The sequence below is a fragment of the Acinonyx jubatus genome, chromosome D4 (assembly GCF_027475565.1).
Source record: "Acinonyx jubatus isolate Ajub_Pintada_27869175 chromosome D4, VMU_Ajub_asm_v1.0, whole genome shotgun sequence".
Lineage (NCBI taxonomy): Eukaryota > Metazoa > Chordata > Mammalia > Carnivora > Felidae > Acinonyx > Acinonyx jubatus.
The window spans coordinates 6,896,523-7,173,721 of NC_069391.1; the positions used below are offsets into that span (position 1 = coordinate 6,896,523).

At 51.2% G+C, this 277,199-nt stretch overlaps 13 protein-coding genes across 32 annotated transcripts; 6 read left to right on the top strand and 7 right to left on the bottom strand.

Moving 5' to 3' along the window:
- Positions 1 to 3,875: 3,875 nt before the first annotated feature.
- SH3GLB2 (SH3 domain containing GRB2 like, endophilin B2) lies at positions 3,876 to 22,652 on the top strand. Of its 5 annotated transcripts, XM_027035347.2 has the most exons (13): positions 3,876 to 4,082; positions 8,261 to 8,402; positions 9,234 to 9,362; positions 15,742 to 15,875; positions 16,130 to 16,222; positions 18,383 to 18,445; positions 19,476 to 19,625; positions 20,026 to 20,049; positions 20,537 to 20,626; positions 20,916 to 21,016; positions 21,252 to 21,266; positions 21,361 to 21,601; positions 21,888 to 22,652. In XM_027035347.2, exons 1-13 carry the CDS (start codon positions 4,020 to 4,022, stop codon positions 21,993 to 21,995), a joined length of 1,353 nt encoding a protein of 450 aa, XP_026891148.1. In that variant the 5' UTR covers positions 3,876 to 4,019; the 3' UTR covers positions 21,996 to 22,652. The 5 variants fall into 5 exon arrangements, with proteins under 5 accessions (XP_026891148.1, XP_053060502.1, XP_026891154.1 ...); XM_053204527.1 differs by lacking the exon at positions 21,252 to 21,266 and having other exon boundaries at positions 3,879 to 4,082; XM_027035350.2 differs by lacking the exon at positions 19,476 to 19,625 and having other exon boundaries at positions 3,880 to 4,082.
- Positions 22,653 to 23,497: 845 nt separating this feature from the next.
- On the bottom strand, positions 23,498 to 77,801 carry NUP188 (nucleoporin 188). The gene is made up of 44 exons (XM_027035342.2): positions 77,718 to 77,801; positions 67,609 to 67,663; positions 65,814 to 65,887; positions 63,164 to 63,248; positions 61,045 to 61,125; positions 60,518 to 60,562; positions 59,429 to 59,521; positions 58,909 to 59,028; positions 50,849 to 51,060; positions 49,238 to 49,352; positions 48,157 to 48,357; positions 47,156 to 47,245; positions 44,315 to 44,380; positions 43,216 to 43,335; positions 42,593 to 42,719; positions 41,481 to 41,633; positions 41,180 to 41,306; positions 40,884 to 40,971; positions 40,714 to 40,790; positions 40,023 to 40,137; positions 38,503 to 38,623; positions 38,309 to 38,375; positions 37,490 to 37,618; positions 37,026 to 37,165; positions 36,095 to 36,201; positions 34,234 to 34,440; positions 33,951 to 34,120; positions 33,077 to 33,146; positions 32,608 to 32,675; positions 31,985 to 32,180; positions 29,985 to 30,062; positions 29,641 to 29,726; positions 29,278 to 29,423; positions 28,788 to 28,969; positions 27,402 to 27,602; positions 27,123 to 27,215; positions 26,530 to 26,688; positions 26,174 to 26,311; positions 25,416 to 25,490; positions 25,103 to 25,333; positions 24,836 to 24,967; positions 24,496 to 24,569; positions 24,233 to 24,362; positions 23,498 to 24,121 (listed from the first exon to the last, which is right to left on the bottom strand). Exons 1-44 carry the CDS (start codon positions 77,747 to 77,749, stop codon positions 23,945 to 23,947), a joined length of 5,253 nt encoding a protein of 1,750 aa, XP_026891143.1. The 5' UTR covers positions 77,750 to 77,801; the 3' UTR covers positions 23,498 to 23,944.
- On the top strand, positions 77,785 to 79,977 carry DOLK (dolichol kinase). Its single transcript, XM_027035344.2, has one exon. The coding sequence runs from the start codon at positions 78,165 to 78,167 to the stop codon at positions 79,779 to 79,781; it is 1,617 nt and encodes a 538-aa protein (XP_026891145.1). The 5' UTR covers positions 77,785 to 78,164; the 3' UTR covers positions 79,782 to 79,977.
- Positions 79,978 to 82,406: 2,429 nt separating this feature from the next.
- On the bottom strand, positions 82,407 to 93,740 carry PHYHD1 (phytanoyl-CoA dioxygenase domain containing 1). Of its 3 annotated transcripts, none has more exons than XM_015062343.3 (11): positions 93,590 to 93,740; positions 90,908 to 91,063; positions 88,009 to 88,084; positions 87,822 to 87,869; positions 86,731 to 86,786; positions 86,570 to 86,632; positions 85,845 to 85,866; positions 84,286 to 84,414; positions 84,070 to 84,186; positions 82,940 to 83,066; positions 82,407 to 82,837 (listed from the first exon to the last, which is right to left on the bottom strand). In XM_015062343.3, the coding sequence occupies exons 1-11, from the start codon at positions 93,620 to 93,622 to the stop codon at positions 82,792 to 82,794; spliced, it is 873 nt and encodes a 290-aa protein (XP_014917829.1). In that variant the 5' UTR covers positions 93,623 to 93,740; the 3' UTR covers positions 82,407 to 82,791. The 3 variants fall into 3 exon arrangements, 1 of the variants encoding a protein (XP_014917829.1); XR_008290907.1 differs by having other exon boundaries at positions 82,815 to 82,837; positions 82,940 to 83,365; XR_008290908.1 differs by lacking the exon at positions 82,407 to 82,837 and adding an exon at positions 83,231 to 83,365 and having other exon boundaries at positions 82,938 to 83,066.
- Positions 93,741 to 98,034: 4,294 nt separating this feature from the next.
- LRRC8A (leucine rich repeat containing 8 VRAC subunit A) lies at positions 98,035 to 126,682 on the bottom strand. Of its 2 annotated transcripts, XM_027035331.2 has the most exons (4): positions 126,551 to 126,582; positions 123,274 to 123,380; positions 104,224 to 106,388; positions 98,035 to 98,934 (listed from the first exon to the last, which is right to left on the bottom strand). In XM_027035331.2, the coding sequence occupies exons 3-4, from the start codon at positions 106,378 to 106,380 to the stop codon at positions 98,659 to 98,661; spliced, it is 2,433 nt and encodes an 810-aa protein (XP_026891132.2). In that variant the 5' UTR covers positions 106,381 to 106,388; positions 123,274 to 123,380; positions 126,551 to 126,582; the 3' UTR covers positions 98,035 to 98,658. The 2 variants fall into 2 exon arrangements, with proteins under 2 accessions (XP_026891132.2, XP_026891135.2); XM_027035334.2 differs by lacking the exon at positions 123,274 to 123,380 and having other exon boundaries at positions 126,551 to 126,682.
- A 73-nt stretch (positions 126,683 to 126,755) lies between these two features.
- Positions 126,756 to 161,131, top strand: KYAT1 (kynurenine aminotransferase 1). Of its 5 annotated transcripts, none has more exons than XM_027035340.2 (14): positions 126,756 to 126,902; positions 150,583 to 150,795; positions 152,600 to 152,658; positions 154,522 to 154,669; positions 156,810 to 156,959; positions 157,040 to 157,126; positions 157,353 to 157,481; positions 158,368 to 158,488; positions 158,837 to 158,913; positions 159,051 to 159,140; positions 159,250 to 159,436; positions 159,534 to 159,613; positions 160,375 to 160,461; positions 160,563 to 161,131. In XM_027035340.2, exons 2-14 carry the CDS (start codon positions 150,700 to 150,702, stop codon positions 160,626 to 160,628), a joined length of 1,377 nt encoding a protein of 458 aa, XP_026891141.1. In that variant the 5' UTR covers positions 126,756 to 126,902; positions 150,583 to 150,699; the 3' UTR covers positions 160,629 to 161,131. The 5 variants fall into 5 exon arrangements, with proteins under 5 accessions (XP_026891141.1, XP_026891139.1, XP_026891136.1 ...); XM_027035335.2 differs by lacking the exon at positions 126,756 to 126,902 and adding an exon at positions 127,529 to 129,257; XM_027035337.2 differs by lacking the exon at positions 126,756 to 126,902 and adding an exon at positions 127,530 to 129,257 and having other exon boundaries at positions 150,733 to 150,795.
- A 4,813-nt stretch (positions 161,132 to 165,944) lies between these two features.
- On the top strand, positions 165,945 to 173,673 carry SPOUT1 (SPOUT domain containing methyltransferase 1). Of its 2 annotated transcripts, none has more exons than XM_027035328.2 (12): positions 165,945 to 166,036; positions 166,590 to 166,635; positions 166,949 to 167,074; positions 168,934 to 169,093; positions 169,328 to 169,417; positions 169,538 to 169,587; positions 169,780 to 169,910; positions 170,857 to 170,929; positions 171,035 to 171,133; positions 171,582 to 171,684; positions 171,868 to 172,015; positions 172,934 to 173,673. In XM_027035328.2, the coding sequence occupies exons 1-12, from the start codon at positions 166,001 to 166,003 to the stop codon at positions 173,066 to 173,068; spliced, it is 1,197 nt and encodes a 398-aa protein (XP_026891129.1). In that variant the 5' UTR covers positions 165,945 to 166,000; the 3' UTR covers positions 173,069 to 173,673. The 2 variants fall into 2 exon arrangements, with proteins under 2 accessions (XP_026891129.1, XP_026891128.1); XM_027035327.2 differs by lacking the exon at positions 165,945 to 166,036 and adding an exon at positions 166,060 to 166,256.
- Positions 173,070 to 176,490, bottom strand: ENDOG (endonuclease G). Its single transcript, XM_053204528.1, has 3 exons — positions 175,725 to 176,490; positions 174,578 to 174,687; positions 173,070 to 173,416 (listed from the first exon to the last, which is right to left on the bottom strand). Exons 1-3 carry the CDS (start codon positions 176,241 to 176,243, stop codon positions 173,134 to 173,136), a joined length of 912 nt encoding a protein of 303 aa, XP_053060503.1. The 5' UTR covers positions 176,244 to 176,490; the 3' UTR covers positions 173,070 to 173,133.
- A 998-nt stretch (positions 176,491 to 177,488) lies between these two features.
- TBC1D13 (TBC1 domain family member 13) lies at positions 177,489 to 194,499 on the bottom strand. 2 transcript variants are annotated; one of them, XM_015062355.3, is made up of 12 exons: positions 194,348 to 194,499; positions 193,311 to 193,384; positions 191,721 to 191,761; positions 191,080 to 191,141; positions 190,829 to 190,928; positions 190,012 to 190,094; positions 187,336 to 187,495; positions 184,272 to 184,482; positions 183,539 to 183,702; positions 181,512 to 181,672; positions 181,036 to 181,093; positions 177,489 to 180,154 (listed from the first exon to the last, which is right to left on the bottom strand). In XM_015062355.3, the coding sequence occupies exons 1-12, from the start codon at positions 194,368 to 194,370 to the stop codon at positions 180,089 to 180,091; spliced, it is 1,203 nt and encodes a 400-aa protein (XP_014917841.2). In that variant the 5' UTR covers positions 194,371 to 194,499; the 3' UTR covers positions 177,489 to 180,088. The 2 variants fall into 2 exon arrangements, with proteins under 2 accessions (XP_014917841.2, XP_053060507.1); XM_053204532.1 differs by lacking the exon at positions 191,721 to 191,761 and having other exon boundaries at positions 194,348 to 194,386.
- Positions 194,500 to 206,487: 11,988 nt separating this feature from the next.
- On the top strand, positions 206,488 to 237,696 carry ZER1 (zyg-11 related cell cycle regulator). Of its 3 annotated transcripts, XM_053204531.1 has the most exons (17): positions 206,502 to 206,644; positions 217,625 to 217,837; positions 218,186 to 218,439; positions 220,746 to 220,896; positions 221,100 to 221,536; positions 221,849 to 222,025; positions 222,890 to 223,004; positions 223,170 to 223,316; positions 223,689 to 223,862; positions 227,423 to 227,638; positions 228,388 to 228,429; positions 228,592 to 228,711; positions 230,558 to 230,673; positions 230,989 to 231,177; positions 232,379 to 232,476; positions 233,890 to 233,992; positions 236,006 to 237,696. In XM_053204531.1, exons 3-17 carry the CDS (start codon positions 218,282 to 218,284, stop codon positions 236,061 to 236,063), a joined length of 2,301 nt encoding a protein of 766 aa, XP_053060506.1. In that variant the 5' UTR covers positions 206,502 to 206,644; positions 217,625 to 217,837; positions 218,186 to 218,281; the 3' UTR covers positions 236,064 to 237,696. The 3 variants fall into 3 exon arrangements, with proteins under 3 accessions (XP_026891122.1, XP_026891123.1, XP_053060506.1); XM_027035321.2 differs by lacking the exon at positions 217,625 to 217,837 and having other exon boundaries at positions 206,488 to 206,644; XM_027035322.2 differs by lacking the exon at positions 217,625 to 217,837 and having other exon boundaries at positions 206,488 to 206,644; positions 223,689 to 223,856.
- Positions 237,697 to 240,420: 2,724 nt separating this feature from the next.
- Positions 240,421 to 243,778, top strand: ZDHHC12 (zinc finger DHHC-type palmitoyltransferase 12). 2 transcript variants are annotated; one of them, XM_027035326.2, is made up of 5 exons: positions 240,421 to 240,581; positions 242,046 to 242,182; positions 242,538 to 242,615; positions 242,777 to 242,943; positions 243,135 to 243,336. In XM_027035326.2, exons 1-5 carry the CDS (start codon positions 240,482 to 240,484, stop codon positions 243,334 to 243,336), a joined length of 684 nt encoding a protein of 227 aa, XP_026891127.1. In that variant the 5' UTR covers positions 240,421 to 240,481. The 2 variants fall into 2 exon arrangements, with proteins under 2 accessions (XP_026891127.1, XP_014917897.2); XM_015062411.3 differs by having other exon boundaries at positions 240,422 to 240,581; positions 243,113 to 243,778.
- On the bottom strand, positions 243,716 to 254,885 carry PKN3 (protein kinase N3). Of its 4 annotated transcripts, XM_053204530.1 has the most exons (22): positions 254,527 to 254,883; positions 251,442 to 251,676; positions 251,090 to 251,235; positions 250,487 to 250,598; positions 250,287 to 250,414; positions 249,893 to 250,076; positions 249,063 to 249,209; positions 248,870 to 248,979; positions 248,620 to 248,763; positions 248,125 to 248,200; positions 247,869 to 248,037; positions 247,587 to 247,737; positions 247,412 to 247,479; positions 247,034 to 247,097; positions 246,792 to 246,883; positions 246,281 to 246,457; positions 245,485 to 245,547; positions 245,302 to 245,378; positions 244,722 to 244,864; positions 244,526 to 244,633; positions 244,295 to 244,375; positions 243,716 to 244,199 (listed from the first exon to the last, which is right to left on the bottom strand). In XM_053204530.1, exons 1-22 carry the CDS (start codon positions 254,548 to 254,550, stop codon positions 243,987 to 243,989), a joined length of 2,712 nt encoding a protein of 903 aa, XP_053060505.1. In that variant the 5' UTR covers positions 254,551 to 254,883; the 3' UTR covers positions 243,716 to 243,986. The 4 variants fall into 4 exon arrangements, with proteins under 4 accessions (XP_053060505.1, XP_026891113.1, XP_053060504.1 ...); XM_027035312.2 differs by having other exon boundaries at positions 250,287 to 250,598; positions 254,527 to 254,885; XM_053204529.1 differs by having other exon boundaries at positions 247,587 to 247,710; positions 250,287 to 250,598; positions 254,527 to 254,884.
- A 3,122-nt stretch (positions 254,886 to 258,007) lies between these two features.
- SET (SET nuclear proto-oncogene) lies at positions 258,008 to 265,026 on the bottom strand. The gene is made up of 8 exons (XM_027035308.2): positions 264,575 to 265,026; positions 262,956 to 263,013; positions 262,143 to 262,285; positions 261,682 to 261,785; positions 261,464 to 261,577; positions 260,672 to 260,842; positions 260,420 to 260,566; positions 258,008 to 259,802 (listed from the first exon to the last, which is right to left on the bottom strand). The coding sequence occupies exons 1-8, from the start codon at positions 264,645 to 264,647 to the stop codon at positions 259,779 to 259,781; spliced, it is 834 nt and encodes a 277-aa protein (XP_026891109.1). The 5' UTR covers positions 264,648 to 265,026; the 3' UTR covers positions 258,008 to 259,778.
- Positions 265,027 to 277,199: the final 12,173 nt, after the last annotated feature.

Genomic DNA, 277,199 nt, shown 5'->3' on the forward strand with positions numbered 1-277,199 from the left:
CAGAGACATTGCCTCCCTGAGAGGTGAAGTCAAGTTGATTCAGTTCTGACCGCCCAGCCCTGCCTCGCACGAAACACTGGGTTTGGGATCTGGCGGAAGTTCTGCCACTTAAGCTCTCTGGGGTTCACGCGGTTTACCCCCTCTATCAACGGGAGTGGAATTCCTGCCTTGCCAAAGTCACAAGGTTTTGGTGAGCCTTGGAGAAAATAGTGCGGCAGCCCTTTCATAACTACGAAGAGCTAGGCATCTAAATTTTTTAAATTATCGGTAATGTCATATTCCTTCATTCACTGGACTACTAATATATCTGTGTGCCAGCCTTTTGGCTGGGCATGGGTGCACAGTGATGGGCAAGATACATGGTGCCCCCAGGGAGTGTACAGGAAGCAGATACTTAATTACAATCTGTGTGATAGTTGCTCTGGTGGGAGAAACACAAGAATGAGGGGGTACTGAGGAGACTCCTGGGCTTGCAGGGGGAGGTGAGAGACTCCTGAAAGAAAGGGATGTTCAAATGCAGACCTGAAGGATGAGCAAGAATTAGCTGGGTAGAGAGGAGACGATGGAACAGCATAGGCTGTGACCCCGAGGCAGGAGAGAACCTGGCATCCAATGAGCCAAGGAAGAGGCAGCCAGAGCAAAGAAGAGTAGTCTCCACAGTTGGAATGCCTGGGTTCTGGTTTAAACCTGCCACTCTTGGTCCTTGTGACTTTGTGCAAATCACAACTTCTTTAAACCTCACTTTCCTCACCCCTGAAATGAGGAGGATGGTTTCTGAACTGTTATGACCATTCCGGGTGATTATTCACTTAAAAGTGCTTAGTGCTGGACCTGGCATGGTCTCAGGACACTTGGGCCATTGCTATAGAGAAAACTGTTATAGCCAACTGTAAACCTAGATAAATAGATGAAGCATATAGACTGGGACAGGTATAAGTAATAACTACTGCCTATGGTCTCACTCTCTCTCCCCCTTTATTAATTTATTTATTTAATTATTTTTAATAGGCTCTATGCCCAACATGGGGCTCAAACTCGCAAACCCTAGATCAAGACTCACATGAGCACCAACTCAACCAGCCAGGTACCTCACCCTATTTCCCCTTTACCCTGTTGTGTTTTTCCTCCCAGGACTCATCACCTGACATGTTGTATATTCATTTACTTGTTTTGTTTACTGCTCCATCCCTGGTGCCTCGAACAGTGTGTGGCTGACAAAGACTTTCCCCTTGACCAAACCTGAGTCACGCTCCTCTGAGCCCTCTCCTCAACCAGGCCGACCTTGGACTTCCATCTATGTCCTTGTACAATTCAGTTTTAGCAAGAATTCCCCATGTGTGATATCTGATCACCCTGCATATTTAAACAAACTCCTCACTCTCCACCCTCAGTATCTTGGCCTGCCTTCAGAGAGAATCCCTCTAACTTTGACATCTCTTTTCTTTTTCTTTTTTCTTTTTTTTTTTTTTTTTTTTTTGAGAGACAGAGGGAGAAAGAAAATGAGTGGGGGAGGGGCGGTGGGGGAAAGAGCCAATCCCAAGCAAGCTCCGCCCCATCAGCGTCAGCGCAGAGCCGGACTCAGAACTCATCACAGGGCCCCATCTCACCTTCCTGAGCTGAAACCAAGAGTCGGATGCCTAATCAGTTGAGCCACCCAGGTGCCCCCTGGACGTTTCCACTCAGTCGTTTTCCATCCACTGGCCCCCTCCCTGCTCTTTGGCTATAAATCTCCACTCGCCTCCCCCACCCCTTATTGTGTTCAGAGTTGAGCCTGATTTCCCTCCCCTATTGCAAAACCCCCACTGCAGTAGTCTCTCTTGAATTAAGTCTTCCTTACCATCTTTAACAAGTACCATGATTACTTTTTTTTTAACAGTGCTCAATGTGAGTTATTGAATGAATGAATATATAACTATATTGATATATGGCTGTTGAAGATGATAGAGTCAATGAATGCTGATTCAATGAATGATACAGACTGCTATGGACAGACCCTGGTAAATAAGTGAAGGATCAGTACAGATGAATAAAAACACCTAGTGATGGCTCCAAATAGACCATAACACAGACACATTAAATGGGTGCATATTAAATCACCTGAAAGCTTTTCCAAACTCCCCCTGCCCGAGCCTCATGCATGCTAAGAGAACCAGTCTGGGAGTGAGACTGGGGTCTGGATTTTGAACAAAACCATAGGTGACTGAGCTCACCCTGCAGAGACAGGATGGGGAGGTGATGGGGACCTGGGGTAAGTATATGGCGATAAGTAAGCCAGGCATCCAAAAGGATGGGGCCAGGGAGGAGACAGCACCAGAAACAGAGCTCTCCACTGCATTAAAAGATGAAGCCTAGAGGTAGAAAGCAAGGAGAGGCAGAGACAGGTAATAAGCCCTCTTCTGTGTCCCGTGAAAAGAAGGATGTAACTGTAGGCCTTCCCCCAGGCGCTGTGAGGAGGGAGGTTCATGATCAGCAAGTGTCCATGCCCCAAGGGCAGCCCATTCCTCTACCTTGGCAGAACCCAAGCCTCCCCCACCTCTCCTCCCTCCCACACAACCCCTTCGCAAACCCTCACCCAACTTTGGTGAACCAGAAGGCTTTTGGTTAACAACCAGAGGAGCCCCCAGCTAGCCTGTCCCCTGGCTCAGGTCCAAGCTGAGGGCAAAGTACAGGCTAACAGCAACCCACACTGCCAGGTGGAATATGTGTGACATTCCACAGACACTCCTGGCTACCCAAGAACAAAGGAAAGGGGTTTAAGTGCTTGCCATGGTAATGTGGGAAACTAAGGCAAATAAAAATTAAATTCCCTCGCTGCCTATAGCCCATTGACAAGTCCTTGAAACCGGCAGAGTGACCTCCCTCTAGGAGTTCAGGTACTTAGATGATGACATTTTGCCCAGGGGCAAAAGAGAATCTTAGTTTAACATTATCCCAACCTCACAGATCCTGTAAGCCTACGTTAACATATAACAATTCCTTTGGCAACTTCCTGTGTCTCAACTCCCCTAAGATATATGTAGGCAATCATGCTCCAAGCTTAGGGCCGCCTGATATACATCTGAAGGGTCTCATGCCTGAGGTTTTAATAAAGGGTAATGAATGGCCTTTTCCTAGCAACAGCTCTCCCTTCAAGGTCCTGGAAACCTTTCTTCTAAAATTCCTTAGAGAATTACTCTATCCCTAATCCCCTCCCAACCTGAGAGTTACCCCTCCTGACCCCAGTGCAGCTCTTCTGCCCACGGGTCCTGTCCCTATGCTTTAATAAAATCCCTTTTTTGCACCAAAGATGTCTTCAAGAATTCTTTCTTGGCCGTCGGCTCCGGACCATCCCACCATCACCCCAAAACTTCATCACTCCGTGCCACCAAGGTCAGGGGCAGAGGAAGGGGACTAGAAAGGTCAAGGTGGTGGTGGTGGTGGTGGGGTGGGCTGCATAGAGAGACCCAGAGCAAAAGAGGCAGAGAAATAGGAAGCTAGGGGGCCTAGTAGATGAGTGGGCTGCGAATGGTCAAGGGGTGATGAAGAGGAACAAAGGGGCAAGGGGCTGTGGGACAAGGAATGGAGAGAGGCCAGTCAGATGGCATGCGGAGGCCGCAGAGGGCAGCAGCCAGCCGCAGCAAACCTGGCGGCGTCCAGCTGGGCCGCTCCTAAGGCTCCACCCCCTGGCCCGCGCCCCGCCCCGCCCCTCACGCCCCGTCTGGCTCCTCCCCCGCGGCCCGCTCCCCGCCCCGCACGCCCCGTCTGGCTCCTCCCCCGCGGCCCGCTCCCCGCCCCGCGCACCCCGGCTGGCTCCTCCCCCGCGGCCCGCTCCCCGCCCCGCGCACCCCGGCTGGCTCCTCCCCCGCGGCCCGCGCCCCGCCCTGCGCGCTCTGGCTAGCTCGGTGGCGGCGGCTGCGGGCAGGCGGGCGAGCTGAGGGCGGCGGTACCGGCAGCAGGTGGGCGGGGTGCGGGCCGACGGCGGCGGGCAGGGGGCGGCCAGGCTGCCCTCGGGCCGGGCGCGGCCGGCCGTGCGGCGCGCCATGGACTTCAACATGAAGAAGCTGGCATCGGACGCGGGCATCTTCTTCACCCGGGCGGTGCAGGTGAGGCCGTGCGCCCTGGGCCTCGCGCGGCCGGCTCTCGGGGCCCGGATGTGGGGCGGGCCGGGAGCGCCCCTTCAGTAGAGACGGGGGGCGCAGGAGAAGCCCCTCGGGCTGCCATCTGATTCCCCGCAGCGGGGATACCCTCCCCCCCCTCCCCCCTACTACTGCGCCGCTCAGAAGAGAGAAAGAGCCCGTGGCGTCTGGCCACTCTGGCCGCACCCTCAGCGTTGTCCAGGGCCGGGGACCGAGCCGGGCCTCGATTCTGCTGCCTGGGGCGAGGTATCAGGATTTACTGTTTCGACTGGCTGGGTTATCCGGCTTCCGTGGCGCCCGTCCCAGGAGGGGAGAGAGCACCGGGAGGCTCCTGCCTCCCCGCCCTTGCCCAGCAGTGACTCTGGCAGGCGCTTGGAGGCCTGAGTCCCAGGCCCAAGGACCGTGCACCCGCCACGACCCCTTCCCTGAGCCTCAGTCTCTGTACCTGTGCAATGGCCTGGTGGTACTGATTCCCTCAGGTCCCCATTACACGCTTGGATAGTCAGTCCGGAAGCCAAGACGGTTGGGATTATTTCCTTTCTGCTCCATGGGAGGCCTGTTTCTCTTATTTCTCTAAGCCTGGGGGATGGGGAAAGGGCTGAGGTCTGGCTGGGTTCCCTCCTTGGGAAGCTCTCCAGGCCGGTGATGCCGGAATTGGAAGAAGTTCTGTCCATTCCGGGGCCAGGAGAGAAACTGAGGCAGTATTGAGGAAAACCGAGAGTCACCTATGGGCATGGATGCTCCCCCTCTTGTGACCTTGAGGAAGGGGCTTCATTTCTTAGCCTCAGTTTTTCAACCTGAAAAATGGGATTAGCAATCCCTCCCAGGATGGCCGTGACGGTTCCGTGGTACCCTGCACGTACATACTCACCAAAGGCAAGCTTACTGGTGGTGGTAATGTAGTTAGTATTGCACCTGTGTGGCATGTGACCTTGGGCAAGTCACTTACCTCAGAGCCTCCATGTCCCCTCCTGTCAGTCGGGTGTTAGCACCAGTCTGCCTCCAGGGGTGGCTGCAGACTTGGGGCTTGGCCTGTCGCAGTGCTCTGGGAACAAGTTCTGTTGTTTGTCCTTGCTGTTGTCGGTTCTCTGGAGAAGCCCAGCCCCAGAGAGTCTCTTGGAAACCCATGTGCCCATGTTTACTAGAAAGCACCATATCCCGTGTCCCATTGAGGATTAGTGGCCCAGCGAGGATTTGCTGCTTGCTGCTTCCAGCCCAGCAGGTGACCCCAGCCCCAGTGGGGATGCTAGGACCCCGGAACTCCTTGGTTATCCCCAGCTCATCTGGAAGGTGGGGAATCCTCCCCAGTGTTGATATGGCAACCACTCTATCTCCACATCTGGGAAGAACCTGATCTGCCAGTTTCCCCGATACCGTGGGGCCCTGGCACCTGACCTGGCCAGGGCCTGCAGAGCCTGGGGTGTGGGGAGGCTTGGGCCCCGTGGCCTCACTTCTCCTGGTGGGGGCAGGCCCGCCGGGTCGCCCATACTGGAGTGGGAGCCAGCGCCCAGGCTCCCGACTCCCGGGTGGAGGAGGGAGCTGGGAGCTTTATAAATAGAGGCTTTCTCTGGCTATGCACGCCCACCCTTGAGGCTGCCATCTTGCAGGGAGCAGCCTCGGACTCTGCAGACATCGGCCCCTAAAGCAAGAGTCTCTTTGTTTTTGTAGGGATGGGGCAGGGGTAGCAGGCCAAAGGAGAGAGAGGCTTGAAATGTGACCTGGGTAGGAGAGGACCCTTGGGGGACCCACTGAGGTCAGCCTGTGCTGGGATAGGAGTCAGTCAGACAGGAGGGATGGACGGGGGTCTTTCATATCAATGTGTGGGCAGCTTCTCTGCATAGGTGCCACCTTGCCATGTCCCAGGGCATGCTGGGAAAGCTGTCGGTCCCTCCGTGTGCCGGGGACACCTTTAAGAGCCTTGCCTCACCCCCAGCCAGTAGGGAACAGGAGCTTGGTCCTGGGAGAGAGCAGGATCCCTTTTGCATGGGTGATTCCGGGATGGCTTCCTGGTCCCCAAATCGTGCCTTGGAAGTCAGGAGGCATTTGTGAAGTTGGCCCCGGGGGGCCGGGAACAAGGCAGGAAAACCTAGAGCATGTTCGAGTAAGATGCTAGTGTGGGTGAGAGCGGGCAGTGGAAGTGGGATGGGTGCCCAAGAGGTTGGGAAAAGCCCAGTAGGAATTTGAACCTGCGCAGATGTGGGGTGTGAGGGATGGGCACCCCGTGGCTCAGTGGGGAGTGGCTGCCGCTAACCTCGGTAAGCAGCAGATATGCTGAGGCACGCATTTGGGTGACATGGTCGCCTAAACTAGGGTGATTGGTGCCATTGGGGTGAGGGGGTTCTTAGGTAGCTCCGAGGAGGGACATGAATGGGGCCTTTTATTCATGGTGGTGACGGCAGCCGCTGACATTTATTAGGCCGGTGCTGTGTGTTTCCAAAATATTCCGTGAGACTGGGCCTGTTATCTCCGTTTGCCAGGGTGGGGAACCGAGGACCGGAGGGTGGTTTTGCCTTTCTAAGCCTTGGTTTGCTCATCTGGAAAGTGGGGCTGACGCTGCCCCTCAAGGGGCTGGGTGAGGGGAGGCCTGCTCAGGGCCTGGCTCTGGGAGGCCCCAGTGTGGGGAGAGGTGGGAGGAGACGGGGGCGGAGGGGGGGGCGGGGGGAGCAGCCGGTTCCCAGGTGGGGAGCTGCGGGCCATAAGCGTGGCCCACCCAGCCCTGGGGGGAGAAACCCAAGCCCTGTTGCATAATTGATGGCTGCCAAGCTAGAGCCGACTCCTCAGCAGTGGCTCTCTGCGGCTGGGCTGGAGCTTTCCTTGGCCTCTGGGTGATTTATCCTGCTAAGTAGTCTGGGAAGGGCCTCCAGACTCCCAGCCCATGATGGCCCTGCTTTGAGCCCTTGCTTAGCCTCGGTGGCATCATCTGTGACGTGGGAAAACTCGACCCATCTGCCTTGGAGGGCTACCGGAGGTGGGTCATTGGTGGCTTACTTAGCCCCGGGTTGGGCTCTAGATGTAGCCAACAGTATCTATTGCCGTTATTACTGATCTTACTCCTGCGGTCTGAGCCCTTTTGTTGTTTGGCCATGACCTTGAGCAGGCTCCTTCTCCTGGCTGGAGATGGCCTTCTCGATAAGAGGGGCCAGGACGTGGGCCGGTTGCTGGTTGTTCCTGTGCGGCCTACACAGCTTCTGGTGGCTCTGACCATGTGACATCCTGGTTCTTGCCTGGCCTTGAGGCGGGGCTGCTGAGCTCTCTGGGCCCTGTGTGTGCCCAGGCAGTTGGCTCTGATGGGCCAGTGGTGTTCCCCGTCCACTCACCGGGCAACCAGAGGCCAGCCATGTGGCTGTCCTGCCCACATACTCTCCCTTTCAGTCCCAGCCTCCTCTCCGCCCACCAGCTCTACACAGCAGCACCTTAACACCGAACACTGACTCCCCGCCAGACCATGGCCTTCATGTCTTACCCACATCTTTCTTATTTCATCCTATTTCAGCTGTGAGGGAGCTGCTGTTATTTATTTTGCTCATTTTTCAGCTCTGGAAACTGATGCCAGAGAGGCAAAGCCACTTGCCCAAGGTCACGCAACTCTTCAGTGGTAGAACGGAGACTGGAATCCGGTCCCTCTGATTCTGGGACCTGGGTTCCTCCCACTTGTCTCCTGGCACTCCCTCCCTGGTGGCTCCCAGCCCCCTATGGAGCCCTAAGATAACCCCAGACTTTGCTTCAGGCCCCATTTATTCCCTGTGCACCTGCTACCAAGTGCTTTCCTTCAGAGTTGGATTAGGAGGACCCCCAGAACTAGGCTCCCAAGGACGTCTTATTCCCTCCAAGTTATATGCCAGATTTTCTGCAAATGTGCATTTTTGTTGGCGGGGGATGGAGGGAGTCTATAGCCTTCATTGGATTTCTAGAAGAAGCCACGATCCCCGAACTCTGGTCCAACCTAATTTTACAGAAGGGCAAACTGAAGCACAGAACAGGGTTGTAACTTGATCAAGGTCACAGAACAGGTCAGGGGCAGAGCAAATTTCTTAACCTTGGGCCTGGTTCTAGCTGGTGGGGGAGGTGTAGAAGGGTGGGGCAGGGGCAGTCCTCCCTTCCCCGCTTCTGAGTCCTCCCCACCTCTCTCAATCCTCCCCACACAGTTCACAGAAGAGAAATTCGGCCAGGCAGAGAAGACTGAGCTGGATGCCCACTTTGAAAACCTTCTGGCCCGGGCAGACAGCACCAAGAACTGGACCGAGAAAATCCTGCGGCAGACAGAGGTGCTGCTGCAGCCGAACCCTAGTGAGTGGGCCCGGGGTGGTCCCAGGCGAGGGGCGGAAAGCCACTGGCGGGAGGCCGGGGCTGCAGAGACCACGCTGGGGGGACTGGGCGGCAGGTGGGATTTGGTTGCTGGGGCTTCTGAGGCCTGCTGGTGGATGGGGGGTGGGCAGTTAAAGAAATCAGCAGACTCAGTGATGGGCTCCAGGATGCACTCTCTGGGGCAGCAGAAGTGTTAAGTTTTGCACAGAGGAGTTGAAGAAATGCTTGAAACTAAAACACGCTTGGGAGAAGAGGTAGGGAAAACATGAGCCGGGTCTTTTGAGAGGGCAGCGAGGCCCAGAGATGGAAGAGGGCTTGCCCAGAGTCTGCTACGAGCATTAGCAAGGAGTGAGCACAAGCAAAAGGCCAGGAGAGCCCAAGGGGAGGGTGGGGTGTCTTGGGGTCGTGATGCTTGTCTGCCTGTAAGTCTGCTACACAACTGAGTGTCTCGAGGGCTTTCTGGAGCCAGCACCAGGGCCCTGTCCATATATGTGTTAGGTTCTATAAATCCATATTGTCCTGAGGGAGAAATGAATGGGCCTTGACTTTGGGCCGGTCACCCCCAGCCATGGGACCTGGGGCGTGCATGTCGCATCTCTGAGTTGTGGCTTCCTCCTCGCCAGAGTGAGGGGTCCTACGAGGTTGAGTGCCAGTGTCACAGGGTTGAGGTAGGCACCAGGAAGAACATTCTGCAAGTCACCAGGCCAGGCACCCCGTGGGCAGGCCCTGCGCTGCGTCTGTTGCTGTCGCCGTGGCTTCTGTCCTCGGGTTGTACTGAAGAGCCCTGTGGCTTTGGCTGCTGTCTCCCTGCAGGTGCCCGAGTGGAGGAGTTCCTGTATGAGAAGCTGGACAGGAAGGTGCCCTCGCGGGTCACCAATGGGGAGCTGCTGGCACAGTACATGGCAGAGGCGGCTAGTGAGCTGGGGCCCACCACGCCCTATGGTGAGCCAAGCCCCATAGCCAGGGTCAGGGGTCATGGTCTCTTGCTCTCGACTTTCCCTGTCTCTCCCTTCCCTGGTTTCCCTTTTTTACTTTTTTTTATTAAAAAAAAATTTTTTTTAATGTTTATTTATTTTTGAGAGGGAGAGAGGGAGACACAGAATCCAAAGGAGGCTCCAGACTCTCGAACTGTCAGCACGGAGCCCGACGCGGGGCTTGAACTCACGGACCGCGAGATCGTGACCTGGGCCAAAGTCAGACGCTCAGCCGACTGAGCCACCCAGGCGCCCCTCTTTCTCTGTCTTTTTTAAAGTACACAAATAATACCTGTATTCATTCTACTTGTAAAAACCTCAACGTAAATGAAAATGGAGTGAAAAATGGAAGTGCCTCTCAACCAGTTTTGGTTTGAGCGCATTTTTTAATGGGATCGTACTGTGTTTCCCATTCTGCGGCCTGATTTTTAAACTTGGCATTGTTTTAGATACCTCTTCACTGTGGCACTTATAGAGCCAACTCGGTCTTTTTTTTTTTTTTAAACTTTTAAAGTTTTATTGCGGTATAATTTACATACCGTAAAATGCACCTGTTTTAAATGCGTAATGCAATGATTTTGAGTAAATTTAGAGTTGTGCAAACATCCCCCCAATCCGATTTAAAGAACATTTCTGTCACCTGCAAAAAGTGCCATGTCTACTTAGAGTCGGTCCCCAGTCCCATCCCCTGCCAACTGCTAATGTGCACTGTGTGTCTGTAAATTTGCTTTTACTGAACATTTCACATAAATGGAATCAGACGTTGTGTCGCGTTTTGCATCTGGCTTCTTTTCCCGAGCGTAATGTCTCTGAGGTTCATCCTTGTTGTAACAACATGTTTAAAGATTTCACTCCATGGGGGTGCCTGGGTGGTTCAGCCGGTTAAGCGCGTGACTTCGGCTCAGGTCATGATCTAACAGTTTGTGGGTTTGAGCCCCAAGTCAGGCTCTGTGCTGACAGCTCAGAGCCTGGAACCTGCTTCAGATTCTGGGTCTCCTTCTCTCTCTGCCCCTCCCCCTCTCACTCTCTCTCTCAAAATTAAACATTTAAATAATTAAAAAAAAAAAAGATTTCACTCCTTGTAATTGTTGGATAGTATTCTATTGTATGGCTAGGCCACATTTTCTTCATCCATTCACCATTTGATAGACATTTGGTTTGTTTCCTTATGAACGTTTGCATACAGAACTTTGTGAGGACATATGTTTTCATTTCTCCTGGACATACATACCTAGGAGTGGACTTGCTAGGTCATATGGTAAACTTATGTTTAACTTTTTAGAAAATTATCAAACTTTTTCAAAGTGGCTGTGTGCAGGTGGTGGTTAATTTCCAAATATTGGTGGATTTTCCAAGTTTCCTTCTGTTGTCGGTTTCTGATTTCGCTCAGGTCAGAGAACATGCTTTGTATGATTTTAATCCTTTTACATTTATTAAGACTTGGCTTAGTCTGCAGTCTCTCCTGGAGATTGTTGGTGTTCACTTAAGAAGTTTGTATGTTATGTTGTTGTGGGGTGGAGTGTTCCAGAGATGACAGACTAAATTGGTTCATAGTGTTGTTCAAGTCTTCTGTGTGTTTGCTGATTTTGTCTTATTCCGTACATTATTGGGAAGTGCTGAAGTCTCCCAACTATTTCTGTTTGTTTCTGGCTTCTGTCAGTGTTTGCTTCATGTATTTTTGGAGCTCTGTTGTTAGGTCTGTATGTTTATTATTGTTATATCTCCCTGATGGATGGGCTCTTTTTTTTTTTTTAATTTTTTTTTAACGTTTATTTATTTTTGAGACAGAGAAAGAGCATGAACAGGGGAGGGGCAGAGAGAGAGGGAGACACAGAATCTGAAACAGGCTCCAGGCTCTGAGCCACCAGCACAGAGCCTGACTCGGGGCTCGAACTCACGGACTGTGAGATCATGACCTGAGCCGAAGTCGGACGCTTAACCGGTTGTCCAAGCCACCCAGGCGCCCCCGAACGGGCTCTTTTATCATTGTAAAATACTGGTCTTTGTCTCTGGCCATATTTGTCTTTTTTTTTTTTTTTTTTTTAATTTGGTCACATTTGTTTTAAAGTCCACTTTATCCGATAGTAGTTCACCCACTCTTGTTCTCTTATGGTTATTGTTTACATAGTATATCTTTTTCTCCCCTTTTATTTTCAATCTATTTACATCTTTAAACCTAAAGTCTATCTTTTATAGACAGCATATATTTTGATTTAAAAATAATTCAGTCTGACCATCCTTTGATTGGAGTGTTTAATCCATTTATATTTAATGTAATTATTGATGTGGTTGGATTTACAGATGCCATCTTCTTATTATCTTCTCTGTCTCAGGTCATTTTTGTTCATATGTTCCTCCTTTACTCCTTCTGTCATGTTAAATAGAAATTTCCAAGTGTAGCATTGTAATTTCTTTGTTGCTTTTTAACAAAAAGCTTTTCTTAGTGGTTTTACAGTGTGTAATTTAACTTATTGCGGTTGGCTTCAGAATATTGACTTAATTCCAGTAAATATAGAAACTTTGCTCCAATATAACTCCATCCCCCTCCCTTCTTCCTTTGTGCTATTATCATATAAATTTCATCTCTGTTTTGTATAAACCCGACAATATAGTGTTATTGTTTTGTTGTTACTGTTTTTGAGAGACACAGTGCCATCGGGGGAGGGGCAGAGAGAGGAAGACACAGAATCTGAAGCAGGCTCCAGGCTCTGAGCTGTCGGCACAGAGCCTGATGCAGGGTTTGAACTCACAAGCTGTGAGATCATGACCGAAGCCAAAGTCGGACGCTCAACCCACTGAGCCACCCGGGTGCCCTGTATAGTTATTGTTTTATACAGTTGTCTTTTAAATCAGTTAAGAGAAAAAATATGTATTGTTTTTTATATTTGCTGATGTAATTCCCTTTATTGGTTGTCTCTATTGCTTTATGTGGGTTCAAGTTACCACCATCTGGTGTTATTACCTTTGAACGTGAAGTATTCTGTAGCAGGTTGCCTAGCAATGTATTCTCTCAGTCTTGTTAATTTGGGAATGTCTTTATTTTATGTTCACTTTTTTTTTTTTTTATTTTTTTAAATGTTTGTTTGTGAGAGAGACAGAGGCAGGGGAGGGGCAGAGAGAGAGGGAGACACAGAATCCGAAGCAGGCTCCAGGCTGAGCTGTCAGCACAGAGCCTGACGCGGGGCTCGAACTCACGGAGCGCGAGATCGTGACCTGAGCTGAAGTCAGACGCTTAACCGACTAAGCCACCCAGGTGCCCCTATGTTCACTTTTGGAGGACAGTTTTGCTATTCGTAGAATTCTTGGATGAGAGTTTTTTCATTTTATCACTTGGAATATCATTTCACTGCTGTCTGGCCTCCATTGTTTCTTTTTTCTTTTCTTTCCTTTTCTTATTTTATTTTATTTTATTTTATTTTATTTTATTTTATTTTTAACGTTTATTTATTTTTGGGACAGAGAGAAACAGAGCATGAACGGGCGAGGGGCAGAGAGAGAGGGAGACACAGAATCGGAAACAGGCTCCAGGCTCTGAGCCATCAGCCCAGAGCCCGACGCGGGGCTCGAACTCACGGACCGCGAGATCGTGACCTGGCTGAAGTCGGACGCTCAACCGATTGCGCCACCCAGGCGCCCCTCTTTTCTTTTTTTAAATTTAAGTAATCTCTACACCCACCGTGAGGCTCAAACTCATGACCCTGAGATCAAGAGTCACTCGCTCTTGCAGCCAAGCCAGCCAGACACCCATTCTGATGAGAAGTCATGTGTTCATCTCATTGTGGCTCCCTTGTATGTGATGAGTGGCTCCTCTCTTGCTGTTTTTAAGACTTTTTGTCTTTGGCTTTCAGCAGCTTGACTGAGACGTCCCCGCGGTTAACGGTCCATCTTATTGTATTCATCCTATTTGGGGTTTGTTGAGTTTCTTGGATATGGACATGAATGTTTTCCGTCAAAATCAGGACATTGTCTGCAATTATTTCTTCAAATATTTTTTCTGTCCCTTTCTGTCCTCTTCTTCTCTTCCACTGCTCATATGTTGGTTTGTTTCATGGTGTCCTGTAGGTCTTTGAGATTCTGTTCATTGTTATTCACTCATTTTTCTTTGCGTGCTTCAGATTAGATCCTCTCTGTTGATTTGTCTTTGAAGTTGCTGATTTCTCCTTTGGCTAGCTTGGGCTTGCTGTTGAGCCCTTCTGGTAGATTCTGTATATCAGTTGTGGTGCTTTTTAACTCCAGAGTTTTCTTTTTAATAGTTTTTATCTCTTTCTTGATATTTATATGATGAGTCATTGCCATCACATTTTTCTTTAGGCATTAAATATATATATATATATATATATATATATGCACATGTTATATATATATATGTATACATACACACACACATATACATATACGTTATACACACACACACACACACACACACACACACACACACACGCACCTGGGTGGCTCAGTTGGTTGAGTATCTGATGTCAGCTCAGGTCATGATCTCGTGGTTCATGAGTTCGAGCCCCACATGGGGCTCTGTGCTGACAGCTTGGAGCCTGGAACCTGCTTCAGATTCTGTGTCTCCCTCTCTCTCTGCCCCTATTTGCTCACACTCTGTCTCTCTCTCTTTCTCTCAAAAATAAATATTTTTAAAAAATGTGTGTATATATATATGTATATGTATATATATACACATATAGCCTGTAGCCTCTTAGGAGTCTCGCTAAATCTAACGTCTGAGTCTCCTTAGAGACTCCGTGACGACCGATTGCTTTTTTCTTCTGTGTATTGCCCATACTTACCTATTTCTTTGCATGTCTTAGAGTGTTTTGCTAAAATCTGGACATCTACAAAAATTTTAATACTTTTTTTTTTTGAGAGAGAGAGAGAGTCGGGGAGGGGCAGAGGGAGAGGGAGACAGAGGATCCGAAGCAGGCTCTGCGCTGACAGCAGGGAGCCCGACGTGGGGCTCAAACCCACGAGCCATAAGATCATGACCTGATCTGGACATTTTAGATAATAGAGTAGCTGTGGATTCTGAATCACTTGGGGGTTGTTATTGCTTTGTTTGTTTAGAAACTCGCCTGAGCTGGTTGTTTCGAGTCGGTCTTCCTTCCAGTATGCGGCTGCTGCTTTCACATTTTTTTAAGTCATTTTTTTTATTTTTAAGCCAAGCGTCCTGGGGTTTGCTCCTGGGTTAGCGTATGTTAGTCGTCAGGCAGTGATAGTCAGAGGTTGCGCTTAAACATCTTGCACCATTAAGGCTTTACTGATGAATTTGTGGCTGTATTGGGGAACACATTCGAAATGCAAGCAGTTTACACGTCTGCCCGGCTTTTACTTTGTGTGTAGAGCCTCCTATTTGGCCAGGGATGAGTAGGGTTCTCCCCATTCTCTCTGAGTGTGCTGCACACACACAGGTATAGCCTTCCAGACCACCAGAGATATCTGGGAGTTCATCAAGGCCCAAACGACTATCTTGTTTCCAGAGCTCCTGATAAAGTTCTGGCAGGTCTGTTCCAACCAGTGTTCCCTGTTCAAGTCAGCTGTAATGTTGGCCTTTCCCAGTTATTTACCGTTGAGACTGCTGTTGTTCTTGACAGCGTCCCGTGGATTTCTCTGTGCTCCAGCCCAAATCCATTCGGCCCTAATCCCACTACCTTCCCCACCCCCCCACCCCTGCCCACCTGGCAGTGAGGCTGCCGAGGAGATGGGAGTCCTCCCAGGCTAGAAAGCCACAGGCTCCCACTGTTCTTACTAAGGTCCAGTAGCTCTTGAGTAAATATCCTCAGTTTATTTGCCTTTGGCCAATTTCCAGAGTCCAGAAATGTTTGCTTTTGACAACTGCGTCTACTTTTTTTTTTTTTTTTTGAGAGATAAACAGCGAGCAGGGGAGGGGCAGAGAGCAAGGGGGACAGAGGATCCCAAGAGGGCTCCGCGCTGACAGCAGAGAACCCGACACGAGGCTCAGTGGGGCTCGAACCCACCAACCACGAGATCCTGACCTGATCCGAAGTCAGACGCTCAACCGACTGAGCCACCCGGGCGCCCCGAGTCCGCTTTTTTTCATTGCTTTTTGGGAACGGGATTTGTCGAGCTCCTTTCTCTGTTCTGGAGGTCCCTCTCCTACCCCCTGCTGGTAATGTAGTGCTCCGTGCCCTGGATGCCCCACTATTTACTTGCCGGTCCCCAGATGGTGGATACGTAGGCTGCTTCCACGTTTTCCCCAGCCAGCCGTTCCGTGCTGGGCATACTTGCTCACGCCTCCTCGGCACGCCTCTGTCCGGCCTCTCCCCTACTCCTGGGGGTCAGAGCAGCCTGCGCCTCTCCCTCACCCTGAAACTCCATTTCCTCAGGGAAGACGCTGATCAAGGTGGCAGAAGCTGAAAAGCGCCTGGGAGCCGCGGAGAGGGATTTCATCCACACAGCCTCCATCAACTTCCTCACGCCTCTGCGCAACTTCCTGGAAGGGGACTGGAAGACAATTTCGGTGAGAGACCGGGGGCCACTCTGCTTCCTGGGAGCCGTGGCTTCCTTCTCCTCAGAGCTGCTGGGCGTAGGCTCTCCTCCCGTGTCGGGACGCCGGCACTCCTGGACCTCCTCAGACGTGGCTCCTGTGGGCTGAGTGCCGTAGTGGGTGACCTCCCCTGTCTGGGCCTCAGTTTCCCCATGTGGACCAGATGGCCCAGTGGGATCTCCCAAGGCTGCGCGGGGTCTCACTCTTCCCGTTCCCCTGCCCCACAGAAGGAGAGACGTCTTCTCCAAAACCGCCGTCTGGACCTGGATGCCTGCAAAGCGCGGCTGAAGAAGGCCAAGGCTGCAGAAGCCAAAGCCACGGTACGTGTCCCTGCTGGTCTCCTGCCCCTGCCCAGCTCTGTTTGGAGCCAGGGAGGGTGAAGGGACCTGATGTTTGGCATGACCTTTCTTCCCTGTCCCTGCCTGGAGAGGCCTGGCTCGGGGGGCGCTGGTCCTGGCTGACCGCTTTGGGTCACGCCTCTCTGCCCCTACAAGGGAACCCTGGCGGCCCAGAGCTCTGGGTCCCAGGGCAGACATTTACGGGGTGGGCTGAGGGCATGCCACAGCCTCCCCAGACAGACAACCAGTTGGGAGTTGCTCGCATGGCCCTGCCCTGCCCTCTCCGGATGCTCGGCTCTGTCCCCCGGCTCTGCCCGGGCATGGCTCCCCCTTACTAACTCCCCTGCCCGCTGCTCCAGTGCTGGTCCGGGGGTGCCCTGATGGTGTGAACCCCGGAGCTAGACCACCCACCTTCTCAGGGCCCTCCTCAGGGCCACCTTCTCAGAGGCATGACCGAGGACCCTTTCAGGTTAGCCCCATGACACGGGGTCGGGCCGGGACCTCACGGTTCTCTGTTTACTCTCGGCTCACTGAGGCCTGCCCAGCCTGGCCAGGCCAGTGGACGCAACGTGGCGCAGTTTGACCAGGGCAAGGCCAGGGTGGGGAGAGTGGGCCTGAGGGCAAGCATACTCCTGGCATGCCGGGCTACTTGGGGGTACGGGGGCCTAGAGGCCTCCTTGCACTCTGAGGAGGGAACTCCCAGGTCCAGGGAAGGCCGGGGGTACCACCACCTGTGCCTGCCCAGCTCTCAGCCGCCCATGAGGGTTCTAGCCCCAAACCCTCCTTGCGTTCCCTTCCCACAGTGTGGCCACTGGGGACCATGGAGCCCGGGCCTGCACTGCCTCTGGGGACAGCCAAGGGCAGGGTCTCACTCCTCCAGGTGTGTGGGGCCAGATCGGAGGCAGGTCTCAGCCACTGGAGTCCCGCCGTGGTTGGGTAGGATGACGTGTGGCCACAAGGTTGACCTCTCTAAGTCACCTGGACAGGACAGTCTCCCCATCACCCAGGGCTAGACCGTCTCTCTGGAGTACCTTGGCCGGAACAAGCTCATCCTCCATCAGTCAGGCCAGGGGAGCCTTTCCTTAGTCACTGGAGCAGCAGGACCCCTTCTCCACTTCTCCAGTTGTCCGGCCTGGACAACCTCCAGCCTTTGGGTCAGACCAGGATACCCTCCGCAGAGCTAGGCCCTGGGCAGCCCAGCTATGGCGAGCGTCCCAGAGGACTGGAGGCTGGCAGGTCACACCCTCACCCCACGCCCTAAACACAAACACGCGCGCGCGCACGGGCGCGCGCGCGCATAGCAGGACTCCTTCTGGAGGGCAGGGTCAACTGCCCGCCCACCACCTGCTGTCCCCTCCCGCCGGGGCCCGGGGGGGCCTGCTCCCGCCTGCGCTGTGGACTCACTAACTCTTTGTTTTTGTTCCTTTCCGTTCTGCTTTGGGTAACTTGGCTCAGTGTGAGGGAGATGTGAGTATACCTGTCCCACGTGCTGTGCTGCTTCTGGTTTGCCCGTCCCAGCCTCGGGCCGCAGTGCCGTGGCTGGCCCAGGGGACACATCCTGGGCATTTTGCAAGCAGCTGGTCTCCCCACCAGAGCCTCTGCCACGCGTAGCCTCTGGCTTAGGGGGACGCCAGGCACTGGAGCCTGTGAGTCAGCTTTTTGCAAATGTGGGAAGCCTGTCACCCTGTCCATCCATGCATCCACCTGTCCATCTTGTTGTGGGGGAGGGGCCCGGTCCTTGCTGCAGGAGCGAGAGATGTGCTGTGTGGAGATTCTGGGCCTGAGGAAGCTGGGGTGGGAGACGGGTTTTGTCTGGAGGGCTGTGGCTCCAACCGGGGCATCTGAGTGAGACGGGGGTCCAGGGAGGAGGGGGCCAGGCCCAGTCTGCGACTCACCCGGAGGCTCCCTGGCATCTGCTCTCCTGGGCTCCCAGCGTGACCACCCACTTGGTCTTTGTCTGACTCTCCGCGTCCCTACGCCCACCTCACCCCCAGGAGGTTGGAGCAGGGAGAGGGGTCCACGTGGTATGTGTCTGCAGCCTCCCGTCCCTTGGGCCGGGGCTCCTGGCCTCTCCTTGTGGGAGATTCTGGGGCGGCGCCCGGCCCCACTTGACCCCCTTCCCCCGTGACCTCTTCCCGCCAGACGGTGCCTGACTTTCAGGAGACTAGACCTCGTAATTACATTCTCTCGGCCAGCGCCTCCGCGGTAAGCGCCCCACCCCGGCCGCCCGGCCTCCCTGCGCCCGCCCCCCCGGCACGGGGCAGCCACACAGCACAGCAGCAGGAGCACAGGGCATGTCCTGAGAGCCGGAAGGACTGGAGGGCCGCAGCCCCGCCTCGGGCCCCCTGCCTGCCCCCCCCCCCCCCCCCCCCCCGCACCCAAGGTGCTGGCCTCGCTTCCCTGTGCGCCCTGCTGGAGGTGGAGGCCGGGCCAGCCGCACCGGACGGCACAGGGAGCTGCGGGGCAGCGGACCCGTCCCCCCCCCTCCCCCCACCCCCCGCCGGGGCCCTGAGGTCTGCCCCTCCCCCCCCACTGCCCCGCCAGCCCGCCATGGGTTCACAGACCCGGGACTGGAGACGAGGGTGGTGCTGTTCTGCCTCTCTTGACACGGTGTCGTGGCGACGAGGAGAGGCCCAGAGAACGAGCAGGGAGAGTGGGGGGCCCCGAGGGAGCAGGCCGGCGGGCCGAGGATAGAAGGAAGGAGGTGGGCAGGGTGGGGTCGCGAAGGGTTCCGTTGTCGTGGGATCTCTTCTTCACCGCTTTGTCAGGCTACTAGGTGTTTACCTGTAGTCTGGAGCATGGGCCACCCACGTCCGTCCCATCGTACCTGTGGCCACCACAGGTGGCTGTGCCTCTTCTGCCTTTTTCTCCCACCTTCCATTTCTGCCCTGGGCGGCACGCCGTGGCACAGACCCCCTGGCTCTCCTTCACCCCTGTCCCTGCATGTTGCCGCGAGTGTCTGTGCACTCACGCGGTGGCTGGGCCATCGTTCCCCTGGGGCGGGGGCCCCGGTTCACTCCACTAGGCCCCTCTTGCTGGGTGCCCTCTATACACACGCGTGGGGGCCGCTCCCCACGTTTTGGTTTTCTCAGTGGCACTGTGGCGGGACACCTCGGTCCGCAGAGCTAACCTTGTCTTGCTCTCAGGTTATCATCTTAGGATAGACCTCCCACACTGGGCAGGAGAAATGGGTCTCCTAAGTCGTGGCGGGGGGAGGGGGGTCTTTCTTCTTTAGACTCTGGATGACACTTCCTGCCCCCTTTCCTGGGCCGAGTGGAAGGAGGAATATCCCGGAGGGTGGAGACCGCCCTGTTTTTTTCTTTTGCCATTGAACCCCAGTGTGACTCGGGCACGAGGCTGCCTTTCTCTGCAGAAGGACAGAAAGGTTCAGTGACTGGCCTAGGGTCACACGGTCCTGCGTCCCAGCCCACCAGCCTTAGCTGAGTGTCAGGGTGGGACGGGGGACGCTCGGTCTCCCGTCAGAGCCCGGGGGCTTACGCTGTAGGAGAAACCCCGGCAGGACTTCCCAGCTGGCTGTGCCCCACCTTCCCTGCATGCGGCATGTTGGACTGGACCGTGGTTGTCCGCGCCCCTGCTCACACCAGGCCACGTCCCCGCCTCAGCTCCTGGTTGGGTTACGGGCAGGGTATGGGGTGGGAAGAGGTGGGCTCTCGGGGAGCTGGGGCAGGACGCGGGCTCTGGGGTTCAGCTCTCCTCCCTCTACTCCCCCGCTGACCGGTGCCCCCTCCCTCCCCTGCTGCGCGGTCCTGTTGCGGTCACTGAAGCTCTGGAATGATGAGGTGGACAAGGTGAGTCTGGGCTCGGGAGGCTCGGGAGCAGAGGCTTGAAGCAGGTTGGGAGGGGGGAGGGGTCAGATTGGTTTCTAGTTCTGGGTTCTGTCCTGGGTCGGGGCCACTGTGAGGGTATCGCTTCCCCTCTGTGGGGAGACTGCCCCCACGGTCCCTCTGGGCACATGGGAGTGGCGCTGTCGGGTGGCGAGGTACCGGGTGTCAGAGGTCCTAGCCAAACACCCGTGGGTCTGTCTCTGGCCACTGGTCACAGCATAGGTCCAGAGGGGTCCCAGCAGGGTTATGGCTGCCCCAGGGGCCAGGGCTCCAGGCCTGAGAAGCGCACCCCTGCCTCCAAGCGGTCTGTGTCCCCAGGGGGAAGTGCCATCTGCATCCAGAGTAGAACAGGGCTGCTCCTGGTGGGCGTCAGGGCCGCGGGAAGGGGTGGCAGGAAGGACGGCGGGGGCCACTGCTGCTGTCCTACATTCTCACCCTGTGCCCTTCCCAGGCCGAGCAGGAGCTCCGAGTGGCCCAGACCGAGTTTGACCGGCAGGCAGAAGTGACCCGGCTCCTGCTGGAGGGAATCAGCAGCACTCACGTGAGTCCTGCCCCATGTCGTCCTTCCATCGTCCCCTGTCTTCCTGCCCCTCCCCCCCCCCCCAAGCGGTCCACAACGAGGCGGGCGATGAAGTTGGATCTCAGAAGCGGGTGGTGAGGGGCAGCGCTGGAGCCCATGGTCCTGAGGGTGGAACTTGAGCTCTGTCCCAGGTGCCACAGAGCAAGTGCCAAAGGCTGGATGGCCCTCCACCCTGCTCCAGGGGGGCAGCAGGGAGCGGGGTGGGGGAGGGAACATCTCACCTCCCGGGCCACCGCTCTCCTCCCTGCAGGTGAACCACCTTCGCTGCCTCCATGAGTTCGTGGAGTCCCAGACGACTTACTACGCGCAGTGCTACCGCCACATGCTGGACTTACAGAAGCAGCTGGGCAGGTGCCCACTGGGGTCCCCTGGCTCCCAGGCCTAAGCTCAGAAAGCCCTATGACACACAGGGCGGGTAGAGGGCTGAACCTTGTGTCGGGGGCATCACACCCCCCTGGACAACAGTGAGGTGGTGGGCCTTGACCTCTGAGCGCGGTCTCTCGAGAACGCCCGGGTGGGAGGATGGCAGGGACTGGGCGGTGCCTCTCACGTTTCCCCTGCCTTGCTTTTCCCCTCACGCTGCCAGCTCCCAGGGAGCCATGTAAGTAGCGGCAGCGGGCCCAGGCGGGGTTTGGTGGGACGCGTGGGACTCCCGTGGGGACGTGGCCCCCGGCTGAGATGTTGCACCTGTTCAGATTCCCAGGCACCTTCGTGGGCACCACGGAGCCCGCCTCCCCGCCCCTCAGCAGCAGCTCACCTACCACCGCCGCGGCCACTATGCCCGTGGGGCCCTCTGTGGCTGGCCTGGCCCCTCCAGGGGAGGCTGCTCTCCGCCTGGAGGAGGTGAGCCCACCTGCCAGCGGGACCCGGAAGGCCCGGGTGCTCTACGACTACGAGGCGGCTGACAGCAGCGAGTTGGCCCTGCTGGCTGATGAGGTAGGCCTGGTGCCACAGGGGTGGGGCAGAGGGCGGGCCCAGGAGCATCAGGGAACCAGAACGGGGAGCCCCCCAACCACTGCCTCCAAGTCTCTGAGGGGCCCTGGGGGTGGAGCTGGGGGGTAAGTGGAGGCAGCTCCAGCTCTGAGGAAGCAGGCTCTAGGTAGAGCAGGTGAGTTCCTGTCTCTGGACGTGCAGATGTCCGTGTGTCACGGGACTGTGGCAACCCCGTCCCCACGCCGGTTCTGCCCCTGCTCGGGTGTGACCTTCCCTCTGCCCTCTTCAGCTCATCACCGTCTACAGCCTGCCCGGCATGGACCCTGACTGGCTCATCGGCGAGAGAGGCAACAAGAAGGGCAAGGTCCCGGTCACCTACTTGGAACTGCTCAGCTAAGCAGGCCCCTCCAGGCCCCCCCCCCCCCCCGCCCCCGGTTCTGGCCCGGGCGGGAGAGGACGTGTGCAGCCCCACCACCTGTCTGTCGGTGACTCAGCTGCTCGGGGTGGGGAGACCAGCCCCATTCCGTCCACGTCCCCGGTCGTCCAGCTGTGACGGGGCCCCAGAGGCTGAATGGTCCCAGCCCCTCCCCCAGCCCTGCTTCTGGAGCCCCCGGCGCTGTCTGCACCCACTGAGCTCCCCAGCTCTGCGGTCCTCCCCGCTCCTGCTGAGGAGGGGCGGCTGGCTGCAGTGCCGCCCCAGGCACCTCGGCTCCCCGCGGGGGTCGGAGCGCTAGGCCTGCGGCAGCCTGGGGCACACCCTTGGCAAGAGAGCACCTGCCTTTTGGTTGCCAAAAGCAGCAGTGGGGGGAAGGTGGGCAGGTCTGCGGTGGGCCTGGGGACGGGCGCCGGCCCCTCTGGGTGGACTGGAGCGAGGGGCGCCTGGCCGGAGTGGCATCTCCTGGGTGCTCCCCTCCCCAACCCCCTCAAGACCGCTCAAGCCAAGTTCGGTGGCTGCAGCCTGCACCTCTCCACACTCACTTTTTAACCGATCTTTTTACTCTGCCTGTCTGCTTGCTGTATAGCCAGTGACAAATAATAAATCATCCTTCACGTGCATGTTGCCTGGGCTCCTATCGGGCTGCGGACCCCACGGGCTGGCCCGGAGGGTGGGAAAGGGAAGCAAGCATTCACATGCCAGCTTCCTCCTCCTTCCTTCACGGGCCTCGCTTTCTCCCACAGGGCCTGTGCTGCTCGGATGGGACTACTCTTCCTGCACTTGAGGCTGCATTAAGAGACATTTTATCCCTAAGGAGAACTTTCATAAGTTTGGGCCGTGGAATGGACTAAAATTTGCATGAGGGTTTCAGCTGGTAACTGCCGGCTGCCAGTGCTTCCTGTGGCCGGCCACGGAGCCCCGCCCGTTCACGTGTTCTCATGTTGTCCTCACAGAGGAGGGAAGAGATCGGAAAGAGTCACCTCCTCAAGGTTCTGTAACTGGCAAGTGGCCATGCAGGGACTCTAGCCCAGGTCAGTCTGATTCTAGAAACTTCAAGCGGTGGCTCTGGCCTGCAAGCCAGGTGTCAGATTAAGCACCGAGCCCAGCACTCTCGTGATTAGGTCCTGAGGAGGCCAGAGGCTGGCAGGCCCACAGCCCGGGCTTCTGAAGGCAGGGGCAGGGGAGGCAGGGGCACAGAGCTGTAAATAGGAAGGAGTGAACTTCAAGCAAGGCTACACCTGTGGGAAGCTCAGCCAGCGGGTAAACGGAGCGCATGCGTCAGGGGTGAGGTGTGGGGACGAGAGCTGGGCGGGCCGGGGAAGGGAAAATTAAAGTGTCCGCCCGGCTCCACTGCTTCCCCAAACCTCCACTCCGCTGCTCCCAGGCACCTGGCCAAGGAAGACTTGCTTGGTGCTGAGCGCCGGGTGCTCGTCTCCAGGCCTTGAAGGCACATCACACAGCTATCTATAAACAGTATTTTAATATTTGTATAAATAGACCACAGTATTACCAAAAACTGCAAGAACAGAGCATGGAAAACATTTTCAGAGCCGTGCACACAGCCTATCCTGGTTGCATCCGACACTGGCTCCTGGCCTCTACTGGGCCAGGGTCAAGTGCAGGGGCCGGGGGGGGGGGGGGGGGGGGATGCTTAAGGGAAGTACCACACCCTGGGACATTCTGAACTTGAGGGCGTGAGCGCGGTAGACTCATGGCTCCCACCTGGCTGTGGACCTCTTGATCTATTATAAAAATAATGCCAGTGGGTGGGCGGCTGGAGTCGTGGCTGCCCTGGGGGGAGGGGACAGGTGCCGCTCTCAGTCCACACGGGCCGCAGGGCCGGCCCGCAGCACCCCCGCTGCCCGGGACTGTGGTGCAGGCTGCCGGAGCAGGGCGGGCGGGCCCCCACCCTATCTTTGCACGTGCCGCACGAAGGCCTGCACTAGCTGGATCAGAGGCTCCTGGCTCTCCGGGCTGGCCTTGGAGAGCGAGGTGGACTTGCCCTGAGGCGAGGGGAGGACGCCGGCAGCGGGGGAGCTGGGGCCTCCCCGGCGGAAGTAGCGTGAGAGGCTGGAGAGCAGCGTGCTCTGTGGAAGAAAAGGTGCTAGATGAGGGCCCCGCGAGACGGGGGGCCGAGTGGGAACCCACAGGCTCGTCCCCACCAGCGCCCCTGGTCAGAGCCCTCTACCCGTCTGTACCAACTCCGAGCTGAGCTCCTGTTTCATCCGCTGCTTGTCCCGGGGATGCACGGCCGGGTCCCTAAGGTAGCGCACGGCCTGGGAGATGAGCAGGTAGAAGCAGTTTTCCATGGTGAACATCAGGAGGGACCTGGGGAGAGGGCAGGGGGCCCCGTTGCAGACAGCCGAGCCGGCAGGGACGGGGTGCACCGCCGAGCCAGGAGGAGGGCTGACCCACAGCTGCCCTGACCCCAGATCAAATTCCAGAAGAGGGGCTTTCTTACTTCAGCGTTCTGGTCCCTTCCGCCTGTGTGCTGAGCCCCACGGCCTGGGTGAGGGGCTCCTTTTTCTTGTCCAGCTGGAGGAAGAGACACAGGGTGAGAAGAGAAAGTGACAGTAACAGGTGTGGCTCCCTGTGAGCCTCCGACTTGGCGGCCCTGCACTAGCAGTTGGCCAGCTACTCACTCAGCCCCCACAGTGCTCCTCCCGGCGAGGTCCTGCCAGCTCGCTCAGGAAAAGGACCAGGCTCAGGCAGGCTGACGTGCTGGAGGCCACAGTTATGCCACAGGAGATCGGGGGGAAGACTGGGGTTGAGAGGCCAGAGTCTGACAGCACCCAACTTACCTCTCCAAGCATGTTTAGGGCCACATTCACCGTGGCCAGAAGGGTCCCGAAGGAGGGGGCCACTTCTGAGTCAAAGGTGGGAGTGGTGAAGCTCAGGGCAAAGAGGAAGTTGTATTCAGCAAGGTCCAGGGACTGCAAGGCAAGACAGGAGCAATCTGGAGCCCAACTAGGACCCCAGACGGCTCTTAAGGGTAGAGCAGCGCACAGGAGAGCCTCTGCAGCTCACCGCTGGGCAGCTGGCGGCACGGCACAGGGGGCGGCTCGTACCTGATCCAGCAGGATTTGGCAGACGTCTGGGGTGAAATGGCGCAGAGCCGCCAGGGTCCTGCTAAGGATCTTGAGAAGTCCGTACTGGACCGTGTGTAAGGCTCGCTGCTCCGAGGCCTCCGTGTCAGCAGCGGGCTGCTTAGAAGAGCAGGAGGGGGCGGCAGTGGCAGCAGCGGGCAGCCGCTGAACTCGGGGGGCGACAGCCGAGGGGATGCCGTCCCCGTTTTTGTTCTGAGGGAGACAAGAAATGGAGGTGGAGTCCAGAGAAGCCGGCACGAGGCCCCGCGGGCAGCCCGGCAGGGAGGGCGGTTACCTGCAAGCAGTGCTGCAGCATCTTGCGGCTGTGCAGGAGGGAGGTGCAGGCCTGGCACAGGTAGCCCAGGTTTACCTGCAGCAGACACAGACGTGGGGCGGGGGCAGGGAGCTCTCAGCAGCGGCCCCACCAAGCAGGCCCCCCTCAGAGTCCCAGTGCGCTTCCTCTCAGCTCCTACAATGCTCACCTCCCTGTGTTCTCGAGCTGCAAATCTTACAGCCACAGAGTATGCCCGACTCCGGACTGGGGCAAGGGATGCCTGGGATCTTTCCCTGCACCCTGTGCCGTGCCACCACCTAGCTCAATGTCTAAGATCAGTTCTTCAGTGAAGAAATAAGATAGGGATCATGTTCCCATTTTACAGAAGAAAAACCTTCAGAAAGAGCGAAGTAACGTGGCCAAGGTCACACAAATGATGGACGCCTGTCTGGCTCCAGGACCTGTTCTCTCCCTACTCCCCAGACCCTGGCCCCGCTGGTCTCAAGCTTCAGGCCTATTCCTAAAGGATGTGAACCAACATCCATCCAACTGAGCCCAAGTTCTTAAGCTACAAGGCTGCCCTTTATATATATTTATATATAAGGAAAACTTTAGCTCCAGGGAAAGCAACACGAAGAAACCAAACCCCGTGTTCACAAAGCAAAATGCCCACGTTCCAAGTGCCTGCTGTTCACCAGAGGTACCTCAGACAGTGCCCACCACCCCATGCCCAAGCACTTCCCCAGACCCCTTGCAAGGAACCATGTCCAAGGACCCACCTGGACATCTCGCATAAGCTGAGGCAGGTGGAAGTGCCATTCCTTCATGAAGTTGGAGAGCTGCAGAATGAAGCCCACAGTGTGGTCTGCCTCCTCCAGGCAGGCCAGACTCTGTACTGTCCTCACCGCACTGAGGCACTGAGAGGGGAGAGACAAGGATGGATGGAGTGAAACAGGGACCTGACCTGCCTGCTCTTCACCCTCCCACTGGGAGGACAGGTTCTGGACCCACAAATGCTGAGGTGACGGCACATCAGACTCTTCTAGGCTCAGAAGTTGCTGAATGGTCCTGAATGGCCCAGACCCCCCTATGACCCTGAGCCCCCTGAGCTCCTATGATGCTGGCAGCCCCTCACCTGTAAGGTCCGCTCCTGGTGAACACCCACGAAGTCCAGGGCCTCGGTCAGGAAGTTGTAGCGCAGAGTTTTGAGGAGCCGCTCCATCAAGGACATGGAGAGGCGGTAGACCCCCGGCCAAGAGGGGGCATCCAGAGACTTCCGAGAGGTGCTAGGCGTCTAAGATACAGACAGCAGATGAGATCAGGACACGGCACCAACGAATCCAGCCGACAGGTGTAGCGGGACCTCCGTGCAACGCGGCAGCTAAGGCAGCCTGGCTGCTCGGAAGAGAAAACCTAGAAAGGGCACAGCCACTGCCTGGTGACCGGCAGGGCCACAGGGGGTCCGAGGCCAGGGATTACGAGGAAAGAGCACCAGGCAGATACAAAAGAATCCCAGGTTCTAGACTCAGGTCTGCCATTAACTAGCCATATGAACTTCTCTTACTAGAAATCAGTATGGGGGCAGTGAGGAGTCTACACCATCAGTGCATCAGACAAGCCATTAAAGAGCAACTCCCAGGGTGTGTGAAAGATCAAGGACAGGGACACTTTTCCCCTCAAATTGCAGTCTGGCCAATCCAGGGGTCCTGGCGAGTCACTGGCACTCACCTGCACTGTCCCATTGGAGCTAAGCTGGTACACGCTCAGGAGGGGCAGACAAATGCTCTGGGTGATGCCAGCCCCAGCTACTGCTGTGGCTCCCTGGGAGGGAAAGACCTGGAATGAGATGGAACTTACCCGGCCCCACCACTCCTGGAATCTGTCTCCTGCCCAGGGGCAGCCGAGCTCTCAAGGCAGACCAGAGCTCCTGGGAGAATCACAGGCTGTGCTGGAACCCACCCAACACAAGCAAGGAGGCTCCCTCCTGCACCCGGGCTGGCCTCCTACCTGCTGGGTGCGAGCCAGAGTGAGGAGCAGGTGCAATGATGCCTCGGTGAAATGCAGGTTCTGCTTCATGCGAAGGCTCACCTCCAGAGTGGTGAGGAGGGTTGGCAGGATGGGGAGCCTGCGAGTCACCTGGAGCCATGAGTCACCGTCTTCGTCCACCTCACACAGCTCCTTGGCCAGGTGCAGGCCCAGGACACACACCTGCTGGGGCCCAGGGGCAAAGATAGACAAGAGGGAAGGAAGCAGTGCAAGGGCGGGGATGAGGGGGGAGGACAACAACAGGCAGCCCTGTGCCAGGCTGCCCCAGCCCTCACTCGGTCACAGACATCTCCCAAGTGAGCTTGATGGAAACGTGGAGTCTCTCCCAACCTGGCTGTACCCACACCCCTAACGGGGCACAGCACTCCCCCCAAGCTAACATACCACCCCCCAGAGACAGTTCTAGACTCCTCCCTCCCCCACTACCTCTCAAGCTTCCCGACTCACACCTGCTCACTGCGCCCAATTCTACCCGTCTTGCTGCACCACTGCACCCGCCTCCTGAACGGTCCTTCGCTCTCCTGGACCCTCTCCAATCAATTCTTCATACCGGTGGCTTTTCAAACTTACTTTTGACCATGACGCACAAGAATAAATGCTTTTTATGCTGTGTCCCCGTATACACACGTTGATATATTTTCCTACCCTTCCCCCCACCAACAAAACACAGATATTTTCTTTTATACTTTATCCTCCTTTGTTAAAAAAAAAAAAATGCTGGTTATAACCAAATGAGTTCATCTCAAGACCCACTAACAAGTCATCACCCAGTTTGAAAAACACTCTTCTATGTTGCGTCCAGGGAGATCTTTCCACATTTCTCTCCCTTGCTTAAATCCTTGAGTCCTTCCTTCTTTCACTTGAAACCCACATCAAAGACCCTGCTAAGGCTGCCAGTCATCCAGCCCCCAGCCCTCCAGCCTCTCACTGCTTCTTCGCTCACGACAGCCTTTCCTCTGGCCGCCAGGGGACTCGTACCACAGCAAACCACCCTGTTCTCACTCCCAAGTCTTCCTCGCTCCCTTTACCTGCCTGACTCTATCAATGGTTTAAATTATGGCTGAAAGGGTGCTATCTCGTGGAATCCCTAGATTAGGTGAGAACCCCAAGCCACACGTTCTCCCAGTGTTTCTCCTGCATGGGACTTGCCACGATGGAATTCCGACACATCTCTGCATGGGCTCTGATTTGTTCATGTTCTCCACTAGGCTATAAACTCTTCCAGTGCAGTGACTACATGTCTCATTCACTAATCACCCCGAGGGCCTGGCACAGGGCAGGCAAGGCAGTTGGCACTTGCTGGATGTGCGTGGGCAGGACAACCTACTCCCCAGGGCACTCCCTCACCCCATCACGCTGGTCCTTGTGCCGGGGCCTCGAGCAGTCATCAGTCTCCATGCTGTCCTTGTCCTCTGTGGCACCACCTGATGCCAGACTATGGCGGGTCTGGTCGAAGAGAGCAATTACCTCTTCCTGGAGGGTCTCACAGACATTCAGCACCAGCTGGGAGTACTGGGGGATGTCACTCACTGCAGAGCACAGGCAGGGAGGGGACACAGTGATGCTCGCTCACCATGTCAACTCTCGCTGCTGCACACCGAGGTTCCCTCCCCAGGCAGGCACAGGGGAATGTATGCTGCTGAGAGAGGATCCACCCGCGTGGGGAACAGGAAGTAGACAGATGGGGGAGAAAAAGTTTTCTGGAAGACAGGCATTCCAAGACTGACAGCTCAAACCGCAAAGCAAAAATGTGTGGCTGGAAACCAGATGAAGCCCTGCCAGACCAGCTGCCAGTGGAGCCGGGGGACCGCTGCCCCCTCTCCCCTCTGCTCCTCACCTCTCATCTCCTTCATCTGCAACACTGTGATGAATGCTGAGAACACCTTGGCCTTGGTCTTCTCCATGAGTTGCTGGTCTGCCTGTAGCACTCCCTCCAGGATCTCCGTCAAGGGCCCAAGGATTTCATCCACAGAACCTAACTCCCTAGCAACAATACGGGGCAGAGAAGGAAGAACACATGCCAAATAAAGGCCACAAAGTGCCCTAGCTCTGATTCAGAGGTGCCCACTGGGCAGCTTGCCTCCCCCTGTTTGCTAGTGATGGAAAGCGAGCCCGTCTCACACCCATTTTCTCCCCTTCGGGAAAGCGAAGGGCCGGTAAGGAGGAGTGAGCAGGCCCCCTCCCCTGGCACGGTGCTCACCTCTTCCACTGCCGGAGGAGGATAAGCAGCAGAGTGCACATCATGGATCCGAGGCGGAGGCAGTTCACTGAGGCGGGGACCAGGAGCTGAGGGGAGACAGCAGACCAGTCAGAAGTCAGGCCTCCTGCAAGCTGACGTGGCTGGGAGATTCAAGCTCCATCCGAAGGGCACCTTTCAGACTCATGCCCTTCTTTCCCAGCAGCGAGCTGACAGGGACGGGCCCGTGGGAGAGACCACGGCTCGGCACTGTGGCCTCAGGCCTCCGAGGCCGACTGAGCCCCTTGTCCTGACATTTGTGAGACCTTCTCCCTAGGAAGAATGAGAAACTTCCCAGACACACTTACTAATGCTTTGGTCCCATCAAGCACGTCAAGAAAGAGCTGGCGACGCACTGCAGGGTCAGTCAGGTGCATTACCTCTGCCTGCAAAGGAACAGGGAGAAAAATGTCATTTGGGAAAATTCCCCAGACTACAAAAGCCACAAGACGTAGGGTCCTCTGTCAGGCAATTAGTCAGTGGTTAGTCACGGTCTTCCTAATTATTGCCCGGTTGTTTCTCTGTTCACCCTTAGACATGGTCAAAATCGGGTCAGGTTCACCACCTCCTCCTGACAACACCCCTCTTCTCAGACCCTTCAACGGCTTCCCAGTGCACTAGAAATACAAACGCCTCACAACAAGGCCTAAGAGGCCCCACGGGATCTAGTCCAACTGATTTCGGTATCACCACTCGTGCTCAGCCTATTCCAGGCCTACTAGTAGGACTTCTTCTTCCTGCTTAAACCATACCACACTCTTTTCCGCTCTGGACCCTCACACATGTGACACCATGTGCCTAGACTACTCTCTTCCACAGGCTCTCCACCTGGAAGGCTCCTTTGCACATCAGGTCTCAGTTTGGATGACACCTCCTCAGAGAAGGCCTTCCTGACTGCTCCTACTTAAGCACTCACTACCACAACATCCTGATTATCTCCTTCATAGTGAATTATCACAATCTCGAACTGTTTTTCTTTATGGATTTGTTTACAATTTGCCTCCCTCATGAGCCACTCTCCAGGAGATCAAAGACCTTCTCTGCCTTGTTCACTGTTGTATCCCTGGGTGCCTGACACATGGGGAACATTCCGTTAATATCTGTTAAATGAGTAAGTGAATGGTCAGTATCCTACACTTAATCAGATAGTTTTCCTAAGAAAAAAGAGGTAGCAGGATTTTCAGAGCTACGATCCATGAACTGCTGCCTATGGCGTACAACACAGGAAATATAGTTAATAACACTGTAATGGCCTTCTATGTTTAAGAGACAGTAACTAGACTTAGCATGGGAATCATCTTACTGTGTATGAAAATACGGAAACATCACGATGTCCACCTGAAACTAACAGAACATTATATGTCAACTATACTTTAATTAAAACAAAACAAAACACCTGTTGCCTAGCTAGGGCCTAAAAGGCAAGTGACACACAGGCTATCCACTGAGGAATCAATCATGCTCCAAAGATGGCTGAGCCTTCTGGTGTGTCTGCAGTCTCAGGAGTCTACAGCCAATGTGATGCAGAAAAGTCCCAAAGTCGTGGCCAGTCAGGCACTGGGAACACGTCACTCATGGAAGACATAAGAGTATGCTTGGAAAAAGGGACATCTACCAAGTTGTAGTTACTAATGAAGCAAAGATAGTAATCTGGATTCCCCAGGGAAAAACAATTCAAAACTAAGCCCTTATTGCACAACAGGACGGTGCAGTGTGAAAACACACGCACGCACGCAAAGGAGAAATGCGAATTCTTAAATGCTAACTTTCTCTCTCTAAAAACCAACTCAGTAGATACACAGTGCAGAGACAATGGCCTCTGCTCTTTTTCTAAAACCAGGAAATGCAGTTTCTAGAACCCTAGAGAAGGTGCTGCCACAGCAGTCACAGCTGTCTGTTGACCAGTCTACAAATATTTACCTAGTGTCGACAGGGGACGTGCCTAAGAAGGTGGTGACTCTACGTGTGCGTGAGAGGCAGACGAAGGAAGGGGGCCTCTGAGACCTGTTCAGGGCCACAAGGGCAGCTACAGGAGGCTTTTATGGATGCTATTGTTTTATGAATGTTTTAAATTACTTCTCTGCATTTTCCTTCAAGGTCTCTTGAATCCAACACCCTAAACACCCCACAGCAGCCCCCCATCTACCAGCACAGAACTGTTACATTTTAGCTCAGGAAAAAATCCCTGATTTGTTCTTCATCCCAAGGGGTGTATCCGTCAGGCATCCCAGCACACGGTTGCTAGGACACCAAAGCGAAACCCGGCCCCCGCCCCCCCCCCCCCCCGCCGCTCCCCAGAGGCTCTTACATGACTGGTGGCGATGATGAGGAGCATCCTCCAGGCGGAGACGAGCATCTGATACTCTACCAGGGAGGTGCAGCTGCTGCCCTCCGTGTCTGCTGTGTGAACTGCCAATGACTTGACATATCCTGACCAGTAGGCAAAGCGTTTCTCACTGGAAAATTTCTTAAGTGTATCTTTTAAAGACTGATCTAAAGAGCCCCTAGGGTGTCAAGAAAAAATAAAACCTATGATTAGGTTTTGAAAGCGGACATAAATGTGATGGGCACAGACCCTTGTCGAGGCAGAGAAAGCGACCTCACTTGGGCTTAAAGGCAGACGGCTCCAGTCACCTCCACTGTGTGGGGTTCATACTTCTTGCTCAACATAATGGGTTAGGTTGAGGCCTTTTCCAGGATTCCTCCTCCATGAAATCCCAGGCACATGGAGTTTGCTTCACAATAACTCTCTCTGACAATCATAAATGCCATCAATGGACTGGCCAGGGACACAACTCAGCGGCCCTCCATAAATGGCTCCAAACCAGCTCTCTCCTCTGCCTTGGCTCAAAGAGCCATGAACCCAATGGCAGGCCACCACACCCCCACCCCAAACCTTTAATTCAAATCTCAAAAGGGGAAAGGACTCACTTAACTACATAGTATATTTCCAAGCAAATTATCTTCATGATGAGGGCACAGGTTTCCAGGACGCTGGGCTGTGGAGGGGAGAGCAGAGCAGGTACCAATCACGAGGAGAACCTCTTCCCTGGTGGCCCCCATGAGGGAACAGAGCAGGGACCTGATACTTGGAAAACAAGGAAGCACAGTCCCTATCGAACGTGAATGGGCATCTGCAGTGTCAGGTCCACAGTGTCTCCCAGCGAGCAGAGAAGACCACCGAGCCATCAACACAGAGCAGGGCATGCCACTTTCCTTCCCAAGCAAGACATCACAGGGAGAGGAAGCAGGCACTCCTCTGAGAAAGAAGTTTCCAGTGAAGAAAACACTCTGGTTGCTTAATTAGGGGAGATATCATTTTCTACACCTCAGCCTCTCGCAGCCCAGCCTGTCCTCCCTGAGACTTTCCGTCACCATCCTACCCTTCACCCCAGCTTACCTCAGATGTTTCTGAGGGAGGAGAAAGGGTTCCAAACAGTGGACTGGTTAAGTTCTCCCAAAATTTGGGTCTGAAAGAAAAATACATTTGGAAATCATCCTTTCTCTCAGGCAGTCCTTCCTGAAGTTCTGTCCACCTGCCTTGAGTGGTTCCTTGCACACCCAAGTCCTAACACCCAAGTTACCTGCCCAGTCTTAACATGTGTCTCACAGGTGACCTGCTCCTACGTAAATACAAAGGGTTCCATAGATACAATTATGCTTTCCCGTTAAGAAACACAATCATATGTTATATGTATATTCTAGAGTTGAATGGTAAAAATTCTCATGATCTGTGCTGCTGCACATGTCCCGCAGCCCCAGAAGGAAGAGAGAGGGAGGGGAATAAGGACGCAGATTCCCATGGTTTGCCTTTTTAATGTTCCTTCCCTTTGTGTGAACAGGGTTCTAGAGAGCAGGGGACTCATTCAGCGAACAGGGTTCTAGGGAGCAGGGGTCTCATTCAGCAAATAGGGTCCTAGAGAGCAGGGGTCTCATTCAGTTCAAGGGCTAGAACAAGTCACTCATCGGAAGGCGTTTCTCAAGAATAGTGGGTCTGAAGGAGTCAGCAGAAGGCAAGAATACAAAAGGCAGGAAAAGGTGGGCACCCTAAGGTAAACACGCCTCTGCCCTAGAATAAAGATGACACCTGCTGGCAGCAGCGTAAGAAGACAATGACTAAGAGTGAAGTTCCTGCACACTGAACCAGACTCCTAGCACTTTCTACACATATGCTAAGTGAGCTGTCACAACAAACCTCTGAAGTATGAAGTATTGTTACTCCCAGTTTACAGACACAAGCCTTGAAAGTAAATACCTCCTGGAGCCAGACTTACTTAGTTCTGAGGACCAGCATGGCACTGTCCCGCCGGTCCTGCCACAGGGCATGCAGAAAGGCAATGGCCGCACGATGCAGCAGGGGTGGACACCAGTAGCGGTCCTGCTGCTGGGAATCGATCAGCTCCAGCACGGCGTGGAGACAGCTCCATACCCCAAGGCTGAATTCCTGCAAGAGGAGTGAGAGTTCAGGCCCTGGCCACTGCCAGCAAGCGCACCCGTGGGGCCTGCACCCACCTCCCAAGGGGCCGACACCCAGCTTCATCCCAGGTGCGGGCTCACCTTGGAGCCATCGCTGCCATCCTTCACCTCCAGATTCAGAAACAGTTCAATGAGGCCTGGCTGAGTCTCTACTGCAACCGTGAGGAACTCCAGAATCATGACTTTGATGCGCATGTCCTCAATCTTGCTCTGCAGTCGGGTCAGGAAGGCATCTCGAATGGCAGCCGCATCATTGCCCAGGCAGGCGTACACTGACATTGGGGCCACCTGGTGGAGACCAAACACAGACTTAGAGCTCTACTTCCAGAAAAACCTCAACGAGCTCCTGCAGAAGGGTGCCAGAGAACTCTCAGAAAATGGGTACAAAGGGAAACATCCAAGTATGTGGCAGTGGGTTAAAAGGGACATTGCTTCAAACTATGGTACAAAATGCCCAGTGATTCACAAAAGAAATGGTAATCAACATAAAAGATACACAATAATAACGATAAATGCAAAGTAAAAAATGAGGTAATACTGATTTGCCTATTAGATTAGCAAAGATTAAAAGACTGACAGGGCCACTCTGGCAAGGATGTTAAGACTTGGTGTTAGGAGTATAAACTGTCGGGGCGCCTGGCTGGCTCAGTTGGTAGAGTGTCAACTCCTAATCTCGGGATCATGAATTCAAGCCACATGATGGGGGTAGAGATTACATTAAAAAAAAGCAGGGAAGGGGGGGTGCGCCTGGGTGGCTCAGTCAGTTAACTGTCCGACATCAGCTCAGGTCATGATCTCGCGGTCTGGTCTGTGATTTCGAGCCCCTTGTCAGGCTCTGTGCTGACAGCTCAGAGCCTGGGGCCTGCCTCGAATTCTGTGTCTCCCTCTCTCTCTGCCCTGCCCCACTCGTGCTCTGTCTCTCTCAAAAACAAACGTTTAGAAAAAAAAATTAGGAAAAAGGGGGGAATATAAACTGCTACAATCTTCTAATTAAAAAAAAAAAAATTTTTAATGTTTATTCATTTTTGAGAGAGAGACACAGAGTGCAAGCAGGGCAAGGGCAGAGAGAGAGGGAGACACAGAAACCGAATCCAGGCTCTGAGCTGTCAGCACAGAGCCCGACGTGGGGCTCGAATTCACGAACTGTGAGATCATGACCTGAGTTGAAGTCAGACACTTAACTGAGCCACCCAGGCATCCCACCCCCTTTAAAAAAATTTTTTTAATACAATCCTTTATAGAGGCCAATTTAGAAATGTCTACAAAAATTAAAATGTTCACTAATAACTAATATTCAGGAATTGAAAACAAAAGTTCATGGCGTTCTATGGACAACAATGTTCACTGCAGCACTGCTTGTAATAGTGAAAGACAAAAAAAAAAAAAAAAATAGCCCAAATAAATCAGGATACATTCATTCTGTGGCTCATCGTGCAAGCATTAAAGACAATAAAGTAGGCCAAATGTGCCCACATGGAAAGACTGTAAGATCTGTGGTTCAGTGAAAAAAGCCAGTCACAAAACAGTATGGACGGTGCAATTCTACTTTTGTAAAGAACAGAAGAGCACAGCAAACATCCTTCAATACAAAAGCACAGATAAAAAGAAATGTGGATCAATGCATACCAATCTGCTCATAGGGAGTCTTGGAACGAAGGGATCAGAGTGGACCTTAACTTTCTATGCTACATTTACCTGTAACGTTTAAATATGTAAAAATGAGTATGCATGTCTTTTGTAATCAGGAAAAAAAAAAACCCTCACAAACCACAATTTAGGTGTGGTGTGGACAGCAACACAATTTGTGTGGTGTGTACATGGCTGGGTCACTGTAAAAGTCAGGGCTAAGTCCAAGCTAGCTGTTTCTCCTGAGATAAGGCAGGGGTGGTCTCATGCACAAAGTCAGTTTTCTGGGGCTTTGGCTGATTAAGTGGGATCCTACCGTGGCCAGACGTTTCAACAGCTGGATGGCAAGACGTGGCAAAGCAGGATCATGTTTGTGGTAGATGTATTTGGCAAGAACAGCAATGAGGTTGTTCCCATGGGCACCTGAAGAAGTACAGGAAACAGCTGAGACACCAATGTGCCTGATTCAAGCTCCTAAGAGAGGCTGCTATTCAAAAAGGCTCACGCACGTGAGGGAATTTACTACCCTCAAGTACTTGGGAGGGCCAGAGCAAATCCAGGTGGCCATACCATTCTCTTTTTTCAGTAGCCAAGGGGATATGCAGGATTTGGAGGTAAACAGCCCAATCCAATTCATTAAGAGCAGAAAGAGAGACATTTTGGAAAACAAAACAAAACAAAACAGTCTCTTAACAAACAGGTTAGAAAAAGACGTCACATTGAAATGCAAGAATCATCAAAATCTCAAAATGATAGTTAAGAGTAGGTCTTAGGCATTATCTAAACACCTACTTGAAAATGAGGAAACAGGGTCCCAAAGGTATTAAATGAGTAGTGTAAGGTCAAAGAATAAAACAGTTAATACTTAACAGGCACCAAGAACTTCCCTCCATGATTTACACGTAGTAATCTTACCTCCGTCGTAATTGTGTAAGGTAGGTATTACTATTATCCCGAGGCAGAGTTGTTCAATAATGTGCCCAAGGTAACATAGCAGATTAAAGCCAAAATGTGAGCCAAGGCAGTCTGACTTTGAACACGGGTTCTTAACTATTATCCCGTCATCAACAGGAGGCAGAAATGAAGGACATTCCAGCCCTCTGGCTTCTAAGTCCGGGATGGGGACTGGTGATCATTCCCCAACTCCCTCCAGGAATTAGTCAGAAAATACTGCTGGCCTCTAACAACACAGCCTGAAGTACGTACTTGTGGGCAGAAGCACTGCTATTCGCAAGAGCAATACATACCATGCTGTGTGAGAGCCTGTTCCAGGGGGGACACCACATTAGAAGGAGGTTTCAGCCGAATAACATTGTTGGTGACGGAGAATGCCAGTTTCACTGTCTTGATCAGCAGCTGGCCCTGCCCCTGGCCCTCTGCCCCATCACTAGGGTGCCAAATGGAAACCAAAGTTGATTCAGACAACATGACTTCATTCGCAACATATGTGCTCTCATGAATTAGATTCCAACAATAATCCCAGAGTTCAACAGCTTCTGTTAGAGGCCCCAGTCCAAACTAGGAGAGAGGAGGAGCAATCAACTCCCTTTGCTATGTGCCAGTCTATGCAGCAGCCGCTAGATTACATACAGGCTACATCCTAGGGGAAATAAGGCTGTCTTTAAAAAGCTACCGCACATTAACTCACACTGGAGTTCTCAGGACATGCAGGCACACTAAGATAAACGGGGAAGGGGAGAGGGAGCCCCACCTGCGGGGCTGAGCAGCCATCACCATGTCGATGGTGTCCACACCGATGCCCATGATATTGATGACTGTCTGTCCCGCTTCTGTGTAGGCCAGGCTGCAGATGCAGAGAGACTGCAGGCTGGGGCTGTGACTGCAAGACAGACATGTTCTGAGTCACCAGGGAGCTGTGAAGTTTATTACTGCAAGAGAAGGGCACTATCCAAACCTAACCAACTGGACATCAGTGGTACAGATCAGCTCCGTGTCAGATGAACACACTCTGGTCACTTTCCTTAAGTAGACTTGATCTTAAAAACAACCCAGAGAAGCTATCTAAATGTCCCAACGATTAATGGATACATCTACTGAATTGAGTCATGATTAATTCATACAATGGAACGCATGGTACCACTAAAACAAGACAGATCTATATGAAGTGGCATGGAAATAAAATTATGGAGCAGTTAGTACAAGCAAAGGAAAACACCTAGTAGAATACACACGAACTTCCTAGTCATCTCTGGAAACAGGTTTAGGAAGGGCATTTTCACTATTTTCCTAATGAACATGTGTAACTTTTGTAAAGATCATAAAAAATAATTTGTGTATATGTATGTGTGTGTGTCATTGGAAACGATCTCATCCCCATTTCATTTGCTCTTCTCGACTCACAGGGAGAAAGGATACAGTCCAGTGGAGAGCAAATGAGAACCTCCAGAGTACTGAGCTCTGGGTTCAACCCAGCTGAGTTTTCTGAAAGGATGAGCAGAAGCCCCCCCGTCTTCCCCTGGGGAGCGGCAGCGTCCAAGAATACCCGGTTCAAGCAATCACCCCCTCATACCTGCTGTGCAGGTCTGCCTCATGGCACAGGTTCAGTATTGCATGAATCAACTCCAGGATCAGGCAACCTGGACTCCGGAAAAGACACAGGAATGAAGTGGCCTTGTGTGATGACCCTCATCCCGACAAAGGGAAAGATAAGATCTCCAGAGAGCCAGGAGTGGCTCAGGCCTTCCCTGCCCGCGTGTCCCTTACCAATCTGTTCCCTCACACCATGGGTGTTGTAGCGCCACTTGTGGTAGCCAGGAAGCATCTCCTTCAGCACAAACATGACACAGGGCGCCAGCCCTTGGCTCTGGGTACTCCCAAGCTGCCCCTATGAGAAACCATGCTGTAAGGACTTAAACCATTTAAGGAAGTCATTCAGCTATCAGAGATTTAACTCTAACACTACAGGTCCAAAGGAAATCTAGGCAAACCCTGGCTGTCAGTAAGAGAAAAAAAAAAATCAGAACACTCTAGTTCAACTGGGTCCAAGCTGTGGATTTCTTTAAAATAGAGAAAAAGACTGAAAAGACAATGTCTCAGTGTCACAGAAGGCACCTACGTGAAGGAGACAGAAGAAGGTTAAATCTGGCAGAGGGAGGTACCAACCATGAACATGAAGGACGTAGGACTGTTAGCAATGGGGAGTGCTGATTTCACTATCATGATGCCAGCCATTCGCCTAACCTCTACCCTATCTCTGGGACACTGGAAAGGAGCTCTCATACTCACAATTCTTTGTCCTAATATTCAGCTTCCTCACCTTAAAAATGGGAATTCTTTACTTACGTATAAATATCTATAGCTATATCCCTATCTCTGGACTGTTTCTACCTTTTCAAGCATTCATTCATTAATTCTCGCAGGCAGAAAAGTAGGCCGAGTGCTTCTCATGTGTGGCCCTCTCAACAACTCCAAGGAATAGAGACCATGTTATTACTCCTTTTTTACAAAGGTTCTAAGAAATTCCATGTTTGCCCAAGCCCAACACAGTTAGTAAGTGGTCAACCTGACATGTACACCTAATTTTGTCTGACTCCAAAATCTATGCTACAACAGTATTTTTCAAACTGAGTTGTAATCCAGTAGTAGATTGTGAAATCAGCTTATTAGAAAATACCAGAGTGCCTTTTGTGTTGTCAGAGAAGTGCTGAATTGTGAAACTTTGCTTCAGAAGTACGTACACACACACCGACACACACACGGATACTGGGCCTAGATATAAAACATATGTATTGCCCTGGGCTACGATGAAAATAGCTTGACAGTAACCACATCATTCCATCCTGCCTCTGAATATTAAATAAATTAACACAGGGGCGCCTGCATGGCTAAGTCAGTTAAGCTTCCAACTCTTGATTTCGGCTCAAGTCATGTTTCATAGTTTGTGATTTCGAGCCCCACATGGGGCTCTGCACTGACAGTGCGGAACCTGCTTGGGAAGGGATTCTCTCTCTCTCCCTCTCTCTGCCCCTATCCCAATGTGCTCTCTCTCTCTCTCTCGCTCTCGCTCTCACTCTCGCTCTCTCTGAAAATAAACAAACTTTAAATTTTTAATTAATTAATTAATTAACACAGATAAAGTACCTGCTATGGAATCTGGCACATAGTAAATACTCAATACACAGAAACTGTTAACACCATAACATCAGGACAACTGCTGTGCCCAAAGACAATGACTATGGTAGAAGAGAAACTACTTCAGATATTTCCATCTGACCAGCCTTTACCTTGACAAGAGTGGTGATCAAGCGTAGAAAGGCAACAGTGACCCCGTACTCGCCCTGGGGCTGCTCACTATTCATCAAGAGGTTTCCGTACCCTCCAGCATTCATCCCCTCCGCACTGGGGAAAAACAGAGGCAGAGTGAATCAGGACGGGGCAATCTCAAGGTTTCAAGAAACTCATCACAGAGCATTCTTATTATCTAGATAGCCTGGACCTAACATAGGAAAGCTCTCAAAAGAATGAAGCAAATCTAGGCTATTTTATACCCAAGATCAACACTAAGAGAGTACTTTATTAATGTACAACCTCAAGAGCTTTAAAATTCAAAAAATCAAATAAACATCAGGAAAACATCATTGTCTAATAAGCAAGAGAAGGCAAGGAGCAAATGCTGAAGTAGGAAAATGGAGCCTATGTATAAATAATTGTCCTACCACGCAAGTTCAAAAAGCCATGAAACAAGGAAAAGTATAGAGTGACTACAGCTGAGGAAAGGGAAGCCACGTCTCTGGATCCAGACAGCTCTGTATTCTCCAACCTGGAAAATTAATTCCCATGTACCTAAGGTGGTTGCTGCTGGATGAGAAATACTGCACAGGGAAGCTTCTTTAAAAGTAATGTAGCTAGCCTGGACCCAAAATGCATATGGTACTCCCGGGGAATACGCTCTACCCAACCCAAGACCTGGCTCACCTAATCATCTGACTCATGCTGGAGACCTGGTGGGCCACGAATGGTAAAAAGCCTGTGTGACGAAGATCAGTCCAGACCTGAGAAGGGAAAAGAGCTCAATGTCCATGTGTCTTCAGGTATACACCAAGTGCAACATTTTTTGGCTATTTTGAAGACTTGGTGTGTCTCACCTTCGCAGGGTTCCGGGCAGCCAAAACAGTCAAGCAATTGACACAAGAAGCAATGACATCCACCGGTGGAGAGATTACTGTCGTTAGCCTAGTTGGAGAATAGTGTACTCTACTCAGTGAAATGAATACAACGTGTTCCATCACAGATATTTTCCAGCTCTGTCTGCCCAAGTCTCTCCTCTCAGTAGGGATGGAAAAATAGGAAAACCCTCAGCTGGGGACAGTATCACACCAGGGCTTCCCACAGAGGCACAGATGCGGACTTTAACCTGGGGTGTGTGTAAGCTGATGCTTACCGCTGTAGCAGCATGTAGATACGGGATGTGATGGGCAAGAGACAGTCTGCTATGGACAGATCTGTGCTGATGACCTTATGGACCAGATCAATGATGGGTCTGACCCGCTGGCAGTGCTGGATCACATCTGAGGGGAAAGAGAGCAACAATTCCTTTAAGATTACTGAACAGTCTCCAAGATAAACACTACACGGATCCCAGTCTGGACGGTTCTGAATTTTATCCTGAGATTCTCTGTCCCCCAATTCTAAGCGTGTCTGTTTTTCTTCCCCACAGTCATGTCCCCCCAAGCTGACCTCACCTGCAGTGGAAACAACATGCAACAGCATTTCAATCTCGCAGGTAAAGAGGGTCCAGCTACTGTAAGAGTACTCCCAGCGTACCAGGTAAGCCCTGTCGTCCAGCACTACCTGGCCTACTGTGCCCTGAGGTATGCGAAGGTTGGTCTGACCCCCTAAGGAAGAGAGGAAGAGAAATTAGTCTAATATCCAGCGATACAATAGGAAAAAGCAACTCCTACATCAGACAACAACATTTAATCACACAGAAATGGACAGACTCTCGTCCCACTAGCTAACACTGCTGTGCTGGGGTCACCCATGTGTAGCACATGTGTCAGAATTCCCTTTCTTTTCAAGGCTGAATAATATCACACTGTAAATATATAACACATTTTTGTTGATCTATTTCATCTGTTGCTGACACGTATTTCAAATTGTTACTGTATATATACCCTTTTACCCATTTAAAATTGTTATTTTAATATACCCTTCTACCCCACAAAATTATTCTCGTATATACCCTTTTATCAGACAACCCCGGTTTGAGGACTCTATGTACTAAAAATAAAAATACCAGTATATAAAGTACAAGTACCCAAAGGAGCATTGTTTGTAGTGACCAAAACCCAACATAGCCTACATGTCCTTTAGAAGGAAAAAGATACAAAATGATGGAATATCTAGAATAATTCTGTAGTTACTAAAAGAGAACGAGTCAGATCCACATATAAGAAAAATGAGTTGCAGAATCAATCTAGGAGAGTGTACGGTGTGCACAAGAACACATGCCAGCTCTTAACACTGACTATCTGACGGACAAGTCTGAACAGATGAACTTTGTAAGTGTCTATCTGTGCTGTTTCTCTTTACAATGAACACCCATTATTTTTTAAATAAAATAATCTGGGGTGCCTGGGTGGCTCAGTCAGTTGGGCATCTGACTCTTGATTTCGGCTCAGGTCAATCTAATGATACAAAAAAGTGAGAAATAGACTAATAATTCCTCAACGAGCGCAGCGGAGAGGAGCTGCTTTAAAGGGAACGAGCATGAAATGGCTCAAACAGCAGTGCTGAGGTCTAAACAGAAGCTGAGGAGAGGTGGCTACTGAGCCAGGGAGGGTCTCCATCTTACCAAGAGGGTAAAGGAGTTTGGACGTTTGCCTCCGCCAGAGAGTTCCATCTTCGTGGGAGATCACATCATGGGGCTTGTGCTTGTAAAGTTCATTGTAGAAAGACATCTTATCCAAGAAACTGTACACCTGCCAACACACAGAAAAAAATCCAGCCACACGCTTACCTCGGGGACATGTAAGGGGTCCCACATCTGTTCTGCTCTTTCGGTCAGACTGTGTCTGACTCTCAAACTTCTCACAAACCTGCCACCGTGACTCTTCTTAGAATTGCCTCTACGCTCCTTGCCAACCCTCAACACCCTTTAACACTTAGCTCAAGGCCCCTCACTCCACAGACTGCTGGCTCTCCTAAACAGTAGGTCTTTACTACTCAAATGACATTTACCGTATGGCTGTATCAGCTATTTCTTCCTTGTATCTATTGTTATTCTCTTCCGATGAGACAGTAAGGAACTTTATACGGTGTCTCACTCAGTGTCTGCAATAGGTACTTAATTTAAGAGAACTTAAGCACTATCTCTGGCACTGTTCGTTCAACTTCAGACTAATTCTTGCCATGGCAGTGGCATCCCCCAAAACCTCTCCCACAGTCTGAAATCAAGCATCTAACTGAACAACCTACCTTTTTGGCAGTAGACTTTCCTGATACGAGGGCTCGTAGCAACTGCAGGAGTGGGGAGAGGAGATGGGGAAACATCCCACATACACTGTCCAGAATGATCCCGAGCCCAGAGGTTGGCTCCTGTGGCAGAAGAAAAGAGGTCACTGACCTTCAACACCATCCGTGAATTAACACATCTCCGAACTGCCCAGCAATCATAAGAAAATCTAAAAACAGTCCTTTCCTCCGGGCAGACATCACCCCTCCCTAACAATTGAAGATTTCCAGAATTTCACTGAGAAAGGCTTTCAACATCAGATTTATCAGGACCTGAAAAGAGAATACCACTGCCTCCAGTGACCTTTTCCTGGCCATCCTCCCAACAGGAAGACAATGCTATCCGCCATTGCAGGAGAGGTTTTGAATAATGTGAAAAGCGGCCAACAACATGTTAGCATTTGGCCACCACACACGAGTAACAGATCCTTAATCTAAATATTGTTTCAGGCCACCCTCTCCCAGGAACACTGTTCGAGACGACAGTGACTCAGGAAGAAGAGGATAAGACCTAGAGGCATATCAGTCAGGCCACAGTACAAGAGAGAACAGATTTATTCATCAGCTGGACCCTGGGGCTTCGGACTGGTGCTAATTCTAAGCCTATGTACTGGTGAGAAGCTGTTCTCTCTGAAGCCAAATTCTTATCTAACTTGTTAACAATATTCCGACAACTCAGAGTTATAGTCCCCCACTAGCATGTTCAAGACTTACAGCACTACTGGTGCCTGAGACTAACAATGTGAAAAAAGACTTGGTGGGTAGGATACAGAACATGCTGGTTAATAACACAGACTACAGACTGAAGTCAGCCAGAACTGCTTCCTGAGGCTGGCTGTTCATCTAGCTGTGTAACCTTAGGCAAGTCACTTCATATCTCTAAGCATCACCTTTCCTCATATGCAAAATGGTGATTATAATTCTATCTACTTTATAGATTTTCGTAAAGAGTAAATACAAAATGACATAAACGCTTAATATGAGATCAATCACAAACTAAGTGCTTGATCAATTGTTTTGCTACTAGAATATCTTATAGCATAATTCCCTCTGACACACTTACCGTTCCCCAGAATAGTTCTGGAAGAGAAGGATCTGCCAGGACTTCACATGCTGTGTCAATTACATCCTGTTGGGGGATGGGGAAGAAAATAGCTTAGTTTCCGTAGCTGACGCAGTCATATCTCTTTTACTGTATCTCTGTTCAAATCAAAACATCAACAATATTTCCACATACTAGGTCAGAAAGAACTGTGGGTTTAAAAAGATTACACCCCATCTAGGGTGTACATTATGCCTGTTGTATGGTGTTAGACAAGTGAACCTCTCTGAACTTCAAAATCTTTAGCTATAAAATGGCGACAGTATTATCTGCCTCATAGCACCGCTCTGAGGACAGAAGAGGACAATGTGTACAGAAGCGGACCGTAAACTGTAAACATTAAGGTGCTAGTAAAGGTGAGGTGCAACTAGGCTAGGCTGAACTGTTCTCCTAGAGGGCAAGAGTGGCTCTTCAAGTTTTTAACCCTCAGCACCTAGCACAGAGCCTGGCACACACTGAGAATGATTTCTTTAAAAAACCCAAGTGCTAGGACTCTCACATCCTTGGTATGTTAATACCAGTCCTCCCACTACGTACATTGAGGTCCACATGGGACCAGAATTTTGGCAAAGGATGCAAAGCTCATGCTATGCCCCTGGAACTCTGGAAATGGAGTCCTCCAGTGAACACCAATTTCTCTTCTAATGATAATAAATTTTCAGTTTCTGCAACTTCACCAATTCCTTCAATTTCCAAAACAAGTCATTAAAAAAATGAATACAAAGACTTAGTTATAAAGAACTCCTCAAACAGCACTCTCCACTGAAAGGAACCAGGCTTCCTTAGAGAAATGGCGGATTCCAGGTCTGGGGTGAGAATCTTGTAAGATAATCCTACAATAGTGTGTCATACCAGAAAGCAACAGAGCTATCAAAATACATAAGAGCAGTGCAGGACAGATAGAGGGGCTCTTCTGAAAGAGTTCTTACTGGCCAAAGGTGGGTAATTGGAGCCTAAGAATAGTAACAGCATTAGATTAAAACAGAGCTAACACATTTATACCCATGAGTTCACCATGACATATAAAAACTTAAAAACCTCATTAGCCACCTTTACAGGATGGTAGGGAAAATTAGTAAATATAGGAAAACGAGCAAGCACAGTACTCTATACCAGAGTATCGGATAGTAGTGAGAACAAAAATTATTTGAGGTATAACTGACATATTACATTAGTTTTAGGTATACAACATAACAACTTAATATTTGCATATACTGTGAAACAAATTTTTTATAGCAATGTTCCAACCAATAAATAAGATAGAATAGTGCCATTTTGTAACTCCTAAGGAACTAATGGATTTAGACCATCATTATCTAGACAATGATGTGGCTTGGGTCCGCTACAGTGCAAAGCACAGGTGACTAAAACTTTGGACAGAGTTATCAACCCATAACATGTGGACCTTATTTATTTAGATCCTGATCCAAACACACAAACTTATAACAAATTTATGACATTTACGAGTTAACTAGACATTTAAATTCTGACTTGATATTTAAAGATACAGGGGCACCTGGGTGGCTCAGTCGGTTAAGCGTCCGACTTCAGCTCAGGTCATGATCTCACAGTTTGTGGATTCGAGCCTTGCTTTGGGCTCTGTGCTGACAGCTCGGAGCCTGGAGCCTGCTTCGGATTCTGCGTCTCCCTCTCTCTCTCTGTTCCTCTCCTGCTCATTCTCTGTCTCTCTCTGTCTCTCAAAAATAAACGTTTAAAAAAATTTTTTTTTAAAGATACAGCTTGTTAGTTATGGTACTGGTTGTAAAGTTTTACTAACTCCTCTTCTGGTTCATCGAAAATTCATAGATGAAACTTATGTCAGGGATGTGCTTCAAAATAATCAAGGAGGGAAAGAGCACCAAGATCTGCTGTGAGTTGATAATTTGGAAGCTGATAATAAGATTGTTTAGGAGTCTGAAGTTTGAAATGTTTCAGGGTTTTGTTTTTTTTTAATGTTTATTTAGTTTTTGAGAGAGACAGAGCACGAGTGGTGGAGGGGCAGAGAGAGCGGGGAGACAGAATTGGAAGCAGGCTCCAAGTTCTGAGCTGTCAGCACAGAGCCCGACGTGGGGCTCGAACTCACAAACCATGAGATCATGACCTGAGCCGAAGTCAGACGCTCAACTGACTGAGCCACCCAGGTGCCCCTGAAATGTTTCAGGCTTTAAAAATATTGTAGAAGTGGGGCGCCTGGGTGGCGCAGTCGGTTAAGCGTCCGACTTCAGCCAGGTCACGATCTCGTGGTCCGTGAGTTCTAGCCCCGCGTCGGGCTCTGGGCTGATGGCTCAGAGCCTGGAGCCTGCTTCCAATTCTGTGTCTCCCTCTCTCTCTGCCCCTCTTCCATTCATGCTCTGTCTCTCTCTGTCCCAAAAATAAATAAATAAACGTTGATTTAAAAAAAAAAAATATTGTAGAAGAATATTTTATTAGCACCCACAGATGTTTGGGACTGATGCACCATTCCAAAATGAGATTACAAAGCAGTATGTACGTTGTGATCCCAGTTTTAGAGACAAATGGTTATATTTTTAACATATATATGCAGAAAATGTTTAGAGGAGAACGCATCATAATATTAACAGAAGTTGTCCTGTGTGGTGGGATTATACTTTTTTCTTTTTATCAGCACCTTCTGATTTTTCTATCGTCCATATGTATCATATATAATACAATAAATGCGAAGAAACAGCAATAAACAAATGAACACCAGAGGTATGTGGGTGTGTGCTGTATCAGCTCCAAAGGGGTATCTTAGGGACATGACTGCAATGCCAGAAAGTCTCACAAGAACCAGGTACTAACCTGCTGGTTGCCCAGTGTGTGCAGCTCCAGCGAGGTGAGAACGAAAGAGAGCAGTCCATACACACACATGCACGCGGTGCTGGTGGTACACTGCAATGGCAAAGGAGTCAGTGAACAATTCTGAATAACAAGTCTTCCCCCCGCAGCTTCGGCATAATCCTAGCACGTTAATCAGGTCTCTATAAACAAATGGAAGAGAATCCAAGGCTTTATAATTCTTCCGATTTAGTCCCAAGATCAGGAAGGCGAGGGGGAGAAATGAAAAAGCAGGAACCATAAATATTACAACATAGCCAAGAATACAATCGGAAAGGAACCATTCTCAAAATGATTAGTTTCGTGGGGAAGAAAACCACACCCAGTCTAGAAAAGAGGATAAAGGGTCTCTATGCGCTGGTATGAATGCAGCAGGCTGAACTATCACCAAGATAAATGAACCAATGCCAACCAGTGGTGCCTGCCGGCCGAAGTTTCCTGTTAGTGTGTCAGAACAAGCTGACAACAGTGCCTCTGAAATTAAGCCCAAACACCAGCCTCAAGAGAATGGCTAATACATCCTGCTACAGTTGAATGACGAAGCTCCCCAAAAAAGATTTTTCCAGTCAATATGGCCAAAGCTATCTTCCAGATTACCGTACTGGCATAGTATCCTATACTGGCAGGCAGAGTCAGACACTGTGGGTTCAAACTGTATCTACTACTAGTTGGTGGTTATTGTTCTTGTGAACAAATTACATCTCCCTGAGTCTCAACTTCTTAATATGTAAAACAGGATGAAAATTCCTAGTGCAAATAAGCGTTATAAGGATGAAATAAAGTAACGTACAGAAAGAGCTAAGCACAGTGTCTAGTCATAGCAGATGCTCTACAGAGTTGGAAACACCACCATCATTATCCACGTCACTACTACAATTATCATTACTACTATCATGATTCATGAACGAGCTTCTCCCCTGCTCTCTGCTCATCTCCTGCTCAAATACCAACAGCCCGAGCCTCACATCATTTCCCCCACTGGCCAGCGAGCGGAGCAGTCGGGTCAAGTACTGAAATACGTTCAGCTGGATGGCTGTGCCACCTATCTTTCGGACAACGCTGCTGGTCTCTTCTGGATGCAGGGTGTGACGGAGAAGAGCCCAGGCCAAAAGCACTGGGGCATGGTGTGGAATGTCCCCGAAGGTCAACATCAAACGGTCCATATCCTGATGAAAAGAAAAAACAAAATCTGTGTCGCTAAAACAAAGGGTCAGAGCCCCAGATGGGACCCTCTGTCACATGCAGTAAGTCTTACAACTGCCCAGTGGCCCCTTGCCCCATTTGGGTACGTACTCCTCCCCACCCCCCAGCCACCTCACTAATAAACCCTTCCGCTACTCTTCCCTGTGCCCACACTTCGTTTCTTCTGACTGTAAGTAGTCGAATGTAACGTTGTAAAATACATGTTCAAGTGGAACTTTCTTTAGAAAATTTCCCAATCCTTCTTTAACTTTTCCTGATCTTTCCCCATTTTGTATCTAACCATCGCATCTCAACATGCTTTCCCTTTGATCTTCTTGCACAAGCTCCATAAATGAAGACACGCCCCAAGGTTCTGTCCTTGGGCCTCTTTTTTTCCTAATGCCATCTCTCTGAGTGACTCCACTCATTCTCATAGATTCGACTATCACCTATGTGATATCAACTATCACCAAAACCTGAGATTTCTTCCAGATCCAGTTAACCTTTTTTTTTTTAAATTTTTTAAAATGTTTTATTTATTTTTGAGACAGGGAGAGACAGAGCATGAACAGGGGAGGGTCAAAGAGAGGGAGACACAGAATCTGAAACAGGCTCCAGGCTCTGAGCCGTCAGCACAGAGCCCGACGCGGGGCTCGAACTCACGGACCGCGAGATCGTGACCCGAGCTGAAGTCGGCCGCTTAACCAACTAAGCCACCCAGGCACCCCACCAGTTAACTTCGTAACAATGTAGGACCTCTAATTCCACAAGGAAAGTTTCAAGGGGCAGTACAGTTGAAGGGTTAAAAACATACTCCTAACTCTAAACTGTCTTCAAAGAGAAATGCAGCTATTCCAAGTTCACCTGACAAATAAGCCCGTCCTGGGCAAACTGGTGCAGCTCTCTTCTGTCATCCAAAGCACACTTATGCAAGGATTCAATATCCATGCCTTCCACCAGGATAAGGGCACTGAAGTAGCTGGAAAGGAAAACGGTATCATGATGTCACATGTGCCACTTTGAACCTTGAAGGAGAATAAGGTGAAATGCAAGATGCTTTAATATCAAAAAAATTATTTTTTTCAAAAAAAATTAATGGGTTTTTGTGCTTTTTTTTTCATACTAAGTCTTCTAAACTCAATATGTATTTTACACTTCCAGCACACCTCAGTTTGACCAGCCACATTTTTTTTTAAGTTTTATTTAAGTAACCTCTACACCCAACATGGGGCTCGAACTCATGACTGACCCCAAGATCAAGAGTCACATGCTCCACCGACCAAGCCAGCCAGGAGTCCCTTGACCAGCCACATTTAAAGTTCCTGACAGTCACGTGGGGCTTGTGCCTGCCAAAGCACAGATCCAGGACTGGAAGTTTCTATAGCCACCAATTACATCTGACCCAGATAAAGCATCTCACCACTCAGGTGTGTATCTTTGTTCACAGAGGAAACAGGCCTCAAAACGTGGATATATATCCATTCTAACCACGATAACATCATCCTTTTTGTTAAATGCAGCTGAATCTCCTCCTCACTGACACAGATGCAAACAGGCAGCTCACCCCAGAGGTTGTACCAAGAGCAGGTAAGAAAAGCTCCACATCACGGATAACCCGAGAAAGGCAAATCAGTGCACCAAAGGGATCAAACTGAGGGGGGCGATAGATAGTATCAAGGGTTTGCAAGGTTGTGGGGAAACTGGTTCTCTCCTCCCACTGTCGGTTGAAGTGTAAATTGGTACAGGCTTTGTGGAAAACAATTTGGCAACAGATATTTTATAATACAAAGGCACATACCCTTCAACCCAACAATTACATTTCTAGATCTTTATTTTAGAGTTATACTCATCCAGATGCACAGAGAGGCTTGTAAAGAATGTTCTTTATAAGCATTATTTGGAATGTGCAAAATAGCTAACTGCCTACCATTAGTGAACCATGAAATAAACATCCATACCATGTATTAATATGCAGCAGCTAAGAAGAACATCCTGAGATGAAAGAGTTCCAGGACATCTAGTTATGTGGAAAATTTAGTTGTAAAAGCATATACCATTTATGTCAAAAAACATCAACAATGTATTTTCGTACATGTGAAAAAAAGATGTGGCTCTATTCACTGCCATAAAATTCAAAGTCTGTAGATGAGGACTTCAAAGAGGGCAGAGGACACATCTGCCTTGTCATTGTCTTCTTAGCATTTGCACTGGCCTACCATTGACACTCACTACATTTTCTGTTGACTAGATGAACCTCTTACGTGAAGATAGTAAAAGATGAGAATGGAATACGTATTTTGAGAAAACACGTCCCTCTCAGTCTCAGTCTTTACTCCCTGTAAGACTGGGAACGTGAAGCACACCCATCTGTTTCCCTACCCACTAAGTGAAAAGCGCATCTAGACTCTCCCCTCACCCATTCACAGGAACTAGAATATCAATGTTCTAAACACTGCACAAGTTCAATAGACTTACCCAATCCTATCCACGAAAGGGTCCATGGTCTCATCCACCAGGTGCCTGTTGGTCTGCCTACTACCAAATCCTTGCTCTTTAAACATCTTGGTTAATGCCAACAGGTCACTAGGTGCCATCTCAAAGTATGCATAATAAAGGAAAATAATTTCTAGCAGCATGGACTGTTCCCGAAGGCACTGAACAAACCAGCGAGATACCTGGCGCTCAGTCTGCACAATGAAGGAAAAATGGGAAAAATAAAGTCAGATTTTAAAACATAAAACATTTTAAAGTTACTTTTATTAGATAATACATGTATAAGAATAGAGTAAAAAAAAAAAAAAAGCCTCCCTCTTTGTTAAATATTAAGGATCTATTAAAAGATTACAGAAAAAGATTTTGGAAGCGACACCAAAAAGCCTGCCTCCCTACAATTCCCAATGCCCAGTCATCCAAACCTGCCCCTAGAGGCAACCACTCTCAGAGGTTTTTGTCTTTCCTTCCAGTAATATGCCACACACTCCTTCTTTCATTCTACAGTCTGTCCACCCACCTACCTACCTATGCATCCAACCATCCATCTCTAAACCAAATACACTATACCAACTATTCCGCACCTTACTTTTTTCACTTAACAATGTATCTTACAGATTATTTCCTCTAATAGTACATTAAGAATTTTCTTATTTTTCATTATCAGTCCCCTCATTATTTTTTAAAGTTGCACAGCACTCCACCACATGGAAATGCCATATTTATTTGTTTGTTTTGTTTGCTTGGCCATAATTTATTTTACCCAGCTCCCTTGGATGTACAAACAAGTGTTGGTGAAGATGTGGGGAAAAACAAACCCTTGCGCACTGTTGGTGGGAATCTAAATTGGTGCAGCCACTGTGGAAAATAGTATCAAGTTTCTTTAAAATATTAAAAAAACACAAAATACCGTATGATACAATAATTCCACTGTTGGGTATTTACCCAAAGAAAATGCAAACACTAATTCAAAAAGATACATGCACCCCTATGTTTACTGCAGCATTATTTACGATAGCCAAGATATAGAAGCAAACTAAGTGTCCTTCTTAGATGACAGATGTGGTACACACACACTCATGCGTGTGCACATGCAATGGAACACTACAGAGCCACAAAAAGGATGAGATCTTGCCACTTGCAACAACATGGATGGACCCAGAAGGCACTATGCTGAGTGAAATAAGTCAGAGAAAGACAAATACCATGTGATTTCACTCATATCTGGAAACAAAGAAACAAAACAAATGAAGAAACATACAAAAAGCAGAATGAGACCTGTAAATACAGAGACAAACTGATGGTTGCCAGAGGGGAGGGGTTGGGGAGATGGGCAAAATGGGTGAGGGGAGTGGTAGATACAGGCATCCAGTTATGGAATGAATAAGTCATGGGAATAAACACAGAGTAGAAAATATAGTCAATGATATAATAACACTGTGTGGTAACAGATGATAGCCACACTCGTGGTGAGCACAGCGAAACATGCTGAGACGTTGAATCACGATGCTGTACACCTGAAACTTATGTAACATTGTGTGTCAACCAGACTCCAAAAAATTAAAATAAATAAATAAAACCAACGTACAACTGATAGACCAGACAAAAAAACTGGCAAAACCACACAACTAAATAATCTTGACCTGACTGGTATTTTGCACAATCATACCCAACTACTTCCGAATACACATTCTTTTATGTGTTCGTGGTACATTCACCAAGATATGTCATATAATGGGCCATAACCCACGGGACAGTAAATTTTAAAAGACCAAAATGGGGGCATCTGGGTGGCTCAGTCAGTTAAGCATCCAACTTTGGCTAAGGTCATCTCACAGTTCTTGTGTTTGAGTCCCTCTTCGGGTGAGCTTGGGCCCACTTTGGGCTCCTCGCTGACAGTGCAGAGCCTACGTGGGATTCTCTCTTTCTCTCCCCACCCCCCCCCCCCCCCCGCTGCTCGCTCACTCATGTCCTCTCTCTCTCTAAAACAAAAAATAAAGTTATTAAAAAAAATAAAAAGATCAAAATGATACAAAATATGTTCTTTGATCATAATGGAGTCAAATTAAAAATCAATAAGATATCTAAGAAAACATCCAATGTTTGGAAATTAAACAACACACTCTAAATAATACAAGGGTCAAAGGAAATCACAAGGGAAATTAGAAACTATTTTGAGCTGAATGATAGTGAAAATCCAACATCCCAAATTTTTAGGATATGGCAAAAAGCAATACTTAAAGCAACATTTATAGTTATTTATTAGGAATGTTCTAAAACCTGTTCTCTAAGTTTCTATCTTTTTTTTTTAATTTTTTTTTTTTAATGTGTATTTATTTTTGAGACAGGGAAAGACAGAGCATGAACGGGGGAGGGTCAGAGAGAGAGGGAGACACAGAACCTGAAACAGGCTCCAGGCTCTGAGCTGTCAGCCCAGAGCCCGACGCGGGGCTCAAACTCACAGACCGCGAGATCATGACCTGAGCCAAAGTCAGACGCTTAACCGACTGAGTCACCCAGGCGCCCCTCTAAGGTTCTATCTTAAAAATTAGGAAAAGAATGTGGCACCTGGGTGGCTCAGTCGGTTAAGTGCCCCATCCTCTCTCTCTTTTTTAATGCTTATTTATTTTTCATAGAGTGAGCAGGCACACGCGCACATGAGCAGGGGAAGGGCAGAGAGAGAAAGAGAGAGAGGACAAAGGATCTAAAGGAGGCTCCGTGCTGACAGCAGAAAGCCCAGATTCGGGACTCAAACTCACAAACCATGAGATGGTTACCTGAGCCGAAGGCCGACACTTAACTGACTGAGCCACTCAGGCACCCCAAGCGTCTCACTCTTGATTTCGGCTCAGGTCATGATGTTCCAGTTGTGAGATTGAGCCCCATGTCAGGCTGCATGCTGAGCATGGAGCCTTTTTAAGATTCACTCTCTCTGTCCCTCTGCTCCCTCCCCCACTTGTACACTCTCTCTAAAATTAAGAAAATAAAAATTAAAAAAGATTAAAGAAAAATATTTACAAAAAAATATTTTTCAGAAACATTTTAAAATAAAATATTTAAGAATAAATTTAACAAAAACTGTGTAATATGTGAATACTGAAAATAAAACCTTACTTAGGTAAACAAGATATACTAAATGAAGAGATATACCCGGTTCATGGATCAGAAGACTTAATAACATTATTAAGATGGCAATTCTCCTCAAATTGATTTATGGAGTCAACAAAATTCTGACCAAAATCCTAGAAAGCATTTTTTTTTGGAAGAAAGAGACAAGCTAATTCTAAAGTTGCTGTGGAAAAAGTGAAGGACCTAGAATAGTCAAAACATTTTAAAAAGAATGAGGTTGAAAGAATTACACAACCTAATTTTAAGATTTACTAATAAAACTATCTTAATCAAGACAGTGTGATATTAATGTAAAGACAGATGTAGAGTTCAATGCATCAGACGTAGATACACATTTTATGATCAATTGATTTGTTTACAAAGATGCCAAGATAATCCAATGGGAAAAGACAAGTCTTTTCATTTTCAATAAATGGCACTGGGAGAAGATCTCTGTATGGGGGAAAAAAATTAATCCCATCCCTTACCTCAACACCATACACTAAAATTAACTAAAAAGTAATTACTGAAGTAAATAAATGTGCTAAAAATATTACACTTCTAAAAGAAAAACAAATAAAATGTGACATTAGGTTAAGCAAAGATTGTTTTTTAAGTTTATTTAAGAGAGAGAGAGAAAGAGAAGAGAGAGAGAATCCCAAGCAGGCTCCTCGCTATCAGCACTCAGCCCCACTTGGGGCTTGATCCCACAAACAGCTTCATGACCTGAGCTGAAACCAAGAGGCAGTCAGACGCTCAGCTGACTGAGCCACCCAAGTGCCCCTAAGCAAAGAGTTCTTGAAACAAGGCCCAAAAGGCAAGAATCCGAAGAGAAAGAGACTGATAAAACAGATTTTATCAAAATTTAAGTTTGGTCTTAAGACAGTTTAGGTGAAAAAAAAAAGGAAAAAGAAAAAGAAAGAAAGCCATAAAGTGAGAGAAAATATTTGTAAAACATTTATCTGTCAAATGGCTTGTCTTCAGAATACATCGAGAACTTTTTCTTTATGTTTATTTATTTATTTTTGAGAGAAAGCGAGTGAGCATAAGCAGGGGAGGGGCAAAGAGAGAGGCAGACACAGATTCTAAAGCAGGCTCCAGGCTCTGAGTTGTCAGCACAGAACCCAATGTGGGGCTCGAACCCATGAATCGTGAGATCATGACCTGAACCAAAGTCAGACGCCCAACTGACTGAGCCACCTGGGCGCCCCTACATTGAGAACTCTTTTTTTTTTTTTTTTTTAATTTTTTTTTTAACGTTTATTTATTTTTGGGACAGAGAGAGACAGAGCATGAACGGGGGAGGGGCAGAGAGAGAGAGGGAGACACAGAATCGGAAGCAGGCTCCAGGCTCTGAGCCATCAGCCCAGAGCCCGATGCGGGGCTCAAACTCACGGACCGCGAGATCGTGACCTGAGCTGAAGTCGGGCGCTCAACCGACTGAGCCACCCAGGCACCCCAAGAACTCTTAAAATTCAGTAAGACAAATAATCCAGTAAGACCATGGGAGCAAAGATTGGATAAACACTTCAACAAAAATATAAGCAAATAAGCATGTAAAAAGATGCTCAACATCACTAGTCATGTGGGAAACACAAATTAAAACCACAATGAGATACCACTACACATCTATTAGATGTTTAAAATTAAAATCAGAGAGCCAAAGCATAAGAGACTCTTAAAAACTGAGAACAAACTGAGGGCTGATGGGGGGTGGGAGGGAGGGGAGGGTGGGTGATGTGTATTGAGGAGGGCACCTGTTGGGATGAGCACTAGATGTTGTATGGAAACCAATTTGACAATAAATTTCATATATTTAAAAAATAAATAAATTAAATTAAATTAAATTAAATTAAAATCAATTACCTTACCAAGTGTTGGTATAGATATGGAAGAGAATGAGTTCTCAAAAATGCTGTGCCAAATGGAAAATGGTAGCAGCGCCTGGGTAGCTCAGCCGGTTAAGTGTCCACCTCTTGATTCCAACTCAGACCATGATCTCACAGTTTGTGAGATAGAGCCCCGCGTCGGGCTCTGTGCTGACTACATGGAGCCTGCCTGGGGTTCTCTCTCTCCCTCTCTCTCTGCCCCTCCCCTGCTTGCACACACATGCTCACTCTCTCTCAAAATAACTTTTAAAACTTAAAAAAAAAAAAAAAAAAAAAGAACGGAAAATGGTACAGACCCTATGGAAAGCAGTTTGTCGATACCTTATAAAGATAAAAATACACACTTACAATGTGACCCAACAACCCAACTCCCAGATATTTATTTATCCAAGAGAAATGAAAACCTACGTCCTATCCATAAAAAGACCTGCATGTTAATGTTCACTGCACATTACTCATTACTGCCAAAAAACAGAACTCAAATATGTACCAAATGATAAATGGATAAACAAAATGTGGTATATATCCATATAATGAAATAACATTCAACCACAAGTAGGAATGAAGTATTATTACATGAATATGACCTGGATAAATCTCAAAAACAGTATGCTAGTGAAAGAAGCCAAACAGAAAAGACTCTGTATATATTATATGTTTCTATTTACATGAAACTCTAGAAAAGGCAAAATTATATTAACAGTGACACCTATAAATGTTTAAAAACAAAAAACAAAAAACTATAGTAATGGAAAGCAGATTAGTAGTTGTCTGGGGCCAGAGGTCACAGATTGACCATAAACTTTCTAGAGGAGACAGAAATATTCGATATACTGACATGCATACAACTACATACAACTGTCAAAACCATACACTTAAAATCAGTGAATTTTATTGGATGGAAATTATACCTGAATAAAGCTGGGGGGTGGGGAATGCTACCAATTTGTCATTACACAAGTCGTTTCACACACATATGGATGTATTTATAGGATAAACTCTTAAACTGGAACTGCTAAGGGGCACCTGGGTGGCTCAGTTGGTTAAGCATCCAACTTCGGCTCAGGTCACGATCCCATGGCTTGTGAGTTTAAGCCATGCATCAAGCTCTCTGCTGTCAGCATGGAGCCTGCTTCAGATCCTGTCTCCCTCTCTCTCTGCCCCTCCCCTGCTCGCTCTCTCTCTCTCTCAAAAATAAACATTAAAGAAAAAAAAAAAACTAGAACTGCTAGGTCAAGAAATATGTGCCTTTCAATTTTTAAGTATTTTCATAATATTTTCCATTAAAAAAGGACTGTTTATACAGCAAAATATGAGCACCCATTATCCCATCCCATGGGCAAGAGTGTTGCCACATGAATTTGTTCATTGCCTTGCCCTGTTTTTCTATTGAGTCTTAGTGATTTAGAGTTCTATTTTAAGAACCCAATATGAATTTGTCTTGACTTTGTTTACTGCGCTATTTTTGTTTTTGACTTTTCTGCCTTGCAAGTTTTTGATTTGATGTTTATAATTATTTTTCTTTTATGGCTTCTGAATTTTACTTTAAAAAGTCTTCTCCACTCCAAAACAAAACACGAGAACAAAACCCACCTCCCATGTTTTCTTTCTAATACGTTTACAGTTAATTTTTTTTTTAAGTAAACTATATGCCCAATGTGGGGCTCGAACTCATGACCCCGAGCAAGATTCACATGTTCCACCAACTGAGCCAGCCAGGCACCCCTATAGTTTTTTTTTCAATTTAATACGTATATATTTTTTTTTCAATTTAAATCATCTACGTGATTTTCTTTTGGTAGAAGATAGAAGATAGAGTTTATTTTTCCTCCCCAAGGCTATCCGGTAGTTCAACACCATTTATTGAAAAATACAACATTTCCCACTGATTGAAATGCCACCTTTATCATATGCTAACTCAGCATTTGGGTCTATAGCCAGATGTTCTATTATGCTCTATTTATAAGTCTATTTATTCATATGTCAATGCCATGCTTTAAATTACTGTAATGGTAATTATCTAATAAAAGTAATTTTCCTTTTTCAAAAATTTCCTGACTATTCTTACTTATTTTTCATATGACTTTTAGAATCAGCTCGTTCAGTTCCAAAATAAAAGGCAAAACAAACACTTATTTGTATTTGTTTGTTTGTTTGTTTGTAGGGATTACACTAAATTTATAGGTTGGGGTGCCTGGGTGGCTCAGTCAGTTAAGTGTCCGACATCAGCTCAGGTCATGATTTCACAGCTCATGAGTTCAAGCCCCATGTCGGACTCCGTGCTGACAGCTCAGAGCCTGGAGCCTGCTTCAGATTCTGTGTCTCCCTCTCTGTCTCTGCCCCTCCCCCACTCATGTGTGCTCTCAAAAACATTTTTAAATATTAAAAATAAATAAAATTATAGGTTTATATAAGAAAAACTGACACTTTTATGGTGCTGTCTTTATATTCAAGAATGCAGTGTGTTTCTCCATTCAGTTATGACTTTTTTATACCCTTTATAGAATTTTAAAGTTCTCTTCAGTTAGATTTTGGATGGCTGCATGCTTATTCCTGAGAAATTTATGCTTTTATGGCTATTGTAAATGGGCCCTTTACCACTATTAAATATTTTCAATAGTTACTATCCATGTTTTGGTTACGTTGTTTTAATAACCATGTATTATATTCAAAACAAAAAAGATCATGTTCTAATTTATAAATGCTTTATGATTTAGGATAAAATAGACTAGTGTCACATACTTAATAGATAATGACAATAAAGAGGATGAAATCTTGAATTTAGAGTTCCATTAACAACTAAGGGAAGATTTTAGGTTAGAACAGAAAGTAAATTAACTGAATAGACAAAGTCAAGTGAAAATGCCCAGAATTAAGTACCATTACTTAGAGTCATCAATATTTTGATCCATGACATATTTAAACTTTTTGGAAGAAAGATAATCTATAAATGTTATAAGTTAATAAATGAATAATTTAACTTAGAGCTCTATACACAAGGGTTTACCATTCTTATAAGAGTTACAGGAAGGCCCAGTAACCACATACCATGAGGTTTCCATGTGTCTCCCAAGTTGGTGCTTCAGTTTTATAAAGCTCTTCGAACTGCTGTCTGTATTTTGTGACTAGTTCCTTCTCCAATTTATCAACACAGTCTGCATATTCAACCTTAAAAAAAAACAAACCCTCAGAGTAACTTATACCTACAGTAAAAGGTTAATATTCAAATGAATGCGAATATGAATAATATAACATTTTTCAAAAGTATTGAATTTTAGGGGCGCCTGGGTGGCTCAGTTAAGCGTCTGACTTCAGCTCAGGTCACGATCTCGTGGCCCATGGGTTCAAGCTCCACATCGGGCTCTGTGCTGACAGCTCAGAGCCTGGAGCCTGCTTCAGATTCTGTCACCCTTTCTCTCTGCCCCTCCCTTGCTCACACTCTGTCTCTGTTTCTCTCAAAAATAAATAAGCATTAAAAAATAATAATAATAAATAAATAAATAATGAAAAAATAAAAGTATTGAATTTTATAGGATAAAGAAAAACCAAGAGGACTAAATGGGCTTACCCTATAGGGGTGTCTTTCATCTTGGAAATAAGTGAGAAGGTGTAAGACACAACGAAGAATACAGGTTCTTTCTTCATAGTAATAATCTGCAATCTGGGAAGAACCCAAAGTTGCAAAATCATTTACTGACCTTTACACAGAAGACACTCAATTTTAAATTTATTGATAAGAAGATCACTTAAAGATATGAATGGAAGGGGCGCCTGGGTGGCTCAGTCGGTTAAGCATCCGACCACTTCACTCAGGTCATGATCTCGTGGTTCGTGAGTTTGAGCCCCGCGTCGGGCTCTGTGATGGGCAGCTCAGAGCCTGGAGCCTGCTTCCGATTCTGTGTCTCCCTCTCTCTCTGCCCCTCCCCCGCTCATGCTGTCTCCCTCTGTCTCAAAAATGAATAAACACTAAAAAAAAAAAAAAAAAAAAAAGATATGAATGGAAAAGTCTGACTTCTACAAGCAATCACAGAAATGGAAAGTTTGTGTTAGGCCAAAAGAAAGCAAAAGAACTTCATGAAATAGGATAAAAGTCAAGTCCCTCAAGATAAAAGAAATTCTATAAAAATATAAACAAGTTTTCTAGCATGACTTCTCAGAGCTTTCAAATAACACACAATGCTGTAACTGACAGGCCAAATAAATGAAAACAAATATAAAAATAACCCTCGTATATGTCCTAACTGCTTGTTACTAATGTACTTATTCTCAATAAACACCAAAAATAGGAAACCACTTCAGAAGTCACAGTCAAATTCCACTTTATATGACATCCTCAATGTGAAGGTTGATTTGGGGGGTAGGAGGAGATAAAGGAATAAAAAAATATAAATTAATATTCTTGCATTTAGACTGAGAGGAAAACTACGCATGAACCAGTTTTCATCCCCAGTAACCAAAGAATCTCCTTTGGAAAAGGTCTCAGCTGGGTCCAGCGGATAAAAGCCTCTTGTTTCACAGTGAGTTACTAAGCTACTTCACTGAGGCCTCAATGCTTCCCCAACAAAACACTCAAAAGCCAGCAATGCCCAGGAGAATAAGGTCAAGAAGCCATCACCCAATTTCACATCAAAGAATGAAAACAGTGACTACTACTAACCTTCAGGATTAAGGCCTGGCTCTGCCTCTCGTCTTGCAGTACCGTCTGAAGGAAAAAAGAAGTCAAGAAGCCATCATATAAGCAAAGCTCAATCAACAAAGAAAAAGATAAACATCTTCACCTCACCCTTCAAGATTGTAACTGCCCATTCATTTCTGGACACATTTTTTACCTACACGTATCCAAATGTGTACTCAAATCCCCGCCCCCTCCCCTCGACTCCACTTCCTCATATGTAGAATGTTGGGTTAGAGAGGCGAGATACCATACCAGGTGGTTCTCAGCTCTGATGTCCTGAGACTCTATGATTAACATGTCAATCTTTGACTTCTCCGGCACCACCCCCCCAAGTCTGACAACAGACCTTAGTTGAAGTACATGCTTTTTAAGCCTTTAGAAAGTCTTTCCTGAGAATGACTGTATCTGACCACCTACCTGCTGCAAAGAACCACTACCAAAACCCTTCAACACCTAACACCAAGGAAAAGGACAAAGGCAGGAGAAAGCAGCTGGGCATAACTACAAACCTTTAGTGAGTCCCGAGTACCTCTATAATCCTCTTGAAGGTAACACTGGAGCAACTGCACACTCTGTTCTTCGTCAAGACCCTGAAATACAGAGGCCGTAAGTGAGGAACAGCCACATCAGCTCAGAAAACACACAAAGGATGCACGACGTCCTAAAGGCTTATCCTCTAGAATGAATAAATATCCTCTAGAACTTGAATAAATAAAAAGCTTTTTTTTTTTTTTTTTAACACAGAATAAACTCAGGTATTGATGCACATGCTGTCGGGGTGAGAAGAGAGGCCCAGGTTCATAGTAAATCCTTGCTCCTTGCTCCTTTGGAGCAAGTTGTGGAAACTGAAGTACAGGCAGACATTCCTGCTTCCAAAGGCATGATATGTCTCCCTCTCAGATGAACGACAACCAGGTACTGCCCCAATGAAAACTACTTCAGGTCAACAGAATTTTGGTTAGTTATTTATTTAGTCACAAGGACAGAATAACCTATACTCTGTTATCAATGGTGAGCTGACAAAAATGAAATAGTCCAAGTGTTTGGTGAAATTTGGTAAAAAGTTGAAATGTGGGGGTGTGTTACCAGACAGGGATTTCCGTGACAGAATACTGCTTGAATGTGCACAGGTCACTCAACAAGCACGGAGATAGGTCTGTGATTGATAGATGAGGAAAAGAGGAAGGGAAAAGAGACTGAAGAAATCACAGAAACCTCATTTCCTCTCTCTTCTCTCCACTTCGTCCCTCAAGCCGTCAGTCTCAAGGAGGAATGTGTTTGAGAGCTTCATGTTTTATATCTGTAAGTATTATAATGGCTCATTTATTATAATGAGCACACTAGGGAAGAGACAGTGATTGCCCACTACTAGTCTGAAATCTATCAAGAGTATTCAGAAAATATACAAATAGATGAAACAGGTAGAGGGCTGTGTGAATGGTGGGCATAAATAGCAACAGGTTTAACCACTCCTCCTGACACTGGACACATCAGTACTGCTTCTCAGCGTTCAGATACTGGTTGTAAAACAATGTACACCTAATGTTTTGATCTATTTTAGACTAGGTTTTTAAAAATCATGTTTCAAATATAACGCTATATTTAAGCAGCCAAGTTGTCAATCAGTGGTAAAAGACACATAACTGAAAAACACTGTAAATGGTGCTATGGGCAAAATACCTAAACAAAAATCCTTTTAAAAGATTTCATAAAAGATATAAATTTACCCCAAATAGAAGAAAAAGAAGCCAGTGACTGACATGTAATTTACATGACGATCAAATTTACAACATCAAAAACAATTGTGCATATCTACCAAACAGTTAATACAGTAGCAGGCATGATCTGCGTTTCCAAAATAAAAAAAGAGGGGTGCCTGGGTAGCTGAGTCAAGTGAGCTTTCAACTTGGGCTCAGGTCACCACCTCACAGTTCGTGGGTTTGAGCCCTGGCGTTGTGCTGACAGCGTGCAGCCTGTGCAGATTCTGTCTCCCTCTTTCTCTCTGCCCCTCCCCCACACGCTCTCTGTCTCAAAAGTAAACATTAAAAAAAGAAAGAAAATAAAAAGAAACAGCTACATATTTAAATACAATCTCAGGGTGCCTGGGTGGCTCATTCAGTTAAGCAACCGACTTCAGCTCAGGTCATGATCTCACAGCCCGTGAGTCTGAACCCCACATCAGGCTCTGTGCTGACAGCTCAGAGCCTGGAGCCTGCTTCGGAATCTGTGTCTCCCTCTCTCTCTGCCCCTCCCCCACTCATGCTCTGTCTCTCTGTCTCAAAAATAAAAAGAAACATTAAAAAAAATTTTAAATACAATCTAGTCAATTTAAGGATCACCACACGCATGCTGAAGAAAACTCCAGTGCGTGCATGCATGTGTGTGCGTGTGTGTATAGTAAACATATACACATATGGTAAACATATATATATAGTAAACAGGTCTGGCAACTTAATTTGTAGCTTTTTAGCAAGAAGAGTTGCAACTTGAATATATTTGAAACATAGTATGCTCAATTTAATCTCCAAAACAGAAATACACTGAATTTTCACTAACAATCACTAACAACAAAACAATGGACATCTGCAGTGCAGGTAGTAAACTGAGCCAGTGCTAATTTTTACTCACCAAAAACTTGCTGATTCTTAAACCCAGTTCCTTCAATGGTGAAGCCACATCTTTATTAGCTTTCACTTTTTCAGCTGAATTTGGACTATGAAAAGAACAATGAATCATTTCCTCATTCTCAATGACCCTCTCAGGATTTTAAACAAAAATGCTTAAAGATATGTTTACAACAGACCTTTTCTTGCCCTTTAGGTGCCTACAAAATATACACACAACCACAACTTCATCTCTACACATTTCATAACACAGAACTACTTATGCCTAAATGATAAATACAGTTAAGTGTCTGTTACAAATTACAGTTATAATAATAAATGTGGATATATTAAGTTGCATTATTCTTGATCCTTACAACTATCCTGAAAGGTAGATATTACTATCCCCATTTTACAAGTGGAATTACTAATACTCAGAAAGAATAAATAACTTACCAAAAATCCCACAGCTAATAAAAAGTGAAGGTGAAATTTAAAATCAGGTCTGTTAGTATACAAATACATATTGCCTAGCTGAGAGGGCCTAGAAGCTATAGCACCCCAGTAGCAGTGAGCACACCCAGCACCCAGATCTTGGTTTCTCATACCATTATCTTTTCTTTTTTTTCCTCATACCATTATCTAATAAAAGTTACCAAGACTCCTTAGAGAAACAGCTAACTCTACAGCTGGGGCGGGGAAAATAAAAGATGAGCCTGGAGCATCTTGTAATGTCAGAAAATAAGAAAATAATTCAGGAAAAAAAAGGATGGAAAATGTCAAGATTACATAGAAGCCAACCTGAAAGAACTCCCAGTGACCAAAGCTAAAACAAAGTATAAACAAAGTATAAAATAAATATACATGTGCCCATGTAAATAAATAAATTAATACAGAGAAGGAAAAAACCTTCCTTAGAGAAGAAGTCCAAATAATACATATAGATGCTACTCCCTTCAGGAAGTAGAATTTAATTCCACTATACTCCCAGCTAGAAAGTGGGCTATGCTTAGTGACCCACTTCTAAAACAGAGTAGGGAAAGGAAAAACAATGACTTGACAGAAGAGAAACTTGGCAAATACTACCTTGCCCAAATGAGCAAGATCACCATCACCAGTGATTTCATGTGGATTACCACATCCTCTGTTATGATAAGAATGGTACTTCATTTCTGTGCATTCTTCCCCAAAACCCACAACTCCAATCTAATAATGAGAAAAACATGAGACAAATCCAAATTGAGGACATTCTACAAAATACTTGACCAGTCCTCCTCAAAACTATTCAAGATGATGAAAATTAAGGAACGACTGAGATGCTGTCACATCTAAGAGCTAAGGAGACATGACAACTAAATGCAACGTGGGATCCTGAATTGGATCCTAGAACAGAAAAAAGACATTAAAGGAAAAAAAAAAGTTAAATTCAAATAAAGGCTGACGTTTAAAAAAAAAAAAAGTCTGTCAGACCTCAAATCTCATGCTACTGACAAAGAAACTTTTGTCTTTAAAAAAAGAAAGTAATGCCACAAATGCCCATTCTGTGAACTACAAGCATGTTGTTATTGGATTTGATTTTTTTATAGACTCTCACATTTCACAGGAAATCCACAACACAAAGGCTACTATAAGGTTAAACAGTAAGTTCTGAAAGAGGCAACACAGAATGAGGATTAAGAACACAGACACTGGAGTAAGACTGCCAGGTTCAAATCCTGGTTCTACACTTACTAGCTGTGTGACCTTGGGCAAGTTACTTAACCTCTTTGTGCCTCAGTTTCCCCATCTGTAAAATGGAAACAATAATAATAAAAGTACCTATAGGTGATAATATAGTGATTAGCTTCTTTTTTTTTTTTTTTTAAGTCCATATATTTTAGACACACAGAAGTTACAGATAAAACAACACGACGTCTGGGAGTTACTTCAAATAAGTATGGGGGAAGGGGTAATGAACAACAACAAAAAAAGAAAGTTCTTCACTAACCCAAGAAAATGAAGATGGAAAGTAATGTAAAAACAAAATCAGATGTTCAGAAGTAGAAAGGAAATGAGGGTGGCTTGGGAACTCCGACGCATAACAGAATGCAATCTGGACTAGGAATTAAGGTACAAGAGTCTAGTCCTACAAGGTGTACTCTCTTCTTTTTTAAAACTAATTTATATTTGATTGCTGTTGTTTTTCATTGCCCAGAGGAAAAAAAAACTATATATTCAAGCAAAGAATAAAAACAGTAGCTATCTTAAAGAGCTGTTATAAGGATTAAAGAACTTCTGCTAAGTGCTAAGAGTGATAGCTGGTACCTAATAAACATCCTAAGTGGTCAACTACTACTGTCACTGTCCACTGCCCTATCCTGGCACTTGGTGCTGACAATACTTCACACAAACATGGTGGAACGAGATAAATATTAGAACTATTCACTGATGAGTTAATGACTCTCTAGCCCTAGGCACTAGGCTTATATAGCTGCATTCGGCAAGGTTGTATTTCTAAAAGGAATTTCCCTTTCAACAGACAGTACAAATGTGCCTGACTCTTTTCCACTGGTAACCAATTTGTATTCTCTGTAATCTACCTAACCCAGCAGCATCACCAAATCGTACAGGAAGAGTTTCTCTACCCCAGCTTCCTCAGTGGAATTACTCTAGCCAGACGCATGGAATAGCCATACCTGGGAGGTTTATAGTAGGACAGCCCCTCTAAGAGCCGCTGCCAATGTTTATTCAGTTCTGCCTCAATCTGATTCTGGAAAAGAACAAAGAAATTATACAGGGATTTACACATTCCTGGTCTTTTTAATATGTTTCTCCCCACAGCTGAAATCATTTTGGATAGAGAATTATGTAGCCTCCTTTCCCTTGCTTAACATTCTAACAATGATTTAATCTTATTATGAAAATCTTGATAAACTAGCTTTCTGGGGTGCCTGGGTGGCTCAGTCGGTTAAGCGTCTGACTTCGGTTCAGGTCATGATCTCACGGCTCATGAGTTCAAACCTCACATCGAACTCTGTGCTTATAGCTCAGAGCCTGGGGCCTGTTTCAGATTCTGTGTCTCCCTCTCTCTGCCTCTCCCCTGCTCATGCTGTCTCTCTCTCATAAAAATAAACATTAAAGAAAAATTTTTTAATGTCCTTTGCATATTTTATCAAGTAGCTAGCTAATAATTTATTTACCATGTCTCTAACGTTAGATATACTTAAGCTGTGATTACTTATTAATATATATAATGCTATGGTAAAGAGCTTTGTATACAAAAATTTTTTCAGGATTTCTTTCTTGTAAGATATGTTCCTAGAAGTAGAATTATCAGATGAAAGCATATCAAAATGTTAAAGCTCTAGGGCTGCCTGGATGGCTCAGATGATTAAGCGTCTGACTTCACCTCAGGTCATGATCTCACGGTTCTTGAGTTCGAGCCCCACATCTGGCTCTGTGCTGACAGCTCGGAGCCTGGAGCCTGCTTCAAATTCTGTGTCCCCCTCTCTCTCTGCCCCTCCCCAGCTCGCACTCTGTCTCTTTCTCAAAAATAAATAAACGCTAAAAAAAACATTTTTTTTTTTTTTTAATGTTAAGGCTCTAGAGGTGCCAGGCTGGCTCAGACAGTAGAGCATGTGACTCTTTTTCTAAGTTTGTTTATTTATTTTGAGAGACAGAGAGAGCAGGGGAGTAGCAGAGAGAGAGGGAGAGAGAGAATCCAAGGAGGCTCCACGCTGTCAGCACAGAGCCCAATGCAGGGCCCAAACCCACAAATTGTGAGATCATGACCAGAGCCAAAACTAAAGTCAGACATTCAAATGACTGAACCACCCAGGTGCCCCATGACTCTTGATGTCAAGGTCATGAGTTCAAGCCCCACACTGGACACGGAGCCTACTTAAAAAAAAAAAAAAAAAATGTTAAGGCTCAAAAAAAGGTGTGACATTCATTATGTTAATTACCACAATAACAACAGTGATAATTAAATATCATCTTAATGCTTTACCCTCACAAGTTAAGGCCACTCAAGGATTAACATGAAGAACTGTGCTTTACTGATTATATACTTGGAAATATCCTAGATACCATAGCCTCTGTGACCTAAGGAGCTAGCTACATGGAAAAGGAAAAAAAGGCAAGGAAAGTATGAGACAGAGAAAAAGCCCGAGAATCTTCCTTAGCCCTGAAGTAGCAGAAAGGTATTTGTACTCCAACCCTGAGCAGCCAGCCAAGCAGCACTGGTATCTTTTCAGGTAAGGAATCACTAAAGGACAAAGAAAGGTAGAGATTTAGAAAACTTCAGCAGATAGGCTAGAAAACACACCACATTTCAGCACAGAGAAGCAGGGAATGCATAATGTTTACAAAGATATAGGAATAAAAAAAATGTGTTTACTTCCTCCTTCAAAGAGAAGGCAATTTCAGGGGCTCTTTGTAATATAAGCTATACAAAAACTACAGAATCCACCCAAGAATACCAGCACTTACCAGCTCTCTCAGAGCTGACCTTCCAAGCAGAATTGTCCACAGTTCCCTGCTGCTCCTGAAGAATGACAGAAAGCAGAGGTAATTTTGCACTTTTATTTTTTTTTAAGGTTTTATTTATTTGGGGTGGGGGAGGGTAGAGAGAGGGAGGACAGAGGATCTAAAGTGGGCTGAGCTGACAGCAGTGAACCTGACACAGAGCTCTAACTCACAAACTGTGAAATCATGACCTGAGCCGAAGTCGAATGTTCAACTGACTAAGCCACCCAGGTGCCCCTGCACTTTCAGAGAATACAAATTTGATAAGCTGTCTCACAGTATCTCATCTATTCTCTGAAATCAGGAAACTCAATGTATAAAGCAATTTGATGAAATTCTAGACACTAATCCTATTCTATTTTTCTTATAAGTTTGATGTTCAAAGTAGAAATTAAGAAACTAACATATAACCTAAACCAAGCAGGTACTATTAAAAATGAAAATGGCCACCACATTTCAATGCATTTAAGATGCCATTAATTGGGGGCGCCTGGGTGGCTCAGTTGGTTAAGCGTCCGACTTCAGCTCAGGTCACGATCTCGCGGTCCGTGAGTTCGAGCCCCGCGTCGGGCTCTGGGCTGATGGCTCAGAGCCTGGAGCCTGCTTCCGATTCTGTGTCTCCCTCTCTCTCTGCCCCTCCCCCGTTCATGCTCTGTCTCTCTCTGTCTCAAAAATAAATAAACATTAAAAAAAAAAAAAGAAAGAAAAAAAAGATGCCATTAATTGAAGGATACATAATTATTTATGTTCTATCAATAATAAAATGCATTGCAATTTCAGAGGTATTAAAGTATGCAAAAATGTATATTTTAGAATTAATGAAATATAAAAATTAGTGAATTATCTTACATCTTCTATGCTAAGGCACCGCCTCCATGTAGCATTTTATTTCTACCTCCTCCCCTCTCATTAAAATGTAGTGACAAATAAGGAGAATCTAGAAAAGGAGTATATCGTGGCGCCTACGTAGCTCAGTCAGTTAAGTGTCTAACTTCGGCTCAGGTCATGATGTCACAGTTTGTGAGTTCAAGCCCTGCATCAGGCTCTGTGCTAAAAGCTCAGAACCTGGTGCCTGGTTCTGACTCTGTGTCTACCTCTATCTCTGCCCTCCCCCAAGCTTACTCGTGCTCTCTCTTTCCCAAAAATAAACATTAAACAAATTTTTTTAATAAAAAAGGACTATATTTCAAGCCACCCATGACTTCCAGAATTTTTTTTTTACCATTTTATTAATTTTTTAAATTTACATCCAAGTTAGTTAGTATGCAGTGCAACAATGATTTCAGGAATATATTTCCTTAATGCCGCTTACCCATTTAGCCCCTCCCCCCTCCCACAATCCCTCCAGTAACCTTCAGTTTGTTCTCCATATTTAAGGGACTCTTATGTTTTGTTCCCCTCCCGGTTTTTGTTTTTGCCTCCCTTCCCTTATGTTCATCTGTTTTGTATCTTAAAGTTCTCATGCAAGTGAAGTCATACGGTATTTGTCTTTCTCTGACTAATGTCACTTAGCATAATACCCTCTAGTTTCATCCACGTAGTTGCAAATGGCAAGATTTCATTCTTTTTGATTGCTGAATACTCCTCCACTGGATACGCATACACACACACACCGCATCTTCTTTATCCATTCATCTATCGATGGACACTTGGGCTCTTCCATACTTTGGCTATTGTTGATAGTGCTGCTATAAACATGGGGTGCATGTGCCCCTTTGAAACAGCATACCTGTATCCCTTGGATAAATACCTAATAGTGTAACTGGTGGGTCACAGGGTAGTTCTATTTTTAATTTTTTGAAGAACCTCCATACTGTTTTCCAGAGTGGCTGCCCCAGTTCGCATTCCCACCAGCAGGGCAAAAGAGAGCCTCTTTCTCTGCATCCTCGCCAACATCTGTTGTTGCCTGAGTTGTTAGTGTTCGCCATTCTGACAGGGGTGAGGTGGCATCTCATTGTGGTTTTGATTTGCATTTCCCTGATGATGAGTGATGTTGAGCATTTTTTCATGTGTCAGTTGGCCACCTGGATGTCTTCTTTGGAGAAGTGTCTATTCATGTCTTTTGTCCATTTCTTCACTGGATTATTTGTTTTTTGGGTGTTGAGTTTGGTAAGTTCTTTATAGATTTTGGATACTAACCCTCTATCTGATATGTTGTTTGCAAATATCTTCTCCCATTCCGTCAGTTGCCTTTTAGTTTTGCTGTTTCCTCTTTTTTTTTTTTTTTTAAGATTTTATTTAAGGAGGAGCACCTGGGTGGCTCAGTCAGTTAAGCACCTGACTTTTGATTTCAGTTCAGGTCATGATTTCATGGTTCATAGGATGGAGTTTCACATTAGACTCCATGCTGACAGTGCGGAGCCTGCTTGGGATTCTCTCTCTCTCTCCCTCTTTTTTCTGCCTCTCCCTTGCTCGCACTCTCTCTCTCTCTTAAAAGTAAATAAGGGGCGCCTGGGTGGCTCAGTCGGTTAAGCTTCCAACTCTTTTTTTTAAATGTTTATTTTTGAGAGAGAGACAGAGCACAAGCGGAGGAGGGGCAGAGAAAGAGGAAGACGCAGAATCCGAAGCAGGCTCCAGGTTCCAAGCTGCCAGCACAGAGCCTAACTTGGGGCTCAAACTCAAGAACCGCGAGATCATGACCTGAGCCAAGGTCGGCTGGTCAACTGACTGAGCCACCCAGGTGCCCCAAGCGTCCGACTCTTGATATCAGCTCAGGTTATGACCTTATGGTTCATGAGTTCATGAGTTCAAACTCCGTGTCAGGCTCCAGGCTGGCAGTGCGGGGCCTGCTTGGGATTCTCTTTCTTGCTCTCTCTCTGCTCTTCCCCCATTCAATCTCACTCTCTCTAAAATAATAAACGTTGAACAATAAAAATGAGTGAATGAATGAATACATACATACATACATACATACATACATACATACATACATACATAAGGGGTGCCTGGGTGGCTTAAACAGTTGAGCCTTCGACTCTGATTTTGGCTCAGGTCATGATTCCAGGGTTATGGGATCAAGCCCCGCATCACGGTCGACAATAAGGGTGGAGCCTGCTTAAGATTCTCTCTCCCTCTCCCTGTTCATTCTCTCTCTAAAATAAATGAATAAATAAATAAATAAAAATTTAAAAAAATTGTCTCTCAGAGTATGTCTGGCTGGCTCAGTCAGTGGAGTGTGCACTCTTGATCTCAGGGTGGTGAGTTCAAGTCCTATGTTTGGTGTAGATTACTTAAAAATAAAATCTTTTAAAAAAATTGTCTTTCAGGATTTTCCCATCAAAGAGGTTTAAAACCTAAAATTATAAATCTCCTTTCTAAGGGTTAATGCTTGTAAGAAAACTTCAGTTCTGCTGAATTAATAGACACCAACTCCCAGAGCTGCACTGTCGAATCAGTAATCATTTATCTGATGACAAGAGCATTACAGCATTCACTATTCAAAAACTGGCTTTGGATCAGGTCACGATCTCACAGTTCATGGGTTCCAGTCCTGCATCTGGCTCTGTACTGGCAGTGCGGAGCCTGCTTGGGATTCATTCTCTCTCCCTCTCTCTCTCTCTCTCTCTGTCAAAACAAATAAACTTTAAAAAAGAAATAAAAAAATTGAAGGTCTGAGGCGCCTGGGTGGCTCAGTCGGTAAGCATCCGACTTCAGCTCAGGTCATGATCTCGCGGTTCGTGAGTTCAAGCCCTGCATCGGGCTCTGTGCTGACAGCTCAAAGCCTGGAGCCTGCTTCAGATTCTGTATCTCCCTCTCTCTCTGTTCTTCCCCCACTCACACTCTGTCTCTCTCTCAAAAATAAATAAACATTAAAAAAAAAAATTAAAGGTCTGAGTAGGGGCACCTGGGTGCCCAGTCAGTTAAGTAACCAACTCTTGGTTTCGGCTCAGGTCATCATCTTGAGATTCATGTGTTTGTTGGGCTCCGCACTGAAAGTGCTTGGGATTCTCTCTCTCTCCTTCTCTCGCTGCTCCTCCCCCACACACAGGTGCTATCTCTCTCTCTCTCAAAATAAAATTAAAAAAAAAAAAAAGATTCTCTCTCTTTTCCTTTTTCCTCTGCCCCTCCCCCCTTCTCTCTCAAAAATCAAAAAAACAGCATACACTTGAACTTTACATAGGATACCTTCTGATTTACACAGAATGGATTAGATACCTACTATATAATACATAGCTAACAATAGGGCTGACAGTACATCAAAATTAACAGCAAGAAACTTATCATTAATTGAAGGCATTTGTATGCCTGAGCTAATAAATCAAATCACTCTTGATCATTCATCTTCCAATTTCAAAAAGCCTGGGCATCACTGAGCTTTCATTTATCCACATTTGCTTTCAGAACTTAAGTCCCTAGCTACAGAGATAGCAGTGATTCCCAGAAGAAACTCCAAAGACCACTACCCACACTATGTAGTGCCCACACTATGAAGCCCTGCTGCCAGGGCCTAGAATTCCTTGTTTTGTCAAAGTCAAGCTGTGGGTTTTGGTTACACCAAAATCTGTAGTTTTTGCTTAAAAAAAAAAAAAAAGATTTTATTTTTAAGTAATCTCTACACCCAACATGGGGCTCAAATTCACGACCTGGAGATCAAGAGTCACATGTTATAACAACTGAGCTAGTCAGGCACCCCCTTTTTTTTTTTTTTTCCTGAGAGTGAGAGAGACAGACAGACAGACAGAAAATCTTAAGCAAGTTCCACTCCCAGCTAAGAGCCCTCATGACCTCATGACTGTGGGATCATAACCTGAGCAGAAATCAAGAGTCAGAAGCTTAAACAACAGAGCTATCCAGCAGCCCCGCCGTTTTTTTTAAAATAAAATGTCCCGTAAGAGTATTTCTCAACTCATACTTGATACTCAGATCACATACAACAAAATCACCTGGGAACAACACAGCAGTACCACAGAATCCTGGTCACAACTTAGAGCTACTGTTTCTCAAAGGACAGGCATGGGAAATCTACATTTTAAAATGACCACACAAATGAATTCCTAAATCACCACTGCTCTAGGGTATCAGTTTATTTCAGAGGAGCAGGTAAAAGACCGGTCAGTACAGACCCTATCTGCCTTTTATGTTTGATATATAGTATTAGCCTTTTTTTGGCAGAGAGAAGGGGGGAGAGGAAGAGTCTGTTAACTAAACAAGATTAGAGAGCACTGTCCTAGACTAAAGCAGTAACTTTTATACTTGCTACTCAAAAAACAAAAAGTGTTCCTTTAGAAATTAAAATTTTATTGGCAAAAAAAATTTTTTTAATTGGCAAAACCACATCACGTTCCTTTTGTTACGTCAAAAATAGGGGTGCCTGGGTGACTCAGTCTGTTGAGCATCAGACTTCGGCTCAGGTCATGATCTCACGGTTGGTGAGTTAAGCCCCGTGTTGGGCTAGCTGCTGTCAGCATACAGCCCACTTTGGATCCTCTGTCTCCCTCTCTCTGTCCCTCCCCTGCTCACACTCTCTCTCAAAAATAAAAACGTTAAAAAAATAATAATATGTCAAAAATAATAATGTCTACTGATATGAGTTTTTGATAAAAAGAATAGCCAACACTAAGCATTTATAGTATACAGACACTGTATTAAGCATTTAACACCCTGTCTTATTGACAACTTACTGACAACTCACTTATGAAGCTGATACTGTTATTATCCCCATTATTTCTTCAGGAAATTAAGGCCTAAGAATACTTAAATAATTTGTCTAGTGTCACAAAGCTAACATATAATAGATCCAGGGCTTGGAGCTACGGCTTGAACCCAGGTTTACATAATTCCAGAGTTTAATCATTACATTATATTCACTGCTTCAAGTTGCACTCAAGATTCATCCTACAACAAGCAAAGGCTGAGGAGACGCTTTCTTTTCTACAATGGCAACACATACACTTAACACGGTCGCTGATACAGAGGAGAGGCTCAAAAAATACATGCTGGGGGGGGAGAAAACCACCATGCTGATGGGGTGCCTGGCTGGCTCAGATGGTAGAGCATGTAAATCTTAGTCTCAGGGTCATGAGTTCAAGCACCACGATGGGCAGGATGGGCAGGCTTGGAGCCTATTTAAAATAATAAATAGGAAAAAAAATAATAAATAGGGGCGCCTGGGTGGCTCAGTCAGCTGAGTGTCAGACTTTGGCTCAGGTTCATGAGTTCAAGCCCAACACTGGACCCCCTGCTGTCAGCGTGGAGCTGGCTTCTGATCCTGTCCTCCTCTCTCTCTGCCCTTCCCCCTGCTTGTACACGCGGGCTCGCTCTCTCTCAAAAATAAATAAAGTATTTAAAAAAATAAAATAAAATAATAAATTCTTAGGTGAAAAAAAAAAAAACCCACAACATGCTCATGAATTAGTATCAAAGAAAGAATGACGAGTCCCTTCTTGACCTGCAATGCCTACAGTCTAAGTGGAACAGAAAAATTAGAAAACCAAAATTATATGTAGACATGCCAAGAGAAAGGAGAATAAAGGAGAAAATGGTAGTTTATCAGGAAGGAAATCCTTGTGGAAACAAGTGTCTCTGGTTCCTTGATTCGTACACATTTTCCAGCCTACGAATAATGAAGATACAAATGAACCTAAGACCCTCATGATCCTTATTAAGTTTAGCGTTGGGAATGACAAAGGACGTTAAGCACACATTATACAATCAGCGAGAAAGTAGAAAGTAACAAAAAGCATGATCCTAACAATTAGACATTACAAAGGAATATAACCACAGAAGTAAGACAGAAAACAGGGAAGAGAGAGATCACTAGGAATTTATTCAGGAATCAATGCAAGACTTCACCTCAAATTGGAACCTTAAGGTTTAGCAGGTAATTCTCAAGACACAACAGCCATGGCCAGAACCGTGACGTCTAATCCAAAGCCTCAGGGAGACATCTTCTATATATGTTTTCAAGAAACAAAATATTCCTGGGGCATCTGGGTGGCTGAGTCGGTTAAGCGTCGCACTTCGGCTCAGGTCACGATCTCACAGTTCGTGAGTTCAAGCCCCGCATCGGGCTCTATGCTGACAGCTCAGAGCCTGGAGCCTGCTTTGGATTCTGTGTCTCTCTCTCTCTCTTTCTCTGTCCCTCCCCCGTGCATGCTCTATCTCTCTCTCTCTCAAAAATAAATAAATGTTAAAAAAAAAAAAATTCCTGAAGCCAAGACTACACTGTATGTTAACTAACTTGAGAATAATAAAAAGAAACAAAATATGTACTGTAGTGTCTCTCACCTATTTTCACAATAAATAAGTCTGAGCTAAGTACTTGGAGGAGAAACCAAAGCACAGAAACTAAATACCTTGCCTCAAAGTTAAAGTTTTAAAAACGTACTGAGGGGCGCCTGGGTGGCTCAGTCAGTTGAGCATCAGACTCTTTATTTTGGCTCAGGTCATGATCCCAGGGTTGTGGGATCAAGCCCCATGTCAGGCTCCATGCTAAGTGTAGGGCCTGCTTAAGATTCTCTACTTCTCCCTCTGCCCTTCTCCCCTGCTCGCACTCTCTCCATCTCTAAAATAAAAAAAGTAAATAAATAAAAATAAAAAAGTTCATTGACTTTCGGCCCAATGTTCTCGCAGACAACATAGAACTCCATTCCTCAAAGAGCTGGAGTCCATGGAAACTGGAAATTATCTTCCCTAGAGGGATCCATGTGGTTGGAAACCTCTGGGTGAAAGCTACTAGGAGGTTAGGAAGAAGAGCCTCTACGACTGAGTCCTTTTGGTAGAGAACTGAGACACAACCAACCTACTCTGACATAGTTCTTTTGAGAAACACAGTGATATTCCATAGCGATAATAAATAAAAGTGGCCACTGTCCCCGGATGCCCGGACTCCACAGATGAGGTAGACACCTATCATGTGAACGGAGCTGTAAGCTTCCCAGGACAAGCTTTTCGAACCACAGTTGCTGTGTTTTCTTAGCACACGCACACCGCTCAGACTTTTACGAACACACTAACCGATGAACACAAGAGATACCTTAAAATGCCAATATTCAAACTGACTGTCTGCCAAACCCTGAGTGACCTTCCCAAAACATTCAGTGATGGGGGCGTATTACTCTATTTCTGTCTAGGGCCAGCTCCTATCAACATACACAAAGATTCTCCTACAGGCTTCAGAGCCACCTCAATACTGCTCTGAAAAGGACTCACACTTGGAGAAACAGGTCTAAAGGGTAAAGCAGACTGAGGTCACTTACAAATCAGCAGGCACCGGGAAGAGAATTTAACTTTTCTTAGTCCAGACTTCCAGGCATTTCAAGCAGAAGGCTGCTGCTCAGTAGAATTCCAACTGTTGTAACGTGCTTTCCAGCAGAAGAGGGAAAGATTACTTTAACACACGCCCTGTGCGAAGCACTGCTTAGAAACCCGAGCGTCATCCCTTCCATCTTCAGGTCTGAGTCTGGTAGGTTCCCCAGGACGACCGAAGCACCTCTCAGGCAGACCAAACCCTTTCCTTGCCTTGTTCGCGTTCACTGAGGAGGGGGCCTTACCTGGCAGGAGCTAAACTCTACCCAACCTCCACGACGACTGTGAAATAAAGAAAAGGAAAGGCAGGCGCCGCGACCCCAATGCTGCCAGAGCAAAGAGCTAAGGAGGAAAAGGCAAACTCATCCTCACAAAGTTCAGAAGGAGTCCCGGAAGAGCTCCAAAGGGGCTCCTGGGCGGCTCGGCTGGTGAAGCATCGGCCTTCGGCGCAGGTGGTGATCTCACACAGTTCGAGAGCTCGAGCCCCGCTTCGGGTGAGCCCAGCTTCTCTCTCTCTGCCCCTCACTCATTTGCACCCTCTCTCTCAAAATGAATAAGCTACTAATAATTACACCTACATGCATAATAATAAATATACGTACGATAATGAAGATATAGTAACTGTAATGATAACATATATGTACAAAAAAAGAAAGCTCCGAAGAAGAAGAAACTCTTCACTAAGAGCTGAGAGGGGAAGGAAGTGATATCCGAGAAGATGGGCAACGTTTGTAGTATTTACTGAGTGTCGAGTACATGCTCGTCTGGGTGTCGAGGATACAGCAGTACAGAAGACCCCGCCCCCCCCCCCCAAAAAAGTGGGGACAGCGTGCGGGCACAGTAAGTGACAGGGATGCTGAATTTTAGGCCGGGGGATGGCAGGGCCGGCCGGAAGACGCTTCGAGCGGGAACGTGGAAGCTGGAGGTGTGGCGATCTGGTTCAGGCTTCGGAGTGGGGCCGCCTTCGGTGTGAATCCTCCCTTTACCCCTCGGCGAAAGTCCTCGGATCCGCGAGTCTTCTGTAAGGGAGAAGCTGCCTCCCGGCCTCGAATCCAAGGAGATGACGCTTCGGAAGCGCTGGGCCCGGGTCTGGCGCCACTAAGCAAGCGCTCTTCCAAAGTAAGAACGGTCTCCTCCTTCCTAACATTTCATCTTCGCGTCCCCAAAGTCCAGGACGGTGCCCGGGACCTCTTCAAGGGTTTGGGCCCGTCGGCTGGCGGAGTCAAGGCACCAGAAAATGAATGGATGGATGGATGAAAGGCTGCGCGGAGAAAGCGGGCAGAGACCGCAGGGAGGTGGCTCGGCGACCCCCGGAACAGACCTCCTAACGAGCACATGGAGGAACCCGGGAACGTCGCCGGAGCGGGGCACCCGAGGCCGCGGCGGGCACGGGGGGAGGCTGCGGCGGGCACGGGGGTGGGTGGGGACTCCCCCGGGCGACCGCGAAGCGTCCCGTCGCGCCTCGAGGGAGCGTCACGCCAGACGAGGAAGCGCGGGGCGGGGGGGGGGGGGGGGGTAAGGGGCGGGGAGCCGAGGAACGCGCCCGTGGGGAGAGAGGAGGAAGGGAAAGCGACTGGGTGAGGAGACGCGAGGCCGGCGCTGAGGGAAGGGGGTGAGGCACCGGCCCCGTCTCGGAGAAGTCGCCTCAGATCCCCGCGCGCGAGGACCGTCTGGACGTAACCGCCTCCCGGTCTCGGCGCCCGTCCACCTAGCCGGGCTTCGCCCCGCTACCGCGGCCACAGCTCGCCCGCAAGTCCCGCCCGGCTGCCGCTCGACTCAGACCCCGCGCCTCACAGCCACCCCCGCCGACTCGGCCCGCTCCGCACCTCACACACGGCCCGCCGGCGGCCGCCGCCATCTTCGCGCGCGCGCGCGCCCCAGCCCCGCCCCCAGACGCCTTGCCCACGTGACCGTTCGCCTCCGGCCGGGCTGTGGGCGGTGCTCTTCGTCACGTGACGGCGGGCGGGGTCAAGATGGCGACGCCCAGAGAGGTGAGGAACCTGCGGCGAGGGCCCCCGAGGCTGTAGGGAAAGCGGCCAAGGGGCAGCGTCTATGCCCTAAGTGGGAGGCACTGGAGGGTGCCTGGGCTCCAATTATCAAGCCTCAGAGAGTGGCCTGCCCCCAGTGGAGCTTCCCTCCTCGCCTCTGGAGAACGGAGAGAGAAGGTGCTGGCTGTGTGAAGCTGTCGCTGTCGGCCTGGCAGGGCTTGAAGGACCCAGAAGCCAAGACGTCGCTAGTCACTCCGGTTTCCCCGGGGCCCCAGGTCTAGAGACATGACCCGAGAGTACGCTCCCCCGGCCTCGGGGACCGGCGCTCCGCTGAGCGGGTCGGTGCTGGCAGAGGCAGCAGTAGTGTTCGCAGTGGTGCTCAGCATCCACGCAGCGGTGTGGGACCGATACTCGTGGTGTGCCGTGGCCCTCGCGGTGCAGGCCTTCTACGTCCAGTACAAGTGGGATCGGCTGCTACAGCAGGGGAGCGCTGTCTTCCAGTTCCGAATGTCTGCAAACAGCGGCCTGCTGCCGGCATCGATGGTTATGCCTTTACTCGGACTGGTCATGAAGGAGCGATGCCAGTCTGTGGGGAACACGTACTTTGAGCGCTTTGGAATTGTGGTGGCAGCCACTGGCATGGCAGTGGCCCTCTTCTCTTCAGTATTGGCACTGGGCATCACCCGCCCAGTGCCCACCAACACTTGTGTCATCTCGGGCTTGGCTGGAGGTGTCATCATTTACATCATGAAGCACTCACTGAGTGTGGGCGAGGTGATAGAGGTCTTGGAGGTCCTGCTGATCTTCGTGTACCTCAACATGATCCTTCTGTACCTGCTGCCCCGCTGCTTTACCCCTGGGGAGGCACTGCTGGTATTGGGTGGCATCAGCTTCATGCTCAACCAGCTCATCAAACGCTCTCTGACTGTGGTGGAAAGCCAGGGTGACCCAGTGGATTTCTTCCTGCTGGTGGTGGTGGTAGGCATGGTGCTTATGGGCATCTTCTTCAGCACTCTCTTTGTCTTCATGGACTCAGGTACCTGGGCTTCCTCCGTCTTCTTCCACCTCATGACCTGTGTGCTGGGCCTTGGTGTGGTCCTGCCCTGGCTGCACCGGCTCATCCGCAAGAACCCCCTGCTCTGGCTTCTTCAATTCCTCTTCCAAACAGAGACCCGCATCTACCTCCTAGTCTACTGGTCTCTGCTGGCCACCTTAGCCTGCCTGGTGGTACTTTACCAGAATGCCAAGCGGTCGTCCTCTGAGTCCAAGAAGCACCAGGCCCCCACCATTGCCCGGAAGTATTTCCACTTCATCGTGGTGGCCACCTACATCCCAGGTATCCTCTTTGACCGGACACTGCTCTACGTAGCTGCCACTATCTGTCTGGCAGTCTTCATCTTCCTGGAGTACGTGCGCTATTTCCGCATCAAGCCCCTGGGCCACACCCTGAGGAGCCTCCTGTCCCTTTTCCTGGATGAACGAGACAGTGGACCACTCATCCTGACACATATCTACCTGCTTCTGGGCATGTCTCTTCCCATTTGGCTGGTCCCCAGACCCTGCACACAGAAGGGTAGCTTGGGGGGAGCAAGGGCCCTGGTTCCCTACGCAGGGGTCTTGGCTGTGGGTGTGGGCGACACTGTGGCCTCTATCTTCGGCAGCACCATGGGGGAAATCCACTGGCCTGGAACCAAAAAGACTTTTGAGGGGACCGTGACCTCTATATTTGCGCAGATCATTTCTGTAGCTCTGATCTTAATCTTTGACAGTGGAGTGGACCTAAACTACAGCTATGCTTGGATTTTGGGCTCTATCAGCATCGTGTCCCTCCTAGAAGCATACACGACGCAGATAGACAATCTCCTGTTGCCTCTCTACTTGCTGATACTGCTGATGGCCTAGCTGCTGTGCAGCAGTGATGGAGGAAACAGGGACATGGGGAGGATGAGGGGTCCCCACAGCAGCCAGCCACTTGGGCATGAAGAGCCAAGGGGTGAGAAGCACATTGGATTTTTCAGTTCATTCAGATTCAAAATAAAAGTCAAAGCGCTCCTGGTTTTAGTTTTGCTGATATTTAAAAAGAAAGTCTTTTTTTTTTTTTTTAAGAAAATGACTCTTTTTTTTTTTTAAATGTTTATTTATTTTTGAGAGAGAAAGAGACAGCACAAGCAGGGGAGGGGCAGAGAGAGAGAGGGAGACACCATCTGAAGCAGGTTCCAGGCTCTGAGCTGTCAGCACAGAGCTCGACACGGGGCTCGAACCCACCAACAGTGAGATCATGACCTGAGTCAAAGTGGGACGCTTAACTGACTGAGCCACCCAGGTGCCCCAAAAAACAAGGTTTAAAGGATAGCACAACAACACAAAGAACTTGTGTGTATTCTAGCCGCCCCCCCCCCCCCCCCCGCCCGCTCTACCTCACCTTGTGATCCTGGATGCTGGACGCGGTAGAGTGTAAAGGTTACCACTTCAGGTTCTGGAGTCAAACTAATCTGGTCAGAGTCCTTGGCTACACTATTTTACCCACTCTGGGCCTCAGTGCTCCTGTCTGCAAGATGGCAACAGGAAGAGCCTGCACCTCACGGGGTGCTGTGAGGTGAGATGTGTGAAGGATCCAGCCCACAGCCCGTCCATAATGAACAAATAGTAAGGGAAAGTGTCATTATTACCCAAGGCCAGTCCTTGTCCCAGCAAAACGGCAGGCAAGCCAAGAGGTTTTATGGGCTGTACTTGGAGACCAGAGTGACCTTATTCCCCTGCCTACATTTGGAGGAGAAGCCAAGAGGAAATAGCCAAGCACATGTGCTTTCCTAGGAAGCGCTGAAGGCGAGAGGTGAGATCGTCTTGTAGCAGGCCTGGAAGGGCTGGAGGAAGAGTATCGGGCCGGGGCTGACTTCCTGTTTCAGCCTGCTCCACCCTTGCCTCACAGCCTCTGCTGCCTGGCTGAGCGTTGCTGACGAAGGACTGGGTGGACGGCCCATGGTCCTTATCAGAGGGGCCCTCCTGAGACCCTCCCACACTCCAGTCATGTCCAAACCTGTGTCTCTTCTCTTGGTAAGAAACGAGAGACCGGGGACTGGCAGGGTTTACCGAGAGTGCTACTTGGGGCTCTGCTGTGGGGCCCACACCGGATGCTTACTGTCTGTGAGGGCAGAGTCCAGGCTCCCCACCACATCCCCGCGTGCCACCAGAGCCTGGCATTGTAGGGGGAACCCAGTGGACATTTGCCGCGTGGGTGAACAGTTCCCATCAGTGGGAAGATAGCATAGTGAGTTGCTCAAGGCTGGACAAGGTTCTCCCTTCTCACCCAGCCCAACAGGGAGGGGCCTGGCTGGGAGACACACGAACTTTGGCCCACCAAGAAGCACAGCTGTAGCAAGCTTGTGCTGAGGGCTGGGGATCCCTGCCAAGCCCTGTCCCTCAGAGGAAAGTGTTAGGACATTCCTTTGGGGCTCAAAGGAGACTTCACAAACCCTTCCGTTCTCTCGGGCTCCCTTCTGCTTGCTAAAAGAGGCAGCAAAACGCCAGGGAAGAGCTTTGCCTCACTGACGCCCTGGGTGGCCTTGGGGAAGGGCTCTGTCCCCCCTCCCCGGGCCTCGGTTTGCCCATGAATTCAGAGCCGGGGGCTGAAAAGTAAGGTCACAAATTCATACGGCTGCCAAGGCCAGGCAGGTAATGCAGTGGAGGACATGGGAAGTGAGGACCACAGGCACCTCCAAGGAGGCGGCTGTGCCTGGGCATCTCCATGCTCCACCATAGGCCCAACGTTCCTGACCTCGTTCAAGGAAGCTTAGAAACGTGCGCTGTTAGGTGAAACCTCCCAATTTTAAAAAAGTTGTTTAAAAAAAAAACAACAAAAAAACCCCCACAACACTGAGGCCCAGACAGAAACACATCTGCAGTGTAGAATCAGCCGGTGGCCCCAGTTTGCAGCCTCTGGCCCAGACCCCGGCGGGGCCGGGTCTGGGTTTGACAGTTGCTCCTGCGGAAAGTCTACGTGCCCGCCAAGCGTTCCCAGCGAGAGGGACCGTGGAGGCCTAACCTGGCCCCGTTGACTGCACAAGTGGCACATGGGGCCCAGAGAGAAGAAGGGCCTGGCCTGAGACCGGAAAACAAGTTGGTCACAGAGCCAGGACCAGAACCTGGGGCTGTAGTCCTAGCCCTGGTCTTCTCCCCTCCCCCAGCAAGGAGTCTTGGGGAGCACAGAGGTCAGAAGCACAGGCTCTGGATCAGGCTGACCTCGCTGAACCACCGGACAGCGGCACGACCGCAGGTCAGTTAAACTTCCCACCCCTGGTGTCAGCTTCTTCGTCTCTAAGTGCCGACGGGAAGAGCACCTAACTGGGAGCCGTGGGGACACAGATAAAGCGCGTGCAGCTCCTGGCGCATGAACGCCCACTAAATGTTACGGTTGTTGAAATCATGCAGACCTCTCACCGGGCGGGGCTGGGGTACCTGGGATGGTTTTCAGCAGGGCTCTCATCTTGAAAGCGAGGCTGTTTGGGAAAGAAGGATCGAGAAGCTGTATTCAGAAGTCGCTTTTATTGAATGTCCTGCACCGTAATAATCAGAATTCCCTCTGAGAGGAGAGAACAGTGGGAAGCTGGCAGAGAAGCAGCCAGAACCCTTTCGTAGTAACAGGCTGCCTCCAGGGGGAGGTTGGGTTGGGGCAGGGGAGAGGAAGAGGAGACAGAGGTCTTCTCCGGAAAGCCATGCGGTGCAGGCTCCTGCTGCCCGCCTGCCACCTCTCGCCTGCCTGTCTGCAGGGCCAAGGGGCACAGACCCTGGCAGGGAGAAAGCACTGGAGGAGAGACTCGACTTCCCCTTCGCAGCTGGGCAGGGGGGCGAGGTGCTGGTGCTTGCCCGGCCGCAGCTTCGCCCGGACAGACCGGGCCCGGCCCCGAGAGGATGTTTAGGTATACAGCGGGGGAAAGGGGAGCTCAGCTGTTGGCTGGAGCCTGCGGAGACAGAGAGAACCTTGAGGTGCCAGAGTCACTGCTCCCGGCCTCCAGGACCTCTTGAGGAGCCTGTCCAGGGCACACACACACCCTGCCACCTACCAGTTCTCCGGGCTCCAGACGGTGCCCAAGGCCTCCATGAGGTGGAAAGTGTAGGCATGGCGTGAGCGGTCCGAGAGGTTCTGCTCGCTTTTGTGCACCACCTCTCCGTGGATTAGGATGAGGGCCCCTGGCGGGAATGCAGCAGCAGGTCAGGAGAGGGGACAAAGGGCGCTCCTCCCTCTAGTGATTCTGTGGCCCGTTCATCCCCATTCCCGTTCCTGAAAACTCGGGGCCCTGCAGCCTGCCCCAGGGTCGGAGGCTCCCCTGGGATCAAGTCCCTTCTGCTGTGACCTGGTGCCCTCGGCAAGCCTTGGCAAGGGTGTCCCCTTCTGTGGTGTTTGCAGGACCAGGCAGAAGCATCTGTACTGTGCCCGTCAGCTGGGACCTTGCGAGCAGATGCCGGGCTGGACGTCTCCTTTCCCTATTCTAACAGGAACAGCGGCATCTGGTCAGCATCTACTGTGTCCCACATCATCTGTACGTCACCCATCTCACGGACTTCCCCGCTTTACATTTGGGGAAACTGAGGCTCAGAGAGGTTCAGTCATTTGCCCCAAGAGACAGCCCAGAAGTTGCAGGGTCTGGATGCTAGCCTGATCTGGGAGGCCATGCTGTTTTGGTTCGTTCCGTTTTGAAGTTTTCTTTCGTTAGGTCATCTCTGCACCCACACGGGGCTCGAACTCATGACCCCAAGATCAAGAGTAGCATGCTCTTGGGGCACCTGGGTGGCTCAGTCGGTTAGGCGTCCCGACTTCAGCTCAGGGCATGATCTCGCGGTCCGTGAGTTCGAGCCCCGCATCGGGCTCTGTGCTGACAGCTCGGAGCCCGGAGCCTGCTTCCGATTCTGTGTCTCCCTCTCTCTCTGCCCCTCCCCTGCTCACGCTCTGTCTCTCTCTGTCTCTCAAAAATGAACAAACGTTAAAAAAATAAATAAATAAAGAGTAGCACGCTTTTCCAACTGAGCCAGCCCGGCACCCTGGGAGGCCTTGCTGTTAATCAGGCAACTTTGAGACTTCCCAGTACCTGTCCAGCCCGGCCTCCCATTCTGTGGCTTCACAGCCCTCAGAGCAAGCACAGACCCACAGGCGTGGCCCCAGAGCCTGCCACCCTGCCGCCGGCATCCCACCTACCTCTCCGCACTGGTGTGGGCACAAAGAGGCTGTTATCCCGGGCAGGCTCAGACCCAAGGAAGCTGGTGACAGGCATCGAGCCAGCAGGGGCCCGGATCAGCCTTCTCGACACCCCACCTGCAGGTCAAGGGGGAGCCTTTAGCCTCTCTTTTTCTCCGAGTCTCTCTGCCATCGGGGGTGGGATACGAGTGGGCAGGGCGAGACCGGTGTCCTTACTGGTGTGGGAGCCCGGGATGAACCAGAGGCAGCCATTCTCCAGCGTGGCATCCTCCAGTGCTATCCATATGCCCAGCAGCCGGCCCAGGGGCTCCGTGTACAGGAAGGTGGCGTCCTGGTGAGGAGTGACTGCAGCAGCACCCCCCGCCCCGGGCGTGAGGAACCTGGCCCACCTCACCTTGGCCTTGTTCCCCGCTCCCTGGTGCTCTCAGAGCCCTGCAGCCCGAGCCTTCCCGTGGTCGGTTGGAATCCCAGCGCTTCCTGGCATAGAGACTGAGGGCACGAGACTTCGGCTCTCAAAACTTCAATCTCTAAACCTTGAAGCGGCCTCGATAATAACCTACCTCACAGAGTCGCTGGAGGATCCCACGAGAAAACGTGTGAAAAGTGCTTAGTACGGGGCCGGACGCTCTAATGGCTACAAAGTGGCTGTGATTGTTTAATCCCAGCCAGGCAACTAAGGTCACTGTCCTTAACCAGGACAAGCATCTCCAGCCACCAGATGAGCCGCTGGTGTAAGACTGGGGAGTTGGGCGCGAAAGGAGAAGAGGCTGTGTGACTGGCCCCCAGCCACATTTTAACCCCCTCTGGATGATGCTGGGCCCCAGCCAGGATGGAGGGCTGCTGAACAAAGGACTTCAGTCTGTGGGTGCTAGTCTCCCTCCCTCCCTTCCTTCCTTCCTGGGGAACTGTGTGTTTGCTGAGCACCAAACTTGAAGAGGGACTTGGACAATCCAGTGTCCAGAGCAAGGTGTCCTAATGGCAGGCACTCCAAAGCATTTGAGGGAAGGGCCACTGAAGGAAGTACGGGTGCTGAACTCAGGGAGGGCCTGCTCGCCCCTCGGGCTGAACGGTGGGGAGGAGCCGGTGGTCACCAGGAGGCTGACTTGGGCTCACGTGAGGAAGGAAAGGGCTGGCTGTGAGGGGATGAGCCCCCTGTCACTGGAGGTATTCAAACAGAAGTAGATAATCGCCCACAAGGGAGGCCACAAAGGGTATCTATGCATCCAGAGGGCTTTGAAATTAGATGGGCAATTTCTCTGTTAAATCAGTCCTCCAGGAGGGGCGCCTGGGTGGCTCACTCAGTCAAGCACCCAACTTCAGCTCAGATCATGATCTCACGGTTCATGAGTTAGAGCCCCGAGTCAGGTTCCACGCTGCCCACGCACAGCCTGCTTGGGAGTCTCCCTCCACCCCTCCCCCACGCGCGCTCTCTCTCTCTCTCTCTCTCTCTCAAAATACATAAATAAAAGAAAAAATACAGGCTCACAGGTCTTTGCAGCCGTGCTGCCTAACAGTCTTAGGGCCTGGGGCCCTGGGATCTGTATTTTTAACCAGGTAGGGATTCCTCAAGAACCCAGGCTCGAGAACCACTGTGCCAAGGGCCCCAGGACACCCTCCCAACCAACTATTCCACAAAGGAACCGAAGGTACCTTCTCCTTCCTGCCCCAGGCTCTTGCCCATGGACATCTCCCCAAGCACCATCCCTCCCAACCACTAATGTCCCAGATCTCCCACGGTGGCCTTTGCTGGGCCCCACAGCCTGTTCTCCGCTTACCTTCGCCACCAAGATGAGGTTGCTACAAGAGAAAAGAAGGGCCAGTGAAGCCGGGGGCGGGGGTGGGGGTGGGGAGCAGGGGCCACTCTGAGTTTTGGGGGATGCTCTGACCCGGCCACAGGTGTTTACCTCCAAGGGTTTCACACCAGCACCCAGCTATGGAGTACCCACCATGTGCCAGGCCCAGGAGGGCGGCAAAGAGAAAAACCACGCTGCCTGGCATGGTGCTCTGAGTCTGAACACACACGTGCCTACCAAGAACAAAGCCGAAGGGAAGGACAGCAAGAGGGGCTGGGTCCCAGGCCTGAGGTTAAGCCTATCAGCCCAGCCAGGGTCAGCGATGGGTCCCTCTCTTCCCAGGGGAACACTGGAAGACTTCTTGGAGGAGGTGGCATTGAGCTGGGCCTTGAAGTTGGGAGCAGAGCATTTCAATGGCAAGAGAAGGGAGAAGAGAATCCTGGGGGTCTCCTTGCCTCTTGCCACCAGATTTTAACTGAGCACCGACAAAGTGCCAGGCAAGTGGCACAAAGTGCCAGGCAAGTGACGACAAAGTGCCGTCACCCAGAGGAGATGGATTTTGCACGTTCTCCTCAAAACTTACTAATTCTTCAGGGAAGCAGCTTTTTGGCCCTTCGTAAGGAGGGGCTTGATGTGAGTACTTGATGTGAGTACTCTGGGTACATTACAGAGGGTAAACTGAGGTCTGGGGAGGACAGGGAGCTCACCTTGAAGATGTACATGCTCTGCACCACCACGGGCATCTGGAGGCTCAGACTTTTGGCTAAGGCCTGGAAGGGGGCAGAGGTCAGACTTCCAGCCTACTCTCACTCACATCTGGGCCACCCACCTGCCCACCCCCCTCACCCTCACCCTCACCTCTGCTCACCTGCACTTTGGGAGAGTGTGTGACACTCCTGAAGACAGGGTCGTGGGCATGCAGAGCTGTAGGACAGAGGTGGGCTGACCAGCCAGTCCCCAGCCCCCACACGTCCCTCTGTGCCTGGTCCCAGGCCCCCAGACGCAGGCCTTACTTGGACTTCTCACCCGTTTGCACACATTAAGCTTTCTGCTTGTTTATAACCAAGGGATGGGCCCACGATGCCTGCACCTCACTCCACCCAAGACCTTATTCTTGACCTTCCAGCCATCTGGGAACCTCACTCCAGACCTGACTCAAAGGGGCCTGGAACTTGGTAGCAATCTCGGTGCTGCTACTTACCCTAAGCTACTTCGAGTGACCATTTATCTCCTATAAGCCTCAGTTTCTCCTCTGTGCCGCAGATCCAAAAGACCGGCCCTGCCTCCCAGGCTACCACGAGTCTGGATGAGTGAATGCATTTGCAACGCCAGGCCAGGGCCTGGCACAGAATACCTGGACGTCTCACTCTCTGCTATTATTGTTGTTGTTACAAAGAGTGAGAGCTGAGCACACTTAATGCCACTGAATTGTATACACGAAGATGGTTATGATGGTAAATTTTATATTACATGTATTTTGCCACAATTTTTTTTTTTTACAAAGCTCCCATGATATAACTCCAAGCTTAAAAATAAGTGGTCTGCAAAATAAATCATAATGTACGATCCCGAAAAAAAAAAAAAAAAAAAGGAGGCCTCATAGCTTGATTTTTGGGTCTCAGAATAGGGGCCATGTCAACATGTTAGGTGCTCCTCGAGGAGGCTCCAGGAAGTGGTGGGATCCAGGAGTCCCCCCATGCCCGGGGCCTGGATCATCCCCAGGCCGGGCAGCAGAGAGTTGAAGGGTCTGCATGTGCGGCTCTGGGGGCCCCTCCTCCCAGTGCTGTGGTGGCAATGTCGTGTGATTAGCATCATAAGGCCAGAAGAGCAGGTCCAGAGGGGAGCTGCAGCCACAAATGCCATTTGCTGGGCCACTAACTTCCTGTGAGCTTTGGGTTAGGCCCCTACATTCTTCAGGCCTCAGTTTCCCCGTTTCCTTTTCCCGGCGTGCCTGCTTACCGTGGCCAATTTTGTTGATGGATTTCTCGGGAGGGACCAGGAAATCTCCTGTAGCACAAGGAACAGGTAAAGACAAAAAAGCTGGAGTCCACCCTCCCCTGGGCAGCTGGCCTCAGCCCCCACCCAGCCCTGGGGGGAGATACCCCAGTGCCGCCCTTCTCACACCTCTGGGACCCCAGCTCCGAACCTTTCTCATCAAAAACGCCTTTCTCAAAGAAGAATCGGATCTTGTCGCCACTGTTCCAGAAATAGTCTCTGTTGTCCTGTGGAGAGGGGACATCAGAGGGACTGAGAGAGCATCATGGGGTCAGAGAGAAGGGGACACTCATGCTTCCTAACCCCACAGGGCTGCGGACCCTGCTGGTGCTTCTCACACTCGCCCACTGAGGCACAGACAGTGAACAGGAACCCCGGGTGCCCCGAAGCACTGTCAGAAGCTACAAACATAAAATTTCTCAGAAACCTCTTAATTAAGTCACATGATTCCTACGCTCGATATGCTATGATTCCGAACATAGACACTGTAATCAAATAGCCTTGGGTCCCAGGTAGCCTTGGATCACCTATTTTTACCTTTCAGTGCCTCAGTTTCCTCTTCTGTAAAGGGAAATAATAGAACTGACCTCCCCTGGATTGTTGGAGACTTCAGCCTCTACAGGCTGAATCTTACAGTAGTTGAGAGCCCAGACCCTAGAGCTAGAATACTTGGGTTCAAATCCCAGCTCTGCCACTGAGGTGCTGTGTGACCCCCTACCACATTACTGAACCTCTCTGCGCTTAGTTTCCTCATAAAATATAGATGTTATTAAAAGTATCCCATAGGGTGTAGAGATTATGAATTGGCATACATAAAGCACTAGAACAGTCCTTGGAATATGGAAAGTGCCACATGAGTATCTGCTTTTATTATTATCGTTACTACTGCTGCTGCTCGAGGGAAAACACTCAGCAAGGGCGTGGCTAACTGCTCGATGAATATAAACTATCGCTCATCTTTTTCTGTTTTCTTAACAGCCTCTCCTTGTTAATGTTAATATGTTTTAGATTTCTTAGCATCAGAAGAAAATGGTGCTTCAGGAAGATGCGTGATGGTTTTTTTTCCTTATGGTTTTATCTACCCTTGGCTACCATCATATAGATCTCCCTACCTTCCTAGGTGGCGGCACAAGTGGACTTGAGGGCGCCCACCACCCTACCTGGGTTCTCCACGTGGCACAGCCCTCCCCCACCTGCCCCTGCTCCCCTCACTTGCGTACATCTGCTCTCACGCGTGCCTGTGGGGCTCTGCTGTGACTTGCCTGACCCTTTCAAGCCCTTCCCACCGAACACTATATGGGTTTTTTTCCCCCAACATTCTTAAGTGTTCCGTATCAGGATCAGGGGTGAGGGAAACAAGTCAGGGAAGCATAACTGATAATAATAATATTAAAGATAATGGGGACACCTAGGTGACTCGGTTAAGCATCTGACTTTGGCTCAGGTCATAATCTCATGGTTTGTGGGTTCGAGTCCTTCGTCAGGCTCTGTGCTATTAGCTTGGGATTAGCTTGGGATTCTCTCTCTCCCATTCTCTCTGGCCCTCTCCCACACTCTCTCTAAATAAATAAATGAATAAGCTGAAAAAAATAAAGGTAATGAAGCTAAACATGCCAAAGGTTCTGCTAAACTTGTTAATTCACAAGGGGACCAGTAAGATGTTCAAAGAATTCTAAGAAGCACATACAGATAGGCAATAACAAACACTGAAATGAATTTGCAAATGGATGTGAAACGGATCGATTGGCAGGGCAATGATTCCATTCTTCTGGACCCAGTTCATACCCATTTCTGTGGACGTTATTGCCAGCTTTTTTTAAATACTTCATCTATTTTACTTTTTTAAAGTCATCTCTACATCCAACGTGGGACTTGAACTCACGTGCTACCAACTGAGCCAGCCAGGCGCCCCCATTATTATCAGTTCTGTACAACTCACAGAGTTGGAAAACTGGACGGGACATTCATTGATCTTTTTCCTTTTAATGCCCATTTCAAAGTCTTTGACAAGATCAGCGATGAATACTGAGGGTTTACCAAGTCCCAGGAACTGTGCTGAGCTCTTTGCAAGCATTATAAACCAAGATACATACACTTTATTCTCCCATCCCCCCCCCACCCTTCACTGGTCTCTAGAACATTCTCAGAAGGCAGCTCAGAGAGCACAAGATCGGCCCCCTCACTCCTTGGAGTCTTTTGAGTGACCGGTCTCTGGACACTGGACCTCCATCTCTGCTGTCCCCATCTACATGGCTGGGGTGTGGCCGAATGAAACCTACTATTTGGAGGAAATTATCATTCTGTAACCCTTTGCCCTTCTCAAGTGCCCCAGCCCCACTCCCTGGGTGGCAAGCCTCCCGGCCATTGTAATTCCCCATATGTCCACCAGATGGCAGGAGCTCCTCAGCGTGAACGAGCCCCGTTAATGGGCCCAGAACACAGCTTTGGCTTGAAGGCCACACCACAGGCAGGCTCCCGAAGGGTTAAGCAAACTGTGTGGGAGAACCCCTGAGTCTCAACTTACCCATCTCAAACTGCATTGAGTCCTAATTAGTCACAAGGGGTGGCGGGTGAAGAAGCTGAGTTTCTAGTCTCACTGGGGGGATAAGGCTTACACAAGATAGGTCCATCAGAATCGCTTGGCTCATTCTGGGTTGCTGGCCCCAAAGGAGGCCCTTGTGGCAAGAGAACTACTGGGGAAGTACAGCAGAGCAGTGAACAGCAAGGACGTGGTATCAGGCAGATCTGTGTTCAAATCCTCACTCATGAATTACTAACAACATGGTTTGGGGCAAGTGAGCCAACCCTCATTTTCCCCACCCATCAAATGGGGGTAATAATACCAACCTTATAAACCCAGAGTGAGAAGCGAAGGAAATATGTACGGAAGGCACTTAGTCTGGCACGGGGAGGGCTCAGGGCCTGATTTGTTATCAGAACAAGCCCATGGGCCTTGGGGCCCTCCCTTCCACACTGCTGCTGGCTGAGGACTGAACCCCACATCAAAGACCAGATCCTGTGCTCACAGATCCGATGCCCCAGACACCTACCAGGACCTTCAGCTGCTCGTCCTGGGTGGAAAATATCGTGCGGCAGTGGAGAGGGACATCCATGTTGGCCACTAGCTCGCCAATCCTCTGTTGCATGGCTACACATTCATCCGCTGACAAAAATCCTTCCAGCACCAGGAAGCCATCCTCCTGAAACTGAAGGCAGGAAGGAAATTCAAGCTTCTCCCTGCCCTCAAACGCTCTTTCTTTTCATTTCTTTCTTTCTTTTTTTTTTTTTTGAATGTTTATTTTTGAGAGAAAGAGTGTGAGTGGGGCAAGGGGTAGAGAAAGGACGACACAGAATCCAAAGCAGGCTCCAGGCTCTGAGCTGTCAGCACAGAGCCCGATGCGGGGCTCGAACCCGCAAAGGGTGAGATTGTGACCTGAGCTGAAGTCAGACGCTTAGCTGACTGAGCCACCCACGTGCCCCCAAACGCTCTTTACGAGGACTGGCTTGGCCCCCTCCCTCAAACCCAAAGCTGTCTGAAGGCAGGACCCAGTGCCCTGTTCGTGGCTCTGTTTCCCCATCCCCCGACCCCACCCTGGAGCCATGGGGTCTGAAATCCAGGGAGGAGCAACCAGTATTGGTTGCTTGAATGAAGGAAGGAGGAAGGGGAGGTGTCCCTATCCTTCCTCCTCCAGTGGGCTTGGACCAACCTCATTCATTCATTCAACTGAAAATTACTGAGCATCTATCTACCACATACGAGACACGGTTTTAAAAGCTGGAGGTACAGTAACGAGCAAGCCAGCCACAGTGCCTGCTGTCCTGGAGCTTACAGTCTACTGAAGGAGGCTGATGTCAGACAAACCAGCATGCAGGGGGATGTGCTGTCACAAATGGCTGCGTGCAAGGAGGGAGAGGGCAGATTCAAGAGCTAAAGGCAGAAAGTGTCTCATGGAAACCAGATTGGGGGGGGGGGGAACAGAGCAGGGCAGCAGCTCTGAGAAGGTGGCATTTAAAGGGCACCAGCAGGTAATGGGAGTTGGAGAAACAAGGATGAACATCCCAGACGGAGGGAGCAGGATGTGTGAAGCCCCTGTTGGAGCAAAGTGAGGGTGGGGACAGAAGGGACACAGGAGGGAGGTGGGGGCCAGGGCAGGCAAGGAGGTGGGCTTTGTCCTGAATGCAGTGGGCAGCCAGGGGGGAGTTAAAACAGCTAGCTTATTCAGATTTGCCTCCAGACCTCTTGTTCTGTGGCTGTTGAGAAGGTTAAGACGAGAGAGAACATCTCCATGTTTGCTTGCAGACCATTATAAAGTTTTAATGTTGGAAGTCACCCCTTGAGCCCACTGTGAAGTGTCTGATTCCCAGTCACTGACTTCCCCATTCCCTCCCTCACATCCCCCAAGGATGCCCGGTTCTGGTTCTGGCTTCCACGTGTGGGACACGGGGACATTTATGACCACTCACCATGGGCCCTCTTGTCTCTAGGCAGCTCTACGTGACAGACGCTTAACCCCCCCATCAGTATCAAGCTGAACATTTCCTCCTTGGGAACTGGGTCATCCACAGCAAACTGTGCGTCCCTGTGACCCAGCAGATACACTTGGTCTAGAACTTCCTGAGATAGGAAGATGGGAGCTTAGCAGATAGGGGAGCAAAGATGTTTGTATGGGGGTATGCACTGAGGCTTGTGTAATGAGAGAAACAACCTAAATGCTCAGCACAGGGAGGGTCATTCAACAAAGTATGTTTTATCTGTCTGGAACACAACACAGCTGACAAAAATCATGTGGCAGAAAAATATTTACTGACATGGGCCTATGTTCCTGATAGACTGGGAGACGGAAAAAAAAAAAAATTGAAGACAAATTAGTATTTTAGCCCTTGTGAGATCTTGGGTGAGTCTTTTCCCCTCTTTGGCCGTCAGACCGTCAAATCCAGTAGTGCCCCCTTTATAAAACAGAGCAGTAGCTATTATAATGGACTTTTAAAGATTCTAGGCCTGTATACCAAAATACTAAGTCTCCGCATAGGAAATTACAGGTGGTTTTTCATTTTCTTCTTTGAGCTTTTTGGTATCTTCCGGCATTTTTCTCGTAATCAGGAACAAACAAGGGTCACGATTTTTAAGCCTGGGTCACTCTTATTCTCAAGGGTTAGCCTTTTGTGTTTGACACTGTGCAAATGCAGTGGAGGGGGGAGGGGGATGACCCCACCCCCCACGTGGGCCCTGACTCTGCCATTCTGCCCCAGGCTTCCTTGGCTCTTGGGCCCTTCCTCCTTGGCTCTCAGGGCCCGGGCATGGCCTGGCTGATCTTTATTCCTTTTTTTTTTTTTTTTTTAATTTACTTTTGTTTTTTAATATAATTTACTGTCAAGTTAGCTAACATACCTTGTGTGCAGTGTACTCTTGGTTTCAGGGGTAGGTTCCCATGATTCACTGCTTACATAAAACACCCAGTGCTCATCACCCAACAAGTGCTGATCTTTATTCTTTATTCTGGTTTCCGTCACACATACACATTCCCACCACATCCCTGTCCTGCGGCCCTGACGCCCCCGGCTGTGTGCGCAGAAGTTAAAGGTCCTGGTTGGAAACTGACCACTCTGGGTTTCAGTTTCCTCTTCTGAAAAATGGCAGAGGGTAGGATTGAGTTCCCAGGGTCTACTATAGTTCCAGAGGCGCCCCCAACACTTACTTGACCCTCTCGGACCCCCACCCTGCAGGCCCCTACCTTCTGGAGCTGCGAGGAGCTCAGGCAGGCCATGAGGACGAGGCAGGTTCCTTTGGGTGCTGCGCCGTGCCCCAGGCCGGAGAAGAAAAAGTACACAAGTCCAGAGGTTAGAGGGGCAGTGAAGGTGGGGCAAGGAAAGGAGAAGGGGGCGGGGACAGGCACAGTAGCTGAAGCCCTGGGAGACCTCGGAGGATTTAACTCTTGCCTACCTAAAGGAAACCCAATCCCAGCTCTCCTCCCCCAAGCACACATAGGCCAGCCTGGACACCCCCCCCCCCCCCCCCCGCCGACTTCTGTACCTGGTTGGGGCCCTTGCCTCTGACCCAGCTCAATACCCTGGGTCCATCCTCCCAGTTAATCCAGGATTAGCCCTTTTCAATCTCCCTCATGGTTTTTAACAGCTCCCTCCCAGGTTCTTTCCAGAAACCACCCTACTGTGACTGCTTACCAGGTGCCTAGAAATTGTATTCCAGGAGTGTCAGGGCAAAGAAAGAAGCTGGGTAGGCAGGAGGACCCCTGAGTCCCAGACCAGCCACCACCACTCACTGTGACCTCTGATGAATGTCAGCCCCTCTCTAGACTTCACGTAAGGATTAGAAAGTCCTCAGGCTACCAGCATCAATATGGGGTGGGGTGGGGGTGCAGGGTGGGCCTGGGGGATCTGCATGTCAGACTGGTCAGATTGGGCCAAGTGGCTTTACTTTCCAAAGGTGGAAAAGGTCCTCAGAGAATTATCTGGGCCCCTCCCAGCTCTGATGCTCTGAAATTCTCCTAGTCTTGGGAGGATTAAAGGAGGGGGTAGGGGTCAGCCTATGGCTCAGAGGAGGATAGCAGATAAAAGGGAATCTTAGCAGAAGGGGCTAGGGGCTCCTGGCTGGCTCAGTTCAAAGAGCTTGCAACTCTCGATCTCTGGACTGTTGATCTCTGGGGTGTGAGTTCAAGCCCCACACTGGGTGCAGAGATCACTTAAACATTTTTTTTTTATTTTTTTTAACGTTTATTTATTTTTGAGACAGAGAGAGACAAAGCATGAACGGGGGAGGGTCAGAGAGAGGGAGACACAGAATCTGAAACGGGCTCCAGGCTCTGAGCTGTCAGCACAGAGCCCGACGCGGGGCTCGAACTCACGGACCGCGAGATCATGACCTGAGCCGAAGTCGGCCGCTTCACCGACTGAGCCACCCAGGCGCCCCAAACATTTTTTTTTTTTTTTTTAACGTTTGTTCATTCTTGAGAGACAGAGCGTGAGCCGGGGAGGGGCAGAGAGGAGACACAGAATCCGAAGCAGGCTCCAGGCTCTGAGCTGTCAGCACAGAGCCCGACGCGGGGCTCGAACTCACGGACCGCGAGATCATGACCTGAGCCAAAGTCGGATGCATAAACGACTGAGCCGCCCAGGCGCCCCTAAATAAATCATTCTCAGAAAAAGAAAAGGGGGGAGGGGGCTATGGAGTGGGGGGCTGTGTCTTCAGAATGAGGAAGGGAAAAAGCTCTAGGCTCCTCCTCCCCACCCCCCAGGCCGAAGATGTTTGGCGTCTCAAGTCTGGCTGGCATTGTGGACACCAGCCGTCAGAACAGCACCCACCAGACCTGCTCAGCAGCTAATGGGGCCATTCTGGCTGCAGCTTCTGAAAACTGGCCGCTGGACTTCCCTGAAATGACGTTTTCCTGAATGGTAAAGGGACAGACTGTCTTGGCACTGAGCATGGGGACATGAGCTCAGCCTGTGGGAGCCTTGGGCCCAAGTCATGTTTTCTGGGCCACGGCATTGAGAATAGCGGCTTGGTGTCGATTCCTGAGGGCCAGGAGAGGGTGGCCAGGCTCCTGAGAATGGAGAAGAGGTTCTGAGGAGCTAGGCTGGGGGAGCAGGGCAGGCGGAAGACAGACCCATGCAGGAGATACAGGTGAGACGGAGCTCACGTGAGGCAGGGCGCATTCCCCACTGTCCTGGCCCCATGTGATGCAGTGGCCCGAAAATACAGACACCGACCGTGTGCCAAGAGCATAGTAAGGGTCTGATCCTGCTGGGCTAGCAGCTTCCCTGGGAACCCCCACCAAAGGCTTGTGGTGGAGCTCAGGGAGGCAGACCAGGTCTCAGTCCAGGCCTGGGCCCTGCGCTCCCCATCCTTAATTTGGGGATAACATAAATACCTCTCGTAAGGAGGAAGCTCGGTGCTTTACCTCTGATGAAGAGCTTGGCATAGGGCCTGGCATTTACTAAGTACCTACCAGCTGTTCACCAGAAGTTAGCAGGGGCTGTTCTGGGTGGAATGTGAGGATATTTTTATTTTATTGTTGAACTTCCCCCAGTTTTCCAAACTGCTGTTGTAATCAGAGGAAAGACTACCACTGAGGTTTGGAGCCTAGAGCCCGAGGGCGATGGGAGGAGGAGGGGATGGACCTCCCAAGATTTGTTCATTCATTCTGCTCAGGCTTTGGGAACTGGGTTTGCATTGTGGTTTTTCCCAAAAGCTAACCAGCTCCAGATGCAACACTCCTCTTTCTGGGGTCGCTGGGCGGCCCCAAGGCTGGATGGGGGAGCGGGGGTTGGGAGGTGCCAGACCAGACAGGAGGGGAAAACACCTCCACCGTGGCGATACAGGAGGGTCTCCGAAGGGATCACAGCCCACCAAGCAGCAGCTAAGGCCTCATCGCTAAGATCCAATGGCCTTTCTTCTTCACCAAAAGCCCCCTGCCCTGGGTCCCCAGGTCGGCCCAGCGCAAGCCTCACTGGTCCAGGTGGACAGTATCAGTTATTGGGCACTAAAAGCCAGGCCCTCTGTTCAAAACTCCACCTGCCACATAATTGTCACCAGTAAGCCTCAGAACAGTCCTGCAAGGTTGCCAACGCTAGTCTGATTTTACAAACGAGGACTCTGTGGCCCCACGTCGGATAAATGGCAGAGCTACGATTTGAAGGCAGCTCCGCCCTTGACCCCTGCCCCTTCAGCAGGCTCCCAAGGGGCCAGGAGCCGGTCAGGTTCTCTGCAGTGACTGGCCGCCCGCCCCACCTCTGAGGAGCCCAGGGGAATGGCTGTTAGGAATCACAAGGGTCCCTGTGAGAGCACAGAGTGGAAACGCCCATTGCATAGATGGGGGTATGGAGGCCCTGGGAGGGAAGGGATCGGTCCGGCTTTGTGCAGGGATAACAGAGCTGGGACAAGGATGGAGAGTATTCCAGGGCTCCCACGCCTTCCCCCGCCAAAGCTCACGAAGGTCCAAACCACAGGCGACTGGGCAGCCGTGGGATCCCCGGCCTGGGCCACACCGGACACGCAACAGACGCTGCCTCCACCTTGCGGTCTCCCCCAGCAGGGAGAGGGGTGGTGAACCACCTTCTAGGTGCCCATCGGTGGCTGTTCCACAAACTAGTCCACAGGGCCCAGCGGGACTCAGAGAGCTGAGGGAAGCCCCCCCACCCCCCCCCCACCCCCCGCCATGACACAGAGACCTCCAAAGGCTACTTTCTGTTATAGATTTATTTGATATTTGAACCGAGTCTACAAGTTCAGACCCTCATGTAACGGATTCTTCATGGTCGTCAAAGGCTAGTGTGCATTATTTCTGAGGATTACATCCGCCGATATGACGCAGGAAACACAAATGGACAGACAAATGGACGTAATCATTAAAGACAAGAGACGCTAAAACGTGCCTTAGTGTCCAAGTGATTGATCTAAGGGGGGGGACCCTTCTAACGCGGGGACCCCGGTGACTGATCTAAAGTGAGGTGGCTGAGGGGTGCTGTGTGTGCCAGGCACCCGGGACAGAAACTGGAACTAAGACCTGGGGAGCCCACCCTCCCAGCAGCGACCTCCCCACCCACGACCCCGCCTCCAAGTGTCTCTTCTTTAGGACCAGGTGGTGACAGGGCTGATGTCAGCAGCTGAAGCTAGTGGTGGCACTGGGCAAAGTCGTGACACGTGAGGTGGGAAAGCAGAGTCTGGGCGAGGTAGCTCCTCCTGGCTCTTTAACACTGAGACGAGGGACGGGACGATGGAGCACCGTTCATCCGGGGATTAGCCAACCCGAGTCTCCTCCTTTCTTGGCAGCTCTAGAACATTCCCTCTGGCCAACAGCCACAGAAATGAGTGCCTGCCAAGACACATGGAGGAGAAAGAAAACAAGACACCAAAAAACAAAACAAAACAAAACAAAATTCCCCGTCCTGGGAGAGGAGAGGAACAAACAGAACTCCTGGACCGAGGTCACGCCAGACTCGGAAGACATTCGGCAGCCTGCACCCGGGGGGGAGGAAATACAATTCTGTGTCTTGCTGCTCTGCTCTGAAGCTGCCATCCTGCCCTGAGACCCCAACTCACTGGCCTTCACTGTCTTTTTTTTTTTTTTTTTTACTTTTTTTCTTTTTAATACCCAAACCATCAATTTTCAAAGCTTTAAAAAAAAATTTCTTTTTCTTTTCTTTTTTTTTTTTTTTTACTTAGAAAAAAAAAAAAATCTAAAACTGATTAACAAGCCCCAGGCCTGGCCTTTCTACCCGGCGGCCTACCATCACCTGGGCCATACCGCCAGAGCCCGTCCCCCGCACCAAGGGTTGGGGGGGGCGACTATCCACGGCTGGTTCTCCCTGGACCACTTTGCTCAAGTCTGGGTGGGTACCGCCGGTGGCATCACCAAAAAAAAGAAAAAGGGACACTGCCCACCCTTCCTTCAACACCTCCCCCATCTGAGCTGGACTTTCTTGGGAATGTAGAAGTTATCCGGAGGGAGGGGTGGGAAGTGGCGAAAAATAAATACCAAGAGCTAAGTAGGTGTCCCTGGGCCTTTGGCGGCAGAGATGGCCTCCAGGGAAGAGGCCCTGATTGTCCAAATACTGCACTCTACGACTTAGGTCTCTGATCTCCCCGACAAGGCGCCCGCCCTGGGGGGCATGAGTCTCGAAGGAGAAAAGGGGCCAGCCCCTCAGGTACTGTCCTGTCGCTGCAGCCCAGCCGACGTCCAGCCCTGGGCTCCTGGCCTGGCTGAGACCTGGCTGGTTGTCCCTGGGTGCCTGGGTACCTGGGTCCCAGGGCTCCTCGGTGGCCCCGTGCTCAGCCGTCCGCCAGAGCTCAGGCCTGCTCCTTGTCAGCCCTCCACAGCCGCTCCTTCACCTCGGGTGGCAACGTGTTGAACAGGTCCTCCTCCACCACCAGGCCGCTGCGCTTGAGCAGCGGGCACTCGCCCAGCTCCACGGGCAGACACTCCAGCCGGTTGCCCCGCAGCTCGATCTGGGTCAGGTTGGTCAGCTCGCCCACCCTGGAGGGCAGTGACTGCAGAACGTTGTTGCCCAGGTGCAGCGCCCGCAGCTTCCGGCACTGGAAGAGTTCCGGGGGCAGTGCCTCGATCTGCAGGGGAGGAGCAGAGGGCCCGAGTGAGGGGCACAGCACAGACCCGGGGCCTTGGCCGAGGCTTCTCCCCGCTCCCCCAGCACCAGTACCGTCCGGACCGAAGCCCACCTGACTCCCACCTGTACTTGAAGACTCATTCCGTACTCACCTCTTCCAGGAAGCCTTCCCCGGCCTCCCGGGGAACCAATGGCCCCCACGGCCCCCAGGAGCACCGATCCCTCCGTGGGGAAGCTGCTCGGCCACCGGTCACTCCTGGACCGTGGGCTCTGGGAGGGCAGGATGGGGGCCACCTGGGTCCCCGCTGTCTCCCAGCACCTGGTCCCCCCGCACATCACAGCAGCCAGGCCAGCTACTCTACTAACCGCTCCACACCCCCTCCACTGTCCAGGCCTCACCTGTGGGTCTTGCCTGATTTAAGAACAATTTATGAGGGGTGCCTGGGTGACTCAGTCGGTTAAGGGTCCGACTTCAGCTCAGGTCATGATCTCACCGTTTGTGGGTTCGAGCCCCGCGTCGGGCTCTGTGCTGACAGCTCGGAGCCTGGAGCCTGCCTCGGATTCTGTGTCTCCCTCTCTCTGTCTCTCTGCCCCTCCCCCGCTCAGCTGTCTATCTCCCTCTCAAAAATAAAGAAACGTTTAAAAAAAAAAAAAAAGGACCATTTAGGAAAGGGAGAAGCATGCTGAGAAAATTGTATTCCCTGAACTGTTGCTGAGAACTGGAGACAGTGTGCCAGTACGGGTGGGGACCCCAGCTGTGTCACTTCCCTGTCCTGGGCCTCAGTCCCCTCCTCAAGTCACACCCTGACCATGAGTGCCGGGAGCCCCATATCGGCCATTCCCCTCCTATTTTGCAAAATCTGAATAATGGGCAATGCCCACATGCAACTTCCTACACACCAGGCTCGATCAGAGCACTGATACTTTTTTTTTTTTTTTTAATATTTATTTGTTTTTGAGAGAGAGAGAGAGAGAGCGAGCGAGCGAGGGCCCAAGCAGGGGAGCGGCAGAGGGCGGAGGACAGAGGATCCAAATCAGGCTCCACATTGACAGCGGAGAGCCTGATGTGGGGCTCAAACCCATGACCCTCTGCTATCTGTCCACACCATCGGTGGAGCAAGGAACAAACGGTGGAGCCCACATGGGGACGTGCTGTGTCTCTAGGTGCATAGGAAAGGCCGCACAAATGCCACCTCCCTCTCTGCCCTTCTGTGAGGAATCAGCTATAAACACGGTTCTTACTGAACCTGTTTTTGCCAAAACAACCTCCTTCAGGTACGAGGGGCAGGAGGCACCCCACTCGATCCCGCGTGAGGACGACAGAAAGACTGTTCAGTAACCTCTCTGAGGCTGCTCTGTCCCCATCCCCATTGTCCTGCTGAGGCCTGGCGAGGCGAAATGCAACATGTCCGAGACCACACAGCCAGAAAGGTCAAGAGAGGATGTGAGTAAGCCTAGCTTCCTCTGATTCGGAGCCTGTGCTGTGCTCCCATTGTGCCAAATACGGCGCTCCCTGCCAGTGTAGCCCTGGGCAAGTCCCTTTCCCTCCCTGTGTGTCAGTTTCTCCCTCTGTATAATGAAAGGGTAGGACTGGAAACGCACGTCGCCTTCAATGTTCTGTGTCTGAGGATGTTTTAAAAGAGACTCCTGCCCCAGGCCTCCCAAACCAGCCCCCGTTGTGCCCAGCGGTCAGGGATGGGGCCAAGGTGGCTTCCAGGTGAGCAGGACTGACGCTGAGGGACATGACGGTCAGAGGGATGATGGGAAGCGGGCTCTGGCAGGACTGGGGGGGACCTGAGCCCCCCAGAGAGCCCGCTCTCCACCACAGTGGCCTCTTCTGACGACTCAATGGTCAGGGAAGCGTGAGAGGCCTGGCCCAGTGAGTGGCACAGCTGGGGTTCACGTGCAGAACTGCCTCCCTAAAACATCGCATCCCTGGAGCACCCCTGCCCCATCCAGTGAGCTCTCTCCATGTCCCACAGAAAAAAGGGAAGGTCCCTCCAGTGGCTCGGCGCCCCACCACAGCCACCCCTGTCCTTGGGCCTGTCCTTCTTCCCGAGGTGTCACTCAGCTGCTGAAGGGTCGAGGTCCTTTCCCATCACCCCGATCCTGCCCTCTCCTATGGCCCAGGGACCTCACTGGCTCCACTATCAGCACTGAGGTGCCCTCAAGTCCCGCCAGTCTTTGAAAAAAAGCCCCTCCCAGAAGCCTCTGGGGTTGCTCCATGGCCCTCCACCCCTCCCAGCAAACCATCTGGACAAACACTGTCTCTTGCTTCACTGTGATCCAGCTTCTGCCCCTGTCCACCCCTGAAACTATCCGGCCAGAGTCACCAACAGTCCCTCCTAATCCGTTGGACCTGAACCCATTCTTTCACCCCACTGTCCCGCGTGCCGTAAGCCCACACTCTCCTGCCTGGTCTCTTTCGCTTCCACCCCAAAGGCTTGAGCCAGACTCTCCTCTCCCTCCATCTTCTCCCCAGTGATCTCGACAAGGACCCCTCTTCACGCAGGAGCCTGGGTGGGCACAGGGCGGATTCCCTGGGCTTCAGGCTGACTCAACATGAACATCCCTTGGATGTCCCAGGGGCGCCAGACCCTCAACATGGGACATACGCTCTCCCCTCTGAAACCCAGTGACTCCCTCTACATCCCGTTTCAATGGCCCATCTTCCCAGGCGGCCAAGTGAGAAACCCAGAGTCACTCGGAGCTCTCCCCTTGTCCCGCATCCGATCCAGCCCCATCCTGCGGATTCTGCCGCCAATGTCTCTCCACCCGCAGCAGCCTCTGTCGCCCCGCCGCCGGTGGCTGCACCTGGGTTTTCTGCCAGCTCTTGACCTCGCTCATCTTGTCCCTCAAACCCACAGCCTCACACTGCAGCAAGATCAGTCTCTCCCAGTTGTAAGTTAGGTCGTTCTTTCATCCACGCAATCAACCAGTATCTGGTAAACGTTTCCTGTGTGCCAAGACCCATGTCACCAGACAAGGGGCACAGGGACGATCTGATGGAGACAACGAAGAACAACAGGACTCTCCTACCAATCCTGGCCTCAGGCTGCTCCTCCCCCATGGACAGAACCTACTGGACTCTCCCCTTTCCTCTTCATCTGGCGGACTCCTCCTCGTCCTCAGGGCCAGGTGACATGTCCCTTCCTCCATGAGGCCCTCCTGACCTAAATCTGGGTTGAGGCCGCTCCCGTGTGTGCCCAGGAGGCTCCAGATGGGCAGCCAGTGGGCCTTGTTCGTCCCTGTGTCCCCAGCACCTTGTCCCATGCTACGAGTGCTTGAAAAGCATTTACCAAATCAATGAAAGAATGAATAAATGGATTTGTGGACAGATGAACACCAGTTTTCCGGGTCTATTCACACGACTTTAAACCTGGGAAAAGAGCAGCTAAGGGCCTGAGCCAGGTCACACCCACCCCTCCCTGTCCACCTGCAGCCCCAGGGGCGGGGGGTGCTCACAAAGGAGGAGGAGAGGGGCTCCAGCTTGAAAGGATGGGCCTGACAAGGATCCTGCCCAAGTGAATTTTTTTACAGAGGCCTCTGGCATTCCAGGGGCGGAGACAGGATGTGATTAAACAGTGTGCTAAATAGGGCTGCAGAGGGTCTCCTTCCTCGGGACAGCAACAGCGTGCCTGTCTGCCTGTCGCCAGCTCCTTTCCTGAGGGGTGACCTCAGCCAACAGGCACGACCTAATAGGCCTGCTAGGGGTGAGCAGCGGGGGTTAGCGGGTGGCACTTCGAGCCAGGCTGGACGTCTGCTGCACCCTCCATCAGGAAGGAGGGCCCAGCAAGCTGCCCCACGCCACCCCCCAGACAAAGGGTTGTGAGATGCCTTAGTGGACCCAATTCCAGGGGCAATCTGGCCCCACACTGTGCTCTCGGGGAGCCGCTTGGTCCCCCTCCACGTATTAAAGGAAGTGTTGGGGTCTGTCTGGTGCTGCCCAAATGTGGCTTCTCCCCAGAGGTCCAATTTTCCTGATCAGTGGCCTGTCCCAGGCCATGGGGGCAGATTCTCCAGTGAGGCAACCTGGGACATGACCTTCGCCCTTGTACGCTCAGTCATGATTTGGGGGAGGAAGACAGGATTTGTCACCACCCCTGATCTATGGAAGCGTCAGGTTGGTTTGTACTGAGAGAGGCTTAGGGCGGAGGACAGGGGGACCCAGACCCTTCAATCTGAGTGACACTGGAGAAGGTGTGTCCTTTCCTGGGGCAGGGGCATTTCAGGGACTGCCTGAAATGAGAGAGCTCCTGCCGGGAGCTTCGTGCCCTGCAAAGGGTGGGCCGCTTTGTGCCCCTGGCCATAGGGCGGCGCAGGGATGGTGTCCGAACCAGGTCTCCAGAGTCTGCACTCCTGGCCTGGGGCTCCCACCGCCACCTGCCTCACTGCCAGTCAGCAGAGACCAGGAATGTGTCACCCCTCCTGCAGGTGCGCAGGAGGGGCGGGCAGGGGGAGGTCCTTCCAGTGGCTGTGGCTTTGCTTGCACTACAGAGACCTGACCACAGGGCCACAGGAGCACCCTGCCCTCAACTCCGCCCGCCTGCCTCTGAGAAGGGGCCCTTGGGTGGGGGGCTTCCCTGGGCAGGCGAGGGGCTAGCACACAGGGCTACCAACGATTTGTAGCCCTCCAGGGCATCGCCTCCCACACTGCTGACCTGAAATGGTTTGTACAACTTCCTCTCCAAAAAGGCAGGTGGCGACAAGCCCGGCTGTGCCCTCTACCACCCCAAAACACAGAGGGGGAAGGGTGTGAGCAGCGCAAAGAGTTGCAGAAACCACCCGGTTTCGCCTCGCTGAGCACCAGCCACCCACGGTTTCTGTCTCCAGTGGATCCAGATTGGCCCCTCGACTCCAAATGCGACCTAGAGCCAGCTCCAGGCTGGATCCTGCCTCCCACAACCCAGCCCTCGGACCTCCTGCCCCAGCACACCCCTGCCTATAAGGAACGTGCCCCGGGTCCCTTCAGGGACAGACCCCCCCCCCCCCCCAGCCCCCACACCTTACCACACCAGCCCTCCCGACAGAAGGACTCTGCAGCATCCTATGGCAAAGACAGGCTCCCAAGCCCAGGTCGGCAGGACTGGCCCGGGGCCCGGGAATCTGTATTCCCAACAAGCTCCTCCCGGGTGCTTCTGGGAACCACGGGGGCGGGGGAGGACCGCCAGCCCAGGAGCCTCAGGCCATCCCGACCACCCCGAGACACACCGAGCCTCCTGAACACCTCCCCCTCCTCCGCCAAAGGCCTCCGCCGGGCCCCCCGCGGAGCCACGGCCAAGCCACTCACCCGGTTGGCCGTGACCGCCAAGTTCTGGAGGTTCTGCAGGAGGCCGATATCGGCGGGGAGGAAGGTCAGGTTGTTGTGGCTGAGGTCCAGGTAGCGCAGCTTGCGGCAGTAGAAGAGCTGGGTGGGGATCTTCTCGATCTTGTTGCGGTTCAGATAGAGGCGCTCGAGGTTGGTGAGGTTGCCGATCTGGATGGGGATGTAGGCGATGTGGTTGTACCACAGCTTAAGGCAGGTGAGGCGGTGCAGGTGCTGGAAGCTGATGATCTCCTCGATGGTCTTGAGGTTGTTGTCCTTGAGGTCGATCTCCTGCAGGTTGTGGAGGCTGAAGATGGAGTGTGGGATCCGCTCCAGGTCGCAGCGGATCAGCTCCAGCTCGGTCAGGTTCACCATCTTCTTGAGGCTGTTGAGGACGATGAGCTTGGTGCCCTCGTTGTTGATGGACAGCTTCTGCAGGTGCACGCCCACGTCGGTGACCACCTGCGGCAGCTTGCTCAGGTTGCTCTTGAGCCGCAGCACCTTGAGGCGCTTGAGCTCGCGCAGCCCGTCGATGACGATGTAGCGGTTGTTCTCTGCGCTCAGGTTGCCCATCAGGTGCAGCTCCTCCAGGGTCTTCAGGCTGTAGATCCACAGCGGGATCTCCTTGATGTCCGTGAACTTGATGTGCAGGGCCCGCAGGTTCTCGCGCAGGAAGGCCAGGGCGGGCGCCTCGATCTTGGCCGCCGTGTGGTACAGCCACAGCTCCTTGAGGCCCGTGAGCTGGGCGATGCTGGGCGGGATGGTCACGTCCGGGATCAGCTCCAGCTTCAGCACCTCCAGCTCCACCAGGTCGAACACGGTGTCGGGGATGCCGCTGAGCATGAACAGGTGCAGCTCCAGCTTGTCCTGCGCGTTCTTGGTGAGCCGCTGCCGCAGCTTGTCCAGCGTCCACTCGTTGTTGAGGTTCAGCTGCCGCAGCTTGTTCTCGCTCACCTCCGACAGGAAGACGGCGAAGCGCTTCGAGTAGAGCGGGTCGTACTGGTCGATGAGGTGGAGCATGAAGGCGAAGTCGTTCTTGACGTCGGGGATGTCGCTGTAGCTGCTCTCCTCGCGGATGGACTCGAACGAGTACTTCTTGAGGGAGCGCCGCAGCATCCACCACAGCGTGTACATGCAGATGAGGCCGTAGAAGATGACCAGGCTGATGTAGAAGGACGCCAGGATCTTGAAGAGCGTGGCCAGCGGGTGGGCACAGCGGTAGGTGCGGTAGCCCGTCAGGCTCTCGATGTCCACGGTGCAGTCCACGTCGAACTTGATGTTGTGCACGTAGTAGACGGTGTAGCAGATGATGAGGATGAACTTGACCACCTTGATGATGGTCTGCCGCATGTAGAGGCGGTACACGATGTCCCCCTCCTCCACGTGGGTGCGGAACTTCTTCACCTTCTCGAACAGCGCCTTGGCCTGCTCGCCCTCCTTCTTGTCCAGCACGCCCGTCTCCGAGCGGTCCACGATGCCCTGCTCGATCCGGGACTTGGTCCGCTGCAGCATGGGCACGGTGGCCTCCACGTCTTCGCTGACCGTCGACGACTTCTTGTCCATGGAGCCGTTCATCTTGCTGAAGGCCGGCTTGGGGTCGCTCTCTTCCACCACCGTCTCGGACAGGGCGCGTGTGGTCCAAGGCGAGTCGAAGCACTTGAGCAGGATAGACACGAAGTGCTCCAGCTTCGAGCTCGTGCGTGGAAACTTGAACCAGAAGTTGCTGCAGGCCAGGAAGATGAGCGTGTGCAGGAGCACCAGGTAGGGGAAGTACTTGGCGAACCAGTGCAGGCGGTTCTCGTAGCACACGGCGTCCACGTAGTTGTACTGGTGCCGGTCCAGGTCGTACTTGATGCCCGTGGGGCCTGCGCCGGGGGTCGGCAGGACCGTGGAGTTGGGGTAGGGGGGCTCTGGGCCAGGGGCTGCCCAGCCCCGGAATGAGTCGTTGCAGGAGTCCTTGGTGACCCACTTACAAGGCAGGCAGATCATCTTGTCCTGGGTGACCTGCAGTGTGCCCCCAAAGACCGCGATCATCAGCATGACAATGGAGATGTAGTCGGTGAACACGTCCCACCATGGCTTCAGGATCCGGTAGGCTGGCTGCGTGTCCGCAAAGTAGCGGAGCTCTGTCACTGGAATCATGGTTCAACCTGAAAGGGACCCACAGGAGGGGGTTACCACAGGGCGGCCCGGCTGTCTGGGACCCCTTGTCCAACATTCCACCTTGAGTCGGGCTGGGAGTCACGGCCTTGCCACGCACAGCGTGGCCCACCGATCAGCCTCTGTCCAGAACTACGTGGCCACCAGGCGGCTGGGACACCAGCACAGGGGAAGGCAGGTGGCCTCCGGACTTAGCAGACGTGAAGACCAAGAACTGAGGTCGGGACCCACGCCGACAGATGGCTAAGGTGGCCTCGCCCTGCATTCCAGCAGGACCATTTGGGAGTTCCTGTCCCCAGGCTGCATCCTATTAACGATCAGACTGACCAGAGGGGCTTGTTGAAAACTCCCAGTTCACTTGGAACCAGGGCCGTGATGCTGCCCCAGTGACCCGAAGAGGTTTCCTGCAAGTGTGAGAAATCCCAACGGAGAAGAGGGGGCTTGATGTGAACTCACTTTTTTCTTTTAAGTTTATTTATTTATTTTTGGGAGAGACAGAGACAGCGTGAGCAGGGGAGGGCCGGAGAGAAAGAGAGAGAGAATCCCAAGCAGGCTCTGCATTGTCAGCACAGAGCCCAGTGAAGGGCTCGAACTCACAGTGAGACCATGACCTGAGCTGAAACCAAGGGTCGGAGGCTTCACCGACTGAGCCACCCAGGTGCCCATGAACTCACTTTTGTAAGACAAATAGGGAAATGCAAAAAAGTTCTATGAGGATGCATGTAATTATGTCCCTACTGGATCCTGAAGGGAGTCTTTCTTACACACACACACACACACACACACACACACACACACACACAGAGTAGGGGGTGCGGCCAAGCAGAGAGAAGACAAGAAAACAAGACCGATCTCCACCGCATGCTGGATGATATCACAATTATTATTATTATTATCATTATTATTATTATTTATTATTATTATTATCTCTGGCCATGTGCATCTGCATGTGTGTGTATAAGGAAATTAAAAATAGCAGCGTATTATCTCCCTGGAGAGTTCAATTCGGCAGGTCTCAGGTAGAGCTTACACTTGACTTTGGTGACGCTAACGATCGGCCAAGTTTGGGGAACACTGCGTAAGAAGCCACATTCAGGAAATCCAGCCAGTGACATACAGGAGGAGTGCAACAAAATGAAGGTGCGAAAGGAATCCTGTGCTTGGGCTGTCTGCAATCACCCTGCCAAGATACACTGCCCTTACAACTACTGGTCTGCAAGACTGTAACGAAATTTTAAAAAGTACTCTATGTTCACCAGAGAACGCTTGGGGAAATATAAAAAAGCATAAACACAAAAAAAGAGATCCCTTGTAAGAACACTGCCAGGGTTACCCACTGTTAACTTTTCAATGCGTAATAACCTTCCAGTCCTTTCTGTGCATATTTTTTAAAATAAAATTGTGAATTTTATTTTACTCCCTATTTTCCAATGTAGAATCTAGATTTTTTTTTAAGTTTACTTATTTTGAAAGAGAGAGAGAGGCAGAAAGAAAGGGAGAGGAAGAGAGAACCCCAAGCAGACTCCACACTGTCAGCAAGGAGCCCAACGCGGGGCTCGATCTCATGCACCATGAGATCATGACCTGAGCCGAAGTCTGGCATTCAACTGACTGAGCCACCCAGGTGCCCCTAGAATCTAGACTTTAAACCAAGGTTTAAGTACTTGTATTTTGACAGACTGGTCTGTTTCTCTTGGGAGACAAACCAGGGTGCTCAGACTACGGGACTGCCCCCCTCATTCTGACTGTTGGTAATGTTAATAATGACCACGGTAATGAAACATTCATAAAACGGGCTTCCCTGCAAACACCAAATACCAAATGTGTTCCATCCTCTTTCCAGGGCACACCGGGATGGGTGGGAAGAAAGCAACCCAGGACTCTGAGAGGGAATCGGGGCACTCAGATGGACGTGTGCCAGGCACTGGGCTAGCCCATACCACGGAATCCCTTCGATGCCCACGCGTAGGCCTGTCTTTGGCCTCGTTCCACAGACGGGGGAACTGAGCTCAGGGAAGTGAAGTCACCTGCCATGGACACTCTACGACTCAGGGCAGAACTGGGACTGAACCCAGGCCTGTCCCTCCGCCTCCCCATTTGGGTCGTCACTGCTGCACGGGCTTGCTGTCAGCGTGACCATGCCAAGAGGCCACACCCGGGAGTCCAGCTTCCCTGCCCCCCTGGGGTTCCCAGAACTCAGGTCACCACGGGGCCAGTAGACACCACCACCCTCCCTGGGCCACCAGCTCCAGCCCAGGGGTCAGCCCTCCTGGCGAGAAGGCCTGGGCCTCTAATGACTGGCTGGCTCCTTACACCGCCCACACTCCTGGGGAGGGGGCACCCCGGGGAGGGCTCGCTGAATCACGCAGCCAGCCTCCAGCTGAAAGAGACCCGGATACTCGTCCCTCCCTCGCCAGTTCCCCAAGCCCACATCCAGGCAGGCACCCAAAGGCTGGGGACGGAAGGGAGGAGGGGCCGAGACCGAGCGCCCGAGGGCGTGCACCAGCCTGCCCCGGAGATTCCAGAGAGAGACGGCCACGGCAGGACGCCAGACGCTGGGGGCGGAGCAGTTTACGACCAGGCAGGATGTGGTTGCAAACTCACAGTTTTGGAGGGAGGTGGGTGTGCCAGCCTAGTGGGGACACCCGGTCTCACGGTGAGGAGTGGCCTCTGGGCCCTGCCGTCCTAGGGCTTTGCACATGTGGCTTCCTGACTTCTGAGGTGGGAACTGTGCACAGCTCCGTTTACAGGTGAGGGAACTGGAGGCCGACAGAGGGAGGAAACAGCCCAGGCCATTCCAGACCGGCATGTCTGGCTCTTAGCTTGCCCCCGACCCCAAACACTTGGTCTCAAGCACAGCCTGAACTCGCTGCCATCCAGCCCTTGGCTCAGCCTTCTGGGGACGAGTAAAGTGCCCAAGGTGTGTCCACGCCTCAGGGGCCTCTGTGTCCAGTGGGAGCTCATGGGCAGTGGTGGGAGACACAGATGCCGCCTCCCTGCTGAGAAGAGCCTCGTGGAGTCTCAGGGTGCAGAGCCAGGGGCCCTGGCTGGGAGTTTGGTGCAGGCCCGGCCCCGTGGGGGTGACCCTCTAGCTGCACCCTATTTCTGCCTCACCTCTGCCACCAGCTCACTGTGGAACTCTGGACAAGGCACTGCCCCTCTCTGCTGGGGTTTTGGAAGAAATCTGGAAAGAAGGTGAAGGCACCAAACCCCAGGCTTTAGTCCCCAGGGATGCGAAGGAGGGGCACCCGCCCCAGGGGCCCCCGACAACAAACAGCTAGGTGGTAGGGGCAGCCCCCTCCCAAGCAGCTCTTGCTGAGGCTGGGGTGGGGCAAGCCAGTGGCCAAGAAGCCTGAGCTGAGATCTGCCGGGCAAGGTCCTCGCTGGCTTTGGGCCTCAGGTTCTGCACAGACACCTCACAGGGCTGCTGGAAAGTGTCCACAGAATTTCACGCTTTTACAGTGCTTAGCGTAGAGTGGGGCGGGCAGGCAGGCGGTTCAGGCACCTCCTCGTCTTGCTCCTTCAGGGCAGGAGTCTTTGGCGCATAGTAGGTGCTCAATAAAATCAGTGGGTCTCAAGAGAGGGCCCAAGAGGACGGGGCAGGAGTGGGACGCAGGGAAGGGCAGGGCCCAGGCATGGCGGGGAGGGAGGGCAGCAGCGAGTTTCAGGTGGATGTGGGCAGGGCTGCACATCCTGACAGGGAGGAAGCGGAGGCTCCGCCCAACCCTGAGGGCCCCTGGGAAGGAGACAGAGCCCCTCACAACCCACCCCGCCCCAGGTAGGGATCTCCAGTGCAGGGACCCGCCCCACGAGCCAGTGACTCAAGAGCACTGAACATCCACAGGGGCAGCTCCTGTTCCCAGACTAAAGACTCAGGGCCAAGTCCAGGATGAGCACATTGTTCCAGCACCCATTTTTTTTTCTTTTTTTTAAGTGAGCTCTACACCCAACGTGGGACTTAAACTCATGACCCTGAGATCAAGAGTCATGCTCTACCGACTGAGCCGGTCAGGCACCACCCCCCCACCACACCCATTTCTTTTTCTCCAAATTTCACTGTGGTAATATACACATAACATAGAACTTACTGTTTTAACCATTTTTAGGTATGTCATTCAGTGGCATTAAATACACTGCCATTGTCGTACAGCCACCACCACCAGCATGGGTCTGCTCTGTCCCCATTAAACACCAACTCCCCACTGCCCCCTCCCCCAGCCCCTGGCAACCGCCATTCTACTTTCCGTCTCTATAAAGTTGACTATCCCAGGTGCTCCATGAACGGAGACGTGCAACAAGATTCATCTCTTTGTGTCTGCCGTATTCCATTTAATACAGGGCCCTCAAAGTTCATCCGTGTCTTAGCACGGGTCAGAATTCCTTTCCCTTTTAAGGCTGAATGATATTCCCCACAACCATTTTACAGATAGGGAAACTGAGGCTCAGAGAGAGAAGCCACTGGCCCAACTTCACACTGGCTGTAAGTGACAGAGGCCACCTTCAGAGCCAGATCCACAGTGGAGCCCGGACCTGCAGCAGCTCCAGGGGGCCACCCGGGTGGAGCAGATCCCACCTGGAAGCAGACCCCTGTGCTCAGGAGGGCGCCACAGGGAAAGGGAGCAGGTTCAAGGAAGTGGGGATCTCATTTCCGGTTACAGAAAGCACTCCGCCCAGGACGGTTCCTGGAGGCAGTGTGTTCATCCCCTCCCTGCACTGAGCCCCTCCCCAGCTTGCATCGCCTCCGGCCAGAGGAATAGTTTGTCTCCCCCATGGCCTGTTTCCCTGTCCCAAAGGGGGCAGAGACTCTGTCGTGGATATGCCCACATCTTGTAAAAGGTGGTCAAGGGACCGAGGGGCATGTGATCCCAGGCCTGTGCCTGCCTTGGGCACCTCCTTTCACACTGTCTGTGGCCCACCCTGAGGTCAGCCAGCAAGGCTTGGCTCTAGAGCTGCCGATGCCATCAAACACCCCCTTGTCCTGGCCACCCCTGCCTGCGGCCAGCAGGGAAGGAGCAGTGTGTCCAGGAGCCAGGACTCCTTTCCCTCGTGGCACGTTGGTTTCCCCAGCCATAAAATGGGGGGTGGGGCGGGGGACACAGATGCCCTGCCAAGCTCTCAGGACTATCAGAAGTCACTGAAATGAGTTTTCCCAAACTGCCCGTGTATGGCCCATCGGTCAGGTGGAGAGCAAGCCCCAAGCTACATGATGTGAGCTTAGAGCTGAAGGGATGGCCGGGCTAGTCTGGGCTCTGTCCTGAGTGGTGGAGTGACCCTGGGCGGGCGCCTTCATGTCTCTGAGCCTCAGTGCGCCCCCATCTGTGGGATACGGCTAAACCAGACATGGGCCGGGCCCCCCAGAGCAACCCCGACTTCAACAGACAGTCAGGGGTGGCTGAAAAGTGCACAGAACAGGAGCACAAAGGAAGGAAATGGAAGGAGGAAAACCACCCAGAGGGCTGGCAGATACCAGGCAAAGAGACACCGGTGGGTGGGGCCTGGCCCACAGTGGGCGGGTCTGGACCACTGTGGGCGGGGCCTGGACCGCGTGGGCGGGAACCAGGATGCGACCTTTTCAATGGAACGAAATAGCTGTGTATGTAATACCATTTTGGAAAAAAAGCAAGATCCAGAAAAATAAATAAATATAATCTCATTCTGATAAACCCTTGACCCACAGTCCCTGCACCGTGGGGAGAGGCTCTCTCTCCGAGAGGGAATAAGAAACAGAATGAAAAGAACCTAATTTTTTACCAGCATGCATTATCTTTGTGATTGATAAAATAGTAGAGTTCAAAAGAAACAGAGCCTTAAAAAAAAGAAGAAGAAAAAGAAAATCAGTTCTCACGTGGGGATCAGGTGTTCTTTTGAAGTTCTGGGAGGGCAGTTTGGGGAGGGCAGTGGGGAATTGGGTCAGATCAGGTCAGGTCTTTGCCCCAGGAGATGGAGAATTTGGAAAGGATCCTGAATAGAGGACAAAGATGAACGGGTTGAACTCAGGGAACTGAGAAAAGACAAAAAGGCAATGTGCCTTGCTGTCCTCTGAGCTCTGGGCTGACTACTTCTTTTCCAGAATGGACGCCTCACTCTGAGCTACAGACTGTGCCCTCCTAGAAGTCAGGGGTTAACATCCACCAGTGAAGTGGGAGGCCAATGGCTGCACCCAAGTAAAGCTTCGGAGGCAGTGGGCAAGAGGCCACCCAGGGGCCGGGGGCCAGGGAGGCTAGGAGTCCTGCAGGACAGAGGCCACCCCAGACTCATCCGGGGCCCTTGTGCAGAGCCCAGAATACAGCAGTGGAGACAAGACCTGCCGATCTGGGTGGAGCTCAGGAAGGAGGCCGTAGGAGGAAGGATGGCAGTTGTCTGCGAAAGAGCAGGACAAAAGTCAGTTACAGGAATGTTCATCAGAGTATTATTTATGCCCTGGGAAAATTGGAAACAACCCAGATGCCCATTACTGGGTGACTGGTTAAAGACTCATTAAATGATCAGATGATAAAACACTATGAAAGAATGAAAACTTGTTAGAGCAAGACACCCAATGACTTGATAAGAGGAAAAATGTCAGAAGTATGCTACCTGCAAAGAGTAGGTAATAAAACTGTGGTGGAGTAATTCTTCCGTTACGAGTTTTATGTATACAAATAAAACTGAACACACACATTTGAACCATATTGGCAGTGACATCAGACTGCTGTTTATAATCTTTTTTCACTCCAAACTTACCTCTATCTTCTATTACGCTAGTCAGGTAATGAAGTTTGGTTTTTTGTGTGTGTTTTTTTTTTAAGTTTATTTTTTTCAGTAATCTCTACACTCAACGTGGGGTTCGAACTCATGACCCCAAGATCAAGAGTTAACATGCTCTTCTGACCGAGCCAGCCAGGAGCCCTGAAAAGATTTTTTTTTAAATCACAATTCCAAGGGCATCTTTTGGGATGAGCACTGGGTGTTGTGTGGAAACCAATTTGACAATAAATTTCATATATTTAAAAAAATAAATAAATAAAAGATCAACACTTCAATTTAAAAAAATAGCAATAAAAATACAATTTGGGTAAAAAATAATAAAATAAAATAAAATAAAATAAAATAAAATAAAATAAAATAAAATAAAATCACAATTCCAAGGGATCAAGCATAGCTAAGACAATTTGGAAGAACAAGGTGAGAGGAGACTGACCACAAAGATATAGGAATTCAGCCAATGTGGTATTGTGATGTAGGGATAGATGGATGGATCAAAGGAACAGAAGGGTGAGCCTAGAAACAGACCCTGAAATGTCTGGAAACAGACATGAAGAGTGTTAGCTTTGCAGGTCGAGGGAAAGAATGGGCGTCCATGAATGGAGCTGGCTCTCAGGTACTCACATGAAAAAAAGCATAGCCTCATCTACTTCCTAATATGAAAATAAATTCCAATGAACCAAAGACCTAAGACAAAAGCTCCAAGAAGGCCAACACGGGCAGGGCTCGATCCCACAACCCTGGGATAATGACCCAAGCCGAAATCAAGAATCAGACCCTCAACAAACTGAGCCACTCAGGTGCCCCAAAAGTTGAAAGTGTTTAAAAAAAGGGGCACCTGGGTGGCCCAGTTGGTTAAGCCTCCAACTCTTGGTTTCAGCTCAGGTCATGATCTAGTGGTTCGCGAGTTGGAGCTGTGCATCAGACTGCACTGACAGCCCAAAGCCTGCTTGGGATTCTCTCTCTGTCCCTCTCTCTCTCTCTGCCCCTCCTGTGCTCTCTTAAAATAAATAAACTTTAAAAATTTTTTACGTTTATTTATTATTGAGAAACAGAGCATGAGCATGGGAGGGACAGAGAGGAGGGGAGACACAGAATCCGAAGCAGGCTCCAGGCTCTGAGCTGTCAGCACAGAGCCTGACGCGGGGGCTTGAACTCTAGAATGGTGAGATCGTGACCTGAGCTGAAGTCAGACGCTCAACCGACTAGACCACCCAGGCACCCCAAAATAAATAAATAAACTTTAAAAAAAAAAAAGAAAGAAAGATCTAAGAGATCAACTTAGGATGAGAAAGGATTTCCTATCACAAAGAGTACAAATCCTTACAGGAACAGATTGATATTGTGATCACATTAAGTTCAAATAGGGACACCTGGGGGCGCCTGGGTGGCTCAGTCGGTTGAGCGTCCAACTTCGGCTCAGGTCATGGTCTTGCAGTCTGTGGGTTCGAGCCCCGCATCGGGCTCTGTGCTGACAGCTGGGAGCCTGGAGCCTGTTTCGGATTCTGTCTCCCTCTCTCTGCCCCTCCCCCACTCATGCTGTCTCTCTCTGTCAAAAGTAAATAAACATTAAAAAAATTAAAAAAAAAAAATAGGGGCGCCTGGGTGGCTCAGTCGGTTAAGCGTCTGACATTGGTTCAGGTCACGACCTCACGGTTCGTGAGTTCGAGCTCTGCATTGGGCTCTGTGCTGATAGCTCAGAGCCTGGAGCCTGCTTTGGATTCTGTGTCTCCCTCTCTCTCTTTTCCTACCCTGCTCGCACTCTGTCTCTCTCTCTCTCTCTCTCAAAAATAAATATTAAATAAAATAAAATATATGCATATCAAAGAACATAATAAAAAACAAGTAAAAAGAACGCGCAGATTTGGAAGAGATATTTACAATGTGTGTAACTACCAAAGGTTATTATCCAGGGCAAATACAGAACTCTTACAAACACAAGAAAGAGACAATCCAAAAGAAAAAAAAAAAAAAAAAAAACGGCAAAATACATAAACAATTTACAAGAACAAAATGCAAATGGAATTTAACGCATGAAATTAATTCCTAATCTCGTTACCAATCAGGAAATGCAAATCAGATGCCACTTCATTCCCCTGCAACTGGCAAAAATGCTGAATTCCTAGACGAGGAGTTAGGATGCACATATCCTACAATCCAGCGACTTCTCTCCTAGTTATAGATCTCAGGGAGTTGTTTTACACACATGAGAAGTCACGGACAAGAATGCTCTCTAAAGAGTTGCTCCTAACAGCCCCAAATCAGCAGCAACCCATCTATCAACGGGAGAAAGGATAAATCATTACCGTCGTACAACGGAATGCTAAAGCAATGAGTTAATGATCTATACCTACATGTACTAACAAGAACGGACCTCAGAAACAACGCTGAGCCAAAAAACAAGCTACAGAATAATGTTATGTCTTATGCAAGGTTTTCTATAATGTAACATATCCATGTGTAGCAAAGCTATAAAGACATGCATGGAGACCCCCCAAATCAAGATAATTTCATCCAGAGAGGTGAAGCAAAAGGGCTCGGGGAAGAGGCTTCGCTTATGTCTGAAATAATTTGAGACAGAGACAATCTAGCTAACGCAATTACTGTAAAAATTAAGGACCGACAAAGCTGAGTCCTGGATACAAAGATATTTGTTCTGGTTTTATACTTTTCCATGTGCTTAAATTATTTCATACAAAATTTTCCAAAATCATCCTCCGTTTCTACCCCCTCTGGTGGGTCCTCTCTCTGGTCCTCACACCTGCCAGGCTCAGCTGGAGGCGGCCGCTCTGGACCTACTGCTGGGGCAGCAAATTCAAATCCTCCTTCCAACTGGCCTGCTCCTCACCTGTGGTCTCTGAGGATCCTAGAGAACACGATACCACCCCTGCCTGGTCCTGCCCTGTGCCCAGAGAGCTGCCGAAGCGGGTAGGATGCAGTCAGACCCTTTCCACATCACAGCAGATGCAGGCGGGAGAAGTGGGAAGGTTCCTGTGGCAAGGCCGGAATATCCCTGCCCCTGGAGAGTCTCTATCTTCCCCCTTGGTGGCAGGCAGATCGCGGAGGGCACAGAGAGCAACAGCTTTGGATCTGGGAAGACACAGGTTCAAAAGCAGCTCTCCTGTGAAATCATTCCATGACCCTGGGAAAATTATTAGCTCAAGCCTCTGTTTTTACAGTTTTAAAATAAGAATAGGGGTGCCTGGGTGGCTCAGTCGGTTAAGCTTAAGCATCGGACTTCAGCTCAGGTCATGATCTTGGGGTTTGTGAGTCTGGGCCCTGAGTCCTGCATCAGGCTCTGCACTGACAGTGAGGAGCCTGATTTGGACTCTCTGTCTCTCTCTGTCTCTGCCCCTGCCCAACTCATGCTCGCACACACTCACTCACGTGCTCTCTCTCTCTCTCAAAAATAAAATAAATTAGGGGCGCCTGGGTGGCTCAGTTGGTTAAGCGTCCAACTTTGGCTCAGGTCATGGTCTCACGGTTCATGGGTTCGAGCCCCACGTTGGGCTCTGTGCTGACAGCTTGGAGCCTGGAGCCTGCTTTGGATTCTGTGTTTCCCTCTCTCTCTGCCCCTCCCTTGCTCACATTCGGTCTCTCTCTGTCTCTTTCTCAAAAATAAATAAATGTAAAAAAATTTTTTTTAATAAATAATTAAATAATCAATAAATTTTTAAACTGAGAATAATGCTACCTACCTCATACATCTGTATACAGTGACCCAAAAGATGTCCAAGAGATATTAAAAAAAAATCGGGGTGCTTGGGTGGCTCAGTCGGTTAAGCATCTGACTTCACCTCAGGTCATGATCTCACCGTTTGTGGGTTTGAGCCCCGTGTCGGGCTCTTTGCTGATAGCTCAGAGCCTGGAGCCTGCTTCAGATTCTGTGTCTCCCTCTCTCTGCCCCTCCCCTGCTCGTGCTCTGTCTCTCTCTCTCAAAAATAAAGTTAAAAATATTAAAAACAAACAAACAAAAAAACAAGTACAGAGTCTCAGGTTTGCAAGATGAAAAAAAGTTCTGGAGCTCAACGGGGGTGAGGGCCGCAGAATGGTGTGAACGCATTAATATGCCACTGAACTGTGCGTTTAAAAATGGTTAAGATGATAATTTTACTTGTGTATCTTACCGCAATTAAAAAAAAAATCAGGGCAAAAGAGGCATGATCCTATTCTTGTTTTTAAAAAATTGTATCCCTAAGTTATTACTGTATGCATAGAAAAATCTGGAGATCTATACATAGAACTATATTCAGTTAAGTCTGAGGGCGGATCAGATAGCAGAGGGTTGTCATTTTACCATATACTCTTCTGTTATTTAAATTTGGTACTTTTCTGAGCAGGAAAAATACCTGGGAAGAAAACCAGAAGGCCGTCCTCACCGTGCGGTTTCTGACGACTGTAAAAGTTTACCAGAAGTACCTGCCGTGTACTGTGTTAGGAAAAGGTTGGTCCACCCCTGCCTGCCCCACCCAGGTGGCCGACACTCCACGGGGTGCTGGTCCTCACTGCTGGGAAGCAGCACCCCAGGTTGGGTCGGCTCAGACCCTGGAGACAAATGACTTTTCCTCTGAGCCTCAGTTTCCTCAACTGCAAAATGGGAATATTACCGTACCTGCCTCAGAGGCTTACTGTGACTACTCAACATAATGCACCGTGTGGCACAGAGGAAGGTGTTACGCTTACCACAACCCACCTGTCGCTGCAGAAAACCCTCCCGGAACTCAGTGGGGGAAGACACCCAGGTGAGGGCTGAGCCACAAGGAATGGCATCTCCATGTACAAACCAGACCCCCCAGAGCCCTCCAGGACCTGCCCCCGTCTCACAGACCACACTCAAGGGCCTTGAGCTTCTGGAGCCCCACCCAGGCTCAGGACCCCAGGAAAGGACGGAGGTAGAGAGCTGGCGATTTACTCTCAGAACCACCCCTTAGGTATCAACCGATGTCGTTGATTTCCTCCTGATGCTTCTTACAGAGGGGGAAGGGAGTAAGCAATGATGTGCTGCCCTCTCCATCCCGGAGGGTGACCACCCAAGCGTGCTCCTGCCCCCGCGTCAGCCTATGGAGACTTGGCTTTCACACTCAAGCCGTGGCAGGCCGGCCAGGCTGCGGGTAAACAGGGCACAGTGAGCCTTTTGTTAAAGCCCAAACAGAGATGCTGGGCAAGCTTCCCAGGCAAGAGGGGAGGCAGGAGGCTGGCGCCCCTCCTTGTACCACACTTGGAAAGGCTGTCTCTCCAACACTCTCCCAGGGAAGGGGGAAGGGCCCTTCCCAAGAGGCCTGAGGAAGACGGTGGGTCGATGGCCCTGTCCCGGAAGGGCTCTGGGCCTGTGAATCTGCTCCTCGGTCAGCACCCCTGGGCCTCCTCTGGTCCCAGAGCTGGGAGTGGGAGGAAAGGTCGCACCTCGCCATCTGGTGCACACAGCCCCCACCCACTCAAGAGCAGGGCATTGCCCTCCAGGCCCCCACACCCACTTGGGGTGAGTCAGCAGCGGGCCGGGGGCACTGCCTGGCTTGGCACTCAGCCTGTGGAGCAAGGCACACCCTCACTTCCCGGGAAAGGAAGATGGGAGACAGTCGAGGAGGGAGGGGGAGGGAACAAGTTTCACTTCCAAACTGCTCTCATGTTTGGGCCGGGCCTCCCAAACAGGTCTGTCCTCATACAATCTCGCAAGGCTGTGGCCTAGCTTACAGGGTGAAGGGTGACAGGTGAGGGACACCCATCTGGGGCTCCTGGACTCACAGAGGCAACAGGCCAGGCTGGAGGCTCAAGCCACCCCCTCACCACACCAGGCTGGCGTTAGCGCTCCCGGCTACCGGCAGGGACCGCGTGCCAGCACTGAGCCCAGCACTTCCTGTGCCTTGGCTCCCAATCTCCACGAAAACCAGGAAGGTGGCTTTCCAATTCACCAGTGGGTGATCTTGGGAAAGTCCTCTTACCTCCCAGGGCTCTGGGTTACCTCATCTGTAAAATGGCTCGTGAGTTGTAGTGAGGACTGAAAGAGGGAGTCCGTGGAAAGCTTCTGGCCCGGTGCCTGCCACGTATTAAGACTCTGTAATGTTAGCTGCTGTTATTGTTATGGGAGGCGTCCTGATCAGTCCCTTTATGGGAGAGTGGTTAAGTGACCTGCCCAAGGCCACAGAGCTAGAAGATGGTGGGAAAGATCACCACCAGTCTGCCTTTCCATTACACCAATCTGTGTCGAAGGCTAGTGCGGCTCCTGACCCTACCAGAGCGCCTGGAACCCTGGAAATGCTTCCTAAGACAAGACCTCCTTTTCCCGAGGGGTACATGGAATCAAGGCTTCTGCAGGGAACCCGAGCAGAGCATACTCAGACGCCTCTGGTGTCTCAGGTATAGCTTTAAGGAGACTCTAGAAAGGAGCCCTGCTCTGTCGGGTCTGGGCCCAGAGGCCAGATGCCAGATCAGGGTCCGTGGTGGCAAAGGGGCCTTGGAGGTGGGCCTTGATCTGCTATGAATGCCAGCACTGCCTGCCTGGACAGGTTACAAAATGGGGGCAGGAGCACCTAAAGGAGGCTGCAGACACATCTTCTGCTGAGATCCCAGGGGACTGGGACTGAGACCAAGGTAAGCTGCCTGTGGCCCAGCTCTCTGGGCTGGAGGGGGGTGCTGCCCCCAGAGATCCCAACACAGGGCACCAGGGGGGAGGTGTGGAGTGCAGAATCCCCGTGCACCCAGCTTCCTGCCGCCCCCCGCCCCCCATCGGAACATTTGTCAACAGCCGACTCCGGAGTTCGGTGCTGGCACCTCTGAGGGTGTCCAGGTGGCATGTGACAGCTCTGGAATTTTACAGCCACTTTTACTCCGGTGGAAGGCTGCTCCAGGCAGGAGGCTATACAGCAGCAGCCTATTGAATTTTGAGGTTTTAGGGCCTCAAGAGACAGTTAAACATAGAACTTACTAAGAGATGCAGCAGAAACGCATCGGGAGAGATAGCAGGGGATGTTTGCGGCTGGGAGTAAAAGCCGTTCTAGAAACCTCAGTCCCAACACATCCTAGACAAGGGATGGTTAACCCCCCGACACGTTCTGGGAAGTCACTAGAATCCCCGCTGCTGAGGACAGCTCGGCCCTGCTTCTATACCAAGGGTGTCAGATGGACGCCTTTGCCAGAGGTGGGGACCAGGGCTGAAAGCATCGCCCTGCTCAGTGTCTCCTGGGATGGTCCACAGACCGGCCGCCTCACGACAGCCTGGGAGTGTCCTCAGAATGCAGATTCCTGGGCCCACCCCTGCCCAGGTGTGTGGCGATGGGTCCCCGGGGAAACAGCATGGTCACCATGCCCCCCCACCCCACCCCAGGGAAGCTCTAAAGTGCCTCCAAGCCTGAGAACCTGGAGAAAAAGAAAAACGGAAGGTGGGGTGGAAAGAGCACAGGCTGCCAAAGCTAACAGCTCCGGGTTCGAGTCCCAGCTGTGGTCTCTGACGGTGGAGCCATCTCACAGAGGAGACCGTGGCGGGGAGCTGCCATATGTATGCAGTGACCCGACATACCACCCAGTGCTCCGACTGTGGCCACTGGGGACAACTGGGGGACAGGAAGGCCCTGCCGTTAGAACGAGGGAGAAGGCGGACAGCCCAATTCCTGGAGCCAAAGTGTCTCCAGAGAGAAGGAAAAGAGACTGCAGGGAAAGAACAGGAGGAGGGAACCCGGTGAGGAAGAGGGTCAGGTCAGGGAGCCTGAGAAGGCCACCAGGTCAGGGACACCTCATTCCCAGCTCGACCCTGCCAGACCACAAAACCAGGCTGCCAGGCCTGAAATCCCTCCTGCCCCAACAGAGCATCTTCAGACCCAGGTCACAGGACAGGCCCTCTGCCTTCTCCTCCCCTGCCCACCTTCAAGGTTAAAACCTGAAAGGAGAGGGGCATCTGGCTGGCTCAGTCGGTGGAGCATGTGACTCTTGATTTTGGGGTTGTGAGTTCGAGCCCCGTGTTGGGTGTAGAGTTTACTTAAAAACAAAATCTTTAAAAAAAATTTTTTAATGTTTATTTTTGAGAGAGAGAGAGAGAGAGAGGGAGGGAGGGAGGGGCAGAGTATAAGCGGGGCAGGGGCACAGAGAGGGGGAGACACGGAATCTGAAGCAGGCTCCAGGCTCTGACCTGTCGGCACAGAGCCCCACACGGTGCTTGAACTCACGGACTGCGAGATCATGACCTGAGCCGAAAGTTGGATGCTTAACCGACTGAGCCACCCAGATGCCCCCAAAATAAAATCTTAAAAATAAAACAAAACAAAACAAAACCCAATAGGAGCATTCCAAAGGGACCAAGACTTCCCCCAGGAATTGCCAGGGTCAGTGAGTCAGGGCCAGACTCAGGCAACACAGCAATTCGTGCATGTCCCTTCCAACCCCCCCAACCTGGCGCCTGCCCTAGGTAGACAGAGGAGGCCGAAACCTCTCAGGCCAGCCCAGGCCGTTTCCTCCAAGCTGTCCCTGGCACGGAGGAAGATTTCTGATCTCAGATAAGTTGGACCTGCTGCTTCCTACTCGTCCCTGGCCAGAAGAACTTCGGCTCAGGCTTCCCCTTCCTCTCCAGGAGGTAGAGTTCCTCAAAACCAACAGGAAACTCCTACAGGGCAGGGCTGGGGTTTGCCGACCTCCTCTCAGTAAACAGGAGAGTCCACAAAATCACACACCAGGTATTTCCTACCCCCCTCGGTGCTGTTGTCAATGCGCTAACAGCTCAAAACCCCAGAAAGGTGAGGATGGGGGCAGTGGGGGTGTGCTGACGGGGACACACACACACACACACACACACACACACACACACACACACACGGATCCACCGGGCCTGGGAAAGAGGGCCTGCGGGAACCAGGAAATGAAACAAGAGCAAGCTGTGAACCAGCCGCCCTAGCAAGACTTGACATGGGGAAAATAAGCAAACAGTAACACCACATGTGGAATGATACCCTCCTCCCCATTCACCTCTCCGGAGATGGGATCGCGGGAGACTTTCGCTTTCCGTGACATCAAAATCAAAGTGTTATAAAAACGTATAATGAACATGCAACTCTGCTGATAGTTAAAAAAAAAAAAAAAAAATTACTGTTTCTTTTAAAATCCAGGCTGGGGAGGGCCAGGCCCTCCTTAACAAAAAGCTGAGGTGACAGGTGGATGCAGCGAGGCCTGGGGCACAGAACAAAGGACCCTGGCTCAGGATTCCAGGATCTGGTTCCAGCCCCACATCCCCGCCTGCCTTCCTGAACTCTTGGGCAACTTTCCCCACTTTGAGCTTTAGTTCCCACATCTATAAACGAGGGATGAAGGCCACTGCCTGAGTTTCCCCAAATGATCAGAGGAAATCATTGACAAGGGTGCGTTTTACAAATGATACAGCAATCTATCCACGTACCCGCTAAGGTTATGAGACACGTCCGGGGACACACGCTGCTAAGTGCCTTCCCTGTATCAACATATTTAAAGCAAGATGAGGTACTAAAATCATCACCTTTTTATGGCTAAGGGAACAGAGGCTCAGAGAGGTACAGCGGCTGGCCCACAGTCACTCACCAAACCCACATCCCAGACTATGAAGTCTGGGTCCCAACCAGCGCACTTTCCCACCTTTGGGAACTGTTTTCCAAAGCGTGGGCCAAGGAACCCCAGTCCCCAAAGACGTCCACACGATCAATTAACTGTGGCGATGCGCAACTTGCCGGCCCCCTCTCAGAGACTCATCGTGCTCCCTTCGATGCAGTCAAGGCTAAGAAGTCCCACAGCAAGGTCAAGTTGTTTCCCAGAGTCATCCAACCACTGCGACCACAGGTACGGGCGTTCCACGGAACAACACCTTGGGAAATGTGGTCACAGGACGGTCCGGTTAACAAGTCAGACCAACAAGATGTGGGCTGGGGGAGACAAAAAAACAGAGGTTCGCAAGGAAACCTAATGTTGGCGTTTGAAGTACAGCTACCACATACTCCTCAGCTGGCCACGGAGTCGGGAGGAGGAAGAATTCTCTCCTGCCACCTTTGCCCTAGATGCCCTGGACCCGTAGTAAGAATAGCAAAGGACCGCAGAGATGGAGATACTGCCCTTTGCCCCCTCGGCTGGGGCAGACACCTGACTGGAGGCTGGCCTGGCGGCGGGGGGGGGGGCAGTCCTTACCCCGTGGACGGTTCTGCTATCTGCGTGCTGGCTGTCGGTGCTGAGGCTGGCCCACGTCTGTCTGGGCAGGGTCCTGGCATTCCTCTCGCTCCATGGAAGCTGCCTCCCTACGAGGAAGCAAGAGCTACTGTCAGCAGGGATGTGTGTGGCTATCAAGAGTTACCTGCTGTGCTGCCAACATTTTCTGAGTGCTTGCTCAGTGCCAGGCCCCGGACTGGGCTCTGGGGTGATAAGAGAGAACCAGACAGCCTACTGGGAGACGCCAAGGCAATGATTACAGTCAGCTCTTGGGAGCTCAGGGCTCTGCTGGGGGTACCCGGAAACTACGGGGACCCAGAGGAAGCATGAGACCCAGACCGGTGGGGTCAGAGAAGGCTCCCCGGGAAAGGTGTCGCCTGAATTGACTTCTAAGGAAGAGCAGAGGTTGGAGAAAGAGTACAAGTTCGCCTGGAAGGGAGAGAACGCGACATCTAGACAACGCTGAGTGGTTCTGCCTGGCTAGATCTAGGACCGGAGGTGGGAAGTGACGGGACGTGAGTTCCCGTGGGGCGAGCTGAGTCCAGGCAAAGGCACAGCTTCAGCCCAGACACACGAGTTCGACGCATACACAAAACCCAGCCAGCACCTGTTAGTCAGGAAGCATTTAGTGAGTATCTAAACACGCGAGGCACTCTGCTCAAAACCATTCACAAGACTGGAAAAGACAAGTTAGCAGGGTGGGAACAGAAGTGTGATCAGACTACAGTAGGGGTAAGGCGGAGTATCCAGACCACTAGGAGTTGAGACTGTGGCCCCCAGCCATCGGGAAAGGCCAAAGGATATGCAGGAGTTAACAGGAAGGAGGGAGTGCAGGTGGGGAGTGCACGGGCAGACAAAGGGACTCAAATGGCTCTAAGAGGGACTGTGGAGCCTCTTAACCACTTATGCCAGTAAGCATTTAAAGACACCTACTCAGTGCTAGGCACCATGCTGGGAGGAAAGAAGCAGAAGACAGTCTTCAACCCAGAGGACAGGTACAGAAGTCAATAACCCAGCAAATCCACACAAGGGAGACGGCCACTAGCAGTAAAGCACCTAGAGCTGTAAAGGCACCGAGGCCACTAAGCCAGACTCTAATCCACCCCACCCTTCTCAAGGACAGGATACCCACTGAGGCTGGGCAGCCCAGTCACTTGCCCAGGGCACAGCCCGGACCAGAAGTCAGGCCTCAGGACTCCCTGTCACTGATTCTTCTAGTCTCACCTCTTCCAGGAAACACACACTGCACACTCCCAACATATTCACCCTGAGCTAATGCCTCCTTCCTCTGTAATATTTCTATTATTACGCTGGCCATTGTATCAACGTTTTCCTGCCTGCCTCTCCTCCCAGACTGCAGCTCAGAGGAGGCCAGGGACCATGTTCTCTAGCATCATTTCTGGTCCAGGCCAGGCACTGACTAAGGAATAGCTGGCTGGCTGGCTGGCTGGATGAATCAAGGGATAGAGACATGGTGTACTGGGCTCTAGGGCCAACCGACTTCTCATGAGGTCTTAGACCATCAACTTGTGCTTCAGTGTCCCCATGTGAAAATGTGGAATCACCGCCACTCTCAGGAGAGGCAGTCAGGAACCAGGCCAATCCCTTCCCTCCAGCTCCTACAGGTGAGGTCCAGGCCAAGCCAGATAGCAACCCAAGGCCCAGCCACTTCCCCACGTTCTGACCTACTGGGGCAGTCCTCAGGACCCTCTCCTGTCCAGAAAGGCCACTCAAAATTTGCAGAGGAAACTGCTTCCTAGTGGGTATGCCCAAGGGACGGAGCACAAAAGCATATGGTTGAGTTTGGGGGAGGAGGGAGACTGGGGGCAAGAGTCACAAACATTTCTTGGGCCCCTGCTCTGTGCCCTGGACGGCAGAGAGATATTAGACTCTACCCCAAAGCACCACTAAGACTGGGAAGACAGGGAGGCAGAGGCCCTTAATTCATGCCCCAGCATCTCTCCAGTCCTCCAGAACAAGTCATTGCCTTCCCTCGAGAGCCAGAGAAAGACTTGACCTTCACGAAGGCAATTCTCAGTGTGACTGAGCTATGGGCACTGCCCAGTCCCTCTGAACAAACTCCCACCCCCCCCACCCCCTCCACAGGATGTATCGCCAATAGCAGACCTCCTCCTCCTCCTGCCTCCAGTCCATCTGACTGCTGGTCTCTCTGTTCAGAGGGGTTAAAGAAACTCCTAACGGAAAAGGTGGGAGAGATCCATGGAAGCCTTTCGGCTGCACCAAATCCCTCCTCCACAATCTAGGCCCAAATTCCCTTTCCCTCCCCAAGCTCTCTCCCTCCTCATCCTCACACCTCATTCTCAAAAGTCTTCCTGGAGTAGAACTGGGGAAGAAGCATCAGAGGAGGGTGATCAGCCCCACCCTTCCAGCCAAGTCCTGATCAGAAGGCTGTTGGACACCACCCCCCCCAACCATCTCTCCTCCTTCCCAAAAAAGGCAGTAGTTGCATCAGCTGAGAACCAGCCGAATCTTGGTTCACTACAGTCCAGACCAAGGGGAAGATGCAGTCAATAAAAGAAGCAGAATCATCATGAACCCCAACCACCTCGGCCATGCTCCTTCAGCCTGGTAACCAACTTTGCTGGATCTCCAGCCTGGACCGCATCAGATCTGGTTCTCAGGCCCATATGGATGCACAGGACGTGGGCAGGGCCTGGAGTCTCGGACCCTGAACCATTCTTCCTAGGAACCCCTGTTCACACGGGGGGCCCAAGATCTTGGTCAGGGATCCTGCCCCCCAAGTCAGGGCACTATTCCCGCCTGATCAAAAGGAGGGAGGGGTCCCGGGGCCAGGAGCCCAGGAGAAGAGAACAGGGGAAACCTCTGAAAACGAAATGAAAGCTGCCAAGGAGAAAGCTCAGAGGTGGAACGTCTAGCAAGGGGGGAGTGTGTGCGTGTAGGGGTTAGGATCTGAGGGAAACCCAGGGGATGACAAGGGGACCTGGGGGAGCCCAGGCGGAAACTCCCGGTCTGTAGAGCACAGGGAGGCACTGGGGTACCTGGGAGGGGGCTCGCGCGCCCCGGCACCGGGGAGAGGGTGGGGTTCCGGAGACCTGGACTACCCGGGAGCCTGGAGGTGGGCCAAATTGAGCCGCGGCGGGGGCCCCCAGGGAGCCAGCCCGGGCGGGCAGAGCCCAAGCTGCCCGGGGCGCCGGGGCTGGGCAGCTGGTTGGGGGCGGGTAGGAGTGGGTTTCTAAAGGTGACAGTTCGCGCCCCTTTCCCCGCCCCACCTACTCACCTTGTCCCGTCGGGTCCGGCTGCCCAGCAGGCAGCCCCGCGCCCCGGCCGCTCCGTCCCGCCGCCGGCCGCTGCGCCCCTCCGGCGCCTCCTTTTGTTTGTCCCTCACTGCACCACTCAACCTCCTCCGCCCCGGAAGTGACGTCACCGCCGGCTCGAGCGCGGCAGCTAAGGCGTCGCCATTTTTTTGATGGGAGTTCTCTCCGTGCCTTCACACCCTCGGCTCCCTACTGGCGCCATGTTGGTTTGGGGCGGAAGTAGCGGAACCCGGGCTCGGCCCCCTTAAAGGGACAGGAACTGCTGTAACCTTTGGGGCTCGCCGGGGGACGAGCGGTGAAGCCGCCGAGGCCGGGGTGAGTATCCGGTGCCTGCGCGTTGCTGCTGCTCCGATGCCGGGTGCCGAGGCCGGACGACCTGTTAACCGGTTCCGAGATCGTTTGTGCCAGAAAACTCGCTGCGTTTGGTACTGCTGGTACGGCGGAGTGGCTGCGCCGAAATCTTAACCCAACCTGGAGCTGCCCGGGGGTATAAATTGCACGCGCTGGACGCTGACCCGCACTTGGACGCTGGGAACCCGCCAGGCGGGTCCTCTGCACCCATATCCTTCACCCCCCAACCCCCCGCGATAGTACCTGTGGGGAGCATGGAGCCCCAGGTAACTCGGTCATTTATAGGCAGAGCCGGGACACAGCTCTGTGGAGCCCGAGTCCTCGCAGTTCCCACACTGATGATAGTAACAGCAACCACATTAAGAAATAATCCATACAGTGGAATGCTGTGCAGCCACTAAAACGAAAAATGTTCAATATGCACTAACATCGAACGAGTTCCAAGATACCTTAGATTTTAAAAAAACAGGAAAGGGCAAAAGAACAGCGTAGATCGGCGCAACAGTTTGTGTAAAAGAACGTGTGTAAGGAGTGTGCGTGTCTGCGTCTGGTAAGATGCACAAGAAGTTTTAACTGTGGTGGCCTCAGACAGAGCTGGAGTCCTGGGTAAGGGTTAGGGAGAATTTACCAGCATGTGCACAGGCTAGTTATTTTTTGAGTAAGATGATGTGTAAGATAAGAACTGCTGGCATCCATCAAGTGTGGAGCCAGTGCCTGGTTTCAGCCCTCCTGCTGGAAGGTCCGATTTTTCCCTTGTCATGAGAGGAGGAAATAGGCTCAGAGATTAGGGACTTTAGTAATATCTCACCGCCAGCAAGAGGAGAAGCTGGAATTTGAGCCCTGGAGGGTTTTACCCTTAATGCCCATGGTCTCCAGGCCCCACTTCTTAGCGGGAAGCTCTTTTGTTATTAACCACACAACAGCCAGTGTGGAGTCTGGCACACCATAAGTATCCAGTAACTGTTGATTGGCTATTTACTGGCTGAGCAGGTAGAACAAGAATAGAACGGAGAGAAGAAACACTGGGGGCCAGAGCCCAGACTGGAGTCCAAGGCTTGCCCCCATCCATCTTGGGGGCTGTGAACCTGGCATATCCCTCCCTGAACCTCCATGTCCCCATCTATAGAGCTAACAGTCATGACCACCACCCCTGCCACCGGTGCTCCCACCTGTCCTGCCCTGTGCATTACACGCAGATCCGTCCCATTTTACAGATCAGTAAGTGAAGCATAGAGAAATTAAGGAAGTTGCCCAAAGAGGGTCCCCACAAGGCCTGACTCCCCCACTTCACTGAAGAGAGGTTGCGGGGCTCCTGGGTCTCTCCCTCAGCCTCTAGGCACTAATGCTTTGGGAGACCTACGCTTCTGGTTGAGCTGCCAGAGACTGAGGATCTGGTGGGGAACAGGACACACGGTTCCTGTCCCTGGAGTCTAGTGAGGGTGACGGACAACCCAGCAGTTAACGTCCCTGATGAGCTCTGTGGTGGATGGAAGCTCAGGTCGTAGTTGTACAGTGGCAGGGGCATCTGGCTCCGTCCGTCCGGGTGGAGTCAGAGAGGGCGTCTCAAAGTAGGTAACTTTTAATCTGTGTCTGAAAGATGGGCAGGGTGTCCGGAAGGAGGAACCATGAGACTAGAGACCCAAGCAGAGCGGTGACCCACGTGATCAGAGACCGCGCAGGTTGGAAATGTTCAGTCTGGCTTCTGCACGAATCACTCCTTGCTCCTGGAGAATGCCTTCTCAGGACCACATCTGTGGCTTTTCCACCCTCCACTCCACACTTCACCTTTGGTGCAGCTCCAAACAGGAGGACGCCCTGATTTTATAATCCAGGTGGGGGCGACAAAGGAACAGGGGAGAGCTCATAGAAAGGAGGAAGTTGTTTACGGACACACCCACCTCCCACACAGACCCCACCCCCACCCCATCCCCCAAATTCCTCCGGCCTCCAGATTGGCGGCCAATTTGCTGTAAACAGAAACTCTGCCCTCATGAGTAAAGGCGTCAGCACTGGGGGCTCCCGTCTTCCAGGCTGCTTAAGCCCGCTTGGTTTCTCAGGTTCAGTGCTGGCCATGACCCCTCCTCTTCCCCCCTGGTTCTGTATAGTTCTGTAGCCAGCTGGGCAAAGTCACACCAGCTGCAGTGGGAGAGGTACTCCTGCCCCAGCCGACGTGGGGCCACATCCCACTGCCAGACGGCACTGCCAGATCCTTGAAACAACTACCAGATGGTCATTCTGCTTCCTCATTCCTGGACAGCAGTATAAGATCTGGATTTACAGCTGGGGTCCTTCTGTGATTTTCTAGGACTCTGACTTTGGGTAAGTCATTTCCCTGCTCTGAGCCTTAGTTTCTCCATCTGTAGAACTGGTATGACTGTTTCTAATGTTCTTGCCAGGCATTAAATATATAAACATAGAGGGGCACCTTGCTGGCTGAGTCGGTAGAGCATGGGAGTCTTAATCTCAGGATTGTGAGTCTGAGTCCCATGTTGGAGTACTCAAAAAAAAAAAAAAAAGACCCTTCCTTTATTAAAAAAAATAATTTTTTAAATTGAAAAAAGTAAATGTATAAACATATATATTTTCTCCCATGTGTAAAACTACCTTAAAGAGTGAGGTTTCGATTTTGGATCTGGGTCCTGTGCCAGGAGGAAGGAGTAGGCTACCTCCTGTCTGTCTTACTCAGGGTCTCCACCCAGCAGCCCCCCTGGCCCAGAAACCTGCCTCTGGGCTTCAGAAGTCATTTCTCTCTCCTTTGCCGGTTCCAAAGTCTAGGGAAAACTATGTGTAAGTCAGTGTGCTTGTCAGATCTCTCCAGACAAGTTGTCACTTCCCTTGGGTCAGAACCATTGACTCAACAAGTTTTCAGGAAACATGTGTCTTGTAGGGATTATCTGCTTTTAGATTTGAGAGAGAGAGAGAGAGAGAAAGAGGAAGAAAAGTCAAGATTCATTTTCTGGCATGAGACTTTGTTGCCCTGCTTGATTAACTAATTTTCATGGACACCATATTTGTTTCAGTGTCAACAGCTTCTTATTGATGGGTTCCTGTGGGCCAGGACCTGTCTTGAATGCTTTCTGTGAATGACTGCATTATGGCTATCCCCTTGTACAGACAAGGAAACTGAGCCTAGAGATCTGGTTTGTGGCATGGAATGAGCACGGTCCAGAGTGGAGCTTGGGACCACTCCATCCATGTCCAAGCTTTCATTTTCTGGGATTGTTCGTGGAACAGGCTGGTCTTGCCTGGGCACGGTACCCCTTCCCCAGGCCCCTTCTCCAGAGACACCATCATTTCTGTTTTCTCAGTAACTGGGAGCATCTGACGTTTTGAGCCAGAGGATGCTAAACATCCTTCCAGACACCGGATAGATCTTCCCAGTAGAGAACTGACTCACCCCAAATACTAAGTGTGCCCCTTTTGAGAAACACTAAAACCATCTCTCTGTATTGCATAGAATGGGCTTAGGTGATGTGGGCCCAAGCCAAAATCCCCTTGCTTGCCTCGCAAGCTGCCATGTGGTATGGAAGCCCAAAGGACGTGACTCCAGTCCCCAGGGGAGCCAACAGAGGTCAATACCCACCTCCTGAAAAGAGGGATGTTTGGGGCAAGACTTTGGACTTTGGAAGCCCACGAACCCCAAGATTTGAATCCCAAAGTAGGCTCTCAGCTGAATGACCTTTGTTGTTCTCCTTTGAGAAAAATAGGGATGATAGTGCCTTCCTACTAGGTTTTTCTCAAGATTACAGAAGTGCTGGGGCACCTGGGTGGCTCAGTCAGTTAAGTGTCCGACTTCGGCTCAGGTCATGATCTCACGATCTGTGAGTTCGAGCCCCACATCAGGCTCTGTGCTGACAGCTCAGAGCCTGGAGCCTGCTTTGGATTCTGTGTCTCCCTCTCTGTCTGCCCCTCCCCTACTCATGCTCTGTCTCTCTCCTTCTCTCAAAAATAAATAAACATTAAAAAAAATAATAATAATTTAAAAAAAAAGATTACAGAAGTGCAGGGGTCAGATGTAGAGTAGGTGATCTCTGAGTTCAGAGGAAGGCCCAAGTGGACATGGAGGGAGAGACGAGGCAGGGCTGAGACTGGACCCTGCCAGGGAGATCAGACTGGGGGGCATGCAGGGCAGGGGCACAGACGTCTATTCGAAAACAAATTAGGGGCACCTGGCTGGCTCGGTTGGTAGAGCATGCGACTCTTGATCTCAGGGTCATGAGTTCAAGCCTTACGTTGGGCATGGAGCCTACCCAAAATAAAAAGTTACAAACAAAAAAACAAAAGCAAACAATTTGTATGCTCGGAAGAGGAGAGAACATAGAACCTGCAGAGTCTGTCTGCATTCAGGCCAACTCCAAAGGCCAGCTACCGGGGCTTTGGATCTGGTATTAACGCGGGCTTCTTGGCAAGACTGATCCAATGGGACACGTGGCTGACATCAGCCACCGGAGACTTCGTCACTGAGGCATTTCCCAAGGGGTCATTCACCTGCTGGCCAAGAGGTGGCCCAGGATCTGCCCAAGCTGGTAGAGGTCTGTGTTGGGGGAGGGCACTGACCACTGGCACCCAGCCCCTGGCCTGGCAGCAAGGAAGCCTGAGACCTTAGAGGCCGGGGGGAGCGGCCCTGGAAGGTGTCCTAAAGGTCATCTGGTGCATTTCTGCTCCCCTCCAGGCGGGGCTGGCCTCCCCAGTGCTGCCATAGCGCCTGCCTTGCCTACAATGCTTACGGGACTAATAGTTGAGGACTGATGATAACAATGACGACATTTGTGGAGCACAGACTCTCTGCGGGCACCACGCTGAGCGATTTTCTTGTGTCCTCTCACTGGCTTCTCGCTACAACTCTGTGAGGCAGGTGCTACCGTCGTTCCTACACAGAAATGATTCTTAGAAAAAAAGAAGTGTGTGGGGAGGTACGCCTGAGCGGCTCAGTCAGTTAAGCCTCCGACTCTTGATCTCGGCTCAGGTCACGATCCCACGGCTTGTGAGTTTGAACCCTGCGTGGGGGCTCCGTGCGCTGACAGTGCAGAGCCTGCTTGGGATTCTCTCTCTCCCCCTCTCTCTGCCCCTCCCTTGCTCTCTCTCAAAATAAATAAATAAACTTTAAAAGCAAAAAAGACACGCTTCTCAGAAAGGTTTAATACTTTGCAAAAAGTCACACGGCTAGTAAGTGGCTTCAGTCCAAGGTCTGTCTGATTCCAGAGCTTTACAGCCTTGTTAAAAAAAAAAAAAAAAGTATACAAGTTTATAAGACCCCAAACCCAGTCCCAGAGAAAGCCACTATTAATAATTTAGTGGTGTCCCTGGAAACAGCCTTCTGTACAGATACATACATGATCAAACTGTCCTTGCTTTGCACGGCAGAACGAGTTTCAGACACCGCAGTTCAGTGAAATAACGCCAGTGTCTCAACAACACGATTCAGATTTCAGTTGCCGTTCTATGAACTATGAGCAGTTGCATGAAGTACAAACCTTCCTACCCTTCGGTCCACCCGTGACTACGGCAATATCGGGTGTGCTTGGTGGTCAGTGACTAATCACATTGCTTTTTCCAAAGCCTGACCCTGATTGGTCACGGTGCACGGTATTCAGTTCACACACCAACCCCAGAGCTCGGGGTCGTGTTGACCTCTGTCTCCCAGTGATAAACCCAGATGACAGGCTACAAAACCGGATAATCAGATGAAGGAACCGGCCAACAAAGACGAAAAGTGCAGCAAAGAAATGCAGAGTGTAAATGGGGTGATAAAAGAAATAGCCCGTTGTGGGGATGTTGACACAGCAGCTTGCTGCTGTTCCAGAAACTCCAGATGTGCAACCAGAGACACTTAGTGAAGGCAAATTGATCAACATAGGTGACAAATGTGGCTCTGATGAAGGATGAAGGTGTCCCAGAGGAAGTGATGCCGGCACATTAAAGGAACTCCCGGATATACTTCATGACATTGAAGTACAAGGGATAAAATTGAAGTTGATCGAAACTCAGAAAGGAGTGTGTTCACTCATCAATGCTGAGAAAAGATTCTTGTTCCGTATCCTAAGTTACACAACTAGAAAGCAAGCATTGTTCAAACTACTCTCAGTAATTCACCCCCCCCCCCGATTTATTGAGTTATAATTGACAAATAAAACTGTAATACATTTCAGGGACCTGGGTGGCTCAGTCGGTACAGTGTCCGACTCTTGATTTCAGCTCAGGTCCCAGGGTCATGGGATCGAGCCCCAAGTCAGGCTCCGTGTGGAGTGTGGAGCCTGCCTGGGATTCTCTCTCTCTCTCTCTCTCTCTCAAAAAAATTAAAATTAAAAAATTATTAAGTTTGTGATACATTTAAATTATACATGATGATTTGATACGTGTATATATTGTGAAGTTTATTCCCACAATCAAGTTAATTAATACATCCATCACTTTACATAGCTATCTTTCTTTTCTTCTCCCCCCTGCCCCCCTTGGTGAGAAGTCTTAAGATCTACTCTCCTAGCAAATTTAAATTGTACAATACAGGGATGCCGGGGGCACCTGAGTGGCTCAGTCGGTTGAGCGACCGACTTTGGCTCAGGTCATGATCTCACGGTCTGTGGGTTCAAGCCCTGCGTCGGGCTCTGCGTTGACAGCATTGATCCTGCTTGGGATTCTCTCTATCCCTCTCTCTCTCTCTCTCTCTGTCCCTCTTGCTCTCTCTCGCTCGCTCTTAAAAATAAATAAATAAACTTTGAAAAATTAGACAATGTAGGATTATCAACTCTAGTCACCATTTATATATTAGGTCCGCAGAACTCATTCATCTTTTAACAAAGATTATACCCTTTCATCAGCCTCTCCCACTCCCCTTGCCCTGTAGCCCAGCAACCACCATTCTACTCTGTTTCCAGCAGTTCAACTTTTTCCCACCCAGATTCTGCATATAAATGACCCCACACAGTGTCGCCTTTGGCTTATTTTACCCAGCATCACACCTGCCAGATTCATTCATGTTGTAGCAAATGGCAGACCTTCCTTCTTTTTTAAGGCTGGATAACATTCCGTTATATACATAAACCACATTTTCTTTCTCTTTTTTTCCAGTTCACATCAGATTTACTGTTTCATAATAATAGCATGCTTGAGGATAATCACATCACTAAAACATTATAGGACATCAAATGACAAGCTTCTGGAACTCCATTTTTAAATATTCCTTTGTTAGCATTCTGTGAAGGATTTTGAATGCGTTTGCTTTCAATTCTTTCCTTGCAGTTAGACTAGGACAGAGAATTACACTCATTTGAACCAGTGCTCTACATCTCCTCACTTGTGGGTTTGCATGTGTGTATGTTTTGGGTTTTTGACAACGATGTAGCGTGGTGCTTTAGTTTTGTTACAAGACATTTAGGAATCACATTTGAAAACAATGAAAATAATCTGTGTCCTTCCTTTATGTGTGTGTGTTTTCTAACAAGCAAAAACATGACCAACCTTAGTAATTCTGTTTCTCACTGCTCTCTACCGTTTCTCTGCCCAAAGTTCTTGCTGTTCCTTGTACAAACTTAATAATTTCCTGGCCACATGTCTTTGCTTTGGCCGTTTCTTTTCCTTGGAATCTCCCCCTTGACCATCATCAAATCTTACTCATGTTAAACACCCACATATAAAACAAATGAATTCTTTCTTCATTGTAGTTGGGGTAATTATGCTGTCCTCCAGGACTCCCTTTGTATTCTTTTTTCTCAGGTACCTCATGCTTTCTGCCTGTGATACTATGGACTCTCTGAGCAAATGACTTGTCATGTTGAGATTATGTTTGAATACGAATAGTGTTTATAAAAATGGTATACCTTATTTTTTTATTTTTTCCTATCTTTTAAAAAAATTTTTTTAATTTTATTTTTTTAATTTACATCCAAATTAGTTAGCATCTAGTGCAACAGTGATTTCAGCAGTAGATTCCTTAATGCCCCTCACCCATTTAGCCCATCCCCCCTCCCACAACCCCTCCAGTAACCCTCTGTTTGTTCTCCATGTTTATGAGTCTTTTATGCTTTGTCCGCCTCCCTGTTTTTATATTATTTTTGTTTCCCTTCCCTTATGTTCATCTGTTTTATCTCTTAAAGTCCTCGTATGAGTGAAGTCATATGATATTTGTCTTTCTCTTACTAATTTCACTTAGCATAATACCTCCAGTGCCATCCACGTAGTTGCAAAAAGCAAGATTTCATTCTTTTTGATTGCCGAGTAATGCTCCATTGTCTATATAGACCACATCTTCTTTATCCATTCATCCATCGATGGACATTTGGGCTCTTTCCATCCTTTGGCTATTGTCGAGAGTGCTGCTATACACAAGGGGGTGCATGTGTCCCTTCAAAACAGCACACCTGTATCCCTTGGATAAATGCCTAGTAGTGCAATTGCTGGGTCGTAAGGTAGTTCTATTTTTAGTTTTTTTGAGGAACCGCCATACTGTTTTCCAGCGTGGCTGCACCAGCTTGCATTCCCACATAAACCACATTTTCTTTATCCATCCATCCATCAGTGAGCACATAGGATGTTTCCATATCTTGGCTATTGTTAATAATGTAATGAACATGGGAGTATGGGTATCTCTTCGAGAGAGTGATTCTGTTTCCTTTGGAGAGCCACCCCGAAGATTATCCTTGATACATTTTTTTAAAAAATTTTTTAATGTTTACTTTTGAAAGAGAGAGACAGAGTCAGAGTGTGAGCAGGGGAAGGACAGAGAGAGAGGGAGACATAGAATCCGAAGCAGGCTCCAGGTTCTGAGCTGTCAGCATAGAGCCCAACGTGGGGCTCAAACCCATGAACCATGAGATCATGACCTGAGCCGAAGTCAGACGCTTAACTGACTGAGCCACCCAGGCACCCGCTTGATACATTTTTTTTTTTTTTTTACAAAAAAAATTTTTTTTGAGAGAGAAAGAGCCTGCAAATGGGGAAGAGGGGCAGAGGGAGAGAGAGAATCCCAAGCAGGCTCCACACTCAGCACAGAGCCCGACACGGGGCTCAATCCAATGACCCTAGGATCAAACTCGGGAGTCAGACACTTAACTGACTGAGCCACCAGGGTGCCCGCATTTTCTAAAGTAGGCTCTACACCCAACGTGGGGCTTGGGCTCAGGACCCTGGACGTCAAAAGTCCCATGTTAGATCCACTGAGCCAGCCAGGCCCCCCACTGATACATTTTTGTAAAGGAAGAAAACACTTTAGGGGCGCCTGGGTGGCTGAGTTTTTTGTGTCTGACTCTTAATTTCACCTCAGGTCATGATCCCAGGGTGGCTGGCAACACGGAGCTTGCTTGGGATTCTCTCTCTCTCTCTGTCTGTCTGTCTCTCTCTCTCTCTCTCTCCCTCCCCCTCTCTGCCCCTCCCCTGCTTGTACTCGGCTCTCTCTTTCTCAAAATAAATAAATTAGCATTAAAAAAACGTTTTAAATAAAAAAGGCAAATGGGCTTATATTGTTCTTCAACAGCTATTTTTTATCACCCTACCTTATAAAAATTGAAGTGAAATTCACATAACCTACAATCAACCATTTTAAAGTGTACAAGTCAGTGGCATTCAGTGTATTCACGATGTTGTGTGCAACCTCCACTCCTCTCTAGTTTCAAAACTTTCTCATTACTCCAGAAAAATACTTTTTACCCATTACATGATCACTCCTCCTCTCTCCCTCCTGTCTCCTGTTTACTACTGACCTCCTTCAGACTGTATGGATTTGCCTATTCTAGATGTCACCTATGAAAGGAATCGTATCCTGTTGTCACCTCCTATGTCTGGCTTCTTTCACTCAGTATGTTTTCAAAGTGCAGCCAAGCTGCTGCATGAGTCGGTATGTCTATTGTTCCTTTCTATGGCTGAATAATATTCCGTTGTGTGGACATACCACCGTGTACTCATTCATCCACTGATGGACACGTAGATGATTTCCACCTTTTGATAATCATCAACAGTGCTCCTGCAGACGTTCGTGTACACGTTTCTGTGTGAGTGTGGATTTTCATTTCTTTTCAGTATATTACCTAGGAGTGAAATTGCTAGGTTGTAAGGTAGTTCTATGTTTGGACATCATAAAAATTGAAACTTGTGCATCAAAGGACACTAGCAAGAATGTGGTCAAGGTCGTTGATTCCCTTCAAGTCCAACTCCATTCTTTTGTGTATGGCTATCAAGCTGTCTTAGCACATTTGTTGCAAAGATTGTTTCTTCTTGAATCCATTGAATCGTTTTGTCACCCTTGTCAAAAGTGAGCTGACCAGGGGTGCCTGGCTGGCTCAGCCATTAGAGCATTCGACTCGATCTCAGGGTCGTCAGTTCAAGCCACACGTTGAGTGTAGAGATTACTTAAAAAAAAAAAAAAGATGTGTGTTTAAAAAAAAAAAAATCAACTGGCTGTAGATATTTAGGTTTGTTTCTGGGCTCTCTGTTCTAGTCATTTGGTCTGTATGTCTGAGTCAGTACCACACTATTTTGGTTACTGAAGCTTTGTAGTCAGCTTTGATATCAACCTGCCTTTTTCATGTAACCTGAACATCTTGATGGAACCTTTCTCATGGATTTTAAAGTGATGGAACATGGATGGTTCTGGCAGGCTGCCTCGCACAGAGAAAGTGTGCAGTAAATAAAAGGTCATAGGTCTTAGGACAGACCTCAGGGCTATAGAGCAGTCGGCTTCCTAGAGGTTGAGGGGTGAGGCATGGGGAGTTGGAGGCGAGTGGGGCCTGAGAAAGGCCAGCTGCAGAGCCACCACGTGCCTGTGATGAGGCCCCTGGCGGTTCCTGGGTTGTCCCAGTCAGTGGGAGGACTCTGGACTGGAAGGTCAGCAGGCCCACCTCACGGTAGGCCCGGACAAGCATGCGACCCGCTGTGGGCCCCCTCAGTGCAGTGAGGCCACAGTACCCTCCTGTGGCACAAAGGTCACCCTCTGCCCAAATGTGTGGAGTCCCAGGGCTAACTAGGCTGAAGTCTAGGCAGTGCCGGGTCCTTGCGCCTCCTGCTGGCAGCTTCCAGAACAACAAGTCCTTCAAACCCTCTCCTTGCCCAGGGCACCACTTTGAACACCTGGTGGTGTTCCTGGGTGAGGGCCACCCACAGGGCTACCTGTCCCTTCCTGGCCTCGGATCAGACCCTCAGTGCCTTCTCCCTCCCCTTGAAGTGTCTGGAAACTGCCCCCACTACACCTGCATGCTCACAGACAGACACAGAGATGTGTGCACATGCTCAAATACAGCCACTCATATTTGTGCGTGAAGTCGTAACCACAAACAATTTACCTACGTTCAAGGTCACATTGTGACTTTCATGGGGCCCTTTCTCCATTAAAAGAAGTATAAATTGTATTTTACAACCATGAGGTATAAAGAATGAACATCATCTAGACTGGATTTGTTACTATACATTCATCGTTATTATATTCCCTTTTTCCCCCCTTATTTTAAGATAAAACTCGGGATGCCTGGGTGGCTCATTCGGTTAAGTGGCTGGCTCTTGACATTGGTTCAGGTCATGATCTCACGGTTTGTGGGATCAAGTCCCGTGTCCAGCTCTGTGCTGATGGCGCGAGCCTGCTTGGGATTCTCTCTCCCTCTCTCTCTGCCCCTCCCCTGCTCATGCTAGCTCTCTCTCTTAATAATAATAATAATAATAAGTAAACATTAAAAAAATTAAAAATAATAAAATAAAATAAATTAAAATTTAAAATAAATTAAAACACTTTCATGGGCTCCTCAACGTATGGCAGGTCCTGAGCACTATGCCTTCTGCAGAGGTCTGATAGAGGAGTCAGCCCTGCCAATGAACATAAGTGAATTCACACACATCTAGCCCCACATGTCATAGTTTCACTAGTGACCCAGTGAGCATTCATTAAGTGTCCACTCTGTTAGGAATATCTATCATTTGCTGGGCATCTTTTATGTGCCGGGCACTAAGGAAAATGCTTTCCATGAATTATCTTATTTTTATTGATTTTATCCACAAGGAGACTGACATTCAGAGAGGTGAAGTGACTTGCCTCAGCTCACACGGCCAAGATCTGCGGGATACCAAAGTCTGTGTTCTACTCCTCCCCGCAGGGGACTATTCCGGGCTCAGTCCCGGGCAGGCACAAAGGGTCTGGCAGCAGCAGGACAGATCTGCCCCACAGAGGGTGCAGCGTGATGCTAACTCCCATTCCCCAAGACTCACCCAGGACACATGCATCACCGCCTACAGGACTGTCCCCTGCAGTGAAAGCTGGAGCCTGGTTTCCAGCTCGAGCCCCGAGGCGGCCAGACTGGTTAAGTACATCCTCATCCAGCACGGGCTCTCCTTGCCCTCTGTGAAGCCAGGGGGCCTTGGCCACCTCCAACCCCAAGACACCACCTTTCCCCAGAGCAGGCAGTGCCCAGAGAGGGTGAGAGGGGCTGAGGTTGTGGCAGAGGAGGGGGAAGGGCCATGAGCTGGGTGGGATCTTTTCCCTTGTGAGTGTAACCTTCTGCCCTGTACCGGGCAGTGGGTGGTGCGGACCCTCCTTCGACCTCCAGAAGCTCAATATGAGCGTTAGTTGTTATATTATGTTTATTACCGTGTTTTTGCCTGTTAATGGAGGTGAGGAAAGCACGTTCTTTCCAGGGCCTTTAAAAGGGTCTGATGATCGGAGCGCCTGGGTGGCTTAGCTGGTTAAGCCTTTGACGTCAGCTCAGGTCACCATCTCATAGTTTGTGAGTTCGAGCCCCACGTTGGGTTGTGTGCTGACAGAACAGAGGCTGCTTTGGCTTTTGTGTCTCCCTCTCTCCGCCCCTCCCCTGCTTATTTTCTCTCTCTCTCTCTCAAATATAAATAAATAAACATTTTTAGAAAAGGGTCTGATGACCTACAGTCCTTAACACAGAGTCTGGTACAAAGTAAGCACTCAGGAGATTAGAGCTGGTTGTATTAATATCATTCCCAGTGCTGTAATCCAGTGAGATGATAAAGGCATAGTTTAAGGCAAAGGAGCTGTAGTCACTTTATTTATTTATTTATTTTTTAAGTTTATTTATTTATTTTGAGCAAGAGAGTGTGAGCCAGGGAGGGGCGGAGAGAGAGAGGCAGAGAGAATCCCAAGCAGGCTTTGACCATGTGGAGCCCAACGAAAGGCGCGAACTCACGAACTGTGAGATCACGATCTGAGCCCAAACCAAGAGGTGGACGCTTAACTGACTGAGCCACCCAGGCACCCCTGGATGTAGTCACTTTAGGAGAAAGGGCAGAATTCATAGACGTGTAATGGTGTGGGCAAGGGTGTCAGAGAGAGGATCAGCCCGCTGGACACCCGTAGATTTTGGTCAGGAGACAGCAGACAAGGGTCCTTCTAGAGGAGTCAGCAGAACCTTGGGCCCAGAACAGGAGCAGCCATCCCTGCATTCGGCCAATCCAAGGAGACCAGCCTTCCCCATTTGCCCAGGATGCTCCCAGTTTTAGCACTGAAGATCCCATGTCCCGAGAAACCCCTCAGTCTGGGCAAGCAGGACAGTTGGTCCCCCTAGAACATGCGGCAGGCACAAGTCGTCTACTGTGACCAGCGCTGAACAGCGCTGAACTCAGACCTGGCCATGGGCTTCATGTCCCGGGGCCGAGGGAGGCTGAAGCATGCTGGCACCTTCCCCCTGGTATGACACACTGTGGAATATCCCTCCTCGGATAAGAATCACACTACCCTTTGTTGCTGCAAGCTCTGGGTCTTAGCTACGGGGATCAGGGAATACTTCCTGCAGGGTTCCCCTGGGAAGCGACTCAGTTCTGAGAAATTAGAGAGTAAACTCTGGCCAAACTGACTTCTCGGCTCCTGGGATCTCCTGCGCTCTCCCACTCCCGGGCCTTTGCACCATCCTCTCCGCCTGGCACACTTTCCCAGCTTTGGGATTCAGCTTGAATGCCCCCTTGTGTGGGGAGCCCTCCCACACTCCCAGCTATGGGGCAGGTGCCCAGGGCGCCCCCTAGTGCCCCAGCGCATTAGTTTCCGGAAGCTACCGAAACGAAGTACCCCAAGCTGAGTGGTTTTACACAACAGAAAGTTTTTCTTTCACAGTTCTGGAGACTAGAGATCCAGAAGCAAGGTGTCAGCAGGGCCATACTTTCTCTGAAGGCTCTAGAGGAGAATTTGTCCTGTGCTTTTCTCTTAGCTTGTGGTGTTGCCAACAATCCATACTGTTCCTTGGCTTGAAGATGCCTCACCCTAATCTCTGCCTCCGTCCTCACATGGCTTTTTCCTTGTGTGTCTGTGTCTCTTCTATCTCCTCCTCCTCCTCCTCCTCTTCCTTCCTCTCCTCCTCCTCCTCCCTCTCCTCCTCCTCCTCTTCCTTTCTCTCCTCCTCCTCCTCCTTCTCCTCCTCCTCCTTCTTCTCCTCCTTCTTTTTAATTTTTTTCAAGACTTATTTTTGAGAGAGAGAGTGCAAGCAGGGAAGAGGCGGGGTGGGGGTGGGGGGCGGGGACAGAAGATCCGAAGCGGGCTCCACGCCCACAGCAGCAAGCTCCATACAGGGCTTGAACTCATGAACCACAAGATTGTGACCTGAGCCGAAGTCAGACACTCAACTGACTGAACCACCCAGGTACCCCTTAAATTTTTTTTTAATGTTTGTTTATTTTTGAGAGAGAATGAGAGAGAGAGAGAGAAAATGAGCAGGGGGGAGGGGCAGAGAGAGGACCGAGGATCTAAAGTGGGCTCTGTGCTGACACCAGAGAGCCCGATGCAGGGCTCGAACCCCCAAACCCGTGAGATCATGACCCAAGCCAAAGTCCAATACTCAACTGACTGAGCCACCCAGGTGCCCCATCTTCTCCCTTCTTCTGAGGACACCAGTCATACTGGATTAAGGTCCAGTATGACCTCATCCTACATTGGTCACCTCTACAAAAATCCTATTTCCAAATAAGGTTCCATTCACAGGCACTGGGGCTCGGGACTCTTCAACACATACTTTCAGGGGACACATTTCAAACCATAACACGTGCCTTTGTGCTTGTCAGGAAATACTTGCTGGATGTATGAAGGAGAGAGTGCTTGTCAGCCTCTTGCCTCCCCATCCCACTTCAACCCTCCACCCTCGCCCGGGGCCCAGCAGCTCATATGGTGGGGCCCTGCCAGCGTCTGGTCCCTACAGTAGTCTCAGCCCCTAAGCCAGGGCACGGCCGGAGAAGATTAAAGCTTCTGGACGCAGCTGACGATTAAAGAACATAAGGAGGATGTGTCTCACCTTTGGACAGATGGCTGATGGTCAGCGCTCAGAAACGCTTTGGGTGACTGTGAGGGAAGAGCCTGGGCTGGGTCAGGGTTTAGAAGGGACAGGCTAAGTAGCTGCACTGGTCAGACTGAACTTCTTAAAAGCAGGTGAAGCAGCTGTCTACTTCATGGAATCTTCTAGGGTGGGCAAGCCTGACTATTGGGTTCTAAATTATTTTCCTTCATTTCTCCTTTATAGTGAAGTTAGAGTATTATACTGACAGTTACGAGGTTATGTGAACAGGCAGGCTATATTGGACTTCCGACTTCCAGTCCCACACGGAAAGAGCTTGGGACGTCATCACTCCATCGTAACAAGCAGAAAACTGAACCAACCGAAAAACCAACACCCCTCCTTAGACCCATTAGAGAAGTGAGGTCACAGGGCAAACCACTGCCCCCAAAATTAGAAAAACCAGCAGATCCAAAGAATCACAACTTAACCAGAACAGAAACCTCCGCATGGGCCCCGTTCAGGGGTGGGAAGACCTAAACGTGACTGAGAAATTGCCAGAGGCTAAGTGTGGACGAGTCTGAGAGTTCAAGATTCCAGGAGGGCCCACAGTCCGGACCTGGTCTGCCACCAGGGTTTTTCAATACAGTGTTACTGAGACGCAAGCTCATTCATTGGTGTATGTGTTGTCCAAGGTTTCTGTCTCCCTGCAACGGTAGAGCTAAGGAGCTGTGACAGAGACGGGATATCCTGCAAAGCCCACAGTATTGACCCTGGCCCCATACCGGAAAAGTTCTCTGACACCGCTCTAGAAGGAGAGTGGACACAGGGACCCAAGTAGACAGGAATGGCAAGTGTGGCTGGGGGAAAACAAGTGAAAGGGACAGGGGCAAGACGTGACCCGGGACAGGTGGCCTCACATCTGATTTTACAGGGCCTTCTAGTAGACGGTAAAGACTTTGGATTTTATTCTTGGTTCGAGGATTTAGGAAGAGAAAAGCAGCTTCTGGAATCCAGGAGCTGGCCTGGCACCCAAAGATAGGACTTGTGTTCTCTTGAACGTGGACAACCGCACAGAACATCGATATCCAGGGAGAACATTCTGTAATCACGTCTGAACACAGACCAACGTGAACGTCTTCGAAGGCACACAAAACCTAGCGCCCCCTCCCCTGGCACATGTGGGGGGCTGCTTCTACACCTGTGACAGCTAGCCTCGCTCCAGCCCGCCTCCCTACAAATAAGATTTGTGATATCCAACCATAAAGTGATTCCTGCTTCTGAAAGCGCCAATCCAGACCAAAGTCCTGCTTCCCTGGACCCTACCCCAAATCACTCCACCAAAGTCCAAATCCTGTAATAAGTTCTAACACCCTCTCGCTGAGACCTCACAGCCCCGTGGTGTGCACATTCCCTCACTCTATCGTTTTCAATCACGGCTGTGCTCTCGGTGGTTTGGAGCTGACGGTATTGATTGACAGGGTTTAGCAATCAAATTAGGTGAGGTCTAATTTGCTGTGAATGAAAAAGAACCCCAAATAACAGCAGCTTAAGCAAGATCTACCTTCCCCTCAAGCCCCAACTAAATCCAGAGATAAGCGATGGTTCCTCGAGCATCAGGGGCCCAGCCTCCTTCCATGTTGTGGCTCTGACTTCCTCCTCGTGGGTGTGGAACGTTTTATTTTTTATTACCAATATTTTTAATGTTTATTTATTTTTGAAAGAGAGAATGCGAGTGGGGGAGAAGCAGAGAGAGAGAGGGAGACAGAGGATCCAAAGCAGGTTCTCTGCTGACGGCAGCCAGCCTGACGCGGGGCTGAAACTCACAAGCCGTGAGATCATGACCTGAGCGGAAGTCGTATGCTCAACCCACTGAGCCACCCAGGCGCCCCGGGAACATTTTAAATACATACAGAAGTAGAGAGTAGAGTATACTGACCCTCCCAGTCTCAATCCATGGCCCAGCTTACTTTATCTGTCCCCCCATCCGTTTCTTATTTCCACCATCTGGATCATTTGGGATTAGTTTGAAGCAAATCCGAAATATTTTGTTGTAAATACTTCAGGATACATCTCTGAAGCATGAGGACTGTTAAGAGGAAAGAAAGAAATCCCCAATACCATTAGCACAGCTAACAAATGAAGGATTTCTTCATACCCTACAATACCTGGTCAGTGTTCACGTTTGTCCCTCAGACCCATCCCTAACATTTGGGAACCCTCAGCGGAGCCCACACAGCGGGTGTCTAGATATTTGCAAGTCTTATGAAGCCTCGCTGTGGCATTCCCACCCAGCGTCCCACAGCCCACTCCCTGAGGACCATTGGCTAAGGACGCTGTGCTCTGCCCAACCTTTGCTGCCTGGCACAGATTCGAGCCTGAAATGAAGACTAACTAGTCCTAACTAGCCTAGTCCAGCTCCCAGAGGACAGGGGCCGGGTCCCAAGGGAGGCTAGGGCACCATTACCTGGCAAACCTGGGGTGGCTAGCTCAAAACCAAGCAGCCTCTTTCTTTCTGTTTCCCCAGAGCGGAGGTGGGGTGTTCTCTGCCCACACTCTTCCAGTGTGTGCGCGCGCTCTCTCTCTCTCTCTCTCTCTGGCTCTCAGCCCCACATCTTTGGGTCAGAGAGGTCCAGTTCAACTCATTCTTCCTTCTCCTATAGCCCTCAATACTTTCTCAATCAGTCACCAAACTCTCTTAAGAGATTCATAAGGGGATAAGCACCTTAGTGGGTTTTTGTTGAGCGCTTGTCTTGGGGGGCGAGGGTGGCACCTTGACAGTCATTTCCTCGCTCGCGCTCCCAGGTGCCTGCGCACCGCGTCTGGTTGGTACACCTGCCCCCTTTGCCTCTCAGCTTTCTGTTCCGAAAAAGTCGGATCTACAGAAAAGGCAAAAGAACCGTGCAGTACCCACACCGTGCCTCCCACCTAGCGTCAGCCCTCGCTCGCAGCGCACCGCATTTGCTAACACCTCCCTCATTGCCCTGCCCTTGTGGATGGCTGTCTTTGCTGAATCTTTTGAAAGCAAGTTGCAGGCGTCCTGACCCCTCACTCCTCAATACTTCACGTGCCTCCTAAGAATGCGATCCGTCCCCCCAACACAAACAGCCCTCGCTATCACCCCAAAGAAACTGACCATTGATTCAGTGACGTCACCTGACGTACAGGCCATATTCAGATTTCTCCCACGGATATGTTTTGGGAACTTTCACTGCCTTAGTGCTAAGGATGATGGATTTCTGAGTACAGCCATCCCCTCAATCAGGCTCCTGCCAGTAAGAGAGACATTCCTGTGGCCACCACAAGGGCACTGCCTTTTTTTTTTTTTGCTTTATTTATTCATTTTTAATTTTTTTAATGCTTATTTATTTTTGAAAGAGAGAGAGAGAGAGTGCGAGCAGGGGAGGGGCAGAGAGAGAGGGAGACACAGAATGCGAAGCAGGCTCTAGGCTCCCAGCTGTCAGCACAGAGCCCAACGCGGGGCTCAAACTCATGAACTGCAAATGTTTTTTTTAAGTTTATTTATTTTTGAGAGAGAGAGAGAGAGAAAGAGAGACAGAGCAATAGGGGGAGGGGCAGAGAGAGAGAGAGAATCCCAAGCAGGCTCTGCACTGTCGTGTCAGAGCCCAACACCGGCTTGAACTCACGAAGCAGGAGATCATGACCTGAGCTGAAACCAAGAGTCAGATGCTTAACCAACTGAGCCACCCAGGCGCCCCTATTTTTTGTTTTTAAAGATTTTTATCTATTTAAAAAAAATTTTTTTTCATGTTTATTTGTTTTTGAGAAGAGAGAGACAGAGCACAAGTTGGGGAGGGCAGAGAGGGAGGGAGACACAGAACCTGAAGCAGGTTCCAGGCTCTGAGCTGTCAGCACAGAGCCCCACACGGGGCTCAAACTCAGACTGTGAGATCATGACCTTAGCTGAAGTCGGATGCTTAACGGACTGAGCCACCCAGATGCCCCTATTTTTAAGTAATCTCTACACCCAACATGGGGCTCAAACTCACGACCCCAAGATCAAGAGTCACACACTCCACCCACAGCGCCAGCCAGGTGCCCCTAAACCTTGGTGATTTTTTTAAAGTTAATTAATTAGTTAATTAATTAGTTTATGTATTTAGAGAGAGCACGAGCACACACTCAAGTGAGCACGGGAGGGGCAGAGAGAGAGAATCCCAAGCAGTCTTCTCTGTATCGACAAGGCAGAGCCTGACGCAGGGCTCGAACCCACGAACCTCGAGACCATGACCTGTGCCAAAACCAAGGGTCGGGCACTCAACCAACTGAGCCACCCAGGTGTCCCTAAACCTTGGTGATTTTTTAAAAAGTTTTATTGAGATAGAATGAGACGCATACCAAATAATTCAACCATTTAAAGTGTACTGTTCACTGGCTTATGGTATATTCACACCACAGTCTAGTTTTAGAATTTGTCCGTCGCACCAAAGAGATACCCAGTAGCCATAGCGGTCATTCCCCATTCCCACCCTCAGACTCCCACCCCCCCAGTGCAAGGCAATCGCTGATCTACTCTGTCTCTATAGCTTTGCCTCTTCCATACAAATGGAATCATGTAAACTGTGGGCTTTTGTGACTGGCTCCTTTTACTTAGCATAACGTGTCCAGGTGTATCCGTGTTGTAGCCGAACCTCATTCCCTTTTTTTGCCCAATGCTAGTCCATCATGTGGATGTATCACATTTGGTTTATCAACTGACGTCCATCAACTGACAGATGGTTTCCGCTTTAGGCTGTTACGAATAATGCTGCTGTAAAAATGCACGTACAAATCTTTGCGTGGGCATAGTTTTCATTTCTCCGGAGTCTACACCTAGGAGTAGAATTGCTGGGTCATGAGGGGAGTCTATGTGTAAACTTGGAGGACCCTGCCAAACTGTTTCCACAGTAAAACAGCCAACTGTAACATGGCACAGCTGCCATGTTACATTCCCAGAAGCAATGCACCAGGGTTCCAGTTTCTCAGCATCCTCGAAGCGTCTTTCTTTTTTTAAGTGTATTTATTTGTTTTGAGAGAGAACAGGAGCTTGAGCGGGACAGCGGGAGAGAGAGGCGGAGAAAGAATCCCAAACAGGCTTCGTGCTGTCAGCACGGAACCCGACGTGGGGCTCAAACTCATCAACTATGAGATCGTGACCTGAATCGAAATCAAGAGTCAGATGCTTAACCGACTGAGTCACCCAGGCGCCCCAATTCTTGAAACATCTTTAAACATTTGTAATTATCTGGGGCACCTGGGTGGCTCAGTCAGCTGAGCAACTGAGTTTGGCTCAGGTCATGACCTCACAGTTCGTGAGTTCAAGGCGCACCTCGGGCTCTCGCTGCTGTCAGCCTGTCAGCGCAGAGCCCGCTTCAAATCTTCTGTCCCCCTCTCCTACGTCCGCTCTCTCAAAAGTAAATAGCCATTAAAAAAAATTTGTAATTATCTGACTCTTGTGGTTGATTGGTTGGTTGGTTGGTTGGTTGGTTTTTTTCCTGGTGCCCAAGACTGTTTAATGCACCCTCTGGTAGTTGGGCCAAAGAGAGACGGGGACGGGGACGGCGTTTTGGGGGAGGGGTGGCAATGCAGTTTCTTTTTGCATTTTGATCTTAACTGTAGCCACCTTGCTGAGCTTTGGTTAGTTTTAGCGTCTGTGTATTTGTTTGAATCACTGTGTGCAGTCAGCCATAGCCCTTGCAGATAGTGGTGGTATTATTTCTTCTGGGTCTTATACACGAAACTTCCTTTTCTTGTCCCACCAGCTAGGACTTCCAATATGGTGTTGAAGGAAGTGATGATAGAGACCTCTTTGAATTTCGTTCCTACTTTATTTTTTTTTTAATTTTTTTTTCAACATTTATTTATTTTTTTGGGACAGAGAGAGACAGAGCATGAACGGGGGAGGGGCAGAGAGAGAGGGAGACACAGAATCGGAAACAGGCTCCAGGCTCCGAGCCATCAGCCCAGAGCCTGACGCGGGGCTCGAACTCACGGACCGCGAGATGGTGACCTGGCTGAAGTCGGACGCTCAACCGACTGCACCACCCAGGCGCCCCTCGTTCCTACTTTAAAGGGAACTTGTTTTGCTGGTGTGCCTGGACAGCTTGGTCGGTTGAGCATCCTTAGGCTCGGGTCATGATCTTACAAATCAGTTCGTGAGTTCGAGCCCCGCGTCGGGCTCTGCGCTGACAGCTCGGAGCCTGGAGCCTGCTTTGGACTCTGTGTCTCCCTCTCGCTCTCTGCCCCTCCCCCACTCGCCCTCTGTCTCTCTTTCAAAAATAAACATTAAAAAACGTTTTTTTAAAATAAAGGGCATTTGTTTTGCCATTGAGTTTCTAGTTGATAAACTTTCTGTATCCTTACAACACTTGTAATTATCCTTGTTATTTGTAGCAGCCTTCTAGTGGTATAAAGTGGCCTTTGCCCAGTGACTAAGGATGCTGAGCACCTTTTCATGTGCCTGTTAGCCGTTTATCTATCTTCTTTGGAGAAATTCAGGTTTATGATTTGCAGATATTTCCCCCCCATACTTTTGTCTTTTCACTTTTCTTGATGGTATCCTTTGAGGCACAAAAGTTTTTAATTTTGATGAAATCCATTGGTTCTGTTTTTTCTTTTGTTGCCTGTATCTTTGGTGTTGTATCTAAGAAATTGTCTTCTCACTGAAGATCACAAAGATGGGGCACCAGGGTGGAGTCAGTCGGTTAAGCATCTGACTCTTTGTCTCTGCTTAGGTCATAATCTCACAGTTCGTGGGTTTGAGCCCTGAGTCAGGCTCTGTGCTGACGGAGCTGAGCCTGCTTGGGATTCTCTCTCTCCCTTTCTCTCTCCCCTCCCCCACTTGCACTGTCTCTGTCTCCCTCAAAATAAACTTTTTTTTTTTATATATTTTTTTTCAACGTTTATTTATTTTTGGGACAGAGAGAGACAGAGCATGAACGGGCGAGGGGCAGAGAGAGAGGGAGACACAGAATCGGAAACAGGGTCCAGGCTCTGAGCCATCAGCCCAGAGCCCGACGCGGGGCTCGAACTCACAGACCGCGAGATCGTAACCTGGCTGAAGTCGGACACTTAACCGACTGAGCCACCCAGGTGCCCCTCCCTCAAAATAAACTTTAAAAAATTCCTTTAAAAAAAAATATCACAAAGATATACTCCTCTTTTCTTCTGGGGGTTTTATAGTTTGGGCTCTTATATTTAGGTCTGTGATCCACTTTGAGTTAGTTTTGTGTATGGTGTGAGGTAGGGGTCCAAATTCATTCTTCTGCCTGTGGATAACCAGTTGTCCAGTACCATTTGTTGAAAGACTGTTGTGGCCTCACTGAATTTTCTTACCATTCTTGTCAGATGGCAATTGGCCATAAATGTGTGAGCTTTATTTCTGGATGCTCAATTCGATTCCATTGATTTATATGTCTGTCCTTATGCTAGTACTACCCTTTGTTGGTTCCAGTAGCCTTTCAGTAAGCTTTGAACTTGTGCAGTGAGTCTGTCAATATTTTTCTTGCTTTTTAAGACATTCACTTTTTAAATGTATGCCTTTAAGTCTCCTTTAACCTATCGTGTCCAAGATAGGTTTTTCCTTTGCACTTTATCTGTTGAAGAAACAGGGTCATTTGTGGATCGCCTCTCCATGGTGTCATTTAACATGTTCTTTTGTCCCTTGTGTTCTAGCAATCCAAAGGCATGATCTGATTTAGATTTGGTTTTAGCACAGGAATAATTTGCAGGAGGTGTGTGTGTTTTCAGAGTCAGCACAAAATGTGGGGTTGACTCTCCCTGTGATGTTAGGGGCCATCCATGATCTTCCCCTGGATCTTTTTTTTTCATTAGAGGTAATTTACATTTTGAAAGGGTCACTCTGACTGCTGGGGATGGAGGAGTTGTAGGTGTGAGAGATAATCATGCAAAAAAGCACTTGTGGGGCTCCTGGGTGGCTCAGTCGGTTAAGCATCCGACTTTGGCTCAGTTCATGATCTCACGGTTTATGAGTTTGAGCCCTGCATCAGGCTCTGTGCTGACAGTGCAGAGCCTGCTTGGGATTCTCTCTCTCTTCCTGTCTCTCTGTCCTTTCCCCACTTGTGCTTTCTCTCTCTCAAAATAAATAAATAAACTTAGGGGCGCCTGGGTGGCTCAGTCGGTTGAGCGTCCGACTTCGGCTCGGGTCATGATCCCACAGTTGATGAGTTCAAGCCCCTCATCGGACTCTGTGCTGACAGCTCAGAGCCTGGAGCCTGCTTCTGATTCTATGTCTCCCTCTCTCTCTGCCTCTCCCCTGCTCATGCTCTGTCTCTCTCTGTCTCAAAAATAAAGGTAAACATTTAAAAAAAAATTTTTTAAGAAATAAATAAGTAAACTTTAAAAAAAAAAAAAGCACTTGTTGCCACACCTCGCACACAGTGACCACTCAGTAAAATTGCCCTGACTGTTGTTGTTGTTGTTGTTGTTAGAGCTGTGTGTGTGGGACCCACGCCCTGGGCTCGGAGCCATTTTCTGGCCAGAGCATTCTCCTCCCTCTCTTCTGCCCCTGGAGGGGAAGTTGCCAGTGTCCCGAGGCTCTGGGAGGCATGTTCAGGAATGCGGCAGCCATCTCTTTACAGCTGACGGGGCCCCTCCAGAGAAAGAAGGCTGGAACATCTGTCACTCGGTGCTTGCACCAGACTGTAAGTGCTCCAGCCCCGTGTGATTTGCCACTTAACCCGGGGCCCCTGGGATCTGGCCTGGTCCTGGCTTCAGAGCTGTGCATGAGCTTCCTCTTTCAGTAAGCCTTCCTGGACTGCAGCCTGGCTGGGGACCCCTCTCTTGCTCTTGCCTCTAATGTAGAACTCAGAGCTTTACATCTGAACAGTCTGCATTGTGCGGCTGCCTCCCCATCATCCCTGGAGCCCAGCCCCGGGTTCGGGTTCGGGACGAGGTAGGTGCTCAATCGACATTGGCCGAGGAATACGTTATGCAGAAGTCCAAGCAAGAACAGGCACTGTTTCCACACTTATGCAGTTACCGTCTGACATCCTTGCAGGTCATGCCTTTGCCCTCCCAAGTTTCCGCGGTTCCCCCATTAATTTTATCTCCTTGAACCCATTCAACTCCATTCACCTCTTCTGTACTCTCTCTCTCTCTATGCCCCTCCACCCCCTACTCCATACCCCACCTCAAACTTCCCTGAAGTCCACTTTCTGTCCCCCACCGCCACCCCAACTCATCTTTGTTCTGTTTTTTTAAGAAATTAAAAAAAATTTTTTAATGTTTATTTTTGACAGAGAGAGACAGACACGAGTGGGGGAGGGGCAGAGAGAGAGGGAACACAGAATCCGAAGCAGGCTCCAGGCTGTCAGCACAGAGCCCAACGCGGGGCTCGAACTCATGAACTGTGAGATGATGCCCCGAGCCGAAGTCGGACACTCAACTGACGGAGCCATCCAGGCGCCCCCCAAACTCTTTTTTTATCTATTCATACATGGTCACAGAAAAGTGTATGTATATGCAAATATATATTAGGGGACATCTTTTACAAAACACAATTACATACCGCACATGCTGTTTTGTAGTCTGTTTTATTGATGTCAGTATAATACATTAATAAATATTATAAAAAGTATAAAAAGTGATTTTCTCTGGCACCTGGCTGGTTCAGACAGTAGAGCATGTGACTCTTGATCTCGGGGTTGTGAGGTTGAGCCCCACACTGGGTGTAGAGATTTTAAAAAAATATATGTATATATTAGGTATATTTTATAGATGAGAAAATCACATTACAAATATATATATACATATATATATATATATATATGGCCACAGTTCAGTGTTCACAGAGTGTCTCCTCTGTTCCAGGCCCTGGGACAATACACGATCTGGGGAAAGGCAGACAAAAAACTATGAGCCGGGACCTTATGATCTAGTGGGAAAAGCAGACCAAAACGAACAAACAAAAGCAGAAAACAGGCAGTTGATATGCTGTGATAGAGGAGGATGGGATACTGTGGGAGCAGAAGGAAGGCAAGGAAATGTGGGGGAGATCAGGGACGCCTTCCTGGAGGAGGTAACACCTAAGCTGAATCCTATATATATATATATATTTTTTTTTTTTTAAATGTGATTTTCTCATCTATACAATGAGCCCAGCAAGATTGTTCTGAGTTTAGCCAGACCTCTGTAAGGGAACCTGCTGCTGTCACCTTTACCTTTGTGCTTCTCCTGCCCTCTTCCCCCTTCCTCTTGCCTCTCTTCCTCAGTCGGCCTGAATCTGGTCTGAATCTGGTCCATTTCAGAGCACGAGGAGTCCAGACGGGCAGGTTGGGCCAGTGAGGCTGTTGGGATGGGGCGGAGCCAGATGCGAGGGTTGGCTGGAGCCCATCCTGCTATTGGGGAGTAAGGATCTGCATCTGCCCCCCAGAGGGGCGGGGACTGTGGGCAGAAAAGATCTGCACATCCACCGCTCTGACTTTCTTCTGCTCCTTCTGTCTTCAGCTCACCATGGCCAAGAGGGTGCAAGCTCGCAGGCTGGACGGGATTGACCACAACCCATGGTGAGCTCCGCGGGGCTGGGGAGGTGTGCGGGTGTCCCGTCGGGCGTGGGGGCTTGGGGGCGGGGCGGGACGTCCCTGGGTTTGCAGGAACTCAGCGGAACCCAGGAGGGCCCCCTGCCTTGCCAGGACTGTGAGATTTGCAGCCACGGCCCCGTGAAAGGTGAGACTTGAAGCAGCAGACCTGGGTTCGAATCTCAGCTTCACCCCCACTTGGCTGTGGCGGGGGTGGGGGTGCGGGTGCAGGTGCAGTGACTCATGTGCCTTATGACTCATGTGCCTTATGTAGCCTTATGAAAGCTACCGCCATTACCCAGGCACCCGGCTCAGGGCTTTCCACCGATTTTATTTCACACTTAGTACGGAGTAAGAGAAGGTGAGATACAGGCAGCTCTTTACTGGGCATTTGCCGAGGTTAATTTCTTTTTTCTTGACTTGTTCTAAATATGAAAGGAGCATGTGCCCACTGTTACTAGTGACACAACGGATTGCAGTGGGAAGGTGTGTAAGAAAAATGTAGGGAATCTTCTTAATCCCTCCCTGCCTTTGGCCAGCGGCATTGGCCTGTACTTAAAAAAAAAAGATGTTGGTAGTTGTTTTATAAAGCATGGGACCATTTTTTCTTTCAAACTCCCCTCGTGAAGGCTGCCGCCTTCAGTCCTCTGTCTGAGGGAGGCTGGACAGCCTCGCAGGCTTTGGCAGGTAGGGTAGAGTCCAACTTGGAGGGAGGAAATGACAAGGAGGCAGGATGGGAGAGGGGGCAGTACTCTTTCCTGGCTCACAGACCGGCAGACTCTTGGACCCAACACCCCCACTGAGGCCAGGAGAGGTCAAGTCTCATGCAAAGGCAGGGCAGAGCAGGAGCGGGCCTGGGGGGTACGTATGGGGCAGGCGGGGGGGGGGGGCGCGGGGAGGGGAGGGGCGGGTGCCAGGAGGATGAGACCAAGAGAGTCAGGACAAAAAAGGGTCCCAGGTTCCTGCTGACCCGAGGGTGGTGGCCTGGGGATCAGGACCTGAGAGACCCAACCCAGAGGGCAGCTGGACTCTGTAGGGCATTTGAGCCTGGCTGTCCCCTGTCCCCATCACCCAATCACCATGGAATGTCCACCAGCTGATTTTGCCTCTCAGCTCTGCTATTAGCTGCTGTGTGACTCTGGGCAGGTCACTAGCCTTTCTGAGCCTCAGCAGCTCCGTGTATCTTCAGAGGCATTGTGGGGCTCTGGGAAGAAAAGGACGGATTTTCGATGGAACAGTTATTTATTGTTATGCAAATTCAACTCGGCCAAGCCTGACTCCTCTGCTCCCAACCAACCTGCAGACCACACACCAGCCTCCTCATCCAGCCTCTCAGCCTCTCCCATTTCCCTGAAGAGGTGGCCACCAGGTAGGGCCAGAAGAAAGGTTGTCGGAGGCCAGAAGTGGCTGATGGGAGGCCTGGTGGTCCAGCTGTGGTGCCGACAGATGCACTAATGGTGTGTGAAATCCACCTGCGGAGTCTCCACAAATATTTCCAAAGAATAAAGTGGGATGAGGCAGGGCAGGATAGGCTGGGAGGTCCTGTGATTGACCACACCGGAAGGAGAACACGGATTCCATGTTTGTGCTCCGTGGGGTTTGTGATGTGAGCATTTCTTACCATGGATCCTGGTCGGAAAGTTGGAAATCCCGGGGGGCTAAGATGTGGGATTGGTACAGTGCTTGGCCCACCCGACCTCAGATCAGGGACCTGTGGGTTTGGACCCTCACGCAGGTCTCGGGCTGGGGCAGGTGCCAGCTCTCCGGTTGTTCTGGAATGAGCCCAGTGCATCATCCTGTCCTGGAAGCAGGTCCAGGCGGGCAGGTGCTGACTCTCCATTTGTTGCTCAGGGTGGAGTTTGTGAAAATGGCCAGTGAATGCGATGCTGTGAACTTGGGCCAAGGCTTCCCCGACTTCCCACCCCCAGATTTCGCTGTGGAAGCATTTCAGCATGCCCTCAGCAGCGACTTCATGCTGAACCAGTACACCAGGGCATTTGTGAGTCTCCCAGCCCCGTCCAGAGCCCCGGGACACAGGTCTCAAGGAAGCCCCCGGGAGGAAGGGGCAGAGCCCAGGGAATTGAATGTGGCCACAGTTCAGTGTTCACGGAGTGTCTCCTCTGTTCCAGGCCCTGGGACAGCTCACGATCTAGGGAAAGGCAGACAAAAAACTATGAGCCGGGACCTCATGGCCTAGTGGGAAAAGCAGATTAAAACAAACAAACAAAAGCAGAAAACAGGCAGTTGATATGCTGTGATAGAGGAGGATAGGATACTGTGGGAGCAGAAAGAAGGCAAGGAAATCAGGGGAGATCAGGGAAGCCTTCCTGGAGGAGGTAACACCTAAGCTGCATCCTGAAAGGCAAGCTGCTGGCTGATTTGACTCTAAATCCAAACTCTTCTGGTCAAGGTCACAGAGTAAAATATCCACCAGTTCTTGGAGTAAAGGTCCCTCTGGCTCCACCATTCAGAGATAACCACGCCCAACAGTTTGCTACTTTGCTGAAGAGTGTTTAGACTTTTAAACTTTTTAACTTTTTAAAGTGCTTATATAAACACACACACACACACACACACACACACACACACACACCCCTAACATGTGAGATTTGCATTTTTTAAATCCAAATGGACTCATATACTGTAATATTCTGTAACCTGTTTATTTCACTAAACATCGTGTCATGGGCAACTTGCCACATCAGAATAGCCAGCATAGCCTCATTCTTTTTATTTTTCAACGTTTATTTATTTTTGGGACAGAGAGACACAGAGCATGAATGGGGGAGGGGCAGAGAGAGAGGGAGACACAGAATCGGAAACAGGCTCCAGGCTCTGAGCCATCAGCCCAGAGCCCGACGCGGGGCTCGAACTCACGGACCGCGAGATCGTAACCTGGCTGAAGTCGGACGCTTAACCGACTGCGCCACCCAGGCGCCCCCCTCATTCTTTTTAATGGCCACATGGTATTCCATTGCTTAGCTGTGCTATAATTTATTTAACAAGCCCTGCACTGATGGGCTGGCTTGGATATCTCACTATTATAAGCAATGGCACAGTGAATATTTCTGCACGTATATCTTTGTACACCCGTGTGCGTGTTTCTCTTAGATCCCTGGCAGTAAAACTAGAGAATCAAAGGGTCTAAGCATGTAAACATGTGGTAGACACTGTCAGATTGCCTTCCAAAAAGGCTTACTCACATCCCCACCAACAGACTGGTCGCAGACCTGGCAGGAAAGTTCGTTCTGTAGAGAGACCACCCATTTGTCCTATACTCTTGCCAATCTTTTTAATACTGATATTATATTCTTATAATATTAGAGCAATCTTTCAATGTTGCTTTTATTTGCTTTTCCTCAATTATGTGTGTATTGGGCATCAACACTTTTTCTTTCATGACCTACTTCATTTTTTTCGTTTAGGTATATATCTTTGTCTTGTTGTTTTGTAAGAGCTCTTTATATATTAAACATCTTACCTCCTTCTCTTAACTTGCAATGTTTGTCTTTTAATTTTGCTCATGGTATATTTTCCTGTACAGAAAATTTTCTGTGGTCAAATCTGGTTTAGTGGATTATTTAGTTAAGTTCTAGACCGCGGGTTTCAGTCACTTGGCTTAGCCTCGAGTGTTTTATAAGTGTCCTCAGCAAACAAGCGTACGGATCCAACCTTCCTCTCAAAGCAGGGTGCTTCCAAAGCCGTGATGTAAAGGCCTATTCCTGCACCTCAACTGTGCATGACCTTGAGCAAGTCATTTCCTGTCTCTGAGTCTCTGTTTTTCTACCAGTCGAATGGTGGGAATCATGTCTTGCAAGGCTGCTGGGATGATCAGATGGCACGAATGTCCTTCTTAAACTGAAATTGTGGAGTTGCCGCTACTGTGGGGCTCTGTTGGACTGTGCTCCGCGAAGGCACGCGCTCTGTCTGGGTCTCCACCAAATGCCAGCCCTGGGCATTGGGACCGCACAGAACAGGCTTGATGACAAGCACTGGTAGGGGAGATAAAAGAACTCACCCAACTTGAGCCAACATTGCCTCAGGCCTATTGCTAGAAAGTGCTAGAACCTCCTGGATGCAGCTGAGCGGGAGGGTGGGCCCAGGCCGAGCCAGGGGGCTGACCACTGCTGTCCTGGCAGGGTTACCCACCCCTGACAAAGATCCTGGCAAGTTTCTTTGGGAAGCTGCTGGGACAGGAGATAGACCCACTCAAGAACGTGCTGGTGACTGTGGGTGCCTATGGGGCCCTGTTCACAGCCTTCCAGGCCCTGGTGGAAGAAGGAGACGAGGTGAGTGATCGAGGCTCGGGCCCGGTGGGGATGAGGGTCGGGGGCCATACTGACCCCAGCTAATCAGATCCTTTTGCTAGGTCATCATCATTGAGCCCTTTTTTGACTGTTATGAACCCATGACGTTGATGGCGGGGGGTCATCCTGTGTTTGTGACCTTGAAGCCGGTGAGGACGCTGGTTGGGGTGTGGTAGGCGGAGGGGTCCCAGGGGTGTGCTGTGTTGGCTCCTGGGAGGTGGGAGAGAAGGAAGAAAAGGAGGCCAGTTTCTCCAGGATGGGGGAGGCGTATCCAGAGTCCCTGAGGAAAAAAGGACTGTGGGAAGGAGGGTCAGATCCCTGGAGCTGAATGTCATGTTGGTAATTATTGCCACCACACCCTACCTCCTCTTACAGGGCCCCACTCGGGATGGGGAACTGGATTCCAGCAGCAACTGGCAGCTGGACCCCACAGAGCTGGCCAGCAAGTTTACCTCTCATACCAAAGCCCTAATTCTCAACACACCCAACAACCCTGTGGGAAAGGTACCTGAGAGAACTCCTTCCGGGGGCCCCTCCAGACTGGGTTCATGTCTTTGCTGTGTCGGGTGCCTCAGTTTCTTCATCTGTGAGATGGGAGGTCAACCTGTAACGTAAGCTGAGGACCGAGGTCCCAGGGACAGAGGCAGGAATCCCCAGGGAAGTGGGGCAGGCTGGGTGTCTCCATGACCTCCCTGAGACCCTGGGACCGTGAACTTGCCTTTCGGAGTGTCTTCTCACGTGTAAAATGGGAACGTGACAGAACCGATGTAGAGGAAAATCCAGTCTTCCAACTGGGTGTCTCTCCTCTCACACAACCACTGTGCTTACCACACTCTGACCCCGGACTGGGGGAGAGGGGAGTCCCACACCCAGCAATTCTGCAACACCAGCTGGAGCATCAGGTCCCGCAGGTTAGGGCTCCGTCCCACAAGGCTGCTCACCCTTCAGGATGCGGGTGGGGCTGAAAATTCCAAGCTTCTAATCACGGATCTTTCTGGTGACCGGCCCCATCCCAGAGCCACCCCGATGCCTACCCAGGGTGTCGCCTCATTAGAACAAAAAACACCTCCAGTGCTCTTATCACTTGGGAATTGGGGAGGGTTTCGGGAGCCCTGTGTTGGGGACGGATGGGGGTCCGAGATCAAATATAAGGACAAGATATGCTCCTGGCGCTCTTGTTACTGAGAGATTTACGAGGGTTTTAGGAGCGCTGAGCCAGGAACCTGGTGCAGAGACCAGTATGTATATTTTCTGTCATCTGGCAACAGACCTCCCAGGGTGAGAGTTGCCGGGATTCAATGAGATGGGGTGGAAGGGCCCTTGGCCGTGGGTTGGCAGTACCTCCTCATCCCTCTGAGCAGACCTCTCGGCTCGGGGTCGGTCCCCACAGGTGTTCTCCAAGGCGGAATTGGAGCTGGTGGCCAGCCTGTGCCAGCAGCATGACGTGATCTGCATCGCCGACGAGGTCTACCAGTGGCTGGTCTACGACGGGTACCAGCATGTCAGCATCGGTGAGCCAAGCCGACCTGGGTGCCCGCGTTTCCCCCTGACTTTTGTGGCCGGGCCCCGGAACCCAACCCGGAAGTCAGTGCCAGCCCGGCCAGTTAGGACCCGTGGGTCTGGAGCCCCACCGGTTGGGTAATCTGGGGCAGTGGCCTCACCTCTCTGAAAATGGGGTGGCACAGTGGTGCCGCCTCCAGGGCTGCCATGAGACATGCGCTGAGATAAGTTCGGTAAATAGCTTATTAGCACGTGGAGTCCAGAGTGTTGCGAGCCCGCGTGCCCACCGGGGCCCAGCCGCCGCCCCTCCCCTGCCCCTCCCCCCGGGCTCAGCAGCCGCTCTCTTTGACCTTGAGCAGCCAGTCTTCCTGGTATGTGGGAACGCACCCTGACCATTGGCAGCGCTGGCAAGACCTTTAGCGCCACTGGCTGGAAGGTGAGTCGACGAGGGTAGGGGTACCGCCGCCCCGCCGTGATCCTGGGAGGCCGGGTGAGGCTGCCCTCCCTGGGGACTGAGAAGGGGTGTGGCGAGGCCCCGAAGGGCCTCACCGCCTCCTCGTGTTCCTGGGCCAGGTGGGCTGGGTCCTGGGCCCGGACAGCCTCATGAAACACCTGCGCACGGTGCACCAGAACTCTATCTACCACTGTCCCACGCAGGGTCAGGTGAGGAGAGGCAGGGGACCCCCGCCGCGGGGGGGAGGAGCAACGACAGGCCCCAGGCGGCCCCGGGGTGGGATCGGCCCCAACCTGTTTGTCCGTCCACCCTCCCCAGGCGGCAGTGGCCCAGAGCTTCGAGCACGAGCAGCTTCACTTTGGCCAACCCAGCAGCTACTTTGCGCAGTTCCCGCAGGCCATGCAGCGCACCCGTGACCACATGATACGCAGCCTGCAGTCTGTGGGCTTGAAGCCCGTGGTCCCCCAGGGCAGCTACTTCTTCATGGCAGACATCTCAGACTTCAGTGAGCCGGACTGGCCAGGCTGGGCGGTGGGGGGAGGGGGGTGCGGGGAGGCGGCACTGGAGGCCGCCCAGGGCTCAGCGTGGCTTCTGTCCCCCAGAGAGCAAGATGCCCGACTTGCCCGGTGACGTGGACGAGCCCTACGACAGACGCTTCATCAAGTGGATGATCAAAACCAAGGTGGGTCTGGGACGCCTGGGTGGCTCAGTCAGTTAAGCTTCTGACTTCGGCTCAGATCGAGATCTCACGGTCTGTGGGTTCAATCCCCACGTCGGGCTCTGTGCTGACGGCTCGGAGCCTGGAGCCCGCTTCGGATTCTGTGTCTCCCTCTCTCTCTGCCCCTCCCCTGCTTGTGCTCTATCTCTCTCATTCTCAAAAATAAGTAAACATAAATAAAATAAAATAACATCCTAAAAGAAAAAAAGAACAAGGTGGGCCAGGCTCTGCCAGGGCACCTGTGTGTGGTTTTACAGGCTGGGCCCAAATCCAGCCCAGCCTCTGCCCTCAGCCCTGGTACAGGAGTGTGTCTATGTCAAGGAATGGGGAGTCTGGAATTTGCAAAAAGACACCGTGCGGGCTGCCAGGAATCCCTGCCCTCTCTCGGCCTCAGCCTTCCCATCTGTGCAGTGGGTGCAGAGTTGGCTCGTTAACTACGAGCTCAGCCAGCTCCGAGCTCTGACCCTAAGTTTTATTTCCTCTCTTGCTCTGCCCTAACCTGCCACGTGGTGCTCCCCTCTCCATTTCCCCTCCCTGTGTACTACCGGGAGGGACCGAGAACCATGCTCTGGGATTCTTTGCCTCTGACCTTGACCCAGCACCGGAAGGTGCCCCACTGAATGTTCCTTCTTTCCCCCACCCCATCGAGAGAAGCTCTCTGTCCCCAGAGCCAAGGATTACCCTGCTATGGGGCTGTGTTGAGACATGGGCTTCCTCCTCCCCAGGGCTTGGTGGCCATCCCCGTCTCCACCTTCTACAGCGTGCCTCATCGGAAGATCTTTGACCACTATATCCGCTTCTGTTTCGTGAAGGTAAAGGACGGGGTTTTTGAGGGGAAAGAGGGCCCCCTCAAGCTCCCCGCGGCCCACTGGTGGTGTGGGGAGAGGGGCTGGACCGATCTGTGTTGGTGCAGGATGAGTCCACACTCCAGGCCATGGATGAGAAGCTGCAGAAATGGAAGAAGGAGCTCAGGCCCTGACACCACCTGCTCGGCCCTGCCCCACCTGGTTCCCGCGGGCTCTGCCAGGCTCTGCCTTTGTCCGGGTTTCAGCCATTCCCAGGTTGGGCTTAGATGGAGTGGGGGGGGGAGGGCCTTCTCTGGGACACAGGATGTCCCCCGGGCAGAGCCCTCTTTCTTGATCTTGGTAGATTCGGGAGCACTTTACTACAGTGCCTATATTCCTGTCCTGGTGGTGAGGTGTACCTGAGCCAGGCCTCTCCCTGCTCCTCCCTGGGTGGGGTGATACGGTCCTGGGCCCCCTCTGTATTTTTCCCAGTCTTGTCTGAGGCTCAGTGGACAGAGTCCAACAGGGTACTGGCCTTGAGTCCCAGCCCTGCCCTGGCGCCAGCCCTGCACTGGCCCCAGCCAAGGCTTTAGCATCCCTCCCTTTCCTTATTTAACCTTCACTTTGGGAAGCGGTCTCTAGGCTTGAATCCTCAAGCCGGTACCTTTCACCCGTAATAAAGTTTTAAGTTATTTAGACCCTTATTTCCTGCTTCTCTCTGCTTCACACCCTGGTGCTGATCGACTTGGTCAGCATGGAAGGCACCTTGGGCACCTGGCTGGCTCAGTCAGCAGAGCATGTGATTCTTGATCTCCAAGTTGTGAATTCAAGCCCCACATTGGGCATGGAGCCTATTTAAAAATTAAAAAAAAAAAATAGGAAGGCACCCAGTGAACCTTAGCTCCCAGCCCCTCTTTGTACAAATGTGTTTTGTGGAGTAAAACTGAGGCCCAGAGAAGGGCAGAGACTGGGGACTTGTCTGACATCACAGTTAGTTAGTCAAAACTAGTCAAAACCAGTTAGTCAAAACCTAGTTAAAACCAGGCCTGGAACCCAGGGCTCAGATGGTTGTGTGTCCCTGGGGTATGCGTGCATGTGTATGGGAGACAGGGGCCCCAGCTGAGTGTCTCACAGGGAAGATACAGTCCTAACCCACAGGGGTCAGAGTCCAGGGCAGGAGGGCCAGGGAGTTTAGACAGAAGGGGAAGGAAGTAGCTTCTTGTTTTGTACTCCTGTGTGCCAGGGGCCTAGATGCCCACCATCTCATCAAACAATCCTTCAGGACAGGAGTTACTCTCTGTATTTTACAAATGAGGAAGCCACGTTGGAGGTGATGTGAGTTGCCCAAAGCCATCGAGCTGGCAAAGGTAGAAGCGAATTTGCTCCCAGGCGTGGGCCTCTCGCTGGGAAGTCACAGTCACGGTAGCTCCCGAGTTCATTTGGAACCCTTGAAGCTGCATTACACGGCAGGCCCAGGTGTCTGCTCATGTGAGACATGTATTCGTAATGGGAATATATGATACAATAAAATGTACTTGGTGTTTGTCCTTGGTTCCTGGCACAGAGCTCCTAAAACCCTTGGAATTCCCTGAGAGATAGGACTCGTCCTTTGTTCGTAATTATTATTCATAATAAGCCCCTTTGACTATGTCTTTAGAGGGTCAGAACTTTCAATACTAACTCCTGAGGGAGGAGACTTGGCCAATGATGTAATGAATCGTGCATACGGAATGAAACCCCACATAAAAACCCTGAATCAGTGAGGCTCAAGGAACTTCTGAGTTGGTAAACACATCTGGTGAGCTGGGAGGGGGGTACATCAGGAGAGAACATGGAAGTTCTTCCTCCCCCAAGACCTTACTCTGTGTACCTCTTCCATTTGGCTGTTCCTGTGTTGTATCTGTTGTTTTGTTTTGTTTTGTTTTTTAAAGTAGGCTTCATGCCCAGTGCAGAGCCCAATGCGGGGCTTGAACTCACAACCCTGAGATTAAGACCTGAGCTGAGATCAAGAGTCAGATGATTTCTTTTTTAATTTTTTTTTTTTTTGAGAGAGAGAGAGAGGGAAGGGGCAGAGAGAGAGCAGGAGGGGTACTGAGGATCAGAAGTGGGCTCTGTGCTGACAGCAGACAGCTTGATGTGGGGCTCGAACTCACAAACCACAAGATCATGACCTGAGCAGAAGTCTGACGCTTAACGGACTGAGCCACCCAGGTGTCCCAACATTGTATCCTTTATAATGAAACCGTGACTGTTAAGTATAGCACCTTCCTGGGTGCTATGAATCATTTCAGGGAATTACTGAACTCTAGGCAAATGGTGGAAATGCCCAAATTTGTAGTCATCCAAGCAGAAGTGTGAGTAGCCTAGAGCCCCCACTTGCTGATGGCATTTGAAGTGGGGGGCGTTCTTGTGGGACTGAGCCCTTAACCTATAGGATCTGCGCCACCTCTAAGTACCTATTATCAGAATTGAATCGAAGAGTAGGACACCCATGTGGTGTCAGGGAATTGCTGCCGGAACACGTTTTGAGCTAGGACATAATACACTTCCCTCCTTCTCCATCCAAGCTGTGGCTTCGTAGTACTACCACAGTTCCAAAGTCAAGATCGTGACACAGAATACCAGCTCAGAGGCTCAGTCTTGGAGCCCCTTTGCACATACATAGCCTGACGGTAAGAAAGTCCCCAGTGGGACAAACCCATGGATCTCACGGGGAGAACCATCCCAACCAAAGGTTCCATGTCTCACGAGCCAATCCAAAATCTGCCCAAGGCTGAAATCTGTGATTCTACAGAAGTTTGAGATCTTAGACTGAGTAACCTCAGCCAGCCTGAGGAGGCAGACCGGACTTAGACGCAGAACCAGAGGGTGGAGGGAGGAAATGGTAGAATAAACACAACCCTTGTAATGTCAACACATACATTGAATTAGAAATTAGTCTTTCCTTCGGGCACCTGGCAAAACATACGACTCTTTTTTTCTTTTTTTTTAATGGTCTATTTAGTTTTGGGAGAGAGAGAGAGAGAGACAGACAGAGCATGAGCAGGGGAGGGGCAGACAGAGAGGGAGACACAGAATCGGAAGCAGGCTCCAGGCTCCGAGCTGTCAGCACAGAGCCCAACGCAGGGCTCGACTTCGTGAACCACGAGATCATGACCCAAGCTCAAGTGGGCCACTCAACCCACTGAGCCACCTAGGCGCCCCAAAACATACGCCTCTCCATATTGGGGGTGTGAGTTCAAGCCCCATGTTGGGCCTAGAGCTTACTTGAAAAATGAAACGGTGAGGGGCACCTGGGTGGCTCAGTTGGTTAAGCGTCCGACTTTGGCTCAGGTCATGATCTCACAATCCGTGAGTTCGAGCCCTTCTGACAGCTCAGAGCCTGAAGCCTGCTTCGGATTCTGTGTCTCCCTCTCTCCGACCCTCCTCCATTCATGCTCTGTCTCTCTCTGTCTCAAAAATAAACATTAAAAAAAAAAATGAAACGGTGGAAGCAATCAAATGTCCTTCAAAAGAGGAATGAATAAACAAACTGTGGCATATCCATGTAACGAAATGGTCTCCAGCAACAGAAAGAAATGAGTTATCAAGCCATGAGAAAACATGATAGAAACTGAAATGCATTTTGCTTCGTGTAAGGATGTCTGAGAAGGATACATACCTTCTGATTCCAACTATTATGACATTCTAGAAAAGACAAAACTATGGGGCGCCTGGGTGGCTCAGTCGGTTAAGTGTCCGACTTCAGCTCAAGTCATGATCTTATACTCCGTGAGTTCAAGCCCCGCATCGGGCTCTGTGCTGACAGCTCGGAGCCTGGAGCCTGCTTCGGATTCTGTGACTCATTCTCTCTCTGCCCCTCCACCTCTCACTCTGTCTCTCTTTCAAAAATAAATAAACATTAAAAAAAATTAAAAATATCGCTTCTCGGCCTTTTGGCTAAGATCAAGTGTAAAAAAATTAAAAAAAAAAAAAGAAAAGACAAAACTACAGAGACAGTAAAAAAGATTAGCAGTTGGGACACCTGGGTGGCTCAGTCAGCTAAGGGTCCCACTCTTTCTTGATTTGGGCTCAGATCATGATCTCACTGTTCATGGGTTCGAGCCCAGTGTCAGGTTCTGCATTGACAGTGTGGAGCCTGCTTGAGATTCTCTCTCACCCTCTCTCTCTGCCCCTCCCCAGCTCTCTCCTTCTCTCTCTCAAAAGAAGTAAACATTGGAAAAAAAAAAAAAAAAAGACTAGTGGTTGCCAGGGGCTTAGAGGAGGGTGAGTGGAACACAGTGTTTTTAGGGTAGTGAATTCATTTTGTTTGATACTGTGATGGTAGATATGTGACATTATGCCTTTGTCAAAACCTATAGAAGGTACAATACAAACCTAATCTAAACTATGGACTTCAGTTAATAATATTGCATCAGTATTGGTTGATTAATTGTAATAAAGGTACACACTAATGCAAGATGTTAAAAATAGGGGGAGGGGTACCTGGGTGGCTCAGTCAGTTAAGCATCCGACTTTGGCTCAGGTCATGGTCTTGTGCTCTGTGAGTTCGAGTTCTGCCTCAGGCTCTGTGCTGATAGCTCAGAGCTGGGAGCTTGCTTTGGATTCTGTATCTCCCTCTCTGTGCCCCTCCCCCGTGCGCGTGGACGCGCACGCGCTCTCTCTCTCACTCGCTCTCTCTCAAAAGCAAATATTTAAAAAAATTGTTTTAAAATAGGGGGAATGAGTGGTGGAGGGGTTATATGGGAACTCTGTACCATGTGCTCAATTTTTGGTAAACCTAAATTTGCTCTAAAAAATTAAGTCTCTCTTTTTTTTCATTTATTTATTTTTGAGAGACAGAGACAGAGCACAAGTGTGGGAGGGGCAGAGAGAGAGGAGACAGAATCCCAAGCAGGCTCCACGGTCTGAGCTGTCAGCACAGAGCCCAAGGAGGGAGGAACCGTGAGCTCAGGACCTGAGCGGAAGTCGGCCACTTAACCAACTGAACCACTCAGAAGCCCCTAAAAAACTAAGTCTCTTATGGGTGCCCAGCTGGCTCATTCGGTAGAGCATTAGACCTCAGGTGGGGAGTACAAGCCCCACATTGAGCATAGGGCTTACTTAAAGAAAATAATAAACTAAAACACATTTTAACAAGTCTGTTAATTAAAAGAGAGTAAACGAACGAATCTATAAAAGAGTTGGATTAAATTATCTCCAAGGTCATTTCCAACTCTGACTCACACTCCAGCTCTGGGCCTCAGGGTCCCCAGGTAGAATAAAATCAAGATGAGTTTTGAGTGCCGCTCGTGCAGAAACGGCGGGCGACTCTCGAGCCGTCCACGGGTCCAGGACAGCACTACACAACCTGCCCTTTGGACCCCGAGCCCTCCGCAACTGGCCCCCAGACCTCGTCCCCCAACTCACTGCGGGGGCTCATCCCAGCCCAAGCGCTCGCGGAGCAGGCAGAGGCCCGGGCCACGCCCCCGCGCGCCATTGGCTCTCCGATTGGACGGCTGGGAGGAGGTGTGGCCGGAAGGGGTGAGTCTGATTGGCGGGGCGGGGCCGACGGTGAGCGGCGAACATGGCGGAGCGTGTCAAGAAGAGGCCCTGCGGCCCGGTAGGTGGCGGGAGGTGCGGTCCCGGGCAGGACGGGGCGCGGGGGCGCGAGAACGAGCCGCGCGGGGGCCCGTGGCGGGGCAGTGCCGTGTTTCCCGTTCCCTGCTTGTCGCTGACCCGAGGCCGGAAGCCCCGAGGTGCCGCATGCTCGTGGCCGCGTGCGCCCCTGCATGGATGAGCACCGGGTGGGTGCAGGGCCCGGACAGCGTCAGGTAACCCAGGTAACTCGAGTCCTTTCGTGGCGTATCGCTTCTGACTCCCAGAGTGACAGCAGGCAGGTTCTTTTTCCCTGAGCCTGTTTCGTCTTCTCTCCGTTGACACCTCATTCAACAACTTGTTGGATGCTTACTATGTGCCAGACCTGGTATTAGGCCCTAGAGTATAGCGGGTCCCTTCCCCCCGACGCTCTCCCTAGGGTGGCAGTGGTGGGGGGGGGTGCCTCACCACCCCCATTTTACAGGCAGGGGGCAACTTCGGAGCAGAAAGTTGCCCCCCCCCCCCCCAGTTGTGATCATTCAGCCTCACTCCTATACCTCTTCCCGTTTCTTCTCCAGGGTGAACATGGCCAAAGGGTCGAGTGGCGAAAATGGAAGCAACAGAGTAAGTAAGGGGGCTGGGTGGAGGCTGGGTGGGTGGGGTGGCGGGGGATCCACTGAACCTTGCCCAATGCCACTCCAGCAGTGCACTGCTGAACCCTGTGGAGAGCCACCAGGTCTGTCCGCTCTGGGTCCCACAGCACCCAAAATGGGAAAGAAGGGGCCAGAAGCCCATATGGCTCCTGTGGCTGCTCACTAAACAGCGCTGGAGAGCCCAGGCTGAGCCCTACTGAGACGGCACCATCTCCCGGACTGCTCCGCGTCGCTCTCCCTCCAAGCCCTCTCCCCGCCACCAATCCAGATGTCCCCTCATCCAGAGAAAGAGGAGAAAAGGAAGTGGAAGGACCTCAAGCTGATGAAAAAACTGGAGCGGCAGCGGGCCCAGGAAGAACAGGCGAAGCGCCAGCAGGAAGAAGAGGCTGCTGCACAGAGGGAGGACCAGGGTGAGCAGGCTGGGTCCTGGGCAGGGCAGCCAGTGTCCTATCTGGGAGGGGCCTTAGAGCCCAGTGGGTGTAGACGTCCTGATGGAGAAACTGAGGCCCAGAGACTGGGAGAGACCCGGAAAACTGAGTCCTAACCTCCTACTTAGGTAGGTTTAAATCTTGTGGAGGGAAAGTGTCACATATCATAACTTTCTATCTCCAGAACTCATCATCATCATGACGGTGGTTTTTCACTTTTTTATCGAGCACTTTGTGTGCTTTAATTTAGTTTTTCATTTACTTATTTTTATTTTACTTTATTTATTTATTTATTTATTTATTTATTTATTTAATTTTTTAAAAGTAAGGTCTATGCTCAACGTGGGGCTTGATCTTAACGACCCTGATATCAAGAGTTGCATGCTCTACTGACTAAGCCAGCCAGGCGTCCTTTATTTTGATTTTATAATAGAATTTGGGGTTTTTTGGGGGGAGAGGGGGTGCCTGGGTGGCTCAGTCAGTGGAGCATGAGTTGACTCTTGGTTGCGTTTTGGTCACGATCTCACGATTTGTGAGGGCTCTGCGCTGACAGTGTGGAGCCTGCTTGGGATTCTCTCTGTCCCTCTTGCTCTGCCCCTCCCCCCTCATGTTCGTGCTCTCTCTCTCTCAAAATGAACATTTTTAAAAAAGAAACGATTTCTTTAAAAAAGGATTTGTCTTTTTATATCATTAAATAATAGCTGCTCAAAACAATCTCCCTTCCTGGGGCACCTGGGTGGTTCAGTCAGTTAAGCATCTGACTCTTGGTTTCAGCTCAGGTCGTGATCTCACGGTTTGTGGGACTGAGCCCCACATCTGTGCTGTGAGCACAGAGCCTGCCTGGGATTTTCTCTCTCTCTGCCCCTGCCTTGCTCTTGTGCAAGCTCACTCTCTCTCTTTCTCAAGATAAATGAACTTAAAAATAAAATCTCCCTCCCCACAAAAATATAGACAACTAGAAAGAAGAAAGAAAAAATTCCAGCAAACGTTGCAGTGAAAGTTTCTCCAGATATTATGTTGCAGATATTATACATATGCAGAGAACATACAGATACAGTTTTATAAAGTGAGACCACTTTATCCGTGAGCTTCTGGACCTGGTTTTTCTCATCCCACATTGAACCCTGGGTGTCCTTGCACATCGGTACATCTGGATCTACCCTAACAAATTGTGTCTTTTCTCCTCGTCTAGACCCGAACCTCAGGAGGGTTAGGGCATCATAACCTCTAAGCCCATTGGTGACCAGTGGTGACGGTGACAGTGGAGACAGAAACTGAGCATGTCAGCTGTTTTACACACCAGGGAAGCCCTTCATGGGTGTTCCTCCTGTGGCTCCCATTGGACAACTGCGGGAGGGAAAGTATGGTGGTCCCTCTAGAGCTAGACAGCCTGAACCCAGATCCCGCTGTCTTGCTTTTTGTGTGACCTTGGGCCACAGGTTCTCCATGTCTTGATGGGTATCATGGTAATACTTTTTAGGGTTACTGGGTAAATGCACACATATAAAGACGCTAATAATAGCTCTCTTTATTATCCCCATTTGACAGCTGGTAGTGGAGGCGGTAAGGGGCAGGGCCAACATACGAACTTAGGCCAATGTCTCTAACCACTCCCCAGTCTTACCCAGGGGTGTGCCCTGCTCATGGGAGCCTTGGAGACCACTGGGTCCATTTTCTTCTTGGGGAGATTGAGGCCTGGAAAGGGGAGTTGGATCTGATTTGCTGACCTCAAAATTCCTCCCAGAGGGAAAATTGTCTAACTCTGAGCCCTGGGATGAGAGGAAGTGAAGGGAGAGCACAGCCCTGGCCCCTCTGACCACGAACAACCTTCCCCTGCCCAGGTCGGCCTTATACCCTGAGCGTGGCCCTGCCAGGCTCCATCCTGGACAACGCCCAGTCACCGGAGCTTCGCACCTACCTGGCTGGCCAGATTGCCAGAGCCTGCACCATCTTCTGTGTGGATGAGATTGTGGTGTTTGATGAAGAAGGCCAAGATGCCAAGTGAGGAGCCATCCAACAGGGCACCCGGGCTCAGGGAGGAGGGAGGGGCTGCTAGGACTGGCTTTGCTGCATTCTTTTTGCCTCCTGCTTGCCTGGGCTGAGAAATGTCTGAAATGCCCCCAGTGAATCTGGTGGGAAGAGTCGCAAAGCAGGGGACCACAGAGGTCAGACTGGGTGGAGGAGCTCTCGAAGGGAGGGCAGTAGGCTCTGGAAGGCCTGTCTTTCTCTCTCCAGGACTGTGGAGGGTGAATTCAGGGGCGTTGGCAAGAAGGGGCAGGCGTGCGTGCAGCTGGCCCGGATCCTGCAGTACCTGGAGTGTCCGCAGTAAGGGGGTGAAGGGCAGACTGGCCTGCGCGTGGTGGGGTGGGGCAGGGTGGTGAAGGTGCAGGTCAGGCAGGAGGTGGCCTCCCCTGGGAACTTTCTGAGATCTGCGTTCTTTGCTAGGTACCTAAGAAAGGCGTTCTTCCCCAAGCACCAGGATCTCCAGTTTGCAGGTAAGGCCGGAGTGGGGGCTGACCCCCATTTCCCATGGATCACCCCCCAGACCCCGAGAAATTGCTGTGCCAGTGGGAGAACGGGCCCAGGCAGGGCAAGGCCTGTGCGTGGTGGCAAGCAGCAGGTCTGTGGCAGACCTGAGGCTTGGAACTCCATACCACCGTGTGCTTTTGCACCCCTTCTACCCACAGGGCTTCTGAACCCCTTGGACAGCCCTCACCACATGCGTCAGGATGAGGAATCCGAGTTCAGAGAAGGCATCGTTGTGGACCGGCCCACCCGGCCGGGCCACGGGTCCTTTGTCAACTGTGGCATGAAGAAGGTAGGAATTGGGAGGGTGGGTTGAGACATACATTGGGGACATACCCTGGCTATGGAAGGCAGTGGGCAGCCCTGGACCCAGGCATCTGTGCCTGGTCTTCCTCCACTGATGCAGGTTTCGGCCAGAGAAGTGCCCCGCAACAGGGCTCAGTAGATAAAGCCAGGAACAGGTCGACTGTTTCTTGAAAACTAAATGAACAGGAGATAGTTCTCATGCTCAAACCCAGCCCAGCCCAACCCTGCGGCAGCGAGTCCAGAATCCCTCTGGGGCAGCTCCAGCGAGGTTGCAGACCCACCCTGGGCCGCCTGGCTACGCTCAATTCTCCTGGAGTCAGAGGCAGAAACACTTCCATGTGTGGGGTCCCCTCTCCCCGCAAAAAGAGCAGACCAGGATGACCCAGACCCTGACCACAGACGAAAGGAGGAAACACGAGAAGCGTCTAAAGGGAAAGAAAGTGCCCCGTGTCCTGAATTCAGAATTGGCATGAGACGCAGACATCAGTTGTTCTCCATCACATCTCCCATTTACCTCATGCCCGGCCCTGGGCAGTATAGCAGTAGCTGCTGTTTATGGAGAGTTTCCTGATTGACAGATGAAGAGAGCAAGGCTCAGAGAGGCTATGCGGCCCGCTCAAACTGCTACAGCTAGTAAGTGGCATGGCCACTTCTGTTCAAAGCAAAGACTGGGATCTCATCTCACGAAACACTGCCTACTCTGTGCCAGGCCCAGAGCATTCATCTCTGCCCAGTGCCCTGGGATAGTCATCTTGCACGAATGGTCTCTTGTGAGCAGGTCTGGCGCAGGTGCCAGAGAAAGGGGATGGAGGTTGACCTGGATCCCTTAGGTACCTGGCCAGCCCCCGCCCCCATGCCCCCACATCGGGGGGAGCAGTGACCCCTGCTGGTCCTGTGGGGAATAGCACCCATTTCTCCTGGCTTCTCCCTAGGAGGTGAAGATTGACAAGAACTTGGAGCCTGGACTTCGGGTGACGGTGCAGCTGAACCAGAAGCAGCTCCCAGGTATCTGGAAGCTTCCCAGCTTGGCCAGCATTTGGGCTCGGAGCCGCCTCCTTCCACCTCCTTGTCCCTCACCCCATCTTCACAGCCTCTCCACTTCATCTGCAGAAAGCAAGACCTACCGGGGGAAAGTTGTGTCTTCGCAGGACCCTCGCACCAAAGCCGGTCTCTACTGGGGCTACACAGTCCGGCTGGCTTCCTGCCTCAGTAAGGACGGAGTTTCCTCCTTTGAATATCTGGCCTCTCTCTGGGAGGCTACAGAGAGCCTTGCCTGACCCAAAAGGCAGACTAGGGGCTTTGTCCTACCACCTTACTGTGTGACCATAGGCAAATGCCTTTCCTTCTCTGGGCCTCCGTCTCCCTGAGTGCGCTGCCTGGAATATTGTGAAGGACTTCTGAGAGAAAGGATTGTGATCGATTAGTAATGTCTGCCGTGGGGCTGGGAATAGGACATAAGGACAGATAGGAGTTCTCAGAGCTCCTTCCTCCCCACCCTCCACTTGGTTTCCCCAGTCTAGCACAGGCATGGTCTCCTGGACTTCCCAGGAACAGTGGAGGGCCTGGGTGTGCCTCCCGTGCCTGAGTCCCCTTCTCCATCCCTCCCCCAGGTATACATATACACATAGCTAAGTGGCTATGTGGGTCTCTCCCCCAGGTGCCGTGTTTGCTGAGGGTCCCTTCCAGGACGGGTATGACCTGACCATTGGGACATCAGAGAGAGGCTCAGATGTGGCGTCTGCCCAGCTTCCCAGCTTCAGGTGGGTATAGCCTGGGGCAGGGGCCAGGGAAGCCGGAAACAGTCTGGGGGGGGGAGGGGTTATGGGCAGAGCTCTACGGGCTGAGCCCCTACTGCATACCAGGAGGTGGGGACTGAGTGCTCTGGGGAGCTGCATGCAGTGTGACCTCAGTGAGCAGTCACTGATCCCCTCTTATGGGCACAGGCATGCTCTCGTGGTGTTCGGGGGCCTCCAGGGGCTGGAAGCTGGAGTGGATGCGGACCCCAACCTGGAGGTGGCTGAACCCAGCGTCCTCTTTGATCTGTATGTCAACACGTGCCCCGGCCAGGGCAGCCGCACCATCCGCACCGAGGTGAGCCCAGTGAGCCCGGCTGCCTCCCCGCTCTAGCCCCAGGCCGTCCTCCAGGTTCTGCCACCAGCCAGGGGTGTGTCCAACGGGAGTGCGGCTCTCCCCCACCCACCCTGCTCAAGGCTGTCTCGAGCCAGCCTGCCCTGGAGATGGGTTCCTCACTACCTCAATCTGGCCACAGCAGATTCCAGCAGGGACCGCGTATGAGTGAGCAGGGAGTCAAGAACCCTGGGTGCTCGTGGCCCTCCAGCTGCTGGACCAGCTCGTAGGCTGGGTGACCCAGGAGACCCTGGCCACCCCCACCCTGGGCCTCGGTTTCCCCAGCTGTACTCTCTGTGTTGCACTTCCTCACGCATGACGGTGGTGGGCAGGGCGGTCCTTCCCACTGGGCCTCACTGGCACCTCAGTCCTGTGGGGTGCAGTGTGTAGCTAGCTCTGGGAGCCTCAGTCCGGAGCATCCGTGGAACCCGTGGGCCCACTTGTGAGGCCAGCACAGGCAGCACACTGTAGGCACTTGGCTTCCATTACTGTCAAAGGGTGGGGAGTACACAGGTGGACTGCCCCAGTCTGTCCCCAGGGGTCCTGCAGGGGCCACACCCTCCCAGCAGGAACCCCCCACACCCACCCTGTACCAGGGGCTGAGAACTGCCTGTCACCTCCGCTAATCCTGACCCTGGGAGGCAGGTATTATTCTGACCATCCTCTCTTTAGAGGGAGACACTGAGGAACAGAGAGGCAAGGCCCTTCCCTGGTGGGGCATGCAGCCAGCCGGGGTCAGATCAGCAGGGTGAAGCTGAGCCTGCTCTGAACTTCCTCGGGGCTCTGCTGAGGGCAGCAGGCCCTGGGGGGTTGGGTACTGCGAGGCTGGGGGCCGGGCTCCCTCCAGCCTCCCGGGCCCCAGCCTGTTGCTTTCCTCTCCAGGAAGCCATCCTCATTTCCCTGGCCGCCCTGCAGCCTGGCCTCACCCAGGCTGGGGCCCGTCAGGCCTACGACAGCAAAGCAGCAGCAGGGAAGCCAGAGGTTCCTGGGGTTCCCCCAGGACAGACACAGCCGTGACTTGTCTCCAGAAATCACCACCTTTAATGCAGCCCCGCCCCCGCAGTCTGGCAGGGCTGTGGCCTTCACTTGCTGCCTGCAGTGACGGCCTTTAGGCTGCCTGCCCGTGCCAGAATATTTGGCACGAAGAGCAGCCCCGAGGCCCGCTCAATGCTCTCGATGGGCACCAGGAAGCGCTCCAGCGGAACCGCCTCGTCCACGGGAGCGTTGGGCATCACGTAGGAGCGGAGTTCAATTTGCCCGCCTGCGGCCTCCAGGATCAGCACCTTGAAGAAGTGGGTGGGCACCGCCACGTGGTTCTTCCCGATGACCTGATACTTCACATAGGACTTCCCGTCAGCCTCCGTCCTGCGGGCAGAGCCGGGCACACATGGCCTTTCAGGGCTCCCAGGGCGTCTGGTCGGACCCACGGCTGCTGCCCTGACCTGACTTCAACTTGTGTCAGCCTGTAGGACTGCCACCTCAGCGCGAGGCTCCCGTGCCCTTCTTGGCTCCCCAGGAGGCTGGGATCTCCCTGCAGGGTGAACACTCTCCTACCCTGTTTTCCTCGTGCCCAGCACTGGGTCAGGCAGGACGGGTGACAGCAGTAAACGTTACTCAGAGAATCGGGCCTTGTGGACATTCACCTTCCCTCCTGCAGACACATGCTTACGCTCTACCTACCCCTGTGGAGGGCGAGCACCAAGTGGGCAAGGCCCATGAGCCCTGAATCCCCTGTGCCGGCACAGGCACTGGTGTCCAGAACACTGGCCGGGTGACTTCCGGTCTTCCCCGTGTCAGCAGGCCGTTGAGGGCACTTGCAGTGACCATCCCCCCCCTCCCCTTGACTCCTAAGCAACCACGAGGTAGGTAGTGGCTATTATCCCCATTTTACAGGAGAGGATATTGAAGTCACTTGCCCGCTCCTCTAGAGATCAAGTGATAGGCCCTGGATTCCTTTTCAGGCCTGTGGGCCTTGCCGTAACCTTTTGCCTCTATCTCGATCTTCAGTACGCCAGGAAAATCACTGAGCATGCCCAGAGGAGCTCAGTCCCTTCCACCTGGGAGGCAGGGCTACAGAGGGCCCAGAGTGGAGGCTCAGGGTCAGGGAGAGGGAGTTCTAACCCTGGCTCCAGGGTGAGGAGGGTGAGGAGGATTGTTCCAAGCAGAGGAGACCGAAGGCAAGAGCCTGACCTGACGAAGACTTTTCTATCTGGGTAGAACAGAGTCGGGTGCGCATGGCAAGAGGTGAGGTAGGAGAGAGGAACAGAGGCAGATTTGGGGCCTGGTGCCATGCACAGAGGAGACACGGTCTAGGTGGGTACCCAACAGGTCTCTGGCTGTAGAAGTGGAATTAGGGGGCCTAAAGTAGGGAACGGACAGGCTTGTGAAGAAACCAGATAACGTGACCTGCCACTGAGTGTGGACCCAGGGGCTGAGGCAAGCCTGAATGGTGAGAGTGGCAGGAAGGGGCCTCTAGGGAACGGGAGGCCCTGGCATCCCCAGCCCCCACTCCAGCTCTAGCCTTACCTGGGCAGGAAGAGCGGCCCTGTGCACACATAGACATTTTGGTAGGTGCGGGTCAAGCTGCGGCTGTACTTTTCCAGGTTGTTCCAAGCATTCTGGTTGAGGTGGGGCACCTGGTTGGAGACGTGGGGCTCAGAGGCTGGGGCCCTTCCCCCACTGTCAGGGGGCGGGAACTGACACCAGGCTGGGACAGTCCAGCGGGGAGTGGGGTGGGCAAGCATGCTGAGGAAAATGAGGTTCAAGGAAGGAGAGATTCCTTGAGGCCACCTGGCCATGAGGGTGGAGCCAGAGAGAGCTGCGGGGGGGGGGGTGCCAGCCTGCACCCGTCTGGAATGGGACAACCAGCATCCCAGGATCAGAAATGCTTCTCAGCTGCAAAGGGCTCTGCTAAGGAAAGGGGCATTTCTCCCTCTTCAGAGAAACAAGCCTCCCGGCCAGTCCCCAGGGGCCCCTGGGAAGGCCAGTTCTCCAGCCCTACCCGCTCCTTTGCCAGTTTGAACCACATGCAAACCCTGGCTGGAAGTCATGGATTGCTCCGGACTCCGTCCCTTGAGCTCTCCAATGTCCTAAATGGGCAGAAGTCAGAAGGGAGGCTCAGACCCCAGGGGCTTCACGGAGAGCCCCAGGTCAAGTCTCCAGGCCCCGCTGGGAACAGGCCTAGAGGCAGGGCACACAGTGACTGCTAACCGCTGACTATGCTAGTTATTTTCCTTAGACTCCTGTAAGGCTCGCAGGGTAGGGACAATGGCTGAAAACCCAGGTTCCTCCAGACAGACTGCCTGGGTCTCCTGCTGTGTGACAGTGGGCCAGTCGCTTTGCCTCTCTGTGCCTCAGTTCCCTCATTACAGATAGTACTGCTTGCCATGGACCAGGAAGCGTGCTCAATACTCTTGTTTGCACTGTCTTCGGTTCCTCGGCGCTACTGCGAGAAAACCGAAGCCCAGGGAGGTGCCCAGAGGCCCACAGTTAGGGTCAGACTGCAGAGCAGGTGCTGGGCGCCCCCGTGCTCGGTGCCTCCCGCCTGGGGCGCGCGGGGTGAGCAGCCAGGCGCCTGAGCCGAGCGCGCACTCGGCAGCTCCCCCGCTCGAGAGGCGAGGCGAGGCGAGGCGAGGCGAGGCGAGGCGAGGGCGGGTCGGGGCGCGGGCGCTACCTGGGGCGCGACGTTGCTCAGGTAGAAGGTGTCGTCCATGGCCTTCTGGCTCCAGCGGTGGTTGGCGGCGGCGGCGAGGTGGCCGCGGTCGAAGCCGCTGCCGCGGTAGTCGGCGTTGGTGGCGCGGTGGTACGCGTGCACCGAGTCGTCCTCGCGGAAGTCGCACGAGCGGCGGTCGCCGTCGCCGCAGAGCCGCTCGGGCCGCAGCTGCTCGACCACCCAGAGCGCGCAGCGGGTGCGCGGGTCGTAGCACAGCACGTACGACTCGCGGCTCTTGAGCTGCGCCAGCCCCGGCAGCCCGTACTTGGCCAGCTCGCCGGGGCCGCCGCCCGCCGGGGTCCCGGGCTTCGCGGGCACCGCGGGCAGCTCGGCCGCCGCCGCCACGGGCAGCACGGGCAGCCGGCCCAGGAGCCCCGGCGCCGCCCTCGCGTCCGCCCGCCGCCGCCACCGCCAGCCCTCGGCCGCCGCGCCCAGCCCCGCGCCCAGCGCCAGGGTCAGGCCGGCCCGCAGCGCCCGCATGGCGGGGAGCGCGGCCCGCGGCGCACGGGGCACCCCGCGACCTCCGGCGGCCGACCCGCGAGCCTCTTAAAGGGGCCGCGCCGGCCTGCGGGGCCCACGGCGGGGCCGGGTAGGGGCGTGAGGGAGGGGTGCGATGCCCGTCGCGTCCACTCACAAACGTTTCGAGGAACAGGGGACCCCAACAGAGCGGGCCAGACCCGCGCGTAGCCTAAGTCCCGGCGTCCTTTCTTTGCCCTTTTAAGACGCGCACAGGAGGTGGGGGGGGGGGGGGCGGGGGTGGTGGCACGTGTCACCTCTCCCCTGGCTCGCGACTGGCTGCCGCCGCCCGGCTCCGCCCCGCCCCGCCCCCTCCCAGGGCTGCCTCGAGGGACCCTCCTCCGCGCGAGCCGCAGGAGCTCCCACTTAGCGCCTAGGAAGTGTCCGGCAGCTTCCATCGAGAAGTGACTTAATCTTCAAGAGAGGAAGCTCCTAGTTGGCAGAACAAGGAAACAGGGCCATGACCCCAGGTCTGCCTGACACCAAAACCTACCCTCCCAACCATTACACCGTAAGTCAGGAGTCCTAGGACACTGGCAAGTGTTTTAACAGCCTGGGACGAGGATGCGGCTGACGCTAACTGCTGGTTGGAACAGAAACTGGTGATTCCCGAGGGCAGTTTGTATGTAGAAACGCCTTAAAAAGGCTCATACCTTTCAACCCACTTGGAGGACGGAGCTGGGGAAACGAATGGGGAGTGCGAGGAGTTTAAACAGGAAAACTTCCCCACAGTATTACCCGTAATGGAGGCTGGAATAAGCAAAATATAGGGGTTTCAGACATGTTTAGCATGCTAGAATACTCTATAGCCCACAAATACATTTTAAAATCATACAGCAACTTGCTTCCCACCTAACATGAGAGGGGAGAGGGTACACAAAACTATCAGAAAATGACAACAATGTAGCAAAGACAAACGTGCTCCCAGTGATGTCTCTAGATTGTGGTTATGAATTGTTTCTGGAGGTTTTGTCAACCTCAAAAAGAACTTGCTGTGTCATCCACTGTGCAGTACCCCCTTCCCTGGCACCCCGCCTTTTCCTCAGCGACAAACTGCAGGTGGTTGAACTACAAGACTTGAACGGACTCTTCCAACAAGAGGTTCCTGGCCTTGTTCTCTGCCCACTTTCAAGAGCCTCTTGCTCCACCCCCACTCAGATTTCCCCTGAGGTCTCAAAGGTGTCAGCCCATCACAGCACCAATGCCCAATGCAAAGAACACATGATTTATTAAAGACAACTTGTCATCAACAGCATTGATTCAAGGAATAAAACAGATGAAAAAACAAAAGCAGACTTCCATTCTGACCCTGGAGTGAGACCTGCAGAATTCTTACAGCCCAAACTCTAAGTGTCCAAAGTCCTGGGGGCAGTTCCCAACCAGGAAGCCCTGGGCATGCTGGCTCTCAAGGCACCTCCCTTGAGAATCTGGGGAGGGGAAATCACCAAGGGCCTGTCCCTTCCTCAGGCAGTATCCCACTGGGGAGCGCCGTGTAATCTGGACATGGTCCCTGTGCTCCCGATCCTCATCCCAAGGTCAAGGAAAGAGCACTGGACCTAAGTCTGCCACTGAGGCAAGTCAGACGCAGTGGCTCAAGTAGTATGGCCCCAGGAGGGTAGGCGGGGGACAGGCAAGAGGGAATGCATCAGGTGTCCTGAGCAGGCTGCTGGGCCCCAGGCTGTGGCCCAAGCCTCAGGCTGTGAAGGGCTCAAAGTTGGGACTGAACCACCAGCTGACCAGTTCTGGGAAGAGGCTGAGCCAGGCTGGTGGGAAGCAGGGTCTCTGTGCCATGCTGGGGTCTTGCAGTCTGGAGACGACACCCACCCTGTTGTATCCCTTACACTCAGTTGCAGTACAGAGCTCAGAGCCCTCCCAGCCAGAACCTGCTGGAAAACCAGGAAGGTCCCACAGACAGGTGGAGAGGATGCTGACTCTGACCTTGGAAGGTCAGGAAGACCTCCAACTGCTTGTATACTTTCCCAGCCCCACCCTTCATCCCCAAACCAAGCACTTGCCAGTCTGCAATAAATAACTAGGAGTCTGAATAAATACAGTAAAAAAATCTCCCAAGTACTGTATGTTGGGAGGGGTGGCGGCAAAAAGGCAAGTGCGTAAAGTCCCAGCAGCATCCAAGGTACAGCCTGGTACAGGAGCCACTTGGGGACAGCTCCTCCTGGGCCCCACAGCCGGGCCCGGGAAGGCAGCACAAAGTCCTGGCTGCCAGACTCGGGAAGGCTTTGGGGACAAAAGGGCCACTGCTGGCCAGTCTGAGGCGGAGGCCGCTTGCTGTATCGCCCAGCCTTCCAGATCCAAACCACCTGTCTTCTCACAGGAGGGCGGGCCTTGGTCAGAACGTGCCCACTCCTCCCACAGCCCCGCGGCAAGAGTAGCCAGCTGCTCCTGCTCCGAGTGTCCCTGCCCCAGATCCTGGGAACAGCCCAAGCAGGTGACCAGGGAAGGGCCAGCACCTCCTTCAGCCTGCCTGGGGGAGACATGGCTCTCCTGGCACCAAGAGGATCCAGGGCCTTTAAGCTCAGCTACACCTGGCCCAGGGAGACTCCCATTGGTCCCACTTGCCCTTTATGGGACTCACTGCCCTGGGCTAGGACCTGGGAGCCACAAGAATGACGACTCTTCTGAAACACTTGGATCCCAACCCCTGGTACACTATCGCTTTCAGGTCCTTTTCCTCTGGGAGAGAAGGGCCTTTTGGGGGAATCTCTGGAAGCCCCAGCTCTCCCTCTTCTCCTTCCTCCATCCCCTGGGCAGAAAGGAGGGTAAGGGGCCCAAAGCCTTGCAGGCCATCATTTCTCAGCAGCTTTTGGTTTCCAACATTTCTGTTGGGAGTCAATTCAGGACCCTGCGCTGAGGCACTGTGGACTCCCTCCCCGTCTGTGCGACCTGGGGGCCCAGGGCTGGGAATGTGAACAGGATGCAAAGGCCAAGGTTGACCCCCAGGGATTTTGCTGAACCAGACTCCTCATTCTGTTTCTGGGGTTCGTGGAGGGGAGGAGGGGAAAGAGCTGGGGATAAGGCACCCCAAGAGAGAAGGGCAGAGGAAGAACAACAGAGGGGCAGACAGAGCGAGAGTGAGTCACACATCCCCTCTGTGAAAGAGGCAGAGGGAGAAGGGGAGGAGAAAGAGCCCTCGAGGGACCAAAGACACCCCACCCCCGTCATATACACATGGAGACACACACACACACACCACACAGGAGCAGCAGACACCCGGGAGATGAAGAGACACACACACGCCCACCCAGGACTACAGACAGAAACACACACTCGCGGGGAGAGGGACAGAGAGTTTGACCTGGGCCTGGCAGCTTCTTAGCTCCTTCACAGTGTCACCTTCCCCATGGAGAAGCCTAAGCACCAACCCCCAGAAGAAGTGGTTTCTGGCTCATTTGCCAAGCACCTCCCGAGACCAGAGCCCAGAAGACCAGAGCAGGAGAACAGGAAGGGAGCAGCCGAGCAGAGGCAGGGAAGGACCCTTGCCGGCCCCCAGTGCCCCCAGCCCCGGAAAGCCACCCCATGAGCTCCAGCCTTGCTCGGCAGCCTGGGCAAAAGGTCCCCAGGATGAAGAGCAGGGAGAGAGCTAGGGCTGCATGGATAGGAAGGAACATGGCACAGTGTGCCCCCAGCGGGAGCGGCCGAGGGGGAGGGAGCCGGGTGAGGAGGCCTGGAGTGGGCCGATCCTGCAGTTTCCCCTCAGGCTGGCTGGGATCCCACAGGCTTCTGCATGTCCCAGAAGCCAGGGCACAGGGGTCGGTGTCTTCTCTCCCAAACCTGGGCCTCTTGCCAGGAGGCTACTTGGAGTCTTGGAGTTCCTTGGCTTTCTGAAGGATCTGGCAGACATCTGTGATGGGGTAATCCTGGGCAGGGGAAAGGTCAACAACATGCCTCTTAAGTCAGCTCACCTTTCACCACTACATGCCCTTCCTTCCCACTGGGCCCTGTCACCATGCTGGGACCCGGGCCGGAGGGACAGGGGCCACAGGCCAAAGACACCTGCATGTCGCCCAAACCTTTGCTAACGCTACACCCGCTGCAGCACTAGCTTACCCGACCCAATCAGCACCAACCAGTGCCACAGCCCCTTCCTTAGGACTCGGGCCACCCTCCCTCCCCTCCCTCCTGCCATCGAATCCCAAGCACCATTCATCCCGAGCACCATTCATCCCGAGCCTGGTCGTGGACCAGATGCTGCTCATGCATTAGCTCAGTGGGTCACCTCATCAGTCTGGTTAGAAAGTTACTGTGACTGTGTCCATTTTACAGACCTGGTCAAATTACTGAAAACCAACCCCAGGCCAGGCACTGGAGACACTGAGGCCTGGAGAGGTGATCGCTTGGCTCGGGTCACATGACTACCACAGCAGAACAAAGATGTGAACCCAGAGCTGTTTACTCTTGAGCCTACGTTCTGAACCACTGCGCCCCAACCTCCTCCCCCAGGTCTCAGCGCTTTCACCAACAAGCACCACAATGTACCGGGCGCCGCCGGGCCCCGGGTAAGATGAACTCAGGTAGAACATTTGGGTCAGGGACGCCAAGTCATTCACTCAAGGCAACACCACTCAAGTGGCAGGACCAGAATTCAAACCCAGATCCTAACCCAGATCTGCCTCAGGAGTCTGGACTCCTCTGCCCTGTTCCTGACCCCAGCCTGAAACTGCGGCTGGCAGCGGTGGGTGCTTGGTAAGTACCTGCCTCACGACCAGAGCCTGAGCTGGGCCCCCCCGAACCCCATTACCTGCAGGAGCCGCATGTTTACGGTGAAGTCCCCTTCCAGCAGCTGCTCCCGGATCAGTCTAAGGAAAACAAGCAGAGGGGCGCCTGGGCGGCTCAGTTAAGCGACAGACTCTTGATTTCAGCTCAGGTCGTAATCTCACCGTTGGTGAGATCAGGCCCTGAGTCAGGCTCTGCACTCACAGCACAGAGCCTGCTTGGGATTCTCCCTCTCTCCCTCTCTCTCTATTTCTCTCCCTCTCTCTGCCCCTCACCTGTCATGCACATACATGCTCGCTCTCACTCTCAAAATAAATAAACTTTAAAAAAAAAAAAAAAAAGAACACAGCAGCAAAGTGCTAGAGCCCTGGGCCACCGAGCGCAGGCCCAGCAGGCCCCTTCCTGCTCCCGCCTTACCAACCGCAGTTTGACACCCGCCCGAGAAATCCAGAGGCTCACTCCCCACAAGCAGCCCCGGCCCTCTGCTCGCGGTCTACTCACATGAGCATGGCACAGCACACCAGGAGAAGGAAGTCGAAGCGGTTGTCGTCGGCGAAGAGGGAGTCCCAGATACGGATGACATCAGGCAGCAAGAACTCCTGGGACAGCAGCAGTGTCAGCCAGCGGAAGGCAAAGAACTGGGGCTTGATGTTCTGCTCTTGCTGGGGAGACAAGGCGCGGGCATGGCGGTCAGCCGCCGTGCAGTGTCATGTGGCCTATCAGACTGGCCGCGCGTCCGCGCCGGGCATGCTGTGGGGGGGGGGGGGGGGTACGGCACTGGGGCCGCCCAGAGAGCCGCGCTCGACCAGAGGGACGGCTGCTGTTGTGGCTGGCCGGTGCTGTCAGATCTTCGATTTTTCAAGAGGAGCCAGAAATCCGTGCTTTTATGTAAGCTCTCTAGATTTACAAATGGCTCAGATTCTTTTAAAATGCAGTATGGGGGCGCCTGGGTGGCTCAGTCGGTTGCGCGTCCGACTTCAGCTCAGGTCATGATCTCACAGCTTGTGAGTTCAAGCTCCGCGCCAGGCTCTGTGCTGACAGCTCGGAGCCTGGAGCCTGGAGCCTGCTTCGGATTCTGTGCCTCCCTCTCTCTGCCCCAACCCACTTGCATTCTGTCTCTCTCTCAAAAATAAATAATAAAAAAATTTTTTTTTAAAAATGCAGTATGGATTATAACCCTGGATTTATGGACAGACAATTATGAGGCACTTATGATAAGCCCAGCCTTGTGCTTCACATGTGAAGTATATTATTTCATTTATTTACTCTCCCTACAACACCTTGTAAGACAATTACTCCCCATAGAGATGAGCCGTCTGGTCAGCCAGTGAGTATTACTAACTGAAAAACCATGTTACAAAATAACAAAAACATAATTCCAAATCTGTTCAAAGGGATCTGTTTATATGCATTTTCTTGTTCACAGAATTGTTTTTATATAGTTTCTTTTCACAAAACTGTTTACTGAAATAAATAGGGAACGACACTCCAAGAACTTTTTAGATCATTTTTAATTTTTAAAAATGAAGTTCAGGGGCGCCTGGGTGGTTCAGTCAGTTAAGCGTCCCACTTCGTCTCAGGTCATGATCTCACGGTTCGTGAGATCTCACGTCCCACATACAGCTCTGTGCTGACGGGTCAGAGCCTGAAGCCTGCTTCGGATTCTGTATCTCCCTCTCTCTCTGCCCCTCCCCTGCTCACATTCTGTCTCTCTCTCAAAAATAAACATTAAAAAAAATTTTTTTTTTTAATGTTTTATTTATTTTTGAGACAGAGAGAGACAGAGCATGAATGGGGGAGGGTCAGAGAGAGAGGGAGACACAGAATCCGAAGCAGGCTCCAGGCTCTGAGCGGTCAGCACAGAGCCCGACGCGGGGCTCGAACTCATGGACTGTGAGATCATGACCTGAGCCGAAGTTGGATGCTTAACCGACTGAGCCACCTAGGCGCCCCCCCCAAAAAAAAAAAAAAAATTTTTTTTTTAAATGAAGTTCAGAGGCGCCTGGGTGGCTCAGTCAGTTGAGCGTCCCATTTCGACTCAGGTCATGATCTCGCAGTCCGTGGGTTCGAGCCCCACATCAGGCTCGCTGCTGTCAGCACAGAGCCTGCTTCGGATCCTCTGTCTCCCTCTCTCTCTTTGCCCTCTCCCCCCCGCTTGTGTTTTCCCTCTCAAAAATAAATGAACGTCTTAAAAATAAATAAATAAAAATAAAAATGAAGCTTGCACTTTCTCAGAGGACTGCTACCAAGCTAAAGTCATTCAGTCTACAGTGAACACACTGCATCATGCCTGGCCCACGACAGGCACCCTATCAACTTCCTCTTCGTGCCCAGCCTGCTAGGCTCCCATGTCAACTGCTGCCTCGGTCTCCCGGTCGGGCCCCAGCTTTCAGGCCAGCACTCCCCAGCGGGAGCAGCCACTCTCCATTCCCGGACTCAAGCCAGAACTTGTCCCGGGCCTGGGGTGCTGAGGAGGCCTGCTATCTGTGCCCCTTCCCGTCCGTCTGCCTTGGCCCCGTGGTCCTCACCAGTTTCAGGTAGAGTTCCATGTCTTTATCCTTCAAGGTGGAGTACACCTTTTCCATCTTGTAGGTGATGCCACACTGTGAGTCGTCCAGGCTCTTGATGAAGTTGTCCCGGATCTCAGCCATGAGGTTGGTGAAGCAGAAAAAGGTGTCCGCCTCGGCGTGCTCTGGTGATGGGTGGGGGAAGTGGGGGCAGCTGCAAGGGAACTGATGCCCTCCCGCGTCACACCCCACCTCTCCCGTGCACGACGTCTCCCCCTTTGCCTCTGAGCTCCTCCGGGCCGCCCACCCTCCTGGTCCGGCCCGGGCCCTCCTCTATCCTTGACCACGCTCCGCCCCCAGACTAAGGACTCCACGTCTTTCTTCTCACACCTTCGGGCAACACTGTGCATTTCACTTAGTAACTGATTACATGCTCTTCTGAGGACACTTTTCAAACCATTTACTTGAAGCCTTGTCAGTCATTCAGCTTCCGGAATGTACCGGTCATCTCCTTTATCAGAACTTCCGTTACCTGCGCTGAAAGCTCAACACACTCCCCACATCCTAGAAGGCCTGAACTGGAAAGGACCTCAGAGATGATCCAGGCTAACCTCTCACCTCTGACAGAGGGAAGAAGAAGCCCAGAGGTAGGGCGCGAGTCGCAGCGCCTCATGAGGCCCATTAGCCAGGCTTTCCTGGGCCCCTCTCTCTAGGGAGCCGCATGAGGGATGCGGGCAGCCAAGAGGCCTTTTACCTTTCCACTCGCTGTTGGGGTCGGTGGCAAAGGTATAGTAGAGGGGCCCCACAATCTCGTTCATGCCCTGCACGTAAGCGATGCCAGGATTGAGCTTGGCGTAGATGAACAGGATGCGCTCCACAACCTCCCAGTGGGCCTCGCAGCCGTTGGGCAGCACCTCATACTCGTTCAGGGAAGAGGGCGTGGAGTTCTTGTGTGGGGAGCACATCTGGGGAAAGAGGGGAGGAGCCGGTAAGGCGGCGACGGTAGAGATAACGCGTTCCCGCCAGAAATGTTTGCCGTTCAGGCAAGACTCAACTTCCAGCTTATGGGGAATACACAGCACAGCGGAACGCATCCAACGCCACAGGGAGAAACAGGCAGACAAACCCAGAATGTGGGGTATTCCACAAGGCAGCGGGGCCGAAGCCCAATTTATGGTGCTAAAAACCAGAACAGAGCTTACCTCTGAGGTGAGGGGTACTGACTGGCAAGGGGCGTGAAGGAACTTTCTGGATGATGGAAACATTCAGTGTCTTGACTGGGCGTATACGTAACTAAAAGTTCATCTAGTTGCATACTTGAGATCTGTGCATTTTACTACATGTAAGTTATTCTTTACTTTTTAAAAAACCTGTAAATGTGTCAAAAACAGACAACTGGCCAAGATCCTTCAAAAAGTCAAATGCTGTGGGGGAGGGGGGCGGAAGTGGAGGCCTCCCTGAGATCAAGAGACTAATGACATATAACATCTCAATCCCACACATGCACCTTAATGGGTCTCGGATGCAAAGTCAAATAACTAAAATATTCTTGGCACAACTGAGGACATCCGATCACAGGCTGGAAGTTGGGTGTTACTGTGGAATTGTTAATCTTCGTATGTGAGGATGGTGACAAAGGAGGATGTTCTCCTTCCCAGGAGACGCCCACAAGAGTACTCGCGGATGAAGGGTCGGGGCGTGTGCAACTTACTCTCTCTACATATAATACACCCACAAATATGGCAGAACATTCACAACTGTTGAATCTAGGTGGAAAGTATACAGTTGGGAATCGTACTCTTCTTTCAACTTTTGCGAACGTTTCACATTTTTCATTAAGAAAAAGTTGGGAGATAAACAGAAGAGGGAACCCTGCTGAAGAGGGATCCTCCTGCGACAGAGCAGAGGTCTCCAACAGCGGTGCTGGCAGGAGCCCCCAGGGGCGCCGCAAAGATCCAGGTGCCAGGGGTTCCCTGTGTGAGAAAGCTGCAGGCAAACGCAGGCAGGGCCAGCGTATGAAGCCATCTGGGAAGCACAGGATCCTGAAGACAAAGTCCCTCCCCCATCATACACACACGTGCAAACATATACACGTGTGTACATGTGCGCTCACACGCACACACCGCTAACATTCACTGACAGCTTTCCATGGGCAAGACCGTGCTCTGCAAGCATTCCTCCATGAAGTCCTCTGAACAATCTAGAATACCTGCTCAACACCATTTTGAAGACGAGGAAAGTGAGGCTCAGAAATGTTAGGTCACTCACCAAAGTCTCGCACTGTGTGGTGACAGTAGGACTTGAGCCCAGACTGGCTGACTCCATAGCCTGCAGCCCAGGCCTCAGAGAAATGCCTTGCAGCCTTCCCAAAATCTGCAGAGCCGTGACCTCATTTCAACCTCCTGGTGGTTCAAAACCCAGCATGGTGGAAATGATCCTGCCCAGTTTATAGGGGAGAAAGTGGAGGCCCAGGAAGGTGAGGCTGGTGTTACTTCCCCCAAAGTCAAACAGATGTTCAACTTGAACTAAATGGCCCAACCGCAGGTCCCGAGGTCTAGGGATGCAGCTTCTGGTCAGGTTCTCTGCCACCAGGACCAGACCAAGACCTAAAATGGGGAAGAGCTCCGCTCTCAGACCCCAATTACTGCAGTGAAATGAGGGAAGCCAGGTCCGCACCTTGCCCTGTAGCCAGGACATCAGCGGCAAGTAGGGTCGCCCACGTGGCCAGCCAAGCATTCTGCACCCCCTGGCACATGTCACTCTGTCCCGGGCACATGGGCCCCTGGGATCAGCTGTTAACTGCCGTGTCACCCCTGCAGCAGAAAATGGCTGCTATCCGAGAGACACAGAGATGTGATCAGTCATTCTACCTGAGGGAAGAAAGCCTCTGCAGTATTGCATGTCACGAGTCTGTTGGAGGTTACAGAGGATTTTTCTACTGTTGGAGGACAATGAAAATTTTTGAGGAAAAAGCGGGAGTTCCATGTACTCAAACGTAGGTGTAAATTCAGGAAGAAGGTAATGCGCTTCATTTGGCTACAGGCTGCTTCTCAGAGTTACAGGAATCTGCTAGAAGACTGGGGTTCAAATGCTCCGTGTGACTTGGCCAGCACGAGCCCTAGCAATTCTAGCTCCTGATCTCTCAAGTCTACCCACATTTCACCCCGGCCCCCATCTGCCTGTGCCTGGACAGTGCAGCCGCCTCCCATCCTCCATTCCTGCCCTTCCAACACCCCCACGGCAACTGCCCACGGCAATCCTTCACAAAAGCAGACCGGAATCACGTCCCTGCATTGCTCAGAAGTCCCTAGGTGGCCTCACGGCTGCTGACCTTGCCAGCATCCTCTGGCGGTGCCCCCCTCTTGCCTGGCTGGACTCTGCTATTCCCTGAACACACCACACTCACTCCTGCCTGAGGCCTCCACTATGTCCTCCTCCCCACCTGGAACACCCTTTCCTGCTAATTCCTGGCCTCTTAGCTGAAATGTCACCTCCTCGGGGAAGTCTTCCGGGACACCAAAGCCAGGTCAACTCCTCACTGCCTCACTGCTCCCACACGTTCTCATCAGTGTGTAATCGCTTTTTCAAGAGCCATCTCCCCTGCTGCTCCTTCAGCACACGGGAGGACCCTCCCCCGGCCCCCCACACCCCCAGACTTTGATAGCTGACTTGCAGAAGAGCCCCAGAGGTAGACCTGGCAGGACCAAGGTCGCTTTGGGTAGCTGTCAGGGCAGATGGCCGGTGGCCAGTGCTCCGAGGGAAGCAGGAAGGAAAAGGCTGTCACGGGGCGTCCCTGGGGCCCCCGGGCTGGCTCTCACATTTGTGACTCCGCTCCGGTTCCGGGCCACTGTCTGCGATTTCAGCGTCGTCTGTTCCACCCGTTTACGAAGGGTCTCAAACTCATTCTGGGGGTCCAGGATAAGGAGGCAGGGGTACTCGGTGGCTCTCTGGAAGAAAGATATATCTGGGCACAACCTCCTGTCAAGAGGGAACAGGAGAGAGCACTGTTACTCAGGATGAAAGTTTGGAGCATTTCATCAGCACTCTGTTGCCGGGTGCTCCACTATTCCAAAAGGCATTTTTTGTGTTTTTTAAAAAATTAGTAACATTTGGGGCGCCCGGGTGGCTCAGGTGGTTAAGCATCTGACTTTGGCTCAGCTCAGGTCATGATCTCACCATTGGTGAGTTCGAGCCCTGCATCGGGCTCTCTGCTGTCAGAGCAGAGCCCACTTTAGATTCTCTGTCTTCCTCTCTCTCTGCCCCTCCTCTGCCCTCTCTCTCTCTCTCAAGAATAAAAAAATAAATTTTAAAAAATTAGTAACATTTTTGGGGGAGGGGGAGACATAGAAAGCAAGCAGGGGAGGTGTAGAGAGAGAGAGAGGGAGGCAGAGAATCTAAAGCAGGCTCCACACCATCATAACAGAGCCCAATGCAGGGCTTGAACTCATGAACTGCAAGATCATGACCTGAGCCAAAATCAAGAATCGAACACAACTGAATGAGCCACCCACACGCCCCTGTAACATTTTACTTTTAAGAATTTAGTTGTTTTTTTTTTTTTTTTTTAACATTTATTCATTTTTGAGACAGAGAGAAACAGAGTGCAGCCGGGGGAGGGACAGAGAGAGAGGGAGACACAGAATCCGAAGCAGGTTCCAGGCTCTGAGCCATCAGCACAGAGCCCGACGTGGGGCTTGAACCCACGAACCACGAGATCACGACCTGACCCAAAACCAAGAGTCAGATGTTTAACTGACTGAGCCATCCACGTGTCCCTAATATACCCACATTCTGATTTGTATTTCCATATAGGTACACACACATATAAAATTTTTAAGTGTCCTTATGGTCTTATAATCCAACTCTCCTCTTTAACCACAACCATCTTTCCATGTCAAAAATATTTATCTAAAAAAAAAATTATCTAATACATATAGGGTGTTCAGTGCAGTGTGGTTTAAAATGGTTATGTTGATAAACTAACTTAAATAAAATGGTTATGCTGCACGTTGTGTAACAGGATAGTATACAGTTGACACAGGAAGATGTCCAGGACAGAGGGAGAGGAAAACTCAAGGTGGGAGACAGTCTCTACGATGCGATCACATAGGTTTGGTTTGGTTTCGTTTCGTTTCCAGTTTTACTGAGATATAATGGACCCACATCGCTGCGTCACTTCAACAGGTAAAGTTTTTCTCGTGCACGTTACTGCAGCACAGTCACGCTTTCCAGACTTCCTACACCCAGCACGTTGCAAACTTGCCCCCCCAAAAACACTGAATGACATGCTACAATCGCTACCAGTGTGAGACAGAACCTGTTTCTCTAGAACCGGGTTCAAGACATGGTTCTTGACGCAAACTGTTAAGACACCTCGTGCACAGAGGCCGCCCCAACTCCACCCTGAGAATGCAGGAGGCGAGACCCTCTTTTGCACCCTGGCTGAGCCACGCTGGGCTGGGTGTCCACCTGGGGTCATCTGAAGATGGGGCCGGACAAGCTGAGCACGGACAGAGGAGCAGCGCCCAGGGCCGCGAGGGCCCGGAAACACGGCCAGCACCCGGTGAAAGCGGAACTGAAACCCGGCAAACTGACTGCAGATCTCCAGCTCCAACCACTCAGCCCCACTGCAGGGAGGCCTCCCTTCCAGCTCCTCACACAGCCTTGTGGGAGATCCCACCCACTGCCAGACTCGCCAACCCCACGGGAAGCAGGAGCGTGTTTCCACGTCTCTCTGCCAAGCGGAAAAGCACGCCCAGGCACACACTGAGGCTCACAAGTTTTCAAAAACCACTCACCTGATCCTGTCGCTCCTATGCTCAAAACCTCTGCATGACTGCCCCATGCCCTTGGGATCAAGTCCAAGGTCCAACCCCCGCCTCCTTCCAGTGTGGCTTCCACCACTGCTCCTCGAACATGCCTCCATGCGCTTTCAGGGCCTTCCCGCAGGCAGCTCCCCACCACCACGGTCTTTCCCTCCCTCTTCCCCCAAGGCCTCTCACTCCTGAGACCTCAGCCGAGGCCTCCAACCCTTAAAGCACCCTGAACTCTTCCCTCAGGGCACTGACCACAAATGCTAATTACACGGAAGACCCATCTTGCTGAAGGACTATCTAACCAGCCTCCCCACCGGGTTCTAAGCTCCTTAAGAAGGGGACCACGTCTGTCAATTCCATGCTCAACCCTGAGCTCGGCACTGAGCTCGCCATAGAGTGGGATCTCAGTATCTGTCGCAGGAAGGATCCAATGAACCCATAAACACGGGCGGCACGACAGAAACTAAGGCAGGGAGAAAGGAGAACCAGGCACTCGACTCGCTCACTGGCCCCGTTCATAGGCCGACATCACTGGGGCTTGGACCCACCTACCAGACCAGCCTCCAGCCGTTCCTCAAACACCCACCTGTGGGTGTGGGCTGCAAAGGGAAAGGACAGGACTGGGAATCCCCCCAGAAGTCCCACGGGCCAGCTCCTGATCCCCAGTGCCCTGCTTACCGGACGTCTTTGTCGATTTGCAGCAGCACCTCGTTGTCCTTGAAGTATGTGTTCCAGCGGCTGTCGGGGTTGGGGTTGAGTGGCTGAGGGGAGAGGATGAGCTGCTCTGTCCCAGGTCCAGCCAGGGCCCCAGGGGGCAGATTCCAGTCTGGGGGGGGGGCCTGAGCAGAGACCCAGCGGGGGCTCTGAGACAGCCTGTGAGCTACTTGGGGAGCCTCCGACATCACGTTCTGCTCTGAGGACACCCCTGCTGGGCAGGGACCACCCTTTCTGTCTCAAATGCCGCATATACCAGGTGCTCACTAAATGCTTGTTGAATGAACGCATGTTGTATTATCAGGTCTCTTCGAATCTAATTCACCTTGCTCGGAATCGTCAAGTCTAAACGTTGGAGGACGGGCCTGGGTCCATCCATCTCCACTTTCTGCACAAGGGGAGGGGCTCAGTATCTGAGGAGAGCATGAGGCTCCCTCCAGGCCACAGAAAGACCATTTATTCTCACTCCTGCCCTGCTCTCTCTTCAATTATAAAATCACAGAAATTTCCCCAGGGAACAGAGGCGAGGAGGAAAGGAGACACAGCACACACAGAGGACTTGGCTCAGTTCTACACACACACTAAGACCCCAATTCATGGCCTAGGGAGAGACGACAGCCTCCAGGGGCTGAGCGGCCCAACACAGAGAGGAGGTACTGGATGGTCCAGAGGGGACCCAGACTGGCCACATCTGTCCTCTGGGGCAGACGGAACTTCTGGCTCCAAAGCCTGCATCCCTCCCTACTCTGTAGCCTTGGCCCCTGCTGAGACCCTTACTCACATGGTCCTCAAAGGTCACATCCTCCCTGGACACACCCATGTTGGCCTTGGCAATGCCAGGTTGGATAATCATTTCCCTCAGGAACTGAGAATACAGCTCCCTGCAGGAGAGAAGGGGAGAGAGGATGATCCCAAGGGTCTCGTCCAGGGAGCCTGGACCAGAGAAGCAGCAACAGGAGGCAAGGCAGGCCCAGCACCACCTGCTGTCTGATAGGAAGGCCCTCCTATCACCCCCCTTTCTCGTGGTCTCACCTCTGCTTGGCCAGAATGGAGGTCCATGAGGCTCTCTCCAAGGGGAGGTAGTTCAAGAGAATCTGCACAGAGGGAGAGGAACAAAGCTCTGTCGACTCCTGGGCCCAACCCCAGACAGTAGGTGGAGGCCGATAGGCCTCAAGGAAAATGTCTAATAAAGGCCAGAAGACCAGATGGGCTGAAACCCACGCGTGCAGGTGTGGGCTGGGGGTAGCCTCCCCTTTCCTCTCCACTTTATCCCAAACCCACCCTTTCCTCTGCTTATCCTCACAGAGACACTCGCAAAGGATAAGGAAACCTAGAGCTCAAGAGGCTGGAAACCAAGACATTGGGTTTCTGCTCCCACCTCAGCTAATAGCTTTGGGCAAAGCGTGGCCTCTTTCTGTCCCATTAAGCATCACTTCTACTGCCCTGTGCGGACCAGGAAGCAGAGAGCTTCACTGCCACTACTACATGTTCCTGCCCCAAGGGAATCCTGGAGGGGATGCCAAGAGGAAAAGAAACCCAGAACTTCCCAGAAAAGTCTCCTCGGACAAGCAAGGAAAGGCGCAGAAGAAAGGGAAGGGGCCAGGGCGGGGACAGGCCATGCAGGAACCCAAGGACATTTGGCAGAGCAGGCACCCCACCCCAGGCACACCCACCTTCCAGCAGAGGCACCGAAGTCCGCCCTCACAGGGGATGCCTGTGGACACAGCAGGCAAGAGTCACGCCCCAGGCCAGAGCCCCCAGATCCCCCCAGCCCTCCACCTCAGAGCCAGTGGGCAAGGAATGGAGTGCGAGAAGTACTTCCTCAAGAATCATCTCCTGTCAGAAAAATCATTGGACTACAGGCTAATCCTGTGTATTTCTCTCCATGACCCCTGCCCCCACCCCAGAGCTCCCTCTGTGGGGAATGTTCTTTTGAGGATAACGCCTTCTCATCCTTGGTATTTCTTCCTCAGAGCAGCACTTACCCACCACCACCATCTCTGCCCAGTTGGAGTCAGGTCTCTCATTATAAATGATAATGGCTCCATGAATTGTCCTTCATAGCATCCAGCCCAGTTGGGACTATATAACATGGTTTGCGGATTTATTTAACCTCTGTAACACCGACAGCTGGGTGAGCCCCCGAAAGAGAAGAACCAAATCTGCCTTATATTCCCAGCCCCTAGCGTGGGGCACAGCACACAGCAGGGACACTGTAAATATTTGCGGAATATAAACTAAGCTATAAATGCTAAGCACTCTGTGCCTTATGGACATTACTTCACTTGACCCTCATTACAACCCTAGTAAGTAGAGAAGATTAGCACTCTCATCCTCACCTTCCAGATAAAGAAACCTATCCGTAATGACAGAGCAATCGGGGACTCCAACACAGGTCTGTCTGTCTTAACTCTACAGCCCAAACTCAACGCACAATGGCTTCCCCGAGGCCTGGTAGATTCTTCAGCTCAGTACACACCCCATGACCCCTCAAGATCTTCAGGGTTTAAATATCACTCTTGAACAAAAGACAAACGTCTCCTGCGATATTGTGAGGAGCCTCACTAAAGCAGCTGCTGCTACGGTACCCCTAATACTGTGAGTGGGAGCTGATGCCCACCTTCCTCAGAATCTGCATGGGGACAAGAAAAGCAACTACAAGAACTCCTTGCTGACCAAGTCACAAGGGCAGAGCAGTAACAAGAATCCACACAGAACACCTTAGGATACTTTAAAAGATAAGCAAAAATCTCTGTGCTGGAAGGTTAACCATGCCAGGGAGGGCAAAGTCAAACACTGCTGGGGTTCAGCTCCTTAAAGTCAGGGTCTCAAGGCTAGAATTTTACCGTTAACCAAAGTTCACCATTGCCTGACTCAGCTGTAATCCCCAAGCCTGGGAGAGAATCAGGAACTGCTCGGCAGCTAACCAAATTCTACAACACAGGAAGTTTGCTGAGGAGTGAGGCAGACCCCGAAGCGGCTCGAGTCTCTTCCCCGCTCCAGGCTCCCGCATTCGATCCTCTCCAGTAACCCTCAGCCAGCAGCAAGCACCGCTTACACCCCAGGAAGCATCCTAAGGCCGAGGCTTGCTCTTGGCGGTCAGGGCAGTCAGGGGTGGCTGAGAGTCCCAGAATCAGCAGAAGGCCCCACGAGGCAGGCTGGCCGCCCTAGAACTGACCAGGTGTGGCCCTGGGCACCTTCCCCTCCATCCTAACCACAATGCTGCTCTAAGGAAACCCTGAACGTGGACAGCTGCTGCTTACCACTAAAACTGAGTTCCCGAAGCTTTTCCAAAGCGATCGTGGGCTCCTTCAGGACATCCTGGAAATCTGCAATCCTAGAAGTCGGACAGGAAGGCAAATGAAGCACATCCAAACCCCAGAGTGACAGACTTAGTGATCACTTCTGAAGCCCAGAGCTCTCATATCACCAGTCTTCAACCAGTTCCTCCCACCCCTTCAGGACATAAAGACAGCAAAGCTCAGCCTAGGTCCTGGCCAAAGGCACCTTAGGGGAACTACAGAATTACAGATCACTTCTTCCTCCAAACCCAGGAACATAGAGCTATTCCTCTAGAGGTTCTCAAGCAAACACCATGAAATTAGACACATTTCTAACATTTAGTGAGCTGGCGTTTATTGGGCACTTCCTGCTGGCCAGGCCCAGCCCATAGTGCCACTAGGAACCAGGAGTAATGTGATCCCTAGACAACGGACCTATGTAACCTGCACGCAGCTCCCCAGGCTCAAAAATACAACCATTAGAAGACCTCTGGGCTAGACAGTAGGCAAGGACAAAAGGTTTAAAGAACAAGCGAGTCCTGGAGAAAAACTGAAGACTTAACAAAATTTGGCCAGTGCTGTGGGATTGAGCCTGAGGGAAGGAAGACTGGAGAATCCAGGTTCTCCAGCATTCCATGTAAAAACCAGGCGAGGGGAACAGGGAGCATTTGGAGGGGACGGTACTGGGGCAGAGGATTAACAAGGGGGACAAAAACGGTGGGGAGGGGATGGGGAGCTAGAGAACGGGGCATCGAGGCCCTGGATGAGGAAGACACCAGGGGAAGGGGGAAACCCGGGGTCCAGGATGAGGGAGAGACATGGGGTGACACCGGGGAGCAGAAGAGGTGCCTCCGCTCCGGGCACCCTCAGGCCCACAAGCAATGAGGTTGGAAAGTGGGCGCCCGAGACCCGCTACACTGGGCTCCCGCTTCCTGGCCGCACCTGCGTCCCGCCCTGCAAGGCAGAGGGGGCGGCCTGGCCAGGAGTGGTCCGCCTGGGTCGGCCCCGGTGGCCCTTACCTGCTCTTGTGCAGACTCGACATGGTGTTGACTTCCGGATCCCCCCTTTGCCCTCGCCGCCGCCGCCGCCGCCCCCTAGGGACGCGGGGCTCTCTGCAAAGGCCTCCGGCCGGAAACGAAGCCGCGAATGCGCGCGTTCCGTTTCGCCCCGCTCCACCCGCTCGGCCCGGCTCCGCCCCCACTCACGTGCCGCCCCTCCCCGCCACTGCCGAGGCGGGGCCACGGGGACGCCGGGAGCGCGGCCCCGCCCCCGTCTCCACACGAGACTGAGGACAAGCCTCTGCCCAGGTACACCGTTCCCTGTGTCTACTCTTTGCACTTCCCTGGGCTTCAGTTTATATCTATGCAGTTTACCTGTCACCTTGACCTCTTCCTTACCCGTTCCTCGACGGCAATAAACTGTTACGTCATTGTTTCAAGAATGTGGACCTTCCCAGCTCAACTATACAGGCCTCCCGGCGGGTCTTTTCATTACCAAATCCTCGACGCCTGTGACAGCAGCGCCCGCACCAAACAGATGGCTCAGTGACTACGGTTCAGTAACTATCAGATGGAAGAGCCGGACTACAGTTCAGTGTTTCCTTGGCTTTTGGAGTTGACAAACATGAAATTTATGAGAACAATAGAAAAAGAAAGCCAAGATTTCAGGATCCTTCTTAAGAGATGGTTGGCAGCCTTACAATGATTTTTTCTACATACTGTGTGCACAAGTGCATAATTGTCCTTATCTTTTAATTTATCCACTGATGGGTGAAAACTTTGTCATTGGACTGGAAAGCCTCAAAACCTCCCCTTCCGCCCTCAAGACTTGTCTGTTCCATGAAGTAGGGACACAGGTATCTGTTCCTGTATTCCCTAATCCCATGATTTCTGCTCCCACTGCGTGTTAGGTACTGAGCTGTTTTTGTAGAATACCAAGGTTACATTCTTGTATGAAATACAAGAAATAAATAAATGCTCTCTTAATGGCACAATAGGAAAGGAATATTTTTCCAGATAAAAAGAATATCAGTCAGCCCTTTAAAACGTTGGTTAGGAGACAGAGAAAAACGCAAATGATATGTTAGGAAAAACACATTTGACTTATCATTTGAAAAAAAAAAGTTCTATTCTTTTTTTTTAAACATCTCTTCACCTTTGAGAGACAGAGAGAGCGTGAGTCAAGGAGGGGTAGAGAGAGAATCTGAAGCAGGCTCCAGGCTCTGAGCTGTTAGCACAGAGCCAGAGCCTGACACCGGGCTCGAACCCACTAACTGTGAAATCATGACCTGAGCTAAAGTCAGACGCTTAACCAACTAAGTCACCCAGACACCCCTAAAGTTCTATTTCTATCTCACATCTGACAGAAAAATAAATTGTAGATTAATTAAAGCGCTGCAATAAGAAAATCTATGGGACTAGAAGAAATATATTTAAAAATTTTTAGGGGCACCTGGATGGCTCAGTCGGTTGGGCATTCAACTTCAGCTCAGGTCATGATCTCACGGTTCCTGAGTTCGAGCCCCGTGTCAGGCTTTGTGCTGACAGCTTGGAACCTGGAGACTGTTTCTGACTCTGTGTCTCCCTCTCTCTCTGCCCCTCCCCTGTTCACACTCTGTCTCTCATTCTCTTTGAAAATAAATAAACATTTTAAAAAATTTTAATAAAAAATAAATATTTTTATAATCTTGGAGAAGGAAAATACAAGGCCCAGAAGCCATGAAAGATAAGACAGATACATAATTACTTAAATTGTAAAATCCCTATATGGCAAAGTAAAAGGCAAGCATCAATAGGGGAAAACATATATACCCTCTGTGATAAAAGGCTAATCTTTCTAACATATACAGAGTTCTTAAACCAACAAGAAAAAACACACCCCCCCTTGGAAAGGAAGTAGGCATTCATTCATTTGAGAAATTTATTGAGTGCCTACAATGTGCCAGTATTTTCTAGTATTCGGAATTTAGACATGGACAAAACAGACAAAAAAAATCCCTGTCCTTAGGGTGCCTGGGTGGCTCAGTCAGTTAAGCATCTGACTCTTGATTTCAGCTCAGGTCACCATCTCACAATTCGTGAGTTTGAGCCCAGAGTCAGGCTCTGCACTGACAACTCAGAGCCTACTTTGGGGATTCTCTCTCTCTCTCTCTCTCTCTCTCTCTCTCTCTCTCTCAAAATAAATAAACTTAAAAACTCTCTGCCCTTGAAGCAGTGACATTTTAGTGAGACAGACACTTAAATAAGTAAATAAATAAGACAAATAAGTCAGATGGTGAACAGTCCCTGAAAAGAAAAATAAAGCAGAGATGGGTAGTGGAGGGGTGTTGCAATTTTAAATAGTGGAGTCTGGAAAGCTGCTCTTAGGTAACATCTAAAAAAATATATGTGGGGTGCCTGGGGGGCTCATCTGTTAAGTATCAAACTTCGGCTCAGGTCATGATCTCTCGGTCCATGAGTTCTAGCCCCGTGTCAGGCTCTATGCCGACAGCTCAGAGCCTAGAGCCTGCTTTATCTCCTTCTCTCTCTGCCCCTCCCTCCCCCCCCAAAAGTAAATAAACATTAAAAAAATACAAATAAATACAAATAAACTAACATCTGAAGGAGGTAAGACAGTAAAGCTCATAAGCAGGCACTTCAAAGAAGAAATAACAATGTTTCACCAAAGCCTGAAATGCCATTAAATTGGGCTTATGCTCAGATGAGTATGATTTTGAACAACCATATTGCCTCTTGGGTGGGTAAAAGTAATCAGCATTTATTGTGCCTGCCATCATTAGGATGTGGAAAAACAGGCCCTCTCTCAAACAGCTTTAAAGTGAGTTAAACTGGTACAGCTCTTTCCCAGAGCACTTTGACAAGTACTAATGCAATTGGTCTTAATTTGTACTTTTTTAAACTTTTAATATTGAAATACTATAGGTTCGCAGGAAGCTACAGAGATAGTACAGAGAGATCCTTTGTATTCCTCACCCAGTTTCTCCACGGGTTTCATTTTTATACAGTTTTACCAGCTTTGAGACATATTTGATGTTCCATAAGCTGCCCATATTTCAAGTGCTCCCTTTGGGGCGCCTGCGTGGTGGCTCAGTCGGTTAAGCATCCGTCTTTGGCTCGGGTCGTGACCTCACGGTTTGTGAGTTCAAGTCCCGTGTCGGGCTCTGTGTTGACAGCTCGGAGCCTGGAGCCTGCTTCAGATTCTGTGTCTCCCTCTCTCTCTCTGCCCCTCCCCTCCCGCCTCTCTCTCTCTCTCTCTCTCTCTCTCTCTCTTTCTCTCTCAAAAATAAATAAACATTAAAAAAAAATTTCAAGTGCTCCCTTATGTAAGTTTAGACATATATATGTGTGTGTGTGTATATATATATACACACACATAAATAATTGTGAAACTATCACCACAATTAAAATAATAACAAGCATATCCTTAAAATAATAAGCATATCCTTCGCCCTCAAAAGATTCTTCCTGCCCTTCTGTATCTTCTCCCTTCTTCCTCTTTTGGTACACTCTACCCTCCCCCCACCCCCAACCCAGGCAACCACTGATCTGCTTTCTGTCACTATAAATTAGTTTGCACTTTCTAGAATTGTATATAAAAGGAAGCATATACTGTATACTCATTTTTATCTGACTCCTGTCACTCAGCATAATTATTTTGAGATTCGTGCCTATTATAGCCTGTATCAGCACTCAATTGCTTTTTTTTTAAGTTTATTCATTTATTTTTAAATGTTTTTTAAAAATTTTATATATTTATTTTGAGACAGAGAGAGAGAGTGAGTGAGCAGGGGAGGGGCAGAGAGGGAGAGAGAGAATCCCAAGCAGGTTCCACACTGTCAGCATAGAGCCAGATGAGGGCCTTGAAGTCACGAACCATCAGATCATGACCTAAGCCGAAATCAAGGGTCAGACACTTACCAACTGAGCCACCCAGGCACCCTATCACTTGATTCCTTTTTATTGCTTTGTAGATTCCACTATATGACTACATCATAGTTTTTTTTTAATGTTTTATTTATTTTTGAGAAAGGGAGAAAGAGAGAGCATGAGAGGGGGAAGGGCACAGAGAAGCGGGGTGCAGAGAGAGGAGGGAACAAAAGATCCGAAGCAGGCTCTACGCTGGCAGCAGTGAGCCTGATGTGGGGCTCGAACTCACAAACCATGAGATCGTGACCTGAGCCAAAGTCAAACGCTCAACCAACTGAGCCACCCAGGTGCCCTGTGAATACACTATAGTTTACCCATTTCCTGTCGATGAGCATTTGGGTTGTCTCGATTTTTTGCCATTACAACTAAAGCTACTATGAACACTCATGTACAAGTCTTTATAAGGATATAGGCTTTCGAAATGAAGTGCTGGGAACTCATCAAGATAAAAAGCTTCTGCACAGCAGAGGAAACAACAAAACTAAGAGGCAACAGACAGAAAGTGAGAAGATATTTGCAAATGACATATCAGATAAGGGGTTAGTTTCAAAAATCTATAAGGAATTTACCAAACTCAACACCCAAAAAACAAATAATCCAGTGGAGAAATGGGCAGAAGACATGAATAGACGCTTTTCCAAAGAAGACACCCAGATGGTAAACAGATACATGAAAAGACGCTCAAAATCGCTCATCATCAGGGGAATGCAAATGAAAACCACACTGAGATACCACCTCACACCGGTCAGAATGGCTAAAATTAAAAACTCAGGAAACAATAGATGTTGGTGAGGATGTGGAGAAACGGGAACCCTCTTGCACTGTTGGTGGGAATGCAAACTGGTGCAGCCACTCTGGAAAACAGTGTGGAGGTTCCTCAAAAAATTAAAAATAGAACTACCCTACAACTCAGCAATAGCACTACTGGGAATTTATCCAAAGCATACAGGAGTGCTGATTCATAGGGACACATGTACCCCCAATATGTATAGCAGTTCTATCAACAATAGTCAAATTATGGTAAGAGCCCAAATGTCCGTCAACTAATGAACGAATAAAGAAGATGTGGTTTATATATACAATGGAATACTACTCGGCCAAGAAAAAGAATGAAATCTTGACATTTGCTACAACATGGATGGAACTGGAGGGTATTGTACTAAGTGAAATAAGTCAGTCAGAGAAAGACAAAAATCATATCATTTCACTCATACATGAACTTTGAGAAACTTAACAGAAGACCATAGAGGAAGGGAAGGAAAAATAAGTTACAGAGAGGGAGGCAAACCACAAGAGACTTAAAAAAACATTTTTTTAGGGGCGCCTGGGTGGCCCATTTGGTTAAGCATTTGACTTTGGCTCAGGTCATGATCTCGCAATCCATGGGTTCGAGCCCCGTATTGGGCTCTGTACTGACAGGTCAGAGCCTGGAGACTGCTTTGGATTCTGTGTCTCCCTCTCTGTCTGCCACTCCCCTGCTTGCACTTTATCTGTCTCTCTCTCTCAAAAATAAATAAATATTAAGTGTTTCCCTCTCTCTGCCCCTCTCCTGCTTGCATAGTGTCTCTCTCAAAAATAAATACATATTAATTTTTTTAAATATTTATTTTTGAGAGAGACAGAACACAAGTGGGAGAGGGGCAGAGAGAGACCCACGCAGAATCTGCAGCAGGCTCCAGGCTGTATCAGCACAGAGCCTCATGCAGGGCTCAAACCTACAAACCATGGGATCGTGACCTGAGCCGAAGTCAGACACTTAACCAACTGAGCCACCCAGGTGCCCCAAGAGCCTTAACTCCAGAGAACAAACTGAGGGTTGATGGGGGTGGGAGAGGTAGGTGATGAGCCTTGAGGAGGGAACTTGTTGGGAATAGCACAGGGTGTTGTAAGTGATGAATCATGGGAATCTACTCCTGAAGCCAAGCCTATACTGTATGTTAGCTAACTTAATAAACTTAAAAAAAAATAGGACATATGCTTTCTTTTTTCTTGGGATGGAATGGCTAGATGAATTTTTAAGAAATTGCCAAACCATTTTCCAACATGGTTGTGTCGTTTTATACCCACACCAGCAGTGTATGAGGGTCCCTGTTGCACCACATGCTCACCAACACTTAGTATGGTCAGTCTTTTTAATTTTGACATTCTAGTAGGTGGGCAGTGGTATCTTATTGTAATTTTTAAAAAGTTTTTTGACAGACAGAGAGCGAATGGGGGAGGTTCAGACAGAGAGAGAAACAGAGAATCTGAAGCAGGCTCCAGGCTCTGAGCTGTCAGCACAGAGCCCAGTGCAGGGCTTGAACCCACGAACTGTGAGATCATGACCTGAGCCAAAGTCGGACACTTAACTGGCTGAGCCACCCAGGCACCCCATATCTTATTGTATTTCACTGTGCCTTTCCTTGAAGACTAATGATGTTGAGTATCTTCTCGTGTGTTTGCCATTCATATACGTTCTTTGGAAAAGTTATCCGTTCAAATCTGTTGCCCATTTTTTATTGAATCGCCTGCTTTCTCACTGAAATTGAGTTTTGAGAATATTTTCAGGAACTCTTTTCATCTTGCAAAACTGAAACTGTATACTCCCTAAACAACTCATTCTCTCCTTCCTCCCCTCCCCCCTGCCCCCTGGTAACCCCCATTCTACTCTCTGTCTTATGAATTTGACCACTCTAGATACCTCGTGTAAGTGGAATCATATAGTATTTATCTTTTTGTGACTACTTTATTTCACTTAGCATGCTGTCTTTGATGTTCACCCACATTGCTGCATGAGGTAGAATGTCCTTCCTTTCTAAGGCTGAATACTATTCCATTGTATGTATGTGCCACATTTTGTTTATCCGTCCATCTGCCACAACATGGGTTGCTTCTACTTTTTGGCTATTGTAAATAATGCTACCATGAATGTGGGTGTACAAATATCTCTTCAAGACTCTGTTTTCAATGCTTTGGGGCAGATACCTAGAAGTTGAGTTCCTGGGCCATATGTAGAATTACCATTGTATTTTTCTTTATTATTTTTAAAGATCTTGTTTTTTTAAGTAATCTCTACACTCAACTTGGGGTTTGAACTCACAACTCAAATATAAAGAGAGTCACATGCTCTTTGGACTGAACCAGCTATGTGCCCCCATTTGATTTTCAATTTTTTTGAGGAACCACTATACTTTTTTCTTTACTTTTTAAGTTTATTTATTTATTTTGAGAGAGAGAGAGAGAACACGAGAGTGCATGGGGGAGAGGCAGAGAGAGAGGGAGATAGAGAATCTTCACTCTGGGTTCAATCTCACGAACTGTGAGATCATGACCTGAGCCCAAAACAAGAGTCAGACACTCAACTTACTGAGCCACTCAGATGCCCCCATTTATATTTTTTAAATTCATCCTGCATTATGAGTTTATATATACACATTTATAAATGCATTTTAACAGCTTTATTGGCATATAATTAATATACTATACATTTATAGGGTAAATTTATTTATTTGTTTATTTATTTTTAATGTTTATTTATTTTTGAGAGAGAGAGAGAGAGAGAGAGAGAGAGAGAGAGAGAGAGAGAGAGATCATGAGCAGGGGAGTGGCAGAGAGAGACGGAGACACAGAATCCCAAGCAGTCTCCAGGCTCTGAGCTGTCAGCACAGAGCCAACGCGGGGCTCAAACTCACCAGCCAGGAGATCATGACCTGAGCTGAAGTTGGACGCTCAACTGACTGAGTCACCCAGGTGCCCCTATTTTTATTTATTTTTGAGAGAGAGGGCAGGGGAGGGAGAGAGAGAGGGACACAGAGGATCTGAAGCGGGCTCTGTGCTGCCGGATGTGGGGCTTGAACTCACAAACCAACAATGTGTGAGATCGTGACCTGAGCCAAAGTCGGTAACTTAATTGACTGAGCCACCCAGGTGCCCCTAGAGCGTACATTTAAAGTGAACAATTCGGGGCGCCTGGGTGGCTCAGTCGGTTAAGCGTCCGACTTCAGCTCAGGTCATGATCTCGTGGTTTGTGAGTTCGAGCCCCGTGTCGGGCTCCGTGCCGACGGCTCAGAGCCTGGAGCCTGCTTCCGATTCTGTGTCTCCCTCTCTCTCTGCCCCTCCCCCGTTCATGTTCTGTCTCTCTCTGTCTCAAAAATAAATAAACGTTAAAAAAAATTAAAAAAAAAAATAAAGTGAACAATTCAAGGGCACCTGACTGGCTCAGTTGGTAGAGCGTGGGACTCTTGATCTCAGGGTTGTGAGGTTGAGCCCCATGTTGGGTGTAGAGTTTACTTAAACAAACAAACAAAAACCCAGAGGATCCTGGCTGGCTTAGTTGGTTGAGCAGCCCACTTTGGCTCATGTCATGATCTCACGGTTCATGAGTTAGGGCCCTGAATCGGGCTCTGTGCTGAGAGCTCAGGCAGAGCCTGGAGCCTGCTTCAGATTCTGTGTCTCCCTCTCTCTCTCTGCCCCTCCCCCCTTCTCAAAAATAAACGCTAATTTTTTTTTTTTAATAAATAAAATGAACAATTCGGTGTGGCTGGAAGAATTTTCTCTGTCCTTCAAGGTCTTTCTAGCTGGACTAAGAATCAAGTTGACATGAAACACATTAACAGGAGGAAATCAGATTTCATTTTGTACATGCAAGGAATCCACACAGATGTGGCAATTCCAAAAACAATGAGGCAAAGGGAGGTATGTATGTCATTTTGAGCCAAGGAGAAGGGGGGTAGGAGTCTGAGACATCAAAAGAAAAAAATTAATTCATAGGAAGATGAAAAAGAGTAAATGTTTGGTAAACACGTGTTTGCTGGGCCACCCAGAAACAATGGGACACAGAGGACTTTGATCAAGGGGGCCTTGCTAGGTTCCTCTCTGTCTACTACACCTAGCTCACAATATAGTGTAGTTGTCTACAGTGATAGCTCTCTTCCTGGAGCAGGCCCTCTCAATTCTTTTCAAGCAGTTGAGGGCAGGGAGGGGAACTATAGAGCTTTTCCTGAATCTGCTGGGCTTTAATTGCTTTTTTTTTTTAAGTTTATTTATTTATTTTGAGAGAGGGAGAGCACAAGTGGGAAAGGGGCAGGAGAGAAGGAGAGAGAGAATCCCAAGCTCCTCGCTGATGTCGGTGCAGAGCTTGACATGGGGCTTGAACTCATGAACCATGAGATCATGTCTTGAGCAGAAATCAAGAGTCAGATACTTAAATGACTGAGCCATCCAGGCACCCTGCCCTCCAACTGCTTTTTAATTCAAAATAATCTTCATGCCAATGCGCACCATCTTGGGGCTGCCTTCCCTTGGCCTCTACCAGTGATTTTCAGAATATTCAGTTATACACATATAACTATTTTCTATCATCACCCCATAAAGAAGCCTTGTACCCACTGGCAGTCATTCCCATTTCCCCCATCTCCTCAGCCCTAGGCAACTACTAATCTACTTTCTGTCTCTATAGAATTGTCTATTTCAACATATGAATAGGCTCATGCACTGTATGGTCTTTTGTGACTCGTTTCTTTCATTTAGCACGTTTTCAAGGTCCATCTATGTTGTAGCATATCAACACCTCATTCCTTGTTATTGCTAAATAATATTTCATTGTATGAACATACCATTCCATATCATTACCATTTACCAGTTGATGGACAGTTGGGTTGTGTCCACTCCTTTTTTTTTTAATATTTCTTTAAATGTTTACTTTTTTTTGAAGGAGAGAGAGAAAGAGCGTGAGTAGGGGAGGGGCAGAGAGAAGGAAACACAGTTCAAAGCAGGCTCCAGGCTCTGAGCTATCAGCACAGAGACTGATGTGGGCTCGAACTCATGACCCATGAGATCATGACCTGAGCCGAAGTCAGATGCTTAATGGACTGAGCCACCCAGGAGCTCCAAGTTGTGTCCACTTCTTGACTATTATGAATTATGCTGCTATGAACATTTTCTTTTGGGTATACACCTAGGAGAGGATTTGCTAGGTCATATGGTAACTCTGTTTAACTTTCTAAGAAACTGCCAAACTGTTTTCCAAAGGAGCTAACCCTTCTGAAATTCCCATCAGCAACTTTCCAGGGCTCCCATCTCTCTACATCCTCAGCAATACCTGTTACTGTCTGTCTCTTTGATCACATCCCTCCTAAGAACATGAAGTTATACCTCACTGTGGTTTTTATTTTTTTATCTGAGAGACAGAGCGAGCATGCAAGTGGGGAAGAGGGGCAGAGGGGGGGAGGGAGAGAGAGAGAGAGAAAGAGAAAGAGAGAGAGAATCTTAAGCAGGCTCCACGTTCAGCCCAACTCGGGGTTCCATCCCATGACCCTGGGATCATGACCTGAGTCAAAATCAGGAGTTGGACCCTCAACTGACTAAACCACCCAGGCGCCCCTCATTGTGGATTTGATTTGCATTTCCTTGATGACTAATGATGTTGAGCATTTTTTCATGTGCTTGCTGGCCATTTGTATAATTTTGGGGGAGAAATGTCTATTTAGCTCTTTTGCCTATTGTAAATTGGGTTATTTGCCTTTTTGTTATTTTGTTGCAAATTCCTTACATATTTTGGATTACTAGTACTTTATCAGATATATGACTTGCAGATAGCTTCTCCCATGCTGTGGGTTATCTTTTTAGTTTCTTGATGTTGCCCTTTGAAGCATAACATTTTTAAATGTTTTTAAAATGTTTATTTTGATAGAGAGAATGTACACTCCACACTGTTGGCATGGAGCCTGATGTAGGGTTGGATCTCATGAACCATGATGAGATCATGAACCAAACGGAAATTAAGAGTTGGACGCTCAATGGACTGAGCCATCCAGGTGCCCCTAAAAGTTCTTAATTTTGATGAAATTCAATTTGTTTGTATTTTTTTTCACTGATGCTTTTGCTGTTGTATCTAAGAGACCATTGCCAGTCACAGACTGACTCCTATATTTTCTCCTCAGAGTCTCATTGTTTCAGCTCTTACATACACACGCATATTTTATGTATATATAAAGGAGTAAGGGAGATACTTACCAAACTGTTAAGAGTGGTCATTTCTGGGGAAGGGAATGAAATTGGGGTTGGGTTAGGGTTTGAATGGGGATTTTCATTTTTTCCCCACCATGTGTTTCTGTACTGTTTGGATTTTTTTTTTTCAGGCATGTCGTACTTTGGTAATTTGAAATCATCAGTAGACTTTTCAAAGGATTCAAAATCGTGCAAACATGACGCATATGGCCAAAGACTAAAAAGTACTACGCAAAAGAAAAAAAAAATTGTGCAAACCTAGGGCATTCGAATGGGGTGGGAGTGTGGGGTCATGTCAAGAAAGTAGCCTCTAACCTGAGACCAGAAGGTGAAATAGTGTGTTGGATCCAGATACGGCAAGAACTGTGTTGGATGTAGATGCCGCGAGAAGAGTGTGCAGCTGGGAAGAAATTATTTGAGCCCCAGGAGAGAAGGGGAATCATTAAAAGAACCAAAAATGTTTTAAACGGTGTGGATTGGAGAATGGAAGGGAGGGCAAGTAAGAGGAGGGGGACAAGAGGCTGGAGAGGGAGACAGGTGACAGATGACCCCAGTCATCTACGTTCAGGGTTGTAAGCAGGGGAGTGAGCTGATCAGCTCCGAGTCTGGGAAAAACCCCTCCGGGACTGTGGGGAGAAGGAGGGGAAGGCGCGTGAAGACGCTGCCGCCGAAATCCAGGGAAGAGATGATGTGGACAGAGTCGGGCACTACTGGGGGGGAGGAGGGGGGCTCCAAACCAGAGGGTCTGAGCGATCGCCAGGACTTGGCGACTGGAATTGGAACTGAGGGAAACGCAGGGGCCAGGGCCGACTCCCAGATCCTCCCCTGGCGGCCCGGGAAGCAGAGGGCGAAGCTGGCGCGCGTCGGGCCGCTTGGGAGAGCGCTACCTGCGGAGAACCCGGGGTAGGCGTTCGATGGGGCGCCCAGGAGCGGGGCGGGGGAGGGGGCGCCCAGGGAGACGTCGGCGCTGACGCGGAAGGTGGAGTCCGTCCCGCCCCTCACCACCGCTCGGGCTCCGCTGACCCGCAGGCCTGAGCGGGCCCCGGGTCAGCGTCACACGGCGGGTCCCCCCGAGGCCAGGGAGCACCCCGAGGTGCGTGCACACGGCCCGGTGGGGCCCACCCGCTCTCCGCCACTCGCAGACCGGGCTCGGCCGGGAGAGGAGGCGCGGCGCGCCCCGGAACCTTCGGCCGCCGCAGCCCGTGTTCGCCGCGGGACCCGTCGAGGGGCACCAGTTCGCTGTTGCTAAGGGGCGGCCCCGGAAGTGACGCGCCCCGGGTTTGTTGACAGCGGAGGCGGCGGCGGCTGCAGGCTCCGAGCCTCTGGAGCCGGATCGGGGGAGGGGCCGGGCCCCGGAGCCAGCACCCGGCGGCCCTCGGCCCCGCCCGCAGCCCTAAGGGCAAGGTAACGGCCACCGGGTCCCACCCCCGGCGCGACCCCCTCCCGCCTGGGGCTCCAGTCCCCGGGATCCCAAGCTCCGCCCCGCCGACCCCCGTCTCCCGCAGACCCCGGCCCTAGCCTAACGAGATCCCCTGTCTCCCCAGGCGCCCTGGCCCCGGATTCTCCCGGGCCGCATCCTCCGCTTCTCCTCGCGGAGGAAGCGAGCATCCCGTCCGCTCCCGCGACCGAGGGATTTATCTGCGTCCTCCCCCTTTCCCTCCTGCCTCAGGCGCCTCAGCATCGCCTCTGCAACCTTTTGCACAGGTCCAATTCGGCCAATGGTGGGAGGGCTCCCTTCTCTGTCCCTGCTGCCAGGTCCGAGAAACGTGCCTTTAAAACTGAGCTCCCTTTCTCCAGAAAGAAAATGACTCCCTGTCGGATGCCCCTACAAAATGGGGGATCGACCTAGGACTAAAAGGGCTACCCTCTGCCCCTCCTACCTGTTGGACGAGCTTAAGTTCCTCCAAAGCAATGCTTAAAAGCTCAGGGACGGCTGGGATTCTGGAACGGCTCCCAAAAGGAATGACAAGGTGCAGGAAATCCAACAGGATGAGAAGGGGATGGGCTGGGGTTGCAAACCTGAGGGCAAGGGGAGCCTGATAGGTGAGTTGAAAGTGAAACTGACTGCTGGCCACTATAGCTCTGTGGGTGGAAATTGACTTGGCTGCTCTTTGGCCCAAGGAGTCCAAGATTTCCAGTCTTTGCCTTTGCCTGTCAGCATGCTTGGTGTTTGAGGGCGGAAGGCCTGATGCCTCCACAGGGCGTATGATCTTTCCCACAGAATATTTCTCTTCAGGGTTCAAAATGGGTAGAAGAAGCATTGAAGACAGCTTTGAAAAAAGTAAGAGGAGGCTATGCTTAGAGCAGGGGGTGGGGCCCGGTGGTGAGGGGTCTCTGTTTCAGTTCATTGCTTCATTCAGAAAGTAAGAATTATAAAATATGTAGGGTGCAATAAGTGACATGGAGAAGAATAAAGCAGGAAGGGCCAAGGGAAGGTCCAGAGAGTGGGTTCACTTTTTTATAGATGTTGATCAGAGAAGATCTCTAATAAGGTGATATCTGAACAAAAACCCGAAGGGGGGGGGGGGTGGAGGGAGCAAACCATGCATCTCTCTACAGTCAGAGCATTCAACAGCAAGTGCAAAGGTCCTGAGGTAGTGTACCTGATGATTTCAGGAAACAGCCAGAGGACAGTAGGGCTGGAGCAGAGTGAAGGAGGGGAAGTGGGAACCAGATAACGGTGGGAAGAATGTCAGGACCTGTCCATGTGATGCAGGGTCACAGTATCTAATGGAGCATCCTTTCGGAACTGTACTAACGTGGTGTCTGGTGGTCAGAGAAAATATAGATTTGTTTTAAGTGACAAATAGCCGCTGTACTCTGGTCTGGCATTATAAGTACCCCTTTTCCATCTTTGTAATGACCCCTGATGGGATTAATACCAAAAGGACAGCCATAGAGCACTGTAGTGTTAGATCATGCAGCTGCTTCCTGGTTGTGAGAACTTGGGCAAGGGACCACCTCAGCGTCCTCATCTGCAGAGTAGGCTTGTTGGGCTTAATGAGACATCATGCACTGCAGTGCTTACTTAGCACGCTATTTAGCACATATTAATGACTCGGTATGTGGCACTTGTGATGATGGCAACGGCCATGATGAGGAACTGTTTGCATGTGTCTACCTCCAAGCCTTTCTGTTTCGCACCAGCTGGTGGTGCCACCAGCTCTGGCTGCCTCCCTGAGCTAGTAGAATTTTGGAGAACAGTGGGGGTGGGGAGACAAAGTGGAAACTTCCTGTCACCCTTCAGTGGGAACAATGGTTGCATATCCTACAGGGAGGACGTTAGCTTGGTCTTGGCTTTCTTGAGGACAGCAGAAGGGGATGGGGCCTTTTACAAAAGAGCCCAGCAAATCCCCATTCTGCCACATAAAATAAACAAGATGATGGTGTTGACGTAAATATGCCATGGACAGGTTGGGAAGGGCAGTCTATGTTGGCCCCTGACGTGCCGTTGGGGTATGTGTGCGCCTGATCTGCTGATGCAGAGTGTTAATCCAAGAAGTACCCAGCAGAGGCTCAGATTTTGCAGCCTGCCTTATAGGGAGTGGAACAATGGTTCATCTCCCTCCTCACCCCCCAAGCCTGGACTATATCATCAGGCCTGGGTCATAAGCTAAGCAGGGCGACTGGGCCAGATGATTTAAAAATGAAAAGCCAGATCTCTTAGACGCCGAGAGCCAGCATATCCGAGCAGCCGCCGTGGCTAGAACCTAGGACTAGTCATCTGGGGACCTGGGTTCAAGCCCCAGCTCTGCTGCTGGCTCACCATGTGAACTTGGGCAAGTTCCAATCCCCTGCCTGGGCCTCGGTTTTCCTATCTGTATGCCAACTCTGAGGATGAAATGAAACACAGGTCGTGAAAGAATTTGGTGCACTCTAGAGCTCACTACAAAGGTAAAGGACAGTTCTGGTTATTATTAGCGCCATCGGGATTCTGCACTCATATTTTTGGGGCAGAGAGCTTTAGTACCTCAGCTGTTCTTCATTCCTGAAATGCCAGTTCAGGGACCCCAGGTGGGTCATCGATTTGGGCAGCAGCATTCTTTATCTGGCTCGATCACTAAAGCTGATTTTCCACCTTCCAAAATGAACAGAAGTGTCTCCCCAAGCATAAGTTCCTAGGAGATCACTCCATAATGATTGGTCACCACCTTCTTGACATTATCTCGTGGCATCTCCTCACTAACACCACAAGGTAGGCGCCGTTTGCAACCCATTGACCAATAAGGACCCTGACGGAATCATTGAGGCTGGTAAATATTGCTTGGGGGGGGGGGGGGTCTTGTGCAGCTGAGGCTCCTTCATCTGCCACCAACCAACCACACACTCACTGCGTCATGGAGACCCTATGGATCACACAAGGTCCCCGCTGAGAACCTCCCAGTCCTGTGGCCAAAATGATATATGCCCATAGGACAGTTCCCAGCAATACCATAACATCTGTGCTCAGGGGCTGAGGACACTCAGGGTTGGAAGGAGTCAGTGAAGGCTCATCTGCAGAGAGGAGACCTGAGGCGAGGAGAAATGGTTCCTGCCCATCGCGTAGTGGTAAAGAGAGCCAAGCACATAGTGGGGGACCTTGGACAAATCATCACACATATTTGAACCACACAGTTTGTTCGTCTGGAAAACAAAATAATGTGGCCCTCGTAGGTTATTTGTGCCTTCAGCGAGAGCATGCATGGGAAGCTTGAAGCTCTAAGTCTTGAACTAACGCGTCCCTCTATGGCTATTGCCGTGTCCCCGTAGACCCTCGTACCTAAACATAGTCCATGGCAAATTACCTCACCATTCAGAGCCCCAGCCTCCTCATCTGCAAGCTGTAGGTTTTAATAACTCCTGCTTCGTGTGGTTGTGGAGAGAATTTAACGGCTTAACATGTATCAAGTACTTAGCAGAGTTCTTGGAATATGGTGCTCAGTGTGGGTGCGATCACTTAAAAAAGGTTTTTTAAATGTGTGATTTATTTTTGAGAGCGAGAGAGACAGAGCATGAGCGGGGGAGGGGCAAGGAGAGGAGGCAGGGAAGCACAGAATCCAAAGCAGGCTCCAGGCTCTGAGCTGCCAGCACAGAGCCTGACGCGGGGCTCGAACTCACAAACCACGAGATCCCGACCTGAGCCAGTCAGACGCTTAACCAACTGAGGCACCCAGGTGCCCTGATGGATGTTTATTTCTTTCCGAGAGACAGAGAGACAGGCAGAACATGAGCAAGGGAGGGGCAGAGACAGAGGGAGACACAGAATCTGAAGCAGGTTCCAGACTCTGAGCTGTCAGCTCAGAGCCTGATGCGGGGCTCGAACTCACAGACCGTGAGATCACGACCTGAGCCAAAGTCTGATGCCTAGTGCAAGCTTGGAACTCAGGTAGTAGCCCCAAGGCCCCTCTGCCTCCAGGTGGCACCAGTGAGTGGTGAGGTGCGTTCCTCCCTCATTCCATTTCCCCTGTCTTCCTAACCTAACCCACTCTGCCAATTAGGCTGTGCGGGCCAGACCCCTTGGGATGCTTTCCGATCCTGGCCTTCTTCACCTTTGCCCCTGGGACACCCTGGCACTTGCCCGGACTCCCCTCACACCAGCTTCCCGCCCCCGATATCTGGCCTGGGATCTGCTCCTGGAAAGCTTCCAGCTTCTGTAAATAGGGCATTTGTTTGGATTTTTCCCCCCCAGCTCTCGGGTTAATATTTCACAGGGTGGGCGCTGCTCCAAGGCTCAGAACTTCTGGCTCCCCCAGCCTGCCGGCCGGGTGTCAGGTCACCGCCGGGATCCCATGCTCCCTTGTCTGGACCGCAGTTTCTCTTTCGCCTGTGCTGCATGGACAGAAGACTTAATGGTGTGGTGACAAGTACGAGTTTGGTTTAGGATTGTGTCCCCTGTTGTCATTTGTGCGATTGCAGGCAAGCCTCAGTGTCTTCATCAGGAAGCAGGGTATGATCAGTTGTCAATACCTCATGCTGCTGGAGCGAGGTCAGGGCAAAGGCAAACCTTTATTGTGATGCATGCCAGGCACAGGCTGGCACAGAGGATCCCGGAGCCCGCAAGCAAAAAGGATTCCCATCCTCCCAGAGCTCATGGGCTGGGGGAGGGGTTGTTAGACAATTGTTATACAAATGACCATTAGCTTCAAGTGCAGGATCCTAGGGAATGTCATCTGTTGGTTAAATAAGGAACTATTTAACGCAGTTCAAGCGCGAGGGGCTCAGCGCCCCATCTGGAAGCAACCAGCACGGAGGCTTCGGCCACTGCTTCTGTTTTCTCCCTTCTCTCTCCTCTGCTCCCCACTCCCCCACGCCACCATGTCATAGCTCAGGATGGATCCAGTGTAAAGAACCTGCTAGAGAAGTGACGGAGGAAGGCACAGGGCTCTTACTGCGTCGCAGTTGCCAGCTTGTGCCCGGTTGCCAGTATCCCAGATGGCCAGTGACTGCCGTGGGAACAAGGAGCCCTCGTGGGTGGGAGTGGGGAGGGGAGAGATGACTGTGTGTGGCGGGCGCCAGACCTGCAACCAGATGGGGCACCAGTGGCAGGGTGCCCCACACCTCCCCGCCTCCGGCCCCTTCCTCCTCCCGCTCACCTCACCCCCAAACAGCGGGGGCCACACGGCCAAAGGGCAGTTAGCAAATGGTACCATCTGCCTGGTGTGTTTCTAGGCACACCAAGGGTGCCCTTGGTGGCTGAAAGGGTGCTGTTCCTTCCACCTGGGGAACGGGGCTGGGGCCTGGCGGCTACCTTCGTGACTGGGCTCAGTCCTGCAGAAAAGGCAAAACCCCTGGTGGCGTCCTCTCGTTCCGAGTGGTGAGCATTCCCCTGTGGCCACTGGGGCCCCACAGTGTCCTGGCGTGGCCGGCAGGGAGGATACAAGAGCGTGCCTTGTCCCCGGGTGCCATGCGTGGCACAACTTACAAGTCCCTTCGTCCCTTCCACGGGCGTGTGTGGAAACCCTACGAGGTGTCAGGCCCACACAGGGTGTCCAGCAAACTGCCATGGAATTGGGCCTGTCGTACCAGGGTCCCGTCCCCTCTGGCCTCGGCCTGTGCACATCTATTCCTTCTTGCTGGAACACCCTTCCCTTCTATCCCCACCTCCAGAGTTAAGTATGACTCATCTTTTGGGTCCCAGCTGAAATGTCACTTCCGAGGAAGCCTGCCCATGACTCGCCAGTCCAGGGCAGGTCCCCTGGCACAGGCACGCAGGGCCCCAGGTGCCTCCTTCTCCCTGAGGACACTGGTCCCGGGTACGTGGCGTGGGGTTCGTGTGCTTTTTAGGTGCATGTCTGTCTCCCCTCGGAGTGAGTACGCTCCACAAGGACAGGGACCTCACCTGGTTTCACCCACCACTGGACCCACAGTGCCCAGCGGACAGGTACCAAGTGAATACGTAAGTGACCTGGGCTCAGCGCAGGGATGATGCCACGTAAGACAGCCAGGTTCGTGGCCTCATGGAGCTGGGCAGCTGGCAGGGGAGCCGGATAACTAAACCAGCATTAGTTCAAAGTATTAGTTGTTGTGGTGGGGCCATGGGGGCACACAGCAGGAGCACCCTGGCGGGGCAGGGAAGTGTCCCCAGAGGAAGTGAGGTCGACACCAAGGCCCGAGGTGTACAGGCGGCAGCCAATGATGGAGAGGTCAAAGGCGGCGTGGGCTGGAGGGGGTAGGTATGCTTCCTGGAGGAGGGGCATGAATGCGTTTTAGGGGCGGGAGTAGTATTTAGAGTAGAAAGTGGGAGAATTTGTTGAACTGGGATGGTCCTGGTTGAAAGAAAATAGACTGAGCAAAGGTCTGAAGGTGACCCTGTGCGTAGGGCCTATTGCCAGTACCGCGAAGGAGGCCGGGCCAGCTGCAGTAGGGGCCAGTGGGCACTGAGTGGGCCAGAAAGCTGGCTGTGGTTCCGGAGGCCTGCGGTGCCTGCTGGAAGAGATAGGACTTGGCTTCCAGCAGGATGGGCCTCCCTGCCAGTGGTGCTCCCCTGGCTCCTGTTGCCCCGGGAAGATCTGGGAGTGAATGAAGGCAGAGGAGGGCCATGCCCGGTGCCCGAGCAGCCTGTTTATTGTGCCTTCCCTCAAGGGTGGCACACGGCCAGTGGGACAGCTGGCACCACAGGCCTTGTGGCAAGAGACCCAGGCCTGGGGAGCACAGACCTTGAACTGGGCAGGGACAGACCCTGCTGTGTCGGGGATCACAGCAGGTGAGGCAGGACAATGATAATGGTGACAATGACAATGGTAATAATAGCTGCTTTTTATTGAGTAGTTACCCCGTGCCAGGTGCCATGCTGGTATCTTTTGATATTCTATGTTATCTTCGCACAGTACTCCCTGTTTCAGAGGAGAAACTGAGGCACAGAGGGATGAAGGCACTTGTTCACCAAGTGCACCTGCTCTTAAGCAGCAGGGCTGGGACTTGAAGCTGCGTGGGCCTGACTCCAGAGCTCTCAGCGCACTGTCACCAGTAAGCGGTGGTGCCAGCACTGAGACCTTGCAATGTCTGAGGGCACAGGGCTCTGTGGCTGCCCACTGGATTTCTGGAGCAGCCCAGAAGGCTCAGATAAGGGACACAGGGGCTCCAGGAAGCCAGGGGAACTGCTGGGCCCTGAACTGCTTCAGAGCTCTCCAAGGGGTGATATGATGGAGTCCAAGAGACCAGATTCAAATCCCAGTTTGGACAGAGTAGCCTCTCTGAGCCCGAGTTTTCTCATCTGGAAGACGGGATCATAACCACCATCTATTCTGTACTGAGTTTCATCAAGCCTGAGACTAAACGCTTCCCCAACATCTCATTTACTCCAACAGCCCTGTGAAGTGGGGATGATTATCCCCATTTTCCAAATGAGGAAACTGAGGTCCAGAGAGGTTAAGTAATGTACAGTGAATTGTAGAAGTGGATTGAAACAGATCTGACCACAGAGTCTGCATGTCAAAAAAACAAAAGCAAAAATCAAACCCAAAAACAACTATTGAAGTATAACCTAGATAGGGAAAAGAAGGCATGGAAAGCGTGAGTGGGCAGTTTGATGAATTTCCTGTCCCAGAGGTCCCCCGGCCACTTTCTAATCACCACGGGTTCATTTTGCCTATCTCCTCCACCCTTTCCGATACAGACCCTGGTAGAAAGCTGGTTGGGGATTAATTCCTGATGATCCTCGGTTCTCTAAGTGGTTTTTTCTACCTTGTTCACTCAAGTTGAATACGAAGGTTCAGTTTTCATCCTCAGCCACTTGTAGCTGAGGAGATACACTCTCAGAGCATCATTTAACTGAACCCTAGTCCCCTCTAAATGTAGACCTCTTTGGTGTCCAGGCCATTTTATTAACTTTTATTGAATTATACATTTTTTAAGTTTACTGTGAGAGAGAGCACGTGAGCTGGGGGAAGGCCCAAGAGAGAGGGAGAGAGAGAATCACAAGCAGGCTCCATACTGTCAGCACAGAGCCTGACCCAGGGCTCTATCCCATGGCTGTGAGATCATGACCTGAGCCGAGTAGTCGGATGCTTAACTAACTGAGCCACCCAGGCACCCCTATAATTTACATTTTTAAAAATCACACATCATGATATACAACTCCTGAATATTCACAAAGTGAACGCTGGACATATTCAGATAAGGGACTAGAATCTTCTCAGCACCCAGCCAAATCCCCAAAGTAACTGCAATCCTGACTTCTACCACCACAGATCAGATTTTTCTTTTCTTTTTTTTTTTTTTAGGGTTATTTATTTATTTATTTAGAGAGAGAGAGAGAGAGCAGGGGAGGGGCAGAGAGAGGGAAAGAGAGAGAATCCCAAGCAGACTCCATACCAGCAGCATGGAGTCTGACATGGGGCTCACACCCACGGACTGAGATCATAACCTGAGTTGAAACCGAGAGTAGGACGCATAACCAACTGAATCACCCAGGTGCCCCTCTGTATTTTTAAAGTTAAATTTTATCAAATTTTATTTATTTTTGAGAGAGAGAAAGAGCACAATTTTGGGGGGGAAGGACAGAGGAAGAGGGAGAAAGAATCTTAAGCAAGCTCCATGCTCAGTGCAAAGCCCGACGTGGGGCTTGATCCCACAACCCTAGGATTGTGACCTTAGCCAAAATCAAGAGTCGGACACTTAACCAACTGAGCCACCCAGGCGCCCCTATTTTATTTTATTTTATTTTATTTTATTTTATTTTATTTTATTTTATTTTAGAGAGAGCGTGCACATGCAAGCTGGTGGGGGGACACAGGGGGGAGAAAGAGAGCGAGAATCTCAAGCAGTGTCCACGCTCAGCATGGAGCCAAAATTGGGACTCAGTCCCATGACCCTGGTGTCATGACCGGAGCTGAAATCAAGAGGCAGCCACTCAAGTGACTGAGCCACCCAGGCGCCTCAGATTGTTCTGTTTTTTAGCTTAGTGGAGTAAAACATGAATGGATTCATTTGGTATATAATATGATATAAGCTCTCTTATGTCTGACTTCTTTCACTGAACACTGTGGGGTTCACCCAAGCCATTGTGTTAACAATAGTTTGTGCGTTCTCATTGCCATTAGTATTTCGTTGGTGATTACACCGTAATTATTCATTCTAATGTCAGGGACATTCAGATTCCTTTCTGGTTTTGGCTACTCCGAATAATACTGCTGTGAACATTCTGGTCTGTGTCTTTGGGGGAACATTTATATGTGCACCTTTGTTGGGTGTGTACCTACGAATAGAATTGCTGAACATTGAACATATGTGCATATTCAGCTTTGGTAGATAGTGTCATACAATATTCCATTATACTGTCGATGCACACCAATTTTCACTCCCACCAGCAGTGTGGGCGACATCCTGTTGTTCCGTCTTCACTACAGTGCAGGCTTGGTGTTGCCTGTATTGTTGTTGTTTCCAGTTGAGCCATTGTGGTGGGTGGGAAATGGTATCTCATTGTGATTTTACGGATTCTGATGAGGCTGAGCCCTTTTGTATATGTTTCCATATGTTCTCTGTCCCTTATGAAATACCTTTTCAAGTCTTTTGCCTTTTCAAGTCAATTTTTCAGTTGGATGCTATGTCCTTTAAAAAAAAAAAAACGATTTTGGAGCAGCTGGCTGGCTCAGTCGGTGGAGCGTGCGACTCTTGATCTCAGGGTGTGAGTTCGAGCCCCATGTTGGGTGTAGAGATTGCTTGAAAAAAATCTTTAAAAAAAATGATTTGTAGAAGTTGTTTATGTATTCTGAATATGAGTCCTTTGTTGGATATATTATTGGAAATATTTTCTAGGCTGTGGCTTGCCCTTTTTTTTTTTTTAACTTTTTAAATGTTTTATTTATTTTTGAAAGAGAGACAGACAGCATGTGAGTGGACAAGGGGCAGAGAGAGAGGGTGACACAGAATCCGAAGCAGGCTCCAGGCTCTGAGCTGTCAGCACAGAGCCTGACGCACAGCTTGAACTTATGAGCTGTGAGATCGTGACCTGAGCTGAAGTCAGACACTTAACCAACTGAGCCACCCAGGCGCCCCTGCCCTTTCTCTTTCTTAATGATATCTTTTGATGAGCAGAGTCTTAACATTTTAAGGCAGTATGGTTTATTTCTATATATGGTTTCTGGGTTTTTTTGTGACCTATTTAAGAAATGATCGCCTACTCTGAAGTCATAAGATAGACTCCTGTGTTTTCTTCTAGAACCCTTATTGTTCTACCCTTCACATTTAGGCCTGTGGTTCGTCTCAGATTAATTTTTGTGTACGTACGAACAGTAGTTTCTTCACTTCAATGCAGATTGGTTTATCATTTTTTCCTTACGACCCTACTTAAGGAATCTTTACCTATCTCAAGGTCATGAAAATAGTAAGGATTTTAGGTTTTTACTAACAGTTTTATTGAGCTACAATTCCTATACCCTACAGTTCACCTATCTAACAGAGATAATTCGTGGTTTTTACTATATTCAGAATTGTGTGACTGTCACCACAATCAATTTTAAGATATTTTTATCACCCCAGAAGAAACCCCATACCCATTAGCAGTCACTCCCCATTTCCTTACAACCTCCTAGCCCTAGGCAGCCACTATTCTTCTTCTGTCTCCATAGGTTTGCCTGTTCTGGCTAGACACTTCATAAAAATGGAACCATATGACCTTTTGTGTCTGGCTTCTTTCACTTAGCATCGTGTTTTCAAGGTCCACCCGCGTTGTAGCAGTTGCCAATACCTCATTCCTTTTATGGCTGAATAATATTCCATTGTACGGATAGACCATTTTTGTTTATCCATGCATCACTTGATGGACATTTGCGTTGTTTCCACTTTGGGGCTATTACGAATAATACCAGTGTGAAAACATTAATGTACCGTTTTTTATGGGGACATATATTTTTGCCACGCTCAGGAGGAGACCTTTCATTCTTTTTTTTTTTTTTTTTTAAGTAGGCTCCACACGCAGCATGGAGCCCAGCATGGGGCTTGAACTCACAACCCGCAATCACGACCTGAGCTGAGATCGAGAGTCAGACACTTAACCGACTGAGCCACCCAGGCGCACCAGAACCTTCATTCTTAATCATATACGATGAGATTCAGTGACAACATGTCTGTAAAGCCCTGGCATGTACTAAATGCTCACACAGTGACAGCCATTTACGGGTTAGGTTACATAGTAAGAGACACCCCAGTGTAGCTATTAACGAAAGCTCCTGTTATCCTCACCCAAGCATTGAGTCCCCAGCACACGCATGTCTGCCCCCGGACACTCTGAAGGCATACAAATGCTTGGAAAAGGCCCCCTGCTCTTTGCAGTTCAAGCCACACGTAGATAGTGGCACAGCAGAGAGAGCAGGCAAGGAATCGGGAGCCTTGGGACGTGCCTCTGCCAGACTGCTAATTTGAGTGTGACATCCGGGGCCTCAGTTTCCCTACTCAGAGAGTGGACCTAGGGCAGCCAGTGGTTCTGGTTCTTATGGGGGACTCACTTAGCTTCTTCCTGCTCCACAGGCTGTGGTTCTGCCAATGATCCTGTGAGTGCCGGGGAGTCACCGCTGCCCCTAGGGGCTCCTGTCGTGGAGTGCCACTCCCCCGCCTGTCCCCAGCATGGCGTCCGACACCCCCGAGTCCCTGATGGCCCTCTGCACCGACTTCTGCTTGCGCAACCTGGATGGCACCTTGGGCTACCTGCTGGACAAGGAGACTCTGCGGCTACATCCAGACATCTTCCTACCCAGCGAGATCTGCGACCGGCTCGTCAATGAGTGAGCAGGCGGGGGCCGGGGCATGGGCATGAGGCTTAGCATGAGCGCACGTGGAGGCCCCAGGACCATCGTGTGCACCGTGCAGGGATGCGGCTGGGGATACATATGTGTGAGGGGGTGTGCATGCCCTTGGGTATCTGTGGGTGCAGGAGAACACTGGTATGTTCATAGCCATAAGGTTGTACGTGTGCATGTTGCTAAGCGTGTGGAGGGGTGTGCACGTGAAGGAATGGGTGTGTGGACACACATGGGCTGCAGCGCGGGGTGTGTTTGAGTGTGTCCCTGCACGTGTGTATTACATCTACGAGAGAGTACAGAAACTGCATATAAGCGCAGGAGTTCTGTGCTGTTCCGTGTGCACTTGCCTGTGCCTGCAAACACGTGTCTGTGTACACGTGGGCACACACGTTTGCCCACTGGTGCACAAATAATGAACCCATGAGCAGGAATTGAACCGTTCAGAAAATCTTTGTGTGGGGGCACCTGGGTGGCTCAGTCGGTTAAACGTCCAACTCTTGATTTCATCTCAGGTCACGATCTCATGGTTCGTGAGTTCAAGCCCCGCATTGGGCTCTGTGGTGACAGTGTGGAGCCTGCTTGGGATTCTTTCTCTTCCTCTCTCTGCCCCTCCCCCACTCATTCTCTCTCTAAATAAATAAACAAACAAACAAACTTTAAAAAAGAGAGAGAAAAAGAAAATCTTTATGTGGAGCCTCCAAGGACTTTCCGCTCTTAGAGGTTCCTAGCAGTAAGATGTGCATTCACTCACCTCAGGGAGTCCAGTGCCCAGAAGAGAAATTGTTAGGCCAAACAGTTGCATATAAAAGCAAGAATTTGTGGGTGCACCTGGCTGGCTCAGTCAGTGGAGCGTGCGACTCTTGATCTCAGGGTTGTGAGTTTGAACTCTATGTTGCATGTGGAGATCACTTAAAAATAAAATCTTAAAAAAAAAAAAAGTTGGAACTTGTATGTGACCTGAGGACAGAGCCCAGTTTGATTTTTTTTTTTTAAACGTTTATTTATTTTTGAGACAGAGAGAGACAGAGCATGAACAGGGGAGGGGCAGAGAGAGAGGGAGACACAGAATCTGAAACAGGCTCCAGGCTCTGAGCTGTCAGCACAGAGCCCAACGCGGGGCTCGAACTCACGGACCGTGAGATCACGACCTGAGCCGAAGTCGGACGCCTAACCGACCAAACCACCCAGGCACCCCAGGACAGAGCCCAGTTTGTAATCATGTTCCAAGCATTTGATGCAGGTCAGGCACTTGCTTGGATGCTTTGCAGACCAGAGTTATGTCCATTTTACAGATGAAGAAACTGAACGCTGGGGAAGTTCCATTCCTCACATGAAGCTGCCCACGTAGTGAACAGTCAAGCCAGGATTTAGATTCCAGAGTGTTTGACTCAAAGCCTTTTCCACCAGACCAGGAATCTTACATTAGCTGACCTCAGCAGGGTTTTATTGAGTGCTTGCCCTGTACCCAGCTGGGATCCTTAAACTCCTTGGCTTAATCTTCCTGTTGGAAAGGGTCCTGGGAGGGGCTGATCAAGGAATCAGAAGCTGGCTTAAAGATGAGGAGTGTGGACGTGTATGTTTGTTATAGATGTGTAGGGTTTCGGGGGGAAGAGCTTGGAATTGGCTGTTGATAAGAGGCCCCTTCATCACCTTTGCACCCATGGTGCCTGGGGCCACTCTGTCTCACCTGCACAGTGCTCGGGACCCAAATAGGTACTGTTAGAAAGAGGGGCTGTGGCGGGGGGGGGGGGGGGTGGGTACCTGGGTGGCTCAGTGTGTTAAGCATCTGACTTTTTTTTTCTTTTAATTTATTTATTTTGAGAGAGAGAGAGAGAGAGAGAGAGCACACATATGCATGAACAGGGGAGGGACAGAGAGAGAGAGGGAGAGAGAGAATCCCAAGTAGGCTCTGTGCTGATGCGAGGCTCAATCTCATGGCCATGAAATCATGACCTGAGCTGAGATCAAGAGTCAGAAACCTAAACAACTGAGCCAGCCTGGGGACCCAAGTGTCCAACTCTTGATTTCAGCTCAGGTCAATCTCAGGGTCAGGAGTTCAAGCCTCACATTGGGCCTCTCGTTGGGCCCTGCTCTGGACGTGAAGCCTACTAAAAAAAAAAAAAAAAAAATCAGTAAAAAGAAAGAAAGAAGGGCAGGGAATAGACGAGATGGAGGTTGCTGACCAGTGATGAGGGAAGGTTTCAGGGACAGGAGGGCTGGTGCTGAGCCTTGAAGGGAGAACGAGGGTCCCTGGGCTCCCCCTCAAGCCAGGCTTTCTTCCTTCCCAGGTATGTGGAGCTGGTCAACGCCGCCTGCAACTTTGAGCCGCACGAGAGCTTCTTCAGCCTTTTCTCCGACCCCCGCAGCACCCGCCTCACCCGGATCCACCTCCGTGAGGACCTGGTACAGGACCAGGACCTGGAGGCCATCCGCAAGCAGGTGAGACCCGCTTCGCCAGCCGGGGGGGATGATCATGGGGAGGCAGCCTCGAGATGATCGGTGAGTCGGGGGCCGAGCCACGCGCCTCCAGCACGAGAATCCAGTGCATCCCCACCTCGTACACCCCCCTCCCCAAGCTCAACTGTGGCCCAGGCCTGGGGGCGGGAGGGCAGTGCCGGTGACGGAGCTGTGCCTGCTCCCAGGACCTGGTGGAGCTGTACCTGACCAACTGCGAGAAGCTGTCCGCCAAGAGCCTGCAGACGCTGAGGAGCTTCAGCCACACCCTCGTATCCCTGAGCCTCTTCGGCTGTGCAAACATTTTCTATGAGGAGGAGAACCCAGGGGGCTGTGAAGACGAGTGCCTCGTCAATCCCACCTGCCAGGTGCTGGTCAAGGACTTCACCTTCGAGGGCTTCAGCCGCCTACGCTTCCTCAACTTGGGCCGCATGATCGACGGGGTCCCTGTGGAGTCCCTGCTACGGCCTCTCAGCTCACTGGCTGCCTTGGACCTCTCGGGCATCCAGACGAGCGACGCGGCCTTCCTAACCCAGTGGAAAGACAGCCTGGTGTCCCTTGTGCTCTACAACATGGACCTGTCAGATGACCACATCCGGGTCATCGTCCAGCTGCACAAGCTGCGGTGAGCTGCCGGCCCAGAGCTCACTGGGGCGAGGGTGGGGAGGTGGGTGTTGGCAGTCCCGTGAGGCTTCGTGAGCCCCTGGCCGGGCAGAAGTGGGGATGAAAGAGGCAGTCCCCTTCCTTAAACCCAGTGTTCCGGCTGCCTCAGGGCTACCCAGGGCTTCTGGGTCCCCGCAGGCTTTTTCCCAGAATGCCCTGGAGCAGCTGTGGCGGGGAGGGCCCCTCCCCTGCCATGGGCTGAAGGAGCAGGGGTCTCTGAGGCGGCCCCGACCTGTGTCCAGCTCTGACCTGTGGCCCCCGCTCCAATCTGCAGACACCTGGACATCTCCCGAGACCGCCTTTCCAGCTACTACAAGTTCAAGCTGACTCGCAAGGTGCTGAGCCTCTTTGTGCAAAAGCTGGGGAACCTGATGTCTCTGGACATCTCCGGCCACATGATCCTGGAGAACTGCAGCATCTCCAAGATGGATGAGGAGGCAGGGCAGACTAGGTGGGGACCCACCTGCCGTGGTTGCCGGCGGGGTGTCTGTCGCTCAACAAGCATTTACCAAGTGCCCTTCTGCCGAGTCCTGTGCCGGGTGCTGGAGATAAAGAAACGAATCAGACCCTGCCCTCTCGAAGCTGGATGAGCTAGTGGGGACAGATGAGTCATATTAGGATGGTGATAAGGGAGGCACAGGGCTGTGGGGTTGCCCTGAAGATCAGGAAGGAGGCAGGAAGCAGGAGGAATGGCATCCACACTGTCCTGAAAGCTCTTTCTGAGTCTCCCAGGGGAAAGGTGTTCCAGCAGAGGGAACAGCATGTGTAAAAGCTGGAAAGTGCAAGCTTGAGGAGTGAACGGGAAACTAGGACACTCAGACGGGATAGAGACGGGGTGGTGGCGTTAAGACGGCCAGCAGTATCCACCGTGCATTAGTCATCACAGCAGATTAGGTGTCTTCCTGGTTTGGTTGGTTGAAAGATCTGATTCAAACCCATCCAGCTGTAATTGGCTGTAAGCCCTATCCTCAGCCATACTTTAGCGGGTTTGGTCGATGGGCATGCCCCTTCATGACTGTCGGTAGAACCTAAGGGTGGCACATCCTCACCAGAATGGCAGGTAGTATTTCCCGAAGGTGGCTGCAACAGTGTCTCCCACCCCACATGTTATCCTATATGACCTTGGCACCCTTCCTTCAAGAGGTGGGGGGTCTGTGTTTTTGCCCTTAAAAAGAGGACAAAAAAAAAAAGATGAGACTGGAGGGCCTAGAAGAGGGCCCCAAGTAAATGCCTAGCCACCCTCAGGGAGAAGCCCTTCTAAACGCAGGGCAGCCCCAGTCCACAGGCCACTGACCCCGGCATGCTCTTCCCCCAGCATTGAGCCTTCCAAGAGCAGCATCATGCCTTTCCGGGCCCTGAAGAGGCCTCTGCAGTTCCTTGGGCTCTTCGAGACCTCCCTGTGCCGCCTCACACACATTCCCGCCTACAAAGTGAGAGGGAGTGGGGGAGGGGAGGAATAGGGAGCCCCGGGACGAGGGAAGGGGTGGGGCTGGGGGCCCCAAGGGGTCTGCCCTGGAGCTAGAGGCGGAGCTGGGATCCAAGGATCCCACCACCGCGTGGCATCTTCAGTGGTTCTGAGCATGTTCCATTCCTAGGTAAGTGGTGACAAAAATGAGGAGCAGGTGCTGAATGCCATCGAGGCCTACACGGAGCACAGGCCTGAGATCACCTCACGGGCCATCAACCTGCTTTTTGACATCGCACGCATCGAGCGCTGCAACCAGCTTCTGCGAGCCCTGAAGGTCAGCCCTGGCCCCAGGAGTCCTCGGTCTCTGGTCCATCCCTGCCTGGCAGGTCCTGGACTTGGCTGAGCCATGTCCCCAGAGCTCCCGTCCCTCCTCCACTTGTCCTCCTCATCCCCAGGACATCAGCAGTCCTGCCCCCTGAACCCCAGCCCCACGGTGCCTCATTTGTCCCAGCACCGGCCTTGTCCCAACAGCGTGGGGCTGCCCTAGTTTCTGTCCCCAACCCCTCACTTCTCTCAGAGAACAGAGTCGGGCGGGGTAAGCTGCACCCCAGAGGCCCATCCGAGCCCCCTTGCAGAGCCCTAGGCATGGCCCCGTACAACTTTAACAGGACTCGCCAACCCAGGCCCGCACCCTGTCTTCATACAGCTGGTCATCACGGCCCTCAAGTGCCACAAGTATGACAAGAACATTCAAGTCACAGGCAGCGCTGCCCTCTTCTACCTGACCAATTCTGAGTACCGCTCTGAGCAGAGCATCAAGCTGCGCCGACAGGTCATCCAGGTGGTGCTGAACGGCATGGAGTCCTACCAGGAGGTGACGGTGAGCCCCCTACCCGTGACGGCCCCGCATGCTCTGGCCCAGCCGCCCCTCTTCCTGCTCACCTCGTGCCCCAGCCTCACCAGCCGGCTTGCAGTCCCTCAGGGGGCCGTGCTTGCTCTCACCCCTTTTTTGCCTGGCGCTGTACTGCCCCCCTCGTCACCCCCCTTACCCACGGCATCACTCCCAGACTCTGGGACCTGGCATTCAGGGCCTCTGTAACCCGGCCCCACCTGACCAGTCTGTCACCACTGCCACCCTCCACCCAGGGATCCTGTTCTCCTGCCCCTGGGCCTCCACTCATGCTGACTCCTCAGCCCTTCTGTAACACTTTGCTGGGAGGTAATTTTTTTTTCCAAGAGCTGCTTTTATTATACAAGTAACAAAACTATGGGGGCACCTCGCTGGCTCGGTCAGTAGAGCATGTGACTCTTGATCTCAGGGGCGTGAGTTCAAGCCCCACACTGGGCGTAGAGGTTACTTTTAAAAAGTATACATTTCTAAAAAAGAAAAATAACAAAAATTTCTACTGTAGAAAAATTATAATTACAGATACAAAGCAAAAAAAAAAAAAAAAAAAAAAAAAACCATAATCCCACCACCCAGAATAGCCACTGTTGCTGTTGAATATCTGTTGTTCAAGATTTAGCCTGTGCATGTTTACTTAGTAAATGGGATCATTCTGCACTCACTGTTTGTATCGCGTGGATTTTTATTTCAACAGTGTCTTCCGAATGTGAACATTCTCATAATCGACCAACATTTTTATAACAGAATTTCTTAAATAATGTTTCTCTTATGCTCACAAAATTAAGACATCTAATGCTTAGAAAACAAACAAATTCAAGCACAGCTGACCTTTGAACAACGCAGGTTTTAACTGCGAGGGTCCAATTAGATGCCAATTTTGACAAAGACAGTGCAGTGCTATCAGTATATTTTCTCCTTCTTATGATTTGCTGTCTTTTTTTTTTTTGAAACTTCTTTTTTAAAAGCTTATTTTTTTGAGAGAGCACGTGCATGCTCTGGCTCGTGCAAGCAGGGAAAGGCACGGAGAGAACCCCAAGCAGGCTCCCTACTGTCAGCTCAGAGCCTGACGCCAGGCTCGAGCTTATAAACCTTGAGATCATGACCTGATCCGAAATCAAGAAGTCAGTTGCTTAACTGACTGAGCCACCCAGGTGCCTCCCCCGCCTTATGATTTTCTTACTAACGTTTTCTTTTCTTTAGCTGACTTCGTTGTAACGCTACAGGATATAATACACATAACATGCAAAATATGTGTTAATCAACAGTTAATGTTATCACTAAGGATTCGGGTCGACAGTAGGCTATTAGTGGTGAAGTTTGGTGGGGAGTCAGAAGTTGTATGTGGATTTGCAGCTGTGCGGCAGCCAGGGATGGGGGGTTTGGGGCCCCTAACCCTTGAGTTGTTCAAGGGTCACGCATACTATGAAAACGTGTCAACTACGAAATGAAAGTTGTTCACAGTCCAGCTCTCCTCCACCCCACAGCTGGGTTTAACCATTGTTTTGTAATTGCTGGTGCCCGAATGGTGTTCAGTGTCCTCATCCAGGGAAGGTCGCTCTGGTGCTGACTGTGTGTTAGAGCTGGGAGGCGGTGGCCAAGCCCCATCCCCACAGAGTGGCAGGACGAGCCTGCCCAATATGTCTGGGCTGCGGGTACTGAATCAGCGCCATGGTTGAACAGTTAGGTTGCTTTTTTTATTTTTTGCTATACCAAATAAGGCTTTGCTGACCATACTTAATTGATTATCCTTATAATACGTGACTGGGAATTGCAGGGACAATGGGTAGGTGTATTTTCAAAGCACTTGGGATGTATTCTCGAATTATCCTCCAGAAAGGCTATGGTGGCAATGTAGCCTCTGCAGGGAGGAGAAGGCCCGCTCTCCCACTGCCTGCTAACTCCAGACTTGAGAGCGACTGATACACTGAGATTGATTTTATAATCAGGTCAAAGGGGTGTCTTTTTTTTTTTTCTTGATAAAATGCTAGTTGAAGACCCCCAAATTAATAAACTCTATCAAAGAAATGAAAATTAAAGTAACAAGAAATTACATTTCATCTTGAGAGACCAGTGATCCCCAACGTTGACAAAGGTTAGGGGAGAGCACTTTTGCATGCTTCCCACTGGTGAGGTATGAACCATACAGCCTTTTTGGAAGGCAACTGGCAGAATTTGCCAAAACTGTAAATGCATCTGCCTTTGGGTCTAGGTATTCCACAGTTGAAATGTTTTTAGAAGGAACCAGAATGTTAGCAATAGAGAGACCTAGAAAAGTAACATACAGTCCACCCACACAATGGGATATTATGGTCAATCTGTATGCCCTAATGTGGAAAGATGTCCAGTGCATGTTGATAAGTGAGGAGAAGTTTCGGACCAATATTTATAATATCTTTTTTGCCTTTCCTCTCCCCCAAATATATATATATGTATATTTGTATTTGCATGATAGAAAAATCTAGAAGGATGCACACCAAACTTTCAATAGCAATTTCTTCTGGGGAATAAAGGGAGAGACTAACTTTTGCCCAAATAGTACTACTTGAACTTTTTACAGTGAGTAAGTATTGCTGTCGTAACTGAAAAAAAATTTTTTCTCAAATTAAAAAATATATGTGTATTTGGGGAAAAAAAGACAAAGAGTTAACTAAGGGTGGTACCCTCTAAAGTACGATGATCTCCCAAAATCTAATGAGAAAGGATGGCAGCAAATTAAATTATAGGCAAATGCCCTGCGAATACTTTAAAAAAAAAAAAAAGCCCACAGATAACACAAAAAGAAATAGAAGATGTCAAGCAGCTTGAGGCCTCCTCCTCTGCCGGTGGGTCTGTAAACTGGTACGGCCACTTTGGCAGATAGTCGGGTGCTACCTGGTAAAGTTGAAGACGTGCACGCCCCGTGGCCCTGAAGCCCCGCCCTGGCGCCTGTGCCGCAGAGAAGCCCATGTACGTGGAGGCTGGGATGCGTGTACCAGACATTGAGGCTGCCGAGCACTGAAGCCCCCCTCGGATGTCCACCAACAGTGGGATGGACGAATAAATCAAAGTACCAGACCGCAACGGAAGGATGAATGCTTTTCAGATACTTGTAACAACACCGTTGACCTGGCATACTACGGTTGAACGAACATAAGCAGGATGCTAGAGAATGTTCGATATGGAATAGCGGGGATAGTAGTTCTCTCTAGTGGGGAGGAGGGCTTCTGATCAGGAAAGGGACCTATGGGGATTCCCGGGTGCTGGCAGGGTGGTGACAAAGTTGTTGGAAAGCTTGTTTGCTTCACACATGCTTGTAAAAAACTATATACATTTGTGCTTTATGCCCTCTTCTGTATGAAGATTATATTTCATGGTTTTTTGTTTGTTTGTTTTTTTTAATGTTTAAAAAAAAAAAAAGCCCTGTAGTCTCCTCTTTCAGAAAGCCTTCCTGGACCAGCACAGCTCTGGCTAATCCCACAGCTCTAGCGAGCCCCTGGAGTCCAGCTCCCGAGTCTGACCCTGACTGCTTCGCTTGTCTCCCGGCCCGGCCCCAGGTCCAGCGGAACTGCTGCTTGACTCTCTGTAACTTCAGCATCCCCGAGGAGCTAGAATTCCAGTACCGCCGGGTCAACGAGCTCCTGCTCAGTATCCTCAACCCCACGCGGCAGGACGAGTCCATCCAGCGTATCGCCGTGCACCTGTGCAACGCCCTGGTCTGCCAGGTGGACAACGACCACAAGGAGGCCGTGGGCAAGATGGGCTTTGTTGTGGTGCGTGCCCGCGGGCTGCACCCCCTTCCCTCCCTCCCCGCCTTCCTCTTCCACAGCCCCCCTGCCTGCCGCATGAAGGATTGAGGCCAGACCCAAGGAAGAGTCTCCTAACCATGAATGTAGCTCACGTCCCTGGAGATTTCCTCCGCCTGGAACACTCTGGCATCTTCTCTCGGCCCCTCCATCCGTCCATTTGGTCCCACTGTCCAAGCTGCTCCTGGCTCCTCAGACCAGGTCCCCTGTTAGGTCTTTCTAACTGGGGTTAAATAAGCCTCTGAGGGACTGCCTGCTTCACTTTGGCCTCCCCACCGGGTTGTGATTCTGCGGGGAAAGACACCGTGATTGTTCCTGCTTTCGTGGTGACATCCCCAGCTCTTCCTACTGTGGTACCTGGCACACAGGGGGGCGGATAAGTATTTGCTCGGGAATGGGAGGAAAAAATGAAGCAGAAGCATCTAGCTTCTTCATCTCGCTTATTGCTGGCTAGGCTGGAGCCCACACAGGGGAGGGCCAGGCCCAAAGCTACATTGGGAATCGGGGTCGAGCCAGGACTAGCCCCCAGGCCTCCTAATGCCAATGCCAAGTCTGTGGGTTGCACTTCTTCAGACCAGATAGGCGAATTTGGTCTTGTCAGGATGGATTAGCCAAGAACACAACTGCTGTGCTGACTCTCCTTCCATCTTGGTTCTGGGAGGGACATGGTAGCTCTTGAGCCCTGGTCCCCTGCAAGTTCTCTTCTCTGCCCACAGACCATGCTGAAGCTGATTCAGAAGAAACTGCTAGACAAGATAGTAAGTCGAGTCTTCATGAAGCTGCTTTGCCCCTCCCTTAGCCCATGAGGGGACGGTCTGCCCCTGGAGGAGACCCTTATTTTGTTAGGGGATGCCCTCATGGGTGCTGGGGGCCCGCGGGGCCCTGCAAGCGGGCCGTGCTGAGCCCTCCGTTGCCTTCAGTGTGACCAGGTGATGGAGTTCTCCTGGAGTGCCCTGTGGAACATCACGGACGAGACGCCGGACAACTGCGAGATGTTCCTCAACTTCAATGGCATGAAGCTCTTCCTGGACTGCCTGAAGGTACTGCCCGTCTCCAGCGGCAGCGGCCTCCTTGGCCACCCACGTGGCCGCTCTTCTGTCCCCAGGCCTCCCACCAATCATATCTGCCAGCAGCCCCTTTCCCCAGAGTTCCTGTGGGAGGTCTGACTCACAGGCCCACCCCCTCTCTTAGAGCCCTCCCTCCAAGGGAAAACCCAGCCCCATCTGTCTTGGCAGTAATTTCTAGGCTGCCCACAGTCCAGCTGGGGGCCACTGAGGTATCAGCTGGGCAGAATTTTGTCCAATAGATGGCTTTATTTTATTTTATTTTACGATTTATTTGGATGGTATTTTCAAGTAATCACTACACCCACCATGGGGCTCGAACTCACAACCCCAAGATCAAGAGTTGCACATTCCACCCACTGAGCCAGACAGGCACCACCGGTAGGATGGTCTTTTTTTTTTTTTTTTTTTTTCCTTATTTGTTTTTTTTAAAGTGTGTTTATTTTTATTTTTATTTTTTTTAATTTTTTTAAACATTTATTTATTTTTTGAGACACAGAGACAGAGCATGAGTGGGGAAGGGGACACAGAGAGAGGGAGACACAGAATCTGAAGCAGGCTCCAGGATCTGAGCTGTCAGCACAGAGCCCCATGCGGGGCTTGAACTCACGAACCATGAGATCATGACCTGAGCTGAAGTCAGACGCTTAACTGACTGAGCCACCCAGGCGCCCCAAAAGTGTGTTTATTTATTTTGAGACAGAGAGAAAAACAGTGCGTGAGCAGGGGAGGGCAGAAGGAGAGGGAAAGAGAATCCCAAGCAGGCTCAGCACTGTCAGTGTGGAGCCCATCATGGGGCTTGAACCCACTAACCATGAGATCATGACCTGAGCCGAAATCAAGAGTTAGATGCTTAACCGACTGAGCCATCCAGGCGCCCCAGAATGTTCTTTAAAAACAGGGGCTCCTGGGTGACTCAGTTGGTTAAGCATCCGACTTCAGCTCAGGTCATGATCTCACGGTTAGTGGGTTCAAGCCCTGTGTTGGGCTCTGTGCTGACAGCTCGGAGCTTGGAGCCTGCTTGAGATTCTCTGTCTCCCTCTCTCTGCCCCTCCCCCGCTTGCACTCTGTCTCTGTCTCTCAAAAATAATGTTAAAAAAAATTGGGGGGTGCCTGGGTGGCTCAGCTGGTTAAGCGTCCGAATTTGTGGTTCGTGGGTTCGAGCCCCATGTCGGGCTCTGTGCTGACAGCTCAGAACCTGGAGCCTGCTTCGGATTCTGTGTCTCCCTCTTTCCCTGTTCCTCCCCCATTGACACTCTGTATCTCTCTCTCTCTCTCTCTCTCTCAAAAAGAAATAAAGATAAAAAAAAATTTTTTTTAATTTAAAACTCATCCTGGGGGTGCCTGGCTGGCTCAGTCAGTCGGTAGAGCATGTGACTCTTGACTTCAGGGTCGTGAATTCAAGCCCCACATTGGGCATAGAGCTTACTTTAAACCCAATAAATAAATGGTAGCAATTATTAAACAAATAAATAAAACGCACTCATCCTCTATTTTCTTGCTCTAGTTTCTATGAAGTTTCCCTTAAACTAATATTTTGAGCTTTGGCAAATAGAACCTTGTTTGTCCTATTTGCAGTTTTGTAGGTCAGCTCTCCACTCAGCCTTTGATTTTGTGGCAAGGAGTCCCCACCATTTTAATCCCATATAGAATGTACCCAGGACTGTCCTAGGTGCACTAGAAGGTATATGGCCAGCATATTGTTCCCCTTCTTTGTCCAGTCGGAATGGCCAGACAGATACCCGTCAAGTTTCTAGGTTAACAATACCAGATGCTAATTAAGTACTAATTGATGTGGCCCTAATGGCTCTCATTTTGTCAGGAATTCCCAGAGAAGCAGGAACTGCATCGGAATATGCTAGGACTCTTGGGGAACGTGGCAGAGGTGAAGGAGCTGCGGCCCCAACTAATGACTTCCCAATTTATCAGTGTCTTCAGGTTAGTATTTCTTTCCTTTCCCTTTTTGCCTTTGCTGCCAGGATGCTCAGAGCTCTTAGTCTATGCTGAGTTGCGGTAATTGCTCTTAGCCTAGGTTTCTGTTAGAAATGTCACCGATGGTTTCTTTCAACCCTCCATAAGTAGTCCTCTTGTAACTGTATCTTAAGCGATCTCAGATCCTAACTTTTAGAAGTCACCTGCGTATGGATAATAGGTGATAAATCAGCAGTGCATCTGGCATCTGGTTTGTAAGCTGGGGTCCAGCAGCTGGGGTCTGAAGAGGGACTTAGAGGGGTTTTTCTCTCCTCTCGGCAGCAACCTGCTGGAGAGCAAAGCTGACGGAATTGAGGTTTCGTACAATGCCTGCGGTGTCCTCTCCCACATCATGTTCGACGGGCCTGAGGCGTGGGGCATCTGTGAACCCCAGCGGGAGGAGGTGGAGGAACGCATGTGGGCAGCCATCCAGAGCTGGGACATCAACTCACGGAGAAATATCAATTACAGGTGCGGAGTGAGGAGGGGTGGGGTGTGCGAGTAGGGACCGTTTGGAGACAGGATGCTCGTTCCCAACAAGGTCTGGTGAGAACTTACCTTTCTTCTAGTTGGGGTCAGGCCTCCCTGAGGAACAGTCCACACAGGGCACACATCTCACCCATAAAGCTTGGTGCGTTTCATGCGCATCAGCACCTGCGTGAACCCAAAGTTTCCTGCCTACAGACATTTGATACATGCATATCTGTGGGAAGAAAAAAGAAGAAGAAGAAGAAGAAGAAGAAGAAGAAAAGACAGACGCACAATAGGAAACAAAACAGGAACCGTTCATGAGCTCAGTCCCTGAAAGGACCTCTATTCACAGTCTAGCACCCCTCTTCTGGCAGTTTCCCTCTGCACGGATTTAATTCTGTGCAGTCCAGCGGGCATCAAGTCTTCCTATCTTGTGACTGAATTTCCAGCCACAGGGTATGGGACTCGATCACTTTCTATGTGCAGATGGGCCGTCTTGTACTGACTGACATTGACGCTGAAAACCAACATTGGGAGGAAGGGGCTCATGCTTGTGGCTTTGCCTATTACCATCATTCCCAAGGAGAGATGGAGTGAATCACTGGGCCAGGGCGTTTGCACATACATTTTTCAGGCTTTTGGACCATGAGTCCAGATGGCCCATTGAAGGCCCTCCTAAGAAGTGTAGGGACGTCTGGGTGGCCCAGTGGGTTAAGTGACTTCAGCTGGGGTCATGATCTCATGGATCATGAGTTCGAGCCCCACGTCAGGCTCTCTGCTGTCAGATGGAGCCCACTTCAGATCCTCTTTTCCCCCCGCCTTTCAAAAATAAATAAACACACTTACACCAAAAAGGCCGTTCTAAGAAGTACAGTCACACTTCTGTTTCTCAGGGTACATCTCCCTGCCTCCCCCAAGACTGGGTCTTTCCTTCTTGCCAAGGCCTCTGTTTCTGCACCACCTAATCTGTGTTCCTCCTACATCCCTTACATGTCCATGCTCTTGACCTTTCTTACAAGGGAGCTCCCTTTATGGAGCCTGAAGTGTGCTGACGGGCCAGATGCCCCTGTATCTGTTGTATCCTATTATCCTGCTTGTGGCTTATCTCTAGGACCCTCCAGGGAGGAGAACCCTTCAACAAGAGAAGATGCACTTCCCCAACCCCTGGCATGAGATGTGACCTTGATTTTTCTTTCTACAGGTCGTTTGAGCCAATTCTTCGTCTCCTTCCCCAGGGCATCTCCCCTGTCAGCCAGCACTGGGCCACCTGGGCCCTGTACAACCTTGTGTCTGTCTACCGTGAGTACCACTCGTCCTTTGGTCAGACACAGGGACGCTCCCCTGGCTGCAGGCAGACTTGCCCTCAGGGAATTTATAACCGGGTGAGGAACACTAAGAGCACACAGCCCTCTTCTTTCCAGAATCTTTGGGACACCCAGCATAATGGCTGGCCTGGCCTCATCACCAGAAGCAAGCCTGGCAGGCCAGATAGCCCATCCAGAGCTCCCAGACAGCTTTCTTAATGCTTCCTGCTTCCAGACAAGTGACTAGTCAAAAATCTCCATGCCTTCTGGAGGATGGAGTAAAACCAACCCAGACAGAGAACTAACCCCTGAGGAAACAGACTTCCCAGGGAACAGGAGAGAACTTTAACACAAACCTAACTTTATTACGCAAAGAGAGTCCCAGCCTCCCCTAGACGCGCCTGAACCGTCCTCTGCCCAGTGGCTTTGGGTGGAGGACAGAGTTGCAGCCCTGGGAGACCTTGATGACAGGCCAGGTTTGACCCTCGTTGTCTTTCTTACTGGTCATGTGACCTCACACGGGTTATTCAACCTCTCTGGGCCTCGGTTTCCTCATGTTTAAAATGGGATAAAAACAGGATTGCTGTAAAATGAGACATGTGACGTGCTTAGGACAGTGCTTGGCCCATACCAGCCCTCCAATAAGCATTCGCCTTTTTCATTATTACTTGAGGCTAGCTTTACCAAAAAATAGTACCTTCCCTCAAAAAGCAGTGTAGTACAGAGGAAAGAGCCCTGAGCTGGGACCCCCTTGGACAAGCCTCTGTCTCTCTGAACCTCAATTCTTTCATCTATAAAATGGAGGGATAAAAATAGCTCCTACTACATAGAGCTGTGTGTGTTGGGGGTGGGGGTGGGGGGTCCACTGAAATGCCCGTTTTCTCCACAGAGTGTAAAGCCCTGGATACCGGGCACTAGAATGTTCTTTATCGGCATGAACTGTGAACCCAATAATAGGAAGGAGTGGTAGTTCCAACCTGGCTGGTCACCAGTATCACCTGGTGGTATTTTGTTAAAAATGCAAATAAATACAGGCTCCTGGGTCTGTTGAATCAGAATGCCCGAGGACAGGGCTTAGGAATCTGTATTTTTACAAAAGTTTCTCAGGGATTGGAAGCCACTGGTTTGGGTGACATTTCCCATTAGGGTGAGCCATGGAAAGAAATGTGACTGCATACCAAAGTAGCCTTTTCCAAAGGATTCACCCCTTGCTCCCACATGGGGCCCAGGAACTCGGGCCCTTGGGGGTAGGCACAAGCACGGCTCCTCCTGGGTGCAGCAGTGTCCTCACCAGGCTGGGTCTTCACCTCACCCCTCTGGGAGGGCAGCCCTCACAGCAAGGGTGGATTCTGGGCCACAGGTTGCCGGAAGACCTACCCTGACCACCTGCTGTCTGCCCCTCCCGCAGCGGACAAGTACTGCCCCCTGCTGATCAAAGAAGGGGGGCTGCCCCTTCTGAAGGACATGATCAAGATGGCCACCGCTCGGCAGGAGACCAAGGAAATGGCCCGGTAAGAGACGGGCAGTGTTTCCACTTGCAGCCTTGGTTTGGGGGAGTGGGGGACACTGCGGGGAGCACCCCCCCGGGGGGCTAGGAATGGCTGAGATTCCCAGGGGCAACTCAGGAGTTGAGTGTGGAGGTGGACAGTGTCCCAACGTCCAGTGGGGGCCTCCCTGAATGTCATTTTGGCCAGTGTGGCTGGAAACTAGATCATCGAGCTCCGAACAGAGCATCATTGCCCTCGTCTGTCAGCTTCATTTTCTTTTACTCCCAACAAAGCCCGTCCTCTCATTACTGGCCCTTAGCAAGTCAGGTCGGAAATCATCATTATTTATTTATTTTTTAAACATTTATTCATTTTTGAGAGACAGAGAGTGAACAGGGGAGGGTCAGAGAGAGAGGGAGACGCAGAATCCGAAGCAGCCCCGGGCTCTGAGCTGTGAGCACAGAGCCCGATGTGGGGCTCAAACCCACGAACCGCGAGATGGTGACCTGAGCCGAAGTTGGAGGTTTAACCGACTGAGCCACCCGGGCCCCCCAAAATTCATCATTACTTTTGGCCAAAGACCTTCTAACTAAAGAGAGGATGCAGTGTGGCAGAGGTCACTGTAGAGACCTGGCAGGCAAGCGTAAGTGGGTTTCCAGGTGTGAAGGCCCCGCCCATGGCAGAGCTTCCGGGCCCGGCTGCTGTGCGGTTTTCATGACTATGTCTGACCCCTCAGCAGCCCTGGTCCCGCACCCGTCAGCGCATGAGCGACTCTCAGGGATCCTGCACATGGCAGTCAGCAGTCCTCGCTTTCTCCGGGATCCATTCCAGAAGGGAGCCTGCTTGCATTTGCCCCAGCTGTAAACACGGTGTAGAACCAGGAGCATCAGGGAGGAGGGCCTGGAGCTGAGAGGCACCCAAACAAGGACTCCCTGGGCTGCTGAGGGCCGTCTGTTTCTGCAGTTTCCTGTGGCACAGGCACTTCATAAACATTCACGGACAGATTTGTCTGAGTTTGAGAATGGTAAAATGAGTGGTTCTCAAACTTAATCTCCCTAAAGAATCACCCGAAAAGATTGTTAAAAACCTACAGGCCCACCCTTTCTTTCCCAGTGGGTCTGGGAGCTATCAGCAGGGATCCCAGGAGATTTGAAAAGCTGGGTAAGACTGGCTCATAAACCTACCCCGGTCCCTTTGAGCATCTCTGTAAGACCTGAGATGTGTATCCGAGCTAGCCGGCCCATCTGAAGCAGGTGTGAGTGGCACTAAGAGGGGGAACTCAGGAGTCACTCCACCCATCCTGCTCCTGTCCTACTCTGGGCGCCTCTTCAGCATATGGAGGCTGCCGTGAACACTGCTCCCGGCCCCTGACCGACCCAAAGGCTTAGTGTTGAATGGGAAGGCCGTCTGGGTCCAGGGTGACTCTAGTAGGGCAGTGGTTCTCCAGGATCAGCCCGGGGGGGGGGGGGGGGGGGGCGGGGGTGCGAGAGACTGGGGCCCTGAGCGCCAGTGGTAGTTCCTGACCGCTGCCCTGGGCCTGGCCTCTGCAGGGTGTCAGGGGCCCTCGTGTAGGGATGGTTGCCCTGGCCCCCACCCAGTCGCCTCAGACCTTCAGGCGAATCTGACACGCAGGCAGTTTGGGGTCCACTGGTAGACTCTGGGGAAGAAAAAGGCCTGGGTGTGCAGGGGGAAAGTAAAGAAGGAAGACAGTGCTCAAGAAAGGAGCAGCGGGTTGGGAAGGTCAGGCCTGAGCCAATGCAGGGGAGCCCCTAAGCGCAGAGGCTCTGGGGCTGAGGGGGGTGGGGAGGAAGGGGGGAGCACAGAGCACCGATGGTATTTGTGGCCACAGGGACCGTTGTCCTGGGCGTTCCTCACGGGTCGGCCGCCCCGCCAGCCCCTTGAAACGCATCACCTCAGTCAGCATCAGCATCACCGCTGACATTCGCTCACAAATACAGCAGCCTCATCAGCTGGGAGGGGCTGGGCCCAGCCCACCCCGAGGCCGCCCCCTGATCCTCTCTTCCCCATGGTCTCCAGCAAGGTGATTGAGCACTGCAGTAACTTTAAAGAGGAGAACATGGACACGTCCAGATAGAGGCCTCCGTCCCCACGGCCGCCACTGCTCTGGACCACGAGGCCAGGAGGAAGCTCTCAAGCAGCCCAGCGGGCAGACCCCCACCGGGGAGCCTTCCGCTGGATGAAGGGACACAGGGGGACTTTTGCACAACCGACGCTTTTCCTTAACATTAGTGAGATATATATATTATATATATTATATATATATATATATTATTTTTTTTGGTTAGGAAGTGTGAAGTTTTGTGTGTATGATTTCTGTACAAAAACAAAAGAAACACTCCTTGAGTCCTCGCAGCTTCCTTGGCCATTCTCAAGCCCCAACTCCAAGCCTTCATCGCTGCCACTCACTCCTGCCCCCCACCCCCAACTAAATGCCTCTAACGTTGTGAGAGTCCAGTCCTTTCCCAGTGACCTCAGACCCTGGCCTCACTTCCCATTAGGAGAGGCAGCAGGCTTTTAACAGCCCACTCCAGCACCCCAACCCACCCCCCAAAGCCTGAGAACCCCCTCCGGGCTCCTGGGTGTGGCTGATGGCGTTCGGGATGAAAACTAGCCCCACTGGGTCTCCCAAATGCCTTGGTGCTCCCGGCCGTGGGCCATCTGGGGCGAGGAAGTGAGTGCTCAGGCCCAGGCAGCCCCGGCCCCAGAGGACCCTCAGGAGTGGGGCTCACAGCAGCCCCGCTGTTCTCTGGCCGGGCCTGCCTGAGGCCACGCTGCTACGGAGGCTTCCTCCTGGTCTCCCACCAGGTCCCAGGCTACTGAAGGCCCCAGCCCAGGGCTGGTCAGAACTCCGGCAGATTCCACTGCCTCTTCTGCCAAACAGATTCAGCACCTGCCCCAGCCCTGGGAGCCAGCACCTCTGGGACCGGGGCTTGCCCCTCACTCCCCAGCCCTTCGCCTGCCCGCAGTACCCATGGTGCCCAGGCACCCCACCAGCAGAACTGAGCCGGCCTCATTCGCCTCCCCCACCCGACCTGCCCCGCTGCCTGGAGGACCCCACCTGTCTCTCTGTGAGGCAGGAGGTCCCCACTCCAGCCGGACCCGCAGCAACAGCTAACTGCCTCCAGACCAGCACCGGGCACAGCCTGCAGTGGCCCCGCGTGGCCCTTCCGAGCCTCTCCTCCCTGTCCCCAGGCTTTACCTCGGGAACCTCTGTGCCGTGTTTCAGAGAAGTGTGAGCCGCAAATGTATCTCGAAATATCTTGTGGTCCTCCCTTGATGTAACTCCGAATTGCTTCTCGTGAGACAGGCAGTGGTAAGGATGCCCTTCCAGAACAAGGCGCTGGGGGAGCAGGGCCGACTCTGCAGGCTTCCCTTTGGGGATGACATTTCTTCCTTCCTCCTTCCCTGGGCCTGTTTTTGGATTCTTCTAGCATTTCTGCCTCCAGGCAGGACAGGCTGGATGAGCAGCCCCCGGGAGAGGCACCGGCCTCCCCTGAAGTCTGTCCCTGCCAGCCCTGGGAAGGGGCCGGCCACCCTGCGCTCCCCCAGCTTGGCAAACAGGCCACATCTGCCCCTCCCTCCATGCTCACATGGCCTGAGCCAGACCCTGGGCAGAGCTCACATTGCATTGCTTTACCACCTGGGGCCTGAGTAAATGTCTGTACTTTGGGATGTCACAGAAATACATTTTTGTGCAAAGTGGAGAAGAGCAGAGTGTCGTTTTTGCAGAAGGGACGGGGTCCGGAGAGGGGCTGTGGCCAGTCTGGGCACTGGGCCTAGCGAAGGGACCTGCGACAGGGAGGGTACATCGGGTCGATCTGTGTGCCCGGCCTGGAGGCCCTGTCAGCTGCAGCCTGGGGACAGGTGGCAGATCGGGCTGAAGTTCCTGCCTCCTCTGCGTTCTCTCCATGCCCCCGTGCCGACTGACACTGGGGTACAGCTGGCAACAGCCCAACAGGGCCCCTGCCCAGGGTGGTTGCGTCTGATTGTAGAGACAATGTTATGTGTGAGATTATGCCCCGGCTTACGGGGAGCAGGGAGCAGAGAGGGCGCCCCTTGTGGGCTGGTAGGAGTGGAGGGGGGCCCTGGGGAGACTGGAGTTAGCAGGACAACAGTGCTGCAGGGACAGAAGAGCTAACATAGTTTCTGATAGCTCAAGGCCGCAGCCCTAAGATGACCCCGGCCCCCCTTGTTTTAGCCCCCCACACACCCCGTCTTAGAGCATTTACTAAAAAGGGCCTACGGTTGCGAATCCTTCTGTTCCTTTGAAATGTATCTGTATCATCTACAACTCAGGAGACCTGAAAGTCATTCCTTCAAAGGAATGTTTGGCCTTCAAAGTGTAATGCTCAGGAAGGATCAGGCCCCCGTTTCCTGGTCCGTGTGGGAGGACAGGCACCGAACTTCAATTATTGCCAGCTAGCACACACAGCTGGCCTAATCAGCATTTACACTGAGCAACCCTTTGTAATTTTTCACTTCCCCCAATCTGTTCAAGCCACTGCTGTTCCCTCTCTCCACTCCCTCGTGCTCCCTTTAAAACACCCAGTCACCTGGGTGTTCAGAGCCGCATTCAGTTCACACAGCAGTAACATATTACTGATAAAATCTGTCCTTACCACTTTAGTGTCCGACTTTGTCTGTCTCTGACACCAGCACAGGGCCTGACTCCTGGAAGCTTCAGGAATATTTGTTTCCACTCAGCACACTAACTCACCTGTTGCAGTAACCAAGATTGACTTACACGTGAAAGTCACATGACTCAAATACCTACCCAGGCTAGTCAAAGGTGGGAGGGAATTCACTGATGCAACTGGGGACCTAGAGTTAATCTCAGCTTCAGGAACAGCTGGATCCAGTCAATGTTGCTAAGATGTCTCTCACTCCCTCTTTCGTTACTGCTTATCTCTATGTCTCTATAAGGTGGCTTCATTCTCCTGCCACAGTCTGTCTCCACATAGTGTAAAGACAGCTGCCAGTTGCCCTTATAGCCTATTCTTCAAGCCTGAGATCCAGAAGAATGCCCATTTCTCAGCATTTATACAGTACTCTCATAGAATGATCCTGATTGGCCCTGCTGAGTCACATGTCCGCCACCTAGAACCAATCACTGGGGACATTAAGACAGGGAACCAAGTTGGGCCCTCTAGTCACATGCCCACGTCTCCTATCAACCTGTGGAGTGTGGGACACAGTTTCTACAGAACCACATGGAATGGGGAAGAGTCAGTGCCCCAACAGAAAAAGGGGTGCTGAGCTGACAAAACAGCAGATGTCAGAAGAGCATACTGTGTAGGATCTGTTGGAGAAAGAAGGTGGATGTTGGTATCCATGAGAGGTGTGGGTGGAAAAGGCAGGGCAGCACCGGGAATGCCCTGGGGACCCAGTTGAAGGCGTGTGAGCAGTGAATGCTGATGAGGTTTCCTCTGAGAAGAGCCTGAAGCCTCCTGTTGGGCAAGTCCTTCTGGCAGGGCGAGGTGTTGGCTTATAGCAGGGGAGAGGTCAGTGCTAGACACTTTACTTGCATTATTTAATCCTCCCAACCACCTTAGCAGGGGGGTGCTACTATCAGACAGAAAACAGAGACAGATATAGACAGAAAACTATATAGACAGAAAACAGAGCTCAGAGTGGCTCGGTAACTTGCCCGAGTTCACACTACCTCTGTGCTGGTATTTCTGACTCCACTTCGCCCCTTCTACCCAGGATCTGCACCACGGATGACCGCTTTGCTCTCGTCCCATTTGCAATATCTTTTTTTTTTTTTTTTTAAGGTTTATCTATTTATTCTTGAGAGACAGCGAGCACAAGCAGGGCAGGGGCAGAGAGAGAGAGAGACAGACAGACAGACAGAAGCCAAAGCAGGCTCCAGGCTCTGAGCTGTCAGCACACAGCCCCACGTGGGGCTGGAACCCACAACGTGATACCATGACCCGAATGGGAGTCAGAGGCTTAACCCACGGAGCCAGCAGGCGCCCCCATTTGCAATATCTAAAAATGAATAGCAAGGAGGTAAGGGTGTCACCAGAGCAACCTAGGGCTAGTCCTGCCCCTCTAGAGAACTCAGTCATGTCTTCGAAACCGGCACAATCCTGCAACCTGGAGTCGCACCGAACACCTTGAGCAGAGCCACCCCGGGGGCTGCACGCATGCGCGAGGCCACGGGTTAGGGGCGGGCGGGGTGAGAGCCCGAGGGGGCGGGGTCAGGGCTCGCGCCTGCTCCTCCGCTTTCGAAAGTTACCTGGCTGGTGGGGGCTGGGGTTGGGGGAGTTACCAGCTGCGCGCGCGCCGGCCCCGCCCTCAACCTCTTCAGGCACCTGTTGGCTCGAGGGCCTCCTCGGCCGCAGCTGCTATCCAATAGGCAGACTCCCCGACCCAACCAGGCCCCGCCCACCTCCAGGACTCACCAATCCGCGAGTAGCCGCGGCCTCTCTCCCTCAAAGGGCCCGCCCCTCCCGGCGCTTCTTCCGGGTGGGGCCCCGGGCGGAGGAGATGGCTCCCTGGGCGCTCCTCAGCCCTGGGGTCCTGGTGCGGAGCGGGCATACTGTGCTGACCTGGGGGATCACGCTGGTGCTCTTCCTGCACGATACCGGTGAGCCGGACCCCGCGCGACCCCGACCCACCCTATCCCGCGTGATTCCCCAGACGTTTGGGTCTCACTGGGTTCCCTGCTGAAGCCCCAGAAATCCTGGGATTCACCCGACTTCCGCCAGCTCCTGAGCCTCTTCTCCATCTGTCATTCCAAGAGCCACCTGCTTTCTGCCTAATACCCAGTTGATCCCTAATTAATCCCAGCATCTTCCTGATTCCTGCCAGATGCCCTGTCTATCCCAGGACCCAACCGGTGCCCATCAGATCCCGCGACGGACTTGAGCCCCCATCTCCCCTGATCCCGAGACCCACCCGGTCCTTCCCAGGATAACGTCCCTCCGTAAGATTCCGAGGATCAAGTAGATCAAGAACTGGCATCCTGCCCATCCCCACGGCCACTAGCTGCCCAAGTCCAGGCTCCCCACCTTCCAGGACAAGAGAACACAGAAGGGGGCGGCCTGTCCCACATTTCCCCACCCTCACTTCTTGCCCTGTAGTCCTCGTCCACCTCACTGACCCACCCCCACTAACATCCTTCCCCTCCTTACCTGGCAGGCTGCCTCCGGCCCAACTTCTCACCCTCACTGCCACTCTGGGAAGCCCCGCTCCTCCCTCCTTGCTCCAGCCTCAACTCCTGGGCTGTGGGTGTTGTCACTTTCCTCCCAAGACCTTCTTAAGTCTCCTCTACCGCTTTCACCCTTCAGCCTAAACACCTGCTCAGTCTCCTCATCAGAAAGGACCCGCCCCACCCCGCCCTGCAACCCTGCTTTCCTTCTCTGCTCCTTTTCACAACCAAGGGACACCAGAGCTGTCCACACTGTTATCTAAATGCCCCTCCCTCTTCACCTCCCCCTGCCTCCCACCCCTGAAATCTTCATTTACTTCCATGAGTTGGACCCTTCCTGGCCCTGCCCTCCTCTGTCTCTATCTCATGGGCATATCAAACCTAGCTGGTCTCTCCCTATCATGGAGCCAAAGTCAGGGATCCCTCTTCCCTCTCCCCTACATCCAGTCAAGTCTGGCCCCTTCACTCCCTTACCCCTTATCTATCCAGCCCTTTGTCTCCACTCCTCCTGCCAGTGCCCTTGTCTGGCTACCCTCCTCTCCCTCCTGGATAGGCTCTGCCCCCAGGCCTCCCCCCTGCTCCCCTATCCATCTTTCCTCCAGCAGCAGGAGGGTTTTCAGAAACAGATCTGACCCTATAACCTTCCATGGTTCCCTACTGTCCTACAGATAGAATGCAAACGAACTTTTTTTTTTTGGTGGGGGTGGGGGGGAGGGAGTGCTGGGCCCAAACTTCTCCCTCCTGTACTCTATGCAGTGGCCACACTTGACCACTCATTACACCCCATCTCCAGGCCTTTGCTCAGCCAGGGACATACTCCCCACCTCCAGATACACCCCTACACATGGCCTCCTGTTCAGCTCCGGCCCCGGCCTCACTCTCCTTCTCCGGCCTCTCCAGCACTGCGGCAGTGGGAAGAGCAGGGGGAGCTACTCCTGCCCCTTACCTTCCTGCTCCTCGTGCTGGGTTCCCTGCTGCTCTACCTGGCCGTGTCGCTCATGGACCCGGGCTATGTGAATGTCCAGCCCCAGCCGCAGGTAACCAGGGGGGCCCCTGGGAGCCTGAACCCTTCCTCCCACCAATAGGATACCCAAGGCCCCTGTAACAGTCTCATGCCAGGATCTATGCAGAGGGCTTTCCTGGGGCACCTCCATGAATCCTCTTAGCAGCCCTGCAACCCCCATCCTCCAATGGGAAACCGCCAAGGCCCAGCGAAACAACTGTGACAGAGGTCACAGCTTCACTCGGGCCAGGGCACTCTGTCCCACCCTACCGCCTCCATTACACTGGGGATGGGCCCCGCGTGCATACCCAGGGCTAAGCTAGCCCCCCAGGGAAACGCCCACCAGTGCCCTCTCCCTCCCAACCTAATACCCTGTCCCCCATTTGCAGGAGGAGGTCAAGGAGGAGCAGACAGCCATGGTTCCTCAAGCCCTCCCCCTTCGGCGCTGCAGATACTGCCTGGTGCTGGTGGGTGACCAGGGACCTCTACGGGAGGGCGCAGGGGCAAGGTTGGGACTCCTTGACCTCCTGCCTCTCTCCCCCCCACCCCCTCTGTGGCCTCATCACTCCCCTCGGTCGTGGGCCCAGAGGGGAGCTGGCACTGAGCCCGCCTCCCTTTGTGCCCACAGCAGCCCCTGCGGGCCCGGCACTGCCGTGAGTGCCGTCGCTGCGTCCGCCGCTACGACCACCACTGCCCCTGGATGGAGAACTGCGTGGGGGAGCGCAACCACCCGCTCTTCGTGGCCTACCTGGCGCTGCAGCTGGTGGTGCTTCTGTGGGGCCTGTACCTGGCATGGTGGGCTCCACGGCCGGCCGGGGCATGGGGCGAGGGCGGGCAGCATGCCCCTACAAGGTGCCCCTTCAGGGGCCTCGGGCCGTCCCCCAAACGGCCTGCCCGGAGGGGCTCCCCGGGGCACCCCCGCCCTCCCCCGGCCTTGGTCTCCATCTCTGTTCCTGCCCTGCAGGTCTGGCCTCCATTTCTTCCAGCCCTGGGGGCTCTGGCTGCGGTCCAGCGGGCTGCTGTTGGCCACCTTCCTGCTGCTCTCCCTCTTCTCTTTGGTGGCGGGCCTGCTCCTCGCCTCGCACCTCTACCTGGTGGCCAGCAACACCACCACCTGGGAGTTCATCTCCTCGCACCGCATCGCCTACCTCCGCCAGCGCCCCGGCAACCCCTTCGACCGCGGCCTGACCCGCAACCTGGCCCACTTCTTCTGCGGATGGCCCTCAGGGTCCTGGGAGACCCTGTGGGCCGAGGGGGAGGAGGAGGGGGAGGAGGGCAGCAGCCAGGCGGTGTAGGGTTGCTGGAGGCAAGGCCACCATCTTGTGCCTGAAAACCAGAGGGGCTGCCCCCAGCTGGGGTCGGCGTTCAGAGGGCCTGGGGTTCTTCACTCCCCCCCCGCTCCTCCCAGGCCTCAGAGCAGAGCCGAAATGACAGAGCTCCTGCCACAATAGGCAGTCCTGCCCTCTGAAGGAAGGAGAGGAGGCAGAGGACCCGTGGGGGGCTCGGGCACAAGCAGCCTGGGCTTCCGAGACCCCCCACACCGCCCCCCAAAGCCAGGATGCCTCCATTGCACAGTTTTGTAAGTTTAATCATCCGTAAAGCAAATCAAATATTAAAAAACCAAACCAAACTCCTCCTTGCTGTGCCGCCCTTTCTGGTCCAGGCCTCCCAGGAGGCACGGGCGGGAGGGGAGGGGACCCTGCCCAGTGACTGAGCGAAGCCCCCCACAGCAGCTCTGCAGCTGCCACTTCGAGGCCCAGTGCCCACCGATACCTGGCAAGGCCTGGGCCTCCGGGGCAGACGGCTGGGCAGACGGGGCAGACACACCAGAGAGGCCGTCAGGGCCCCAGGAATCCCTCTGACACAAAGTCGAAGTCCCGGAAGGCAGCCTGCTGGCGGGCCGTCAGGGGGCTACGGGGGTCAGGCGGGGTCAGGGCCGGCGGCAGCCCCGTAAACTCGCCCTCGAAGTAACGCAGGTCCGTAGGGCCACGGAGGGTAGGCAGGAAGGGGGGCTGGACGGTGCGGGCGAGCAGGGCCTGCCAGTCGGTGGTCTGGGGGTGAGGGCAGAGCTGCCTGAGACAACGGAACAACGGCCCGCGTGGCCAGGCGACACCTCCCACTGTGCCAGGCACCCGGGAACACTCACCCTGAAGAAAGGCTGGGTCTTGATCTCCTCAGCATCCCGCTCACCCGCCCCGAGGCGCTGCTCCGGGCACTTCTGGAGGAGCTGGGCAAGAGGACTGGGGTTCACGGAGGGCATCACGCCCAGGCACTGCCCGCCTGCCCAGGCATCCCAAGTGAGCTGGACCACAGAGGCCCCGAGAGAGTGGGTGGTGACGGGCAGCCGTTCAGCCCAGCCCGGCCCTGCAGTGATTACCTTCTGAATGAGTTCAAGCCCTTGCACCGACAGAAAGCGGGGATACGGGGCGTCCGCATTGACGATGCAGTCAAATACCTCCTCCTCAGTGTCCCCGGGGAATGGACACTATGGGGAAGGGGGCTCAGCAGGCTGCATGAGCCACCTCCACCCTGCCCCAACCTAGAGGCCCCGGCAGCCGGGGTCTGGTGCTCACCTCGCCCACCAGCATCTCATAGAGCAGCACACCCAACCCCCACCAGTCCACAGCCCGTGTGTAGGCCTCCTGGGTCAGCACTTCTGGGGCGAGGAACTCCGGGGTGCCGCAGAAGGTGCTTGTCCGGTCCCCAAAGCCGATCCCTGCAAACCAGCATCCACACTGATGCCAGCCCGACGTGTCTCATCCATATAACTTCAGTTGTAAGAATCAACAGCCAACTCTTATGACCTCAGGCACCGAAGGTCAAGCCAAGCCCCGCCCCGAGCTCTTGGAGGTGAGGACAGTTTTTTTTTTTTTTTTACGCCATCTCATGGGAGGAAGCAGAGCCTTTGCCAAGCTCACAAAGAAGGGAGAACCCGATGCCCTCTCCCATCCTGAGTACACGCTCTCCCCTGGCTAAGGGTGCACTGGGGCTCTTTAAGAGTCTCTAGGGCTGGGAAGGAAGAACCAGTGTGTCCAGCCGGTCCCTGGAATGCAGGCTGGGGTGAGAGGCAAAGGCCACTTGCCCACTACCCTGCTGGCCTGAGCTGGGCAAGCAAGGCTGGAGGACATGGGATCCTGGACAGGAGGCACCCACCTTCCTTACACAGCCCGAAGTCCGCGATCTTCAGGAAACCCTGGGCGTCCAGCAGAAGGTTGTCCAACTTAAGGTCCCTGAGGGTGAGGGGGACAAATCAAAAGGGCCCGGGAGTATCACAGGAGGAAGGCAGCCTCTGCTCCTTCACCTACCCCCACCCCCAGCACCCCCGGGGCAAGTTACCTGTAAATGATTTTCTTCTCGTGTAAGAACTGTAACCCGAGGACCACACAGGCCAGGTAGAACCTATGGGTGGTGTAGGGGGTAGTTCAGGGCCAGGAGGGGGGGGGCGGGGGGACAGGGCAGGGAGGCACCAGGATGGCCACAGCCTGGGCATCCCTGGATGTCCCAGCTCTAGTCAGCTCGGACTAGAGCCTGATGCCAGGGGTAGCGGGTAGGGAGAATGGGTGTTTCTCTGGACAGTGGCCCCAAGGTTGTTGCCCACTGACAGCCTACCCTTCCTGGGCTCTTCGATGGTGCCAGGAATGATGCCACGTGTTCTGATGCCTTACCCTCCTACATCCTCCCAGCCACCTGCTGTCGATAGTCATCATGTCTCTTTTTCAAATGAGGATCTGAGACTCCAGGTAAATGATGCACCTGGGGGTCACACAGCTCGTGGCAGACTTAAGACTCCAGAGCCTGCATTCTGGTGGGCAAGAAAGAACTCCAGCTGCCAGTCACTTACTCTTCACTGGTTGCTGTGCCCAACAATTTAATACACATTATGTCCATCCACTCCACAAGCCTATGGAAGAGTTATTATTAGCCCCATTCACAGCTACATAAACTGAGGCCCAAGGTCACAATGCTATGGGAGCTGATAAGACAGTTGATAACCAAGGATCTGAGCCAAGGCCTCCCTGACTCCACACTCTTCTGCTGATGGGTATCCTGGGGGAAGCAGGATGAAGGGAGAGGGCATAGGGAACTAGGGAAGGCTCAATGGAAGAGGCAGACAAGAGGGATGGGAACCCACCGGGCCTGGGGCTCAGGGAAGACGTCCTCGTGGATCTGCATCATGAGGTCACCACCGGGCGCAAACTCTGTCACGAAGCAGGCGTGGCTGGAGGTCTGGAAGCAGGCGAGGAGGGACAGCAGGAAGGGGTGCCCTGTGCGGCCCACAGCCTCCAGGATGCGTTTCTCGCAGTACAGGCTGCGGAGGGCCGGGGGTGGGTGTTAGAGGGAAGAGAAACCACTGCTGGCTGCGTCCTGCCACCCACACAACACCCTTGGCTTCTCTGGGTCTTCAATGAAAATGCCAGGCAGGTAGAATGATGGTTTCTACGTATCGGGCAGAGAGAAGAGTGGACCTGCCCAAGAGCATACAGTTAACAACCGCAGGTGCTAAAAAGAGAACTCAGGACTGGCCCCAGCGGGTCACCTCTTCAAAGCCCCTGGAGCACTCAGCTGCCTTCTGGTGCCACTAGCCCAGGCCAGCCATCCGGGGTCCCCTGCAGGGCTAGGTGCCCACTGTCCCGACTACACACCTCTCCATCTCGTCCCGGCTCAGCACCTCCTGCTTCTTCAGCGCTTTGATGGCGTAGTATTTCCCCGTCCCCTTGAACTGGACCAGGAGGACCTGGGAACCAGAGACAGCTTGGGCTCCAGGTGGACAGCACAGGGGAGCCTTTGCTGCTCCCGCCCACTGCCCCATGGATCACAGCATCCCCCCAGCCAAGGTGCTGGGGCCTGCTCACCCCCTTCCATAGCACCCTCATCAGCCCACTACCTTCCCGAAGTGTCCCCGGCCCAGCACGGCCAAGCAACGGAAGTCCTGAAGGCGGGGGGGTTTCCTGCAAGAGAGAGGGCACAGGATTCCCCCTGGGATAAGAGCTGGGCCTCCATGAAGAGGTGCTCCTAACCCTCCAGGGCCGGTCCTGGGCTGTCCCCACCAATAAGACTGGAAAGCCTAGGGGCTGGGGTGGGGGTGGGGGGATTCAGGGACAGTGGCTTCCTAGAGTTCCAGAATGCAGCTAGAGCTCAATAACACGGGTTTAGTGAGTATGAACAGAGAGCAAGGAGCATCGGGTGATGTGTGAATGGACACACGAACACCCAAGTGAGCAGACAAATGTCGCAAGCCCATAAGTGAGCCTGACGGGGGTACCTGGTGGCTGAGGCTGGAAGCGGTGGCCCGAGTCGAGTCCTGGGCTCCATGTGGGGCCGTTTGGTGCGCTATGAGGGTAGAGGGGTTCAGAGCAGAGCAGGGCTTCCTTCCCTGTTTCCCTCCAGCCCTGCCATCCCCACCCCAGCAGCCCCCAGGACTGCCAGCATCCTCTCACCGGTATCTCCTCGGGGGTTGGCTCCGGGGGCAGGTAGAGACGTGGGGGCTTGGGCGGGGGCCTCACCTCTTCTTCCAAGGGGCTCTTCTTGGGTGAGAAATCAGTATGTGGAGAAAGCAGACACCTGGCAGGGCACAGGCAGACGGAAGAGCTGTGGGGACGGACACACAGCAATGCCAAGAGACAGACAGAGGGTCAGAGGGAACAGAAAGACACCAGCTGCACCTGAAGAGAGGCAGACGTGGCAGAGAAGCAGGCAGCCACGGTGACGGGGCTCCTCACCTGGGCGAGGCAGGGTTGGCAGCTCCCCGGGGCGTGGCTGGGGTCTGGGGGCATGCTCTGGGGGGGCTGATCGTGCTTGGGGAGCTGCAGGGGGGCAGCAAGTTCATGACCAAGCGCCCCCAGGCTGCCATGTTGAGATTCATCTGGGAAGCCCTCAAAAAGTCCTGACCTGGGACAAAAGGCGGGGGCTCAGTCCCACGGCCCCCCGAGGGCCCCTGCCCTACCCCCTAATTGCACAGCCCTCTCCCGTCCACACCTCTGCGTTTAGAGAAAATGCGTTTCTGCCTCTGCAGCCGGGGCCTCCTCTCAATGACAGGGTCACAGAAGGTCACCTGCATGGGCAGAGGGCAGGGCTGGAGACCAGTCCCCTCCCACCCCATCTGTCACCAGGGTACCTCCCCGGCCTCCAAGATCCCGGCCTAAGCCCTCAGCGTCAATGATGCAAGAGCCAGAGGGGCCCAGAGGGATGGATTCAATGTCCACATTGGTACCAGTGGGGAAACTGAGGCCCAGAGAAGAGAGACACTTGTCCAGGGCCATGCATGAGGCTAGGCAAGTCAGGACCAGGATGCAGCCTCTAGACTCCCACGCGCTCCTCGGAGGGGGGCTGGGAATCCTTAATTCTTGGAGACCTCCTCCCTCCAGGCCTCAATTTCTACTCCTATATGTGGATGAATCAAATAGTCTCGAAGGCCCTTCTAGCTCAGATGGAACCAGGGCCCGTGTCGTCAGGGGACAGGGTAGGGAGCACCTGGGCAAAGAGCAGCCCCTGGGGCACCAGACTGAGGGAGAGCTGGTGACAAGCGTTGTCCAGGAAGTCCTCCAGCCGCAGGAAGGCCACGCCACACAGCTGCCTCCAGTCCCGCCAGTGCACCCCAATCTCCAGCTCCCGGGCCTGCGTCGGGGAGGCCAGGTTGAGGAGTGGGGCACACGTCCCTACTCGGCCAGCCTTCCGCTCCGTGGCCTAAGGTCACCCCTGCCCGCACCAGGGCCAGCCTCACCCGCTCCAGGGGGACAATAAAGGTCTGGTCCCAGGACTGCTTGGTCACTGGCCCCCAGCCGGTCTGGCCCACGACACGATTGTCCACCTTCAGCACAGCCAGCACCTCACCTGCAGGGCCAGAGAGGGAGCTCAGGGCAGGCGAGGAGTAGAGGTGCATCACTGCCCCCAGCGCCCCGCGGCTCGCTACTCACTGGCCAGCTCTCCTCCGCCACGCTGCTGCTTGGCCCGGGCCCGAAGCCAGCCCTGCGAGGGGCTCCCGGCCAGCACAGCCGCCGGGGAGCGTCCGGGCACGGCTGTCAGCAGCTGCTCACAGCCCAGGAGACGGACCTCCAGCGTCCCTGCGGGGAGCGTGGGGGACACACTGTCAAACCCCTGGTACATCCGGGTCCCCTGGGGCCCCAAGGAAGCTACCTTCTCCCGAAGATGGCGGAACCCAGACCTTGCCCGCATTAGGCCGGGGTGTTTCGCCAGGAGCCTGAACCAGCTGAGCAGGAAGGTGCTGGCCTCTCTAGAAGCCACTGTACTGTGTCCCAGGTGGGAAGTTCAGGGTTTCCAAAGTCAACATGCTTAGATTGTTTGTTGATTACAATTCAGCCACCACTACCGGGAGACAGATCCAGCTCAGGGATACGAAAGAACGTTCTAGGAGTCCAAACTGCCCAGGACCGGGGCTGTGAGCGCCCCTAACCCTGGCACTTGACACACTGTCACGGCTAGTCCCTTGAATAATGGCTTCGCCAATGGTGTGCCCACTAGGCCGGCCTCGCGCCTAGCACCTCACGTGCAACAACTCACTGAATTTTCACAGCAACCCCGTGGAGGAGGTGCCGTTATCACCCCCATGTTACAGAGGGATACACTAAGGGTCCAGGGAGGGGAAGTCAGCTGCCCAAGCTCACGTAGCTAGGGGGTGGTGGGACCGGGATCAAAACTCTTCTCCGAAGTCCTCCCATCTGTGGTTCAGGGTGCCCTTTGGAAGAAGGGCAGAGCCCTGAAGTGAGAGGGACTGACTCCCGGCTACCTGTCACGGCGGTGGGCTTCACGAGCACCCCTGAAGGCTGGGGTTTCCCAGACACAGCAGTCCGCAGCTCCCGGGCCACTCTGCCACGCAGAGGGTGGGCAGGAGGCAATCCCTCCAGCAGCTGCTCCAAGGCCAGCCGCAGGAGATCCAGTTTCTGGGAGGACTCCTGGAGCTGGGCCTGAGCCTACAGAGGAGATCAGGCAGGGGAGGACAGGCCCGTGACCACTGGCGACCCACACGCCCTCCCCGCAATGAGGTCTAGACAGAATGTGCCTCCTGTTTCCTCACCGCCACCCCGCACAGGCCGTCCGCGGGTGCCTCCCACCCTGGTGGACCGTGGTGTGGAGACAGACACTCAGAGAGGGGCAGCGATGGGAGGGGACCACGGCCTGACCTCAGCCAGCGCCTTCCGGTCTTGTGTCCGCCGGGTACCCAGCAGCTTCACCACGTTCTTGGCGCCCTCGGCCACAGCGGCCTCAATGCGTAGTCGATGCCTTAGCTCCTCTGCCAGCAGCTCAGGACCTGGGAGGAGGCGGTCAGCCCCCAGGCCCCGCCCTGCCCGGCCCTGCCCGGCCCCGCTTCTCAAAGCCTCACCTGGTTCAGGGGACCCACTGGCTTCCAGGCTGCTAATCTTCATTCGCAGCAGGGCCACCTTCAGCTGGCTGTCCCGCAGCATCTGCTGGGCAGCTGCCAGGAGCTTCCTCTCCTGCGGGGTCGCGCCACATGCCCATCGGACCGGGGCTAGCCCAGAGCCTCCCTGGTCAGACCAAGGTTGAAGCCAAGCCTCCCTTGGTCGGCCAGATGCTAAAGCCAAGGGCCTCTTGTTAGCCTAGATCTAGGGCAGGGCCTCCCCCTTCACACGAGACAAGGGCTGGGGTCAAGCTTCCCACACCATGTCAGAGCCGAGCTCCCCACATCGTCCTGGGAGCTGGGACTGGGGGTGGCCCTTCCCTACTAGACTGGGCTAGTATTTCCCATTAGACCGAGTTGTGCCTTGTCTGTTAGATTAGGGGTTCGAGCCGTGCCTGCCCCACCAAGCTGGGATTTGGGGCTGTGCCTCCCCTGTCAGACTAAGGGTTAAGACCGTCTCTGCCTTATGGGGTCACTGGCTTGGTTGCATTCTCCATCAGGATGGGGGCTGGGAGCTGAGAGGGGCTGAGAGCCCAGCCTCTCCCCATCGGACCCCAGGAGACTCACCTTGGGCGTGCCACTGGCGTATGTGTGCGTCATGTTCTCCGCCCCCTGCTTCACCTTCAACTCTACCTGCAGCTGCCTCTGTAGAGCCTCCAGGTGCCGAGCCCTTGGCTGCTCTGCAGGTGGCTGGGGTCCCGTGGTGGCGGGTTCTGTGCATAGCGTGGGACACACGAACCCCTTACCCAGAGCCGAGAGACCCCTACCCTATGACCTTGCTCTCTCCCCCGACCCCCAGCTCCCTTCTTGTCACAGGGGACACCTGAGGAGGCTCTGAGAGCGGTCAGGGCCAAGGTGGAGAAGCTGGGTCAGCCCGGCGCGTCCTGTCCCCCAGGGTCTGCTCAGACTCGTCACTCACCGGCCAGGCCGGGCCCGGGCAGCAGGATGCGCGCGTGCAGCGCCCTCAGCTCCCCGTGCAGCTGCTCCAGGCGGCGGTTGGAGGCCCGCAGCAGCTGCTGTACGTGGCCCAAGTGGCGGCGGTCCGTGGCCACCCTCCGCAGGTTCTCTACACCCTCCTTGATCTTCAGCTCCTTCTGGATGGCCCGGCGGATCACCTCTTTCTCATCCTCTGGGGGCTGCTGGTCGGCCCCAGACTGTGGAACGGCAGAGGAGTAATGCCCTCAGTCCCCGCCAGCGACCTCGGGTCTCCGCAGACAGAGAGGAAGGTGTGCTCGGCGCCCAGGGTGGCCCCCCCCCGGGGCACCTCTGACCTTACAGCTAGTACTCCTGGGCCAGATGGAAACCCTAGGGCTACCCAGCCTGTCCCCGCTCCTGTCCCCTCCCATTAGGGAGAAGGGAGAGCGGAAAATTGTTCAATGTTTGCAGTGGACTCTTGAACAACACGGGTTTGAACTGAAAGGGTCCACTTATAAGCAAATCATTTCCTGTCCTTTTTTTTTTTTTAAGTTTATTTATTTTGAGAGAGAATAGAGAGCATGAGAGGGGGAGGGGCAGAGAGAGAAGCGGGTGATGTGGGGCGAGAGAGAGAATCCCAAGCAGGCTTCTTGCTGTCGGCACGAAAAGCGCAGCACGGAAAGCCCGGGGCAGGGCTTGAATTCACAGAACCGTGAGATCATGACCTGGGCCAAAATCAGGACTCGGACACTTAACTGACCAGGTGATCCTATAAGCAAATTGTTTTCAACTGTAAAACCAACTTTGTTTACAGGACTATAAATGCACGTATCGTCTCTTCCTTACGATTTTCTTAGTAACGTTTCCTTTCCTCTAGCTTACTTTATCGTTAAGAATACCATATAATGATACACATAACGTACAAAATATGCGTTAGTCAACTGCTGACAGTATCCGTAAGGCTATTATTAGTTAGGTTTGGGGGGAGTCAAAAGTTACATGCAAATTTTCAACTGCCTGGGCGGTCGGCACCCCGACCCCCACTGTGTTGTTCAAGAGGCGAAGGCACAGGGTGCTACTGGGTGCCAGGGTCTGTTCTCAGAGCCTTGCGTACATGAATCCGTCAATCCTCATAACAATCCCACGAGGAAGATGCAGTTACTAACCCCATGTTACCAGCCCCAGATGAGGAAGCTGGGACACAGGTTAAGTAATTTGCCCAAGGTCACAACACCGAGAGGGAGATGCCAGCCTCTCCCCACCAGCCACGCTTAATCAGACTGCTCTGAGGTTGCGATCCCAGCTAAGATTTGGGGCCAGAGAAGAGGCTAGGGAATTACCCAAGGTCACATAGAGAGGGCAGCCAGAGGCCTGAGTCGGGGCCAGGGATGTTTCCTCAGGTAGCAAAGCGGAGGCACAGAGAGAGGCTGAGGAGTTCTCCGGGGGCCACTCCCAGCTCAGCTACTGCCAGGTTGGAGCAAGGAATAGGAAAATCTCCTTCTCAGAGGCCATTTCAAACCAACCAGTGCCAAAGCTGACCTCAGCCCAGGGTAACCCACGATGCCCTCCACCCCCCATGGACCTCCACCTTACCTCTCGGCTCTCCATCTCCTGAGACCAGTGTGAGGGGTGCCGCCCCAGCCTCAGGGAGCCCCCCCACCCCAGGTCTCTGCTGGCCCTCTGGCCTGGCTGTCAGAGGGCAGGGGCGGGGCTCAGGAAATCCTCTGAGGGCCCTAGGCCAGAGGGCCAGAGCCAAAGGCCTGAGCAAACAAAGATCCCATGGAGCGGGGGGCCCGGCCACCGGGGTCCTGAGTCACCCAGCTGCCGTTGCTGGGCGGAGGTTCACAGGAAATCGGAAAATGTGTACAAGTCACTGCTGGAACAGGAGGGGGGGGAACCTCCGGAGGAAGGGGGTGGGAGGGGGCAGACGCAGTGCCTAAGGTTGTTCCCGCTGTTGGGGTGGGGTCACTCCAGGAGTCTTGTGGAGGACATTTTGCCTTTGGGTGTACCCCCTGGTCCTGTCTGCTCTGGGCTGGAATCCTGCCATGTGCACACACGCCTCCCCCTTTCTGCTCTACAGCTGGGACCCTATCTTCTTTTTTTTTTTTTAACGTTTTTTTTTTAAATTTATTTTTGGGACAGAGAGAGACAGAGCATGAACGGGGGAGGGGCAGAGAGAGAGGGAGACACAGAATCGGAAGCAGGCTCCAGGCTCCGAGCCATCAGCCCAGAGCCTGACGCGGGGCTCGAACTCACGGACCGCGAGATCGTGACCTGGCTGAAGTCGGACGCTTAATCGACTGCGCCACCCAGGCGCCCCTGGGACCCTATCTTCTACACAGATGCAATGACCCCACCCCATTTGCTCTGGGTAGACCTGAACCCCTCCCTCCTCAATGACAGACAAGCACACAGCTTTGGCCGCTGTGTCCACCAGCACGTATCTCCAGCGCTGGCAGGAACCCCGCCCCCCTCGCCATTTGGACTAGAACCCTCTGTGTACCCGGAGGTTCCCGCCCAGGTGCTGGGCCAGGTCCCCCATCTCCAATGTGCCCAATCCCCACATGACTTTGTGATCTGGGAAGGACCCCCACAAGTGCGCAGAGATTGGCCCCTTCCGGGCCTTCCTCTCCCTGCACGCACGTTCCTCTCCCCCCCCCCCCCCAGGACCTGTCCCAAGCTGCCCCCCACGGTCCCCTTTGCTTTCTAGGCAGATTCCCACCGGTCTTAACAGTCCTGCCTGGAAGAACGGATTGGGGGAAACTTTAGGGCCCATGCCGGTGGCCCTGACTGCGGATTCAGACATGCTCATGCGCTGGCCTGACTAGAGGCTCTGAGTCACTTGGGGGTAATTTGGGGACGTTTCCAGGGGGCACGAACGACTCCCCCCGCGCCCCCCCCCCCCCCCATGCTCAGGTCTGCCCCGCGAGGTTAGCGAAGCCCGGGGCAGGGGCTGGGAAGGGACCCGGGAGGGGGTGAGGGTCGGATCTAGGGGACGCGACCGGAGCTCGCGGCGCCCGCGGCGTAAATGAGACTCCCCGACCCCCTTGGCCCGCGCCCGCAGCCCGGCCTCTCCGGGCGCCGTTCACCTGCCGCGGCGCCCCCTCCTCCATGGCTCCGCTCGGGCCGCTCCGCCCCTCCTCTCGACCACTGCGGTTCCGGAAGCCCCGGCCCCTCCGCCGGGACTTTCAAACTTGAAACTTCCCGGGAAGCGGAGCCGGAGCCGCGGGATCGGGCGCCCCCTCCCGAGGTCCGCTGGCCCTCGCGGGACCTGGGAGCAGCGCCGCCTCTCGGCCGCGAGGGGCCGGCGCCGGGGACCCCACTCAACCTCAGGCCCCCGCGCCTCGCCGGCTGCGGCGTTCCGCGGGCTCTGGGGCCCCGCGCCCCTTTTCTGAGGCCGCCGACCCCCGTCCCGCGGTAGAAGGGCAGGAGGGACATTTCTCGGGCCGGGGCTCTATAGCTGCCCTAAGGGTCGGCCGGGGGACGATAGCGCCGCCTGCCGGCCGCGGGACGCCGCCAGGGCGTCCCGCCCGCTCCCGGCTGGGTCAGCCCCCTTCCTCGGAGCCCCGCCACCACCGGGTTCCCGCCCCTAACTTTCTCTTCGTCTTAGATCATTGGTGTAAAATGGGCTAGTCCCCAGCCTGTGGCCCCCACGGAGGCTTGGCCTTATCTAGAGTCACTATAAGAACGTAAAGCCTCATCCAAAGCTTGCCAAATTACAAATGACAGATGAATAAACCAAACATCTCTCAGGCCACCGCTGCTCAGCCAGAGTGGAGTTTTCTGTTTCAGCCAGAGCCACCGTTCTTCCCTTGTCCTAAAGAACCCATCTAAACAGGAGACACAATGAAACCCCAGGAAATAGCCCTGACTTCAGGAAAGCCAACCAGTGGGCACTAACTGCCCTGGGAACGGCTTGCCATTCCTGCGTAAGGAATCCTAGTATCCTGTGCTGACTAGCACTGTGCCAAGACTTCACTGAAAGGAGCCCGGTCCAAGGGGCTGCAAGGGAGTAGGGGGCAAATACTGAAGGTGGGTGATTTGCCGACTTGGAATAGGTGCCTTCTAGTGCTTTCACTGAGAGAAACTATGCCCGGTCCACTTTGCTCTGACCACCTCCCTCACGATGGAGTGGAAAAGTGATAATGGCAGGCTGCGGGCAATCCTGCAATGGGAAACTGAATGACACCAACATAAGCAAAGGCAACTCGGTTCGGTGGGGCACGTGCCTACACTTCATAATCAGAGACAAGTCAAGCCACTTTTACACATATGCACATCAGAGTTGCCAAGGGCTTAGACAAGAATGGCACGCAGTAGGCTCTTCTAAATGAGGATTATTATCAAGGTGCGCTGAGCTGAATGTTAACCATAATTTAGAAGTCAGCTTCTGACTGAAGGTCACAGGTTTCGGGGAACGAAAACACAACTGGCAAAGCTTCCCTTTTCAGGAGTGTCTATCTCCCATCTTGAGAATCATTTGTCTACTCCTACAGCCCAGAAAGTGGAATTCTGTGGAAGAACTCAGAAATGATTCCCCAAGTTCGCTGTGTGTTTCACTGGCTCACTGGTCAAAAAGGGAAAGGAGTTCAGAGGTAGCAGGATCCAGGAACCCCAGGCTGGGGCAAACCCACAAGGAACCTCCAGGCTGATGGAGGAATCTGACCAGAGAGCTGCATCCTATGCCTGACGGTGATAGTGTAACTTATGAAACAGTAACCCCTTGGAAAACTGAGGTTCCCTTCACATTCAACATCCAGTGGATGGTGAATGGTGCAAACAACTCTCCAGCTAATTGGCTGTTAAAACTGTAAAAACATCAACCCGAAAGGAACGAAAACACTTCCTAGCAAGGCACATTAAATTTTTTTGTCTTTTCTACACCTTTCTTTTTTCCTTCCCTGTACTGCAAACATCAATCCATCTACATTTTGGATTCGCCTTTCTTTGGTAGTATGAGTACACAACGTCACCAACTAATCAGCTTGGCACATACCCTCCACTATTCTAATCACAAAGCTGCAACCCTCTTCCCCTCCGACCTGTTAAAAACTCAACTTGTAAGTCTTCATGAACACAGTCACACATTCAGGAGGAAATGGTCACTGCAGGGGTGGGGGATGGGGGAGGGAATAGACTTTTCAAAAATGATTAAGATGTCCTCTTTAAAGAATTGGAATGGCTATTCATTTGACTCCTGAGAACTTGTCCTGATCTTCAGGAAATCCTGAAAAGTCTTTACCCTTTGCAACAGGATTCCATTCTTGCATGAGCCAGAAAGAGTTCATAGTCAAACCTAACAGAAAAGGCAGAAAAACCAAACCTATGTTTCTGGGGCCAAGTGAAACCATGAAGCCAACCATTATGAAACAGTAATGATAATAAAGATTACCAAAAATTAATCTAGAAACACCAGTGACTAGGAATCCTCTGAAGCCCAAAAGGCCCCCCAAATCCATCAAGTCAAAAATCTGCAACTTAAATTTAGCAGCCAGAGAGCTAACACAAGTGAAACAGGCTTTAGCAGATGTCAGCCGGACAAGATAGGCAGGCTTATGGACCATTTAAACCCTACATCCTAGAGCCTGAGCTGGGCGAAACTGTAGGGGCAGGTCACAGAGGTCAGAGAACAGTTAAGTCTTTTAGAAATCAGGACATCGAAGGAGAAACCATCTACCAACTGGAGGGAGGGTCTAAAATAGAAGATTCCGTTAGGTTTGAAATGAAATGTAAACATCTATTACCAGCTACTGCCCTCCATGCCCCAGTTCATGTAGCTATTCCCTCATAAACAGAGTTTGGCACAGCTTTGAAGTTTGGAAGAGGGAGTCCCCTTCCCAGAGAAACTACCTCAACAGCCACCATTTATTTACCCCTTTCCTTTGAAATGTCCTTGTAGCAAAGGAGCTTTAAGCCATTCATCTGGCACTTTACAACACACACTTGCCTGAGGGCCAGCCCAGAGCTCCTTTTGCAGTCGGGCCCAAAGCACACCTGCTACACTGTAGCCACTTTTTCCTTTCTCCCAGCCTAGCATTCCCCTCACGCCCTTTGCAGGCACAGGGCAATCTAAAAGGTGATGGCAATAGTTGGGAGGACTTTTATTTTTTAAGGGCTGATTTTTTTTTTTAACCACATTCCCAAAAACAAAAGAACATTCTATAGTCCGACTAAAGGGACCTATAACCGGACAGCCCTACTCAACGGCCCTTAAGTTAGTTTTCCTAAAGATGTAACTCTGTGAAACAATAATTACAGGCCTACCGAATGAGCAATTCATTCAAGTGACTATATTTCCCCCTCAGCAAAGAGCCCTTTAAATGTTTTGACTTCGACCTGAAAAATACTCAATCCCTTCACGAACTGACTACATCCCAAAGAAGTTATTTTCCCGTGACCTTTATACATACCCTTTCGTATAGATGTCGCTTCGGCTATACTGCTGGAGGATATGAAGAGTTTACCCCCTTCCCCAGTCACTATGAACACAAACCACACAGAAAAACTAGCTTATCATCTGAATCCAAAAGCAAGTAACATTTCTCTACAAAACAAGGAGAATGACCCCAGTCAAAAAAAATCTTTATGTTCCTTTATTGGAGCAAGATTCCTGACCGGTATACAGTGATGTAATTACTAAACATGACCTGTGCAGAAATTACATACTATCCACCTAGACAGGTTTTCATTACACTTTGCCTATCGATGGAATAGTTCCATTTATAAAGTTTTATACATCAAAAAGCTTTGAATTTGACCAGGCTGTCCATGAATTCATCTCTGAAAAAGTTAAGTGGCATTTAATTTTAGCTACTATAATTTACAGCATTAAAAAGCTTATGCATTAGGTAGCTTCCCAAAATGTTATTCTATGCACAACGGCATTTAGCAGAGCCGAGCCCGTCATTCTCACCCAGATTCACACAGACAGGTCTCGCTTGAGAGCTACGTGCTAAATAGCTAGTACTTTGAGACAAAAGTACTCCTGAGTTTACCACCAGTACGGACTTCTTGTCTGAGAGTCTGTCTTCTCAGCCACGTTTCATGGTGCCAATGAAGGCACGCCAGCAACTGCCCTGTGTGTAATTCGGCATTAGAGCACCAGGTCTGTCTGACAGTGGTGGCAGGCACTAGAATTATATCCAGGTAAATAAAGGCCCATTTTTGAAAATGCCAATTCGAGATACAAATCAAGGGCACAACATAATCATAACGGACTTCTGGGCAATCTGGTACCCCGACTGAGGTGGAGAATTTCAGAAACTGACGGCAAATCGTACCCATGATGGTTCCCGGATTTGGAGACATTAATACATTGATTCAAATCCCTTTCTCAGTCCACACAAGCCCTGAGGTCACCCTGCAAAGTGCGTATCAAAAAATACGGAGTCAGGGTGACAAAGTTTGACAATACGTTACACAAGTCAAACTTGGAAAATCATAATTAAATACACCTGTTCTGAGAGAAAAGCATCAAAATCCTTTGTGTACACATTTAGTTTTATTGTAACAAAGCAACTTGTACACTTTTAACGTTTAAAACTGAGCATCTTTCCTTTCCAGTGAAACAAAAAGAAAATTTAAAAATAAACAGGAACAAAATTACAAGAGAATGTCAATTCCAGATAAGATCCTACAGGTTCTGCTGATTCTCCCATCGAGTGGCAGGGCTCAAATCATCATTAGGAGAGAATTTTATTTTAAAAGTGTCATCTTCAACTGCCAGGATGTCCGTTAAACATCACAATTAAACATGCCAAAGGAGAAGCCATGTTGTCAAAATGCCCACTTAACCCACCCAAACATCTCAAACCCACCCTTTGCTGACCTTCTATAACCCCATTTTTTTAAGTTTTTTTTTCTTTTTTTTAAACAAGAGAAAGTAGACAGATACATGTTGGTAAATGCTAACTGTCCATATTCACATAGAGACACAGTGTAATCTCTGAGCCCAATATACAGAGAAAGGAGGAAAAAAGCTAGAATTCTATGCACTACTACACAGGGGCCTAGCACCCTCCAGCTTCCAGCAGAGCTAAGGGAGCAGAAGGTTTTTCTTTTTTCCCACAGAGCACGGTGGTGTTGATTCCATAAAGTTTTTGTTGAGACAGGAAGGGATAAAAATGAATTTGGAACAGAAAGGGGTAGAGATTCTTTTCCCACTGTATTCTGCTCAAGGTATTTCCCCCCAAAATAAGTTGAGAACCATGGTATAAAGGGAGAGAAAAGAGACTTCAAAAAACAGGGCGAATGAGCACAAGAGGAGGAGGGGGAAAAAAAAAAAGACTGCAAGTTGCTCCCAGGGACTGGAGAAAATTAAAAAAAGGAAGGTTGGAATCCATCAGTCGTCTTCTCCTTCATCCTCCTGTAAGAAAGAAAAGTGGGCAGTTAATCTCCAGGGTTAATTCTAAGGTCATTCCCCAACATTCGTACGGACACTCATGGACTTCCATAGGACACACTGATGCACTACAGGGACATGTCATTTTACGAACGAAGCCACAAATCGGTCTGTATCAAATCTCAATTGAACAACCCAGTGATGCTGTTTCACATAAATTAGTTAACTTTTCAGCGCTGACCAAAATCTGACCTCTTTCACACCAAGTAAAACAAACCAAGCAACAATCTATTTCTATCTGACTAGAATGATTTTACTGTTTGTCCAAAACATGCAAATCTGCTATTTAGATTTCTCAGAATCTGACCAGCTGCACTACCCATATCACTTTCATTAAGTACTAGTTAGGGGAAGGGCAGAACAGAGTACGAACCACAAAAGCAGAACTGGTTACGGTTAAAAATCACTGATATAAGGACTTGATTAAAACTTTCTTCCATCTCGAAAAACTAGCTCATCTCACCTACAAATCCTCCCACCGTTGGCCACACCTCTGTTACACAATATATACAACCCACAAAATAACAGGGTAAGTTCTTTCAAGATTGGTCTTCTTTGGACTTAACCAAATTCTTTTTTACCTCTCCTTCCTCCCCCTCATCATCATCTTCATCTTCTTCACCTTCATCCTCATCTCCTTCTTCATCAATATCTTCCAATCCTTCCTCTTCTTCATCATCATCATCATCTTCTTCTCCTTCCCCTTCTTCGTCATCCATATCAGGAACCTTCAAAAACAAAAACAAAAAACAAGAAACAAACTACCTTAGGAACTCATTTTCCAACAAATGAGACAGATACAACCTTGAATTAAAAAAACATTCTCAACTCACCAAGTAGTACTGTAAAGGATTGGGCCAAATATCATCTTTGATGACCTCCCCTAACTCATCTGCACCCGCATCAGAATGGTCAGTAAACCAGGTGAAAAAGCTCTCTGGTTCCTCATGCTGTCTCTTCCTGCTGGCTTTATTCTGCGTTTGACTTGAACGTTTCGTCAAATCCTAAACGAAGACAGAAGAACTTCTGACATAGGTTCTCCACAACACTTAAATTTCCCTATAACTTAAGATTTTAACACAAAAGCGGGGGGTGGGGGGGGGTGGGAATCACACTAGTATGTCATCTATACTTGTCATCTAAAAGAAATTATAAAACGTACAGCAGATAAAAACAAAGTCCTAAAATTCTAGGTCTGCAAAGACGTCAAATTTTTACAAAAAGCTTCTCCTATAAAGGGGCCATCTAAATTTCACTACTTTACATACAAAATTAGTTCCACTTTGACAACCACTACCCATAACACAGTATAATTGACAATGGGCTCACTGCATAAATGTAGATATAAATGCAATCTGGCAAGTACCAAGCCATTTGAAAAGCTCAGTAACCCATGTAGGAATCAAAGAAATTTAGCCCGTTTCTTGAAAAACTCAACACAATAATCTGACAGCTCCAAGCTATTGTATTTGGCTCTAACACATTGGAGGGTTTTTGTTTTTCTTTTTTTTTTTACATCTTAAGGGTTTGCACTTAACACATTACCAAAGCACCAACTATTGGTAAGAGGTTCAACTAAACCAAAATACACAAAATGATACTTTTGCCCAACATTCCTCAAATACCTTTCCAGATTTCCATTTGATTTCAGTGGACTTTGAAGATGGATCACCACTCTCATTCAGATGAAATTCTTTGGAGAGAACTTTATTTTCAAAGTAAGGGTTTTCATCAAAATACTACAATAAAGAATTGAGAATTGAAAATCAATACAAACAGCTCTTCTAACCAAAGCTTAAATTAATTTCCACAGTGGCAAACAAGATCACTTATTGATACTTACAAAATCTATTCTGTAACCTGATTTAATATCTTCAAATTCTGTCACTTCAACTCTTGTCAAATAATGCAGAGCCTCTTCATCCTCCTCCCCAAGCAGTGCAGACACTGGACCAGCAAATTACAGGTCAAATGGATATTAAACAGACAATATTAACAAACAATTCAAGTGATGCCTTTTAAAATTTTCCAAATTTAGTGAGTGTCTTTGATTTCATAAATCCATTAATTGCAAACCAGATGGCTCAGTGTCAGGGCTGTCACTATCTTTTACCAAATAATTAAAGGGAATCTCAAGTTAGAATATAGTCTCTTCTAAACAGAGAAAGCATTAAATGCAAGCCTCCCGAGTGTTTTAATCTCTGCATGTAACGAACATGTCGGACTAAGCTCTCAAGCAAAGTCCCCCCACTCTTTAACGAATGGACACCCCATACCCTGCAATAGTGCTCTGCCACAACATACCTTGTGGATGGTTGACAAATGTTGTTACCCAAAAATTTGGGATTTTGGCGATCAATTCCGACCTCTTCTGAAAAAATGGTTGGCGGAGTTTGTTATACTTCTGTTCTACTTTCAAAATCTCCTCACTGGCTTGTTCATTAAGTCTGAAGCAAATGAAAAACCATGTTGACAATTACGATATTTGACAAATACAAAAACTGCCGAAACTACAGAATATTTACTTTTTAGCTTTAGAACAGTACAAAGTACTCACTCATAATAACCAGAACACCTAGATTTTTGGAGTGAAAGACGTCAAAACTAAGATGACAAATTGAGCTACTTCACCAACATACACTCAACAGTTGACAGTTCCTAAAGTAGCCCAACTGAGCATTCTGGTAACATTGTATATTTAAGTTGCCAACTCTATCACCACGCTAACTTCAATTGTTTCCCTCAGGCAGATTAAGTTTACAAAAAAAAAAAAAAAAAAAAAAGTTGCTGATCAAGTAACAAAGTTATAACCCAAGCAGGAGCAACACTGATGCCATAATGCCAAACTATCAGAAGCTCAGGCACCGCAATTCAGACAACTTGTAACCTCTGAAAGCACACCCAAAGGTCAATGAATATACTTTCTTCAAACTTTTTGATCAACAGAAATATTTCACAGAAAAATAACACTGACCTTTCAAAAATATTTCTCACTAAGTTGTAATCATCTCCACTTGGCCAGTGGATACAGATTTATTTGACCATAGTTTCAAGGATCACCAGGCCGTAAGCTGCATCTCAAAAAACTTCTCCAAAGTAAACTAAGAAAAACTTTACCTGTCTATTTCATTTTGTACTTCATCAATATGTTCAATTGCTTCTTGCTGTTCTTTTTCTGCAAGAAAAAGGTGCATAGGACTCAATACTAATTAGAACATAAAATTAGTTTTCCTGATGTTAACACAACCGGTGACGTGAGTTATACCAATAAAGCAGTTTTTAAAAAAGAAACTGCCTACTACAAGGCATGCTCTCCACGTGTTCACGCCTCTAGTTAACAAATTATTGTTTAATTAAGACTATTCACAAATCATACAATCTGCTAAGCTACTCAAGTCTGCAGCACTTTTTCGAGAGTTCCCTTACAAAAAGGAGACCAATTATTAAAGTTTCTCTTACGAAAGGTAGTGAATAAGCCTTATTCAGAAATTCTTACTGTTTGCTATTCATCACATCATATATACCTGCTACACAACAGTGCCAGCTGTTAAGGCCAATTCGCAAACCGACCCGTGACAATAAGGAAAAGGAGGACACCACCTATCTCGGCGGTAGGATCACTTCACACAAAGTTGCAAATACTGCTCAGCATCGATCACAGTGAAGACCTCAGACGTGCCTGACAGATAAGGACCTCGGATCTGCCCCACCGTCGTAAACACTCGACTCTCCCTCCTTCGAACAGGAGCCCCGGGATTCGACCCCGACCCCTCTCTCCCCTCCAACCCAATTTCAGGCGGGCTTGGCTCCCAGGCGGCCCCACACGATTTTGGAGCACACTTACAGGAAGCCAGCGCGCAGTCAGGAAACTACGAGCCACAGAGGGGAGAGGAGGAAAAGGGGGTGTGCTTCGGGGAGGGTGCCCTTTTGTCCGGTGAGGACTGCAGCACCCACAAAGCTAGGTGGGCGTGAAGGGGCCCGATCGCGCGGTTCACTTCCGCTAACCATCCCGGCTTTGGCGGCCCCCCTGCCGGGAAAGCCCTCGCTGCCAGGGCCGGGAGGGTCGCCGCGGGCCGTCGCAAAGCCCCTCCGCCACGCCGGCCCGCCGGGCCAGGCTTCCCCGCGCCCTGCCGCGACGGGCTGGCCGCCCCACGTGGGAAGCGTGCCCGGGGCCGGCCGGAGCATCCTCCCGGGCGGCCGGGGCCCAGCGCGCGGCCGGCCGCGTGCTGCCCCGCGCCCCCACCCCGCCCCAGCTCGAGGCGCAGGGCCGCGCCGGGGCCGGCCTCCGGGCGCGGGTGCGGGGGCGCCGCCCGCAGGCCGGGCGCGCAGGGGGGGGGGGGGGGGAGCCGCGCGGAGGCCCGGCCGCGGGGCCGCGTCCGGCCGCACCATGTGGCGGCGGCGGCGGCGGCGGCTGATGGGAGCGAGGCATCATGGCGGAGCACAATAAAGAGAGGCTTCTCGGGAGGGAGGGAGGGGGAGGAGAGCGAGGGAGGGGGGAGAGGAAGGGGGGGTCTCCTCCGCCCGCGCCGAGAGCAGGCCGCAGCGCCCCCGCCTCGCAGCGCCGTCCGCCGCCGCGGCGCCACCCCGGCCCCGGCCCCGCGCGCACAAAAAAGGGCGCCGAGGCGCGCGCCGGCCCGTCCGCCCGGCGCCCCCCGCGCGCCCCGGGCCCCGCCGGCGGCCTGGGCGGGCGGCGAAGATGGCGGCGCGGGCCGGCCCCCGCCTCGCCTGCTCCTCACCTGAGGTCTCGTCGGCCCCGTCGTGGTTGGAGTTGAGCTCCTTTTTACTGACTTTGGCCGCCGGCGCCGACATGGTGCTGCTCCGCGGTCGGGGGGGGAGCGGGGAGGGGGAGAGAAGGGAAGGCGAAGGGGGCGGGCAGCGGCTTCCCCTCACGCCACACGCGCGGGCGCTCGCTCGGTCCGGCCGCCTCCTCCCGGCGCTCGCTAGCTCGCTCGCTCGCTCGCTCGCTCTCCCTCCCCCTGGCTCGCGCGCGCTGCCCTCGCGGCCTGACGACGAGGGAGGGGCTGGGGCGGCGTGCCGGGCCCCGGCCCGGGCTCCTGCTTACGGAGGGGAGGCGGCGGCGGGCGGGCGGGCAGGCGGCTCGGCTCCCTCACTCACGCTCCGCGGTCCAGCTCGCTGCTCGCTCTCCCCGAGCCGCCTCCTCCTCCACCTCCTCCTCCTCACGGCGAGGGGGGGGGGGGGGGAGCGGCAGGGCGCAGGCGCGCCAGGCCCCGCGCGTACGCCCCGCCCCCGGCCGGAGAGGCTCGCGCCGCGTCGCCATTGGCTAGGGTGCCGGGACGAGGGGGCGGAGCCGCGGCGAGGAGACACAGGGCCTGGCCGAGAGGCGGGAGGAAGGAACGCCGCGACGTACGGGGCCGGCCCCCCGCGCCGCGCTCCCCTCCCCCGCTTTCCCCTTCTCCAGCCCGACCCGGGACATTTGCGCGCTACGGGCGCGCGGCGGCCCAAGGGGCGGGGCCTTGCCGGGCTGCGTGCAGGCCCCCCCCCCACCCCCCGGCAGGCGCGTCACGTGGTGGCGGAGCGGCTTCCCTTCTCGGTGGGGTGGCGCGGGGCGCAGGGGAGAGGTGTGTTACAGCCCCCCAGAAGTGCAGGCCTTGTAGTAGCCTAGCTTCACAGCGGGGCCCGAAAATACACCCACCCCGGGTTCGGCGCCCTGGGACGCTGCTGGGGCATCGTCCCTCTTCGTGGGTGAAGAAGGAAGGCGGCATCTCCATCCTATTTTCCAGTTGGGGAAGATGCCCTTCGGACTCACTCGGGCTTGTTTGTAAACCCCGGAGCTCTCCACTCCACTTAGAAGGCCTTTTCCTGGCTTCTAGTCCAAGCCTCTGCCAAGAAGGCTGTGTGCACTTGAGCAAGTCACTTTTCCCCTCTCTGTACCCGTTTCTGTTATGAAGTTACATAATGCAAAAAAAGGCTGAAAGGGGGAACATTCTATCAAGTGGTGACTTTTAGGCAGAGCCGCGCCAAACTGGAAGTCTGAAGGCAAGAAGTCGCCACGTTCACCCGCGGGTCTTTTTTTGCCCGAGTCGGTGTTTAAATGGTTGCAAGAAACAGCAGAGTGCTGATGGCCAGTCCCAGCAACAGGAGTAAATCGCATTGAGGCGCACAACTGCCCGAAGGAAGGCCGTGGGCGTTTAGTTCGTTTCACACCTTCAGAGCTAGGACCTACAGCACCTTGCAGTAGAGTGCAAGCCTTTTGAGCCACTAAGTAAGGCCAAGGCATTTGTTTTGTTTTTTTTTTTTAACGTTTTTTTAAATTTATTTTTGAGACAGGGAGAGACAGCATGAACAGGGAAGGGTCAGAGAGAGGGAGACACAGAATCTGAAACAGGCTCCAGGCTCCGAGCTGTCAGCACAGGGCCCGACGCGGGGCTCGAACTCACGGACCGAGAGATCATGACCTGAGCCAAAGTCGGCCGCTTAAACTACTGAGCCACCCAGGCGCCCCAAGGCATTTCTGTTTAAATAATGCTTTCCAGGGGCACCTGGATGGCTCAGTCGGTTGGGCGTCCGTCTCTTGGTTTTGGCTCAAGTCATGATCTCTCAGTTTCTTGGGTTCAACCCGCATTGGGCTCTTCCCTGACAGTGTGAAGCCTGCTTAGGATTCTCTCTCTCTCCCTCTCTCTCTCTCTCTCTCTCTCTCTCTCTCTCTCTCTGCTTTTCCCCCACTTGTGCGGTCTCTGTCTCTCTCAAAATAAATAAATAAACTTAAAAAAAAAATGCTTTCCAGGTAATGCAAATGCACCTCTGCTTTACTCCCTCGTCCAGAGCCCCAAGGAGGTGGACCACAAAAAGCCTGAAATCTCTCCCTGGGCCTTTGTGAGCAGAACTTGGGGTTGGAGTATTTGCCTTTCAGCACTCACATTTTACTGTCGGCTCTTAAAGCTCAAGTAGTATCTTTAATGTTCAAGACGGTCCATTGGTGGGTGATCGATAATGATAAATGTTAAATAAATGGCATACACTCCATGGGTAGATAATACAAATGTCTTCTTAGGACTTTCCCCCAAACCCAGAAATTCAACTAATCCTTTCCCTCCAAAACCATCCTTAACTGAGCCCAGCTCAGTCTCATACCTGTCTCAGTTGGACAGGCTTCTTAAAGGAAGAATTATGAGCACCGAAGAGAAGCTGGTAAATGTTTGACAACCAGCTCCCAGAAGAGGAAAAAACACACCAAAATGCCTGATTTGTAGCATTTGCTGTTTTCAGTGGTGTATAAATATTCTCACCATGGCCAATTTCCTGCCACCACTGTGATGTCACTGAACAGCACTGGAATAAAATACCAGGCTCTCGTGCACTGCTGAAACGTGTACCATGGGCCACAGGCTGTGATAAGTGCATGCGCTTTCTCCTTTAATCCTTGCAAAATACAAGGTAGGCATTAATATCCTTATCTCACAGCTAAATTCAATTTTTTTTAAAAAATGTAAGTGGCAGAACTACAATTCTAAGCCATGCTAGTGGATAGCAAGGTCCCTTCCCTAAGACCGGTCTTCCATTCTTTGACATGACATCTGACATCGGGGTTCAGTGTGCACCTAGACACAAAATAATACTTACCCTTCCTAAGTGTGATGTGCCTCTTAATTTTCTACTCTATTTTATTTTCTTTAAATGCAGGTCAAACTCCACTAAATTGATTTTGTGACCCACTAATGGGATGAAACAGTCTGAAAAACACTGTGCTGAGGACTGCTGTTTTCAGACAAAGCCCGCTTACAGCCTTTGAGTACCAGTGACCCAGAGCACCTGTTTCCCACGCATCCGCAGGGACTCCGGGGAGCCTTGTAATGCCTTCTGCTTAGGCAGTGGGCTTCAGGTCTCCTTTCCAACCACCCCTAGCCCTTAGACCCATCCTGCTCCTCTTCCTGACCTCTCCCGCAACACTTCTCAAGACAAATGCAGGGAGCACACACTAGGAAGTGGAAGAGAAAGAGAAAGCAAAAGGCAAAAGTCTCAGTAAACAAGGGAGTGGCATGGACACACCAAGAGATAATTCACCCATGGTGAATTAGTCACTGTGGTCTCCCCCTCTCCAACATGAAGAGCTCTGCATTCTCTCCTTGGCCTCTCACCTCCCTCCAGACACTCCTCCCTCTCCTCTCCTCCCCAGCTTCCTTTGAAGAAGGAGAGCCCTGCAGCTTAAAGATTGGAGGAGAGATGCAGGCATTCTCAACCACACAGCAGTGTCCCGAGATGACTGGGAAATCTTCACTAGGATGATCTCCAAAACCTACCCCCTCCACCTCTCTGAGCCTCCTTTTTTTCTGATCTGTAAAATGGGATTCTTCCCAGCTTCAGTTATGACGGCTGATGGATAGAGAAGTGCTTAGCACCGTGCCTGGCTGGCTGGTGCCCAGTTGAGTGGCATGAGCTGTCATTTGGACTTAGATGAACCACCTTGGAGGAACTATGGTTGTACCTTCCGATCCTTTCTAGTCCTGTTGATTCTCCCAAGAAGCTAAACAGAAGGCGACCAGGAGGACTCATACACATGTTACTGCTCGCAAGTGGGAAGATATTTACTATCCATCAAGAGCACTGATTATGAGCCATCCGATGTGTTGAGTGTTCCCTATCTATTTAAGCTGCACAGCAAACCTAACAGATGGGTTCTGTTGAGCCCGTCTTACAGAAGAAGGAAGCACAGGTTATGTCACTTGCCCTCAAAAATCACACAGCCAGGCGAAGCCAGGTGTCCAACCCTAGCTGTCCAGCTTTACCATGGGGGGAGGGGGGATATCAGCTGGGCAGGTCTTTTGCATCTCATTTGGAAGGGGATGGCTGTGGAGACCCATTCAAAGTCAAACTTGCCATGTCACCCAGCAGACCCACTGGAGCATCACGACAAGGACTCTGGGTCCAGTGCTCCTTTCCACAAGCGTGGCTGGATCTCAGCCACGTCGGCAAATTAGGGCTCCAAGCCCCTCCCCTCTGCACTTAGGTAGCCTGCTGTCACGTTTTCCTAGCACATGGCTTTCCTGGCTTCTACTTATCCAAACCCAACCCCCTCGAGGTCCCCACCGTATCCCCACGCCATCGGAGAGGCCTAATCAGATGAACAAACCACACTGACTGGCTCCAAGCAGTGTGTCTGGAAAACACACCCTCACCTCCAAGTTAACAGTTAATGGGGAGAAAGGGGCAGACATGAAACCGACAATTACAAAGCAATGAGGAAGGGGCCGGGCTGGGGGTGACTCTGGGCACTACAAAGGGCAGAAGCAGGCTCCTAACACCCAGCAGCTGTGGCTCAAAGGAGAGTGCCTGCAAGAAGTGACTTATCAGCAGAAAGCTGGAGAATGAGGAGAGGAGCACAGGTGGGGAGAGAGTGATCCAGGCAGAGGAAAAGTGGGCCTGGAGGCGAGAGAGGGGAAGAGAGGGCCAGAGGGAGCATGAACCTAGAGAGGAGTGCAGGGACCAGGTGGACTGGTGGAGAGGTCTCTCAGTCTATATACCTAGAGGGCCGGCCGAGGGGAGGCAAAGAAGGGTTTTAAACCAGGGAGTCATGTGATTGGCTTTGCTCAGGCAGGATGGGGGGAAGGGGGAGGAGGAAGCTGGAAGCAAGAGGAGTGGCAGTAATCCCGCCAGGGTTGTGGGCAGGCAGGCGGCAGCCGCAGGAAGGAAGTGGATGGATGTGAGAGGTACTGAGAAGGAAGAACCACCAGGAGTTGGGGATTTATTTGGATGAGGAGGGGAGAAGGAGAGGAAAGGGGTCGCGCACGATCCAGCCTCAGGCTGGCCGGTGGTGCCACTTACCAAGGCAGGGAACTTGGGAGGAGTGAGTTTGGGGGCGGAGACAACCTCGCCTAGGTGTTGGGATGGGGGCAGGGATGAGCTGCCACATGCTCCAGGTTTCTGAGTTTCGCCCCTTTTTTTCTTCACACCAACCTGATCCACTCACCCCGTGCTGCAAACCCTTCGGGGTGTTTGGGGTCTTATCTCAAAAGGCACTGGGGGGAAAAGAATCCCTTAAGTCTCCGATAAAGTGTAGTGTAGGAACGTACCTCCCTTCGGCAAGTGCTGAGAGGTGGACGTCTCCTCTGGCTTGGGGGCAGCAGGCGGTCTCGGCTTCTTCGTTTGGGGTGGGAGTGAAGACTGGCGTTTGGGGGCCATGCCGTGAAGGAAGTCCACAAAACCCGGGCAGACACCGTTCTGGAAGAAGCTCTGACGAACTGAGGCAGCCCCAGGTGGCAGGGGTTTAAATCTACCGGGAGCCGCCGGGAAGGGATATTTACATGACAGTGGGACACACACCCTGTGCCCTCCCCTCCAGCCTCTTCCCTTCCCTCCCACCCTCCCAGAAAGATCAACTTCTTTTAATTGCTGTCTGCACTTGCCTACAGGGCATTCTCGGCTCTGGGGGGGTAGAAGGAGGTATTTCCTGTGGGAGCTGTTCTGTGTTCCCTAGGACCCTCTGGGTCTTGACTGGAAACACCAGCGGCCTTTCCCTAATCCTCTAGATAGGCAGAGTTTCTGCCATTGAGAACTGTCTGCTTCCCCCCCCACACACACCCCCACCCCCGCCTTTGGCCTCTAGATTTAAACACGCCATTACCTCACCTCAGCCTGGAACATTCTTCAGGGCCAATACCCTCACCCCCCATCCCCACGTCTGGCTGATTCCCACCCAACCTCCAGGTCTCAGCTTGGAGGCATAAGTGGATGTTGAAATACAGAAGTCCCCATCAAGAATTGCAAAGGAAGAGGGAAACGCAAGTACACTTGAGAAGACTTGGAACCTTTTGGAAAAGGATAGAAGGTTGAGTTTGAAAAAAACTTCAAGAGGCATCCTGTCCGGAGGGACGAGGAGAGGAGGGTCACAAACTCCAGCGTCTCTTGCAGCCCGTCAGGTAATAGCTATGCATAAGCTAGCAACCGGATTCCATAACAGCTGGTGGCAGGTGGGGTGGTACATCTACTCGGGGAAAACTGGCCACTCCACCACACCTGAACCTGTGCTCAACACTTCTTTCTACTCCTGGTTGTATTCCCGCCAGAAATGCACGCCTGTGTATTCACGTATGTGTGATGAATGTGTACAAGAATGTTCAGGGGCGCCTGGGTGGCTCAGTCAGTTAAGTGACCAACTCTTGATATCAGCTCAGGTCATGATCTCACAGTTCATGAGTTTGAGCCCTGCATCAGACCCTGTGCTGACAGTGCGGAGCCTGCTTGGAATTCTCTCTCTCTCTCTCTCTCTCTCTCTCTCTGCCTGTCCCCTGCTCTTGCTCTCTCTCTCAAAAATAAATGAATACACTTTAAAATAAAGTAAAAAGGTTTTTTTTTTTTTAAAAAAAAGAATGTTCAGGGTGAGATTCATAACAGTAAAAATCTGGAAACAAAAAAAAAAATATCAGTGGTTGAATGAATACATTTGTGAGATGTTCACACAACGGAATATGATAAAGCCGTGAAAATAAAGGAACCACAGCCACCTACCACCATGTGGTTGAAACCTACAAACATAATGTGGAATGAAAGACAGTAAACATAGAATTGGCTGTGTAATTTCATTTATGTAAAGTACAGAAACCAGCAAAACTTCTCTATGCTAGTAGAACCCCGGAATGTGGTTAACCTTGCCTTGAGGAGGGACATCATTAAAAGGGGACATGAGGGGGGCGCCTGGGTGGCTCGGTCGGTTAAGCGTCCGACTTCGGCTCAGGTCACGATCTCACGGTCGGTGAGTTCGAGCCCGCGTCGGGCTCTGTGCTGACAGTTCAGAGCCTGGAGCCTGCTTCCGATTCTGTGTCTCCCTCTCTCTCTGCTCCTCCCCTGTTCGTGCTCTGTCTCTCTCTGTCTGAAAAATAAATACACGATAAAAAATAAATAAATAAATAAATAAATAAATAAATAAATAAATAAAAGGGGACATGAGGGGCCTCTAGAATCCTGGTGCCTGGTTTCTGGATCTGGGGCTGGCTACACCACTGTGCTTGGTTTATGACATCTGTGTTGCCACATGTCTGGTTTTCCTAAAGAGAAGCCAGAGGTACACGTTTTTATGTGAACTCTCTGGATTGTTTTGTTTTGTTTTGTTTTTAGAGAGAGAGAGAGGGAGGGAGGGAGGGAGGGAGGGAATATCCCAAGTAGGCCTGCACTGACAGTGCCTGGGTAGCTCCATTGGTTGAGTGTCCAACTTTGGCTCAGGTCATGATTTCATAGTTTGTGAGTTCGAGCCCCACGTCGGGCTCTGTGCTGACAGCTTGGAGCCTGGAGCCTGCTTTGGATTCTGTGTCTCCCTTTCTCTCCCTGCCCCTCCCCAGCTCGTGCTCTCTCTCAAAGATAAATGAACTTGTAAAAATAAAAATAAAAAACAAACAAACACTTTTTGGACCAAATAAAACATGTTGTCAGGGCACTTTCATTCTATAAGCCATGAGTTTGTAACCTCTGGGATAGTGCAATGACTTTCCATCTTTAAAAAACTGTTTGGGGGCACCTGGGTGGCGCTCATTTGGTTAAGCTTCTGACATCAGCTCAGGTCATGATCTCACAGTTTGTGGGTTTGAGCCCCGCATCAGGCTCTGTGCTGACAGCTCAGAGCCTGGAGCCTGCTTTGGATTCTGTGTCTCCCTCTCTCTTTGCCCCCTCACTCGTGCTCTCTCTCTCTCTCAAAAATAAATAAACATTTTTTAAAAATTAAAAAAAACTTTGTTTTTCCCCACCAATTCCACCCATTTTAAAAAATGTTTATTTATTATCTGAGAGAGAGCACAAGTGGGGGTGGGACAGAGAGAGAAGGGGACAGAGGATCTGAAGGAGGCTCTGCACTGACAGCTTCTGTGCTGACAGCAGGGAGCCCCAAGCAGGGCTCTAACTCATGAACTACAAAAGCAAGATCATGACCTGAGCTGAAGTCGGACACTCAACAGACTGACTCACCCAGGCACTGTCCCCCATCAATTACCCTCTTAACAAAATAAACCTTAGGCATAAGTCAATGATGTTAATGTTGATAAAAAGTTCAGCTCTTTCTGGTAGAAGACCCCCACACACACACCTCTTGCTCCCCTCCATCCCTCCATCCTTTGTCAGTTTCTGAGGGACTTTGGGCTCCTTCTAAGACACTTTGAAAGTCACAAGTGTGTTGATTTTACAGATGAGCAAGCTAAGATCTCAGAGAAGTGATTTGCCTAAGGTCCCTAAGGTCACGAGGAGAATAACTAGTAGCTAGAACCAGGGTCTTGAAGTCACTTGATCCTGAGGATGCACCTTCTAATCAGCCTCAGTCTCACTGTTTATATCTGTAAAATAGGTGATAATAACGCCTGCCTCTTTGTTTTATGATTTTCAATGTGAGGACAAAGGGTCATCTTTTCCCTGTTTTTTGCCGCAGAAATTGCCCCAAAACAATAGGGGAAACAAAAATGAAAACCTTCTTTTGATGAAATTGGGAGTCAGCTTGGCCCCAAACCACAGAATAGGTGGTGGGTTGGCCAAAGCAGTGGAAAAGAAACAGGATGTGTGCAGGAAGAAAGGACAGATGCCTTGGCTACAGATTTCTGGGAGTATCGGCAAGGGACACTTCTAGAAGCTGAAGGGCAAACTCAAACTCAGAATCCCTTGGCTTATAGCAGCCACAAAGGGGTGTCCTGACAGGATGCTGCACTAGATAGGTTTCCAGAGCAAAGAAGGAGCTAAATGAGGAGTAGCCCAGAGGAGCCTCTTAAGACCAATGCAAATTAGAATTAGCTTGAGATTCCTTGTTTCTTACCCACCAACCTAAGATCCAGAAGGTTAGAAACATCTTACCTTGGAGAGGGTGTGAACAGAGGTGCTCTTTATATTAGTGGCAGCTTAAAAGGATATAGTTCCTTTGGAGGGCCATTTAGCCATCAGAGGATCTATGGAAAGTGCAAAAGTACATTACCCTTGACCCAGGAATTCTCCTTCTAGGAATTTGTCCTACAGATTCATTGTATTGCGGTGGTAGAGCACTTGTGCAAGGCAACTCATTGCAACATTGTAAAAGGAAAATACTGGAAACAATCTAACAGCTTCTTTAGGCTCCTCCCACCAAGGGAAAGATACAAACCAGGGAACCCTTGCAACATCAAAGCAAATAGGGAACCAGAGCCAGTGGTTAAGTGAAAGAAGCAAAATCTTAAACCAAGTAGTTAGTCTGCTACTATTTGTGTTAAAGGGGGGTGGGGGTAGAAAAAGAATACATGTTCACTTATTTGCCTTGATGGCTATAGTACAGGTCTTGAAGGCTCCTATGAAGGCTATAACCCACCATCCTTGGGGAGGGGATTGGGTGGTGACAAATGAGAGGACAGGAATATAAGGGAAATATTTCACTCTTTCTTGTACGTTTTGAATTTTGAAACTTCTCAATATCTTATATATGTCTATAAACATGACAACAACTAAAGATTACCTGAGGCAGGATACTTAGCATCACTTAGATCACCTAAATACAGCCCCCACTTGGTACGTGTCAGCTTACATTCAAACATGCAAGACCCCACCTTTCCTTTCCTCTACAGCTTCCAAAATTCTAATTTCCTGGATTCCCAGAGGGGTTACTAGGCAACTGTGCAACTCTGCTTCATTCCAGGACAGCTGCAGGCAAGGTGGGGGCCTCCCTCCAACCCGCCCAAAGGTTGACCGGCTCCTGATGTTCTGTAACCCTGGGGCCAGGCTCATTCTGGGAGCCAGAAGTTTCCAAAATATCCCAAATGCCCTATTGTTTAGTTATCTGCATGCACCACAAATTAGCTATAAATGGCTATCATTTATTGAGCATTGGTAGTAGGAGAGGTGTTCAATAAACATACCCTCATCTGTGCCAGGACCAGCATCATGTACTTATTTCGCAGCTGGGTGAATCAACCCAAATGAAGAATCAATAGTCAAGAATCTGATCCCAAAATCAAAGGGAGAGAAGAGTCAGGATTTGAACCTGTGTCTTTTGGACTCCTCTGTACCACTTTCGGCCTTGATATGATACAAACAAGTTGCTACCCGGAACTTGATCGCCAGGTGAGCCCAAAACACACCAAGGCTTGTCTCTGAGACTTGCAGAACCTCAGGAAATCATCGCTGGCCCTCTCCTGGTAGATTTTGCTTCACACTTCTTAGCACAGAAGAAGCACTCAGATTAAGACAATCTTTTTAACTTTTCTTCTTCTTTTTAAATGTTTATTTATTTATTTTCAGAGAGAGAGTGAGCAAGCAGGGGAGGTGCAGAGAGGAGAGAGAAAGAATCCCAAGCAGGCTCCACACTGTCAGCACAGAGCCTGAGGCGGGGCTTGAACCCACAAAATGGGGAGATCATGACCTGAGCTGAAACCAAGGGTCAGACACTTAACCGACTGAGTCACCCAGGTGCCCCAGGACAATCTTTTTTCTTAATTGAGTGCCAGGGCCTGAAGGCACTTGGTTCCTCTTTCATTGCCCCTCATGCTGCTCTGGCTCCTTATACCTATTAAATTATCACAGGGGCACCTGGGTGTCTCAGTCGGTTGAGCGTGCGACTTCAGCTCAGGTCATGATCTCATAGTTCGTGAGTTCAAGACCTGCATCCGGCTCTGTGCTGACAGCTCAGAGCCTGGAGCCTGCTTCTGATTCTGTGTCTCCTCTCTCTGCCCCTCCCAGACTTGTGCTCTGTCTCTATCTCTCAAACACAAATAAATGTAAAAAAAAATTTTTTTAAGAAAATTAAAATAAGACAAAAAAATTATACACCAAGACATAGCATATATAACCCACCTACATAATATAACATTTATATCACATAACATATATGCTTGTACATTTTTTAAAAGTTTATTTATTTTGAGAGAGAGTGAGCATGAGCAGGAAACATCCAGAGAGAGAGGGAGAGACAGGGAGAGAGGGAGAGAGAGAGAGGGAGAGAGAGGATCCCAAGCAGGCTCTGCACTGCCAGTGCAGAGCCCGACATGGGGCTTGAACTTACGAACCATGAAATCATGACCTGAGCTGAAACCAAGAGTCAGATGCTTAACTGACTGAGCCACCTAGGCATCCCCCTTGTGCATTTTATTGTTTAGATTTTATTTTTTAGTAATCTCAACATACAACGTGGAGCCCAAACTCACAACCCTGAGATCGTGAGTCACGTGTTCCTCCAACTGAGCCAGCCAGGCACCCCATATTCCTGTGCACTTAAAACATGAGAACTGTGAGGCACCTGGGGGCTCAGTCGGTTAAACGTCGGACTCTTGGTCTTGGCTCGGGTCATGATCCCAGTTTGTGGGTTCCTGCCCCATGTCAGGCTCTGTGCTGACAGTGCACAGAGTCTGCTTGGAATTCTCTTTCCCTCTCTCTCTGGCCCTACCCTGCTTGTGCTCGCTCTCTCTCTCAAAATAAATAAACTTTATAAAAAATAAAATAAAATAAAATATGGGGACTGTAGCATAAAACTGGGTTTTAGTCTAATTTTTCCCATTAACAATTTTTCTTTACCATTTTTTCTTGCTATTGTATATTCTCCCATGACATTTTTCATTGCTGCATTGTTTTCTGTTGGGTAAATGTGCTCTAATTTTTTTGTTGTTCAAGATTTTTATTTTATTTTATTTTATTTTATTTTATTTTATTTTATTTTATTTTATTTCATAGAGGAGGGAAGGGCAGAGGGAGATAGAGGGAGAAAATCTTAAGCAAATTCCACACTCAACACGGAGCCAGATGCAGGGTTCTATCCCATGACCCTGGAATCATAACCTGAGCCCAAATCAACAGTTGGATGGTCAACCAACTGAGCCATCCAGGCACCCCTAAAGTATTTTATTTTTATGTGATCAAGGCTCTCAATGTTTCCTTTTCTTCTCATCCTTGTCCTTCTTCTTCTTTTTAAAATGTTTTTTGCCTTTGGAGATGTGTGGAGAGACTCCTCCATCCCAAGGTACTGCAAATAATCACCTGTGTTTTCTTCTTGTGTTGGTATATCTTCCTTTTTAATCCTACAAGTTATAAGCTGTATGAATTCATTCTGGAGTCTGATGTGAGGCACAATATAATTAGACTTTTTTTCCCCCCAAACGACTCATCAGTTGATTCAACACACTTTTTTTTTTTTTTATTCAATACGTATCAATTAAGTCTTTTTAAGCGATGGCAGGGGCACCTGGCTGGCTCAGTCAGTAAAGCATATATGACTCTTGATGTTGGGATTGTGAGTTCAAGCCCCACGTTGGGTGTAGAGGTTACTTAAAAAAAAAAGTTTTTTTTTAACTTTTTTTAAATGTGTATTGATTTATGAGACAGAGTGTGTGAGCAGGGGAGGGGCAGAGAGGGAATGGGACAGAGGATCCAAAACAGGTTCTGCACTGAAAGCAGTGAGCCTGATGTGGGGCTTGAACTCAT

Bases quoted from the DNA above. Each gene is read 5' to 3' on its own strand.
- SH3GLB2 (XM_027035347.2), top strand. From the start codon at position 4,020: ATGGACTTCAACATGAAGAAGCTGGCATCGGACGCGGGCATCTTCTTC. The intron at 9,363-15,741 runs GTGAGCCAAGCC...CCATTTCCTCAG, and splicing joins GGGGCCCACCACGCCCTATG to GGAAGACGCTGATCAAGGTG. The intron at 21,602-21,887 runs GTAGGCCTGGTG...TGCCCTCTTCAG, and splicing joins TGGCCCTGCTGGCTGATGAG to CTCATCACCGTCTACAGCCT.
- NUP188 (XM_027035342.2), bottom strand. From the start codon at position 77,749: ATGGCGGCGGCCGCCGGCGGGCCGTGTGTGAG. The intron at 67,664-77,717 runs GTGCGGAGCGGG...GTCATTCTTCAG, and splicing joins GCCGGCGGGCCGTGTGTGAG to GAGCAGCAGGGAACTGTGGA. The intron at 32,676-33,076 runs GTAAGCTGGGGT...TCCCCTCCACAG, and splicing joins CTCCCTCAGAAACATCTGAG to CCCAGCGTCCTGGAAACCTG.
- DOLK (XM_027035344.2), top strand. From the start codon at position 78,165: ATGACCCGAGAGTACGCTCCCCCGGCCTCGGGGACCGGCGCTCCGCTG.
- PHYHD1 (XM_015062343.3), bottom strand. From the start codon at position 93,622: ATGGCCTGCCTGAGCTCCTCGCAGCTCCAGAAG. The intron at 88,085-90,907 runs GTAGGTGTCTGG...CCCTCTCCACAG, and splicing joins ACGAGCAGCTGAAGGTCCTG to GACAACAGAGACTATTTCTG. The intron at 84,187-84,285 runs GTAAGGACACCG...CTTGACCTGCAG, and splicing joins CATCCCGGGCTCCCACACCA to GTGGGGTGTCGAGAAGGCTG.
- LRRC8A (XM_027035334.2), bottom strand. From the start codon at position 106,380: ATGATTCCAGTGACAGAGCTCCGCTACTTTGCGGACACGCAGCCAGCC. The intron at 98,935-104,223 runs GTGAGTGGCTTG...CCTCCCCTGCAG, and splicing joins TGGCGGTCACGGCCAACCGG to ATCGAGGCACTGCCCCCGGA.
- KYAT1 (XM_027035340.2), top strand. From the start codon at position 150,700: ATGTTCAGGAATGCGGCAGCCATCTCTTTACAGCTGACGGGGCCCCTC. The intron at 150,796-152,599 runs GTAAGTGCTCCA...TTCTGTCTTCAG, and splicing joins CTCGGTGCTTGCACCAGACT to CTCACCATGGCCAAGAGGGT. The intron at 157,127-157,352 runs GTGAGGACGCTG...CTCCTCTTACAG, and splicing joins TGTTTGTGACCTTGAAGCCG to GGCCCCACTCGGGATGGGGA.
- SPOUT1 (XM_027035327.2), top strand. From the start codon at position 166,206: ATGGATGAGCACCGGGTGGGTGCAGGGCCCGGACAGCGTCAGGTAACC. The intron at 167,075-168,933 runs GTGAGCAGGCTG...TCCCCTGCCCAG, and splicing joins TGCACAGAGGGAGGACCAGG to GTCGGCCTTATACCCTGAGC. The intron at 169,911-170,856 runs GTAGGAATTGGG...GCTTCTCCCTAG, and splicing joins TCAACTGTGGCATGAAGAAG to GAGGTGAAGATTGACAAGAA.
- ENDOG (XM_053204528.1), bottom strand. From the start codon at position 176,243: ATGCGGGCGCTGCGGGCCGGCCTGACCCTGGCGCTGGGCGCGGGGCTG. The intron at 174,688-175,724 runs GTAGCGCCCGCG...GTCTCCAACCAG, and splicing joins TGAGCAACGTCGCGCCCCAG to GTGCCCCACCTCAACCAGAA. The intron at 173,417-174,577 runs GTAAGGCTAGAG...CTCTGCCCGCAG, and splicing joins GGGCCGCTCTTCCTGCCCAG to GACGGAGGCTGACGGGAAGT.
- TBC1D13 (XM_015062355.3), bottom strand. From the start codon at position 194,370: ATGTCGAGTCTGCACAAGAGCAG. The intron at 191,762-193,310 runs GTAAGCAGCAGC...CTGTGTCCACAG, and splicing joins TCGGGAACTCAGTTTTAGTG to GCATCCCCTGTGAGGGCGGA. The intron at 183,703-184,271 runs GTAAAAGGCCTC...ACCCATCACCAG, and splicing joins CCCCAACAGCGAGTGGAAAG to AGCACGCCGAGGCGGACACC.
- ZER1 (XM_027035321.2), top strand. From the start codon at position 218,282: ATGGCGTCCGACACCCCCGAGTCCCTGATGGCCCTCTGCACCGACTTC. The intron at 223,005-223,169 runs GTGAGAGGGAGT...TTCCATTCCTAG, and splicing joins CACACATTCCCGCCTACAAA to GTAAGTGGTGACAAAAATGA. The intron at 227,639-228,387 runs GTGCGTGCCCGC...CTCTGCCCACAG, and splicing joins GCAAGATGGGCTTTGTTGTG to ACCATGCTGAAGCTGATTCA.
- ZDHHC12 (XM_015062411.3), top strand. From the start codon at position 240,482: ATGGCTCCCTGGGCGCTCCTCAGCCCTGGGGTCCTGGTGCGGAGCGGG. The intron at 240,582-242,045 runs GTGAGCCGGACC...CGGCCTCTCCAG, and splicing joins GCTCTTCCTGCACGATACCG to CACTGCGGCAGTGGGAAGAG. The intron at 242,183-242,537 runs GTAACCAGGGGG...CCCCATTTGCAG, and splicing joins ATGTCCAGCCCCAGCCGCAG to GAGGAGGTCAAGGAGGAGCA.
- PKN3 (XM_027035312.2), bottom strand. From the start codon at position 254,550: ATGGAGGAGGGGGCGCCGCGGCAG. The intron at 247,098-247,411 runs GTACCCCCGTCA...TCTCTCTTGCAG, and splicing joins CTTCCAGCCTCAGCCACCAG to GAAACCCCCCCGCCTTCAGG. The intron at 244,634-244,721 runs GTGAGCACCAGA...CCTTCCCCATAG, and splicing joins ATGAGATGCTGGTGGGCGAG to TGTCCATTCCCCGGGGACAC.
- SET (XM_027035308.2), bottom strand. From the start codon at position 264,647: ATGTCGGCGCCGGCGGCCAAAGTCAGTAAAAAGGAGCTCAACTCCAAC. The intron at 262,286-262,955 runs GTAAAGTTTTTC...CATTTGCTTCAG, and splicing joins GTACAAAATGAAATAGACAG to ACTTAATGAACAAGCCAGTG. The intron at 260,567-260,671 runs GTGAGTTGAGAA...TTGTTTTTGAAG, and splicing joins ATCCTTTACAGTACTACTTG to GTTCCTGATATGGATGACGA.